At 43.9% G+C, this 285,504-nt stretch overlaps 21 protein-coding genes and 4 pseudogenes across 37 annotated transcripts; 11 read left to right on the plus strand and 14 right to left on the minus strand.

The window, feature by feature from the left end:
- The first annotated feature begins 8,398 nt into the window (after positions 1-8,398).
- Positions 8,399-10,125, plus strand: LOC133885688 (uncharacterized; annotated as a pseudogene).
- Positions 10,126-17,390: 7,265 nt separating this feature from the next.
- Positions 17,391-20,876, plus strand: LOC133924537 (uncharacterized). 3 transcript variants are annotated; one of them, XM_062370140.1, is made up of 6 exons: positions 17,391-17,699; positions 18,125-18,203; positions 18,772-18,950; positions 19,077-19,125; positions 19,215-19,264; positions 20,481-20,876. In XM_062370140.1, exons 1-5 carry the CDS (start codon positions 17,409-17,411, stop codon positions 19,229-19,231), a joined length of 615 nt encoding a protein of 204 aa, XP_062226124.1. In that variant the 5' UTR covers positions 17,391-17,408; the 3' UTR covers positions 19,232-19,264; positions 20,481-20,876. The 3 variants fall into 3 exon arrangements, with proteins under 3 accessions (XP_062226124.1, XP_062226107.1, XP_062226115.1); XM_062370123.1 differs by having other exon boundaries at positions 17,405-17,699; positions 19,071-19,125; XM_062370131.1 differs by having other exon boundaries at positions 17,406-17,699; positions 18,125-18,200; positions 19,071-19,125.
- Positions 20,691-21,593, minus strand: LOC133924555 (non-specific lipid-transfer protein Cor a 8.0101-like). The gene is made up of 2 exons (XM_062370150.1): positions 21,186-21,593; positions 20,691-21,090 (listed from the first exon to the last, which is right to left on the minus strand). Exons 1-2 carry the CDS (start codon positions 21,523-21,525, stop codon positions 21,074-21,076), a joined length of 357 nt encoding a protein of 118 aa, XP_062226134.1. The 5' UTR covers positions 21,526-21,593; the 3' UTR covers positions 20,691-21,073.
- A 1,046-nt stretch (positions 21,594-22,639) lies between these two features.
- LOC133924529 (rop guanine nucleotide exchange factor 7-like) lies at positions 22,640-26,013 on the minus strand. Its single transcript, XM_062370110.1, has 7 exons — positions 25,521-26,013; positions 25,326-25,442; positions 25,064-25,218; positions 24,159-24,233; positions 23,786-24,076; positions 23,325-23,684; positions 22,640-23,215 (listed from the first exon to the last, which is right to left on the minus strand). Exons 1-7 carry the CDS (start codon positions 25,687-25,689, stop codon positions 22,799-22,801), a joined length of 1,584 nt encoding a protein of 527 aa, XP_062226094.1. The 5' UTR covers positions 25,690-26,013; the 3' UTR covers positions 22,640-22,798.
- A 10,887-nt stretch (positions 26,014-36,900) lies between these two features.
- LOC133890441 (uncharacterized) lies at positions 36,901-37,107 on the plus strand. The gene has a single exon (XM_062330812.1). The coding sequence runs from the start codon at positions 36,901-36,903 to the stop codon at positions 37,105-37,107; it is 207 nt and encodes a 68-aa protein (XP_062186796.1).
- A 1,104-nt stretch (positions 37,108-38,211) lies between these two features.
- Positions 38,212-39,212, minus strand: LOC133890447 (universal stress protein PHOS32-like). The gene is made up of 4 exons (XM_062330825.1): positions 39,041-39,212; positions 38,813-38,922; positions 38,569-38,687; positions 38,212-38,287 (listed from the first exon to the last, which is right to left on the minus strand). The coding sequence occupies exons 1-4, from the start codon at positions 39,210-39,212 to the stop codon at positions 38,212-38,214; spliced, it is 477 nt and encodes a 158-aa protein (XP_062186809.1).
- Positions 39,213-55,358: 16,146 nt separating this feature from the next.
- On the plus strand, positions 55,359-57,482 carry LOC133924564 (uncharacterized). Its single transcript, XM_062370161.1, has 5 exons — positions 55,359-55,861; positions 55,949-56,287; positions 56,388-56,694; positions 56,785-56,892; positions 56,984-57,482. Exons 1-5 carry the CDS (start codon positions 55,661-55,663, stop codon positions 57,091-57,093), a joined length of 1,065 nt encoding a protein of 354 aa, XP_062226145.1. The 5' UTR covers positions 55,359-55,660; the 3' UTR covers positions 57,094-57,482.
- A 28,501-nt stretch (positions 57,483-85,983) lies between these two features.
- On the plus strand, positions 85,984-90,724 carry LOC133924573 (phosphatidylinositol:ceramide inositolphosphotransferase-like; annotated as a pseudogene).
- A 1,000-nt stretch (positions 90,725-91,724) lies between these two features.
- On the minus strand, positions 91,725-94,963 carry LOC133924581 (uncharacterized). 3 transcript variants are annotated; one of them, XM_062370181.1, is made up of 4 exons: positions 94,602-94,963; positions 93,990-94,483; positions 92,927-93,005; positions 91,725-92,201 (listed from the first exon to the last, which is right to left on the minus strand). In XM_062370181.1, exons 2-4 carry the CDS (start codon positions 94,466-94,468, stop codon positions 91,920-91,922), a joined length of 840 nt encoding a protein of 279 aa, XP_062226165.1. In that variant the 5' UTR covers positions 94,469-94,483; positions 94,602-94,963; the 3' UTR covers positions 91,725-91,919. The 3 variants fall into 3 exon arrangements, with proteins under 3 accessions (XP_062226165.1, XP_062226174.1, XP_062226183.1); XM_062370199.1 differs by having other exon boundaries at positions 92,105-92,242; XM_062370190.1 differs by lacking the exon at positions 92,927-93,005 and having other exon boundaries at positions 91,725-92,242; positions 94,602-94,962.
- Positions 94,964-110,931: 15,968 nt separating this feature from the next.
- LOC133924598 (transcription factor MYB25-like) lies at positions 110,932-112,523 on the minus strand. The gene is made up of 2 exons (XM_062370211.1): positions 112,040-112,523; positions 110,932-111,810 (listed from the first exon to the last, which is right to left on the minus strand). The coding sequence occupies exons 1-2, from the start codon at positions 112,476-112,478 to the stop codon at positions 111,065-111,067; spliced, it is 1,185 nt and encodes a 394-aa protein (XP_062226195.1). The 5' UTR covers positions 112,479-112,523; the 3' UTR covers positions 110,932-111,064.
- Positions 112,524-131,680: 19,157 nt separating this feature from the next.
- LOC133924607 (laccase-7-like) lies at positions 131,681-135,440 on the plus strand. Its single transcript, XM_062370223.1, has 6 exons — positions 131,681-131,924; positions 132,309-132,460; positions 133,120-133,364; positions 133,477-133,599; positions 133,887-134,795; positions 134,870-135,440. Exons 1-6 carry the CDS (start codon positions 131,844-131,846, stop codon positions 135,247-135,249), a joined length of 1,890 nt encoding a protein of 629 aa, XP_062226207.1. The 5' UTR covers positions 131,681-131,843; the 3' UTR covers positions 135,250-135,440.
- A 12,002-nt stretch (positions 135,441-147,442) lies between these two features.
- Positions 147,443-157,840, minus strand: LOC133924615 (chromatin modification-related protein eaf-1-like). Of its 10 annotated transcripts, none has more exons than XR_009910832.1 (12): positions 157,575-157,834; positions 155,025-155,271; positions 154,737-154,952; positions 152,316-154,647; positions 151,826-152,224; positions 151,526-151,657; positions 151,336-151,418; positions 151,089-151,252; positions 150,895-150,999; positions 150,684-150,809; positions 149,297-149,394; positions 147,443-147,749 (listed from the first exon to the last, which is right to left on the minus strand). XR_009910832.1 is itself a non-coding variant. In XM_062370244.1 (10 exons), exons 2-9 carry the CDS (start codon positions 155,229-155,231, stop codon positions 150,936-150,938), a joined length of 3,597 nt encoding a protein of 1,198 aa, XP_062226228.1. In that variant the 5' UTR covers positions 155,232-155,271; positions 157,715-157,840; the 3' UTR covers positions 147,443-150,809; positions 150,895-150,935. The 10 variants fall into 10 exon arrangements, 3 of the variants coding, with proteins under 3 accessions (XP_062226228.1, XP_062226251.1, XP_062226220.1); XR_009910831.1 differs by having other exon boundaries at positions 150,663-150,809; XR_009910833.1 differs by lacking the exon at positions 150,684-150,809.
- An 821-nt stretch (positions 157,841-158,661) lies between these two features.
- Positions 158,662-163,209, plus strand: LOC133890457 (heme-binding-like protein At3g10130, chloroplastic; annotated as a pseudogene).
- A 2,516-nt stretch (positions 163,210-165,725) lies between these two features.
- LOC133885698 (reticulon-like protein B12) lies at positions 165,726-167,727 on the minus strand (annotated as a pseudogene).
- An 819-nt stretch (positions 167,728-168,546) lies between these two features.
- On the minus strand, positions 168,547-175,298 carry LOC133924651 (putative ataxin-3 homolog). Its single transcript, XM_062370291.1, has 2 exons — positions 174,870-175,298; positions 168,547-169,498 (listed from the first exon to the last, which is right to left on the minus strand). The coding sequence occupies exons 1-2, from the start codon at positions 175,125-175,127 to the stop codon at positions 168,764-168,766; spliced, it is 993 nt and encodes a 330-aa protein (XP_062226275.1). The 5' UTR covers positions 175,128-175,298; the 3' UTR covers positions 168,547-168,763.
- A 1,386-nt stretch (positions 175,299-176,684) lies between these two features.
- Positions 176,685-177,774, plus strand: LOC133885708 (protein DEETIOLATED 2-like). Its single transcript, XM_062325446.1, has 2 exons — positions 176,685-176,883; positions 177,539-177,774. Exons 1-2 carry the CDS (start codon positions 176,685-176,687, stop codon positions 177,772-177,774), a joined length of 435 nt encoding a protein of 144 aa, XP_062181430.1.
- Positions 177,775-191,135: 13,361 nt separating this feature from the next.
- LOC133924678 (calmodulin-binding receptor-like cytoplasmic kinase 2) lies at positions 191,136-195,147 on the minus strand. 2 transcript variants are annotated; one of them, XM_062370338.1, is made up of 6 exons: positions 194,305-195,147; positions 193,450-193,673; positions 193,172-193,340; positions 192,674-192,763; positions 191,729-192,027; positions 191,136-191,642 (listed from the first exon to the last, which is right to left on the minus strand). In XM_062370338.1, exons 1-6 carry the CDS (start codon positions 194,576-194,578, stop codon positions 191,346-191,348), a joined length of 1,353 nt encoding a protein of 450 aa, XP_062226322.1. In that variant the 5' UTR covers positions 194,579-195,147; the 3' UTR covers positions 191,136-191,345. The 2 variants fall into 2 exon arrangements, with proteins under 2 accessions (XP_062226322.1, XP_062226313.1); XM_062370329.1 differs by having other exon boundaries at positions 193,450-193,676.
- A 141-nt stretch (positions 195,148-195,288) lies between these two features.
- Positions 195,289-198,752, minus strand: LOC133924659 (probable anion transporter 3, chloroplastic). 3 transcript variants are annotated; one of them, XM_062370302.1, is made up of 8 exons: positions 198,238-198,752; positions 197,669-197,895; positions 197,165-197,528; positions 197,017-197,061; positions 196,783-196,929; positions 196,336-196,473; positions 196,174-196,207; positions 195,289-196,089 (listed from the first exon to the last, which is right to left on the minus strand). In XM_062370302.1, exons 1-8 carry the CDS (start codon positions 198,652-198,654, stop codon positions 195,905-195,907), a joined length of 1,557 nt encoding a protein of 518 aa, XP_062226286.1. In that variant the 5' UTR covers positions 198,655-198,752; the 3' UTR covers positions 195,289-195,904. The 3 variants fall into 3 exon arrangements, with proteins under 3 accessions (XP_062226286.1, XP_062226302.1, XP_062226294.1); XM_062370318.1 differs by having other exon boundaries at positions 197,669-198,011; positions 198,238-198,377; XM_062370310.1 differs by lacking the exon at positions 195,289-196,089 and having other exon boundaries at positions 196,173-196,258; positions 198,238-198,728.
- Positions 198,753-198,888: 136 nt separating this feature from the next.
- On the minus strand, positions 198,889-200,739 carry LOC133924691 (uncharacterized). The gene is made up of 2 exons (XM_062370349.1): positions 199,504-200,739; positions 198,889-199,371 (listed from the first exon to the last, which is right to left on the minus strand). Exon 1 carries the CDS (start codon positions 200,713-200,715, stop codon positions 199,585-199,587), a length of 1,131 nt encoding a protein of 376 aa, XP_062226333.1. The 5' UTR covers positions 200,716-200,739; the 3' UTR covers positions 198,889-199,371; positions 199,504-199,584.
- Positions 200,740-202,457: 1,718 nt separating this feature from the next.
- LOC133924700 (sedoheptulose-1,7-bisphosphatase, chloroplastic-like) lies at positions 202,458-205,397 on the plus strand. The gene is made up of 8 exons (XM_062370360.1): positions 202,458-202,665; positions 202,767-202,898; positions 202,999-203,184; positions 203,266-203,347; positions 203,771-203,992; positions 204,079-204,179; positions 204,305-204,376; positions 204,894-205,397. Exons 1-8 carry the CDS (start codon positions 202,564-202,566, stop codon positions 205,173-205,175), a joined length of 1,179 nt encoding a protein of 392 aa, XP_062226344.1. The 5' UTR covers positions 202,458-202,563; the 3' UTR covers positions 205,176-205,397.
- Positions 205,398-212,685: 7,288 nt separating this feature from the next.
- LOC133890466 (protein OCTOPUS-like) lies at positions 212,686-214,914 on the minus strand. The gene has a single exon (XM_062330846.1). It carries the CDS (start codon positions 214,736-214,738, stop codon positions 212,804-212,806), a length of 1,935 nt encoding a protein of 644 aa, XP_062186830.1. The 5' UTR covers positions 214,739-214,914; the 3' UTR covers positions 212,686-212,803.
- A 14,602-nt stretch (positions 214,915-229,516) lies between these two features.
- Positions 229,517-235,624, minus strand: LOC133924708 (AT-rich interactive domain-containing protein 1-like). The gene is made up of 3 exons (XM_062370372.1): positions 235,068-235,624; positions 230,356-231,080; positions 229,517-230,103 (listed from the first exon to the last, which is right to left on the minus strand). The coding sequence occupies exons 1-3, from the start codon at positions 235,455-235,457 to the stop codon at positions 230,067-230,069; spliced, it is 1,152 nt and encodes a 383-aa protein (XP_062226356.1). The 5' UTR covers positions 235,458-235,624; the 3' UTR covers positions 229,517-230,066.
- A 7,659-nt stretch (positions 235,625-243,283) lies between these two features.
- Positions 243,284-246,152, plus strand: LOC133924718 (pentatricopeptide repeat-containing protein At3g09060). Its single transcript, XM_062370383.1, has 2 exons — positions 243,284-245,499; positions 245,587-246,152. Exon 1 carries the CDS (start codon positions 243,369-243,371, stop codon positions 245,478-245,480), a length of 2,112 nt encoding a protein of 703 aa, XP_062226367.1. The 5' UTR covers positions 243,284-243,368; the 3' UTR covers positions 245,481-245,499; positions 245,587-246,152.
- Positions 245,965-247,092, minus strand: LOC133924727 (uncharacterized). Its single transcript, XM_062370393.1, has 2 exons — positions 246,637-247,092; positions 245,965-246,553 (listed from the first exon to the last, which is right to left on the minus strand). The coding sequence occupies exons 1-2, from the start codon at positions 246,964-246,966 to the stop codon at positions 246,107-246,109; spliced, it is 777 nt and encodes a 258-aa protein (XP_062226377.1). The 5' UTR covers positions 246,967-247,092; the 3' UTR covers positions 245,965-246,106.
- Positions 247,093-273,640: 26,548 nt separating this feature from the next.
- LOC133924734 (coronatine-insensitive protein homolog 1a) lies at positions 273,641-277,110 on the plus strand. The gene is made up of 3 exons (XM_062370405.1): positions 273,641-274,361; positions 275,508-275,982; positions 276,072-277,110. The coding sequence occupies exons 1-3, from the start codon at positions 273,853-273,855 to the stop codon at positions 276,873-276,875; spliced, it is 1,788 nt and encodes a 595-aa protein (XP_062226389.1). The 5' UTR covers positions 273,641-273,852; the 3' UTR covers positions 276,876-277,110.
- The last annotated feature ends 8,394 nt before the right edge of the window (positions 277,111-285,504 follow it).

The raw sequence follows: 285,504 nt of genomic DNA on the forward strand, positions 1-285,504 counted from the left end.
ACGACAAAAACTATATGACAATACTGTAAACCGTCATTGATTTATGATATTTTTCTAGAAAGTGTCATAAGAATTAATTTGGAGCTATAACCCTGCATTTTAGTGATGAATAGTGGTACAACCATCACTAAGGCTAAACAAAAATCGTCACAGACTGATACACCAAAGTGTTGTGATGAAACAATTTTGTCATAAGAGTTCGGTTAGCACCTGTGACATGGTTCTATTGTCAGAAAATTCTAGCGTGAATAAAGCAAGCTTGGGCCACCAATCAACTAGGGTCCTACATGTAAGTAAGAGGTGAAAAGTAGGGAGGCATAATAGAAAAAAACCAATCCTGAGGTTTGAACCTAGGACCGATCAGATGAGGAGAGTTAGCACTACCACTGAGCTATGGAGGGAGTTTGAATCTTTGACATCTAAAATTTTATATATACTTAAATCTGTGGCCTACCTATCAGTTGTAAACCAGAGCAACAAGTCTGTTTTGGGACTTGGCAAGAAAACATATCGCACCCTCACCGCTGAGAGAGCAGCGCACACCCTAAAAAAGAGAGGCGATGGCAACGACGACATACTCCGGTTGCATAGACTAGAAGCGACGGTGCACACCTCGTGGTGCCCCGCGGTGGCGCAGCCAAGCGGCGCATCCCGACGGAGACAGCGGCGCACCACGGTGGCGCTGCCTTGCGGTGCAGGTCGGCACAATAGCCACGCCTTCGGGGCAACGCAGTAGCCCTAGAAGGGCTTGTCTTCCTCAGCAGTGATGTTTTCCCACGCAACCTGCCATCTAGCTGCAGCAGTTGGTCCAATCAGTCTTTTAATGAAGGTACGTATGCCCACCAGTCGATATTGGTTTCAGTAATATCCCTTGCTTCTCAGTGCCTAGATTTTGCTTGAATAATGGTGATATTATAGATTGTTGCATATGTCTATGCCATTTTAGATAGTACATTATTTAATTCGAGTATATTCTAGTAAACAACTGAATTGGGAATGTGTTTGTGGATTTTATGATTTCTTCTATCATGGAACCATTTTTTTTGTTCATTTATGTTGCACGGTATAAAGATTTATAAATCATGTACAATAATATTGATTTATTCTGAGCACTGTAATGAGCGGTTAATTTTTTCTTATTTGAATGTTTGATAGATGGACATAAGTTGGATAAATGGTAGACAATTTAGCAAGACATATATTGATCGGGTCAACGATTTCATGAAGTTTGTTAGGGAAAGATTTGGTTAGAATGAAGAAATATTTTACCCATGTTGTAAATGTCTGAATCGGATTCATCGACCTCAAGGACATGTGGAGGATCACTTATATATTTATGGAATGGCAAGCACATAAAATGGGTGGATTCATCATGGAGAACCATTTGATGCTGGGGTTCATGAAAATTTATACAATTAGAATGAACATATTAGTGGTGAAGAGGATGTTAGTTTCAATGAGGATGAAGACACTGATGATAGAATTCCTGATATGATAGAGGAGATGTACACAGCTAAAGGTCATGGTGGCAAGCAAATAATGTTTGCAAGTGTAACAGAAGAGTTAAAGCGTGAACTTTATCCTAGATGTGCTGGTTTTACTAGATTTTTCATGTGTTGTGAAGTTACTTCATGTCAAGTCATTCTATCAAATCAGCAATGTTACATTTACTACACTACTGAAGTTGTTGTTAGGGAACGGGTTAGCTACGCCAGCCTAAAAATAAAATTTTTCTACCGCATTCACCCAGGAAACAATGCAAGTAGGAGATTATAGATTGTTACCACTTGACGCGTAGTGCAGCGTAAGAAGAGTTGGAGTAGATCGATCCAAAGTCGTGCGCATCAAACTCCTCGAGCAGCTTCTCAACCAGATTCACGATTAGCCCCGCGCTGGTAGTCACACTCCTCGACTTGCTCTGAGCAGGTGATCATGCTTCTCGACCAGTTCCTCAAGCAGGTTTGTCACGTCCTCGACCAAATCCGAGCAGGTAGTTGTACTTCTCGACCAGTTCCTCGACCAGGCGAGCAGGTATGTCGACCAGCCGAGTAGGTCCTCGACCAGCTAGACAAAAGCGTCGAAATATTCATGCCGAAGAGATCAGCGCCACAATAGTAGTAGCGCTTCTACAGTATCAACACGTACTGTGCAGGATCACAATCCAATCAAACTCGTATACGAATCTAATTCGTATATTTTGTTCTAACCCATTAAGTATGTGACATGTTAGGTTCATGTACAAACGACTATGACTCGGAAACCCTTTCCAAACCAAAGTCAGTAGCGGTACCTAGCAGGACATATTGACTTCCGAGTATACACAAAGATCATATCGGCTAAACCTTGGTATACACATGTACTGATCCCTTCACCTCATGATACCAGTCAAGCTCAAGACGAGATACGTGCCACTCTTATGATAGATCGGCCATTCACTTGATCAAGCAGTGGATTCATCATGATTAACTGTTTAATCATATTGATATGGCTATGCACTTTCACAATTCAACTACCTCGAGGGGCCCAGAGATATCTCTCCCGTTATCAAGGAGGGGTAAATTTCATATTGATTGCTCATACCCTATGACATGTTTCATGATAAACCAAAAAACTACATTTATGACTCCCAGTTATGGAACAACGTTTGGTAGCCTCAAAGTATGCCACTACACATTCTAGGAATCAATGACGATCTCAGGTCTAAGGATCCTACAGGTACACCATTTGAGATAACAACCAATAGTATATCATAAATAACAATCCCAGCAGTATCTCAAGGTGGGTCTATCCAACAACATATTCTCTAATATAAATATCCACATTATTGACCCGATATCTCTATACCTATGATCCATAAAATATGATCATCAATCAATACATGTGCTAGTCTTATGTATCATCACAATGATATACGATCAGAGATAGACTAAGAATAATATCATGATATAAACAAAGAGTTTAATAAACAAGTCACATACTTGCCAATCAATATAAATGATAGTTATTTTTGGAATACCACATTATTCGGTAGTATATGAACATAGACATATGATACAATCATCTCTATGATTGCCTCTAGGGCATATCACCTTCAACCAGACCATCCAGTGTATAGAAGATGGAGGAGAGGAGTTGCAGCGTAAGATTGTGAATACCGAACAAAGAGCAAAACTCTGGTAGGTCATAGAAACATCTGGTGTACTTTCTAATGGGAATAAAATACATTAATCACATGATTGCATCAACCCTTTGATTACTTGCTAATGGGCATCAAAATATAATTTCTGCGTGACCTATATAATATATCTATGCATGGTGCAAAAGCTGATGCCTCTTCTCCTCTATCGTGGCAGCCTATTCTAGACTTGGGATGAACCAAGTGCTCGATGCCCATTGATGTGTTGTGGGGATGGCCTGGCCGATGGCTGGGGCATTTTCCACGACGTCCCACTGCCATACGTAGTATTGGGCTCCGCCTTGGCCATTGAGCCATTTGAGGAAGTGAATACAGCCTCTACAAAGGCTCGCAAAGTCCCTTTCTCCGGCTAGGATGTACCGTGTGTCATCCTAGCTCGGTAGCATGATCTTTTTATGGAGCTCCAGGGTTGCCATCCAGTTTTTGTGACCGGGGAGGTTCCATTGCCCATTGTTGCCTTGGAAGCAATATGGTTGTTCAACTCGCTCTCCATACTTGGCCACCGTGATGCTTGCTCAACTCGCTCTCCATACGTGATATGGTTGTTGCAGTATGTGTAGATGACGATGACTTTTTTTTTTGCATCATCTCCCGGCTTCGGGCATATGAAGAAACTCTTCGGGTTGTGGTAGCCTAAGAACCTATCCTATCAGCGGGTTTATGAAGCTAGCAGAATCACCATTGCAGTTGAACCCTGTCAGATAGCTTCCCTCGAAGGTCTTGACTCACATTTTGCGACTTGCGAAGGAGGGGACCCATATGTTGTTGCGCCATCCAGAGCAAGTCACCCTGAAGGACATGAAGTCCCTCGGCTCGTCGAAGCAATCAGTGATTGGACAAAGGGCCGGTCACGAGAGGTCTACCCACTCCATGACTACCATGTTGTGGTTTCACTGAGCTATCAGCGTTGTTGGCTAGGTGGTAAGTGGCAATGTTGGCTGAGTTTTCAGTTGTGTTGATGATGATAATGGTAAGTTCCTTATTTATATGCGGTAGACTGGGCTGGTTTTAGGGTGTGAACAATCGCGCATTGCTTGGGGTTCTATAGCGACTGTTGCAGTTTTCCATGGGAGGCCAAGCATCCCAACACACGCGTCGTACACCATTATGGCATCGTACAGTGGCGTTGATGCTCTTGAGTCATGTCAATAATATCCGAAATGACATTGAACAAGTACCATTTTTTTATGCTACAACCCTACATATTGCCCGAGGGCATAGGAACCTTGTATTTTTGGTGCCACCCCCACATCCTCCACTTTGCGCACTACTGCTCCATGCCGCCTCCTTCGCCCCTCCATGCCCTCCCCTCCACGCCATCGCCTCCTTATCTCCTATGCACTGTAGCTCCACGCTGCCTCCTCCGCCCCTTCGCGCCCTCCACTCCATGCCCCTCCACGCCGTCGCCTCCTTTGCCCATCCGCGCCCTCCACTCCATGCCTCCCTATCTCAATCCCACAATTCCACTCCACTCCGTGCCTTCATCCCCGTCCCTGTTGTTGTCGCCGTCGTCCCCGTCACCGTCATCCCCGAGGCTGTAGTCAACCGTGGAGGAGGACTCCTTGATCGCCTGTGTCGTCGTCGAGCCCCGCTTGCCCCCATCTCTATCGAGGTACGCCACTCGCTCCTCCCTTCCTTCCTTTGATACCAAATGTTCTAGGGCCACGTGCATTTTCATGCTGATTTTTGAATCGGAGGTGATGCGTAACTAGCAAGTGTTAGGTTTTATGGAGGTGACAAGTAATTAGCAAGTGTTAGGTTTTATGGAGGTGACAAGTAATTAGCAATTAGACATTCTTTGGGCCTGAAATAAAATACATGTGCCTCTGCTTGATTTCAGTCTGATTTCAGTGAGTTCAGAACTAATCATTTTTATTAATCACTTTTTATAAAGGCAATTTGGAGTGGACTAGCTTTTGTATGAATTTGTCTATGCTTGATTTTTTTTCCACATGCATATCGTTGTTGAATTGCTAAAATTGTCGTGATTCACACATTCTCATTCTATTATTTTCTATGTTGAGCAATGGTCAATATGATTCTAATGGCTCAATGAAGAGATTCTAATGGAACAATGAAGAAATAACTAAATGAACCCTAGTCAACCCCTAAAGAATGTAGAAAATATCCGTTTGTACTTTAAAGATGAGAAATAGGCTCTCCTAGTATTATACATTGTGGCATCGCCTGATCTTATACCATAGACATGTTCAATGCTAATGCTACATTTTCATGTGCTTCATTTCTTTGACACACGACGAATTACAGATATGTGAATTGATTGTGGTTGTCAACTTTAACATGGAACTTTATTGATGTTTCTTGTTGTTAAAATAACCTTTAAGTGATAAACCTTTTGAATGTGTAGTGCCTATTTCTTAACCACATCATCAATTGTGCATTGAATTGATATTTGTGTATAATACTTTTTGCTTCTGGTAGCTGGTTATGATGTCGCACGTTCTTACACATTTCCATGATTGTGTTCATGCTACTAAGTTCATCACAATTAATTTGTTTGTGGAATGATCAAACACACTATCTTTGATATCAGTCTCATAGTCTATGGGGTGATCTAATCTCAAAACAGATTTTTGTCACAGATGATAGGTTATGTTTCTATTTGTACCTGAGTTCAATGTTAATTTTTTTTAAGGATTTGACATGAGTTTTACATGTCAATATGTGTTTAATATGTATCCTAAGGAAAAAAAATTATTTTTACATTTCGATGGAGCTTCGTCGGTTTTGTTTTAGTTATATCACAATACATCTATTGGTTATCACTGATCTAGCACAGATGAAGCTAAAACAACTCATCTTTTTCTTTGATTGCCATGTAACAACTATGGGTTTGTTCAGTGACCATAGGCGCTTAGGGGATGGTGTTGTTCTTATGCCTGAGTCGACAGTTCGTCAGCTTGGTGTCAATTCTAGTAAGGTTGAGTATGTATGTTTCGCTGTTGTGAAAGCCACCACAATTGGCTGTTACTATCTAGTGAACCATGTTCTAAGGTAACTTCTCTATTGTTGTCCATGAAAAAATATATATATTTTTGAATTGCAAAACTGAGTTTACGGGTCATTGTGTATTGAACAAGGGCAAATGTTTTGGGCACAAGAATATTTTCTGGTTTAGGATGATAAATGAGATAGTCAGAATGGAACCAGACGCAGATAACATTGAGGTGTTTCTTGAAGACAACTCTTTTGCGACGGTACTGCTAAAACACAGGAAGGATGCTGATGAGGGATTGTCCTCGAAGGCGGTGAAGAAGCCTAAGAAGTAGGGTGGCAATTCTTTATTCAATTAGTGTAATCGGAGAACTGCTTTTGTCTTTGTATATAAATGATACGTGTTAACTTGTGAACTACGTTGTGATTGTATATAGCTTATGTATGCGTGTGAACTGCTTGTGTTTGTAAATAAACTTTGTGAATGTATTATCATTATGTTCTAATTGTATGCATGTATCGAGAGGGATTGAGATAACTATAGTACCAAAAATTGTTCACTTGGAGGGGGGGGGGGGTTATCGGACACGGTTTGAAACGGTTTTGCACATGTTTATATTAAGTCGGTTTATCATAAACACAATAGTGGAAATGGTTGAAAAACTATGGCGAATGAGGTGTTATGAACCATTTCGGATGACTCATTATGTAGTAGTGTCCGGAGGTGAGAAAGGGTGGCGAGACGGACACCCCGGTGGCCACAATCGGTGCAGGATGGCAAAAGGCGGCGTACGAGTGCTCGAATGAAATGTGGAATGGCCGGTCAAGATGAGTCAAATGATATGACATGTGGGGTGCGAAAAACACTAACACAGGAAGGTCCGCTGATAGCACCAGAGAAAACGCCGGACAAAGAGTCAGAGAGCTCAGGGAGTAGTGCTCAAATGAGACGATAAACACCGAACGATAGGATGTAAGCACCGGACAAATCTCTGGATGAAGGCACTGCAAACAGGGTTCTACGCAATGGACATTCTGCTGATTTTGAAAAACAAACGCCAGACAAATGCACATAATCTAAATATAGTGCACAAAATAATGACAACACCAGATTGTCCGCTAGGGATGAAAACCCTCTAACCATTATCACTTTCACATTTTCTCAACTGGACGAAAACAAAAAGGGGATAGATGGGTACGAGAAAAATGGAAATGGATTGGAAAAAATTGGATACGACACCGGGACAGGACGTGATTTTCTCATTCCGTTTTCTTCCCAATTTACAATTGCATAGATTCACATTCGGCGAATTGCCCCCCCCCCCCCACACGTTTTGCTTCATGCTTCGCCCGCCAAAAGTCACCCCGCCATAATTCCATTTTGCATACGTTTTACTTTAGAAAAATTCGTGCACCAAAAGCCACCCCGCCAGACCAGCAACCTAAAATGATATGCAAAATGTTTATTTTGTGCTTGCCTTCCTAAAATCTTCCCTGAATGTGCCACACCACAACAAGGGTGTTTTGGTAAACAACTAAGTACAACCGATAATCTTCCCCTCGCCTCCATCCCCAATTTTTCCCTTGCCATTCCCTGCCCTGACCCCTTCTCCCTCCCAACAACCACCAACGACCGATCCTTCTCCCTCCTAAGACCCCGATGGCACCAGGGCGGAAGGTGCCACCAATTCAACAGAAGTTGGCAGGTTGTAGGTTGATGAAAGACTGGGGTCATTGGTTTTTGTTCTTACTTTTTAATCTTGTTTGCTTGCTCGATTTGGCCGTTAACATATTGAAGAATGTTGAATTCATATGTTTGTAACTTATTTCTTTGATCTATCGAAGAGGCTACCAGCCAGGCAGCCCATTAGGCCATAATCATCTCCAATTAGCATATTCTATATTAAATAATGTATATCAATACATTTTGCTTTTATTAGTTACTGTGTAAATCATTATTAACTGCAATTGTACCTTTCTCTTCTGAATATTGAAACAGTGATGATTATGCATATGAAATTCTCCATACTACTGTAATGCAAATAGAGCTTGGATGCACATACACAGTAGTGCTATATTAACTTGAAGTTGTATTTAAAGCTTACTGCACACACACACAATACTGTTATATACTTGGATGCTTACATTGAGTTGACTTGCTTCTACATGCATTTCAAACAAATAATATTACATTTATTTGTTTTTCACGAATGTATAGAAGCTTCACTTACCGAATATGACAAAACGATGGCTCAAATTATGATGAGGAACAATCAAGGGTTGCAAAGACTTGGTGTCTTTGCATTATCATCAATAGTTAACAGTACATTTCGAAAGAACAAAGGTAGTGGTCCCGAAGATTCAGGTTCTTTGTATGATCCTCAAGAGAACAAGGATTCTGAACAAGAGGAAGTTGATAAGGTGTTAATTCTTCTTTGTATGTGCAAGTTTCTGGTATCATTGTTGCAGTGTTATTTTTTATTAGCTTTTATTATGCAATTTTTTTTAACTTGGATCTAATTCTTCTTGTATTCTGCCTGTTGAGTCATCACAAGTTTCTAAGGATCTACCTAAGAAGAACTACAAGCAGATTGGTAGTATGTCTGTTGGAGTAGCAAGAGCATCAAAAAGAGTGGCGGCACCTGAGCAACAAGAGCAACCTACTAGAGTCACTAGGAAGAATACAAAGGAATTGAATTCAATTGAGGAAGTTTTCCATGGTACAAGTCCAAATCCACAAGAAGTGTTCACCCTAAGCCTATCTACTACCACACACGATGCATTGGTATTTGCTAATTCAACCCAACATGAAGACCAGATCCAAATGAGCGATGAAGGCAAATGATTTTATCTCCTTTGTGCAAGGCAAATATTCTTTACACTATTGCAAATAGCAACTAAATGATTTACACTAACTCTATGAATGTAATTTTGTCAGGTGCACCAACTGTCAGTACACAACAAGGGCAAAGGGGAAGAAGAATGGTGAAAGATCTTGATAGGATAAGTAGAGGGTTATGCAATAAGATTGTAATCCATTTTTCTAAAGGGAAGAGATAGTTGGAGGCACCTATGCAATTTGCAAAGCTTACATTAGAGGGTCAGATCATACTTAGACAACATATATCAATCCTTCCACACTGGAAGGAGTACAAGAGGAACGAGTCTCATCTTACAAACTACATTGGAAAAGTTGCTGTAAGTATATCAACTCTTAGTCAAAAGTGAAGTCAATTTCTATTTTACTTATTCTGTCAATGTTTATTATATCCTTTGCATTCTCTTTTCCTGATGTTCATGCTCTTAACTAGGATCAATTTACCATAGACACCAATAGTAAGGCAGTGAGAAATGCATGTGCTGATATGCTAAAGGGTGGTCAATGACATATGAGGTACATGCTGAAAAAACAGTACTTTAATGGTATACCAGCAAATGAAGTGAGAACCATATTGCCTACGAAGTGTATGACTAACGCCCAATAGAGAGAACTGGTGGAGATGTGGTCAAGCTCAAAGCACAAGGTATGAGTCTTGTTCAACTGAGTTTTGGATTTGGATTCCTCATACGTTACAAATGTTTTTTGTTAGTCAGATAAAAAAATGTGCAACCAAAAAACCATTTTTTTAGAACACTTGAATTTAGCATGATCCGAAACATATGGATTAATGGTTAAGTAAGATGTTTGCTGCTAAAACTGCACACTTTCTGTTTAATGAAGTTTGGACATTCTTGGAATGTAACATGCATATATGGCATTGTTGCTTCTAAATGTTGTACTATATTTTCATGAAAGTGGAATCCTTGGAGTATTTTTTTTAGTATTTGGTATTTTTATTAGTCTATCTTACACAAATATATCATCTACAGGACAAGTGTATCAAAACCAACTGAATCATGAGAATGTTCGGTTTTAGCAGCAAACAGGCTCTCGATGCTACATTGCATAGGCCCATGTAGTGGTAAGAAACTAAATAAATGATGTTTGTGATCAGGGACTGCCCCCTCAGCCTCGCCGTCGACTCTACCTCCAGCCTCCACCGTGAGGCTTCAGACGGCACTGCCTCTATCAAGCCTCACCACATCCACCGCTGAGGGGGTCATGGACTGCCCCCATTGGCCCCACCATTGACTCCTCCTCGGCCTCCGCCATGGGGCTCTGGACGGCCCTGGCTTTGTCAAGCCTCGACGCATCTACCGCTGAGGGGGTTGCAGACTGCCTCCCTCGGTCTCGCCGTTGACTCCACCCCCAACCTCCGTTGCGGGGCTCCGTTGAGCCTCACCGTGTCTACCGTTAAGGCGGTCGCAAACTGCCTCCCTCACTCTCACCATCGACAACACCTTCGGCTTCCGCTGCGAGGCTCCAAGCGGCCCTGCCTGCGTCGAGCCTTGCCGCGTCTACCTCTAAGGGAGTCATAGACTTCCTCCCTCAGGCTCGTTGTCCTATGGCTCCAAATGGTCCTGCCTTCGTCGAGCCTCATTGCATCACCACCGAGGCGGTCGCAAACTGCCCCCTCGGCCTCGTCATCGACTCTGCCTCTGGCCTCTGCCATGAGGCTCTAGATGGTCATGCCTCTGTCGAGCCTCATCGCGTCCACTGCTGAGGAGGTCACAAATTGCCCCCTCGGTCTCACCGTTGACTCCTCCTCCTGTCTCCACTGCGAGGCTATGGATGGCCCTACCTCCGTCAAGACTCACCGTGTCTACCACTGAGGGGTTCGCGGACTGACCACCTCGACCTTGTTGTCGACTCCACCATGGGGATCTGGACGGCCCTGCCTCTGTCGAGGCTTGCTGCGTCCACCGCTAAGGGGGTCGCGGACTGCCCCTTGGCCTCACCATCGATTCAATCTCTGACCTCTACCGTGGGGCTCCGGACGACCCTACCTCCGTAAAGCCTCGCTGCATCTACCGTTGAGTTTGTCTCAAACTGCCCCACTCAGCCTCGCCGTTGACTCCACCTTCGGCCTCTGCCATGGGGCTCCAGGGCCCTGCCTTCGTCAAGCCTCACCGCATCTACCGCTGAAGGGTCTTGGACTGCCCTCTTTGTCTCGTCGTCGACTCCACCTCTGGCCTCTAGCGCAGGGCTCAGGACGACCCTGCCTCCGTCAAGCCTCGCCACATCTACCAGTGAGGGATAGTCGTGGCCTACTCCCCTCAACCTCGTTGTTGACTCTGCCTTCGACCTTTACCGTGAGGCTCCAGACGGCTCTGCCTCCATCAATCCTCACTGCGCCTACCACCAAGGGGGTCACAGAGTGTCCCCCTTGACTCCGCCTCTGGCCTCTACTGTGGGGCTCCGAACGGCCCTGCCTATGTCGAGCCTCATCGCGTCTACTGCTAAGAGAGTCGCAAACTACCTCCCTTAACCTCGCCATCGACAACACCTCTGGCCTCCGCCGCGGGGCTCCGAACGGTCCTGCCTCTATCGAGCCTCACCGCGTCTACCGCTAAGGGAGTCACAGACTTTCTCCCTCAGCCTTGTCGTCATCTTCGCCTTTGGCCCTTGTTGGATGGCTCCAAACGACCCTACCTCCATCAATCCTCACCACCTCTATTACTGAGGGGTAGAAGCGACATGCCCCCTTGACCTCACCGTCGACTCCGCCTTCGGCCTCCGTCGCGGGGCTCCAGATAGCCCTACCTCCGTCAAGCCTCACCGCATCCACCGCCGAGGGGGTCATGGACTACCCCCTCAGCCTCATCGTCGACTCTTCCTCCGACCTCAGCTACAGGGCTCTAGACGACCCTTCCTCCGTCAAGCCTCATCGCGTCTACCGTTAATGGGCTCATGGACTGCCCCCCTCAGCCTCGCCGTCAACTCCGCCTCTAGCCTCCGCTGCGGGGCTCCAGATGACCCTGCCTCCGTTGAGCCTCATCATGTCTACTACTAAGTGGGTCGCAAACTACCTCCCTTAGTCTCGCTGTCGACAACACCTCTGGCCTCCGCCGTGGGGCTACGACCAGCCCTACCTCCGTTAAGCCTCGCTGCATCTACCGCTAAGTGAGTCACAGACTTCCTTCCTCAACCTTGCCATATACTTCACCTCCGACCACCGTCGTGGGCTCCAGATGGCCATGCCTCCATCAATCCTTGTCACGATTACCCATTGAGGGGATGGTTGGCTATCTCCCTCAGTCTCACCGTCAACTATGCCTCCGGGGCTATTGCCGCGGGTTCCCAGGCTACGCGGTCTCTGTAACCTCGACACCATCACCGTCGTTGAGCCTCGTTCGCACCACCCGTGAATCGTGTGGCCCTTGCTCCTAACCCAAGACATCTACGCTGCAATGACCGGGAGCTGCCCAGGGTATTATGCTGTCAAAGGGGGCTGGAGCTAAATCTCTAAGCATCCGCTCGCCCCCTCAAAGCCTCAGAATCAACAAACAAGGGTGTGCTTTTAGGAAAAATACCCCAACCCTTAGATATTTAGGCGACGTACGGTGCACTACTATAACAATAATAATATTCTGTTACCATGTGGTATGTAAAAGGGTAAAATAACAGCAATAGTCTTACATATATATATAATTGTAACATAATATTTTAGAGGTAATCTGGTAAAATTCCCCTATCCTTTTTCTCTACAAAATGAGCCCCACAGGGCAGGCAAGTGGATGGAGATTTTTCGCTCTCAATATACGTGCTCTCTTCCCATCTCTTTCTTGATCCTCTCAAAAAAAGTCTCTTGCGCAATCTTTAAGCTTAAGCTCTCCTTATGAACAGGACTATCATCGTGTTCTATTTAGTGCAAGATCTCATGCTCCAGTAAGTATATATATAGACACACACTTGACGTTCCAGAGCTTGCACCGTCAAGTTACTGGTACGTTTCAAACTGTTGAAATCGTATCACTAGATTTATGTTTACATGACAGTATAATTGAGTTTAGTAATTCATATCAATATAGATAAATAAAAAGGTTGTGAACAAGTTACACCTAGAAGACCGTTAATAGTAAAATCTGTTAACAAAGAAGAACAAGAGAGCATCCAATCTTTAGGAACCACCTCTAGATACGGGGTAGAGGCATGATAGCACAATTCCACCTAGCAGGGTTCAAATTCTATTGCTTATAATTTATGCACGTGAGTATTTTTCAATAGTTTTATTTGTAGTTATGTGATAGGATGTATACTCGTGGGTGCGTGCAAGCGGTGTGCATGTATGGTTGTGTGTACATGCATGCGTTATCCATGTAATTGAGAAAATGACATATTTTCTGTTATAATTTTGTTCCTAGAATGAGCATTTAAGAACTACTTTAGGCTGATGATGAACTTTTCTCTCTTTTTTCAATACAAGTAAGATGTGCTCACACGCCACAAAGCACTCCACACACATGTATAGGTATGTCCTAGCACAATCCTACATCCGTAGTGCAATGAACACAGGCATGTGTGCATGTACTACTATTTATACATGTTATTGTATAATAAATGACAAATTTGAAGAATCGGAGTGAAAACGATAATAACTGAAATATAATTTGGTAGATAAATTAGTTTCACTACAGTATTGTCAAATGTTGACTTGTTGAGTATGACTTAGGAGACAAATTAGTTTTTTTTTACTTCAATTGATTTTTTTATATAAAATTAAGAGGAATATTTGTTTTTCCTAGTTCGACTTTTATTGTTATAGATTAAAAAATGCTTTTAACTAACAACTGGAGCTAAAATTAAAAAAGAAATATTAAAAAACCACCGTAATGCTAAATGGAGCCTTATTCAAATTAAGCATAATATCGCATCTATATACACACCGCAGTTGAACTTGCTGCCTACGTCAGAACGCAAATAACAATAGTTCCAATAGAATTCCCTTGACCTTTCTTTGACGATAGCAGGACTAAAATCGTATTGATACACATAGATATAGCTCATTCTATATTATATCTTATATTTTTTTTTAAGTTAGAGTCAGACACGGATAGTATCGGATATTTATCTATTTATCTTGTATCATATTTTATATTTTTTTAAGTTGGAGTCGGAGCGGAAAGTGCAGCAAGCTTTCAGTTAGTCGGATAAATAAAAACTTTCACATCTCCCTACATAATACATTAAATAGTATAGGGGTGTAATCAAAATTAGCATAAAGAAAGTGATGTTGAGATGTGAAAATAAGAATATTCGGTATTATCTGTCTATGGTTGTGTACCTATATATTATCATGTTTTTAAGTAAAATTATAATATTTTTTCTCATAACATCTAACATTCAAGTACTTCGGATGAATATCAGTCATCTTGTATCATATCTTTTTTTTCTTGATCCAGAATCGGACATGGATAGCGTTTCATTGTCAGATACGTATATCAGTCATCCATATTTGCATTGTAAGCCTTCGAACGGATGGACAGACGGAAAATATTCATCTCATTTTCATCTAGACGATATCATAAGAGGGCCCAGAATTTTATTCCTGGAATTTTTTAGGGCAGATATCAGAGTACTTCACAAGAAAAGTTGTGAATTGTTAATTGACTTAACTTTTTCGTAAACATGAAACAAAAGCAAAGAAGAGTGCATATTGCAAGCTATGATGTCAATGATTAAGATGTAGTTCGGAGATGATATATTCTGAAAAGTCCATGCCAATTTTATGCTCATGATTATAAAATTAGGGACATATATGGTAAGTATCACTACTTAAGTATTGTTTGGTTTCATAAATACCCTTCGCTTGAATATAGTATTGAGAAGGATGCAATATTTTGCATGATTTGTTATTTGTTTGGCAATAGAAGTGGTAAATATGTTAAGAGTGATTGGAGACATTGAAATAGAAGTGACGCACTTTTCAAATAGGAGGAGGTAAAAAAGTTCTCACAAGAAAGCTCAAGAGAAATATAGTTTATTTGCGCAAGTTAAATCAATTAATAATATTTTTTGAAGGTGTCAGAGGAGAATCTATATCTTTATAAGGCTAGGTTGACTTATTCATTTAGATGTTTGAGATTTCTTTTGTCAAGAATTGTCATATTATGGACATGATGAAAGTGAGTCTCCTTTTGGTTATTATATCCATTATTTTGCACATTAATTCTAATTGGTTCTCGCTTGCTGAATATTATTGGAGCTTCTTGTAAGCGTCATGACATGCTTCGAGATGTTAGAGCTCAAAAACTGAAGGCAACACTTGAATTGGGGGAAATAGAAAGTGGAAGTGGATTAAATCAATAGATAAGTTAGCTAGGCCCGGTGACACTCAGTGGGGTTCTCATTACAAGACTATTTTGCACATTGTTGATATTTATTTCACAATCCGAGAAGTACTCATAACTCTTGGAAAAGATCCCACACAAATTGGTGATTGGCCAAACATATATGACATGGTTGGTATTTTTGAGTCATTTGAGTTTGTTTTTAATGCACACTTAATTCTTGTTATTCTTGGATACACAAATGAGTTGTCTCAGTCTTTGCAAAAGAGAGATCAAGATATTATTAATGCAATGTCACTTCTAAGTATGGCAAATGAAAGAATGTAACCAGTGAGGTCTCATGGGTGGAAAGAATTCTTTAAGAAAATGTTACATCATTTTGCATTAAACATGACACCGATGTTCATACATTAGATGGTAGATATGTGCCTTATGAAAGATCCCACGGTTTTATCTGTAACAAACAATTGATGATCATTATAGAAGAGAGGTATACATTGGTGTCATTCATAAAATATGGAGTTGCTTCATTTATCTTGGAGAAAACATCACGCTCAATAAATATAACTAAATAATCATTCAATAACTTATCGGTTGATAATCGGTTTGATACGGTAAATATGGAGTTGCTTCTTTGTATATCCGCCTTGAATCCCATCAACTTATTTTCTTTTTATGATGCATATAAATTACTTAAAATTGCCAAGTTTTATCCAAAAGATTTTTCAAACATGGAATTGATAAGACTTGAATTTCAACTTGCTAACTTTATTTGTGATATGAGATTGGATGATAGATCAAAGGTCTAAACAGTCATGGGGAGCACTCTATTAGGCTTGTTGGAACAAAAAAAAAAGTCATTTATGATTTGATGTACTTGCTTCTTAAGTTGGTTTTGATCCTACCGTTAGCAATATCAAGCGTTGAAAGAGTTTTTTCAACGATGAGTCTAGTGAAGAACAAGTTGAGAAATAGTAGGGGTGATAAGTTATTAAATGACTATTTAGTTATATTTATTAAGCGTGATGTTTTCTCCAAGATAAGTGAAGATGGTCTAATTGATACCGTCATGGCCATGAGAAAATGGAGAGTACAAAGTAATGATCAAGACTAGTATTGTAATCTTCTATTTATGTAAGATTTTGTTTCCTATTTAGACTATTTATATTTTTATTGTAATATTTATGATGTTGAGACTTTTTTAATATATATATATTGTACTTTTAGTAAATTTTATACTTTTATATTGAATTCACAATGTTACAAAATTATATACTTATATATTATTAGATGGGCATATCGGCGATAAAATCCTAGCTCTGCCACTTGTCTCAACTTGACACCTTGCCGTCCCGCCACTCCACCGTCTCCAATATGCCAAGTTATCATCGTCCATTGCCTTGTCTGCATGCACTCGGTTGATGTGTCACTGTCTCCCTCCTTGTCCGCCTTTATCTCCGGTCAACCACCTTTACTCGCGGTCGACATGCCATCGTCGCCCCCTTCCCCCTATCCATCTCTACCATCGGTTAACCGTTTTCACTCCTGGGCAATGTGCCACCACCGCCTCCCCTTGTCTGACTCTACCACCAGCCACCTGGCCACTTCAGGGACATGCCACCATCTTATCCCCCTTTCGCCTCTATCATTAGCCAACGCGTGCCACCACTAACCTCCACCTCACACAAAACTCGTCGACTCTACGTCACCTTGCAGCATACACTAGCTTAGCAACATGATCTAGTGGTAGGGAAAATATTGAACTGCTTACAAGCGTCTCTTGACTACTGACACCATTTATTTCCTTTAATTTCTCACATCACATCTACTGTTCAAACGTTTCAGAATAAATTTTTGCATCTCTGCCAAATATGAATATAGGGCGGCAACATTAAATGTACTATCCAAGTACCACATTTAGTTTCTCGAAAATGGGATACTCTCATGCAGGCAACAGATATGGAAGCTTTAATAAAATAAAGATTTTCCTCTCGACAATGTAATGCGAAGCATATCTACAATTTTACGTACAGGCCCTTCGAGATCAACGAAACTCCCGGCCGAAGTCCCCAGCCCGGGCCTTTAAATGCGGGCACGCATGGAGGCCGAGGCAGAGCGCCACGAGGCAGCAGTCGAGTGTTCCTTAGAGTCCCCGTCTCTCCGCCGCCGTCTGCAACCGCTTGACGTGCCCTCAGGCCTCATCCTTCTCGGCTCTCCTTTCCGACCCCAAATGGAGCCCAAGAAGTCCTCTGCTCAGCACCAGCCCCACCACACGGAGCCGAAGAAGTACTCTCCCCGCGGCTCCGGGGCCGCGGCCGCCGCCACCACCGACGCCGAGTCCCCGTTGAGCAGCCTGTTCTATCCGCCGGCGCACGGGGTACGTTTCTTGATGCACCTCGCCTGTTCGATGTTATGCCTCTGTGTGGCGCTCGCGCTCGCGCTCGCGTCGACGTGGTTCTTTTTCTTTAACTTAGTTGTTTACGATGATGCAGATGGTTTTCTTCGCGTACAGGCGCGTTACTAGATAAATCATAATTTTCCTTTTTCCATTTTTGTTGAACACACGAAATTTTGGTGTGTTTTTAACGTGGATACGCCCCCTTTTGAGGAGGATATGCGATTATTGTAGAGTGGTGTTTTTAAAACACAATTTTAGAGGATTTGTTGAAGCGACGGTGATATTGGCATCTAATTTTCCTCAAAAAAAAATATTGATATGTAATTTCGAAGCGTTTATTTGCCATTGGTGAGTTATACATTAGTAAAATTGTGTATTGTTCTTTTTTTCCTTTCGTTTTCAAGGCTAATGGGAAAGATCAGGACTTGTACAGCATTCTCTACAAAGGGCAGAGCGGGAGTGCACAAGCTGGCATGACAGGTAGTTGTGGAATTACCCCGTCACGTCTTATCTTTATTATCCTATATGCTAGTCGGAGGACATTGTTATGTTAGGCTTGTTTTATTCTGATTTGGATTTTAGCTCCAAAAGCAAAAGGAAAAATAAACAGTCTCATTCTAAAAGCCGATTCTCAGAATTCACAATCCAAGTTGTACCATAAAATCCCACGATCTGATGGGAAGGAGTTTTCACATATTCTACAGATTGGATTGTATTCTTACAATCTGAAGCTAAAACAAACAAGTCCTTAATAAAACTGAATAGCCTTTGTATCAACGAACCTAAACACGGTAAGAATTTCATTCCCAGATGAATCTTGAAAATCATGTATGATTAACATTTGCATAGATGTTGGAGTTCAGTGTCAAGGTATAGTGTGCCTATATGTTGGTGTGTCAACCAACTAAGATATACTTTTGATCCCAAACTCTGGTGTCCATAGCTATGGACTGTTTATCATCTGGGCCGATCATCTTACTCAATCAGTTTGGAAGCACTGAGATATGATGCGACTGCAAATTAACTGAAGAAAGATTATTTTGTCTTCCAGATGGTAAACCCCAATGGACTCCTTCGAAAAGTCGTACCGCTTACACCAAGGATAGTGAACATTTACAGACATGTGATTCAGTTGATACGTCGTGTTTTGGATCATCCGTGCATTATGGTGGTAGAGATTATTTCTACGGCAGCTCTACAACCAAGCAAGCCACAGAATCCTCCAATGATGTAAGAAATTACTAAACCCAAAAATACAACATTTTGTTGTAATATGTAGTACTTCACAATTTTTAGGTTAGCATGAATTACTCTGTACCCAAGCAAGACTTTGAATTTATTGTTTTTTAGTACAAGGTGGACAAGAAGGATCCAGCCACAGATTCTCATGGTGACTGGTGGCAAGGTATAGCGTTATTGTTATATCGAGATAGATATCATGACTATCTGTCCAAGCTTCTTATTGTTTACTCTCATTTTTTCTGGGGCTCACAGGCTCATTTTACTACTAAGTGAATCTGGTGGTCTATCCCTTGGAGAACAAGGTAAATGGGAGGATCCTGTTACTGTTTCAGTTGTTAAGTTTCATGCTAGTCTCTGCCTGTGCATAATACATATGCTATCCAGCTTACATTTTTGCACCAGTTAATATCCTTTTCAAATCCCAGATGAACATCGGCAGCTGTTAGTTCATAGATAACCATGTTGTCTCACTTGGCCTATAATATATCATGTGTGCTCTTAGTTCTTTATATGGAAGATAACATATTCTCTCCCTTTCTCCAAAAGTTAGAATAGTTCTAGCATGACACAGATTTCTTGAAGATTTTGTATGCGAGGAAACTGAGTTACTATTGATATCTGAAGTGATTAGTGTTCAAACAACCTTTGCCCAAAAAAATAAAAAGGCGTCCAAACAATTCCACTCGTATGAGGAAATACTGTTTTCTTACTGCATCATAAATGCTTCTGAGTTCTACGCTTAGTCAATCTTCCATTTCTTGCTTTCCTGGTTATAACATGAATCTATCAAAAGAAAGCTTATATACCTGTTTGTGCGTCTTGTGTTGTTATCAAACTTTTGGTAGACAATTAATGTTTCCACTGAACCAGCGGCCAGATTGATTTACAATGATTTACTCGTGGAGACAGGCTAAGGTCAGTGGGTGGGAAAATGGTTAACTGTCCTGGAGTGAAAACCTTGGTTATATCGTTTTCAATATGGTTTAGGACAATAATTAGTTACATCATTGGTTACATGAGCTAGCATTGTGTCATATAAATTCACTTAAGGTGAGAAGGCAATCAAGGAAAGTATGCCTACCTATAGTGCAAATTGATGTGATGTTTCATTGGAGGGAGCCCCTTGAGAAATACATATTGTCTATAAAAACTTGAGTTTTGTTTAGGGAACGAGTATGGATAAAACTCTGCGATTGTTTGATAAGGTTCAATATCTTAAAAATCAATTTGGTAACTACTCTATTGTAAAAACGTAGAAATGCTGATTTTGTAAGCTGCCCTCTTATGAGAAGCATGCAACTTGTTAATTCTATTTATTGAAATTACTGTTACAAAGAGCCTGATTCATGATAAATTGAAAGTATAGGTCGGAGCCAAGTTATTCAATGTAACTAATTACATGCCTGATGTTATGTGCTTTTTGATGAATATTTATTTACCTGCACCCTTGTCACATTATCATGTTTACTATTGGTTCTATCAAATGTTCTCATTATTTTATCTGGTTCTGTATGGCAGGAACTAAAAGGGAAGGGAGTGAACCTGGTTTCCTAGATTGTTGGTAGTAGTAACAGTTACCTGCATCATAGTGGACCCGCTTTCGTCCAATGGTGGTGCCAGTATTTAGAAGCATCATCACACCTGGGCAGATGTAGTGTGTCTTTACCTTTACCTTTCATGGTTTCTGCTTTAGATGTGCAATGTAATGAACTTCTAGCACAGTAAGAGTTAGGTTGCATAAAAGGTTCCATGTCCATTCTGCCAGTAATAAGGGCGGCTTGGTATCTGACTCCTTAGAGTCACATGTTCCTTGTACAATTGGATCGTCGCTCCAAAGCAAAAATGCTGGAGAAGCGGAGATCACTTAACATTGTACTACACCTTTACTGCTGGAATTTGACAGAAATTCGGAAACTGTTCTTGTCGATTACATTTTACATTATTATTGAATTCAGAAAAGTACTTTATTCCAAAGCTCAGGGATTACAGCCACATTATTCAGAGGATCCACGAAAAGTTCCACATGACAAAGATCACAGCATATTACGGCAGGTCTTCATGTTGGATGGTCAGAGTTTGGAGCCCTTCCGGTGCCATCACTTCGCTTCTCCTCACGGCAGGGTATATGCTGCACAGTGAAAACGAGCAGAATAAAGCAACTGATGTTGATGCCATGTAGCGTGATCTTGTAAGGAAAACACTGAGGATAACAGGGGTGCTTACGGCCGCATTTGTAGCCGATGGGGCGGTTGCCGATGGCGCAGCGCTTGGGGATGGTCATGGCCACGGCGGGGTTGACGCCGGCCTTCCGCGCGGTGTCGGACAGCATGACGGCGCACAGGCACTTGGGGTTGCGCCCGATGGCGCGCACCTGCGCGCAGCAGCTGGGCGGCACCGCGGCGCGCGGGTTCTGCGTGGCCGCCGCGCACGGTGCGAGCTTGAGCGCCACCTTGTCCGCGGGCACGCGGCCGCACTCCCCCGCGCCGTGCGCCGTCTTCAGCCCCGCTAGGCCGGCGATCAGGAGCATCGCAACGACGAAGAAGCACCTGGCCTGAAGCTCCATTTCTTACTGCCTATGCACTTCACACTCTATTGCCCCAACTGCACTGCGCTCTGATGATCTTCTCGGCATCTCAGAGGTGGGTATATATATACAGCCCCGGAGCCTCGAGCGTGAACGGAAGCCATCATTGTTTGCTACTTTGCTTGAGATTTTGCGCAGCTCATGGTGTGAAACGGCCGAAGTGGACGCTGCACTAGCGTTGTCTTTGCGCTGCATGCACTGAGCTCTCCATTTCAGAGCATCACCTACTGCACTCCACTACGGTGAGGCAGGCTTAACGACCATGGAATTCTCTTTTGCAGTCTCTGAACATCTGCCACGTAAACGGCCTGTGATCGAAGATTCGGCTCGTTTGTCGGTTCACAATCATTACGGGCATGTTGGCGCCTGATTAAGATTGTAAACCAGGCCGGAGCTGTTGAAAACGCGAGAACCGAGCCACACTGCCGCTTCTAGGATCGTCAGAAACCTCAAATACAGAGCTGTAAGACCAACCGTTACAGAGGCTTTTTTCCTCTGTTCAATATATAATGTCGGTGGCCAACTTTGGTTGGTTAATTTCATCAGTTCATGGTCAGCAAGTATGATGGTTCTAATGATGATCCTGCATGTATTTCGTGTGTATCTTGCAGGTGAATTTAAAAAACCTTGTGAATTAACTTGGTTACAAGTGTGGTTTTGACTCTATTGACTACACCATTTGGTATTTTGGTATAACCGGTTATTCTTTACCTTAGGATCAAATTGGTTATTGGGCAGTATAAATTATGACAGAAAATTATGACAGATGTACCTAAATCGATTCCGGTTATAGGGTTTTTGCTTACTTGTGAGATCTGACTCAAATTGCACAAGTGTAACTCCCAGGCTCAAAATTAGCCTAAAGCCCAACCCAGCCTCCAGTTTGGATGAGCCTGCACACATGTAGCAACTCGCTTGGGCTTTGATCTTAGCTTCCCCGAAAGGGGTTGTAAGTTGTAAACAGAAGGTGCTAAGCTTCAGGGTCCAACATACAGTGCTAACTGTAAAAATGGGACTGAGTAGATTGTTGCATCAAATGTCCTCGGTTATATTATGTTAATTTCAGCAGTAGATGCAGCAACTTCAAATCAGATTGAAGCTACACTCCAAATCATGTGGTCAGAAAACAGTACACACACCTTATCATCAAGAAATCAGAAATGAAGAACTCGGGCACACATAGATGGCACACGCATACACAAAGACTAGTCATTTGGCAATCCCATGATAGTCTATCAGCCTAGCTTTACAGCTATGTCGTTGTCGAGACATCGATCATCGTACTACTGCTGATTATCATCCCCTTGACTTCTGTACCAACATGGTCCGTCAAGGCTTTCTTTGCGCCAGCGCCCCTGATATGTTGTGACTGCCTGCCTGGAGTCAGCGACGTCCTCTCTTTCTTTGACGGGCTCGACAGTTGCGCCGGCGAGAAGCTAGGCGTGGCATACGCAGTCACGAACGGTGTGCCTGAGGCAGGCACTGGGAAGGATGGAACCACGGCCTGGTTGCAAGCAATCTTGCAGTCTGCATCGCCTGGTGGTGAGAAATGTTCAGCATGTCTGTTCAGTTCATCGATGTTCAGCAGATCGTCGATGCGAGTGACGATGTTTGAAGCCAAACTCTCAAGAACCCTTGAATAACTCTCCAGGATTGATTTGCCCACATCCTGAAAATTGTTCATCGCGCAACAAGAACAACATTAGCTATTGACTTGACAAGGGCTAAAACAAATGAAGAGACCGAGAGAGAGAGAGAGAGAGAGAGAGATTAGAGACCTTGTTGTACTGAATCTTGCTCATGTCCAAGCTTGTCTGCGTCAGTCCAGGAAACCTTTGCTTCAAGCATATTAGCAGGCCCTCTGCTCGTTCAGCAAGCAGCTCCCTTTTCTCCGTGTCTATCATCATGTCCTTTACCATACCCCAAGATGATCTAGCACTGCCGCTACGGCCCAAGCCGTTTACTGGTTTGGCAGCAACCCTCCGGCGCCACACATAGACTGATGCCTCAACACGGTTTGCAATTTCCAAGGCCTGGTACTCCGTGGACAGGTCCAGGCAGTCAAGAAGACACTCAGGGGAGAATTGATCAGACGTTATGTAGCGGTGTATGATGTCGCCCAAGGTGGCCCTTCCATTCTGAAATCCAAGATTAGAGCAACATGTTTCAGTTGAGACCAAGAAATGTAGTGGACAGGGCACATGACGTGATTTTTTATCATGGAAGAAGCATGGTATACCTTAGGTAGGGAGTCGAGGTACGATTCAGGGACCTCCATCTCAGCTAAAGCATTGCTGTTGATGGCCATGGCAGCCTTCAATATTTGATTTGCACAATCACGTTTATGCTGCAGTTGCTTCCTTGTTTTGTCGCTAAGGCCCCCAGGAGGCACGCGAGGCACCGGGAGCCACCATTTCTCATCACGGCGGTGGAAAGCCGCCCTGAAGGAGGCGGAGCCATCGCAATCCGGTGCAGCAATACCTTGGTCGACATACCAGAACTCTGGGTCTTTGAAGCTGTCCAGGATTTCCTGCCAGAAGATGCTATTGTTAGAGACAACTGAATTTTCTAGATTAACACATGTACTGAATTCACAGCTCAGAAAAACTCACCAGGAGCATATGATCGAGCTTCCGAAGCGCTGGAAGATTGATGTATAAATCAGACCGTGGTCTAGTTGTCATGATCTGAAACACGACATCAAGAGTTTTGTGCAATCAGTTATTGAGTGGCAAAGGGATGCAGAATGCGTTTGTGTGTAATGCATAACAGTTCAGTGTGTAATACATAACAGCATAAGCACTACTGTCCCTTAGTGACAGTCGTTGATAGCTTTCAGTTGGAATTTACACGCTGCAGAAACAGATAATCCTTCTGTCTGAAATTTCCTTTGTCTATTCACAAAGTCAGGCATAGCTTGGCCTTTGTACTGCCGTGCGTACCTTGTCTTACTAGCACATCATTTTCTATTACCGGTACACCATGCACCTAACCTTTTCTCGCGTTTCTTTTCTTTTCGTCATGAAAACGAAATCTTAGTACTTAGCACCAAATCCAGGGTAGCTAAGCGCCTGTTAAAAATCATTTTCTGGTGGTCCATATGCAACTAAAGTCCCCATTATAAACTGTTCTAGTACACTGTCAGTTGGTCACGCTTCTATCGAAACCCAGCTGTTGCACTTGCTCTCGAACAGCTGCGACCGGTACATTTTCTTTTTTCTTTTTCGGCAAATATGAATTCCGGTTTCAGAACCACGATATCTTCAGTGTGGCGGTGTTCAATTGCCAACTATGAAATGATGTGCATTCACCGGACAAGTAAGACATTTGATCAGCCGTTTGAATTTCTAAAGTTTTAATTGAGCCTACACACTCTGTATCGGATCCGTGCGCTTAGTGGGGAAAAACGCGTGATAGCCGCTGGAATTTTCAGCTCTGCGCAGCGCAGCGCCCTACGGCTGGAATGTTAAGGGAGGAAATGGTGGATGTAAATGGACAATGCGCCATGTGGAGGTACCTCGAGTCTGGTTCCGTCGGGGAAGGATTGCCACGTGGGGACCAATTGGACGATGTGGTCGCTAACGCAGAGCAGCCAGTCCATCTCCCGCCGCCACATGGCCTTCTTCTCCGGCGGGAGCGGCTCCAGCCTCCACAGCTGACCGAAGATCGTGGCTGCAAACGCAGGGGGCAGGCACTAGCCAGTTAGTGGATCGATTAATGAATTCACTTGGAGGTCTAGAATTCATTATCTGGTAATGGATATGGCGACGAGTTCTCACCGCAGAGGTTGGTAATGGCGTTGGAGATGGCAAGCGCCGTGCAGACGCCCTTGCCGCTCCCAGACATGTCCTCGCCGAGGAGCAGCTTCGCGAACCTCTCCTTCATCATCTCCATCTCTGCTAGTCGAAACACAAGGCGCGCACGCATTAGACTACTTCGCCACCGAGATGCTGCAGGTAGAAGAAATCACTCACCTGAGGCTGCTCTGCGCTTGTGCTTGTGTTGCTGCTTGGCCACCTCGGTGTCGGAGGCGCAGAAGCCCGGCTTCCTAGTCGCCGCTGGCGGCCACTCATCGGTGGAGGCGGCGTCGGAGCTGGAGCTGCTCCCGTCGGCCGAGTCCGTGAACGCGGCCTCGCTCCCCATCCCGCGGCCGCCTGGTCTATCAGGCGTCGTCGAGCCAGCAAGTGTCAAGTACCAACACGTGCCCGTACGCGCGCGCGCGGGGGGTGTCGTGTACCGTGCAGACCCTCTGCTGCTCCGTTCCTCGGCCGGCCCCGAGCGCGCGCGGCCTCAGCAGCTAGCTTCGCGTGCGACGAGGCGAGGGCGTCGGTTGGCGCGCGGTGAGTGAGAGTGGTTTGTGCGGGTTCCTCTCGGCGTTTCGGTCTCGGGCGCGGAGCAGAGGAGAGAGAGGAGGAGAGGACGAGGGCGGGGGCTTAAAAAAGCTTGGCTAGTCTGTTGGCCGATGGGGAGGAGTGACCGTTGGCTGCCGTGGGGGGGGGGGGGGTGCTACTTTTCAGCACAGAGACGCAGATGGAATGGAACGGGCGGGCGGATCGGAAAAATCCAAACCCAGGCTTCTCCTACTGCACACAATGTATCTCAACCGTTTATCTTTTTTATCTATTAATACTCTTATTTATTTTATTAATTCTTTTGTATATTCTTTCAATATAAATCTCAACATGAATAAATTATTTTTTTATTCTATAAATGAACGGTTCTAAGATCATCTTCAACTATATTCTTTTTATTTTGTTATCTTCTCGATTTCCCTTCATATTTTTATTCTCTTTATTTTCTCTCATCTTTTTCTTCAAAGGGATTCGTGAAAAAAATGAGAGAGAATTACATTTTGAAGGAAATGACTTTAAAAATTCTTTCGTGACGAAAATCTTAAAGTAAAATTGTTAGAACGTTAAAGAAAATAAAAATTCTTTTGTAAAAAGATTTTAGTCTCTGATAGAAATTCCTTGACATGGTCTAACTAGACGAGCTAGTGAATTTTCGTGTTCTGAGGCAGCGGCAGCAGTAACGGTTGGTTCTCGAGCGGGAGCGAGGCGTGGGAGTAATGAAGCGGTTGGATCGGCGTGAGGTGAGAGGGGCCACGCTCCCGGCTCCTCTTGAAGCTGCTCCCCGGCTCTCTCCCTTCGCCGAGGAATTTCATCAGGCCTTTCATGGAAAATTGGAAACTCGTCCATCACAGGCTAGTACCAAGTGTTCTGAAATGCAAAGTGGCAGGATGGTTGTGACTCGGAGTGAATGGCAGTGGATGGTGGTGTGTGTGTCCTTGTTCATGCTAGAGGTGTGACTGTGAGAGCTCCAAATCTTTGGTGAGAACTCGAGAAGGACGGTGGTTTTGTTTTAACTCTGAACTTACTCATATGCAACCACTAGTCGTGGCATGGCCTCATGCTATTGGGTTACCTTTTCTTTCCTTCTTCCACCGCTACACATGAAAAGGTACTGCTTGAGTCGCTGTCATCACAGGTGGGCCAGAAACAACAATGGTAATGATGGATCGAGAAAAGAGTACTACTCTTCGTTACAACGAAACCGTCCTTAGCCATCTTAGATTTTTAGTGCTGGATATTGATCGCTCACTTCCACCGGAAGGGAAGGAACACTTGTAGGGCAGGGCCACTCTGGATCTTGCCGTAGTGCAGTCATGCCTCCATAAGAGAAACGGATCCTCTGGTTTGAAGAAGCAAATTCACATGTAAATAGTATTTTCGTGAGAGGTGAATAGTAGTAGTACTATATCATATTGCTGCACCTTGATCTTTCATTTCCAATGTAACGGTTCACGACGAAGCAAAATCATAAAGTATTGTTCACCGATGACTTAAGTCAGAAGCAATCCTCTGAACTGAACAAAGTCACAGGTGAACAGTATGTTCTGGGAGCGTGAACAGTATGTTCTGTGAGCATGAACAGTAAATACAGTTAGATATTGTAGCCCGAGTTACACAGCCCCCTTAACTCTGTTCCATCAGTCGGGAAAGAATCTTCCAATGCTGTGTAATACTCGTCTATTGGTTTTTCTATTTTCGATCCTTTAGTATGATAAATTTAGTATCATATTGATAGTTTAAAAAGATTAGGATCAATTTATAAGTTTTTATGGTTCAAACATACATCTTTATATAAACTCTTTTACATAAAGCTATGTACCAGATATGTTATATGTAATCTACTTATAAGTGAGTTAAACAGTAAACGAATTTTAAAAGTGAGATGTTATATGCTGTCGGTCAAAAGTACGTCAATTTGACCTTTACCCCCTTTGCCATTTAGCCCCACTCATCATCGTACCTTGTCAGTCACAGGCCGATAAACACCAAAACACTACTCTCAACGGGACACCACGTCGGAAGTTCTCAGAATAAAAGGGTCATAAAAATTCAGCGCAGTGAGATGTCAGTCTGTCACTCCATGTGAGCTCCAACGTTTAGGACCCCAATGTCAACTGTACTACCAGTAGCATTCTTTTCCCCTTACAGCCTACAGGCATGCGCAACAGAGAACGTTCCAGGGTCCCAGACTCAACGTGTGAAAACGGCTAGCGTAGTTTCTAACTGATTCGGATTTGAATGGGAGACGGATAGTTTTTTGGAACAAGTATTAGATATTTTCGGTTTAGAATTGGCATCCAATATTATTTCAAAATTGGTATAGCAGTTTTCGACGAAATCGATATCAGCATCGAATATTTAGACTACCTAAATTCGGATATTATCCGAAATCCAAGACTAAAACAACATTCTAATGCTAAAAAATTCGAAACATTATTAAAATAATCTTTTTTAAAATATATATATATATATTGTAGAAGATACTATAATCTAGCTAAAAAAAATTCAACTCCAAATATGATCTATACAATGAGAAAAAAAGATAAATTTTATTATACAGTCATACAATAAAATTTGTCTTTTTTTCTACATATCATTTATTTTATCTGAAAAAATTTTAGGTTAAATCATAATATCCTCTACATCACCAAAATTATTCAGAATTTTTAATAATAATTTTGATAGTGTTTTAAATTTTAATAGCAAGAGAACGAAATATTTTTATTTTTAAATATGTTGCCCGTTAGAAGGACAACATGTTTACTTTTTTAAATAGGATGCTTCTATCTCAATGGTTAGTCAGCATACGAGACGCAGATCAAAGACATAGACGTGGTTGTCTATCGGTTTCCATCCTACCCGACGATGACATTGGGGTATTATTCATACTGCGGCAAGCTTGTTTGAAGAAGACATTTCCTTACATTTGTGCATATGTTATATTTTATCTTTTATTAGTTTTGTGAGTTTATGATGAATTAAGTTTAAATATATGTACTAAGTTTAAATATTGTGTGTCTATATGAACTTGTATCAAATATAACGTGCGAACTTGTGAAGTTATGATGAACTAAGTTGTATTATTTTTATCTAAATGACTAAGTGTATGAACTATATTATCTCAACTATTGCGTAGTAATTTACTAGTATAAATATACTCTTTATTTTTTTATGATCTTATATGTAATTTAAGTAGTCTTTTATGTTTCGGTAAATATTCGCCGATCGTATTTATTTTTATCCAAATTTATTGTATTCGTTTCTAATATTATTCCTAATCATATTCGTATCCGAACTATTCATATTTAAATCCGTTTCAAACAAAAAATATATAATTTTAAATACAATAAAACCATATTCCGACCAATCCCGAACCGTTTTCACCCACTCCTATGCTCCTAGCAGGCCGATAGCCGTTACCGTGATGCGTGCGACTGCAGCAGCCTGCAAAAAAGAAAAGCTCCACCCGGGTCCGGGGCCGGAGCCGGAGGGCCGAACTCCAAAGGAAGCTACACTTGTCGCGGCATACTCGTCCCCAGCACCAGCTCCTCATCAGCTCGTCCGCAAGACCGCACGCCGTGGCTTAGGAAACCATGGGCATGGGGCTTCCTCGGTCAGGGTGGCTGCGCGCCGCACGCCTCTCTCGGCGTACGCGCACACGGGCAGATTTCTGAATTCTTGCAAAGGCGCGCGCGCTCTCGGGAACAAAGTTTTGGCTTGCTCGGCGTTCCATTTGAAATCCTGGCGTGTTAATTTTGAGAGCGCGAGTTCGTGCCAGGCTGCCAGCGTGTTGATAGTGAGCTCTCTTGTTAAGTTGGTACTGCCTGTTCCAAGTGAGATAAGCTAGCTTACTGGGAGTTAAACACTTAAACTGAACTAGTCCAGTTTCTGTGCTCTTATGAACTGAGGACCAGGTGAGGCTATAGAAAATGCTGTCTTCATTTGGAAGTCTTGGGGAAGTGCTGCTGATGTGCGCGTTTAGGTGTAGCATCATGTCCTTGTTGTCAGTGTTTGGCGAGGTGCCCAGGTCGGTAGTCGGCTGTGGAAGCATGTACCCGCCGTGTCCCCGTGGCCGGTGACCGACCCTATCTCCACTTGATGGAGCTCCAAATTACAAAATCAAGATCCCGGGACTGTTAATCTACCATTAATTATCACTAGTACTATTCATGAATGCAGAACAAAAAGTTTCAGATTTACGTCTGACGGAGAACGTGATGAGAGTACGGGAGTTCATGAGCAGCAGGAGGAGAAGCATGCTCTCGCTCAAATCGGATCTACAACACCACCTTTTATCGAGGTCACACGCCAGATGTGAAGCTCCGGAACGAGGCACACGTATGATCTGATTCTCTTCACCAAGACGCTCGTCATGCAAGGACGGCGATCCGGAGCCAACAACTCGTGAGCGAACAGCTTCGCTGAAAGCGAAATGACGGGAATATGATTTTTTTGTGTGATATTCGTAAATGTACTGTGTATGCTTGTATCTTATGAACTTCACTCTCATCGCTAATGGAAGCAGATGGAGATTAATTTAGAAGGGTGTTTTTCTTCACCTATTTAGCGTGTATTGATAAGATGACTAGAAGAATATACGCGCTCGCTCGCCTCGCTAGGCCGTGGTCGGGGTCGGGGTCGGGGCAAGAGCGGAGGGCGTGGGCGCACGACAGCTGCGTAAATGGTCCGTCGAAATCGACTCCAGTGATTTGCACAGGTCCAATCTTCTTTGTACGTTTTTTTTATTTTTGTTGCGTGATCAAACAGATAAATATATGGAAATTATGTTGGTCAAGACTCCGATCGTAGCGACATAACCGTCTCCGATCGTGGTGCGCCTTCACCGCGTGACTCTCCCTCTATATATATTTGTCAGCCGCCGCACAAAGGAGATACGTGAGACACCATACGTAATTAGGGTTTTACCAATTTCTCTTTGATGCACTATCGCACGTAGTCTACTCCATCCTGTTGTGCCGACGTGCATCGACAAATGATAGAGCAGGTCTCCGAAACCCGTCGCTCTTGGGATCTTACATCGAGAGAGGGTGAGTTTTTGGGAAACGCTTGTCACGACTACTCATGATCTGTTTCCTCTACATCATCGCGATCTATTTCGACTATTTCGTCTTTGTCATCGCCTACTGGATCGACATCACAGTAGCCTCTGCATCAACTACTTCATCTTCATCATCATCTATTGCATCAAGATCGACACCACAAGGATGTCCGTATATCACGTCGCCATCGGATACGTATGTAAATCCTACTCGAGTACCTAGTCTAGTACATCTGCTGGTCAAGTACCTAGTCGAATATCTTGTCGATGACATGCACTAGTTGAGGTGTGTTGAGACTTATCAAATCCTACTCAAGGCTAGTCGTATTTAGTCAGGGCTAATCGAAACACAGCTGTTATTGATTTTTGGTATTATTATATTAGGAATTAAATTAAATCTAAAAGTGCTATTACTTTCGATAATCTAAAAACCTTATGATAGGCACTTTGATTTAACGATGACTGATTTTGCCGATGCACTGAGGCCAGACAAGTTTACCGGTGTGCACTTTAAGAGATGGTAGGTCAAAGCCACTCTATGTCTTATGGCTATGAACTGCTACTGGGTTAAGTCTAGCAGGTCTGAAGGAACTCTTTCCTCTGATGAAGAAAATAAGTTCAAGGAAGCCACTTACTGATCGTCTCTGTTTAGAGTCTGATAATGGAGTAATATCATGACTACAAGATAGTCGATAATCAATCGATAGTCAAGCACATGCTACAAATTGCCTAAAGTGTACCTTACCCGACAAGTTTATGGCTAGGGGCATCATTGCCAAATTGCCTCACTCGTGGAGGAATTTTACCACTACTCTAAAACACAAGAGATAAGATATCTCTGTTGAGAGTTTGATCATGTCTTTTGATGTTGAGAAGAAAGCTTGAGCTAAGGATGTGCATAATAAAGGAGGCGATGGACAGTCTAGCACAAATGTGGTGCAATAGTCCTCTAATGGCAAGTACAAAGGGAAAAATAACAATGCCACACAAACCACCAACTTCAAGAAGAAAAAGATGAACAAAGATGATAAACCTTATTTCGTGTGCGGCGAGATTGGCCATTGGGCCAAAGATTGTCAAGACTGCAAAGGAAGAAAGGTTAATCAAGGAAAGAACATTAAGTTTGTCAACGTGACCATTGATAATACTAGAGATGGAACTAGTGGGTATAGTAATTTAACTATTGTTTTTTCAGTGAATTATTCTACTAGTTAGTGGATTGATACGGGGGCTAATATACATATGTATATTGACAGTTCAATGTTCTCTTCTTATCAAATCGCTAGAGATTCTTCCGTCTTAATGGGAAATTGATCTTATGCTCATGTTCATGGTGTTGGTACGGTAGATCTAAAGTTTACTTCAAGAAATATCATGCAGCTAAGGAACATGCAGCGTGTACCTTCATTAAACAAGAATCTAATTAGCAGTTTCCTTCTCTATAGAGATGAGTTTTAAGGTGTTACTCGAGTCCAATAAAGGGGTTATGTCGAAACATGGACTTTTTATTGGTAAAGACTATGAGTACGGAGGCTTGTTCCGCTTTTCTCTTTCTGATTTATGCAATAAATCTGTGGACCATATTTGTGACAACATTAATAGAGTTGCTAGTATTTTATACTCATGGTTATTTCGCATAAACTTTGATCGTATGACTTGGCTTTCCAGCTTGAATTTAATTCTGAATTTTTCTATTGTCAAAGGTTCTAAGTGTCAAAGTTGTGTGTGATCTAAGCAACCTCGTAAGCCTCACAAGGCAAGTAAGGAGAGAAATTTGGCAACATTAGAACTCATACATTCAGATCTTTACGAGATGAATGGTATGTTCATGAAAGGTAGAAAAAGATATTTCATGACTTTCATCGATGATGAATCTAGACTTTGTTATGTGTATTTGTTAAAATCGAAAGATGAGGCTCTAGACTACTTCAAGACCTATAAGGCATAAGTTGAAAATCAATTGAAAAGGAAAATTAAAGGACTTAGGTCGGATCATGGTGGAGAGTACTTCTCGAGTGATTTTGACTTATTCTGTAAGGAACATAGAATTATTCATGACAGAATATCTCCTTATTCGTCGTAATCAAACCGATAGCCGAAAGAAAGAATTGTACCCTGATTGACCTAGTTAATATTATATTAGACACTTCTGGTTTATCTAAGACATAGTGAGAGATGTCTTATTAACTTCGTGACTTGTTCTAAATAAAGTCCTACTAAGAATAAGGAGAAAACCTCATATGAAGAATGGAAAGTAAGAAAACCATCACTTTCTTATTTGCGCACTTGAGGATGTTTGGCGAAAATCAATGTACCAATAACTAAAAAGCATAAGTTGGGATCTAAGACAATGGATTGTGTCTTTCTGGGATATGCTCATCGAAACATTGCGTATAAGTTTTTAGTAGTTAAATATGAGGTATCTGACATGCTAGTCGATATAATTATGAGTCTAGAGATACCACCTTCTTTGAGAACATATTTCCTATGAAGGATATACATAACATTTCTAGTCAAACCTCTGAGATAATTCATGAACCTATCACACCACTCGAGTATTCTAAGCAACCACTCAAGCTAATTCCTGAGGAGGAGGATGACAGTGAGGCCCCGAGAATGAGTAAGAGACAAAGGACAATAAAATCCTTTGATGATTATTTCACTATGTACCTTATGGATAACACTCTAAGTCGATTTTAGAAGCTTATGCATCTACAGATACAGACTACTGGGAGGAGGTTGTTCGTAGCGAGATGGATTCCATTCTCGCCAATGGGACTTGAGAAGTCACAAATTGATCTTATGGTTGTAAACCTGTAGGTTGTAAGTGGGTGTTCAAGAATAAGCTTAGGCCTGATGGTACTATCAAAAAGTATAAGGCTTGGCTTATGGCCAAGAGTTATACCCAAAAAGAAGGCGAATATGTCTTTGATATTTATTTACCTGTCGCTCGATTGACCACGATAAGAATATTATTTTCCTTGGCTACGTCATATGGTCTTATCTTTCATTCAGATGGATGTTAAGATAGCTTTTTCTTAATGAAGAATTGAATGAGAAAATCTATATGGATCAGTCTGATGGGTTTGTAGTAGAAAGTTAGGAGGATAAGGTATGTAAGTTGTTGAAATCTTTGTATGGCCTCAAACAAGCCCCTAAGCAATGACATGAGAAGTCCAATAGAACATTAACATCTGCGGGATTTGTTATTAATGAAGCTAATAGATGTGTGTATTATCATCATGGTGGGGGTGAGAGAGTTATTTTGTACATGTATGTTAATGACATCTTAATTTTTTGGAATAAATTTTGATGTGATTAATGAGGTCAAATCATATATGTCTAGAAATTTTGATATGAAAGATCTGGGAGAGACTTATGTGATCTTAAATATTAAGTTGATTAGAGGTGAGAATGAAATTACATTTTCACAATTCTATTGTGTGGAAAAGATCTTGAGCCGTTTTGGCTATATGGACAACAAGATCGCTCCAACACCTTATGATCCTAGCTTAATACTTAAAAAGAATAAAATAATTGCTAGGGATCAACTGAGATACTCCCAAATAATCAGATTACTCATGTACCTAGCTAGTGTTATAAGGACTGACATCTCATTTGTTGTGAGCAAATTAAGCCAGTTTACTTCTAACCCGAGTGATGATCATTGGAATGCACTTGATTGAGTCGTGCACTATTTGCTAGGTACTATGAATTTTATATTTCACTATACTGGTACCCATCAGTATTGGAGGGTTACAGTGATTCAAATTGGATATTGGATATTGATGAGATAAAGATCACAAGTAGATATGTATTCACTCTTGGCGGTACTGTTGTTTTATGGAAGTCTTGCAAACAGATCATATTGATGAGGTCAACTATGGAAGCAGAACTCACAACATTAGATATAGTCACTATTGAGGTAAAATGGATGCATGAGCTCTTGATGGATTTGTCAGTGGTCGAAAAACCAATATCGGCTATCATTATAAACTGTGATAATCAAATAATTATTATCAAAGTGAACAGTTCTAAGGATAATAAAAAATCCTCATGATATGTAAAGAGAATATTGAAACATGTTAGAAAATTAAGAAATTCTGGAGTGATAGTGTTAGATTATATCCAAAGTCCAAATAGCTAAAAATCTGGTAGATCAATTTACAAAGAGACTATCACGAAATGTGATAGATAATGCATCGAAGGAGATGTGTATGAGACATATGTGAGTTATATAGTAGTGGTAACCCAACCTATGTGATCGGAGATTGCATAAATTAGGATCTGGGAAGAACAAGCTATTAGTTAACTAAAAGATAGTACCACACAACCCACTCGAGTAAGACTCTTAAAATCTGTATGATATGTTGGCTATTGCCTTAATGTGTTATGTTGACTTTAATTAGCGAAGATACTAACCTACAGGTCATTCTTGAAAGAACACATATATGAGTCGGATTGTTTGTCGTAGTATATGAGACTTAGGTGTTCTCTAATAAACTCATGAAGAGACCATGGAGTATGAATTATATGCTCTACCTATAGCCTACTAACAACCTAGTATCAGCTATGACTTCAAGTGAAACTTTTTGTACAAGACTTGTAATTCAAGGCTTAGTCCATTGTCCAGGTTGTGAATGAGGGTTGCTTGATGTTTTAGTGGATGTTCAACTTAACAGTCTCCACTGAAATACTGGTATATCAAATAGTATTGAAAAAAAAACAAATTTTTATGAGACTTTAAGATCTGGTGAGGAATTGTTAGAATATATGGGCTTAGCCCGTTATATTTGTATAATTCTAAATAAATCTTAAAGACCCAACCATGTGAGGGAGGTGTGTATTCTTTAGTCTCATTTTGCCAATGGAATTGGATGGAGACCAATTTAAAAGTGTTTTGCTCTTTCAAACACTTAGCATGTGTGCATGAGAGGACTATAAGAATACACACGCGCGCTTGCTTGCTCGCCTCGCTAGGGCCACGGCCAGAGCAAGGGCGGAGGGTGCGGGTGCATGGCACCTGCGTGAATGGTTCGCTGAAATCGGGTCCAGTTGTTTGCGCATGTCCGATCTTCTTTTTGCAGTATCTTTCTTTTTGCTGCGTGGGTAAACAGATAAATATATGGAAATCATGTTAGTCAAGACTGCGATCGTGGCAACGTAACCATCTCTGATCGCGGTGCATCTCAACTGCGTGACTCTCTCTCTATATATCTATCAACTGTTGCACAAAGGAGAGATGTGAGACACCACACGCAATTAGGATTTTACCAATTTCTCTCTGTTACGCCGTCTCATGTACTCTACTCCATTCCACTACGCTGGCATGCACCGACGAATGGAAAATCAGATCTCCGAAACCCGTTGTCTTTTGGATCTAGCATCGGAAGAGAGAGAATAAGGTTTTTGGAAGCGCTTGTTGCAACTGCTCATGATCTGCTTCCTCTATATCATCGCAATCTACTTCGACTATTTCGCCTTTGTCATTGCCTACTGGATCGACATGAATGTGGTCTCTGTATCGACTACTTCATCTTCATCATCATCTACTGTATCGAGCATCGACACCAAAGGGTATCTATATCTCACGTCACCATCGGATACGTATGTAAATCCTACTCGAGTGACTAGTTGAGTATATATGCTGGTCGAGTAGCTAGTCGAATATCTTGTCGAGGACATACACTAGTTGATACGTGTTGAGACTTACTAAATCCTACTCGATGCTAGTCGAATTTAGTTGGGGCTAATCGCAACATGGTTGTTATTGATTTTTTACATCTGTTCTTGTTTATTTTATATAAAAATTTAATTAAATTAAATTTAAAAGTGATATTACTATCAACATCATGTATGCCTGAACTTCCTTCCGGAGCTTCTCCCTCTGCTTGCTCTCCTGCCAGCTGAACAGAGCCGTGCCGGCATCGCAGGGTAGCAGAGATGACGGATTGGGCGCCGGCGATCATCGCGTCGGCGCTGTTCGCCTTTCTGTGCCCGGGCAGCGTCCTGCAGATGCCCGGCCGGCAGCGGCCGGTCGACTTCATGAACATGAAGACCAGCGTCGCGTCCATGCTCGTCCACGCCGTCATCTACGGCCTGCTGCTCATGCTCTTTCTTGTCATCCTGCAGTCTCATCTTTACATCTGATTGATATTTTGGTTTACAGATTCTTCGCTGGTTGTCTGCACACTAGTTTTGTTACTTTTTTGCGAAACCACTACTTTTGTAACTTGATCATCACAGGATGGATCCCTCTGAGCCTGTATGTACTCTGTAGCTCCCGGTGTGAAATAAATAACTAAGGCTATGTGACTTGACCAGTCCAGTCTGAATTCATCGGGTTCATGTGCTAGTTCCTTGATTCAAATAGTTAAGTTTGGTTCGTTTACATGCCCCTCAAAAAAGTAGTATTTTGTTTCAAGCACAGTGTCGTGTCAGTTTTCATGGGCGTGCAACATCCTTAAACAAACGTTCATGGTGTCTGAAAAACACTAACAGATGCCAACACAATCTGGCAGAATTTCGACAGCATCTTATTCTATTTTAACAGCGCCGACTTGGGTTTCCATGTGTGCGTAGTGTCTGTTTACTGAATTACCGAGTTAGCTACGGACTTCCATGAGCAGGGACGGATTCAACAGGGTAGCAGGGGGCTCGAGCCCCCCTACATGGCCGGCGCACTTGAGCAGTTGAGCGCTCTTCCTCCAACACCCCAAGGCTCCAAGACGGCCAGCCCCCGTTCAGCCTGAGCGGCACCAGCGAACAAATCCGGCGGACGACTATCAAGCCTGGAGGAGCAGCTCCTCCTATAATTTTAGTCTGCGTCCGCCTCTATCCATGAGCGTAGTTATATGGCCATGCTCTTAGTATTGTGAAGTGTGTCCTGCGTCTAGTACTCTTGAAGCACTATCAGCAAACTTGTCTGCAAACCAGCTACAGGAAAGACCATATAGATTGCATATCTATAGACCTTTCATCGAAGATTCTGATTCATGCTCTCTTTTTCTGATCTAACAGTTAGCATATGTAACTGAGAGAAAGAAGAAAGACACGTAGCATACACTGATCTTATAGAATTTTCTTTCGAAAGGAGAGGTAAATTAGACCACAAACAGAAGCATCCTGGGTTTATTCGAGTTCAATGGCGAAAATTGAAAGCATACAGACAGGGAGGGATTTCGGCTGACAACTGAAGTAAGAAAGCAGATGTTTTGCCCAGGTTGCCGATTCGTTTCGCTGGAAGACCAGGCACTACTTTGACTTGACGACCGTCACAGGGCATGATGCATTCGACAGAACGTAGTTCGTCACACTTCCCAGCAGAATCCTGCAGACAGACGGGCGGACAAAATGCACGGTCAGGGTAAAAATTGAGCAAAGCAAGAACGGGAAGTGATATGTATGCAAGCTCCATCATGCAAGAAATAGCATGTACGCAGTACTGATCGTGTTTTATACTATGAACAGTCGAGTGGCGCACGCAATGTATATATGATTGCACGTAGTTTGTCTGATGAATGACATTTCTGATGATTCTCGAAACGTCGAGCAGATATGGTAAACTGAAGGTTCTTCAGGAACGTTGCTAATGCTAATGCTGGTGCTTACCTTTGGATCTGGCCGAGGCCACGGCTGCCCATGACAAGCGACTCTAGATTGAGCTCCCCCACCGCGTCGCACACCTTCTCCCTCGGGTCGCCCCAATACATCTTCACCACCACGCACAGCTGATCGATCATGCATGCATGTAACACAAACAATATCACCTCCTCCACAACTCGAACAGCACCAGAACAGCACGCACAATAATTAACAAGGCATCAAACGATCGGCCACGGTCAGCACCGCCCACCTCCTTCTGTCGGGCGACACCGTTGAGCATGTCGAACACTTCGAGGTCCTCCGGCATGTCGTAGCGCTGCCTTACCGCCGGCTCCATGAGCTCCTCCAGCGGGATCAATGCTGCCAACGACCGACATCGATCAAGATCAGAAGCCAGAATGGATAGACAGACCGAACGCAAGGCGATGGAGTTGCAGCTTCAATTCTGTCGTTGCCGGCTAGCCGAGTGGTTCCTTACGTGATCCGGTGTGGGACCAGAGAACGTTCTTCGCCTCGTCGCGGCCGTGGTGCCGGATGTGGAGGAGCACGAGGGTGTCGCCCTTGCGGACCAGGTTGTCGGCCGCCCACCGCAGCGCCTTCTTGCTGCTCGCCGAGAAGTCCATCGCCACGCCGATCCTCCGCTCCGCCATGACGCCGCGTCCTACAGACTGACAGGGCCGATCGCGGACTCGGGTTGCCTGCGGTTCTCCACTTGGCTTTGTGAACTGTGATGATGGCGGGCGCGAGGCGAGGGATGCGCCGCGGCGCGCGGGCTGCTCGCCGTGCGTACGTCTCGCCGTGCGTCTTGGCAACTGGTACGAGAGTAGCGCGCGGGCGCGCGAGACGTGGCCTGCCATGCACGCAGCGCCAGGCAAGCGAAGGCGTGGGCTTGGATCGGGCCCAGCCCACGGACCCAGGGCTCGTTTGGTTGCAGCCCTGGATGGAAATTGCTTGGGTGAAGAGCTGCCGGGGATCTGCCCACCCTGTTTGGTTGGAGCCCTGGTTTCCTGCCTGGCACAAGCAGCTGGTCCAGGCCCAGGCGTCCGAAATCGGTCGGGCTCTGGCAGACAGCAGAGCACGTCTGTCTCTGAAGGCGTGCTAATGGTGGCTCAAGGCTCTAGTAATGCGCTAGTGTGCGTCTGTACCGTTGCCCACGCCGGCGGCCGCATCGTCATTGACTAGAGGCGCGCGCAGCCCAGCTGCTACCATCTTTGTCGTCCTCTCGCGTGCAGACTTTGAGGGCAAAGGATAATTCTAGTATATCAGTATCTTTTAAGAGCAAAGGCTAATTCTTGCAATATCTCAGATCAGAGAGTAGGTCTAGATTATTTCTCAATGAACTTTTTCTCAGTAGTCTCAAACCGACTAGCAACTTGAGCATGTATAATTTGAAGCTCAAAAAGCTCACTCATGATAAATAAGGAACTCTTACAATCCTCATCCTCAATCTTGAACTTAGATCTAAACAACTCAAGCTCGAAAGAAATAGACTTATACTTAGACCTAACATCATTCAACTCACGCATAATTTTTTTAAGTAATCTATCTTAGCTAATAAGAGCATCATTTAAGGTATCAACTTGGATGAAAAGCTGATCGTAGTAAGGTAGTATTTCGGAGGGATCAAGCTTAGGGTCATTGTCGATGTCGTCAGCTATGAAGCAAAAGTGGTGAAGTACTTAGCCTTTTTCTTATTTTTCACTTGTTGTTCTTCCTCCTCTGAGCTTGAAGAGATGTTGATATCGTTGAGAGCCGTTATTAATGCCCTAGAAGTCACCTTGGCTACCCTTTTAGTTATTTTGTCGTGTTTTTTCTTGAAGAAGAGCTTCCTTTTCTTCTTCTTGTGTTTGTCGAAGTCGTAATCGTAGTACTCCCTCTTCTTGAGATTAAGGCAATCCGCCTTGAAGTGAGTGGTATCACCATACTCAAAATAAGCACGAGAGCCTCCTCTCCTCTGATCTCTTTTGTTGTTGTAGAAGCAAGTGGACTTGTTCACAATAAGAGTAAAGTCCTCATCATCTAGTGCATCCATATGCTCCTCTGTGATAGAAACCAAGGAAGACAAAGTAAAACGACTCGATGAAGTGTTAGCACAAGAATAGGTAGCTCCAACTTGATTGCCACCATTAGATCCAAAAACGAACGTCATGTTCTAAGACAGAGGGTTTTTGAGATATATCCGAGCCGCCATAACTATCTCAGTGAACTTGAGCTTGCTAAAGAGTTCATCACAAGTTAATATGTCATAACCTGATGGCTCTTCAATGCTCAAAATCTTTACTTCTCGTATGCTACGATCGAGAGCATAGAGAAGTTTGATCGTCCTCTCATTATCAGAGTATGGCAAAATACCAATGGATCTAAGGTTACTCATAATTTCATCAAAATGAGCAAACATAGCATCTAGAGTTCACCGAGTCCTTGCATAAATATTTGATATTCTTGGTTGTATGTGGTTTGATGTCTGAGCTTAATCTGATTAGTTCCTTCATGAAAGACGCTCATAGTAATCTAGATCTCTCGGGCAGTATAAAGGTGTTGTATCCTGTCAAACTCATTCTGACTCAAACTTGTGAACAATATATTTCTGGTATTGTTATTGGCCTTATACTGCTCTATTTGAATGTGAGTCATGCGAACAGCATGGACTGCATAGTTGGAATCAACTATTTCTCATATTGCACTTCCTTAACTGAGAAAATAAGCCACCATGCGTATATTCTAGTACGAAAAATTCTGACCATCGAACAAAGGAATCTTTCCACTTATTTACATGTCACATATAGACCACAAAGCTGTTTAAAGTCAATAAATGATCAAACCGACTTTGATACCAATTGTAGGGCCAAGATAGACGACTAGATGGGGGTGAATAAACATCTTACAAATTTCTTACGAAATAAATGGCTTACTTCTTGTTCACCCAACGCTCTAAAAAACGAAAGCATAAACTTTAGAAAGAGAAAATGAGAAAGAAATTACCAAGGCAACATGACTCCACGGATAGAATATGATCCATAGGCTCTATTCATGACTATTCTATATGTCTTTATGCACAAAAGTTTAAAACTTGAATGTATAACAAAGCAAAAAGACAGTCACTAAAAAAAGTAACTCTCCAAGTTAATGGTTTAGAGGTAAGGGGATTCAAGACCCTCTTAAATACATGAGTATATGAACATTTATACATCTAGCAACAAGAGGAACAACTTCCTAAGGTTGAAAATCACAGCTTCAAGGTAGAAACGAAAATCAATAGGAAAATCACAACCGAAAAAGAAAACTTACAAACTTGCAAGGGAAACAATAGAGAGGCTAGAAGGAGGGGAATTCAAGCATATACAAAGATATAAAGTTCATTATAAAAAATGGTAGCCCTATTTTAGGTGGATTACAGGGATTTTTCTCTAAAAACCTCTCATCTATTACATAGTTTAAGCACTCGTCTTTCTCATCTAAAACTCTAGCACTAGGTTTTCAAATAGATGAAACAAGAGGCTCAAGTGGCTGGTTCAAACTTTCTTATAGCTCTACCCCTCTATTTATAGGCTTATGAATTTTGACCCCTAATTTTTCTAGTTTGTTACCAAAATAACCCTCTTTTGTAATACACTTATACCTATCACCGATAATATTTTGGCCTATTTCTTGCCCGTCCATCGGACGGCCATGACGTCTTCACAACTTAGTTTTGCCTCGACGCAAGCTTCGCGGTAGTATCACATACTACTCCAATTCTCTCACGGTTTTGAGGCCCAACCGTGAAACCCTCTGCACATTTATCAAAATGTGACTTATCTCTTGCTTACGCCTTAAGCAAACACTCTGATGTCGATATGTGTACTCCGTCTTGCAATCCTAACCGCCGATAAGTCTCTCCTGCTACAGATCTCTCGGGTTACCTTGTGACTTGCACTCGTATCACTTTCACTTGACTTTATCAATACGTTATCTTTATCCTCCGTTTCATGCTTTGATGATCTCCATGTGTATAGCTAGTATTATCACTAACTCCGTCCGACCTCCTTGATCATTCAACATCAAATATCCACTTAGACCTAATCATCTGTCATCGATCGTTAAGTTGCATCAGTTACCTATACACTATAAGACAAACAAACACATTTCTTCAACCTAAACTCTAACTATAGTTAATTTATAATCAAAATATTCTAACAAAACTTAAGAAAACTAAAACTCAAAAAATTAAATCAATAAATTTATTAAATACTCATCATATAAAAATCAAAACATATTTTAGCTTAGTTTCTAGTTAAGGTTTAGACACACTCATTCAGCTGGCCCAGTTCTTCAACAAGCAAAGCATCTAAGCACAGTGTAATAGGAGAGCTGTCCCATTCTTGTCTGTGACCAGCTCTGACGGTCGCTCACCACTACTCCATCTTCCAGCGGTTGCGGTGGCTGAAGTCTCCGGCCATCGTCAGGTCAGGGTCCCGGTACATTTGGATTTGGAGAGCTGTTCCAGCTGCTGAATGCTGAGAAGCGTTTGGTATGCAGTGCTAGCTTGTCCGACGAATCTGCGCCCAATCATTTGGGCTCGTCTTCGCCGGTTAGGTCGCCGGAAGAAAACGCCGCACCAAACGCGTCGGCTCCTCGCTTATACAGCGACTGAATTTTCCGGTAGCCCTGCCGACGAGGCCTCCCTCTAAATCAGTAATCGTCAATCATTAGTGGCAACTGTTTTGATTGTACAGTGGAACACGCAACGCATCGTGTCTTCTCGATCAGGTCCCATTGCGTCCAATAATTCTCTGTAGGTCAGGCGTGAAAATTGGTTATCACGTCGTGCTATCTTCAGGTTGATTTGGTGGGTTAGGGGCTGATTGCGGAGCAACTCGGCGTTCGTGGTTTCCGTGAACTGCTCGACCGGGCAAAAGTTTTCGTCACCCAATCCCCAATGGAATGTACAATGGACGTCGTACAGAGTCTCGGCAGATGCAACGGCAGGGAAGATGGTCTGTCTCCGCCTCACGCTGGGCCATAGACTTGTCGGTGCACGTTGGAGGTTTAGAATTCGGATTAAGGCCATCTCTAGCTGCATTGCCTTTTGCCGATCCGCTTCCCTGTACGACTATTGTAGCTGTCCGCTGGTTTCGTCGGATGATGAGCGCTCCAGCAGCCCTTCTATCCGGTACAGGGATAGAGGATAGAGGTGAGAGAGAGTACACCTCATATTTAGGTTATTTTTTTAATCTTTGTACGATTTATAAAGTATGATTGTGTATTCGAAATAAGATGGGAAATAATAGAAGGTAGAAAATAAAGTAACTGTTGAAGATGAAAATAAATAAAAAGTATAGTAATAATGATATGAGATATTGTAATAGTTTTATAAAAGATGAATTTTTAAGAAATGTGCCGGAGATAGCCTGACTTGCATTGCACTTCACATCAACTCGAGAAAAAACAGTGCCTTTGGATTTTCAGAACAGCTTCGTTGAATGTACGACGCGCTAAACACCGGAAGCAACTGGACTTATTTTGTCATTTTGTGCGCTTCAAGTCGTGCAATTTTCTCGAGACAAGCAATTTAGGACAATTAATGCCACGAAAGTGTGTTGACTAGGCTGCTAATTCCTCCAATCGCATCATATTATCAGATAAGTGGCCGGAGACGTTGCTCTTCATTCGAACGGCGCCAGATGCCGGGCCAGTCGCTCGAAGACCACGGCATCTGTGACCCTGCTCGACCTGGTCTGACGTATTGAGTGTCTAAGACAGGGCTAACTGCAGCCTACCATTGCCCTGGTTTTGTCTTGTTTAATCGGCTCCACCAGGGTTCACAGTGTCACTTCAGTTTTATTCAAAGATCACGAGCGCACGTAACTGAGACAAATTACCGGTTCAACCTGATCCAGTCTAATTCAAATTTTGTTTCCATATCAAATAACCAACTATACGGCAGTCTTTAAAAGAAACGAACATGTACAGCATTCAAGCTCTTCAAAGCCTTCATTTGGATGACTTCGGACTGGTGGAGCGAGCTCAAGCTGCGAGCAGCGCACACGCAAGAGCATGGAAGAGCCAATCAGGACGTATCCACGTTGTGAATATACGATACATATGACACCTATTCAATTTTTATTTTTCAATAAAATATTATATGTAATAGTTCATGTAACATCTCTAAGTATAACAATTGAGCAACTGGATCAGACACTTACTCATTTTTAGTCGGCCACTACATCCAACAGTGAACAGTAGTGGTTACCTGTAGATGCATGTTGCCCAAGATTCTTGGTGGGTAAAGCGGCTGACGATTCTTTCCCCTTCTCTTACGAGAAAAGGGTGGAACATCCGTTCTAGGTCGGTCAAGGCTTTTTTTGTAACGGTGATATGATCGGACAGATCTGCGGATCGCATGCACGGCCACGTTGGCCGACCAATGGAAGCCACCGAAAGGGCGCCGCACCGTGCGACGCGAGAAAGGATCATGGAACTAAGGGTGCAAGTGGGAATCGGCCGCTGCATCCACGATCCGCGGTGCCGTTGTACGCGAATAAATCGCGGTGCGGTTGGAAGGATGCGGCGTGCCACTATGGCGTCCCCTGGAGTTCACAGCTTTGTATGTTTGTGTTGCACGTAACAGATCTTTTAATCATATTTTGATTTTGAAGACTATTAGGGAGAGCTGCGTCCCGGGGGGGGGGGGGGTGAGGGGGGCTGGCCCCTATTCTACACGTACACCATTATTACACATAAATGTTGATTATATGAATAAGTAAAAAATCGAGTTTAACCCCCTAATAACCTGTAAAAATTGAGTTCTGATTATGCCCTATGAGAGCATTAACTTCTCAGTCCTAGTTTTATGATTCCAGAAATGATTCAAACTCAAAATTAAGGATAAGATGTTTGTAGTTTTGAATATGCGAGAAATCAAGTTGGAATGAGTTATGGTTTATATATGATGAGTGATTGATAAGGTGTTGACTTGATTTGATAAATTTTAGATTATATAAACATGTATATGTGTTACAACTATAATAATAATGAATCAAAATTGAGAGAAGAATGGAGTAGCTCTGTCTATGAGTGCAGGAAAATTGCACTCACCATATATTCCGGTGAGGGAAAAGATGTTCTGATCGGATAATCTGGTGATATGTTGAAATTGAACGTCGAAGCATTTCGGGTTGCATGAAGAACCGCTAAGGCTCATTGGATAGTCCGATATACAGTGAGAGTAATCACTAGACTAATTTTTACAGAGAAAATTTTTTTTTGGCACTAATTTGAATCGGTCACTGGATAGTCTGGTGATGAACAGAATGAACATCGGATGGTACACTAAATCATTTAACAAAGATGTTATAAATTGGAGACTTATGCAGCTAAAACTCATCAGAAGTTTTAGCATTTAAGTTTGTGAACACCTAAGGGTATTATTGGACTGTTTTATGCAGAGAGCAATTTTTAGTGCATAGAAGGAGTTTCATGCACCGGATGCTTAGTGCTCAGTGGGTAAACACATCGAAACATCCAGTGTTCTCTTTTTCTATAGAATATGTTCCGAGCTGAGGTTTAGTGATTTTGGTGTTGGATTAACGTGTAATGGAGTCTGGAAAAATATGTTTGCTTGCCTCATATTGTGCAAGTGATTAATGTGACTTGGCATATGACGGCAGGATAATTGGAGCTAAGCGAAGTGCTTGGTGCCAAACGATCAAGGAGAATGAAGTCGAGGGTGATCCTAGTTGTGTACATAGAGGTCACGCAAAGGTTAGAATGATGGATGAATATAGTGTGTTGACAAAATCAAGCACATAGGATGCCAGTGCAAGTGGCAATGTGACTCGAGGGATCGGGATCGGGAGCGGGAGAGACTTATTGATGGTTAAGATCGTAAGACGGAGTACACATGTCGATATTGGGATTCTAGCTTAAGGTCAAAGCAAACAGCTGTGAGTTACGTTTTATGAAGCGTGCGAGGCGGTTTCGTGGCTTGATCTCAAAATCATGGAAGGGTGAAGTGCATATAGCATCATCGTGAAGCTAGCATCAAGGTGAAGCTAAGCAATGAAAGTGTCATGGCCATTCAATAGATGAAGCAAAATATGAACTAAAATGCTTTGGTGATAGGTAGTAAGTTATTTCAAGCGAGTGGTATTTTGAGAACAAGAAAAATTAAAGATTAAGCTACCTTCCTAGACCTGTAAATAGAGGGGTAGAACTGAATGGAAGGATTGAGCCAGCTATTTAAGAGTGTAGAGATAGGTTTTGAATGAGAGGAGATGATAGCCTTAGTCTTTGTAATATGTTAGAAATTTTTTGAGAGAAAAATATTTGTAACAGTTTAAAATAGAGCTAACCTCTGTGAGAGAAAAATACTTGTAAACAGTTTAAAATTCTCTGTGAGAGAAAAATCTTTATAAACGGACTAAAATAGGTTCATGTATCATCTATGAGAGCTGTGGGTTTACTTAATCTCAACACAGTTTCTATCCATTTATTTTCGTTTATGGTTTAAGATGCATTAGATGTTTAAAATAGAAATAGATCATTAATTAAAAAAATTATTAATACGTATATTCACTTATTCTTATTATCATTTTCGGTCCTACCATATAAATCGATGCGTCTCACGGAAAGAGAGCGAAATCAATGTAGTTGTATAATGGCAGCGGCACAGTGGCAAATCAGACTTTGACGGGATGTTACAGTAATTTCTGATGCGTTTCACTGTATCACCACTCCAAATTTTCTCCCCTATCGGAGACGATCCTTGTCCTTGTATATAGTAAGTACAGTGTTACAGTTCGCCCTATCTTCTATAGCATGGCGCGGTTTGCTCTAGCCTACTAGCCTACAGTCGTTGCACAGCCGCCTACTCATTCGCGCTCATGTTATTGCTATCATGCCATGTAGCTCCAGGCAGAAAGCAACAAGAAAACATGCAGGGCGAAAAGAAATCAGGATCGTAGTAGGTCCCAGACGTCACAGGAAACTGTAATGCATGGTCCGATCACGAGTCGCACAGATTCTGTGGCATATGTCAACAAGCGCTGACATGGTGGATTGGTAGCAGGCGCCTGCTACGCAGGAGTACAAAATGAATTGGAAAAGGTTGCTATAGGATATAACTAAAATGTGACTTTTTATAAGATATTATTTTTTATATATGTTGATACATATTTTAGAAATGTGAATATTTAACAGAGGATATTATAGGTATTAAAATATTAATATCCGCTCTCAAACAGTATCAAGTATCATTTTTACCCTTAGACCCACATATCAAATTTATTTTCTACCTCCTACTCTCTTTTCTCCTCTTCTTTCCTTATCCCCTAACAAATGTTCTTCTCGCATAGTGCAGGGCTGACCGTCTCCGAGCTCAAGCCAAACGGTCGCAGGCATTAGCATTTATGGAGCATGCGGAGGCTCTTCGTTGTCTTAGCTCAGTCGGGGATGGCTCAGAGTGACTGGTTGACGGCAAAGCTCACGGCGGCCATAGATTGACGGGGAGCTAAGCCATAGCTCGACCAAAGGAGGACACAACGCGTCAAGCAGATGAAGGCGAACTTATCCAGGGGAAATTCGACCGACAAGCCCTACCAGAGCACGGTTGACGACAGTGAGGCAGCACGACGGAGCGAGGTCACATGGCGGAGAGCCGGCTGTCGTTGAGCTCGAGCCAAACAACCTTGGGCATTGGCACCCATGGAGTGCGTGGAGGCTCTTCGCGACATCGGCTCGATCGAGGATGGTTTAGAGCGGTTGGTCGATGGTGAGGCGGCTCACGGCGGCCATGGAGGTCAACGGATGGAGAAATGGCCAGTGCAACTCGGTGGGCTGTAGATCCAAGACGATGTAGGCTCAAGGGGATACACCAAGGGGCGAGGAGGATATAGGAGAGAGGGATTGGGTGATGGTTCACCATGGAGGATGAATTTGGCGACGACGCACATGGTCCTTCGGTCGAAGGTGGAGAAGAAAGGGCACGGGCGATAGCTTCCCGTGGGGAGAGGGAAAATGGATAACGGCCAAGGCTTTAGGGGCTCCTGACGATCTCCTCTGCAGTAGGTTCACGGCGGAAGAACCTTGAAAGGCGGTGGCAAGCTCGGTCGGTGGAGAGGATGTGGGCAAGGTGGTGTGAGGAATGACGTGACGCGGGCCTTTAGACGGACGCGCTCAACAGCAGCCGTAGGAACACGCACAACAAAGCTTAGCCGCTGGACGACGGCACCACCTTGGCTTGGCACGAGGCTCGGCCACCAGGTTGCAACCCGATCACAGGGCGGTGGGAGGCTGGCCAGGCTTTAGCCTCTAGGGTGGGCAGTAGAGCATCTTGAGAAGGGCGATGGCGGCTCATGCTGGGGCGATGATGGTTCTTAGGTAGGGGGCAGCTCTCAGACAGGGCGGAGGTGAAGAGATGACAATAGGGAAAGAGACGAGAGGGAGCATGCGGTGAGCCGAGGGCATCTAGCATCGTTTACAAAAATTTCTCTCATTTAAATCATAGATATACTTTAATGGCTAAAGTGTGTTCCGATGCGTCCAACAGTATATATTAAAAAAATCATACCTAATAACAAAAGCCACATTTTAATTGTGTCAATAACAAATTTTGCCAAATGAAAATGCTAGTCCCTCGGGCACAAAAAATTGCTTTCAAATCACCCGTGACACATTGCAATCTGCTTCCCCTCGAGGCACGATCTTTATCCCTATGCCGAGAAAGATCTGTGAGAAAAGTGGCCTATAGTTAAATTCTTTGCTTCCACGCGAAGATTTAGGATTTAAAGCGGGCCGACGCCTCGTTAGCACGTATCATGTCAAGCACTATAGCGATATATATACAAATATATATAAGCGTTCTTAATTACCGAAGCATCAAATCTTACACGTGAATATACAGTCGTGCAAGTATGCTTGCCTTTTCGTTTGTGGAAGAAGTGTTACGCTTGTTTACGAAGAATCTAGTTTCATTCTTGGAAGTTGGAACCTAAAGGTGCTTTAGTGGTGCTGGAAAGTATCCTGATCATGGTAGCAGAGTAGAACACCGTCGTTCCTCTGTTTTGCGTGAACCTGTCGGCATACGTACAGATTATTGCTCGGTGCGATTTGCTTAGCCATTGTCATCACGTTCCACGCTCGTTGACACTGACGCGACACCGGTCTCACTGTAGATGCCTGCTGATGCGGTCACCGCTCCACAATTCAAAGTGGACATCGATCCATGGCAGCCTCCTTCATAGTTGTTGCATGCTTTCGAATGCAAAGTTGACCCTGGTAAGCACGACAGACACTAGTTCTTGCATTTTGTACTGGACAACTCGCGAAGCAAAATCCAGTACTATGGCCCTGTTTCGCTAGTTAAAACATATATATTTTACTGAAAAGTGATTTGTATTGAAAGTTACTTCTGATTTTTAGCTTTTATCCGCTAGTTTTTATGAGAAAATTTTAGATTATTAGTATATTAAAAATTAAAAAAGTTACTCTCAATCAACTTATCAATTTTTAGTTTATTTTATTAAAATTTAACTTTTCAACTTTTTTTAAACATAATAATAATTTAGTCTGTTTGTTTTACCTTCCTGACGAAACAGACGTGCCTATATCCGGTGCGTGGTGGGGCCACGCCGCGACCGCGGCCGTCCCGGTTTCGTGACGCTGGCCGCCTTTGAGGTCTGATGTCTCGGAGTGGGGTCCTCACTCCTCCGGTTCGTCTCAATCTCATGCTGCCGGAGTGCCGGACGAGCTAGCCGCGGCGGAGAGGACAGCCGCACCGTGCCGGCACAGCAAAAGTCATGTCCCATCACTCGGTCAGTCAGTTTGGCGCATCAAAATCCGATTGCACCGCGGATCGGATGGAAAGGATGTGCGCGGCATGACAGCCGCCAGATGGCCTGGCGAAATGGCTCCTCTCGCCGAGTGGACCAGGAGTGGAGCGGGCCGGTGGCCACTGGAGCCAACTCCTCTCGCCCTTGTCCCCTGGTGAGGCTGTGGCAATCTCCTACGCAAGTTGGCGAGGACCAGCCAGCGCGTGACGATGCAGTATGATCAGATGACTCGGAGAGTAGTGTTGCAGAGTTCGGCGTACGTAGCAGACAGGAGCCGGCTTTTCTGGCAAACCTGACGCGTGCACTATACCGTACTGATCATGTTTTGTTATCGGACGGCAGTTGAATTGTGAAGAACAGGACAAGAACAGCAGACACGGCTTGAAGCTGAGAGCATGCAACGATCGCTATCCCGTATATACGCATCGGATAGCTAGCCGGCGGGGAGCGTCGCAAATTGGCAAACATGGGTGCGGATCACTGTCCAAGTTGGCGCCGGCATGCTTCAAATTTGAAGTCAGCGGGAATAGGTGCTGGTGTACGTACATTGCTCTGCTCCTTGAGTTCTTCCACTGGGCGTTGCCAAATGGCGTCAGATCCTCCTGCTTGCTGAGGCTGAGCCCTGTCTGACTGTCTCTGCTCTGAAACGTGGCCAAGTGAAAGTACCTTCGTCACCTCACGTAACGCCATTTCATTGTAACGCGTCATTAATCACATCTGGGCAATTTTCTAGCTGTGTACAAATCCCGTGGTTGCCCAGTTGGCGGGTGAAACTGATCTGCAGTTTCTCGGTGTGCAGCATGCATTGGTGTTGTTGAGCTGGAATATAAGCTTGTTCCTACAGAATGAAACAAACCAATTCGATCGAATATTTTTACTCGTGGGGCCCTTTCATTTGTAATGTTCCACTAGTTTTGGCGGGAAACTAAACTTTCGGTGGGACTGGAACACGATGACGGGAAATCAGTTCCCACTTACCAGTACGAAGATGCGTGCAAAAATGAGTCAATGACCCACAAGTGCGGCAGTCAAATGTTACACCAGCACTTTTTACCGCACACATCAGCCAAGTAGAGACATTGATAACGTACAGCATGAATATTGTACGCAAGTCGAACGGGGTGCAAGGCAGCGTCTTCTTTCCGCGCGCTAACTTTTCCGCCGAGCCGGCTATGCGGCCGGAGCAAAGCTTGTCGAGGAGCCCTGCCAGCGGGAACCTGCGTGCTGGCTTGGAGACAAATGCCGTGACCCACCAACACCGCCATCACTTCCGGTTCTTTTACAAACACGGCACGGTCTGCCGAACAACATGGGCCGATGTGCTGCGCTCGACGTGCTGGAAACAGGGGCCATGCTTGTAAAAAAAGTCGTGCCTTCCTCGAATGGCTTAAAAAAAAAAGCATCCAATGCGCACGGGACTTCGTCTGGACCGAAGGTTTTGTGTGTCCGTACGTCAATAAGCAAGGCTACCTCTCCAAAAACAGCGTAGGCCAGAAGAGAACGTCGGCCCGCGAGCTTCAGATCGTTGTTCTGTTGACCTGTTTACCTTCTGCTAATGTGCAGATTCTTTGCACCCGGAACATGGTTCCGGTTCTTCGAGCGAAAGTTTTGGAGCGCACGTCGGCCGCGCCTGCCCTGCCGGTCTTGCACGTCCGCCACGTTTGGCTTCCGCACCTGGCCACCTCTCCCGCTAGACCGGAGCACGATCACGGGGAAAGTACGTGGAGCGTCCGATGTTGTCGGCTCCTGGTAATCTGGCGTCCACGTTTCTTTCTCCCCGAAATGCAGCTGCCTCTCGCTATTTCTGTCCGCCCGGCCCGCGAGAATGCAGAGGAAGAAAAGCGCGCGCGTGCCGGCCGATGATTACTTGATTAGAGGAGGAAAATGCATGGGCGATAAGCCGGTAAGGGTGAAGAGAGCGTCGTAAAATGGACGAACGGCCACCGAGAACTGGCGCTCCTCGCCGGGCTGGTTGCCGCATCGACGCGACAAGAGCGCCGCTAGATAGAGCAAGCCAGCAAGGGACGGCCGCGGCTGGCGCCAGGCAGTTCGTGCTGCGGTGCCAACCGGGCAGCGAGGCCCGCCAAACCAGGGGCCCACCTTGCTTAATCTCCCTCTGCCACGTCTGCTGGCCACGCGAGATTCACAGGAATCCGAGAATTTGTTCATTTTTTCAACCACGTCTCCGGCAATTCTAGGACAGTGGATGTATATGCTCAACAAAAAGAAAGACGATGATTTGGCTCTTGATTACAGATGGACGGCTGCTATTCGTTTTTCAGTCTACTGATGCTGTCACAGGCCAAATATTCTACCGCACATTTCATGAAAAAAAAAATACTATTGGAAAGTTCTCAATTATAATTGACTGGTAACCGGTTTATCAATTGCGAATGAAAGCGGTTACCACTCATACCCTACGACAATGACCACTGAACCACAATTACTAAAGATTAGGATTCTAAGTGAAATGTGACTCTAGAGTCACAGATAAGTGGAAAAAATAAGTGTCAAATCCAGAACCGCCACCCAAATTGAGTGTCAAAATCTTAATTCTCGTGCTTAACCTTAATGTTCATATATGCTTTTGCATCATACTTCCATCTTATCTTGTGCTTCTAGCAGTTTTTGGACCCAAGTGTTCACACAACTTTGAGCGGTACTTCAGGCTGTATGTTTTCAACCACGTCACTGGAGGACATACACGTTGCACATTTCTAAATTATCGTTGGCCGGTAATACCCTCCACCATAGGTTATCTAAGGATCAGGATAGTCTCACTAAAAAAAATGAGTGCATAGATATACATCAACGGACGATTAGTGTCAAATCTTAGAACCATTGTATGAGTTGAGTCTCCTGTTCTTTATGGTCGCGTTAAATTGTAGTACCCATACCTCCTTTTTATGATGCTATCAAGCTTGTCTGGTGAAAAATGAGTGACTCCACGTCAGTGAAAAAATGAGTGTCAAATCTTGAACCACCACACAAATTGAGTGTCAAAATCTTAATTCTCATGCTCAACCTTAGCATCCATATCCGCCTTTACGACATCCTTCCGGCATATCTTGTTCTTCTAGCGGTTCTTTGGGCTGCACGTTTTCAACTATGTCATTTGGGGACATACACGTTGCATATTTTCAAATTATCGTTGACCGGTAATGGGTTTGTCAGTTGCCAGTAAAAGCGATCATGACTACCCATTGTATGGCGATGGCCTCTCAACGACAGATTGTTTGAGATCAAGATAGTCTTATTAAAAATATGACTGCAGAATCACACATCAACGGGACTAGAATTGTCAAATCTTAGAACCATCGTACCAGTTGAGTCTCCTATTCTTTATTATCATGTTAGTATCCATACCTCCTTTCCATGATGCTATCAAGCCTATCTCGTGCTTCTTACGGGTTACAAAAGATGAGGATTTTCACTAAAATGTGACTCTAGAGTCACAGGTAAGTGAAAAAATGAGTGTTAAATCCTGAAGTGCCACACAAATTGAGTGTCAAAATCTTAATTCTCGTGCTCAACCTTAGTATCCATACCTACTTTTACATCATGCTTCCGACTTATCTTGCGCTTCCAACAGTTTTTAGGTCCACGTGTTTCGCCCAATTTTTAGCGGTGCTTCAGGCTACACGTCTTCGACCACGTCGCATAGGGACATACACGTTTCCAAATTATTGTTGACCAGTAATGGATTTGTCAGTTGCCGATAAAAGCAATTACCACTACTCATTGTACGGTGATGGCCCCTCAATCACGGGTTATTTGAGATTAGGATAGTTTTACTAAAGCCATGCTTGTTTTTTAGGCTGGTCGTGGATTCTGGTCCTAAAAGCAAAAGCAAAAACAAATTGTCATAATATAAAAGCTGATTCTCAAAATCTACAAATCAATTTGTACTATAAAACTCTACAATCCACAATCTGGTAGGAATGAGATTCCTTGAATTCTACATATTTGATTAAATTCTCACAATCTAAAGCTAAAACAAACATGTCCTACAAATATCAAATCTTCAAACCGCCATATGAGTTGAGTCTTTTTTTTATTGTCACACTAAATTGTAGTTTTTGTACCTCATTTCCATCATGCTATCATGCTCGTCTTAGAAGCACGAATTACTAAAGATGAGGATTCTCACTGAAACATGACTCTAGAGTCACTCGTCACTGGAAAATAAGTGTCAAATCGTAAACCACCACACAAATTGAGTGTCAAAGTCTTAATTCTAGTGCTTAACATCAGTATCCATATCTACTTTTACATTAAGCTTCTGGCTTATCTTGCGCTTTTAGCAGTTTTCGGTCCTAGGTGTTCCACTAAACTTTTGAGCGGTGCTTCGGGCTGCACATTTCAACAACATCACTTAGGTACATAAATGTTGCACGTTTTCAATTTATCGTTGACTGATAGTGAGTTTATCAATTGCCCATGAAAACGGTTATCACTACCAGTCTACGGCGATACTCTCTCAACCATAAGTTATTTGAGATTAGAATAGTCTTACTAAAAATATACACATAATAAAGACAATTAGTGCCAAATCTTAGAACCACCTTACGGAGTTGAGTCCCATCTTTTTCTCGCAATAGGCCAAATCGACCAATTTAATCGTACACCTATTTTGCGAGGACTTTATGGAACAACGGAGTGGGTTGGCAAGCTGTTTTCCGCATCAAAACCGAACGGTTTCTTTGATTGGGTGATGATTGAGTGTTCATGTAAACACGAGCTTTCGTCGGTTAATATATGGTGCTGTCGACATTTGTTGAACTGTCATTAAAGGATGGAGTTGCTGGTGAGGTTATGAAAGAAAATGCCAAAATCACAAATGGAGCAACAGCTGTGAAATCAGCAGGACAGATTTTTCTTTTTCTTTTTTGCCGCAGGAACTACGGCCACGAGTTAGACGCGAGAAGCACGAAAATACGGCCGCGCCGCTAATTTTTATCTCGCGATAAGCCCCGTTTCTTTCTCGCCGGCACGCTTTATAAACCCACCGTCCTTCGACATTCTCGCGTCCCCTCCGCCCGTCCCTCCGTCGTCTTTGGTTGGGGAGAGAACAAAGTCTGATATACTTCGAGCTTTGCCGTCGGGGTTCCCCATCTTCTCATCTCACACGAAGCAGCGGGGAGAGGAGATTTAGGGGCGGGAGGATCCATCAGCCCATCACCGTGTCCGAGCTGGCCATTGTTGTCTCTTCCCCGAGCGGCAGTTTCTGGCCACCGGCGTGCGTTGCCGTCCCGACCAAGCGAGTAGCGGGGTGTTTCTTGTGCTGAATGGCAGCGGAGTGCCCCCACGCCGGCGCGGAGCTCTGGCTCCCGGATGAGTTCCTGGACGACGACTTCTTCTCCGAGGAGGAGAAGGCGGCGGTGGCGGCCAAGAGCGAGAGCGACGAGGAGGAAGGGCTCGGTGGGCTCTCGCGCCGCATGGCGGGACTCCTCGGTGGTGACGGCGACGGGGATGATGCCCCTCCCAAGGTTGGTTTTCTGTTGTGCTGCCGTCTTTGGACGGTTTGGTTTACGATTTTTGCGGAGCTCTGATTGTTTTCGTTTGTTGTGTGATAGGCGGAGTTGATGACTGGTTCACCGCAGTCCACGCTGTGCGGGCTGCCGGCTTCTGGGGAGGATAGCCCCAACGGCGTTGCGTCGCAGGTCAGCTCGCCGCCGCCGTCGCCACTGGAGCAGCCGCCGGCTGATCCCTGGGACCTGCTGTACGAGGCGGCCGGGCAGGTGTCCCGCCTCCGCTCGGACAGCATCCCCGTGCCCAAGAACGCGACTGCCCATCAAGGCCACGCCGTCGTGCCGCCGGCGAGGAGGCTCTCTCCGCCGGGCCCGGTTCCCCAGGCTGCCGGTGTCAACAACTATCCGCGGAATCACCTCCAGCAGCAGATTCAGGCAGCTCGTGTGAGTTCATCTACCATATATTGCGGCGATGTGCATGGCTTTCCATTTCTCTTTCTGGGGATTGGTTTCTGATGGTGTATATTTCGGTTTGGTTTTCCAGTTTCATGCCCTGAAGCAACATCAGATGCTCAAGCAACAGCGGGAGCGGCAGCTCGCCGCTGCGGCGGCGGCGGCGGTATGGGGTACGCACCAGGGCGGTGCTCAACAAACCGCCGGCTTTGGTGCTCCACTTGGCCTCAACTCGTCCGCGTTTCCTCCGCTTCAGAAGCAGCAACAGCAGGCGGTGTCCACGGCCGGCATGCGCACCGTGTTCCTCACCCCTCCCGGCGCCAAGCGTGAGTGCACTGGCACCGGTGTGTTCATCCCCCGCCAGGCCGGCGCCCCCGCCGAACGCAAGAAAAAGCCAGGTTAGCCGTCCGCGACCTACCGTTTTTTTTCTTCTCTTGAACTGCCAAACACTTTTTCGCTAAATTCTTTTGATTCTGCTTGGTTTGCAGTCTGCTCCACTGTTCTTCTCCCGGCTCGCGTCGTGCAGGCACTCAATCTCGACGTCGAGGACCTCGGGGCTCGTCCAATCTATCCTGGCGGTTTCGTTCTTGATCACGGTAATCTTCGTCAATATCTAACACATTTAATTGATGCGTCTTCAGATGACTGATGAACAGCTCCAATTTTTTTGTGCTTGTTGTGTCACAGACGCACTGGTCAGTCGGAGCAACGCGCTGCTGGCAAGCCAGAAGCGCGCGTCCCAGCTCCCTTGTTCCACTGCTAGTGAGGTCAATCTCCCCCAGGAATGGACGTATTGAATCGCCGAATTGCTCATCTCATCATCTGTTCAAATCCGAAGTTAATGGGCCATATTTAAGAAAAAAATACTATTGTTAGTTAGGTGTTAGGCTAGAAGTAGGAGGCAGCGGTGGTAGCATCAGCGTTAGGTGTTCTTGTGTCGTGATATATTGGTTATTTTGGATGGTGTGTGACGGATGGATGGATGCAGACGAACTAGAGCGAAAATACATGGCTTTCGCAGGTCGTTGGGGGTGGCATTTCAGAGGAACAATAAGTGGTTTCTTTTGTTGAATTGGGAGGTATGATAGCTGGTTGTGGTATGACGATAGTTATGCAAAATATCAGCAGCAGTTTGCAAAGATGTCACTATAGGCAAGAAATAAGAGGAGCTCCAAGTTTCCGTTCCCTTTTGGTGTGCCATGTCGCCCCATTGTTAGCTGCTTCGCTTTCAACTCTTTTTTTCCGTTCTGATTTGCTCTCCAACTCCAATATATTTTGATTTGGTTGGAGTGAGTTCAGTGATTGGATGATTCAGTAGGTCCAGGAGGAAGAGGAACAGAGGTGAAACAGGTGGGTGGTTGCAGTGTACTTGTTTAGCCCCCATCTCTCCCCGAACAAGTCTAATTTATGACGTCTAGTTGCTTAACTTGGCGTCCAACTCCTTTATTCTGTTGTTTCTATCGAAGCTAATGGGTCAGGTGCCACCAAAGAATCTGGCTGTGTTCGGGCCTGGGATCTTGCATCTCTGTGGCGGCCATGTCGTTTTCTCCCGGACAGCGATGCCTGTGAACTCTTGTAAATTTCCCTGAATTATTGCCTAGATCCGCCGAGGTTTATCTATCTCCAACAGGTCGTTCTGAATCTTCTCTGGTCCCTGTCCACGAGAAGCCAGCGATTCCGTGGCCCGCGAAGCGGAAGGTGTGTACGTTTGGCGCAGATTTCGTTTCGCACCGGATGGCTGGCTCCTGTCGTCCCTTTTGCGCGGAGCCCTGCCCGTGGTTGTTTGTGTCGCGCGCGCGCCACACCCGCTCAAGGTGTTTTGCCTCTAATCTCGTCTGGTTCCTGCCGAACTCCTTTCGTTTTAGGCTTTGCACGCCCCTTGTGTCCAAGGTTTTTAAGGATCGGAGTCCTAGATAGGATTGTTTTTTGCCTGGCTGGACGGATATTAGGATGAAATATTGTTAACCATAGTTTTAAAGATACAAATTAGTTAGATATGGTAGATTAAGCTAATAAAATTTAATTATATATAGATCTATGAGATTCTATAGGACTTAGGATTGTAGTTTCAGGATTTTATATAGAATCTTATTGATTATGTAGGATCATCTAAAACTCTTATTTAAAATTATAATATTTTAAATTTAAGATATACGATGAAATTAGTATTATTTTGATTTCTTAGATTCTATGGTTCGTATTGGGATCCTAATAAATCTTGTGTCTCGAAGGCATCAACTCCTCGTGTTCTGCTAACTCGAGATCAAATAAGGGTCTCGTGGCATGTCGAGAATCGAGACCGACCGTGATCTTTTTGAAAACGGGTGGTATTTTGAATCGTATGTTTTTGCAGAGCTGTGTGGCGTATGAATCAGATTCATCCCTCCTGCATGTTCCGGATGGCCCTTTTCTCGATTGCCTTTTTCTGCTTACACCTTTGTGGATGCTTATCGTACTTGCGGGGGATATAACAATCGTGAGGCAACGCATTTGCCCCAGTGTCTTTTGGTAGGGAAAAAAGGAGGATTTGCACCGCTTCCGTGCTAACTTTTGAAAACCACTAGTCCATGTGGATGAACAGGGAGAAAAGAGCTGTGCCCTGTGTTGTACTCCACGAGGTCTTGATCTGGCGAGCTTTTCGGGGTTCCCGAGCTGTACGAGGGGATGGAGAGTGCGTCCTCCATCCAGTGTTAGCTATATGTCGTCTTCACCGGTGGAACGCTGGTTGCGACCGACCAGGTGCAACCGGAACCCATGTGGCCGTCACGGTCCGAGAGCCCAGCCAGCGGCCGGATGGTGGCAGTGGCACGGCACCGGTCCATTGGTCTCGGCTCCCTGTCAAACCGGTTGCGTGGTTGCGCTCTGCGATAGCTCTTCCGTGCGACCGTGCCCCTGTCCTCCCTCGTAAATTCATCCTTTTGTGTACAGAGTGTAGTAGCACCATCTGCAAATTTGAATCTACAGAATACGAGGCAAGTGATGTCTTAGTAATGCCACTGATATTTTAAGTTAAAAAATGTCTACTCCACTCCGTAGAGTAGAGACACTAGGAGATCAGTAGAGTTGAATACAAAATTCTAAAGGTTCTGACGGGTGATGCGCAGCCAGGAAGTGGAAGCATCTGCAAGTGCCGCTGCCAGGGAATTTGAAATGCCCAAGCGGGCTTCATGCAAATAAATACATCTATGTTCCTTTTTATTGGTCCTTTTAGATCTCTACTGTCAAACTTTCAAATGTTCAAATGTTTGAATACTAATATGTCTAAATTTATTAAGATTAACTATATGAAAATTATAACATTAGATTTGACTTTACAAATGCTTCAGTAAAATTTATTAGTGTATATAGATATCAAATTATAAAAAGTTAAGTTAAAGTTGTGTTTCGAAGACAGTAAAAAGTAGTAGAGATAAATAAAAAAAAGAATAGAGGTTGTATATTGTCTCGGACAGATGTTAACTAAGGTTATGCACTGATGCATGATTTCTTACCTGTTTATGTCATACTCACATGGCTGGTGAGTAGGAGAACTAACTAGCACCATCCAACCCCGACCGACGACAATTCTCGAAGCAATTTTGAACTGTGCCAAGCATTTGGAGGATCTGTGCTTACTTTCTTAGACCAACTCAAGCAGAGAGTTATCCAGTGCTACAGTACCCCCCCCCCGCAAAGTACTGTAGCAATAGAAATCAGTCTTTCGGCGCTGCTGTAGTATCTAGACCCCTAAGAAAAATGTAAGAGTTTCGGTGATTAATGACAACCATATCAATGTGACTAACATTTCAGCCTTTAAATAGCATAAAAGATAAAGAAAAACTTAATTATCAATGATGCCTTTACACTCTTGCCTGTTAAAAGACTTATATGTTGATCAAAGGACCGGAACTTGAGGCTTGTTACTCTTGGTGGTTGGCAACACCTAGACGGTCTTGGTGATCGGAGGATTTCTCGGTGAGCTCTTGGAGGAATTGTGGGAGCCCCGGGAAAAGAAGATGTACTTGGTTTGATACCCGTCAATCCAGAGATGGAGAAGGGGTAATCAAGAGAGAGCACTTGAGCCTTGGTGACTTAAGGGGAGCTACATCCTTGGTGGATACTCCAACGAGGACTAGGGGGAAGTGCCAACTTCTCGAAACCTCGGGAAAAAATCGGTTTTGTCTTCTCCAACTAATTACTTTCTCGCATCTTATTTTGAGCTTTGTTACTATTGCAAGTTCTTATTTAAGATTATCTCTCTTGGTTATTTTTGCTTAGTTAGTTATATTGTCCTAGTTAAATCCCGTAGTCGCATTTCCTTTTAGTTTTATTTGCTTAAGCGGTAGAAGTTTTAATTAATATCCCAATTCACCCCCCTCTTGGGCTATTCGATCCTTTCAATTGGTATCAGAGCTTCGTTCTCTTGATAGGCTTAAAATCCTAGAGAAATGGCTTCAGGGAGCGGAAGTAGCGTGCCAAGGTTCGAGGGAAAGAACTTTGCCTATTGGAAAGTTCGCATGACGAGCTATCTTGAGGCTATTTCCCCCGAGTGTTGGCAAGCAACCTCTGTTGGGTTTCCGGTGAGAACTCAAGTGATGACTCAAGTGATAATGATGACAACAACTTCGCGGGTCTCGCAATCGTCAATGATGATCCACCTCTACCTCCGTCACCTATGTGCCTCATGGCAAAAGGTAACAACAAGGTGAGTAGTGAGGAAGATGATAGTAGTGATGATAATGATCTTTCTTCTAATGATCTATCTAAGCTAATGAATGACTATGCTACCATTATCAAAAGGCAAAAGGCTAAAATCAAGTCGCTTGAAAATTCTAATTCCGTGCTTAGTTCTAGTCATGATGAGTTGCTTGCTAAATACAATAATTTGCTTGTGAAACATGATGAAGTAGTTGAATCTAGCAAGTCTCTCAAGGCTAGTAACTACAAGCTAAAACTTGAGCATGATGGCTTGATGTACAAACACCAAGAACTTGAGTATGCCTATGATGCCATTGATCGTAGCTTGAATGAATTGGTTGATATTGATGTAGTTAAGGTCAATGCATGCACATATTTCCAAGGATCACCCGATTGACTTGATCATTAGGAGTCCATCTAGGGGAGTACAAACTCGCTCTCGTCAGTGTGCTTCATTTTGTGAACATTACTCGTTTGTCTCTTATTCAGAACCCACACATGTAGATGAGGCTCTCAAGGATCCGGATTGGGTGTTAGCAATGCAAGAAGAACTTGACAACTTCACCCGCAATGAGGTATGGATACTCGAAGAGAGGCCTCAAGACAAGAATGTGATTGGAACCAAGTGGGTCTTCCGTAACAAGCAAGATGAATATGGTGTGGTGGTACGCAACAAAGCAAGACTTGTCGCACAAGGTTTTGCACAAGTTGAAGGTTTGGATTTTGACGAAACATTTGCTCCCGTGGCAAGGCTTGAAGCCATCCGTATCCTTCTTGCATTTGCTTCACATCATAACATAAAACTCTATCAAATGGATGTGAAAAGTGCATTCTTAAATGGCCTTATTAATGAACTCGTATATGTTGAACAACCCCCCGGTTTCGAAGATCCTAGATATCCTAATCATGTTTATAGGTTGGTCAAGGCGCTTTATGGACTCAAGCAAGCCCCACGAGCTTGGTATGAACGCCTATGTGACTTTCTCATCAACCAAGGATTCAAGATCGGAAGGGTGAACACCACATTGTTCACAAAAATCATCGACAATGAGCTCTTCTTGTGTCAAATTTATGTTGATAATATAATATTTGGTTCAACTAACAAATAGTTTTGCAAGGAATTTGGTGACATGATGTCTAGGGAGTTCGAGATGTCGATGATTGGCGAGCTAAATTACTTTCTTGGATTTCAAATCAAGCAATTGAAGGAAGGGACATTCATCCATCAAGAGAAGTACACGAGGAATATCCTCAAGAAGTTTAAGATGGAAGAGTGCAAGCCAATCAAGACCCCTATGCCTACAAATGGACATCTCGACTTGGATGAAACGGGTAAATCGATTGACCAAAAACTCTATCGTTCTATGATTGGGTCACTCCTTTACCTTACCGCATCTAGGCCCGATATTATGTTTAGTATATGCATGTGCGCTTGTTTTCAAGCTAATCCTAAGGAATCACATCTTAGCACGGTAAAAAGAATCATTAGATACCTAAAGCATACACCTAGCATAAGCTTGTGGTACCTGAAAGGCGCTAGTTTCGTACTCTTGGGATACTCGGATTCGGACTTTGCCGGATGCCGTGTGGATCGCAAGAGTACTTTGGGTGGGTGCCACTTGCTAGGGCGATCCCTAGTCTCTTGGAGTTCTAAGAAGCAAAACTCAGTAGCCTTGTCCACAGCTGAAGCAGAATACATTGCCGCCGGAGCATGTTGTACTCAAATTCTCTATATGAAGCAAACCTTGTTAGACTTTGGTGTTCTTCTAGAGAAGGTTCCACTCCTTTGTGATAATGAGAGTGCCGTAAAAATTGCTAACAATCCCGTTCAACACTCTCGCATAAAGCACATTGATATCCGTCATCACTTTTTAAGAGACCATGTGGTTAACAATGATATCTCCCTTAGTAGTGTTCGATCGGAAGATCAATTGGCGGATATCTTCACTAAACCTCTAGATGAAGCCACTTTTAGTAGATTGTGAAATGAACTAAATATGATCGATGCTTCTAATGTTATGTTATGTGGTACCTTGTCATATAGATGCATTCATAATAGGATCTTGTCTAACCTTCTCAAGATAATGGTGAACATGGGTTTTGCTTGAGATGGTGGGTAACAAGTTCTTCTCAAGGCATGTTGTTGGGTTCATCATGAAGAAGCTTGAGAAGGGAAGTAATATGACAAGATAGATTAATTTAATGCTTCACATTCACATGTCATATAGTATGCACTCATATTTACTTTTATGAATGAACCTTGCATTGGCGGTAGAGAGATCACAAAGAAGAATATCACTCTTTGAGATGGTTGTTCACTCTTGGTGTGAGCATACAACTCTATAAGTGTGCTTAAATTGATATAAGTGCTTAATGCCAATTGAGTTCGTAGGAAATATGGCTCAAACATTTCCATTTGAGTTCCATCTCTTGCTCTTTGGATCTTATTTGCCTATTTCAAAAATTATATATTTAGTAAAGCCTTTTGGCGAATATTTGCAAAGGAGTGTTTGAGAGGGTAAAGATTTCACTCAAACCAGTCCAAATATGTGTTTTGTTGAGTGATTTGTTTAAAAAATTGTATTGTGGCTTGGGAAGTACCATCAAGATCCTACGAATAACATCTCCATCGGATAATTGAGTGAGTTCAAGAGAATTGATTTCTTCCACAAGCATGTTCATACGACAATACATATTATTGCATAATTCATTTGGAAGCATCTTGAATTGATTTAGAGCATTCATAAGCACATGATATCTTTCTTCACGAATTCTCCTAGATCCCTCATGAATTTCACAAAGAGCGACCCAAATGTCATGAGCGAATTCCTTACTTCTAACTCTCGATAAGAGATTTTAGTTCAGCGCAACATTCTATCACAAAATGATCCGACGTCTGCTCAGAATCATCACCGGATTATCCGGTCAGTTCAATGAGAACGAAATCAAAAAGGACATGCACCGGAAGGTCCGGTGTTCAGCACACGTCTCAGAGGAACATCCGGCGTGCAGAAGATACTGTTTTGGACAGATTAAAAGTGCTCTCTGGAAAATTTGTTCTGGCGTTTATCCGGTGTTCAATACATGACTCAGAGGACCATCCGCCGTACAGAAGATGTTTCTTCAGCAGTTTAAAAGCTCTCTAGAAAATTTGTTCCGGCGTATATCCGGTGTTCGGTAGCCGAGTCACCGGACTATCCGGTGCTCTCAATCTAGGGCGAATATGGCTCTGGATTTTTGATCCGGTGGCTTTCCCGTGTTAAAATCTTATGACAGCGGAACTTCCGGCGTTCATAAATTGTACGGGCCCCACCTGTCATATAAGCAATCCATCAGCCGCCCGTCGCCGCTCCTTCTTTCTTCATCCCGTCGCCGCGCCAAATCCGCCGAGTTTTCTCTATCGCCGACCGCCGTTGCTACTCGATGACTTCTTCGCGCCGGCGACCACCCTCCTCCACGCCAGCAGATCTCTTCTTCCTCTGCGCCGGCGACCTTTTCTCCCGAAGCGTCACCGCCGCCGCCGGTTTTCCTCCGCGCCGCCGAACTCCAACGACGCCGGCGATTTCCTCGTCGAGACCACCTCCTCACCGCCATCTTCTTCAAATCCTAAAGCGGGGAGAGCTTCAAAACAGTTCAAACCTCTCAATCACTCAAACCCTAGATCGAATTCAACAAATTTCATACAAATTCCTCAAATTTCGTCCAAATCTCCTCAAATTTTGAGCAAATAGTGTTGTAGTAGCTATCTTTCATCAATTTCACATACACATTCATCGATCCATGAAGAATTTTGTTAAATTCATGCAAATTCAAGCAAATTTAGTCGAATTCAATCAAATTTCATTCAAATTCCACCAAATCTTTAGCAAAATTTGCATCACTAGATTAATCTTCAACTCATCGATAGCTACTACATATACATACATCGATTTGCGCTTCAATTGATCAAATTCATGTATTTTCATGCAAATTCAAGCAAATTTGGTAAAATTCAAGCAAATTTCATTCAAAATTCAAAATCTTTAGTAACACTTGCCTCATTAGCTTTATTTCCAACTCATTCATCGATTCATGCGTCAATTGGTCAAAATTATGTACATTCAAACAAAATCTATTCATATTCATGCAAATCTGAGTCAAAATGTTGAAAATTATATCAATTAACTTTCAATTATCAAAACTTGAATATATGTTCATCATTTTTGAATTTCAATTAATCAATTCATCAAAATGATCCAATGTTCCCTTAGCTTCTTAATTTTCATCAAATTGATCTCAAATACTCTACAAATTGATCCATCATCTTATATCGCAATCCAATTCTAGCATAATCATCTTTTCCATCTTTTCCATGCTTAGGGTCTGTTTCAGATTCTCTCATTGCCAAAATCTCATATACTCCATGCGATCTCTCATCTCAGTGTTATCTTTTTATCCCTTCAGATGGGTCATGAGCGCACTGACAAAGGCAAGGGCAAGATGATTAAGAAGGCCAAAAGAACTCCATCTGAGAAGGAGTGGGAGAGAGCTACTGCGGCCGTAGATGCCTATAACAGGCAGCAACAGGGTCAGGGGATCCAGATCAGAGATTCTACCACCCCTGTTCGGCGGTCGACTCGCTCTCGCTCTACCAGAGGAGCGAGCTTGACACCTTCCGTTCAGTCAGACAGCCGGAAGAGGGCTCGACAGGAGCCAGAGCCTGAGGTGGAGGAGCAGCAGCAGCAGCAGTCTGCAGAGCCACAGCCACAGGCTGAGAGGCGGTTGCGTGACTTGACTTCTTACAAGTCACCAAAAGTTAAGAAGCTGAGATTCGTGCCCATTGATGAGTGGTTCCCTGAGGAGAGAGAAGAGAGAACAGATCCGAGATTCCACACCCTCTTGCAGGAGAGCTTCTATGTCTCATATCAGAAGCTGAAGGTTAGCTTGAGTATCCACAAGACACTTAACTGGAGATATATGAGGATAGCTGCAGGGGGAGCTGATGTGAGGCGTCACTTTGATTCTATCCCAGGCCTCACTGACCTGCTGATAGATGTGGATCACTACGTGGAGGATTAGGTGAGAGTATTCTATGCCACAGCCTGGATTGCAGATGATCGGTCATTTGTGCAGTTTATGTTCCAAGGAGATTTTCAAAGGCTATACCGGGCAGACATTCTAGAGGCCTTGAGACCGCAGGAGTCTGACAGGAGCCGACATGAGATCGTCTATCCAGGTGCCAGTGCTCCTCGCCGTGGTCTGACTGGAGGGATTTTCCCGACTGATGATCAGATCCGTCCGTTGTTCAGGCTGCCATTCCCTCTAGGATCTCGGAGACTGCCAGACATGCTGATCCCTGAGGTGCGCGTCATTCATAATGCACTGAGGCACAATCTACTACCGAGGATTGGGAACGCCGAGTCGATCACTAGCCTTCAGCAGTGGCTTATCCTCTCTATCTTCACTCACCAGCCATTCGATATTGTGGATTTCATTCTGTGTGAGATTGAGGATGTGATCGCTGATGGGATGACGATGGTCAGGCAGCAGCCATATGCACATATTATCTCTTTCTTGCTTGCTCAGACCACCAGACCACCGGAGTTCTTTGAGACATATGAGTTGTCTAGGTCCTTCAAGGTGTATGCTCCAGCTCCTCCTACAGATAGACGACGTGGTCAGCGAGCGATGGCTCACGCACAGGAGCAGATCCCTCCTGAGGACAGAGAGAGAGCAGCTGCTGAGGATGAGGCTCTTGCAGAGGCCGAGGCTGATTTACCACAGGCATTCTTGGATATAGCGTCTGACAGTGACTCCGACTCTTCGGATCATGAGTTTTTGCCACCTCTTCCTCGACGACATGATCACGAGGCAGGCGGGTCTGCTCAGGGTATGCAGCATTCAGCCTCAGTTCCTTCAGCACTTGAGTCGACCCCCCCAGTGCCACCTCCTGCTGCATCATCTTCGGAGTTCTCTCAGTTCCTGCAGCAGATGATGCAGCAGCAGATGTTGGTACAGCAGCAGCAGATGATCATTCAGCAGCAGGCAGCTCAGGAGGAGAGGCAGCTGAAGTATCAGGCTGATATCATTCGACAGCAGGAGCAGCAGACTTTGATTATTCAGTCTCTCCAGCAGCAGCAGCAGGCTCTGTCGGCCGACAGGGAGACTAACACTCGGCTCTTCTCATACTTACTTCAGCAGCCTGGACAGCAGCTTCCAGCATTAGATCCTAGCCCTCTCCCTGCCGGCACCACCAGTTTGCTCAGCACTCCGGAGTCCAGTTTTCCACTATCTGCTCTTTTGGCTTCCGGAGTTCTCCCAGAGCCTGTCGGCACATCTCAGAGGCCAGTGTTACCATCCCTGACTTCACCTTTGCCCACTGGTCCTCTACGCTTTGAGGATACTCCGCAGCCGACAGTCCTTGAGCAGCAGCAGCCCGTTGAGCATCCACCAGCTACTGAGCCTGCACCTGACGCACCAGATGCCACTCTTCAGTCAGTGCAGCATTAGATTGATGAGGCGACAGCAACTGCGGGGCATAGCCCGTCCAGTTCTGATGATGGCTCCCAGTTTGTCGTAGCCCCCTCTTCTACCACAGATCCTCAGTCTCCTACCGCTCCAGATTTTTAGTTGTGTCCTAGTTTCCTATTTTTGGTGCTTCGATGCCAAAGGGGGAGAGTCTAGTGATAGGGGGAGTGGGTAGAGAGAGAGAGAGTAGCTGCAGGTAGCTGTAGACTTTTGATTCAAGGGGAGAGAGCTTAGATCTTTGGGTAGTCTTTGTTTTGGTCTATTGGATCTTTTGATTTTTTAATGTAATGGCAGGCCATTTGGTTTTATATGGATGTGTTTTTGTCTGTCATTACATTATCTTTCTATGCGTTTAATTCCTATTTTTTCTGTATTACTTTTTCTTATTCAAATTAATATGCCGATGATTGCATAGTTTTTGTAAATTGCACTTAAATTTCACATCTTTTTAATATATGTGTTGTCATCAATCACCAAAAAGGGGGAGATTGTAGCATCTAGGCCCCTAAGAAAAAGGTAAGAGTTTCGGTGATTAATGACAACCATATCATTGTGACTAACATTTCAGCCTTTAAGCAGCATAGAGGATAAAGAAAAACTTAATTGTCAATGATGCCTTTACACTCTTGCCTGTTAAAAGACTTATATGTTGATCAAAGGACCGGAACTTGAAGGATAAGGATCTTCTAGATCTAAGTGTCACAAGGAGATGAAGAACACTTAGAGTAGTATAGGTTCTTTTTTCTACTTAGTCTTTTGACCGTACTATAAAGAGGGGTTAAGAGTTGTAGCTTGACTTAGGAGAGTCTAGACATAGTCAATGCACACTTGTGACTTTCCATTACTAGGTTAACCTCAAAAAAAATCTTTGGTTCCGAATCTCGAAGGTAGAACTCAAAATTGTTTTGAAATAGATAAAATCAGCGAAATTTCAGTTCACCGGATGATCCTCTGTATCAGAGTGAGTTCGCTGGAGTAAATTCCTAAGAGTTCTGACTTGACAAATTGTTGAAGACCACGCTAGCTAGTCCGACGTTCGATAGATGAAATCACTGGATAAATAGAAAGCAATGAAGTCCAGAACTAATTCTACACACCAGATAGTCCAACGTAGCAAAATATGATCACCGGATGAATTTATACAGAGAGGTTGTAAACTATCATCTGGCCCATTTCAATGCGCCGGATGATCCGCTGTAGGACAGGATTAATCACCATAGATTTAACGGCTAATGGAACAATTAACGGCTATTTTGTCAGAAGTATTAGCACCGGATATTCCGTTGTGAAGCGTGTTATTCACACCGGACCTTCCGACGTTACGAAAAAGTTTTGGGTTGTTAGGCAACGGCTAATTTTTGATCCTTAGCCTATAAATACCCACTCATTTGGACCTCTCTCGAGCTCTTGCAATACTGTAGCAGCTCATACACTTGGTGTGTCATTTAGAAGCAAGAGATAGAGCACTTGTGTCAATTCTAAGTTCTTAGTTGAGGATTAAGGACTTCCTTGAGTGCTTGAAAAGTAACAAGTGTGTATCTAGCTGTTGTCTAGGCTTGGTCTTTGTCAAGCGAAGCTTGAGGCTTGTTACTCTTGGTGGTTGGCAACACCTAGACGGTCTTGGTGATCGGAGGATTTCTCGGTGAGCTCTTGGAGGAATTGTGGGAGCCCCGGGAAAAGAAGATGTACTTGGTTTGATACCCGCCAATCCGGAGATGGAGAAGGGGTAATCAAGAGAGAGCACTTGAGACTTGGTGACTCAAGGGGGAGCTACATCCTTGGTGGATGCTCCAACGAGGACTAGGGGGAAGTGCCAACTTCTCGAAACCTCGGGAAAAAATCGGTTTTGTCTTCTCCAACTAATTACTTTCTCGTATCTTATTTTGAGCTTTGTTACTTTTGCAAGTTCTTATTTAAGATTATCTCTCTTGGTTATTTTTGCTTAGTTAGTTATATTGTCCTAGTTAAATCCCGTAGTCGTATTTCCTTTTAGTTTTATTTGCTTAAGCGGTAGAAGTTTTAATTAATATCCCAATTCACCCCTCCTCTTGGGCTATTCGATCCTTTCAGCTGCAGTGCTGCGAAGAGAGTATGTGGAAATACTGTAGCAGTATTGCAGCAATACTGTATCAGTACTATTTACAAAGGCTGACAGCGAGATCGGGGAGAGAAAAAGAGCTGTAGAAGGTAAAAAATAGAGTATCTGTTGGAGATGAAAAAATAAAAGATACTATAATAATGATAGGAGATACTATAATAATATTTTTGAAAATAGAAATTTAAAGTAACTGCCGGTGATAACCTTACTATCCTTACTATCAGTTCTTTATTTCCTTACATCATCTCTAGTACCAGGAGGACCGCAGTAGTAGTACTCCTATATTTAAGGATGTAGTGATTTTATTCATATATATAGGTGCTTGTTTAGTAAGTGAGATGTAACAAATTTATTTTAGTACATCGGATCTACTATCAGTGTCACGTTTGAAGTGGGACTGTTGTGTTTCGCTATTTTTTTTGAAAGTCTTCGTTCCGAATATTTTAAAAATATTTTCTGATTCTGAACCTTTATATCCTAATGCTCTCCATCTAAACAGCTCAAAAACAGGATATATCTGCTCCGTCTCATCCTATCCTATAAACCAAATACTATCTTAGGTGATGAGTGAGTGAGCGGGTGATTATTAGGCTCGGTCCAGGCACCTTGTGCGTGTGCTATATAAATACTAGAGAGATGTGAGGAGAGGGTAAGAAATAACAGAACTTAATGGTGACGGAATTGAAATTTGTTCATCCTGACTATCCTCTCCTTCTCCAACTCAGATCTCCTTCTTCTACCCAATACTCGCTAGATTTACCCTAACAACCTGATATCAGATTCACCTGATCCTATGTGCGCGCTGGAGCCCCATCAGCACTATACGCATTTCCAGAAGAAGATTGACGCCATGGACCCGCAGACCAAGATCATCGTCGACGAGATTGCAAAGCGATTTGAAGGATCTAGAAGCGGTTGGATGGCGTCATACAACACAATCAACGAGCGCTTCAAGAAGGTGGATGAGATTGCGTTTGTGCTCGACTCCTGGAAGCCTTAGATCAAAGCGGCTGTGGAGAATTTGTGGCTAGACATTGGCGTGCTTCGCAAGCAAGTCGACCGTGTCGTCCTCGATCCGGCTAATGCCTCATCCGATCTTCTCCTTCCTCCTGAGATGGTCACTGCATGTGAAGGTGCATCTAGCCACTAAGTGTAATTTTAATAATTAATGACAATACATATGGAATAACAATTATATTACGAATTGTTAGTAGCTTGTTTTATAGGAGATGCCTAAGTGATAAATCATGAATTCATTGAGGAATGCCATGAGATCAAAAGATATGTATCGAGGTCTTTGAGTTCTAAGTGATGCTCATGTGGTTAAGAAGAAGCTAGAGAGAAAGAGTCATTGGAGTTTGAGGATAGTCCTAAGAATATTGACAATAAGCGTGAAGACTAAAGTTGCTTGTGGAGATTTAGTAACTAAAGGTATAAAATTGTCAATTGAGTTTTATGGACTAACCCATATGCTATGTGTTTGAGAGTAAGCTAGGTTAGGTTCCATATGAAAGCAAATGTTGAATTAAAATATTCAATGTGCTAAGTTGGAATAACAAGATCAAGACAAGTTTAGCGGACAACTTATGTGCTTGATGCTTGTAGTTCATACCTCGATGGTGAACCGAATGAAGATGATATGAAAATAAAAGTCTTTCATGCTTGGTGCATGGAAATTAATCAAGTGAATTTCATCAAGCTTCCGAAAGATTAAGAGATGATCAGGATAGGAAACGAGGATGAATATCATCATCAAGGTTAAGTGAAAAGTCGATGACAAGCCTAGAAGAAACATCGGGATTAAGATGATGTATTCGTCAAGTCTAAAGGGATGGTTAGCTCAAGGCAAAGTTATAAAATATTGGGCATTTTCTTTTACCGATCAATGGTGATTTGATAAGAGAAGTGACCGGATTAATATGATAAATGCCGTACTATTAAGATGGGTCTAGTTGATTGCTAGAGTTTTTACCTGTGTTAATAAGCTCGACCTTGTATGTGCATACTCTCTTTGTTAGGATGATATAGTTTGCAAATAGGTTTTGTAAATAACTCAAGTCCATGTTCTTACTTATATGACATGTTACTAAGTTTGCAAAGGTGTTTTGCAAGGTGTTATAGTGAATTCTTTAACCCTTTGTCATATGGAATATTTAGGTTGCAAATTTATTTTGCAAAAGATTAAGGTTCATGCAATTTTCATTGTGGTGGATCTTTGGACTATGTTTTAGGTTTGATCCAATGTGTTTGAGATTAAGCAATCAGTTGGGATATGTTGCTCTCTGAATAAGCTTAAGTAGAGTCCAAGATTAACTAAATCGGACATCGGGTTAGAGAGTTATCGCCGTTTTCTCTGAGTGTTAGGTGTGTTGCTTCAGAAATGGCGGTTTGACCGCCAAGAACTTCGGTCTGACTGTCAGGGTGACGGTTTGACCGCCAAGATGGCAGGTCTGACCACTGGAGCTTCAAGAGAACTTTCATCTCTCTGGAACGCGTGTCGGTCTGATCGTCAGGTGTTGCTGGTCTGACTGCTAGGGAACAGAGAGTTTTGGTAGTTTGTTCGAGGCTAGCAGTCTGACCGTCAAGTTGGTCGGTCTGAGTGTCAGAGGCCTGAAAAAGCTATAACAGGTAGTTTTAGAGTCGTTGGTCTATGGCAGTCTAACCACCAGTTGTACTGTAGTCTGACTGTCAGATGCGCAGAAAGATCAGACTTTGGGCAATGACTATATTTTAGGTTGTGGTCTATATATACCTTATGTCCAGTGGCTTGGAGAATATCTCCTGCACATATTGAGCATCCTTGAGCTAAGTAAAGTTCTCCCTATATATTTGTGTATGTGTTGCACATAGAGAGGGTTGTGAGGCAAGAATCAAGTGCATTTGTATTAGTCATTAAGGTTTAGACACTTGGTGAAAGTCTAGTTCGTCTTATCTTGTTACTTTTGGTGTTTGCCAACACCTAGACGACGTAGTGGCGTTGTGATCCGGTGATCTTCTAGACGGCTAATGTCACCTCATTGTACACGCCCTTAGTGGATATGAGCTGAAGAGAGGCTTTAATCTCTATATCTTCGTCGGGTCCCTTTGATGATACAAACTGAGGCCTGTGCATAATGATTTAATCATGAAAATTGTATAATGGATGCACTAGTGCTTGGGTTCTGTGCTCATACATGTGAATACCATTATACAAATTGCGCCATACATGAAAAAGAAAAGTTAATAAAATATCTTCATTTGGTTACGCCATATGTTCAACTCAACAGAAAATGCTCGTCTCGGTTACGCTACACGTGTGGACTCTATTTTCGTGAGTACTACATAGTGTTTGTCGTAATACAAGTTGAGTCAAAAGAAAAATTAATCATATATTGCATACATGATAAAGCAAGTCACATATGTTTGCTTTAATACATTTTCATTTAATTTTTCTCTACGCGCATGGGTCTAAAAAGGGAAGAATACCATATCACGGATAGAAACTTGAGCATATATTAGTTAGCTAGTACTAAAAATAGACATTGAAAAATTAACTTCGCTTTGGTTATATTACATGCAGCCGATCAATACTCATGTGCGGTATGCATATTAGTAGCAATACAAGTGAGGTAAAATATTAATAAGTCATACACAAAACATGCACAAATCTCCAGGTAGGCTATACATGCATGGGTTATTAACGGGGAATATTGTGCTATGCTAGCATCTATATGCATGGGTACGTTAAACTATCTTCAAGTGATCAAGCATTCTCCATCGACATCAAGACTTTTCTTTTATACTTTTTAATAGCCATATGATATAATATTCCTCTTATATTTTCATGTAGAAATTCTTAATCGGAGGAACCTCTACAGAGATGTAATTAACTAAATTTTTATGTAAATGTACGAACTCAAGAAGTAATATACTCGTAATATCTGATTTCCTTTTATTTCTGTTCATGTTAAATTCAAATTCAAACCAAACTTACCACTTTTACGCCGAGGCGGGCTCCCGCCTGTTTCCGGTCATCAGTGAGTACTTACGAGGCTCGGAGCCTGTAGCGAGGGGACCGATACTGACAACAGATCAGCAAGGAACAGCTGGTAGAATTAGTGGTACAATCACCTATTGTTAATTTGAGAGGACCATTATCCAGCTCGACCAGTATGCTCGGTACCTTTGGCTCCAACATTCCATTAGGAGTCAAGGACACGATGACTTGAAACAGTCGCTGCCATGTGGGTCGAGGATATTGCTGGTGTGGGTAGTGTGCAGCGCTTTCACTTCACTGCATGTCGTCGTTTCGTTTCGTTTCGCTTCGCTTCGCCCCTGTTGTCGACAGCTTTGTTGCTTGCCGTCTTGCGTCCAGATCGTGCCATGCTGCGCCGACGCGACGAGAACATGGACACGGCCGGAGCGTCCGCAAGGGGCTGCCGCAGACGCGGTGTTCCACTCCATCCCAGTTCCATTCTATCTTCGATGCAGCGCACCGCAGCCAACAGAACTGAACAGAGCGGTGTGCGTAGATGCATCAGCAAGGTTCTGCCGGCGACGGCGACGGTTGTTTGGGTCCGTGGCTAAACCGGTTCCTTCAATTAGCAGGCCATACTTTACGGAACGGTTTAAAGGCTTTAACCGATCTTCAATTCCGTTCGTTATGCATGTGCCGTGACTCGCCGATGGATACACCTGTCGCGGCTCGGCTCCACGCAGTCACGCGCCCATGTGCCGTGCTGATCGATCGATCTTCGCCGGCTGTGTCCCGTCCTCGTTTAAACTTGGAGCAGGATCACGAATTATTAGCATCTATCTGTTATATTATTATTTAAGATGAAAAATATGTTCGCTTTCAAATCATAAAATTGCTATAATCGAAGAATCCATATCAAATATGATTAATAAATATCTAAATTCAGAATTAAAAATTATGAAAAATTAGCAGTTCGATTTCCATACTGTTTGAAAAGCAAAATATCTAAATAAAGTGTCAAAATAAAATAAAATAAATAATAGTTAAAATTAGGGTTAGAATAGGAAAAAATAAGTATCCATATCAAATATAGTCTTATAAAAAAAATCAAATTATTATAAAAGTCAAATACTTAAATAAAGAGTCTATGTAAAATATAATTAATCAATAGCTAAAGTTCATAGTAAAAATAAGATTTTTTAAAATTCTTAATAAGATAATAGATTAAGAAGCACAGTGTAGCTCATGCTCGTCACATAAAGCAGGTAGCAGGTAAGACATAACACACAGTCGAGAAAAACATATTCTGATTTTGGTTGGCCTGCTTCCACTGATGCATAATTTTGATGTTTTTGATTAACATATATACAAATCGAACCAATACGTGTATATGATTTATGTACAAATTTTGAGTATAAATAATTTTTTTTACTAACATAATTTTTATTCATCTAATTTTATGTGTTTTGTAACTAAATGTCACTCACCTCATAAAAAACTAATAGACTAATTTTTAATTAAAAATTATCATGATAAAATATTGTAGCGATGCTAGATACACTATTAACATGAGCTCTTGCTAGTTATTATTATTGGCTTTGTACTGTGCCAGCAACGCCTCATGTGTCCGCGTTTCATTCAGATGGCTCCCCGGAAGAAATGAATCCTTCGGTGCGTGCACCCATTACTCACGAGCTTGCTGCTCACGCCATGTCTGGATTCATGCATGGATTGCCAGTTGCTACAACTGGATTCATGCGTGGATTGCCAGTTGCTACAACCTGGTCCGGCAAAAAAAGGCACCCCTACGATGATGCCGTCATGGAGTAGTGTACTAGTTCTTGTATGATTACGATTATTGCGTGCTGTTGCGATGCGCTCCCGGTATGCGGATTGATATGCTTCGCACGAAAGTGTCGGCGCATCGAGTGTCAGGACCTCCTGTGGTCGCGTATCATGCTTCTGATTAATTTTTCGGCCAACATTTCATAATTTCTAGATGCCGGCTTGGTCTTTAGGCTGACGTAGTTCCGCCGCACAGTTCTAGCCTTAAAGGGTTTAGGTGAAAACAGGGCCTATCCGATTGTGAAATTTTGTATATGCAAATATTTCTTTTGTTATGTTATTTTTTTATTTATTTGGATTGTTCTATCTTAATATATTGTACGTTGTGAAACATGCATTGCCAGTTGACTAAAAATAAATGTTTGCTTAATTTCCGAAAGAAAATGATCAGCCTAAGGAGTAATGGGCTCATGGTAAATATATTCCCCAAAAACCTCCGTTTCGGGCCCATCGCTTGAGGACTCAACACTGTTTTTTTGGGTCCAAGATGGTGATCTGGCCCATATAAAATGGACAAAATTTCCCGGAAGATCAAACTGTAGACTGGACCAGACGTCGGGACCCAAACACGAGAGGGAAGCGGGAGCCCAACAGCTCGAGATTAGAATTAGGCCGTATTTGTAGTGTCCATCTTTCTCTGTGTGTGTGTGTTTTTTTCTTTTCTTTTTTTGAACCATGAGCAGGAACCCTGCTCTTTCAAACTCTCCGCTTTCCTTTACTGCCGCCCTACCGATCGCATCTGGTTCTCCGCACGGTACTTTTGGAGGTGAAATGTGCCACGACGCGAGCGAATGTGCTTACCTTTCGGTTTCTTCGTTATGGGCTCATCCCATATTCGCCTTGACCTGAATCTAGCAGAAAGTTGTGCTGCTAGCACAGAAACTTCGTTGCCAAGACCGGAACGAAACGTGCCGTTGGGATCGAGAGCGTAACAAGACAAGTGACGGCCATGCGTCGGTGACACTGCCGTTCTCGCCTTTCCACCTGAAACCACTTGTCGGGTTGGAATCAAGCGGGGAAGGTACGCCCATCTGAGCAACGCCGCGGCGTCCGGCCGTGCTCCCGATCGCTTCGCTGCGGCCGCAAGCTTCTATCCCCTCCCCCCGCCGGCCGCGCGCGGGCACGACAGGACGCGTACGAGACTGCCGTTCTTGCTTCCGTTGCTGATGCCGTCGCCATGCGTGGCTGCGTCGCCAAATTGGGGTCGGCAGAGATGCGTGCGTCGTACCCGAATTAAATACTCGAGGAGTAGCACAGGATTGTTACGTGCTTGTTTGGTGTGGCCGGCGTGTGGGCGTGCCCTTGTCATCCAACTGTCGTGTCGCATCATCACGTCTCTTGCGGCCTTGCCGCTTGGGACTACGGGCCCAACGGCGTCGGTGTAGCTGGATCGGCGAGTGTGCGAGTCTGACATCGTGAGGCCCAACCATACGCCTCTCTCCAGATGCTCTATCCCATCCGGTGATTCTACGCGTCCGAGTCACGCTTTTCTTTCCACCGAAATTACCCTTTTCAATGTTCTGTGTTTTGGCTTTCAACTAGGAATGGCAATGAACACGTATTACTCGTAGGTAAAAATCCTAATCAGAATGATTCTGTGTTGTATTATTTGCCTATGAATCTGGATGCAGATTTGATTTTAAATTTAACAGGGAAACGCACGTGGGCATAAAAAAATCTTACTCATGCTTGCTTTGTTCGTACCCCTATCATAAATACCTGCCATGTGAGACCAAGACACTAGGTATATAGGCAACAGCTGAATCTTTAGGGTTTCATCTCTGCCGCTCTATTCTTTGCTGAGCACCAGCCCCTTTCCATCTATCGGTGTATCAGGAACCAGGGGTCTCTAAGTCCTGAGATCGAGCCGGCCATCCGTCACGCGTCACCATCCCGCGAGGTCCGCCCTGCGAGATAAAAAGAAGCTAAGTCCCGGGAGAAGGTGCTCGGGACCGCCGCCTCTGGTTCCCGAGCACCCCGGTTCCCCGATGATCCGCGGAGTCCAAGTACCAGGCAAAAAGTACTCGGGAGAGAGTGCTCGAGGCTGCACGTGGCAGCCCCCGAGGACTCGGTTCCCCGAAGGTTCCCCCAGTACTCGGGAGAGAGTGCTCGGGGCAGCACGTGGCAGCCCCCGAGGACTCGGTTCCCCGAAGGTCTCACCAGAGTGCTCGGGAGAGAGTGCTCGGGGCTGCACGTGGCAGCCCCCGAGGACTCGGTTCCCCGAAGGTTCGCGCAAGATCGTTCGACGACCCAAAGGGTCCCCTCGCCGAGGTGTCAGCCAGTCAAAGACGCGAATGCCGCATTTAATAGGCACGAGCGGCCTGACATCCTGACATCCTGACATTCTCAGCTGCCCACGCCCCAGTGTCAGACCCTGCCATGCTCTGGCCGGGGGGGCGTGGGTCCATTTAATGCACGGGTCCCGTCCCGTTTCACCCGGGTGCCTCGAGATAACGTTTCCAGAATCGAAGCGCTCCGCCTGCCACCCTGCCCCGGCAGAAGAACAAGACAGGGTGGGCGCAACAGGCACCTCTGCGGCTGCCCGGTGGGCCCCCTGAATGGCGCCGGAGGACCTCCACAGTGGCGGGTGGTCGGATACACGCCGCAATCTTCCACCGCCCTTGTCACTTCGCCGAAGCGGAATGATGACGCCTTTCTCCGTGGCACATTGGCACGTGCGCCCCCTCTTTCCCATTCAGGATAAGTCGAGGTTGGCGCGCCTATAAAAGGAAAGGATGGAGAATACGTAAAAGACGGACTCGGACGCTCACAACAAAAAGCCCGACAACGCTCAGGCTGACGGCTCATCCTTGAAGAATTCCGCCTCAGATCCGAAAGCCCTCAAGAAGCACCCGAAGCCCAGATCAAAAGACGAAGAACCTCACGAACAAGCTCAAGCCAAGCTAGAATACGAGAGCCTCAAGCTCTCTGTAGACAGCTCTCCCCTGTAACCAGATACATCCTTGAAGAATTCCCTTCAAGGATAGATATAGCACTCACACAGGAGTAGGGTGTTACGCTTCCGTGCGGCCCGAACCTGTCTAAACCCCGGTGCACCCATCCTTCTCCCACCAGCCGCTGCATTTATTTCCGCTCCTATTTTATTTTCCAGACAAGCTCGTTCAGGATCATCCCCTCGGCCGAATCTCTAAAAAGGGGTCTCTCGGGATCCCTGCGATAGGAGTTCATCCTCCGACACCATCCCTCAGCCAAGCGTAGCGCGGCGGGCCCCTCCGCTATCCACCCTTCGCTGAGCATGATGCGATCGATCCTAACTCGTTGTCAAGCTATTTGTTCCATTTTTTGATAGCCTGTCCATAGTTAGAGTAGTACTTGTATGTAATCTGTAGGCTACAACTATTAATGTATATGATAATTTGATTATAGGTCAAGATATGGAAATATCTTTTAGTAATGCCTCGAAGACATTAAGGAAGAATCTTGCATAACTTGTGTTGACTCCGATTAATAAAGTTATTGTTTAATGATGTTTTATAAATGTTTGTTTGCATAGTTGTACTTGAGTTATCTATGTCTTGTTGTACAATGTTCATCTATGTTGGTACTGTGATGTACTTTTGTTTAATGGTTGAATAATCTTTATATTATATAAAATAGGAGTTAGGATTTTTTTCTACTCTTCTCTTATCTAATAAAAACACATAAAATTTGAATAATTTATCCATTTTTATCGTGTACCCTCGTCCTATAGTCTTTCCATTTTGTTACCGGCTACAAACATATGACCTATTTTACTAATAAAAATAAATAAATAAATTAGAAGAAAAATTAGCGGATAATCTCCTCATTCTTTTTTATTCTATCTGAAATCAAACTACAATATCGCATCTAACATATTTGTTCGACGACGCTCCCATAACATATCCACATCTTCATACCGGTTTGTGCTTAATGTTACTAGATCTAATATTTATATTTTAGTCGCAATATATAGACACTTAGCTAGGTATGTGTGAAGTGAACTACGTAGGATATATGTGAGATGCTTGTTGCTATTTATACGTGAGAGCCATCAATTTGAGATGCTTGTTTAAATTTGAGATGCATTTTCCGTTCATGTGGTGGAGATACTTGTTGCTGCTATGTTCACTGGCAGGCATATGGGCACTCCCGCGCAAGGTTTCACTTACCGAATGAGCTTCGGTTACCGAGCTTATCCGTAACAAAAAATTTTGATTATCGCGATAATTGCTCGAAATTCGGATAAAATTCATTTGCTAAAATTTTAATTTTAGGCAAAAATTTGTCAGAATCACCTTTCGGTAACCGGTCAAATCGGACCGGTTATTGAGCGGTTTGTGTTATAAACCGAGCAGTTTATGGGATAACCGAACAATAATTTACCGAGCGAATTTGATCGATAATCGAGTTATTTGAACGTGTTATCAATGGTTTTGTAGGAAAATAAAAAAACACAAAAAATCACCAATAAATCAGGAAAAAATAGTAATAAATGTGGTATGAGATTTGCTATATTTTATAACATCGAATTTTTTTTGACATGATCTTTGCTATATTTTGAAAGTTTCCAAGACAACAAATAGATACTAATAGCAATACGAGCATGAACATATAATTATTTCATCGAATATATATATATATATTACATATGTAGCGCCTCAAATTAATAAATATATGTCGAATTGTTCGTACTAAAGCTAACAACGCAATCACATGCCATCCATCAGTACCTACCAAAGTGATGATCGATGCTTAAAATATAGTTTGCATAGTATACAAGCCACGTGCAACCTACGAGATGAAAAAAAATTAGTATAATATCATGGTATGAAAATAAAGTAGTTGTAAAAAATAAATTTTCATCACATTTAGAACCACCAGCTTGGGGGCGATTAAATTCGGCTGCATTGTACTCCTCGGTGGATATGAGTATTATCCGTCATGTAGATAGCAACTCTGCCTTCAACTCTGCCTAAGTTTGCTAGGTCCATGCAGAAGTGGTTGACCATTGTCCTTACAATATGATATAAAACTCAGGATCTTACCACTCATAGACCCACTGAATAGGAGGCTCTGACTGAGCATCGGGGACAGGATAGTGGTACAGATACGATCCATAACTATTCTCCATGCTATAGTTGTTGGAATAACTCCTATTATCTTATGGTCCATCGTGGCCACCTTATATGATATGTCTTTACGAGGATGGGGCACCGTGGTCCTGGTCCTGTGTGGTATGCGAAAACTGACTCTCACTAGTGAATTGCACGGGAGCAATGACAGAGGATGGACATGGAGGAACATCGCTGCCCTGACCATCATCGTCACCGGTATTTGTCTTTGAGCTGCTGTCATTTGATTCTTGGTAAGTTGGACTCTTTGGGTCACTATCCGTGCTCTCATCGCTTTGCACTTGTGTTTTGCCCTTACCCTTAATCTTCTTGCTCTTCTTTGTATACGCCATTTGCTTCTTCCTCTTTCCCGTGTGTGTGTCACCTACCACTTTAGCAGCCCACTGCTATAAATCTTGTGGGTTCATTGTGTCTGTCACTAGGTGAGTTGGCAGGGGTATGTCACTCTCTGTGTCCTCCTCATCAAGCTCAGTGGCAGCATTTGATCTACCGGTCTCCATCCAGTCCCGGAACGGATTGTTCTCCTCGTCCAATGTGAGCTCCATAAGCCGCTGAAATGGATCATCATCAACAGTCGACCTGATGCATGCATCCAAATTGTTCTGTATTCTCAGGTTGTAGCTAACATATATCAACTTATAGAGCTTCTTGTAGCTTAAGCGGTTGTGAACTTTAGTATGGATAAATGCAAATGTACTCCAGTTCCTCTCACACCCACTAGATGAAGCGCATTGAGACAGTAGGCGCCTGGCAAGCATTGTTAATGTAGGTGTAGACGAACCAAACATAGACCACCATTACGCTGCAAGTAGGTAAAATGATATAAGGGTTGGAAAAGTAGATAAAATGATGCAACGGTTAGATATGTCAACACAATTCATACTAGGTTGAGTCCTGCCTTCACAAGCCATCCGTGAAGCGAGCGGACCTGCGAACGCCAGAGACTTTGTCCGATATGTTTCAACTTCAATAAGTGCTTCCGCGGCAGTACTAACATCGGTCATTCTCTCGAATGCCACATGGAGATCTTCGAATAAGTTTGGACCCGTGCCATATGCATAGTGCGTGCAAGGGTTCAGAGTGGCCGCTGCAAGTTGATGATCGAAGCATTAGTACCATAAGCATTAGAAACATAAGCATTAGTACAATAAACCTGCAAGTGGTAGGAGTGTATCACCGACATTCATATAGGTCCTATTCGCTAGATCATGCATTCTACGATCGATAATTGCCTTGTACTTTTTAAAAGAATCCCTATCATTGCGATATAATGAATCGTACCTCACTCAATATTAGCACCTTGTCTTGATCATCCAATCGGAGGAATGAGCCACACAAGGCTGCCACGCGATAGAGGGATATTCCCTTCTGAGAATCTGATAGGCCTTCTTATAGTTGTACCTGTTATCAATCACAATCTGCATAATATTTTGTGGCCCCAAATCATTGACCACTGTTCTTATCTCTTGCATAAAAGAATGAACCAAATCAAGATGCAACAATTGAAATACTATGTTACTAACTTAGCAAAATAATGTATCTTGTTCAAATACTTTGCATCTTGACGCGCATCTACGGACTTGTGAAAAAACAAACGACCATTGCAATATAAGAGGAAATTAATAATACTCATGTGCGTCAGTCTAGTCCACGAATCATATATGATGGTCACACCATACTCTGACCATTTTAGCTTCCACTTGTCAAATATTTTTTTCAATGTACTTTCGTTCTCGTTCAGATACTTACCATCTATATCCCAGCTCGTTGGAGATGGTACACCCTCGTCTGTTACGGAACAAATGGTCATAAGTCAAAAACAAAGAAATATGACAGCAATAAATTCATTACAAACTTAATCACTCACCCTATTTCTGTGTTTCTTTCACTGCAGCAACAAAGAATTCGTCCACCCTTGTACCAGGAATACCTGAAGTGTGGAAAAATTTGGACCATGCTAAACCAATAGCTTCCTTCGCTTTATTTCCCTTCGCACTCCATGACTCGGTGTCAATCCTCGGCTGCACAAGGGCTTTTGTTAAAGCAACATTGTAATATCTGACACTTGGTGGTGGCTCCCTTGTTGAAGATGCTCTCCTAAGCATCCTCTTTATCACAACGCCTCTTCTGTCACTACCATTACCGCCTCCATGCTTGTAGGACTAACCTGTCCTCCTCCTGAACTCTTCCTCGTCCCTCGACTAAGCCATGACATGCTGCACATGTTCCTCTTCCGTGTCCTCATTTAGCTTGTCAAATCTACCTAAACTCTTACCGACTCTTGCCTCCGAAACCTCTCCTTAGCCTTTTCCTTTCTCTTATCTCTTGCCCTATTCAACTCACGTCTGAAATAATCACGCACATCTGGAGGCACCATATCACAATGTATAACATTCGATCCGCGCCCAGCAAAATGTTCTTTCAACCTTGTGGCATCACCGCCTTTCTTTTCCTTATTGCAGTAATTGCACCTAAACCCCGGGGCCAAATTGTCCCCATGCTACCACACCACATCTCTATCCGTCATCGATTAGTTTCTGTTGTCTCTGTTGGAAGAAGAAAACTCAATGGTTAACCTACTAATAATTATGTCCATGCATGTTCTCTTGAATGAATATTAACAACATTTGCACATAAAATCACTAGTAAATGGTCGACTAACTTGAACGAATATTTACAACATTTGCCTATATAAGGTAACCGACGCAATAGGATCGATAACCGAACGAATCAACAACTAAATCTTCCTAATCGACTACACAACGAACTGTCGCCCTACGAATACCAATTACCGACCATATTACACAAAAAATTTCTACTAAATGGTCGATAACCGAGCCCATCAGACTCTGCATCGTCAAAATCGACCGCACAAGTTCCTACCATCCACCTCGCCACTATTATCGATTGAATAATATGAGAAATCGTAGAGAAAAGATCGGTTACCGAACATGCTTCATCGGTAATCAGTCAGCGCCAGGGAGTTCGCGATGGTAACCGCTACGATGTGGTCGGTTACTGAGCCTATCCGCTCGAGAATCACCGCTCGGTTGCCGGATTCACGCCATAGAACCGCAGATTTGGCCGGCCGGGTGATGAAGGTGTTGTTTCAGTTGTGGAGAGGAGCGTGGGGAAATTTCTCTGTGCACAGCACTGACCACAACACCGAGGAACCTTATCCATTCCATGTGGGCTGAAACGGGCCGATTTTACTTTGCATTTGGCCTGTTTCGGCCTTTACAGCTTCTCATCCCGTTTAACCGATTGCCTCACTTTGATTGCCTATTTGGTGATGCAAACGACATGTTTTTTGAAAATTCTTTGCACAGATACTCTTAGAATTAACTCTAGTTTTTTATGGAATTTTTGAGTTTTTTCAAAATCGATTTGAATTTTTTGAATTCAAATTCGGTTACCAGTCACATTACAAAACCAAGCCGTACCGAGAGTGTCGGTTATTGCGCATTCCGAGCGGTAACCGACGCATTTTCAAACCCTGCTCCCGTGGGCTACGGGTGTGAGTGCTATTTTTTTATCCATAGCGGGTGGTGATGGGTGAAGATATGGGTTAAAATTGGGTTAATTAGATTTATGTTATTATAAATATCTCGATTTTAAAATATGCTATTATAAATTTGGTACTTTGAAACATGTCATTATAAATCTCTTAAAATTATATCCATATCATTACTGTTATAAATTAGGCAAATCTCTTAATGGCATGGATGCAATTTTAGAAGAATTGTAATGGCATAAATTCAAATTTTAGGAGATTTGTAATGTTATGGATCTAATTTTTAGAAGATTTGTAATGATATGGACCCAATTTCAAGAGATTTATAATTATATGTTTTCAAATACCGAATTTGTAAAGGTATATTTCAAAACCACAATATTTATAATGGTATGAATCTAATTAACCCTTAAAATTTAGCTCGTCGGATGTCTTTGTGTAGTCTTAGAGTATTGTACTCGTTATCATCCCTATTTTAAACTATCTTGTTGATGAGCTCAATGTTTTTCAGGAAAAGTGGTCTTTGCATGATCTCGATGGCTTCATTACACGCGTATAGAACATGTGCTTTGTGCCAACCTAGCGCATGACACAGTTTTAATGTAGATGGAATTTGCAAAGCTTTATTCTCTTGTCGAAGGATGCTGACACTGCGCCACTATTATGGTATATTTCGTTCTCAACAACTAAAATTCTGGTAATGCATAGAAGAATCAACATTTCTCTAGAAACAAAGGAATTAATGTTCTGTCCAAAGAAATGGACCATTTTTTGTGTTGGAGCTCCTCTCTCAATTTATTTTAAATTACACAATATGATCCGCCCTTAGTCGAAGGGTGATCTATCATCACGTAAAGTAGCAAAATGTTATAATTAAGTAGAAGTTGTAAAGTGGACATGTACTATATCGGCACTAAAGAATTAGCAAAGACAAGTCACGGCATAGCAGGTTTTTGTTTGATAAAGAAATTAACATCACAAAACTTGTTCTGCCTATTAAGTACATAAAAGACAAAAATATGACTACGCTATTTTTATAGAAAAAAGCTTGCCTGAATCTCATTTCTAAGCTCCTCTTGTAAATGCTATCTACCGGCCCTCGTGTCACCTCCTGAGGTGACTTGGCCCCTTACTCTCCACCCCACCCCCACACCTCCCCGACCTCCACCTGCACACCTCGGCGTCATCCTCGGCCCGGCTGCCGTCACCATTGATGGCCGGCGGTGGCGGTGGTTGCCAGTGACGACGCCAAGCGGCGGCTGTCGCGGTCTTCACGTCCTCTCTCACTCTCTTCTTCGTCTGTGGCGCGGAGCGGTAGGTGATAGGACGCGGTAGCCAGATCCGCTCCTCCGTCGGCTTGGGGTAGCGGCTTGATGGCGTGGCGGCCAGCTCCACGGCACCGGTGGCGTGGCATGCCGGGCAATGCGGCGCGGCGCGTCGTTCGGATCTGCACCCCTGACATCACGGTGGGTGACCCGTCTACCGAATCCGCACCCCTAATGGCGCGATGGGCGGCCCGACAGCATGGTGTGTGTGGCATAGTCTGTGATGCATCGGTGCACAGCGTCAGTGGGTTTCAAAATCGAGGGGAGCTTGCTGCTTCCCCCACCATTAACACTGTTGCGGTGCACGAGCTCTTCGTGGCCGTTACCGTGGAGACGGTCGATGTAGCCGGTGTCCATTATACTTTTGATATTTGGAAAAATATGCCGTTATACTTTTGATATTTGAAAAAAATACTATTATAAATCTTTTAAAATTTAATCTATATCATTATGAATCTTCTGAAATTGAATTACGACGTTACAAATCTCTTAAAATTAGATCATACCAATACAAATCTTATAGAATTGGATCCATAGCATTACGAAATATAACCCAAGACTAAGATAATAATCCGAATACAATTTTATTAAATTTATAATGATATATTTCTAAATACCCTTTACCAAAACGCTCACACCCCCGCCCCCTTTTTCCCGAACCCAGCCCCCGATTCAAACCGTCGCCGCCGTCGCCGCGTGAGTCGTGACTCCCCAGCGGCGGCCTGCGACCACCCACTCCCACTCGTCGCGTCTCCGGAAACCGCATTTGCGCCCGTCCCGTCGCCTCCCCCTCGTTGAGGCCCGAGAGCTAGCTGCTTCGGGTGGGTCGTCGTCCACTCGGCAGCAGCGCGGCGGCGGCGGCGGTTACGAGGTGGCGAATTCCGGCGCGGGATGCCGCGATCTCGGCAGTGATGTGTGGATCGGAGCATGGGTGTGACCCCTCAGGGAAGTAGCGGCGACTGGCGGAGGACTAGGAGCGGGAGCTGCGGCCAGGACGATGTACGTCGCGCGGGAGGCTACCAAGGTCTCGATTCGCTGGACACCTCCCCGTATTCTAGGTTTCGCTTTTGAAGTTTTCTGATTGGTGTCTCCGCAGCTGTGGAGGAAGGTGAGCGCGGAGACGACTGCAGAGCTGCAGCTTCTGCTCGAGAAGTGGCAATTGCTCCTTGCCGGATTGGTGTTTCAGGTGAGCTACTTAATCGATCTCGTTTGATTTGGTCTCATGTGTGTATGATTAGTACGAGATTGTGGCGTGGCCTGTTAGTTACCGCTGCTGTTTTCCGTGTGTTCAGAATTTTGGTGTCACAGATGGTTGACCCCTTTTTTCCTTTTGTACTTTCAGTTAGCTCTGTATTGTGTAGTTGCCTCAACTGAGAACATTCCTACTGCGGATTATGCTAAGCTCGTGACTGATTAAACCTTTTCACGAACACTAGGTGCTTCTAGATTTATATGCATTTTGATTTGTTGTGTTGATCAGAGCAAGAGTATCGGAGAAACATGTATAGTGTAAAAATTGTTCTTCGATGTGTCTTCTGTGTATAGATCATTAGAGATATGCTGCATGTTGTGTGCAATAGCTGAGAATTCACACAGAAAGTTGTAGAAGCGCGGGCAAGATCTATGTTCAAATCTTTGTTGAGCTGAAACCAAGGTCAAGAGCAATATATCGTGACACATGTTGCGTTGCGGGGCTAAACTGTCGCCTTGTGCCTTCTCCAATAGTTTGCATGCATGGACATGCTGATGCCTTCCCTGGAAATATATTAGATAGATTGCCTTTTTTGCTTGTCCAGATTCTGCACAAGTCTTGATTTATACTTTAGCAAATTCTTTCAAAATTGTAGTGCTCTTTGTCTAGTTAGCAAGGCATTTCTTCTCTTCTATGAAGTCTCCGTGAAATTATAGTAGTTCTGCACACAATCATGTTAAGGAGGACAAGTTGTGTTGGAAGACTTTATCAATGGCCGTTCTGGGAGCTCTCTGGGTATCTCTTCAGAGCCCTTTGCTGTTTTTAGGGGCATCTTTTGCTGATTTTAAGATATCCCCTAGGGCCCTATGTAAGCTTTATAGGAAAGGAAACAGCATTGCTAGACCTCAATAAAGATACATCAGTAACACCACACATAACGTCCTTGGCTAACTTGACTTGAAATGTAGAAGATTCATGTATTCAGACTTAAAGAAACCTATCTCTTGACACTTAAATTGAATTGCACAACTATATTATTTAGAAACCCTATATTCCTTTTGGGATGATGCAGGCATTTTGCTAGCCTGATATATGTATGACATTTCATGGAAATCTGACAGAATTACTTGCAGGTGGTTCTAAAGTGTCCGAAACACTCTAATCCTTTAGCGCTAGCCTGATCTGTGTGTAGCTTGTCCTAGTGATGTTCCTCCCTCAACTGCTGTAATCTCTTTGATCCTTATCTTTTTTTTCTTGGGGATTTGCTGGTGCTTCCACAGTACAACTATTTTGCAGTTCGTTTCATTAGATTAAACAAGATTTTTGTAGCATTCAGAAGGCAATATGGATCTTTCTTTGTGCACAATTGAGACAGAAGGAAATTGCTTATTAGGAAAACACACAATTTAGTTTTTACAAGGCTTGATGGTTCCAAAGCAACAAGCCAGTTGTCTGCTAATATTAGTTCTTTATTTTCCTTTTAGTTTTATCCAGGTTCTCTTTTTGAGGCTGTAAAAATCTTAATGTCTTGGCTTTTCATTATTCTGCACTGCATTCTCAAAATTTACTTATTAACATATTTTATCAGTTCAATAATGGATGACTTTGGAGATTCATGCAATCATTTTACTTATAATTAGTACATTCATGGATTGGCTGCTCGAGGAGTACATTACTTGCATCGGCCCGGACCACTGCTCCAGGACTTGGGATTTATGGCCCTTCCGGTATGTCATGTCACTGCTTATGTTTCAGTTTGCGTCAGTGAAAGAATACTCAGCACTGATATGTTTGTTCCACTGGTGGCACTTTTCAATTTGTTAGGAGCTCGGCCAAGACAAAGGTTATCTTAGCGAGAGTGTATTCACTTTCATCTTCATTTCCTTTTTTTTGGTAAGTGATTTGTTTGCTGCACTATTTTTCTATTTGATTTGATTACTTGTACCAAGAGTGTCTGCATATTTTATCATGTCTTCTTAAGTCTGGGTTAACATGACCTGGGATCTTTATCAAGTAAAATTGTAACTGGAAGATCCACAGCCTAATATTGAGAATTACCAAACACATCATTCAGAAATACGGGAAGGGATGTTAAACTTCATAATTTTGCAACATGAAGACAATGAGGATTGGTGCCTGATTATTGGCAACCGCACTATGAACTACTTTTTGGTAAAGTGTGGCATTCATTTAGCGAGTAGTTTTTATGTTTGTGTTAGGTTATAGAGGTTTTACACGGATTTGCCATCGCTAATACTAGCAAACATATTTGTTTGATAGTATGTTACATTACTTTCATGTATGATAAAGATGCCACATTTGTACAATATACTTTACCAACCAGCTTCTATACTTTGCTCTCTGCTTCCTTTATATAATTTCCTAATTTTCTTGTGCTAATTTTTCTATAGTACTTGATCCGTGAAAAAATTGTTTGTGGTATTGCAGTGGAGTTTTCACCCTTTTATTTATCATAGCAAACGTCTCTACACTGTTCTACTCTGGCGCAGGGTGCTGGCTTTTTTAGTTGTAAGTGTGGTTTGTCTTAAGTTTGATGGTGTACATAAGTGTATCCATGTTCCAACAAGTGGTCATATTTCCCCCTCCAGGCTTCGCAGTTTTTACGGATCATTACGTTCTATTCCACTCAGCTTCCTGGTCCAAATTATCACTGTCGTGAGGTAACCTTTATTTCACATTTTAGCTAAAACTTGCGAATTATATACTGTCATGAAAGCATTCCATGAAGGTTTACTGATGCTTTTTACCTTTTTATTTCATAGGGCTCAAAACTGGCCACTCTTTCACCACCCAATAATGTGCTTGAAGTGCTCCTGATCAACTGTAAGTTTTGCATTTGTTGCTTAGACTCTTGTGGAGTTGTGGGTGGAAAATTGTCTTGATTCAAATTGTTCTTTGCAGTTCCCCGTGGAGTGCTTTTCGGTTGTGGTGATCTGATGTTTTCTTCTCACATGATCTTTACTCTTGTTTTTGTGCGCACATACCATAAGTATGGATCAAAAAGGTACTAAAATCAAGTGTGTGCGCTCATGTGTGTCCCTCCGTGTGTGCAATCGTGCTTGTGATTTGTGTAAATTTTCGTTCCAGTTCCCGCCAACTCAACCCTGATCACATGCTCTAGTCTCACTGGTGGATCTTGATTTTGCAGGTTGATTAAGCTCCTGGCTTGGTTGATGGCTATAATTCAGAGTCTTCTTATAATTGCCTCTCGCAAACACTACACTGTGGATGTTGTTGTTGCTTGGTAGGTCAGTGATATGACTATCTTGCAGTGGCATCTCCCTTCCTTTTGACAAACTCTCTTTCCGCAGGTACACTGTTAATTTGGTTGTGTTCTTTGTTGATACAAAGCTGCCAGGTACATTCTTCGGCCCTCCTGGAACCATGTAGAATTGTCTATATGATGCATTCTGTAACTAGCTTTTCTGGCTATTCTGCAGAAATGCCGGATCGTATGAATGGATTATCTTTGCTTCCTGTAAGTTCAAAAGATAAAGATGGCAGGATGAAGGAAGAGCTCCATAAACTTGAGGGCAGCAGGATGAGGGAGGAGTTCCATAAGTTAATAAATGGAAACACCGCGATGCTACTGATCGGGTATTATAGAGCATTTCTTATCCACTTCACATTTTCTAGATTTATGAAACATTTAATAGTTTTGGAAAACTTACCTTTTCCACTGTATATATATATTTTTTCTAAAGATGAAATATGTCAGACTGTGTTTGCAGTTCAATTACAACACATTTCTTTTTGTGGCGTTCTGAGTTATCAAATTTTATGCTCGAACTTGGACATGCATATATTGAGTTCTAGACATGTATCCCTTTTGCCATTTTCTTAATGTATCAGTTTCTGATTATTTCAGCGACAACGAGTGCAGATGACCGGAAAGCATGGAGAAGACATGAACCACACTGTCTCTGATGCGACTCCCACTGGTACAGGGGAATCTGCTGGGGAAAAATTGCCTGGTGCGTCTGTATTCTGAAGGCTTCTCAGGGTACCTGCGCCCACATTTGCTCTGCTCTCCGTGCTATGGTTCGCAGATGGGATGAGGCAGGTGTTGCAGTAGTGGTAGAAATTGTAAAAGAATCAGAATCTCGCGGCTTTTCTCAGCAGCTGCTACAGTTTTGCATCCTTCAGTTGAACTTTCAGATCGATGATATAAGGAGGGAGGGGGGGGGGGGATTGATCTCGATGTACACATCGATTAGCTTCAGCTTAGTTCTCTCTCGCACTCTAAAAAGGCTAGTCTACTCGATTGATTCATGCTGATTGGTCGTTGTATGTGAGATTGTGAGCAGTCTGTAGTGATCGTTCGAACGTGTGACGTCTTTTAGTGCTCAGCAACTTATCCGGGCATATCGAATCGCGTGACGATATACCATCGGGTTCACGAGACCTGAATGCCTCACGGGTCCAAAGAAGAAAGCGCTCCCCTGCGGACTCCGAGCGCAGCGTGCTGCGATGTGTGCGATGACGGGACGATAAACACATGCATCCGTTGCGTTCCGTGTACGGTCGAGTGCGTCCTCATCTCCGATGTGCTGCACTTGCACCCATGTCAGCGGTGCAGGCTCACGGCCCGAGTGCAATGCACAGCTTGTAAAGTGACGTGCGGCAGTGGCTCTGCATCACTGTCACAGCTACAAGTCTATGCGATGGTAAACGTTGAAATGGTCGTTCCATTTCTGCCGAATACTCTATCAAATGGTAATGGTCAAGGGGTCAGCAAACACATGGATCTGAATCTCTCTGAATACATGGTAGTTGTGCATGTGCTTGCTTCCTACTACTTCGCAGCTGCAAGTGCTGCAGCTCAGTTGAGGTGAGTGCTACCTTCCCTGAATCACGAAAGCTGCATGTTACTCGATGCGCGCCCACGTTCTGTTATTTAGTTCGATATCTTCGATGTTGCCGGAAAAATCAGGACCCTTCCCTCTCGGAAAAATCAAATCCTATCGTTAACACTTAACAAGATGTGCTCCTGTGAGAACGTATTGGATCTAAAAGCTTCAGGATCGATCAGAGGCCGGAAGCACGTCTTGTAGCTTTACCCCTCTTTGGGATGTAAAGAATTCTGTCCCAGACAAGTTGCAGCCTCTTGCAAAAATTCATATGGAAATTCTGCGAGATTACTTTCTCCTGGTTGCGCTGCTTGATACGTAAAGATAATATAAGCAAACGGAGAATATATGATAATCCAATTAAGGAAATGTGGTCAAAGCATGCTAACGAAGCATGAGATCTTGCATTTCCAGCTTTCGTCTCCAGCATCAACTACAAATGTGCACCATTTCACAATCTTACAAAATAGCCCTCCTTTCATTTTTTTTGCTGCATTTGTTGTCATACTCTCCACAAAATTCGCATCATCTTTCACCCAAGCAATTCTCTTCAAAACTCCAGTTCAGCTCAGCCAGTTTGCTTAATGGCTTTGGAGCTTTAATTGAGACCAATGCGCACCAGGACTCATCCAGGAACGTTGAAGTGGAAGAGCCAAGATATAACAAAAGCAAACACCATGCAAGCAAGAAGAAAGTTGAGAAACCGATGCCCTTGCCAAAACCTCCGAGGTTCAGTGGCTGTTGCTTGGGCAGCTGCAGTGTTGCTTGATTCATTCCACTGGTCAACGGAATCCACATCATCGAAACCTGCCACGTTGCACGCAGTTGAGCCACAGATTTCGCAGATCCTAAGACAATGAAAGAAAGGATGGAGCCACTTAAAACTAAGATGTGCTTACATTCATATAATATATTATCGGAATGCAAATTTCCTTGAATGACACCAATGCAACACATTTGATAATACCTCTTAGGTATCGACAATGATAAATAATTAAAATCTAAATCAACAGAATTTCAGCTGAATCAGACAACGGCCCAGTTCCCATCTGAACACCATTTGAGGAAGAGACAATTTTGAATTAGTGGAACAGAAGTTTTTGTTATGTGATTTTGTCAGGATACTGAAACATTTTTGCATTTCTTATCTTGACTCTATTTCTAGATGTTTACCTCAATTTCAAGTGATAAACGTAAGTGCTCAAGAGGGTGTCTATTGGTATCATGTATAAGAATAGGAAGCCACTTCGGTAATTTCCATCAATGTGGAAGCAACTAAAAGTTTGTGGAATATGACTTCATTACATACAACCAAGCAATTAAAAACTGTCAATTTGAACATCTTCTGATGTATTAAAAACTGTCAATTTGAACATCTTCTGATGTAATAAAATTGCATGACAAAAAAAGATTGTTTTGTAGGCAGAAGAATTAGCAGTAGACCTGGCTATAACATCTCGACAATAAAGCAACTGAACATATGTATTTTACATTGTAAGAAAGCTGCCCCTCCATTTCATCTAAATGCTTACATTTGAATTGAAGGGGCACTTGCTGCTTTTTTCCCCTTGAAATCTTGTAGTCGCAAAGTTATTTTCATGAATGTTGGATCTACACACACAGTGAATGATGAAAAAAGTAAGAGCGGGGAGAGAGTTGAGAAACAAGGCACTACCAATGTAGCTTACACTAGGTTCCCCTTTTACCAAGGTACCTTCAGCCCTTCACCTTCCCTTTATCCACTTCATTTTTTCCTATAATTAGTCAACTAGAAATCTAGACTTCCTATACATCGGCTCAAAGGCATCTGATGTCAAGGGAAACTGCACTATCTTGCAACACTCAACAATTATTTGAATCAAGCATCTTCTGAATAACATTTAACACCGAAAGCACAGCTGCTGAACAATTGTTCGGATTCAATATCCTGTACTGCTTATAACCTTCACATTACGTCAAATTCTCAGCCTACCAAAACGAATTGTTTGGAAAACCATTCAGCAGTAAGAAGTCCACCAAAAAAACACCTTTTCTCTCCCAACATGAAGCTACTGATCACTTAGCGCACCAATTTGCGGTGAACTATAATCAGTAACAACAATTCTTAGTAAATGCTTTCAGTGGAAGATGACACGATGGCACCTTCACCACACCACCACAACAATGATTTCACTTTCGAGGATCAAGAGAATTACAGAAGAATCTGTAAGAAAAGCTAGACCAAACGAGGGAATCTGACTTTATCGACTCCCCAATGTTCTATCATCATATTGCCATTCCCAAGCCTTTCCTATAACCTAGTAGTTAACTGATTCTACTTTACCCTTTCTCCCCCGATCTCCACGAAACCTTTACCATCCACCTAACTAAAGCAAAACAACAATTTCCTGCTACAGATTCCTTAACCATGTGTTCATACAAACAATTGCCATTTTTCATAAAGGCATCTATCCTAAACAAATAATGCCAGGTTTGCACTTGCAAGGAACTCGCAACACACGAAAATATTTTAATTCTCAGCAGTCTGTAAACTTAACAGATAACGGTAACCATGCAAAGCGAACTGTGTATGGAAATAGCAGCGGCCGGGCTTACTTGTTGCCTCTGATCTTGAACCAGGTCTCGGCGCACTGCTTGTGGGCACAGGAGAGGTCGTTCTTGCAGGAGCAGCCGAGCACGATGCCGGCGCCGGACTCGGCGTCGCTCTCGAGGCCGAGGTGGCAGATGCGGCAGTTCCTCTCGGTCTTGTCGGGGCTGGCCTTGGTGATCTCGGCCAGCCCGGCCTCCAGGTCGACGTCGTCCAGCGAGCACTCCGACACGCACGACTTCCTGCCGCGCTCGGCCCCGTCCCCGACGCCGGTCCCTGACGTGGAGATGCAGTCCTCCAAGGCGGAGCCTTGCCGCGAGTGCGAGTGCCAGGACCGGTCCTCGGCGTCCGAGAAGCACTGGCTCCCCTCCTCCTCGTTTGAGCTCTCCTCCGCGAGCCGCCGTCCGCCGCCGCCTACGCGGCCCCGCTCCACGCCAGGCTCGACGGCAGCGGCGGCGATCGCGGATTGCTCGCCGTCGTTCACCATCGCCACCAAAGAAACCTACGGAATCAATTCAACAAAAGGAAAAGAATCACTCCAATTCCTCCGGCACATAACCCCGACAAGAGCAAATTAGGAAGCAAGCAAACAAGAAACACCGAAAGCGCGCACTAATTACCACAGCTGAATGCGGCCGATCACGAGAAGGAGCGACCCAAGAAAAATCCAAAGCCGGTAGATTCTAAACTCTAAAACGATTTGAAATATACGGGCATTAGTTGGTTGCAAGGTCGGACTTTTAAGTGATCCGTCGATCCATAGTCGTCGAGCGCAACAGATGAAACAAAACAGAAGCGGTAATGAGAGAGGGAAGCGGAAGCAGTAAGCTGGTTGTACACTTCCAAATGCAGAGGGAGTTAGACGGAAGAGAGAAGGGTAAAGAGAGGACTTTGCCGTGGTTGTGGGGGAAGGGAAGAGTGGAGAACAGAAGAGATGGAGCCGGAATCGGAATGGCTGGTCGCGCCTCTCACGGTCTTCGGGTCGTTGTCTCGTGGTATAAGGGGCGAGACTATCATGTCACAATGTGAGCGGATCATTGAGATGTTTTACAGTGCTTGGGAGTCGGCACAATCGTTCAACAACCCTAGTTCGATGCTACAAATCACATGATTCCATACTGCTCGTCAACCACAACTACTGACTGACTGAAGTTTTTTCAGATTATGGAATAGAAAAACTGACTGACTGACTGACGTAGCAATTAGCACATCACATATTAGTCCATGCCAGTGATCATCGATCAACATGACAACATCATCAGGTGATGTACTCGTGTACATCTGTCGGTATGCAAGGCGTTGTACGATTCATGGCGTTATCCAACAACAGCTAGGACAAAACTACGGCACAGTACTCGGGCGCTTGAACGGCACGAAAGGCCTCACAATGATCTCACAAATCATTGAGCTGCTTAAAACGCATTACCCCTCGAGGAGGGCGTCCATCGCTTCAGCTTTCAGCGAAGCAGTTAATCTCTCCTTGGCATTCTGCGGTTGGCGCCACCACCTCAGCCAGCGAGAGCAAGCATCCAGATACTCACCGGCGGCATGATTGACACGAGATATTTCGGGCAAGCTCACTGACGCCTCGGAATCCTCCTTTTCGACGGTTCTCTTCCTTATCTGCTTTGCAGGATCCGAAGGATTGATAGCCTTCAGGGTCCTGCGCCCGTGGTCTCCCGTGCATCTTGCCGCCGGTGCTCGAGCTGTGAAGCTCCGACTATCTTTCACGTGATCCCAACAGCGCCATTCTGGACTGGATGCTGGAAAGACAACTCGAGAAGAGATTCTAACCCTCTCTAATGACGTGTTTGCCGGTACGGCTTGACGAACGCGCTGATGCTGGATCGACGTACTTGACGGAACCGTGCTCTCTCGTGTTACTGGTTTGCGGCCGCAAATGATTTGAAGCTATCCGCTGCCGTCAGCGCGGTGCGGCCTGCCGTAGCTGGCTCCGGCTCCGGGGCCGGTCGGCGTCGTTTGTTGGTTTTCGCTGCCGCGGAGTAGAAACGTCTCCGGCCTGCGCTCAGCTCAGCGTAGAAAAACGGTGTACGACTCGTCGCTATGCACATCGCCGCATAAGATCAGAGATGACGCCGGTAAGGTTTCTGAATTCGAGGGGACAAGGCAACGGCTTTGCACCCAAGGAAGGAAACGAATTGAACTGGCTACTGTTTCCTCAAAGGTCGTCGTGTCAGTGTCCCAACACCGGTGCTACAAAGTACATAGCAAGTGAACGAAATATGGTGAGCACTGAGCCAGAGAATGTATCGTCTCTCGTGATCCCGATCCTAGCTACTAGCTTGAGCGAGGGTGCCGATGGTTACCCCGAAACTAACACATGCAACACAGGCAGTCAGGCAGCACGAATCTAGGGAGATCAAACCATCGAGGCTGGCAAGACCGAAAGCTAATCCAATCACAGCAAAACACCATCATCTAATCTAAATCCTAACAACCCCCATAATTTTCCAATGCATCGAGCTGTTTCCAATCAGCGTCCATGGCTGGCCCCATGAAGGACAGAATCTTCACATCGGCACACATATATCCTACAGTTCAGAGAGTAGGGTTACAGCACCGGGTCCATCAGCTCGTGACAGCCGGCACGTCCCTCCAACTTTCATCATGCAAGGGGTTGTAAAAACCTACATGTATACAAGCAGCAGAAGTTCAATAGATTAAAGGAACATCATGCCTAATCTGAAGACCTGAAAGCAGACATGACAAAGGGTGGTGCCAATCCTCACACTGAGGCATTAGCAAAGAAGCAATCTTGCAGCATAAATTCACTAGGCTTTGCATGGTCCAGCACTGTTTGAAATAGCCTTTATGCATCTAAGGTTTTGCTCACCAAATGACTATGGAGCCCAGGACCAATGAAGCAAATTCTATAGGGCCAGGTCATTCAAAAGAACCGAAGATTAGTTCCTGACAATATCCGTAATTGATTGGGGTACTTTCGAGATCAGTGATTGAACATGAATCGAGATACGCGATTTAGACAGGTTCAGGCTCTCGGTTGGAGTAATATCTTATGTCATATATGGATGATGATGTGTATGTATTCCCTCGAGTACCAGTAATATGTCTAGACCTATTACAAAGAATATATTGGATCTACGCTCTAAGTATGATGTCGCCGAGTATCTCCTATGGTCTTGGTGCTTGCGTCGAGTTGCAAATGCCTCTCTCTCTCCCCCGGGGGTCTGAGTCTCCGCTTTATATAGGGCTAATATGCAGTCTCCTATCCAGTCGTAGTCGATAGGGAGTCTTTCATCTTATCTACCACGATAAAGCAGATGAATCCGACTTAGATACTAGTCGTTCTCGAGTTGGGCAACCAATCGAGACCTTCCTAGTATACGTCTTCTAGATTTCCGAGTATATCAGGTACTGCAGATTCGGTTTCATAGTATCCGGAGTTGTTATATATATGCATGGTATACCCTATCTATATACAGTGTACTCCTTATGCGTATATACCCTATAGTTAGATATTCAATAGTAGCCCCCCTAACTCTACTCATGAGGAAAAGTTTCTACAAGTGCCCACTTGAGGACTGCCAAGTCTAAGCCTGGTCGAGTAAGGTGGATCAGGCTTGCAGTTAAAAGAATCGAGCAGAAACAGATCATGTTCTAGGTATCAAGTGAAAACGCAATTGGGTTGATCACTCTGCTGTTAACCGCACTCAAGACTCGAAAAAGGACTAAAACTCAACTAATCGACACCCAACTCTGAGTAGAGTTAAAGAACCTTCAAAACTTGAACCGTTGAGTATAAGCGCATTTAATTCATTCAGATGGGTGTGCAGAGATTCGCACAACGTCATCATCCAGCCTTTCATGCCGATCCAGGTGCCATAGAGACAAGGGCGGTTACCAAGAATGCAATAAATGTTGGGCTATTTATCTGTACAAATCTAGATTGTAGGAATTCTTCCTCGCTCTTGCCCTTGACCTTCTCGCACAAGCTTCCATCTTTCTCTGCCCAAACACGTGCCACCGTCAAAAGACTTGGACTCGTGGATTCTGGCTCCCCTGCGAAGACCTTCGCTCCTTCTTCGCTGGAGAAGCAGCCCAACGCAAAGACCACCGATGCCTCCCCTAAGCAGATAGGCAAGATGAAGCACCTAACTAAAGTTTGGGTGATTTCATTGATGCAAGAATCAAGGCTAAATGAGCTTGAAGTTGAAGGGATAATGCATCATCACAATCTGGTCAACTGGAGGCCTACATCTGGTGAGGAATTCCCATCTTACCAATTCGACTACAAGATTGTGGTTTTTGAATCCTTCTTCCGATGTGGATTCAACGTTCCCCCTTCTAAGTTTCTTCTCAATGTACTTGACTGGTACCAAATCGAGCTCCACCACTTAAATCCAAACAACATCACTATGCTTAATGTCTTTGTTCATCTTTGCGAAGCCTTCCTCGGCATCGAGCCAAGTCTGAATCTATTCCAATATTTTTATTATCTAAAGAGGAACAAGGAGAACAAGTGTGTTGGAGGTTGTGGTTTTCAGCCGCGATCTGGAATGAAAAACTCCTATATCCCAGTCGCTTTAATCTCCTCCTGGCAAAAGGATTGGAAAAAAATACTGGTTTTATATCTCCAACCCCGACCCAGTCCACTCCCCCTTAGTCTATAAAGGCTTCTTTCCCCCAAAAATCCATCCTGGACAAAGAAGCACCGTGAATCCAACTACACCGCCTACTACATCACGACGATTGATGACTTAGACAAAGTGGCTTAACCGGGTGGCACGTAGCCAAAGACTTCATCAGTCGAAGGCTAAGCCCCTTGAAAGTGCGGGATCACTTTGCTTGGGAATATGCTGGAGATAGCGATAGCTCCAAGGACGTAGTCGGAGGTAAGATTTATATAGCAATTTGCTGCTTCTATTATCGTAGTTAAGCTCTTTCAAGTGACTTTTTATTTCTTTTTATAGCTCTGTCTCTTCCAAATATTACTGCTCGATTGAGCAAACTCTTCTCTGAAGAAGCACAAGAATACTCTATCCATCCCTACTCCCTCACGAATCCTCGACCAAAGGTGGAGATTTCTCAAGTTCGAGTGCAATGTTGATTACTACTTATTCAACCTGATTCGACTTTTTTATTTCAGATCCCAATCTTTCATCAAGAGCACATCCTTACGACTGAGGTCCTTGACCTGGATGACATTTCCTCTTCTGGAACTGGCAATAAGGGAAAAAACACTAGTTGAACAAGGGGCCGAAGGGTCTCTTTGATCTAAGAGATCATCTCTGTTATATGATCTAGTGCCCCTCAAGCACTCGCAAAAAAGAAACCAACTGGTACTAACACCGAGTTGTCAGGTGATTATTTAGTCACTACTCTGGCTATCGAGCACTTGCATACTAACACTTGGTTTGTATGGGTGGCCGTTCCACATGAGATAGCCAGAGCCACTCCTCGATCACCTCCTCAAGTAACCGACACGTCTAATGACTCAGTAAGAAAGGTAACCTTTATCGAGTTGCCCTTCTCACATTGGTCATTCTTCTAATCATTGACTCAGTGAATCTAGAATGATGATGAATAATTATAGGCTAGTTTCTTGCAGACAATAATAGCTTTGGCTTCATCTGTCCTCCAGATGGCTCCTCCAACACAACCGATACCAGCTGCTGGTATGATGAAGAAGAAAGTTACCATGGTTCCAATTTGTCCTCAATTTGTCAGTCTGTGACTGGAAATCCTTTCTCTTTTCAATAGAAAGAGAAGGTATTTAAGCAGTGTGTGTTTTGAGATACAATCAATCGAAGAGAATAAAACAGGGTTGAAAGGCAGAAGTCGAGTGTTTTCTCCCGCATCCCAGTTGCCACAAGGTTAGATCTGACTATTTGTCTTGGTTTACGGTCTTCCTTCCTGTTTCTTAGCTAGTCGATGGTAGGTTGCCAAGCCCAGAGAAGTCGAAGGAAACAAGCGATCCAACTAATCAGCCAGTTCTAGTTTCTTCTGACGTGCCACTTCCGCCTCCTCGAGTAGAGAAAGCTTCAGTAGATGTGCCTGAGGAAGGCTTAGAGCCTACTGCAACCACAACCCTTAGACCAACCATTGATCCCTAGGCAGTGATAGAGGCTCACATAGCAGCTATGCTACCAAGGCTCAATATACGGTGATCAACCATGCTGTTCACAAAAGAGCCCTCGAGGAGAAGGATAAGGAGCAAGCCGTTCACCATGAGACGATTAAAGGTTAGTTTTACCCGTAGATCACTAGTATGTTATTCGAGCATTAGGCAGCCAGTGATAATTGCCTTTGTTTACTTTCTCAGAACTCGAAGCTAACCTAAAAATCCAACTCTAAGTTGTTGTTGAGTCAATAAAGGTCCACAAGAAGGATGCTGATCAGTGAGAAGAACTCAGAGGTGCCTTGAAGGAAGCAGAAGCTGAGTGGAATGCAAAGGACGATGCTCTAAAAAAGTAGAAAGTGATTGGGACGCCATGGTTGCTGAGCAGGACATTGCAGTTTTAGCGCTTCAAAAACTGAGAGAACAAACCCTCAACCGCATGAACCAGTCGACCTACATAAGCGCTGAGACAATGCTTAGTCTCCTCAAGAGCTACAACCCCGACCTCGACACATCAACAGTGATGGAGGGGTTTAGGTGTTCAGCAGAGGAAGCAACAGACATTATTCAGAGTATCGAGTCTCAGATCTTTGCCTTTGTCGAGCCTTTAGCACTTAGCCTGCCTGACAATGAGAGCATGGGTAGCCCTTCTAACTGACTTGACTCGAAATATTTAAAACTTGTTCCGTAACTTGGGGATGTCTGTAAATATTACTGATATTTTGCTTGTCTATTATGCTACTGCCTACTATTTCCTTATCGATGAAATAAAGTTAGCACAAGTAGATGCAAATACTAATTAGTAAATGTTGTAACCATCCTCGCATTTAGTTGACCAAATATGTATTAACACCTGAAAACTAAACTAGATAGATGATTAGGTGTGTTGGCCTTCGAGTAACCACTCGAAGCAACCATAATAATGAGAAAAAAACTAGTATAAAACTAGAAATAGGAATAACATGATAATCTTTTGCAATTTTTCACTGGCTTTCGCTTTGACCAGCGCATGAACATGAACTCGACAGAGACACACATACAATTGACTAGAACTTCATAACCTTGTTAACCGTTAAGTGCGAGATGTCTGACAATCTTGTGCCGTTATGCCTTATTACGTATAGTTATCCATCATTAACCCAACGCATGCCTCTGTTGGTTCTATCCAACACAGTTGACGCAAAGTCAGATAAACTTTTACAAAAAGTACATCCTTACTGAATAAATATAGTATTACTATGTAACCTCTGGCTCTCTGGTCGAGGAGGAAAACATACTCGATCTGAGAGTAAGAAAGAACATACATATACCATAAAAAATATACAATATAGCCCTCGACTCTCTACTTGATGATTGGATCGAGTGGAGAGTAAAGTCATAGCATCGAAAGTATAAGATGTAGCCCTCGACTCTCTGTTTGATGTGATAACCAAAATAGAGAGTGGAGCTATAGCATCATAAGATACCCAACATGGCCCCTGACTCTTTGCTCAATAACTAAGTTCGAGTAGAAAATGGAGCATAAGCACTGTAATCAAATAATGTAACTCCCGGCTTTCTGGTTAACATGATAGTTAAATAGAGAGTGAAGTATAAGGATAAAAAATACATGATATAGCCCTGACTCTCTACTTGATGACTGGATCGACCAGAGAGTAGAGCATAAGCATCGACTCATTCTCCTCGACCACATGCTCGAGGGTATAAGCTCCCGAGCGTATGACAACAATTATGTTATGGTCATCGAGTGAAAATCGAACAGTCGAATATGTGAGCATTAAAAACCCACTCCCGCTAGTGCTCGTTTTCACCGCAACCTTTGATTTTAACATGTCATAATGACACCACACCCCTTTTGCAGAGATTAGACAAGTCATAGCACCTCAGTAGTGTCTTGAATCCCGCCCAACGCATCGCGTGACTAAGGTGGCCTCGTCATCATGCCCGGTGCTATCGGATCTTGACAGCACCGTTTCTGTAGTATGACCTGTTTCCACAGCTATAAATAGGTACATCCGGGGCTGTCTATTTTCACCCTGTCTCCTTCCCTTTCTCCCTGCCCATTGCCCAGTAGAAACTCATAGAGCTTGAAACCATAGCTTCCACTCCATCGTCATCTCCCGAGCCATGGTTCAAAAATGAGAGGAGTAGGACCTCTAGCCCTAAGGTCTCTCGTCATGGTTCCACCTGGTGTCATCATTGTTTCCTTCAACGAGGAGAAATAGATCAAAATGCCTAAGAGGAGAAGGAACAAAATGTCCATTGAAGGTCATCGACCCTTCACTTGCCACCTTTGGCGTTTCCTTGATGCCGACACCGCAGAACGAGTGGCACATGAGTCGGTGACATGAGCCGCGTAGGAGGGAAATGAAGATGGTGGTGACATTGATGAGATCATCGACCTGGATGCCAACGAGGTCTTCGGCGATGGAGCCCCCAAACCTCCAGGGGTGAAGAAAGGGCGGTCGTTTTCTTCGTTGACAATCGACAGATTGCCTTCGCACCTTGCAGAGGGCCAATTGGCATCATCAGCGCTAGTCAGTAGCTCCAACATTGTATTCATCTCGGCCACCTTCCCTAGCCCTTACACTGGTTGACGGCGGATCCTTGGGACAATTAGTTGCCTCTCTGTGGAGGTACAGAAGAGATTCCTAGACACGTTTAAGGGCAAGTAGGGGTCCACATACTTCTGAACTCTTGGAGGTGGTAGATCTTTGCTATTTGCAAGAGCTAGGCCAATCCTTTCTGTTAACAATATGCAATAGGACAGTCAGTCAGATTAGAATGTAATCGACTTACTTTTGGCTTACATTATCTATGAATGGAACTGTCAGAGTTGGTCGATTTGCCACGAGTTTTTGAGTATCTCACCATTTTGAGTAGATAGCCATACTGATCCAGGTCAAGTTACTTTGACTACTATATAGGGCCCTTCCCACTTAGGTGATAACTTAAGACGTTGAGCCTGTTTCTTCACCTTTCGTAAAACAAAGTCCCTAGCAACGAGTGTTCTGGGTTAGACTTTCTGACTGTGATATCTATGCAACGCTTATTGATACTTAGCCGCTTGAATGGATGCTCGATCACGATACTCCTCGAGTAAATTGATATCGTTCGCTCATTATTCCTCTTACCCTTCTTCTGAATAACTTTCCACCTGAGGCAATCCATACTTCAACTTGGTCGGGAGCACTGTTTCTGCTTCGTATAATATGAAGAAAGGAGTTTCACTGGTGGCCCTGTTAGTCCAAGTGTGAACGGTTTATAGTACCGAGGGAAGCTCTTTCACCCACTGTTTCAAGTAGGCCTTTCGCTTGTCGAAAACTCAAGTTTTGATACCGTGCAAATTTATACGATTGGCGCATTCAACCTGACCGTTACTTTGAGGGTGAGCTATTGAAGCGAAACAAGTTTTGATACCAAATTATTCACAGAACATGATAAAGGTCCCTCTTTTGAACTGACTACCGTTGTCTGTAATTATCCGATGCATAATTCTGAATCAAGTAATTATACTTCTCATGAACTTCTTAGCCACTTCTGTGGTTATCTTCCCCATGAGTTCATCCTCGATCTACTTAGTGAATGTGTCAATAGTCACGATAGGAACTTATAACCACCTTGGGCCCTTAGGAATGGTCCTAGGATATCCAAGCCCTAGACGGAGAAAGACCAAAAAAGAGGAATTGTTTGCAGAGCTTGGGCTGGTCGAGTGGTCTGCCTTCTGAAAAATTGGAAGCTTTTGCACTTTTTGACCAGCTCAGAAGCATTCTGGAGGGCAGTCGGCCAATAAAATTATTGGCGAAAAGCTTTTCCGACCAAGGTGCGGTAAGACGTATGATTACCACACATGCCTTCATAGATATCGAGCAATAGTTTATTGTCCTCTTCCTGAATGATGCGCTTCATCAAGATTATACTACTCCACTTTCAGTAGAGCTTGCTGTTTACCAAAGCATATAGCATGTACTTACGAGTAATTTTCTCTATAGACACATCATCGTCAAGGACCTCTCGACCTTCGAGATAGGCTTAGAATGGGGTGATCCAAGTCGGCTCGCATTTGAGTAGCACAACTACTGTGTCTGTAAGTTCTGCCTCACTGACCTGACCAGACTACTGGTCGAGTTGGGCATCATCCATTCGCCAAACTGTCAGGATAGATGGTTTGAGGAATTTCTCAACAAAGACTCCCATGGGCACTGGTGCTTGAGAAGAAGCGAGTCTAGCAAGTTGATCCGCACCAGAGTTATCACTCCTTCCAATGTGCGTTACTTCTAGCCCTTTAAACTTTTCCTCAAGCTTTTGCACCACATTTAGATAAGCCACCATGTTATCGTCTGAGCACTGGTTTATGACTAGCCGTGAGTCCCCTTCCAATGGAAGTCGCCTGATTCCAAGTGATGAAGCTATACATAGCCCGTTTACTAGTCCTTTGTATTCTGCAACATTGTTGAAAACTTTAAAATTTAATTGAGCAATGTACCTGAGTTTATCACCCATTGGAGATTTAAGTACAATACCAGCCCTCGAGCGATCCATTGAATAGTGTTGTAGCTTCTGGGAAGACATCAAAACTGCATATAGCAACTTTTGCACTTGCGGGTACCGTAGCTTAGCGTCGTGTAGGACTTTGCTCATGTAGTAAACAAGTTTATGGACCTTGGCATTTTTCTCAGGACATTCCCACTCGACCACCAGGACTGTGTTTACAACTTGTGGGGTTGCTACAATGTATAAAAATAGCTCCTCTTTTTTTGTTAGGAAGTGTTAGAATTAACAGAGATGATAAATACCTTTTTAAATCCTACAAGGCGTTCTCCACTTCTTCTGTCCACTCGAATCGGTCGTGATTCTTCAGCAGCTTGAAGAAAGGTATCCCTCGCTCGCACATCCTAGAGATGAATTGACTAAGAGCTGTTATGCATCTTGTCAATTTTTGAACTTATTTTAGTGTTCGAGGTGACGCATTTGGTCGAGCACCTCGATTTTATGTGGATTGGCCTCAATGCCTCGACTTGACACCAGGAAGCCGAGAAGCTTGCCAAACGGAACACCGAACGAGCACTTCTCGAGATTAAGCATCATTGGTACTTTCTAAGGTTGTCGAATGTCTCCTTGAGGTCGTTAATCAATGTATCCTCGGTTCTAGACTTCACTATAATATCATCGACATAAGTTTCAATATTACGCTTGATTTGGGGTTGTAAGCAATTTTAAATACACTGTTGGTAAATAGCACCAGCATTCTTTAAACCAAGAGGCATCTTTACATAACAAAATACACCGAAGGGAGTAGCAAAAGTAGTTTTCTCGTCATCCTTCACCCCCATGCTAATTTGGTGATACCTCGAATAGGCATCTAGAAAACATAGCAAGGCACAACCCACCATAGAGTCGATGATCTGGTCAAAGTGAGGAAGAGGAAAAGGATCCTTGGGACATGCTTTGTTGAGGTCGGTAAAGTCGACACACATTCTCCACCTGCCATTGGGTTTCTTCATGAGGACATGATTTGAGGGCCACATAGGACGACGAACCTCTCGAATGAAGCCCGCTTTTAGGAGTTTGCCAAACTCCTCCTAGATAGCTTGCTTCCTATCCTCTACAAACCTTTGTTGTTTCTGCACCATGGGTTTAGTGTCGGGTTTCACAGCTAGTCGATACTCAATCACCTCCCTAGGGACCCTGGGAATATCGGATGGTTGCCATGCAAACACATCTTGGTTCGTCCGAAGGAAAGTGATGAGCTCAAGTTCCTATTTGAGATTAAGGTCAACCCCTATCTTGACTGTCTTGGCTGATTTAGACAAGTCGAGTGGTATTGCCTTGACACAACCATCAATCTTCTTGTCCCTGGCACCGTCGTTGTAATCTCCTTTGGTGTCCTCGTTGGACTTGAAAGTGCCAGCAAGACTTACGAACTTGGAATCTTCAACCTCAACAACGGTTTGATGCTTCTTGTGCTTAGACTCCGCACTTTTTGAAGTAGTTGCTGACCAACAAAAGTGCTCAACCATATCTAAACTCTGCTTATCGCATTGATGGGGGTAGTTTGTTTAATCTTATCTTTGCCAAGACATTAGAAAAGATGGAAATTTCAAGGTTAGAGCTCAAGGTAGGAGCTGAGCCTTTTCATGGTATAACCCCAAATTCATCCAATATACCCCTTGGCCAGATAGAGCTGCTAGTCCCGTTCGGGAGAGCCTGACAACTTTCGTATAGAGAAGTTAACCTTTGATGTCGTGGACTTTGAGATGGCTTATAATGTGATTCTAGACCACCCAATGCTAGACAAGTTCATGGCCATGGTGCACTACGCGTATCGTACACTCAAGATCACAGGCACCAAATGGGTCATAACTGTCAAAGGGGATCAACGTGCAGCGGTCAAGCAACATTAAATATATCTTGATGTTAATGATAGTAGGCTGGACCACGATCGGGTATCGACCAGGGTGTGAAACCGTAGTTGGGTGGTCAACTTGGTTGAAGGTGATCGGGACCTCTAACTACTTGAGGTATCGAGTAGGCCTTGTTAGAGCCAGGTTGACCTCTCTCAAGACCGCTTTGTACTATCTCTTGGACTCGTACGCGGCATAACCTTCGAAGATGTGTGCAAAGTTTTGATTAGCCTTGCGAAATTCGGGTTTGTTGTCTTTAGCATCCGGCTTGGCTTGTTTGCTATGATACTCAGCAACAACGGCCTTGAGCTTATCATCGATCTTCTTTTTAATGATATGGCATTTGATGAATTCATGTTGGTTGGTCTAATGGACGGGACACCACTTTCCACCACCTCGGCTCAGACCTTTGTTATCCCCGATGTTGTGCGACTTGCTCATATCGATCGCAGCTGCAGTCGTCTGGACCTTTGCGCTTGTCACTAGGTATATTCTTCTTCACCCCGGTCTTTGAGGACTCCCAGATTGGTGTCCTTATGCCTCGCTTAAAGGTGATGATGACTGACTCATTGGAGATGTCTAGGATCATGTTACGCATATCGCTGAACCTCCAGATGAAGTCTCGAAGAGATTCATCTTTGCCTTGGTTTAGCTATTGAATATCGTTATCCGTTCCTGGGCGCTCGAATGTGCCTTGGAAGTTGATGATGAATTGAGCCTTCAACTCAGCCCATGATTGGATCGAGTTGGGAGGCAAGTTCAACAACCAGGACTGTGTTGATCCATCCAGCGCGGTCAGTAGATAGTTGGCCATCACCTTGTTGTCACTTCCCGCCGTTCGAATAACAGCGGTATAGATCTGCTGCCACTAATTGGGATTGAGCTTTTCATCGTATTTTTGGATCAGACCCGCTTTGAACTTCTCGGGCCACCGTATCGACCGGAGCTCAGGAGAGAAGGCTTTGCAACCCCCATCAAACTCTTCAGGAGGTGGAGGAGGAGGACTGTCACTCTTGTTCCTTCAAATAGGGGAGTCACGTCGATCGTCTCGTCCTAGAGATTTGCGCTCATTATAGCGTCGGTTGTCCTCAGCGTTTCTCATGAAGGTTGTCTATCACTCTTCATAGATCATGCCGATTGTGAGGAATGCTATTTCTCAGGTCTTCCTAGTTCACGTGCCTATGAATAGGACAATTACAACCTGGCTCATAGGACTGCACTTGACCCTTGACCGCCCGAGCTTCCCATTTGCGATTCCTTGACTCGGGGATGTCCACGTTCGTGGCTCCTCGAACCAGTGCCTTGCCGACTTAGATACCTAAAACTGCCAGGGTTGTTTACTAGAGCAGCCTGGATCTGAGTCGCATTGAGTAAAGTCTTCACTTGATTGAGCATTGGGGTTAAATGATTTGTCGGATCCAACTCAAGGAAGGATCTTAGAATCATATGAGCATCCTGGACGTTATCCTCTAGAGTACTGAAGACACCACTACCAAGGCTTGGCTATGGCTGAGTCGATGAAGCCTCATGACAGTTGTCCTGAGAGTATCCGTTCCTCGATCTCAAGACCGGTCCTGATGGAGGGGTACCCATCTGAAGTCATCGTTGAGGACCAAAGGGCACCTAACCTCCTGCGGTTCGTTGATGATCAGTAGTATTATGAGAAAACTGGTCACCAACCACAGACATTCCTGGCGGTATATCTCCAATGACGCCAGTACAGTGGGTGCCTACTCTCGCTGCTGGGTCTGCTGGAATCCTGACGCCATTGTTCTCCACGGTGTTTTGATCTACTGCCATTGGGTCGTTGGGTGGGGTTCCAACTCCTCGAACCATGAACACAAATCGATCCGTTCGACTGCTTTAGATGTCTACCGGTTGTCGTTGCCACTCTCCTGATCCTCATCCTCGTTGTCAGTGTCCATGCACTGGAGAACGTTATGCTCCATGGGATCCTAGTCGAGATGTACCACTTCATGGTATTAGTCCACCTTGATTGTCCCAGCGGAAAACTATAGGTCCGAAAAGGATCTCAGATCCGGCAAGAGGTGATAAGTAGATGGCTTCTGCCAACTCGAAGTGGTCGTGGAAACCATCGTCAGAGAAACCAACGCGGATGTGAACTCGAGACATGATCAATCCTGAGAAACAGTAGAAGACTCCTACCTAGCGCGTCTGTCAAAGATTAGTTCCTGACAATATGTCCGTAATTGACTAGGATACCTTCGAGATCAGGGATTGAACACGAATCGAGACACACGATTTAGATAGATTTGTCCTCCCAGTTGGAGTAACATCCTACATCCTGTATAGATGGTGATGTGTATGTATTCTCTCGAGTACAAGCAATGTGTCTAGACATATTACATGGAATAGATTGGATCTAAGCTAAACTAAGAATGATGTCGTCGAGTATCTCATATGGTCTTGGTGCTTACGTCGAGTTGCAGATACCTCTCTCCCCTTGAGGGTCTAGGTCCCCGCTTTAATAGAGTTGATATGCCACCTTTTATCCAACCGTAGTCGATAGTGAGTCCTTCGTTTTGTCTCACAATAAAACAGATGAATCCGACTTGGATACTAGTTGTTCTTGAGTTGAACAACCAATCGAGACATTCCTAATATACGTCTTCTAGATTTACAGGTATACCAAGTACTGCAGATTCGGTTCTATAATATTCAGAGTTGTTATATATACGCACGGTATATCCTGTCTCCTACATGCACCAACTGTTAAATTAAAAAAAGAACGACATGAATCAAAATCTCCTAAGTATCTTTCTGTGAAGGGTTCTATAGAATTTCCTTCTGAGACCAAACCTTGATGACTAAGGCAGGAAACATATAGAAGTGAACAAAATATACTTCACGTCACCTATCACATATTTAGTATGCGATCAACAACGACAGGATCGAACATATAAAAGTGAACAGAAAATACTTCAAGTACGACCCATTTGTACAACTTTGTTACATCCAGATGTTTTTGGCCCATTGATTCACAGGTGAGCCACCACTCAAGTAATTTGAACCTGTTGATCTCCTGATTGTAAGGGAGTTAGTACAAATGAGTTGTATGTATAGCGGAACTCAAAGTGAACCTGGTCCAGCAAATTGGTATTCCACGTAACTAGGTGTTGAGTAGAGGCAAATAAGAGCTCCAGCAACACCATAAAGACAGTTACACAGATAGCAACAGGGCAGGCCAAGAACAATACACTAAAGGGTATAACCCTAGAGCCAGCCAGAGAGATCAATAAGAGGATACTACATTGATGCAGATATTGCTCATGCAATAAGAGATAAATATTAAATGACAGTAAGTGCTGCAAATAGCAACTGTTTCCCATCCCTAAGAAGGAATGCAATTAGAGGTAAGCATCACAGCAGGACTACAAGGATGAAGGGAAATGGCCACCAGAGATAGAACAAACCTTAGTCATGAGAAAGCAAGGTTATACCAGCATTTATGAATGAGGCTGCTCATAGAGGGCCAAAGATGGTCCCAAATAGAAACTTGAAAGAGATAACTTCTGGTCTATCCTAATAATTGCAAAGCAGAATATAAAATCTAATGAAAGCAAGACCAACCAACTCCCAGCCTATCAATTATTTACTAACTACTAACCAATTATCACACACAGATAACCAGCACATCTTCATCTTCATAGTATCCGTAGCTACGATAAATAAGTAATATTCTGTCTGTCTTCACCAATTTCAAAGTGCCATTTGGAAGACAGGAATCTAGCTTTTCACAAGCCTACTCAACAGACAACAGCAGCAAAGGTGGCACTGAAAGAAATCTGATCTCTGGCAAGGATGACTTGTACAGGAACACCAAAAAGACATGAAACTACAGTTGCTGCTGCCATCTACATGTAAGATTTATACGCTTTCTAGGAGATGGAATGCTTACTAACTTTGAGCAAAGTGAGATAAAATGCCAGAGGAGTTAACATGTTACTCCAAAGCAATGCAAATACATGATAACAATACTAGATAAGAAATGATGCTATGCACGCATAGAACAGCCAATCTGCTTATTCTGCTTCAATTTAACTTAAAAAGGAACATCATGTTTCCAGAGAAAGACAAGTGCAACTTGAACAAACTGCAACATCGCTTGAAGCATATAGAACCTAAGTATGAAGTATTAGACTTTTAGTGATTGCACCCCCGCTAATAGGGAAATAAGACAGAACCTACATGTTCACCAAAGAGGCAAAGATATAGGCACTAGCCAGAAAAGACATAAGAAAAAAAAAGAGAAGAAACAGTTCCGCACCATGCACCCCTCCCATTCACCAATTGTGGAAGCAATGAGTAACATACTATGGTGGACTATGGTGCGGCACATTGCGACACAGTACATACCTATTTTATAAACTAACACAGTAACATACTATGGTGGAAGCAGCAGAAATAAATAGACACTAAAGCCAGTAAAAGCAAACACATTGCCATCTATTGATGGTGAAACTCAGGATTATAATCAATGACTTGACCTCATTATGTCTGAATATAGTGAACAACTGTAAAATATACCAACATGTTAGTCCACATAATTCCTACTTTGTCAGGCTGGTGGAAACGACCGCAATAAGCTACTAGTATCGCTGCTTTGCATACCACTTCTCATCCAGGCAATGCTGCTAATTTCTGATACTAATGAAGCAAAGCTACTATTTAAAACTGGTGGATGATCTTCAAATTCATTGAATTCAGGACCCAGCAATGAGTTATTATGAGGCAGCTCCTGAGCACTGCAGCAACAGTGTCCACATTTGTTTGGCACCTCAGCAGCAAAGCACGCAGGATCAACAAACTTGAATACCTCATTTTCAGGATTCAAAGCTTTAAGGGTTGAGTCGAACTTGAAGACAGAGCTTGGCGTTTCCTGTTGGGTTGATTCTGCATGTCCTAGATTGTATGGTCTGAAAGCACCAATCTTTGCAGCTGGTCGGGTCAGGTAAGGTGGATCAACAACTTCAGTACTATAATTCTGATCTCCAACGTACCATGCCCCAGTAGAACTTTGTGGTAGTGTTTGCATAGGTTCATCCCTCACATCCATAGCATTGAAGGAATTAAGATCCCCTAAAGGCCAAGGTTCTTCAGAAACTGCCCTGGACACCTCTGGGATACTTTGCTCCACAGCAGCACCATGTGTGCATCTGCCACCGTTGCGGTATCGACGCCTCAGGGTGGAATTCCAGTGGTTCTTGATTGCATTGTCGGTTCTCCCAACTAAAAGCTTTGCGATAGACGCCCACTTATTCCCATGGACAGCATGAGCAGCCATTATAATGCGGTCCTCCTCTTCTGCAACCAAATATCACATGTTTAACAAGCAACTACGAGTCTACGACATACATGCGCATAACATTCACACAAACAACTGAGTGCACAATGTATCATGTCCATGACGCTAACCAAAAACCAGCATAGCAACTTATTACAATTTGCAAACGCAGAATTTCAGGCCAAGGTTAGGCCTTGGCACATTTCCCATGGGCTAAAAATAGCACAAATATATGAAAAGAGGCGGTACCAGTGAAGGGCTTGCGCTTGACTTGGGGATCGAGCTGGTTGCACCAGCGAAGGCGGCAGGACTTGCCGGAGCGCCCCGGGATGCCGCGTGCGATCAGCGTCCAGTTCCGGGCTCCGAGCTTCTCCACCAGGCTGCTCAGAACAGCGTCCTCCTCCGGAGACCACGGCCCCCTCACCCGCTCATCCATCGTCTCGTTCGCCACCGCCGCCGCCGCGGCGTCCCCTACAGCGAACGCGCCGGAGGTAGCCGCCCCGTCGTCGTCCTCCCCCGAAGGAGGCGGAGCCGGGTAGTGCGATTGGGGCTGTGCCTGGGCCTCGTTTGGGGTTTGCGTCTCATCGGCCGTGGAGTGGGAGTTGGAATGGGCGGCGTCGGCGGCATCCGGTGGATCCGGTAGCGGCTGCGACTGCGGCGGCGAAACGGCGGTTTCGGCGGCCGACATGGTGCGGTGGGGCAATTGCCACGATACCAGCAGTGAAATTGCAATTTGCTTATTCGCATTAAAATAATGTATCAAAGCTTTCAAGTAATATTGGTATAATCTCTGTATTGATGATACTTTTTTTATCAGCATGTATAAGAGATGGATTCTAATTATAATTGGATTTAATGAGAATAACCAAGTGTTACTTTTAGCTTTTGCACGAGGCATTTGGGTGTAAATTTTTTCTCTAATTCAAAAATAAGAACCTCATGAACATATTTAAGAGGTTGTGTGGTCAGAATCAGCAGCAGAAATTTGTCTTTGGAAGAAAGTAGATAAGCTGATGAGGAAATAAACATAGGAGCATGTACGAAGGCCCGTGAGGGGATCGAAGGATAAACCAGTACCTTTTGAGTCCTACCAATGGATAATTAAGCTGGCATAATGCGGAGGACCGGGTCATCGACTAGGTCATTTAGCGAGTAGATTGAGAATGAGTCGAATGAGAAGATAGTTCTATTTTATGACACAAACAGAGCTAGATACGGTATTATGACTACAAATTTATTAGATGTTTACAACTGAGTGATGAAAAGTGTCAATGGGTTATCGCTAGTGGGGATTGTAGAGTTCATACTTTAAGGAACATGCATGTATTTTAGGAAGCGCTTTGCAATAGCTCACACGGCGCTAAATGATGCTCGTTTAATTTATAGGACGAAGATGACTAAGTACATGAAAGATAAGACAGAGAAGGAAAAATGCACTAAGTAAAGGACATGAGAACTGCACAACACATATATAAAGTTCTTTGAAGGGACAAAGGAAGGATGGGGGGGGGGCAAGCATGAGACTGTTATTTAAGAGTGCACCCTCTTCGATAACAGGTGTGTTTGTAGCTGCTACATGCCGGTGCTACTACACAAGCCATGCTCACATATGATTGTCGTGTGCGCTATGACGGGGATGAGAACTCGAAGGTACATCTCCAACTATTTCAAGAAGGAAGCTCTGTTTAACAACGGGAACCATGAGGTCTATGATTTCGGGATTTATGGTTCCATCACGAAGGAACCTGGGACCGATTGTGTGTTCATCCCAGATCCTGAGAAAATAAAGCAGAAAAAGGGACGACGCAGGACTACGAGGCACCGTAATGATATGGATGAAGAAGAAGCTAGTTGTCGCGTGAAATGGTGCAGTAAGTGCAACAGAATGTGACACACTTATAATAAATGCACTGTTGGTGTTCCAAGTGTCAACTCTGCGGAGGAGGTCCTTCCAGCTCAGCTGCAGATGGGAGATGTCCTCGTGCTCGTCGATCGTCCACTTCATCGACTCATTGAGTTTGATTATTGTTATAGTTTGTGCTGTGATGGTTATTCGTGTGCATAATATTGTACCTGGCTGTTGTAGTAGTGTGGCTGTCACTATGTTTCAAGTTGTAACGTGTTAAGTTATAATTTGTTAACATATTTGTGTACGCTTTGAACAATCTATTATCTCATATTACATATTGCATGCTTACTTGTTACTCTGTATTTGTTTTACTTATCAAACTGTAAATAACTTGTGAACATACAGGTATGACGCAACTGGAGCTGCTTGACCCTCTGTTGGATGTTAGTAATGGTGCAAATGGGTCGGATTTTTCCCGCCCACCCGATCACGCGATCAGTTTGAGATGCTAATTAGATCTTGGATATCGAATATCCAACAGAAATCTCGGATATCGGATTGGATCTCGGATAGTTGTATCGGATATCAGATTTGGATATAGGAACCAGATATCTGTCGGATATCGGATATCCAAGAATAAACTCGGATATATCTGAAGACTATCTGACAACTATTTGAGCCTATCTTTCGGAGCTTATAATTTTTTCATATGGAGTCGGATGGAGACAATCTTTATATGAAAATTGTAGCTCGCAATGAGATCTACAAGTTTATGGTTGATACTTTTTTCATTTGAAGTTATCAATATGTTCAAATAATCAATAAAAGTTTCAACTAGCATATTAAGCACTCGTAGCTTACCTGATTTGCTCTAACATAACTCCTTCCATAGGAGTATATTACTGATTTGCTTGTTGGACCTCTAATTTACTTGAGTTTTGAATACGTGGAATGGTTGAAAAATCATAACATATGCGATATATTTGGTTGTTATTTTTACTCAATATTCGAATAAATATTCGTGACCGCATTGTCTGCATCTGACTCATCACATAGTCGATCCGTATTGATTTGTATTCATGATCAAGACTATCCACAACCATATCTGTATCCAACACCATCATGTTCGGCTCCAATTCTGATGAAAAAAAGTGAGATAGGATATAGGATTAGCGATATCCATCCACGATTACACCCCTAGACTTTATGCACTGTTTGTACCGCATCGCCGTGTAGGCTTAGGAGCTCCTGGTACTACGATCCCGTGTGCTGGATGAGCTCATGAGGGTTGACGCGTGCTGGATTTTGATGTTGTACCATTTGAATGTAACGTTTGATACGGCTTGTTCTCGGTATTGCTTGCTAATTGTATTATGTTTGCATGTTGCGTGCTGCTGATCTAGTTCCGTTGTGTCAGCAGGTGGAGGTGGACGCGTTGGTGGGGGCCTCAGAGGCACCCACGCTATTTAGCTACCATTGGGCACTACTAGTGGCCCTTGTCAACAGGTGGTGTCCTAAGACACACACATTCCACCTCCCGTGCAGCGACATGACATCCACGCTCGAGGACGTCTCCCTACTGATGGGCCTGCCTTGCGCGGGTGTTATTTTTGGAACAAGGGTCGTGGGCATGGTGCGGCTTGATGAGTTGTTGTGACGCTTCTCTGTCGTTCAACAAAGGAAGGGCCTAGCCCTATTCTGGGCTTTTCTAGGGTTCGAGATGTACGGCCCAATGAAGACCTTTCTTGTTTAGTTTGTGGTACATTCATCTTGTAATGTTTTGTTATATCATTTACGTTATTAACCGATGAACATATTTGTAATTATTTGTTCTTTGACATACGAACATCATGCACTCATTGGCAAGCGATGAGGATGTCTCTTGCCACTTGAAGGCGTACCTTCTGTAGTTGTTTAGGTGGATCATATTCACTGAGACCCAGAACAACACAATCTCGAGGAGCATGATCCCTATGCTAGAGAGATTGCAGACATCGACCCGATGGATCATGTTAATGCCAGTGTAATGCTAGTTTCTTCATGCTACTATGTTATTATTAGTGTTATAATATCTTTCATGTGTTGTGTTTTTTATTCTATTCGGACCACAAAGTCGTACCACAAGCATTCCATAATAATCATAATAAACATGTCGACTTAATGTACAATGATATATATGATACACCTAGTGGTGTACCAAATTTTCGCCTAACATGCCTTAGGGAATGTAAAAGGACGAAGATCAATGGGATGATACACAAATTACAACGTCGTGCTGATAGTGGTTCTAGTCATACTAATTTAGGGTGAACTACGAGGAGGCTCCTGAGTCCTGATAATCTTTAGCACATATTGCGTTGATGGAGGAGGAGGAGGAGGAGCATCCCTATTATGGCACGGGCAGGTGCACCATGGATCAATGCATACAGAAGGGTCCTCTAGGTGTATTACTGGAGGACTTTGACATATTCTCCACCTCTCTCTGCAAGTCAAAGATTTGGTCTCATAGGTGGTGGACATAATCTTAGATATGTTACAAAACAGGAGGATCGACCCATCTCGTGTATTGGTAGTTATCAGGGTCGTCGCCGGATGCCTGCAGATATGTGAAGGCCACAATGTATAATATTTTCAAAAAATGATACAGATAGTCATGGTGATATAGTTCTCACCCTACCAAGAGGACATCTGAAGAATCGACACCCCCATGAATGTTCTCATCGTACATCTTAAAGACACAATCGTAGTCATGGGAGCACTTGGGCCAGGGCTCATTCAGGTGCTCGTAAATCCTTAGGTGATTTAGAGGACGAAAATCACTCATATCCTGCAAAGAGAAGTTGTAGAGAGGCTCCTCATACTCAGTTGGAACAAACGAACCCTCCCATCTCACCGCCGGCCACCCTGCCCCCTTTTACCTTGCCACCTCCAGCCCCTACCATCCATTGATCGATGTGGATTCAGTTTCTAGATACATGAGCCTTTTATAGATACATTGTAGTAACATACGTCCTTTTACCCCAGGGTAATATTACTGTCAAATTTGTGTTACACGAACACATCCAACTGTGATAATAAAACGTGTACTCAATTTTTCAGACCTAGCCTATTCATACCTAGCCTTTTTAGAATTTGACTTCTCATCAGTAGCCTTTTTTGAATTAGCATTCTCAGATGTAGGCTTTTCAGAAGTAGACTTTTCAAAAATAGCCTTTTTAGTTGATATGACCACAACTTACTACACAATCAACTGCTTTCGCAGGGTCGATTTTTGTAAACTTAGTCCGTGTGCCACAACTACAAGTATGATCCACCACAGGGAAGCACCAATGTTGACTCCCGCTGCCAGCTAATCACTTCTGGCCAAAGTACTCCAAATACAACTAAGAATTACCACCGAACATTTTGCTCTCCGTTGAAGACTTCGTCACCACTATGTGACTTCTTACAGTGGTTGGATACTGAGCAATCACAAGCAGATGTGTTTGTCCTTCACACTCAGCACAGTGTTTATCAAGTATATGCTTTTGTAGGTCTCATGGATGCTATACATGAAGAAGCGACTAAATTTGGGACAAAGATTGATTGAACTGGAGAAGTCTCAGGAAAAATGACCTCACCGGATGGTCCGGTGTTCAGTATAGTGCACACACTATAGCATTTTGTATCTGAAGTGGTTCTACAGTTCGACACACCGGATGGTCCGATGTTAAGGACAAGTATACACACCAGAGTGTTTTACATAGAAGAAAAGGATGAAGAACACACCGGATGGTCTGGTGTTAAGGTGATGTACACACCAGAGCATTTTTTAGTAGGTATAGCAGAGAAGTTATACACACCGGATGGTCCGGTGATGAAAAAGAGTAAATACTGGAGGCTTAACCAAAGTATTTTCTATGAGATTTTGCAAATTCTAGTCTGATGTGATTGTACACATCGAATGGTTCGGTAATTAGAAGTATATACGCCAGACAAATGTACAGTGAAGAAGTGGCTCGGTTGGCTCAAGTCTACACACTAGATAGTCCACTGATGGAGTATCCGGTGTTCACAATTTGTTTGAGTGAGGTTTCAACAGCTAGTTTTCTACTGTTGTACACAACAAATTGTCTGGTGTTTGTATTAGTGTTAACACCAGATCATCCCAATGTTCACTATCTTTTGTGACTGTTGGAGCAACGACTAGTGCATGGGCTTGAGGCTATAAATACCCACCACTTGACTATTTGAGTGTGCTGGAGTACAGGAAAGCTCATAGATACTTGAGAAGACATCTAAGCCACTAAAGTGTTTAAAGTAATTATCCAAGGTAATTAACCACATGATTAGGAAGTGATTAGTGCTAATAGACCTAAATAGAGTTGTTGCTAGGTGTTGCTATCTAGAGAGAGGATCAAGAAGTGATCCTAGCTTGCACCAAGTGGTACACCAACACCTTGGAGTCTTGGTGACTCACGTGCACCTTGGGTCTTGGTGGCTCAAGCCTTTTGACCCTCCGGCTTGGTGTGGACCTGCGACAATACTCTTGTACGGAGACGCGAAGACCCTTACCATGGTAGCTCGAGCTCTGAATTGAAGACTGCGGCAAATGACCAGAAGAGAGCCTTATGGTGAGACCTTGACTTGGTGGCTCAACCTACTTGAGGTCTAGGTGGCTCAAGGGCCATGACCGGGTGTCGTCTGAGAGCTATAGGCTAGGTGGTTACTCCAACATGGACTAGAGGTGACGTTTATGTCATCGATACCATAGGATACAAATTCCTTATGCCGAGTTTGCTCTCTACCTTATTTATGTTCCCATATTTACTTCTTCCAATCTATCATTGCATGTTTAACTTCAAAAGTAGTTTGTAGGGTTGACTACAGGTTATAAACCTTTTAAACGGTAGAGTAGACACACTAAATCAATCTAGCTCATATTTAGATATAAATTGATATAGATTTATCTTGTGAAGTTTTTGGAGCCAATTAGTATTAAGTGTTCTAATTCACCCCCTTCTTAGGACGTCACTGGTCTTTTCAATTGGTATCAGAGCTATAGCTCATATCTTACACAAGGATACACCGATTGAAGTGACATTTGAGCCGTGTTCTCATTTTAATTGGTTAGGCTTCACCGTCTAGTGAGTTGTGAAATTCAGGTTAGGAATGGATACTGGTAGTGCTTTACGTTTTGATGGCACTCACTTTCTCTATTGAAAAATTCTAATAACTTATGATTTGCAAGCTAAATGTTTAGATGTTTGGAGAGTCACCGAACAGGGGATGGAGCAACGTGCAAGAGAGTCAATTCACTGCTTTAGCGAAGAGTATCTTTTTATCATCTATAAGCATTGATGCATTTAATCAAGTTTATTCTCTCACCAATGCTCATGATATTTGGACTAGCCTCATTGAAATACATGAAGGCACAAAGGATAAGCGAAATGAGAAATATCATGTGCTAGTCTCTCAACTCAATGGCATTAAACAACTTCCCCATGAAAGTGCTAATGACATGTACTCACGTTTGAATATTCTTATCAATGAGATCAATATGTTAGGTTTGACGCCAATTAGAGACGATCAAGTGGTGAGAAGAATACTTCAAGCTCTTCTTTCAAAGTACACGTTGACAGTCTCTATCATCTACGACAATAACAACATTAACAAGATGACTCCAAGCCAAGTTCTTAGTAAGATCACCGCACATGAGATGACTATGAACATGAAGGTTGAAGGATCATCCTCATCCAATGCTAAGAACTTTATCATCACAAGCAAGAAAGCTCCTTGCCCACACATAAAATAGAATATGAGAAGGCAAGAGCAAGAGTCAATCTCAAGCAAAGATGATGGTGATGAAGATGAAGAGAGCGATGAAGAAGATGAGCAAAACCGCTCAAGTGATGAATTAATAGATCCTAAGATTGTCAAGCTCATCTCAAGATTGGAGAAGGACCTCAAGAGGATCAACACTAAGATTGATCATCCAATCTCTATGAAAAACTTAGTCAACACAATTGATCACATCAAGAAGGAGAAGAAAAAGAGAGAGAGAGACAAGGGGAAGAGGCAAAACATTCGTAAGAATAAGAAGATGGGTGAGTGAAGATGAAGATTCAAGCTCAAGTGATAAGAGCTTCGTCATCTACTCCTTCAAGAGAAGCTCTTACTCAAGGTCATCATCACACAAGTGTCTTACGACAAAATATATGAAAAGCGATGTAAGTGATGACGAATCTAATAATAATTCATCCTCTCAAGAAGAACTTTTTGAATTGATCAATGAGCAACAAAGGACCTTAAAAGAAATAAGCTAAAAAACTTAAGAAATTCAATGTCATTAATGATATTCATGCTTCTTTTGTTTCCAATTATAAACAATTATCGAACAAATTCAAATTACTAAACAAGGAGCATGAAGAGCATAAGGCAAAACTTGAGGGCATTGAATCTCAAACTAAGATATCTTTGGAGCAATTTACCTCCCTCTTTGATTTTAATCCTAAGGTAGATACTTTCACTTCTTGTGATGATTTGATTGATCTATCTAGCTCAACCTTTTGCAAAGAGACATATGTTGAGAATGTAGCATAAGAAAATTATGGTCTTAAGCATGAAGTGGAGAAACTCAAGAAGGACTTAGCAAGATTAAAGGGCGAGAATCATGTCCAACCTACTCAAGATAACCGTGACAACATGGTGAACAAACTTGCAGAAGGTCCACCGTGATATGTTTCAAGTGTCGTTAAGAATGCCATAAGTTCTTCCAATGCAAGTAAGTCAAGAAGTAGACCAAGGAGAATAAAAATACGATGAATCTCTCAAATAAGACCTCCAACATCTACACCAAGCCTAACTATAAGATCAAGACCAAGAGCAACCACTATAAGCTTAAGAAGAAGGACAATACAAAAGTGGTTGCACACATAGTTGAGAGAAAGGATTGGAGACGAAACCAACCTATTTAGGTGCCCAAGGAAGTCGTCACCAACTTGAAGGGACCCCAATGAGTTTGAGTTCCAAAGAATACTAAAAGTCCACGGGTCGGCTTGAAGGATTTAGAGATTTAACTCACAAGATGAAGTGAAGGTTCAAGCAAAGAAGTTGAGTATACAAGATTGAGTGCATTGATGAAGACCTTGATTATCATATACCTAAATTTCTCATCCAAAGGTTAAGAGGCAATGATAGCTAGATTTTTGTTCATGCATTTTGTTTTGCATCTATTACTTTTGCATTGTTTAGGATTGCATGTGCATATTTTATTTCTTTGTAATGCCCAGTATAAGTGTTTTTATATGGTAGGTTGATTATGTTTCTCTCTACCTCGTGAGTAACCTACATGATTTATTAGTTGTAGGTTCTTTTTAGGACACTTGTTTTCAAGTCTTTTATTTAAGTGTCATGAGTCCAATCTATAGGATAAAAGTTCCTATTATTATCAATGATAAGTGCATATCTTTCACAAGTATTTGACACTTGTATGCACATATTTAGGGGGAGTATATCCTATGGGTTGTGATTTTTAGACTAACATATATTGCAAGTAACATATTTTATAGTTTCATGGAGTAATCTATATGTCCCCGGAGGTATAAATGCCTGAAGGTTTCAATTGGTATCATTGTCAAATTATTTGTACATTTAAGCTACCGCAATGCATAATATGGTTTAAACTTTCTATCTTAATATATTGTTTAGTATGCAAGTATTGTCACATACCAACAAGTGGCTCATCACAAGTAGGTCTAATCATATGCACACACATAGAGAGAGTTTGGATCATATTATGTGAGTTTCATAAATTGTGATCTATATCCATTCCTATAAGTGGTATCATCTTATTGAATCACGATTTATGAAACTCTCTCCCATTTGCTCTAACATTTTTCCTTGAAGTCAACATGTATTTTTAGCCTTTTTAAGATTGTTGACGAAGGAGGAGAGTGTTAGCAACCAAACCAAGATGACATGCCTAGAGGAAGAACAAGCAAGAAAGCAAAATGCATAGGGATGCCAAGATTGACAAAAGGGAGACAAATAGAAGGAGCTCTTGCATGGGTCAGTCAAGGGAGATAATGGCGATAAAGGGAAGAATTGTCTCCATGATGGTCACAACAAAAGGGGGATAAAATGAAGGTAAGAACAATGTATGACAAAGATGAGATATTTCCTTACAATTGTTGTCATTATTTGTTCTTACCATGCATCCAAGCAAGTAGATAAGGTCTTTGTGACTTTTACATTTGGTTCTCAATTGAAATATTTTAGTATTTGCCTCTTGCTTTGATTGTGTTGTCATCAATCTCCAAAAAGTGAGAGATTGTAGCAAGCATGACCCTCTTAAGGCATATATGTGATTTTGGTGATTAATGACAACATAGTCAATGTGACTAAAATATTTGTCAAATATATAATTTAGTATATGTCATGGATGCTATACATGAAGGAGCGACCAAAATTGGGACAAAGATTGATTGAATTGGAGAATTATTAGGAAAAATAACCTCACCGGATGATCTAGTGTTCAGTATAGTGCACACACCAGAGCATTTTGTATCTGAAGTGGTTCTATAGTTCAACACACTAGATGGTCCAGTGTTAAGGAGAAATGTACACATTGGAGTGTTTTTACACAAAAGAAAAAGTTGAAGAACACACCGAATGATCCGGTGTTAAGGTGATGTACACACCTGAGCATTTTCCAAGAGAAATAATAGAGGAGTTGTACACATCGGATGGTCTGGCAATGAAATTGAGTAAACACCGGAGGCTTCATCGGAGTATTTTCTAGGAGACATTGCAAATTCTAGTCTGGTGTTATTGTACACACTGGATGGTCCAGTGATCAGAAGTATACACGCCAAACAAATGAATAGTAAAGAAGTGGCTCGGTTGTCTCAAATCTACACATCGGATAGTTCGATGATCGAGTTGAAAGTTACACCAGAATATCCGATGTTCATAATGTATTTGAGCGGGGTTCCAACGGCTAGTTTTCTACTGCTATACACATCGGATGGTTTGGTGTTTGTATTGGTGTTAACACCGGATCATCCGATGTTCATTGTCTTTTGTGACCATTGGAGCAACGGCTAATACGCGGGTTTTGAAATGCATCTAGCCCTTAAGTGTGGTCTTGGTAATTAATGACAATACCTATAGACTAACAATATTATTGAGAATTGTTAGTAAGTAGTTCCATAGGTGATGCATGGAGGAGAGATATGCATCAAGATGAATGAGCTCTAAGTGATGCTTGGGTAAGTAATGACAATACATATGGACTAACAATTATGCTGAGAATTGTTATTAGGATTATTCCATATGAGATGTATAAGAAATAATGCATGGATTCATTGAAGAATGCCATGAGATCAAAAGAGCTCTTAGTGATGCTCATGAGATGAATGAGAAACTCAAGAAAATTGACAATAAGTATGAAGGCTAAGTTACTTGTAGAAATCAAGTAACTAAAAGTATGAGATTATCGATTATATTTTATGAACTAACCTATGTGCTTTGTGCTTGAGGATGAGTTAGGGTTAGGTTCCATAAGAAGGCATAAGTTAAATTAAGATATTCAATATGCCAAGTTGGAAGAAGCAAGATCAAGACAAACTCAGTGGACAACTTATGTGCTTGACGCTTGCGGTTCATGCCTAAGTGGTGAATCGGATATAGATGATCAAAAGAGAGAAGTCTTTCATGCTTGGTGTATGGGAAGAAATCAAGTAAACTTTATCAAGCTTTCGGAAGATCAAGTGAAGATCAAAATAGAAGCAAGGATGATCATTGTCATTAAGAGAAGGGGAGTTGATAACAAGCCTTGAAGAGATATGAGAAGCATCGGGGTTTGGATGATGTGTTCGTCAAGTCCAACGGGATTACTCAAAACAAAGGTATAACTAGAATAGGTTTTCTAGTTTTGCCAGTCTTAAGGAATTTGGTGAAAAACTGAGTTATAGGATTGATAGCCGTACTATCAAGAGGGACTGTCAAAAGTCTTGCTCGATTGTTGTATTGAGTGCTCAAACCATGTGCTAAGTGAGGATGAGTTTGTGTTGAGAGTTCACTTTAGGAGTTAGGTATCTATGAGGTGTTTTAAATCTAACCCTTTGTGTTGTTAGTCTTAGTGGAGAAAAGTGGTTGTGTCCAAGCCTTAGAGGTGTTTAGCATGTTCCATTTGGTTCCTAGTTTAATCTTGGGGGATTAAGCTTTGGAAAATAGGTGAAAGTATCAAAATCGGTCTTTGAAGTGTTCCTAGATTTAATAAAATGTGTTTGAGATCATGAATTTAGTAGAGATGTGTAACCCTCTGAATAATCTTTCCATAGAGTCCAAAATCGCTGAAATTGGACTTTGTGATCAAAAGTTATTACCATTTTCAGAGTGTCAACTGTATTGAAATCAAAAGTTCCAATGTGTAAGGTCAGAAGTTCCGATGTTAGACGGAAATTACGATGTTAGAAATTTGGTGTTCTCGGGTTTGGAGTTAGCTTTTAGTTGGAAGTTCCGATCTGGGGGATCAAAGTTCCGATGTGTGCTGGAAATTGGCTTAACGGGTAGTTTTCGCCTGTTGGGATTCATGGGTTCGGAAGTTTCGATCTAGGGGGTCGGAAGTTCCGATCTGTGTAGTCTGAGACTAATGGCTAGTTTTTCAAAGTGAGGGTATTTATACCCCTTAGCCTCATTTTGTGGGGCTGGTTGCTTGGCTTGCTTTGTGCTACATGTGCGAGGTGTTTGAACTTAGTGTTCCACCTTTGAGTGCTCCCCTTCCCTATCTATCAAGATTTGGTGAGAATCAAGCCATTGTGGCTTAGTGAATAGAGGGAGAGAGGTGTAAAGGGTGTGGTGCTTTGGTAGCCCAAAGTTGTCGCATTAGTTGTGTGTGTTGATCGTGCACGAGATCAGGAGTTTGTTACTCTTGGTGACCACTGTCTCCTAGATGACTCTATGGTGGATTGCCGGTGATCTCCTCAAGTGAAGATTATGAGGAGACCCAAAAATGGTTGTGGAACTCACTATCTCCGGAGTGAAGGAAGAGTTGGCCATAATGGAGGCGAGGAGTGCATGTCTACAACCATGTGAGGAAAAGGGTTGAAAAAGATCTCGCTCAAGTGTGATTGAACTTCCTCAACGGAAACGTAGGATATTAGTAGATATCCGAACTTCGATAACAAATTATTTTTCTCCGTGTTTACTTACTCTTGTGCATTAATTTGATATACATGCATGCATTCTTATTTGTATATGCATAGAGTTAATTTCATGATTATGAAATCTATTGTTTTGAACTGATCGGAACTTCTGATTTTGGGAATCGGAACATCTGATAAACAGTAAAATCGAAACTTCTGATTTAAAATTATCTTGCTAGATTTGGATAATCTTTGTCACACTCCAGAATTGTAACATTCACATTTATTTAGGGTGATTGTGCACTAGTTGAACATAGCATATTTAAGTTTTTCACTTGTAAAAAACCCGTTAGTTTATTTTCACTGCAAGTTTAGGCCAAACAATAAAATGGGTGAAGTTTTGTTAAAACGTATATTCACCCTCCTCTAGGCGACGTCATTGTCCTTTTAGATTTGAGGCTATAAATACCCCTCCCCCCACTCGGTCATTTGAGTGTGCTGGAGTTCAGGGAAGCTCATAGACACTTGAGAAGACATCAAAGGCACCAAAGTGCTTAAAGTGATCATCCAAGACAATTAAGCACATGATTAGGAAGTGATTAGTGCTAATAGGCCTAGAGAGAGTTATTGTTAGGTGTTGCTGTCTAGAGAGAGGATTAAGGAGTGATCCTAACATGTACCAAGTGGTACGCTGATACCTTAGAGTCTTATTAACTCATCGGCACCTTGGGCCTTGGTGGCTCAAGCTTGTTGACCCTCCGACTTGGTGTGGAGCGGCGACAAGACTCTTGTACAAGGACACGGAGACCCTTGCCTTGGTAGTTCAAGCTCTAAAGTAAAGACGCTGACAAGTGATCGGAAGAGAGGCTTGTGGTGAATTCTTGCTTTAGTGGCTTGGTGGCTCAACCTACTTGAGGTTTAGGTGGCTCAAGGGCTGTGACCAGGTGCCATTCGGGAGCTATAGCCTAGGCGGTTGCTCCAACGTGGACTAGAGGTGCCGTTTATACCATCGATACCACATGATAAAAATCCCTTATGTCGAGTTTGTTCTCTCTATGTTATTTACGTTTCCACATTTACTTCTTGCAATATATCCTTGCATGTTTACCTTTATAGAGTTGTTTGCTAGGATTGGCTATAGGATGCAAACTTTTTGAACGGTAAAGTAGACACACTAGATAAATCTAGAGCACATTTAGATAGAAATTGATATAGGTTTATCTTGTGAAGTTTTTGGTGCTAACTAGTATTAAGTGTCCTAATTCACCCTCATCATAGGACATCACCGATCCTTTCACCGACAGACATCCAACACTAGAAATACCTCCAAAGCAATGCCTCTAAGGAGGACACGATGTCGAAAACACCGTCGTCGCTTGATCCAGCAAGGCAGATATGTGTTTTCACCCGGAGAACCCTCTAGAAGGGTGGGCCAAGCATGGGCACCATGGCAACGCCTCTAACGAAGGGAACGACACCCATGGAAGCCAGCGTTGCCTGAAGGCTTTCACCCAAAACCCTCGCACCTTCCCACCACACGTGTTTTATGCACACCAGACATCGGCTTGTGGAGACCGTCACTAGTCAGCGACTAGCACCAACACCACAAGCCCCACCCCCTCCTTGGGCCTCCTCGCCGTGTATATCCATAATCGCCTCTCACTCCACCTCTGTTGCGACCTCCACTACTTGGACGTCGCCTCCTCTTCCGCACAGGAGCTCCCGACCGTCACCGGTACTAGATCTGACTAGATCTGGCTGACCTCATGCGGATCCACCCATCACAAAGATCCGGTGAAGCGCGGCCTCCTCCCCATGCCATTTCCACATGCTAGAGATGCCTGCCGAAGCCAACTAGCTGCAGGTGATGACAAACTTGCCGAAGCCCTCATTCACGCAGATCTGCAGCTACAAGATGTTGCTGGTGGTGGTCTCCCGCACCGCGTAATCGACAATTAGGGAGACCCACTCCCCCTACTACTGCTGCCCCGCCACCACAGGCAACAGGCTTAGTAGATCCGCAGGAGAAGGAGAAGGCACGGCCTCGGCGAAGGACGACACCAGTGAGGGATAAGGTGCGGTGACCAAGAAGGCTAGTGAGGCCAACGTCACTAGAGGGAGGCGAACCGCGGGGGAAAGCCCCGCCACCGCTGTCCTTGCACCCGCGTGGGCTTCTGGCGACGCGATCGGGCGACAGCGAGGTGGGAGGGGTGGTTGGAGGGGGGCGATGCTAGGGTTTTGGTGTCACCCAAGCTACCCCTCCAGAGCGATGTGAGCGTCTTGTTAGGCTTGCATGTGAGAAAATTCTTCTTGATGTAATCCTTGATTGCTTTTGGACCAGTATGAGACTAGTTTCAGCTCGAAAGAACAATGTATTTTAGTCGTTCGTAAATAATTGTAAATTATATAGTCCACAATAATTTCTCACAATTCTAATTTGGCCATCTAAACCCCTTATTGTTGATACCTCTATGAATGTGTAGGTACTTAAATGACCATAGTGAAGGCATTCAAGCAAATGTCTTGAAAACACATGTTCAAGTAATACTGGGATTAAACTGAGAAATCCATAGTGCACTGTAATGAACATGACCCTCTTAAGGCATGTATGTGATTTTGGTGAGTAATGCCAACATAGTCAATGAGGCTAACATATTTGTTAAGTATATGCTTTAGTAGGTCTTATGGATGCAACACATGAAGAAGTCACCGAAGCCAGGACAAAGATTGGTTGAATTGGAGAAGTCCCAGGAAAAATAGTCACATTGGATGGTCCGACGATAGAGATGTTGTACACGCCGGAGCTTTTCAGCTCCTGGCACTTGTACATGTTAGATGGTCTGACGCTTGAAGTTGGCAATGCTGGAGTATTTCTGTCAGAGGGAAGAAAACCAAAGAACATGCCGGAAGGTCCGGTGATATGAAGTTGAATACGCTGGAGTATTTCTTACAGAGAAGGATGCAAGTGTGAAGTGTGAAGATCAACACGTCGGATGGTCCGACGCTCTGAAAGTCAACACGCTAGAGTATTCTATGCAGAGAAGAGTGAAGATCAACACACCAAATGGTCCGGTGCCCTAAAAATCAACATGCCGAAGTATTTTGTACATAGAAGAAGTGGCTCGGTCTAGCTCAAGTGTACACGATGGATGGTCTGGCGATGGAGCTGGCGAACACGCTGGAACATCCGGTGTTCACACAAGGTTTGAGTGGGGATTTAATGGCTAGTTTTTGAAGGATGTACACGTCGGATGGTCAGGTGAGTATAATGTTTTTTACACCGGATTATCCGACGTATACAGTAAAGTTGAGCCGTTGGGACAATGGCTAGTCCGTAGAGTTGAGGCTATAAATACTTCTTTACTCGGTCATTTAAAGGTGTTGGAGTCTAGAGGAAGCTCATATACAATAGTGAAGACATCCAAGTCACCAAAGTGCTAAAAGTGATCAGCAAAGGCATTTAAACACATGATTAGGAAGTGCTTAGTGCTAATAGGCTTAGGAGTGTTATTGCTAGGTGTGACTGCATAGAGAGGGGATCAAGGAGTGATCTTACATTGTACCAAGTGGTACGCCGACACCTTGGTCAATTGGTGGCTCAAGCTTGTTGACCCTCCGATTTGGTGTGAAGCGGTGACAAGAAGCTTGTATAGGGATGCAAAGACCCTGGCATTGGTGGCTCAAGCTCTAAGTGAAGACTACGACAAGTGACCGGAAGAGAGGCTTGGTGTGAGGCTTGTCTTTGTAGCTTGATGGCTCATGAGCCATGACCGGAAGAGTCTTAGCGACCGGAAACATATTCTTGGTGGAGCTCTAGCGTGGACTAGATGTGACGTTTATGTCATCGATATCACAGGATAAAAATTATTTGTGTCGGGTTTTCTTTCTCTACCCTATTTATGTTTTAGTTTTTTTTTTCTCGAACACGCAGAAGAGTTGTATGTCATTATATTAAGAAAAGAGGGTTCGAATACAAAGCCGTGCTGACGGTCGACCGGCTTAGTTTTAGGTTACATTCGCGCCGGGAGGTTTACGACCACGCGACGGGAAGAAGGAGACAATCAACCCACCAAGAGGCGCAATCCTATTGCTCCACCCTAACCCCAAAACCTAGCCTCATCAAAGATGTCCCGTACCAGGGCACTAATGCTAGGCCTATTACCCTCGAAGACACACTGGTTACAAAGTTTCCAAATCATCTATGCCACAAGGATCACAAGGGAGTTGAGCCCCTTGTGGCACTCCTTGGAGGCTCTGCGCGAAGCCCGCCGCCACCAGCTGTGAAAGTCGTTGTCGAGTCCTCCTAGAGCCAGGTCCTGTAGACCAACACGACACAGGGCTGTGAACCAGGTCTCCCTCGCGAACACATATTCCATCAGTAAGTGCTGCATGTTCTCATCCACCTGATCGCAGAGAGGGCAGCTCTGGGGGTGCTGGAGCCCACGACGTGGTAGCCGGTCTGCCGTCCAACACCTATTAAGGGTGGCCAGCCAGATGAAGTACTTCGCACGCAGAGATGCCTAAGTCTTCCAATCCTCCTGTAAGGCTCGAAGGAAACGGCGCCCGTGAAGAACCAGCGGTATGCCGAACGTGAGGAGAAGGTGGCTGACAAACAAGGAGTCCACTGGAGCTGATCCGGGCGTTCGACCTGCAGAACGACCCCCGGCAAGACTTCCCACAACTGCAGGTATTCCTGTAGCGCCGGCGCGGCCAAGGCACCACCGATATCACGCACCCAGGCATGATCCTGCAAGGCCTCGAAGATAGTACGTCTACAGAGCCAAATCCTTCAAGGATCTTCCGAAGAGCCAGCGATCGGACCAAAACAAGGTCGATCTACCATCTTCGACTATGGTCACCGTTGACAACTCAAAGAGCGCTCGGGCATTGGTGTGGACAGCAATATCAAATTGCGCCCATGGCCTATCCGGATGCGTTTTTTGCAGCCAGAGCCACCGGATCCAAAGGGACCAACCTAGCAGCTCCAAATTATGAAGGCCCAGGCCACCAAGCTCCAATGGCTGACAAACTCGGCTCCATGCCACCATGCAGTGACCACCTTGTACTTCTTTCCGACCTTTCCAGAGAAAAGCCCTCCGACGCTTATCGATGGCCTTGAGAACCCACTTGGGCACAGCAAGCGCCAGGAGCGTGTAGATCGGCACCGCCGTAAGCACCGCACGGACGAGAATGGATCTCCCTACCGTGTTCAAGAGCCCAGCCTTCCATCCCGGCAACAATCATCCAATTTGTCGAGCAGTGGTTGCAAATCCGCCTTACGAAGCTTGCGTATTGACAGCGGCAAGCCCAAGTATTTGCATGGGAAGGAAGTGACCGAGCACGGCAACTCCGAGCGAATAAGATCCAGGTCACTGTCAAGACATTGGATTGGAACCAAGGAGCTCTTGATCACATTGGTTTGCAGCCCGGACACGTCCCCAAAGCACTAAAGGATGGCCTTTGTGACGGATATGTCTTTGGGCTTCGGTTGAATGAAGAGGGTGACACGTTTTAGTATTTACATACTTGCAATTTACATTCATAGATAGGTTGCAATCTTTTTGAGCGGTATAGTAGACACACTAGATAAATCTAAAACATATTTAGATAGAAATTGATAGATTTATCTTGTGAAGTATTCGAGGCCATTTAGACTTTTAAGTGTCCTTATTCATTCCCTATCATAACATCATACATCCCTTCAGTCTACAAATGGGACAATGTTCTGAAAGGGACAGTGACATGTATTGTGATAAACTCAAGCCTGCCCATACCAGATGGCCAGCGCGTACAGGTTTCAGATGAGCAAAATACATCTGATTCTCTTGTTCAGGCACTCCTGTAATCTGACCCTGTGTGTAGCCGTCAGTTAGGTGCACAAGAGGTCGCCGTCGTGCATCGGTCTATTCAGAATTCAATCGTTTCTTTAGCTGGCTGGCACTCTCTGGATGCTCCCGGAAGTATATGCAAGGGAAAGAAAACGAGTTCTCTATACTCTATATGTTCTCCTGTATTGTTGCCCATATGTATATACATCAAAGCGTTATCCAACTACCGTCCCGTGACGTATAATTGGTTAATTTCTTCAGAAGTGCAGGAGATTCTTTGCTTCAGAAGGCTAAAAATTAGCAACCTCTTTTGATCTGACTTTTGTTCACCAACTCCACAGTCCATATATACCTCCCGGTCGAGTACAAGAGAGTGTACTAAACAAATTTTTTTTTTCGAGAAGGTACTAATCAATATTTGACAGCATACCAATGCTAGTGTACACTATATTCGACTCTGTGAGACCAAATTTGGGGGAATATCTGATTTTTTTGGAGTAAATTGTTGTCTAATAGCTAAGCTCCAGGATTACACCTTCAAATCACAAGCTAGGGTTACCTGGTTCAGGTGCAAGCTTTATGTACACCTCAGCTTGAGATCTGCTCTTCTTGACCCGGAAGGTGATTAGAGAAACTGAGAGACATGCGATTAGCTATTCCTGCAATGACGATTTCTCAGTTGTTGTTTTTCCATGTTTTTCTGATTGCAAACCTAGCTCGTACGCTAACCATGACAGTTCGTCACAAAACTATATCCGTAGCGTGCAGAGGTAAACTTCCTGATTGCCTCTGATGAAAACGGCATTGCGGACATGTCGGCAGTTCTAGCCAGGAAAGAGAAATCGACACTGTTCCATTGGATGTGCCAAGAATTTGAAACTGATATCAAAGCTAGACATGGACAAGTTAATCGTCAGATATTGGACGAGCTGGCATTAATTTCTATATCATTTGGTCAGGCCGCATAAAATAACTTGGAGCACTAACACCTAGGTTGTAAGCTGTGCGTGAGTGTGTGATCGCTAGAAGAAGCTTTATGTCGCGATCACGAAAACTGGATTATATACGGCAGTCCTACTCCTATCCAAGTGATTCCTCGAGAAGTTGCCGAAAGCCTTCTTGGTATATATACTTATCGTGTCTCTTCAAAGATTTTGCTATACAAGTTGCGCAGGATGACCAAGATAGCTTCGCCTCCTCTTCCTCCCTTCTATGCTGGGTGCTGAATTCTGCTCCACCTTCCATCCATGGTGCAGCTTGTGTTGGCTTTTGCGCTTCTTCTTGCCAGATCGGTGGCAGATGCGGCGACTGCAAACTACAAGTTCACAGTACTTCTCTCTCTCTCTCTTCCTCTCCGTGCTTTCATTCAGTAGAACTTAGAAGCCGAAGCCTTTAACGAGAAGGAGAAGACTAGCTTATTTCAGCGTGTTGTGTTTCCACAAGAACACGAGGTGTTAAGTGCGTGAAAGTACACTAGCAATCATGAATTCAGGATCAGATTGTGTCTTATGTGTGACAAAAATGGAGAACTCATACACCAAAAACACTGAACTTGCTGGTTGTTAGGAGAGATCAGTTACTTACATTTGGTGGCGCATCCTTATCTCTGCAATCCATGGCCAGCGGCCCCGAGATTGCGAAATGACCTGTTTATCTGTAATACTGATATACATCTACAATTTTTCTGAGTGTATCTGTAATGTTGATATTAGGTGGGGAGTATGAAAATCAGTCAGCTATGCAGCAGCACTGACATTATTGCGGTGAACGGCCAACTGCCAGGCCCGGCGATAGAAGTGAACGAAGGAGACGCGGTTGTCGTCAATGTCATCAACGCTTCACCTTACAACTTAACCATCCACTGGTAACTCATACTGCTACTTAAACATGAAACTTCTTCTTCTTCTTCTTCGAAAGACGGGAGGGCAGGGCTCTATCTGCTTTTCATTTGAAAAAAGAGGGTTCAGTCGCCAAAAAAATTAAAACAAAACAAAAAACCAGGGGATTGCAGTTGTTGCAACTTCTCTGTTTTTCTTGGAAGCATAAAGTGGTTTGTGACATAAGTCATGTAAGGTGGCGTAAGGGGCATTGCATCCCAGTGGTTTATTGGATTCTTGGATGCGTTGGCCTTGATAGGTTTATCTGATTTTTCTGAAAGCCGAAAGTGAAAAACCTCGGAAAAGGACATCCTACCTGTCGAAACACAGCCTCTAACGGTAGGGAAGCTCATCTTTATTCGCCAAGTGTAAATATGATAAGGCATATCTTCACAACTTTACAACCGAATATAGCCAAAAAGCTCACATAGTGAGACATGGAGTGGCATACAAAAGACTGTCAAGAATAGCATATCATCATAATCCCCATAAAAAGTAATAAAGTTTGAGCTAAAAGCATGGCTTTCCGACTGTGTTTTGCACTTGAAAAATACAAGATTGCTTCAGTGCACTTGACACTAGCAGCAGCACTCGAGCCTACCAGAGTTGGCTTAACAGTGTGTGCTGTCGCTGGAAAAATTGACAGGCATGGCGTCCTCCAGCTAATGACCCCGTGGGCGGACGGCCCGGACATGGTGACGCAGTGCCCCATCCAGCCCAACAGCTCGTACACGTACCGCTTCAACGTCCCCGGGCAGGAGGGCACGCTGTGGTGGCACGCCCACTCCTCCTCCCTGAGCGCGACGGTGCACGGCGCCTTCATCGTCAGGCCTAGGCGCGGCAACACCTACCCCTTCCCAGCGCCGGACAAAGAAGTCCCCATCGTACTTGGTAACCGGCGCTGTGTTGCACTGCATTTGGCCATTTGGCAGCCGCGCCGCATACAGCACAGAAAGAAGAATCTGACGTTTTTTTTGTTGTCTCTGGACGAGGCTGCCAACAGGCGAGTGGTGGAACCGGAATGTAGTCGATGTCGAGAGCGACGCCATCTTGGCCGGTCAGCTTCCTACCGAGTCCGACGCGTTCACCGTTAACGGCAAAACTGGCCAGCTCTACCAGTGCGCAAGTACGTATGCATTGCATCATCAGTTGGTAAATTGTAAATTGCAGTAACAGAGAGTCAGTCCCTGTTTGTTTTCCTGTGGGTCACAATATGAATTCTGTAAAGATGTTCTTTGGTATTAGATTGTGAAATTTTATTGTATAATTTGACTCGTGGATAGTGAAAATCAATTTTTAGATTATGATCGTTTATTTTTGCTTTTGTTTTTAAAGCTAAAATTTATAATCACTCATCAGAATAAAAAATAAACAAGACCTTAGTAACTAACTGATTGATGTTTGATTTTGTAGATGAGACGTTTACGGTGGACGTGGAGCCCAACACGAGGGTGCTGCTCCGGGTCATCAACGCCGGCCTCAACGCGCACCTCTTCTTCAAGCTGGCCGGGCACAACTTCACCGTCGTCGCCGTAGACGCGGGCTACACCTCCAACCTCAACACGGACACGCTCGTGATCGCGCCGGGCCAGACCGTCGACGCGCTCGTGTCCACCAACGCCGCGCCCGGGAGCTACTACATGGCGGTGCAGGAGCACAACACCCTGACCCCGTCGACGATGGCCGCCTCTGACACCACCACCGCCACGGCGATCCTACGATACAACGGCACGTCGGTCAACCCGCCCGCCATGCCCACCATGCCGGCCAGCTCGGACTCCGCGACGGCCAACGCCTTCTACTTCGGGCTGAGGGGCCTTGCCACGCCCGGCGCGCCAGCCGTGCCGTCGAAGGTGGACGTGAGCATGACCATCGAGCTGGCGCTCGGCCAGCTGCCGTGCGACCCGTCACAAACAAAATGCAATGGGAGCGCCGCCGCTGCGGCGATGAACGGCGTGTCGTTCCGCCTCCCGGCGCCGCAGACGTCCCTCCTGGGGGCATACGTCAACGGCATGTCGGGAGTCTACACGGCCGACTTCCCGGACGGCCCGCCGCCGAGCGGCACGCCGATGGCGGTGGGGACCAAGGTGAAGAAGCTCAAATACAACTCGGTTGTAGAGATCGTGCTGCAGAACCCGGCCGCCGTCCCGACGGAGAACCACCCGATCCACCTCCACGGCTTCAACTTCTTTGTGCTGGCGCAGGGGATCGGCAACTTCACCCCAGGCGTCAGCTACAACCTTGTCGACCCGGTGGCGCGCAACACCATCGCCGTGCCTGGCGGTGGCTGGGCCGTCATCCGCTTCGTCGCCAACAATCCAGGTACTCACTTCTTCTCGTCCTTTTGGGCCAACTGGATGGGCTGAAACTGTTGTGTTGATTTGGACTCGACGCAGGCATGTGGTTCTTCCATTGCCACCTGGACCAGCATGTGCCCATGGGCCTCGGCATGGTGTTTGAAGTGGAGAGCGGGACGACACCCGGCTCGACCCTGCCTCCGCTGCCTGCTGATTGGGTGGGAGTATGTGACGCGCAGCACTACGCGGCCGCGGTGGAAGCGCCAGCACCAGCAGAAGCGCCGCGGGCGGTGGAAGCGCCAGCACCAGCAGAAGCGCCGCGGGCGGTGGATCACAAACCGTCGCCCACCCTTCCTCAGGGCAGGGAGCACACTTCACTTCCCTCTAATTCCGCTGCTGGACCGGAAGCTGTTGGGCATTTCACTTGTTTCTTCTGTTTAATTCTTCTTTTATTTGTTCTTCATGAACAGAAGGTCTAGTCCATTATACTTAATATATACCCGCTCAAAAGATTACAGTTTTGTTCCTCCGTGTAAGTAAAGGGAGCATTGTTTTCTGTTTTTAAGTTTTTATCGATGTGTATATGAATTTGATTTGATGTAAGTGTTCTCATTTCCTTCATTCTCCTCCCTGGGGAAGATGTGCATAACAAAGTTTAGAGTTCAGATCATTTGACTGTGTATTCACGATTACGCACTGATATAGACAAATAGTACTACACTATGAAGTGCATGATGTTGCAATCTTTGAAAAATTCTACGTTCCAACAACTGAATTTGCCGCGTTGAGATAATATTTCGCTTAACTGGAGCCCGAAGGGCAACTTCCGAAGAGGTCATCACCGAAGGACCTAGTCATCTCACGACATTCTTGCCCATTTGCTAGCTTTATTCTTCTTTGATTCAAGAGGCAACCATATCTTGCCATCGTCAATGCTGCATCGCTTAAAGAAGTTTTTTTTTTCTCGAAGGAACTTTTTTTTCTAGAAGGAACTTCAAAAAGGACAGGGAGTTATTGCAATTCAGAATAGAGTTGATCTATTTTATAAGTAAAATTGAACCGAAAACCTTACAACCACACGGTTTATTAGAAGAAAAACTTGCGAAAAACCCTGACAACGACAGAAAAAGACCGGGACGACCATCTAGGGTGACTCACCACCACTCACTAACAACCTACAAATGACAGAGCCCGACATGAGTCGTTGTTGCTAGGCATATCAGAAGCGACAAAGCAGCTCTGATCTTCCACGGTAGACCTCAGCCTCTACCTCCTTATCGTCGCACCCAGACACACAGCTACCACCAACACCCGCGAGAACGAGCTTGCCGCATGTCATTGTTACCAAGTTTTGTCGCACCCCACGATGGAGCAGCTCCAACTTCACTCAACATGCACCCTCCATAGGTGCCAGCCATCTATTATGAAGCATGAGGCGGTTCCGACGGGGTAGAGGCCTCGTCGAACATCCTAGCCATGAGACTAACCAGCCCCCAACAACAGTGTGGGACCTCCAAGGCGACACCTTCAAGGAGGAGCGACGCCAAGGCATCATCGTCGCCCGTCCAGGAATTGGACAGAGCTTTCACCCTGAGAGTCTCGTAGGGTGAGTGGGGGAGGCCCCGCAATAATGCCCTCGTAGGGGAGAACAGCGTCCGAGAGCGTCGTCGTTGTTGGCACTAGCGAAATGGCAGGCTAGGATTTCGCCTAGAGCCTTCCCACCCTCTCTGCTACGAAGATCCACGACCTGCCTGAAAGTGCCTAGAGGGGGGTGAATAGGCTTTTCTGAAAAATAAAACTAAACAGCGGATTAAAAGCTGCTAGATACTCCGGTGAAGGTCGGATACTCCGGTCAGTCCGGAGTATCCGGTCTAGTCCGGAGTCTCCGGTCTATACAGGATATCAAGAATAACTATGAATTAGAGTGAGCAGCTAGAATCTAAAGGTGACACTAGTTCTACTAGATATCATAAAGCTTAAACAACAATAAATACTAGTAAGATGATCACTAAGACAATTTATATGTAAATTTTCAAATCCACACGATTAAGTAAATTGCACAAATAAAAATGCAAGGGATTATCCCGGAGTTCGGCCACCTCACAAAGAAGTGCCTACGTCTCCGTTGAGGAGCTCACAAAGAGCCGAGTCTTTTCCAACCCTATCCTCTTCTAGCGACCACAAAGATCAAACTAGAAATTTCTTACTCAATTTGAAGTCGATTACAAACTTTCCGTGGCACTCCACAAAGGTTGGGTGCTCTACAGGCGACGCCTTGCCGTCTAGAAGCACAAAGCTTCAAGAGAAAAGATCACATCGAATGCTCGATGAAGAACTCAATGCTCAAGTGCCTTAATCTCACTCCAAACCCAAACTCACTAAATTTTTGCAAAACTTAGCACTAGAGGTGGTTGGAGAGATTTTTAATGCTCTTGGAATGCTCAAGGAGTCTAGAGTTCAGCAGCAACAGCAAGCCTTTAATGCCATGGGGTGTGGAAGTATATATAGCCCTCTCTCAAAAACTAGTCGTTACTGTTCTGACAGACCTAACCCGGAGTATCCGGTGAACACCGGAGTATCCGGTCTCAATTCCAAAAACGGCATCAGAACGGTCACAAAACGTGTCAGAACTAGCTGTTATAATTCTGTTAAGTTACCAGAGTCTCCGGTGAACACCGGAGTCTCCGATCCTGACAGGGCTACCACTCAGACTAAGTATGGAGACTTGCTGGACCCTCCGGCTTCTCCAGGTACCGGAGTATACGGTGAACACCGGAGACTCCGGTCTTTTTCAACAAAAATAAATGCATAACCGATCGACCTCTGACGGAGTCTCCCTCGGAGACTCCGGCCTTAAAACTCACCAACTACCGGAGTATCCGGTGAACACCGAAGACTTCGGTCTTTTTCAACAAAAATAAATGCCTAACCGATAGACCTTTGGCGGAGTCTCCAAGGGAGACTCCGGCCTTAAAACTCACCAACTACCGGAGTATCCGGTGAACACCGGAGACTCCGGTCTTTTTCAATAAAAAATAAAATGGAACCGAGCACCCTCTGTCGGAGTCTGACTCGGAGACTCCGGACTAAATACTAAGGATCGAAGTATTCGGTGAACACCGGAGACTCCGGACTCAGTAAACTTCTGTTAAACAACCCGGTGTCCGTAGGTGAGTGTGTCTCTCAACTTATTGGTTCTAAAGGATATCTTGAGCATTGAGATACTAAACAAGCAATCAAATGCAACCCTCTTAATAGAGCGGCTATCCTAGACTCAATTTTAAAAATAGAGAAATTTAAATCCTATTGAGTACTCCTAGTTGCTTCTCCTTTCTTTTCGAAGGGCGTCAAACGTCATATGTCTTCTCAATTTAGACTTAGACTTGTTCATGACTTAGATAAACATATTAGATGCTTAATCGTTTTGTCATCAATGAGCCAAAACCCATTTAGGGGGCCTAGATGCACTTTCACTGCCACTACTGGCTTGTCGCCCACCGTGGCCTCCACCATGAGCAAGTGGCCGTCACCATCGTTGACGCCTCACGTTGTCGAGGACGTGGTCCCACGCTGTTGGTGAGCTGACCCCTCGAACGCATGCGGCTGCCATCCACAAACCAAACCACGTCTGCCTGCTGCCCTTGCACCGTAGCAGCCTCATGTTCACACCGTCGAGATGCCCCCGTGCTCAGGCGCTGCCCATCCCGAGCGCTCGAAGCGCACGACCACCACTGCACGTTGTTGTGCACGCTCCCCAGACGTCATACATCACCATCACCCTTCATCATTGCCACCGTGGGCACACGCCATGGCCCCGACATCATCGTGTGCCTTGTGGCAACATGCTGCCACGCTCGCCACCCCGTCGTCGCCCACCATGCCCTTCGGGACTGAGCTCGTCCCCGGCTGGATCCACCGCGGGGGCTCCAGATCCGGTCGTGGAGGCCCCGAATCCAGCCGCTGTCCTCATGGCCATAGCCACCGCAAAATCTTTGCCGCTGCCGCTATCATCACCTCGCGTCCGATGCCATGACGCCCGTGCGCCACTCGCGATCTAGATTTGGGAAGGGGTTAGCCCTGCCACCGCCGTCCTTGGATTATCATGCTTTCGGTGGCCTGCTTAGGTAGCGGAGAGGCGGAAGGGGAGAAGGGAGGGGGGCAGGTGGCGGTGTGCCTTGGGAGCCCCCGTGCCACCCCTAGGAGCGATGTGGAGGCCTAGTTGCAGTCGAGCATCACTTAAAGAAGTATTCATCGCCACGGTTTCTTAGTCTGCCTTGGTCTTTTGTGTATAAATGGCATAGCATCGTGGTCATACTTTGGATCAATTCAGGGATAATCTGGGATTCTATCTTAGGACGTCAAAAAACATACAAGAAAGTGTCGTTCTATACTAAATTGATCTAATCGGTTCTTAGCAACCTTATGAAACTTTGAATTGTATATATACTTCAGCAAGGAATCCTAGCTAACTAAATAAATCCATCGATATTAGCATTTGTCCTGCACTGAAAAACACACATGTTTACTTTGGAATTGGACTGGCAATCATATTTGAGTTTGCTGACGTTGGTAAGGAAGAGGTAGCGAGGAGATCGCATGGTTCATGGGATTTTTGGAAGATGCTCAACCTTTTGGCACCGGCGATGTCGTCATCGTCGGTGGCCGAGATTCCATCAAGGAAATCTACCGCTTCTCTTTCCACTGGAGTAGAGGAGGATGACGGGTGGACTCCGGTGGCTCTTCTTCGCGCGGCCAAATCCAACACCGATCCTTCGCATGATCTTCACGCTACTGGATCAGGGTCTCAGTTCTGACCCATCGCGGACGAGGGTGATTCGGAGGATGAAGAGGAACCATCATCAATCACAGCGTCAAGCTTGCTTCAGTCGGCGGAGGAGGAAGGATTTACGGTGCAAGAGGTCTTGCAGGCAGAAGCGGTGTTGGAGAGGCCAGCTGACATGGCAAAAGTGGTCGCGGAGGAGTCTCCAGAGAGCATCAAACCTAAGGTTTATTTGGCACGCAGACTTGTCTCGGCAATGGTCAAGAATTGGTCCCGACGTGATCTGAGGCCACAAGCTAGACTTTCAATGCCGGTTACGCTAGGCGATGTGGTCGTCAAGGATCACCGCATGACCTTAGCCTTTCATCCAGTTTCTACCTTGAGGGATATAGTGCGTTGTCAAGATGACAACAGGACTACCATGGCGAAACCTGAGGTAGACAAAGCTGTTTAAATTTCGAATTCATCAGGTCATCCAGATCCTCAAAAATCGGTGATTAATAGATCTAGTCCCACGCCATCTGTCTTGGTTCACGGTGGATCCAGGCCAATTTTCTTTACATGTTCCATTGCTCTAGGTCATTTGTACGCTCGCAAGGGGGTCTTGCCTAGGGCTTTCAAGGAAAGTACAGTGGCTAATCGTATTGCTCTCCTAGGTCAACTCGGGGCGTGTGCTGAGTCTCAACCCAAGTACGCGGAGATCATCCGATACGGCATGATGTTTGGAGGCAACCATGGAAGGGCGAGTGGCGTTGGTGGTGACAGAGGCGGTTTTGGACGCGACTGTGGTGATCAGGGTGCTTTCAATCAGCACGGCTATGGCTATAACAGGAAAACTTCAACCAAGAAGGTTTTGAGGACAATGGTTTTGGCTACGGCGGCAATTTCGGTGGTGGAGGCGACGGATGGGGACGCTTTGGTGGACCGAGTTTCAATCCTGGATATGGCAGTTACGGGCCGGGCTATGGTGGTGGTCACCGAGGCGTGTTCTGGAGTCGTAGCTGATGGGGTTTTGCACCTCACCGTGGCGCTGGAGGTCGTCATCCTCAGGGTCATGGCCAGGGCCATGGCGGTGCCGTTCAATATCCACAGACAGGTATTCATCTTCAGCAGCATGCAGGCACGCAGACCGTGATGGCTGCTCCTACGCCAATAGGACCTCAAGCTACACACCAGGTGGTGCCACCAATTTCGGTGTCGGTCGTCGTGGCTACTGTCGTGTTCCTGGTGACTGGTGTGGCACATCTGTCGTAGTTAGGGTCCACGTCTATGGTGGGTGCCCCATGCGGACAACAACCATCACCAGAGGCTGTGAAAGGCTCTGTTATCGGGCCAGAGCAGACGCAAGTGGCATCGAACGAGTAGGCCAAGCTACTAGCAGCTGCTTATGTGCCAATGTCTGCAGCAACGCAGGCAAATGTGGGTGGAGACAGTGTGCAAATGACTCAGCTTGTGACAACAGTGCCTCATCAAGGTCAATCTTCAGCGGCAGCCGATGGGTAGAATTTGTTGGGGGAGGGGGGGATCCGATGAATTTGTGCTTAGCTACCAATGTTTTGGACAATGCACCTGGTGCAGCTCTGGAAGTGGGCATGTCTTCGATGACTGGAAAATCAAAGAAAAGTTATTGCTTCGTGATGCACTAAGGGTCATTTTTAAACACAGTGTACGGCAGATCTTCTCTGCGATATTTGTGAAGGTGATGATCATGTTGCTCAAAGGTGCCCAGTTCTTAAAGAACCCCGCATGATTGCTCAATCTGTGGGGTATGTAGCCAAGGGTCTTGGTTTTTATTACATTCCACATGCTCCCATCCCGAATGTAAAAAATGATCACAAGACTGCTTTGGTGGTGCTTGGTGGGAAGATTACTTCAGAGCAGCTCGTTGCCCACCTTCAGTTGTTAGTGCCTGGAAGATGGAGTTGGGAAGTTCAAGAACGAGATGAAAACTCGTATGCGGTTCCTTTCCCTTCGAAGACTGAGCTTCAGATGGCTATAGCGTATGAAGGGGCAGAGTTGAAGGATTTAGGAGTCAAATTGATATTTGAGGAATTTACTGCAATTCAGGAGGGTACTATTCTTCCCTAGGTTTGGTTGCGTGTTAAAGGCTTATCAAAGGAGTTGCGCACTTTCCAAACTCTTTAGACCATAGGTACTATGTTTGGAGCAACTCAAAAGGTAGATATGGTTACCACGAACAAAAATAGCTTTTGGAGATTATTTGTTGTAGTTTTAAACCCTACACTCATTCCTAATCAAATGGATGTAGTGATCGGTAATCTTTTTTTTTTTGAGCTATCTTTTGAAGTGGAACGGGACAAAGAGCTCAAGGATTCTTCTTTCATGGACACTGATCAGGAGGGTAATGATAGGGAGGATGGGGCGAATGTTGATCTCTCTAAGAATGACAAGCAAGATAGAGGATTGAAAAGAGCAAAAAATGTGCCAGGAGGTGAGCCACAAATGAAGTCTCGTGAGAATGTTTCCGCAATGGATGGCCACATGATGGAGCGCCTTTCTTTGTGTAACTCTTCATTGTGCATTTTGTGTAACTCTTCATTGTACATTTGATTGTTCAATGCAAAGTGTATGAAATCCTAGATAGGGTTATGGAGAAGATATTGGGTGAATGTGCTGATAAAGTCCTTGTGTAGGGAGAGGAGTAAGTGATGTTAGAAGAGGTGATGTCAACTGAGGTTCATGGCATTCTGGAGGAGCAGGCGGCAGGGTTTTGCATGAAATCTAACTCGGTTTTGCAAGACTTTTGCCTTGATGCTCAACCGGTGCAACCATTTGAGTAGGACAGGGAGGTGGGTGTGCTGCCTGCAGCCTCCACAGAATTTGGGCAATCTTTGGATGTTAAAGAGCTATTCCCTGGTGACTTTTCTCTCCTGGCAGGCCCATCTGGTTCACGGGGGGGGGGGGGGGGGGGGGTTCCACGCGTCTGCAAGGGGGTGCTGCTCCGGCTGATGGTCCAACTGTGGAAGCCTCGGCTCAACCAGTGGTTGTTGGCAGTCAGGCTCTTGAAGGTGATGCATCATGCTCTGCTAAGATGGTAGATCACTCGATGAAGCGTGCTAAAGGGTCTGGCCTGCTTGCTAGGTGACAGGCCTCAACTGGCGGGTCATGCACGGTCAGCTCTAGAAGGTCCAATACTTCCATAGTGCCTGTGAGCCTAATGTCTACACTGCTCAAACGCAGCAAGCGGAGGGCAGAGACCTTGGATGACAATACGATGCAACATGCTGTCCGCTTGGTGGCTAAAAGGAACTTGGAACTTGATGAGGGAATCCAACTCTATCCTTTCTTTCTCTGATAAGGGGTTTCTTGGGGCACAATATCGATGAATCAGTTGCGCTTATTAAGAGGGTTGAGGAGTCTAGGTTATTTTCTACGCCACAAAAACTTGATAAGCTAAGTAAAAATGTAGAAGAAGAAGTCTTAGATGACGAAGATTGTGACTTCGATAACCTTCTTCTTGGTCATCTTTGTGGTGGTTTAACAGAAGAGGTTATGGATGAGCATGTGGATATGTTAAGTAGTGATTCTGCTAACATCCCTGGAAAGAAGACGAGTAAGTCTTTGAAGGAGAAAAAGTCGGTAGCAGAAAGAATGCTACCAAAAAACTTGTTATGTATAAATGAAAGGAATATTCTGGAATATTAGAGATCTTAGAGATATGGTTAAATATATATTCCTACGAGATACTTCTAGAGAGGATCATCTGGATTTCATTGCAATTCTTGAAACTAACCGAAAGCATTTTTCAGACGATTGTCTTGATGCTTTTTATGGGGGAAGAGAAAATTTTTGGCATTGGACATAACCAAGGGGTAGATCAGGAGGTATTCTTTTAGAGTAAATCTAGCTTTTTTATATTTGCGCTATATCTTTTGGTGACTTTTACATCAAGTTTACACTTCGAAACAAAGTTGGTGGTTTTCATTAGGTCCTGGTAGCTGTATATGGTTGTCGGAGGGTTAACTCATATCGCAGGGATCCTGAGGGACCCCTTTTTAGAGATTCGGCCGGGGGGATGATTCTGGATCCGCCTTGGATGATGAGACAGGTGGGAACCGATCGGGCCGGTGAACACTAAGAAAGACTATAGGGATTTAGACAGGTTCGGGCCGCGCGGAGGCGTAATACCCTACTCCTGTGTGTATGCTATTGTATTATGAGGGCTCTTGGAACGCTCTTTCTGGATCTCCAACGCCCCGGAGCTGGGGGTGGTATTACAATGGTATTTCTTGTCTATCTATTTGGAGCCCGGGTCTTCAAGTGCCGGACTCTCTGAGCTTGACGAACTTCCCCTCTGAGAGCTTGCGGAGCGTCCCGTCTTCCAGTCTGTCTATCGAGTCTCTGGGGCTCAGCCTGACCTCCCGAGAGAGTCTATCTAGTCCGCCCCTCCCTTTTTCTGATGGAGTGCTCCCCCTCTTATACAACTGGGGGAGGCTTGCGTGCCCAGCCGGGGGCACAAGTTCCCGTAATCATAAATAGAGAGCAGCTATCCTGACGCTACAGTTTGATATCACAGGGGTTGACTACACGCTCCCTGAGCTGTCCCGTCGGCCTTCACGTCCCAGCTTTAGCAGACGCAGGGGAGGGGGCCCACCGGGCAGCCTCTGAGCTGCCCCGCACGCCGCTGGGTCAGAGGGAGTCTGACACAGCAGGGGGGCAGGCGATAAGTCTTGCTGCATTGAATGCTCCCACACCTCCCTGCCAGGCGGTGGCAGAGACTGACGATAAGCGTGGGGGAGTGGTCGGAAGTGACAGGCCCTGCTCCTGTTGAGGCAGCATCGGGCCTCCCACCGATTGACATCTCACCGCTGAGCCCTTGTGGGGTCCAGCGGCAAGGGGCTTCTAACGTCGTCGGGGGACTATGGGTGCTCGGGAGCTATGCCCGAGCACCCTCTTCCCGGTACTGTTCATCTTGGGTCGTCGGGGGACTCGGGTGCCCGGGGGCCACTACTCCTGGCCCCGAGCACCCTCTCCCGGTACTGTTGACTTCGTGTCCTCGGGGAGCTCGGGTCCTCAGGGAACCGAATGCTCGGGGGTCACTGCTCTTGGCCCCGAGCACTCTGCCGGTATTGTTCATGTCGGGTCGTCGAGGGACTCCGAGCACTCGGGGGCCGCTGACCCGGGCCCCGAGCACTCCTTCCCGGAATTTGGCTTCTCTTGTCATCAGGGAACCTGGGTGCTCGGGGGCCACTGTTAACAGCCCCGAGCACCGTCTCCCGGAGCTTGTCTTCCTTAGGCCCTCGGGGACCTCCTGGGGAGGTGACCCCTAAGGCATGAACCCCCGATCCCATTTCGCCGACAATGGTGCAGCTCAATCAGAATACAAGGAGACCTTCTTGACTAAGCTGGTACACTCTTGTAGTTTTGATAAGTTATCGATGCTTTTGGGTGGAGATTTCAACATAATAAGAAACCCTTCTAAAAAGAGTAACGACAATTTTGATCGTAGATATTCTTTATTGTTCAATGTCATAATTAATGGTCTGGACTTGAGGGAATTTGATCTATCTAGTCATAAATTTACTTAGTCAAATGACATAGATATGCCTAGTTTTGAGAAGCTGGATTGTGTTTTAACTAGTACAAAATGGGAGCAAAAGTATCCTTTGACAATAGTGCAAGCTCTAACTAGGAAAATATCTGATCGCACACCTCTTCTTTTGAACATAGGAGAACCGACTATTAGCACTAATCAGCCAATGTTCAAGTTTGAATTAAGCTGGCTAGCTATAGATGGTTTTAGTGATTTGGTAGCAGAGGTGTGGAGGCAGGAAAATAAAGGAAGCAATCCTTTAGAGCGTTGGCAAGCTAAGATTAGAAAGCTGAGACAGTACTTGAGAGGTTGGGCTAAAAACCACTTAGGTGCTTATAGAAAGGAGAAGGGAGAGCTTCTCAACAAAATTGATGAATTAGACAAGAAAGCAGAATTTACACCGTTGCATCCACCAAGAGATGGAACTTAAAAACCAGCTCAAAGAAAGATTATCAAAGTTGTTGAGGGAAGAGGAGATTAAGTCGCTACAACGATCTAAAGCAAATAAGTTGCTTCTGGGGATGATAATACTAAATTCTTCCATTTGGTAGCCAATGGATGGCATAGGAAAACTAGATTTTACAAGCTGGAACAAGAAGAGGGGGTAATAGAGGGTACTCAGAATTTGAAGAAATACATTACTTAGTATTACAAAGGTTTGTTTGGTCCATCCGAGGAGAATCAGTTCTTTATGGATGAAACATGCTGAGATGATATTCCTCAAGTTTCAGACTTCAAAAATAGATTGCTATCTACACCGTTCATCAAAAAAGAAGTAAAAGAAGCAATTTTCCAAATGGAGCCGAATAAAGCACCTGACTCTGATGGATTCCCAGCTGAGTTTTATCAAGCTTTTTGGGAACTCACCAAGGGAGAATTGATGGCAATGTTTGTTGGGCTTCATTCCAGCTTCATTCAGTCGAGAGTTGGCAAGGGATACCAATGTTGTCGACCACCTACTTTTGAGCACATCTTTTACCATATTCCTCCCTCGCAAACATTCGCCATTCATTCCTTCACAGCTAAGTCAATAGCTGTGTCACTGACTGAATGTAGTTCTTTTTTTTTTTAAGAACGAGGCCGCTAAGGTCAAGGGACCAAATCCAGAACATTGAATATTCTAAAATGTGTGATGTTCTAACAGATGTTCAGGACTGAAAAACTACCACTGAAAGCCACCCGAAGACTACAATATGTGTTTCTAGCGTTTGGGTCTTCTAAAGTTGCATAAACTTTTTCAAGAAAATGAATGAACTAGAGGAAATAAAAAGTGAATATATATTATTACAACTCTAAAATAGAATTGAATGGGATCTTTCAAAATGGATTGGAAGCTGCAAGTTCCAAATTACGAAATAAAGATGGTGATTTTATTTGGGCATAATATTTTGGAAAAAGGATGAATGTATTGATGTGGAAATAGAAACAAAGTGAATGCTGGTGAAACTAGAAGAATCACTGCACCAAGGCATTTGTCAGAGAAATGAAATTAGCAACGATCTAAGCCCCTAATCCACTCAAAAGTGATACTATGATGAAATTAACAGGGGACGACATGAATCGAGAAAGGTTGGGTGGGGCTATTGTATTTTGATCAGAGAAGAGAAAGTAGTTAGTACTATTGGGACATCGGTCTGAAATACCTTATATGTATACTATTATTTTTGGGTCTAACATTTTGTGACAAAACAGATTTTGTCTTTAAGGTGTATTAAGTACCGTCTAATATTTTTTGTGACGGTGACATATAGTAACGTTACAAAACAATAAACATTCAATAACAATATTACTAGTTTGTCATAAACACCTATGACAAACCTACCCCACTATAGAATCATGACGAAATTTCTTGAATCGTCACCAAATAGCTCCTATTTTGTAATATTTTTAAGTTTTGTTATGACCATTTTATTATAGATGCTCGAATTTCTTGACCATGGTTATATATGTGGTTCATGCATTGTCGCTTGGACGCGCACCTGCCGTTGGGGTTGGCCATGGTTTTCGAGGTGGTGAACGGTACCTCCACAGCCCGCTGACCATCCCAAATGCGTAGCTACTGGCTACTGCCTGCCTACCAGTATGGCAGTATATAAACAAGGATCGAGTGAAAACCGATGTCAGATACTTCCATACGGTTACAGTTTCAGAAAGTTCAACGGACAATTACAGAAAATAGTGTGCAAAGTTACCCCACGTGCGCATTGCTTTTGTTTTGGAATTCACGAACACCATCTTTGATCAAAATGTCTTTCCAGCGCACAAACATAGCGCACCACAAAACCCGAGTCATACACTGTTTCCGTACACTACAATGGATGCATTGATGCAACAAGACTGCCAAATTACAAAACATTTATAGCCATTTTCAACAATAAATTACATGAATTTATTTACATCGGTTTGGTACATTAATTAGTAGGCATACACCACTGGAAGTAACACGGGTATTTTACATTGAAGATCTCAGCAACTGGCCGCAGATATGATAGGAACCATTTCAACCAAATATTAATCCAGCCTTCGTGTCAAATATCCGATGCAGGCATCAAATGGGCCAAAGCATTTTCGTTCCAATAATCACCGGATGTAAGGTACCAATATACGTCTAGCGAGCAAATCCACCACGAATCCCCCAATAGTAGCTACAAGAATCCCAAAGGGAGAACACAAAACAAGATAGATGCAAAAGAAACATATAACTTGAGTATCGTACCAACATGCCAAGTACGCACTAAAACTAGAGCAAGCTCCCCAGTAGTTAATTGCTACCATATAGGATCATAGCTGCGCGACATTATAAATGTCCTACAGGTTACTATTGCAGCAGTAATCCCATTGATAATGCTATCAAACCAAGACAACTTAACCACAAAGTTATGCTGCTGTACCAAAAAATATATTTCGTGTGCAAGTGACGGCACTCACTAATCACCTCCACATGTGACCAATGCCACCATCAAAGGTTATTCTACTGTCGAAATATAAGGTCGGAGAGGACAGTGAACCCAGGGTTCCAGAAACCCATGGTAATCGGATGGTATTTGGCCAAGACAGCAGGGTGATGTGGTAACCGGTGCCCACCCTCCCACCCTACCAAAATTCGTAGTCTTCAATTCAATTGTTATCCAAGGATCAAATCTGTGGAAGCTTCAAAGTAGAAGTTGATAAAAAACCAGTTTTATGTCCAAATCTACATGGAAACCGCGCTTTTCACACACTAGCCACTTTACTAAACCATTGACAAACCAACATTTACAAAACAGTTGGCAAACCAACAGGGATTTGGCAGGCCAATTGCTGCCCCATTATGGAAAGTTAATATTATGTTTTTGCTTACTAAATCTGTAGCTAATTCATTTGAATGCTACCAGACTACCTATATGACCAAAATAAGCATAAATCCAGAGGGGTAAGGTAGGATTATCAAAAGTCTGATGATAATCCAACTAACACAAGATAGCTACAAATCAAGTGTAGTAGACAAAACAATGTTCAATAGTTGGCATATCTACAGGAATCACCATGCTAAATAACCATATAGATTATGCCTAAAATTCTCCTAGAAAATGAACTCTTAATCTAAGGTGTCGAGGTTCTAGAGAAGTAAATACGTCAATAGATTAAAAAAAAGCTCTAGTGTCATCTTGATCACCATGATTTTCAGGTGATGATACTAAAGAGTACAAAGAAATTTGGAAGTCAAACCTAGTAAAATTGAACACATGTGGCTATTGAGCATATTTTATTAAATAGGTTGGATCAAATTCATGAGCAGGTAAAGAGAATTTTCGACTCAAGTCCAATACCAAGCAACTTATGTTTGGGAGAAATATCTTGTATGCAATACCCAAGCAACTTTTGTTTGGGAGAAAAATTTTCTGTGTCGTATTATCAGATAAACTAAAGACTGGAAAGTAATCAAACATTTCATTAAGACATAGTAGAACAACCAGTGATCTCGCTGTGTTAAAATAAGCAAGTCCTAGTGGCAGTCCTTATAACATGGAATGAGTATACATAATGAAATCACTTAGTCTAGCCAGGTAATATAACAGTTCTTGATGGGCAACCATTAAGTACAAGAAATTGACAAACAAAAGATTGAAATGAGCACTTTGGCCCAATCTATTTGGGTAGCACGTTTTGTTAAAAAGCTAGTAATAAAAGCTCAAATCGTATCTGTCCTTACCATCATTAGGAAAGCATGTCATCCTTACCATCATTAGGAAAGCATGCAAGAATGACAGTAGAGCCCTCAGCAGGAAATTTTCCTAAACTTTTCAGTTTCTGCTTAGCAAACAAACAACAAAAAGAAACCAAATGATTGTATGATCACCATGTACAAACACATCTAGAAAAAGGCTACTGCCAGCAAAACAAATCATATGCTAGTGATAGCATTAAACAAAACTGAAGAAGCGATATATCCAATTTAATGAATTATAAATTAAAATATTTCATCCACAACATTTAGTGTCCATCGGTTTCTAATGCTGTCCTATACTCCTATTCTCAACCTCAAACCTATGACAAAACCAAAGAATCATACATCACCATTTGAAATAACAAAGTACCTAACTAGAAGTGAACAATACAAGTCATGTACTGGTATCAACAGCGCTGCATACATGATGCACACACACCAGCATCCATCACAAAACAGAGTAGTCATCTTTCTTTTTTCTTCTCCTTTTTCTTTTCTTTTAAGCATATGTGTGCACTCTTGCCATGCAGTGTCCTTTGGGTCTGAATCCTCCAATTAGACTCAACCAATTTTTGCCTCTTAATACGTGCACTCATGCTAATATTCCAGGCTACAAGTCCCATCTCAAATCAATTCACATTTTCTTGTGTTTTCTCCCACCCTACAAGGCCTCTCTCTTTAACACTTACAAATGCCCTCATGAGCTCAAATAAATTACCATTTCAGTGAGATGGACATGTGAAAAGCTCTAGTCCATATTTCAATCAGAAATGCAGCAGATTCTGTCTTTTTTTTTTCCTTTTAGACAGGAATGTAGCTGATCCCCCAAATAAGAATCCAATAAAAGATAATAAGGCGTCAGATACTTAAAATGTTTATCATGAGGGCTTAGTGATGTGGCAAACCACCATATACAGGATGCATTTGCTAGACATTCCTTTTGGGATCTAATTTGCTCAAAACTGGTAAAGCTGCCAGGCACTGGAAGTGCCAGGAACAATTTCCCATCAGCCCCTTACAAAATAATTCCATTGTACTATTTTCCATTTTGTGTCTATCTGAAAATACAATATCACTACATTTTTCTCCCTGCAGTTTCAGTGTCGTCTAGGTTCCCATCAGCCACAGAACCGTTCTATGTGCCTAGTGGATAAAATTGGGATTGTTATAAATTTTCCTTTGCAGTGGCATATAAAAAGTTTCCCCATTCATATATTATTAAACATAGAAGATTAAAGGGGTTCAGGCTCAGCAAGTTAAGCATTCTCAGAATAACTTCTGCATCTAAATATCCAAAATAGTAACGATGGAAACCATAAAAGCATAGGAAGTAAAAAAAAAAAATACAAACATTTGAAGTCTGCAGACCAACATGGTAACAAAAGTTTGGAACCATTACAGGTTCCATTTCAGATGTGCTGAACTGCCTTAACCCAGACAAATGAGCATATCACAATTTTCAATTGTCTTGCAAACCTCCATAAGCATTAGTAGCAACCTGGCAAAAGATATGGAAGTAACCAATTGAACCTAGGGACAAACCGGCTGTACTTGATAAAAAGTATGAAAACACCAAAAATCACCTTCAAAATCTCATCAAGTGCTGAACTAGATAACACAAGTTCTAACGGAAGTGGCCCTTCCCAGCTACCTTTTTGTTGTGAAATGACTTGGGGCCTCCAAAATTCCTGAGTAAGAGGTGAATGTTCAGAGTTTAAGAACAGGGAGATGCTTAACCTGGGATATTCAAAATCAAATCAGCTAAAAAACCACTCACAGCTTTTGCCTCTTTGCAACATCTTGCTTCATTTTCAGAACAATGTCCATTGCATACTGCTGATGTTCCCTTGCCTGTACATGTAGATTCAGATTCTCTGCACTCCCACAGTTAAACATGCATATTCGGCACCAACCAACATCTCCATTTCTCAAAAGACCACCCTAGACACAACACCAAACAACTGTTTAGCAGTTCAACAATAAGAAATAAGAAATTAATTCATGTATTAGCATTTATAACCCACCAAACCGAAGTGGCTTGTTTCTTTTGGAAATCCATGTCGAGAATAGTCAGCAACAAGATTATGATCATCTGGATGCATGTGACCTGCATAGTGGTAGCTAGAAGGTTCAGATAAATGCAGTTGGTCATGTCAACAGGGTTCTCAACCACCCAACCAAAAATACGTAAATTTTTTGAAGGAAAATAATCACCAGGGTGGAAACGAGTATGAGGGAACTCTGGACCATCAAAAGCACGCTGTACATTCCCAGGAAGGTTACCAGAACCAAGCTGGTCTGTACGGAGACCACCAAGAGCACCACTCATCCCTTGAACAAATGGACCTAAAAACACTCGATTCCATTGGAGGACCATCATCAACATATTATGGTGCAAGGAGTCATAAGCTTTCATTCATGGAGCTCATGAACACCTGCTGCCACTGAATTCCTCTAGAATTTTTTAGCTATCAAATCAAACGTAAATTATTCACACCATTTTAAAATCCTTACCTGGGTTTCTGATATTAGGCATTCCATCCGCCCTATAATCACCAAATTCTGCACCAGATGCATTGGGCTTCATTGAAAAATCTTCATGGAAGCCTACGGGAAATGAACCTTGCTGGTTTGGAAATGGAGGCCTTCCAGGTAACGAATCAGGGAAAACGTCAGGTCTACCTAAGGCTCTCTCAAAAGGTCTCGGGCCTCTTTGCAGGCCCTGACCATCCAGATGGGCTAACCCTGGAAATTGCTTCAGACCATCTTCAATATCTTTATGGTTGAGATCATGTCTACCAGGATATGCCGCAAGTGACCTGAGATGTTCCCCTGAAGCATTGACACGCTCTTCATGGAAAGCCCTTCCAATTCCAAGAGGTCCACCACCAACATCATTGCTCTTCGACATTCCTGAGTGAATGGAAGTTTTGTCAACATGTCTGTGATGAAAAAAAGAAAAGAAAAAATAAAGTGTTTGCTTCTGGTTCCAGAGTACATTTACCAAGAGGAGGTGGCCGACCCATCTGTTCAGGGACAAAAGGGGGCATCATTGCATCATGTCGTCCAGGTAATGGGCCAGCAATGGGTGGTCGAATCATACCATCACCAGGTCTGATGCCCACAGGCTGTGGCATTGGCATCTGAATTTGGTTATCTCCAAATGCCCTTGGTGTCGTTTCAGAATGAAATGAACTATATGGTTGCTGCCTCGGTGGCTGAGTATTTTCAGAGAAACTATGCTTAGGTGGCCTCATTTGATTTGGCTGCTTTTGCATATTAGACGGCATGGGACCAGAATGTATCATATGCTGAGGAAGCATCCTATCTTGTCCAGATGGATGTTGTGGCACCATCCCTGGGGGCACATAGGACCCCAGTGCCCCTGCATTTTGCCATGATACCTGCTGTAATGATCCTCCTTTCTCAAGACCATTTTGTGCATTTGAAGCCTTATGCTCTTTGCCTCCCTGTACACCTGGACCATTTGAATTACCTGTCCAGACAGCAATTTCATCCTTTGCAATTGAACCATCTGTACTGTCCAATGCAACGCTAGTTTGTACCACATCTTTTCTAACACTACCAAAATCATTCTGTTCTATGTTCATGTTTTCATTACCCAATGATTGTGACATTGTAGGCCTCATGACAGCAGATTCAGCACCACCATTTTTATTTTCACTTACTGTGGTATCATCAGCAGCATTTTTTACAATTTCTGACTTGCCTGATTTTGGAGCATGGTTTTCCAAAGTTAAAGAACTCTGCCCAGTAGGTTGTCCAGCACCATGCAATTGAGATGTTAATCCCACATTATCAGATGTCCTAGGCATTGGTGGCTGTTGATTCATAACACTTGCCAGTAAATCGTTAGCTGGACCACCAGCTTGATGTTGAAATTGCTGTGGTGGTGCAACATGACTCATAGGTTTACCAGCTGAAGTTTGAACATGATGCCCAGCATAGCCATGGCCAGGAATATGCTGTTGTGTATATGGCGGACCATGAGGATGTGAAGGTTGGGAATGCACCTGTTGTTGTGATGAGGGCATTCCTTGCTGGTATGATTGACCTGCTTGTGAGGAAGCAAATGAGTGGGGAGGCAATCCTTGTTGCGGTGTCTGGAAAGGGATGATGGAATGCATTGGTAGTCGATGAGCATGATATCCAATATGTTGTTGATATTGCGGTGTATACTGAACTGCTTGAGGAGGTAGCATAGCTGGTTGTTGACCTGGCATTGTTGGATGCATCGGTGCAGGATGCTGAGGAGCAAGTCCTTGTTGGTGAGATACATGTTCAGGGTGTTGCAATGGAGCACCTTGTGGCATATGCTGTTGCGGATATGAAGTATTTTGAGGCTGCGCATGAGGCGTTGGCTGAGCATAGGCCTGAGGCTGTGGGTAAGACTGCTGCTGGACTTGAGACTTTAGCTGCATCTGAGGTTGAAGATTTTGCTGTGGAGGTAAAGTTTGTAGTTGCACATGTTGTTGTTGTGGATGTTGAGCTTGTACATGTGGCTGCAATTGAAGAGGTGTGGACTGAATAGAAGGAATAGCAAGTTGCTGATTACCAACTTGAGTAGGGGCTGGTGGATGTGCTGTAGGTTGTGCTTGGGAGCCAGGCAGCTGGAGAGGTAAGCGACTTTGCAGTTGCAGCTGTGGAACTTGAGGGGCTGACTGAATTGGTGGAGGCTGCAGTTGACCTGCAGGTGCTTGAAGATGGGGAAGGTGGGGCTGACTTTGGTGTTGGGGTTGCACTGGATGCTGCGGAGGCTGTGGATGAACTGCTGGTGGTTGAAATTGGGGCTGATTTCGGGGTTGGGATGCAATCACGTATTGGGCCTGAGAGGGCTGCACTTGAGGCTGAACATATGAAGCAGGTTGTGCAGATCCTTGAGCCGTGTTCTGGGATGCTACTTGCATTTGAGGTTGCGTGTACTGCTGGTACACCTGCTGGTACTCATCATACTGTTGATACTGCTGCATGTAAGGGTTGTATCCAGGGTACTGCTGCTGGTAGTACTGTGAGTATTGGAGCTGCTGCTGTTGGTACCACTGCTCAGCTGTTGGAGTTTGGGGAGCAGCAGATGATGCAGCAACCGAAGGAGGCACTGCTGCTGTGCTTGCTGTGATTGCACCAGCTGGCCCTCCTGTTGCTGCTGAAGAAGCTGTTACAGCTGTGGTTGTAGTTGCAGATGGCAATGTTGTATCTGCAGCTGCTGCAGATCCTGCTGAGGCAACAAGTGATGGATCTTGGGCGACTGATTGAGTCGTTAACACTGATGGTTGTGCCTGACTACCATCGGTTTGCTGTGTTTGAGGTTGCAAGCCCTGCAAATAACAAACAGGTAAAAGAAATAATCAATAACGATACAGTTTCAGACATACATAAGAAGTTACTGAAGACATGATGAACATACAGGGCAGAGTTGAGCATGTTCTTGCACTTGACGATGTACAATCTGTGTCCCACAACGGTTACATACAACGGGGGAGTTCCCATATGCACAAGTAGTGCCATGTGTGATACAGGCAGATAGTGTTCCTTGCCACTGGCAACCACTCTTATGATACAGGCAATGGACCACGACTTTGCCAATTGTCTCAGCAAGGGATTTATTTGATTCCATCAGAGGCTGCATATTGCAAACTAGGTTGTAAGGGGAGCACCACTACTTCATATACATTAGATCACTGAATATGCATACCTTGGAGTCAATTTCTGTAACCAAATAGCCATCATAAGGACAAGCTTTTGTTGTTGCCACTATATAAGCCAAGCAGGGTTTGCAGTAGAGATGTGTGCACTGAGATTGCAGAGCTTCATTGGGATATATGAGTGTCCGACAAACAGGGCAGAAATATTCACCAGGAAGGGATTGAATGCTCAAAATACATTCATTATCAAAACCCATCGCCGAAACTAGCTAACTTTTGCCCAATCAAGTATTAATCCTGCACAAATAATTGCAGAAGCTTACGCATTGAAGATGTGAGAAGTGTTGGAAGCAAGAAATCCAACAAAGGTAAAACAAAGACAGAAAAAAAGAGCATGGCTTCCCCTAAAAAAGAAAAAAGCATGTCAACCATGAAGGAAGTGATGAAAGAAAGCAAATATTCATTTTTATAGAATTCATGATGAGACAACAAGTTATCAACACATGGCAATCACTCTACATGCACAGCATAAACAGTTAAACACATACTAATCAAAAGTTTGAAGTAATAGTGATGATGCCCGACAGTACAAAACATTATAAATTATTCAAACAGCTTATATGATGTGGTTCCGAATAGAAAGGCAGCACAGACATTGAAAACTAATGAACTTGGGGAAATATTGTGGTCCTAAGTTCTAACCAAATAGAGAAGTACTGCTTCCAGCTATAACAAGTCAGAGCAAAGAATTTAAAGAATGTCTTGTCGGTTGAAACACCCTCCGTGGGACTGCTTAATTAGCAACCACAAAGAATGTGCCAAAAAAGTGTGGCAAGAGGGTCCTTTTGTCAGATTCAAAAAATTTAGTTGCAACATGTGGCAAGTGTTTTATCACCATGGTGAAACAGTCTGCTTATGAACCAAGTCACCAAACAGTCACTTTAATGTGCTAACGTGATAGAAGATTTGAAATATAGAGCATGTGCCTCCACCATTCAGAGTCGAAACAAATTAGAGAGATAAACACTTGATATGTACAACAGAAAAATGTATGGCATTTAATAAATGCATCAAAAGTAACTGAACGACATAACTAAACTGATACAAAACCACTATTCTAAAAGGTCACTGTGTAGCCTGCCTAGGAGCTAAGTGTGACCCTCCCGTCATGCACCCAATTGTCCCGTAGCCTGTTTAGCAGCGATTAGGCACCATGCACCACCCCAACCCAACCCAGCCTAGCACTTTTAGAATGTACAACACAATATACTGCGCGAAACAAAGAATCAATAGTAGTCAAATATATTATTAAAGCTGACATGCCCAAATTGCCAATAAGAAATACGGCTGGGTATTAAGCTAATAAAACTAGACAAATGTGTCACTGGGCTGAACAGAAATGATATACCACAGAAATCAGCGTAACAATAGTAAGAGAATTCATTAATAGAACCGAAGATTGCCTTGTTTAGCATTTCCAATGGGAGACGATATGGCAGGTAATCAAGGTAGTGAAGCTAGCCAACTACGTTACTAAACTAAGTAGAAACGGCATGCAAATCAAGTCGAAAGTAGCGATAGAGACTGCAGAATTAAAGCTGAAACTGCCCAGGTAATTATTATGAATAAAAACTATGGAGGGTAATCTAGATAGGGAAGCTACTCAAAACCATTACTAAGCTGCACTGAAACTAAATACCAGAGGAACAAAAGAACTAATACTAATGGACAACACTATTGAAGCTGAAATGGACATGCTAACGATTGTCAACAGAAAAAAATTCATACAATAAATACTTACGCAAAAGTAATAGCATGCAACAAGAACAATGTCATGACAGTATAGCCACATAACAAAGAATTACCCAAAACAATGATACATGCGACACAAGATAACAAACAAGACAATCGAGTGAGAGTAGGTGTCAACACTGATCTGGACGTCAAAAATGTTTTAACAAATATGGGCATGAATCATGCCTATAGAAACCTATAAAATCATCATCAATAAAATAGCCATGAACGAAATCCAATAAACCACTGCAGATTATGATTTAGCATCATCAACAAGTGGAATGGAATCTATATTGCCATAATGATGAAATCTATATTGCCATAATGATGAAACACAACATCACTAAAAGGCTTAGCCATCCCAAAAGCGCCACATATAGTGACACAAACTAGTGCAGTATCATGACAAATATAACCAACAAGCCAATTATATAGTGACCAGTCGTTCCGAACCAGTGCACAATCTATCATTGCACGTAACAAAAAGGCCGCTCATAAAGCAATTAAAGACCGTACAAAAGAACCAACTTGAACCTTATTTTTTAGGGCAGGAACCAACAAGAACTATTCAGCGGCATCCTCCATAAGAAATCTAAGCAGGCACCGTCTCCCTACCTCAAACGACTTACTCTACGAACAACAAAGCACAAACTCCGCGAAATCGCAACAGGCAACCTATCCACGCGAGCGAAGGCTACGGTATACCGCACGAACCAACCTGACACGAAACCCTAAATTCCCGATCACACCACCGCCATCGCGACCAAGCAGATATATTATAGGAATGTGAAGCAAGGGATGCATACCTCTACGATTCGCAACTCGCCCGCTCCAAAACCTTACCCGGTGAACGGTGGAGGAGCTAAACCCCAACCCTGGGCCGGAGGCCACCCCGGCGGTCCGGATCTCCGGTTGGACGAGGAAGAGGAGTGGGGGTGGAACGAACCTCGGAGCCGACCCCGCGGACTGGATCGCAGGCGGCGCGAGGTGGAAGCCGACGGGTTTCGTCCTTCTCGCTGTAGCCTCTCTCTTCTGTGTTGCGAACACCACCGAGGAGGACCGAGAAGCGAAGCAGGATCTTCACTGCTTTACGGGGAGAGGGCCCTAAATACTTGCGGACGGGCCATGTCCGCGTGGCCATGTCGCACTCTGGGCCTTACCAAACTTATTGGGCCAACTACAACTATAGTCAGGCCGAAACGGCCCTTTTCTCAAGTTTACAACTTACCAATACGGCCCGTTTAGAAAACCACATGCAATACCATGGGTTAGCCGAAGGTCAAAGCCGTGTTCGAAGTTGGAACTTTTTTATTTTTATATTTCTAAAATAAAAACATTGTAAATATATACTTTGGAATTGTAAATCTAGACTCCTATCGCTTGTTAGATATATCACCTTACAACAAACAATAGATTTAAAAATAAAAAAAATATTGCGTTCCAATGCTCTCAAAATTCAAAACGCTATCGAAATAATTATAAAAAAAAATTACAAAAATTATATAGTGCAGAGAATGCTATTATCTAGTTCTTTAAAAAATATAATTCAATTAATTATTTGTGTAATGAGAAAAAATACCAATACGACAACAAAGTCTAGATTTACAATTTTTCAAAACACATGCAATTTTTTTATTAAAAATAAATAAATAAATCTTCAATTTACCGAGCTTATCCTCCAAGCTGAAACCCGTAGAGCAGCTCTCGCGCCACGACTCAGACACGCGTCCACACATCCGAGAACTCTCTCCGTTTCTTAAACCCCAAAGCTTAGCGCGGTGCCAGACAAACTGCCACTCACATGTCCAGAATTTAAGATAACCCGACCGCTCAGAGATCATTCTTTGAACCTGTACGTAGCTCGCTGCGTGCCGCTTCCCCGCGACGCCAACCATGGGAATGATGCTGGGCAAGATCACGGTGGAGACGCCCAAGCACGAGCAGAACCGGCCCTGAGGGGATCGAGCGGAGCGACCGCCCTGGGCCTTAAAATTGAGAGGCCACTTCTTATATATCTGTGTATAGTATGCATGTCTAACAGTACGATAACAGATATGATTAGACCTAAAGTAGTAGATAGAACTAGTAGTCCACACGGTAGGACGTAAGTAGCATGGTTCCTCTGGTTAATAAAAAATCAAGTAACCTGTCTGCCTAGCCTATTTGGTTGTTTGCCTATTTCGTGTTTTCTTCCGTTCATATAGTCCAGTTTCCTGTGTTTTGTGGGACCACGACTCCAAGGTGTCTCGCATGCCCGTTGTCGGTGTATCAGGAACCGAGGGTCTCTGAGTCCCGAGGCCAGGCTAGCCGTCCGCCACGCGTCACCATCCTGCGAGGTCCCTCCTGCGGGATAAGGAAATTCTAGGTTCCGGGAGAAGGTGCTCGGGGCCACAGCCTCTGGTCCCCGAGCACCCCAGTTCCCCGATGACCCGCAGAGTCCAAGTACCGGGAAGAAAGTGCTCGAGTGGGGTGCCCGCTCGCCCCCGAGTACCCTAGTCCCCCGATGGGCCAAAGAACTAAGTGCTCGGGAGAGAGTGCTCGGGGCTGCGCATGGCAGCCTCCGAGCGCTCGGTTCCCCGAAGGTTCTACAGAAGTGCTCGGGAGAGAGTGCTCGGGGCTGCACGTGGCAGCCCCCGAGCACTCGGTTCCCCGAAGGTTCTACAGAGGTGCTTGGGAGAGAGTGCTCGGGGCTGCCCGCGACAGCCCCCGAGCACTCAGTTCCCCGAAGGTTCGCACGAGGACACCCGAAGCCCCGACGACCCAGAGGGGCCCGCCGACGAGGTGTCGACTAGTCAGAGATCCAAGGCCGCATTTAATGGACATGCGCGGCCTGACATCCTGACATCCCCAACTGCTCCCGCCGAAGTGTCAGTCCCTGCCATGCTTTGGTAGGGGGGCGTGGGTCCATTAATTGCACGGGTCCCGTCCCGTATCGCCCGGTGTGTCTCGGGATAACGTTGCCGGGATCAAGGCATTCCGCCCGCCACCCTGCCATGGCAGAAGGACAAGACAGGGTGGGCGCGCCGGATGCCGCTAGGGCTGCCCGGTGGGCCCTCTCAACGGCGCCCACCGCTGGGGCGTCCACAGCGGCGGGTGATCGGGCGACGCGCCGCCTTTTTCCACCGCCCCTGTCACTTCACCGGAGGGAATGATGACGCCTTTCTCAGTCGTGGCGTCTCGGAACTTGTGCCTCCTCTTTCCCGTTCGGGGTATGTCGGGGCCGGCGAGTGCATAAAAGGAAGGGAAGGCAGAGAAAAGAAGGGCGGCCCCCGAATCAGAAATCACACGAGAAAACATCCGAAGACAGATCGAGACGATCAAAGACATCATCCGAAGAACACTGCAAGCAAGCTTGGGTGGAGTTAGAACAAGGGAGCCTCAAGCTCTCAGTTAGACCATATATTCTTGTAACCAGACATTTTCCCTGAGGGATCCCCCTTCGGGGAAAGTTATTGCATCCATACAGGAGTAGGGTATTATGCCCCCGTGCGGCTCGAACCTGTCTAAACCCCGGTGCATTTGCTTCCCTTTGCACTAGGTCGATCCTCCCCCACCACCAGCCGTTGTATTTATTTCCACTCCCATTTATTGTTCCGACGAACTCATTCAGGATCATCCCCCCGGCCGAATCTCTAAAAAGGGGTCTCTCGGGATCCCTGCGACAGGAGTTAGTCCTCCGACACCCGTAACTTCGATCGAGGACATGCGTCAGTCATTGTCATATGAGTTTTCGTTGCTGGTTTTTCTCCTCTATAGTTTCTACTCCACCTCAAATGGATCCGGCCCTTGCTGAGTTCGCACGTTTGAAATATGAAAAGGTCTCCGCTCACTCCGGCAATCAATAGGTCCAACGTTGTACTATGGTGTTGGCACCTGCGAGATCCTGTCGGAGGGTGAACTCCTCAAGTAGGGATCCGGAGGGACCCCCTTTGAGATTCGGCTAGGGGGATGATTCTGAATCTGTTTTGCAGGTGAAATAAATGGACGTAAATGCGATGCAGGTAGAATGGAATGATCGGATGCAGAAGTAGTAAATGCACAGGAGGTTTTTAGACAGGTTCGGGCCGCACTGAACGTAACACCCTACTTCTGTGTGTATGCTATAAATGCTCTAAGAATGTATCTCAGAGGTTCTGCTGGGTTACAAGAATATTTGTCTAGCCTAGAGCTTCGGGCTCCTTGTTCTTCGGTGATCTGAGCTTATGTGCTTATCTTCCTTGCTGCTGTCCTGTAGCTTCACTCGGGCATTCAGCCGTACTTCAACTAACTTCGCCCCCCTTCTCCGGGGAGCCCGCCCCTCCTTAAATACCCGCCGAGGCGGTAGCGTGCCCAGAAAGGGAGGGCGCAAGTTCTGAGGCGCCATAAATGGAAAGCAACCATCATGGGTTGCTGTGCGAAGTGACGGGGAGGGTTGAAAAAGCGCTCCCGTCCGATCTTGTAGGTCATCATGCCGTTTTTCAACGGGCGTCGCGGGGAGGGCCCACCGGGCAGCCACCGAGCAGCCCGGCGTACCCGCTCGGTCAGAGCGAGTCTGACACAGCAGAGCGGCAGGTGGGGCGCCTTGGGCTTCACGATGTTATCCCGAGACACGCCGGATGTCCCGCGATGGGACCCGTGCATTAAATGTCCCCACGCCTCCCTGCCAGGCCGTGGCAGGGACTGACAGCAAGCGTGGAGGAGCAGTTGAAGGTGACAGGCCACGCGCCCTCTTAAATGCAGTATCGGACCTTTCACTGGTTGACACCTCACCACTGGACCTCTGTGGAGGCCACCGACGAAGGACTTCTTAGACCCTCGGGGAACCGAGTGCTCGGGGGCCACTGTTCACAGCCCCGAGCACTCTCTCCCAGATATGCCCTTCCTTGGTCCTCAGGGAACCGAGTGCTCGGGGACCACTGTTCACGGCCCTGAGCACTCTCTCCCGGAATTGGCTGTTCGGGTCCTCGGGGAACCGAGTGCTTGGGGGCCACTGCTGGCGGCTCGGAGCACTCTTTCCCAGAACTGACTTCCCTTGGGTCCTCAGGGTACTCGAGTGCTCGGGGGCCACTGTTCACAGCCCCGAGCATTCCCTTCCCGGTACTTGACTTTTCTGGTCGTCGGGGGACTTGAGCGCTCGGGGGCCACTACTCGCAGCCCCGAGCACTCTCTTCCAGGCACTTGGTCTTCTCGGGTTATCGGGGAACTCGGGTACCCGGGGACCACTGTTCATGACCCCGAGCACCCTCTCCCAGGACTTATTCTTCTGGTACCTTGCGGAGGTGATCCTGCGGGAGGGCGCCACGTGGCAAACTGCTGATCTGACCTCGGGACTCAGGGACCCCTGGTTCCTGTGTCACCGACAGATCCAAAGCTACTATTGCTGCAAGCTACCTACTGCATTACCGATGAGTAACTATAGCTGTACATAGCAACTTGTACATAGGCATGTGAGCATCTCTACCTAGCTAGCATGTATTAACGCAAGCATACGTACGTGTACTTCGATCCCTCACAATTATGTTCCCGTGAGCATTTACGATAATTTTGTTCCAGCTTACTGTAACAGACGCATTTCAGATTGTTCAAATTTATCGTAAATGCTCGTGAACTTTACATAGAATATTATCTTTGTAATTAATATATAAATATTTTAATATTTATGTTCAATGGGCCTTATTTTTAGTTTTGCCCTGAATCACTGAAATCTTAGAACCAACCCTGAGCACGAGGTCCTCCACACCGACGCTGGCTACGAGATCCGCAAGTACCCACCCTGCGTCGCGGCCGAGGTCACCTACGACCCCAAGGAGATGAGAGGCGACCCTGACAACGGGTTCACCATCCTCGCCAACTACATCGGCGCCCTCGGCAAGCCTCAGAACACCAAGCCCGAGAAGATCGCCATGACGGCTCCGGTCATCACCACCGGCGACGAGGGCGAGTTGTCCGAGAACATCGCCATGACGGCGCCGGACATCACCACCACCGGCGTCGCCGCCGAGCCGGAGCCTGTCGCGATGACCGCGCCGGTGATCACGGATTACCAGCAGCAGGCACCGGGCAAGGTGATAATGCAGTTCCTATTGCCGTCCAAGTACACCAAGGCGGAGGAGGCGCCGCGGCCAGCGGACTAGCGGGTGGCGATACGCGAGGTGGCGAAGAGGAAGTTCAGGGTGGTGTGGTTCAGCGGGGTGCCCGGGGATAAGACGGTGAAGGAGAAGGCGGAGGGGCTGAAGGCCGCACTGGAGAAGGACGGATACACTGTCAAGGGCCCGTTCGTGCTGGCGCGGTACAACCCGCCGTACACGCTGCCGCCGCTGCGCACTAATGAGGTCATGATCCCCGTCGAGTAATCCGACCACCACCTCTCGGCCGCGGCTGTTCAGTGTACGTTCTTTGCCGTTCAGGACTCAGGGAGTCAGTGTTATAAATATACTTGTATTTCCCTTCGAAGCTGTTGTGTTACTGGTCTGGTCTTGTCTAATGGTTGTAACATATGTTTGCTGCAACGAGTAATGGAGAAATTTAGTACTCGTACTTTCGATCGATGCTTCCATATCGACATGATCGGGAAACGAGATCAATGAAGTACTAGACCACCCTACGTTGCTCTGTATTTCAAATGGAGATTTTTCAGTACAAACACCTGAACAATAAAAAATCATTCGTTCAGTCGGCGAAGTCATAAACCTAACCTTAAATCGTTTGAGCTAGGGCCATAAAAAAAGTTCAAAGGCTACTTTAGTTTGACTCGTTCTAGGTGTGATATCAAAACAAGTCAAACTCGAGTCTTGGCCAAGCCTCACGAGCTCGATAAGGCTCTGAGTTAACGAGTATTACAATTTTTTTAGTTTACTACCCTACATAGATCTTAACCTTCTTACGTATCTCCAAGGCTCAAAGGCCAAGAAGATGTTGCAAAAACCGGAACTGAGGGATCATTTTTAAGCTTACCTAAATGACTACATTAATCTCACTACTTAAAAAGTCTTCAACAAATTGTTTCCTCTGTCCCTCGTCCTTGGTCTGTCTTTGTCGATCGACCACCCGCACGCAGCATCGCCAACTCACCCACACGAACGCATCGTACGTCTAATCCTCCGCATGATCCTTCGTCCGCATGCCCGCATTGCATCCGCTCCCAAACCCTAACACCAGACCTCCGTGCAACCAGACCCCGCTGCCACCTCCAACTAGGTTCTTCCTCCCGAAGCTGTTCTCCTCCAAACTCCAGTCCGAGGTGGCCTGGTTACTACCCAGCCTGCATGTGCATAGACACGCTCGGCGCAGCATTGATAGCGACGGCAAGGCGAGCTGCATAGAACAGCAAGGTGAGACGAACCGGCAACTGTCCGAGGACATTGGGAGGTTCCAACGTTTTCTAGCGTGGTTTTGGATTCCGACGGCGGATTTGGATTGGCGGCACTGATGCATAGTGGCTCTGGAAGGAGCGGTGGAGACCGATCAATGTGGTGAGGGGAACCGTGGGCCCGGTTCTCCACCACCGTGCCCCCACCCCGGTTCTCCATCACCGCACCCAACTACCCCAACGACCTCAGCCTAGTTCACCATCAATGCGCTGCAGCCGTCCAGCACGCCTGGTGCCTTTCACCCAGTCCGCCATCAATGTGACACCGCCACCCAGCTACCCAGACGCCCTCAGCCTGGTCTGCAATCAACGTGCCGCTAACGCTGCCCAGCTGCCAAGCCGACCCGTTCTGCCACCAACGCAACGCACCGCCATCCGCCACCCCTTCTTCTTAGAGAGGTCTTGCCACACAATTGCCGTTGATTTTCCTCTCGCTGCTAAAATATGCATGTCACACTCGCCTCATACTTTTTTATTTTGTTTCCTTGGAGAGGAAACATTCATATCGGATGACTACACTTGAGAATTTGTGAATACAAAATGTTGTTTCACCGCACGGCAAGCCTTGACATACCTATTGGGTAGCTATAGCTGATTATTAGGATAGCAAATAGAATGATTCAATGTGCTCTTCAGTACTACAGGAAGGATAAGATCAGGCAAGAGATCATAATGAGGATTATTAGAGCAGTTCTTGGTGGTGTTTGTGAGGGATAAATGGCCTAAGGTACATATAACTATGTTGAAAATACTTTGGTTCCATTTGTTTGTCTACTCGGTTCTTATTTCCATCATTATTCTTTTGTACTGATGTAGGACAAAAACTGGTGCATATCCATAAACCTTCTGAACATATCAAAAGGTTAGAGAGTTCAATTGAGACATGCACCCTTGAATTTGATACTAGCATGCTGGTGGGATGAGCTCAATGCATTATTCCTGAACATGGGTGAGTTGAGTTCGGCCTTTCAAGGTGTAGTTCGGCCTTTGAATTTTCTTGATTGTGAGAGTCGGATAATGTTGCACGGTTGCAGTGCAGAAGTCGTGTTCAGGCTGAGTGGGTAGAAATGTCGGGTTCCAGTGTAGCTTCTCTGATTTGTTATACTTCAAACAAGGGATACAAAATTCTTGGATGAGAGCTTGGTAGGTTCCACTGTGTTCTGGCGCATGAAGTTCGGTGGAGAGTTCTAGGGATTCAAGTTCCAGTGGAGGAGTCTCCTTTTCTCGACTGGTGGGTTGATCTCCGTAAGCACATGGTGACAAATTCTGCAGAGGATTGGACTCTCTCATTCTTCTTACATGTTGGCACATTTGGTTCTCGCGCAACGACATCATTTTCAACGGTAGTCGCACCTCCTCTGACTCCTTATTGGCCCTCATCTGGGGGACACTCATCGTTGGTGCACAGAATTTGTCGATCATCTTAATTAGGCTGCGGTCTTAGGGCTCGATCCTGTAGGGTCCATTTATATCTAGCCTATATGTTGATTACTTCTTTGTATCAGCGCATTAACTTGTTCTGTGTACCACTGTATCTAGACATCTAGGAGGTGTTGTTTCAGACTCGATATCTTATTCTCCTACTTAATATAAAGATACACAGCTCTCCTGCGTATTCGAGAAAAGAGATAGATGCGAGTCAAAAACTGTTTAGCTTCGAAAGACAAACTAACTCGCAAGGCAAATTCTGACGAATTTACATTGACATTAACACAGCTTCTTCTTTTCCGATATCCTGTTCGTCATCTTAGATTTGTACTCTTTGCATGCTCTCCCACATGCCTGAACATATATCGAAGCTTTCTTGAAGAATCTAGCAATATGTTCTTTCGATTTCTCCAGCAATGCAGGGATCGTGAGAGCAATAACAAAACCTGGCAGAACAAAGGTTCAACATTACAATTTTGCAGTGTGATTCCCGGTAATTTCATAATGTGTATTTTACCTCATTTTCACATTACAATCTAGTGTGAAGTTCTTGAACCAATAAGCAGTATCTGAAGAAATGTAAAACAGTAAATGAACTTACTTGTATATACCAAAGTGATAAAAATCAGTCAGACGGCCAACTATGGAGGTCAGCAGCAACACAAAAGCCACCTTGTAGAAGAGGCTAGAGTCCTTCCCAAGTGCAATATTTTGAAAATCCTGGAGCACCTTATTCATGAAGTAAACTGCTGTTTCTGCTGCTTCACTCATCGAATCTTCAGAGATTTTCACCGATGGAACAGGTGCGGGTGCCCTGCATCGATTTCTTTTGCATCCTTAGAGTTGGCATATACAGTGACTGAGAATTGCTAAAGATCAATACAGCAGCTTTGCAGTATTTTTTGTGTGTTCCTAAAATTTTCTGTGCTTTTGCAATAAGGATCATTGTATAGCATGTTAAATTTCACTCTCAATGAAAACATAACTTTTTTTGGACAAACCAATGGAGGGCATAAACTCCCACCTGAACGAGTAGTTTCATTGTCGGAATCAGGGTGGTGTTCACATTTTTGCGCAAGCATGCCACACTAGATAGCTAGGAAGGGAGTGGATGAGAGCAGATTAACTACAATGATGCAACTAAATTTCACTCACTTAAAACATAACTAAACAGTTCTACTTTAATCGGATCGGTTACTTCGATGATGCAACTAAATTAGCATATTAACTACGTGAAATTTGATCATTTGTATATCAAGCTATGTTGCCACATTATTCCGAGTTATAATCGGATAAGCACGAGCGATCAAACAGTTGGCATGAGAAAAGCAACATAAAGACATAAATCCCCTCAGAGCTTGTTTAAAGTTTGTCCACAATTCTCATTAGAGGAACATAATACTAGCATACATGTAGAATTTTGCAGAGCTGGCAAATGCAAGTATGCAACGAACGACATTCAGTTATCTATAACCCTCACTTGTCTACTAGCAGTCTAATACATTCACATGTGCTAATGTCACGGCCTACTTGAATCCAGGAATATAAACATTCGTCAGCATCCACCGTGGTACAGCTGAGCAAGTAAACAAGAGCAACCACATCAAAATGCTGAAAGCAGTCCAGCTAAGGGCCAAGGCCAATTCATATCATTAGCACTAGCATACCAACACCATACGACCCCTTAGAACTTTAACAATGTCTACCATGCTAGATAGCATCCACACAAGACATCGAATCAACCACAGCGGTGCATCAATGGGTAAGAGTCTAAACGAGGAGAATCACCTGTTGAGCAGCAGCGCAGCCTTGGCCTAGACGAAGAGGACGGTGAGCGGGATCATAAGCACCTGGGACACGAAGGAGAGCAGCGTGTAGCCTGGCACGCAGTAGAAGAGCGCCCAGCACGCCACCACCGCGGCCAGCAACCCGCCGGTCACTTCCTTCCTCCTCCACAGCACCACATCCGCCACTGCACCCAGAGAAATTCCCATACCCAACAGTCAATTCTGAAATGCGAAAAGCAACCAACACGATCACGACGGTGCAGTCGACTGCACAGTACCGAAGGTACCGAGCTCACCGGTGCCGCCACCAAGGGGCTCGTGAGCCGATGGAAAAGGGGACGGAGACAGACAAGAACAGCGGTGGAGTGGATGAATGGCGCTACCGACTGATCTTGTTTAGTCCAACTTCTCAAGCTGGATTTTGGAAATTGCAAGAGAGCAAGGGAAAATGTAGAGGAGGAGCAAGCGTGGGGTGGGGTGGAATACCACACCAACGAGACCAATGGTTTTACCTCGTCAGCAACGCCTTCCTATCTAACGTTTTAGATCATCATCAATCATATTTTCTTCATTTTATTTTTTTCTATTTTTTTTATCTACAACAGTTTTTTTCTGAGAGTAATCGTAAAAGGAAATGAGAGAATCTCATCCTAAAAAGAATGATCTTAGAAATACCTTCGTGACGAGAACGATAAAGAGAAACCGTTGAAACGCTAAAGAGAAAAAAAAATACTATTATAAAAAAATTCTGACTTAAAAAGAAAACCGTTGAAAATAACCTTATCAACTGACGACGATAACGACGAAACAGGCGGCTCACTGATGTGCGGCAAGCCACCGACCACTGCCTTTCGGCTTAAGCTAGGCTGCGGATAGTCAGTGGCAGATGCCACTCGCCTTCCACAAAGCAACATCTATTGCTCGAGGAGCAAAAGCTTGGGAACAATGCACGCTCACAATTTTTATCGACTGGTACAAGAGGATCTGCTGCATAACTTTAGCACAAGCTTTCAACACCAACTGCAAGGCTTGACCTTGACATGGGTAGGATAACCCCGGCAGAGACACAGTATTGAGTTTGTAATTTCTTACTGCAGTAAAGCGCAGAAATGACCGAGGGCATGCGAGCACCACAGATTCAGGATCAGAGTAGTTGTAGCTGTAAAAGGAGTTCCAGAATAAGTTCACATGACAAAGAGCGAGAGAAAAAAGAAGTGTTCAAAACCGCCATTATATAGTCTCTATGAAGTTTGCACATAACGGTTACACAAGTTAAAAGTTTTCAAAGCCATGCAGTTCAGACTATGCAATTTGTATACAGCAGAAAAGCATTGCTCCTCCAGTAAAATGGAGGGCAGCTCAAACGCCTCCCTCTTTCTTGTTTTCTGTTTGTATAGTCTAATGGAGTTACAGCCTGGTTGGGAATGCCATCCTAATCTTCTTTCGCTGGTTCTTTTCTCTTTAAAGAAGAAACCCCCGTTGTGTTACTTCCTGAAGCAGACTCCAGGGTGTTCTCACTGGGAGGCTCACTTGGTTCCAATTTATCAGCTTCTTCCTGGTCACTATCTTTGCCCATTGTGCCCGACGCTGCTTCGACTACAAGAGAATCCTGTGACTTGCCATCTTCTTGAGCTGCATCATAGCTGGCAAATGGACCGCCGGTGTCCATCAAGCTAGCGGCTATCGCAGCATTCAGATCCGCCTCCTCCTGCTGTGCTGCAATTATGTCCATTTCACTCATGTCTTCTGATTTATCACCAAGTTGAGAGGTATTTGCCTGCTCAGTAGGTGTTTCCACCTGGTTACATGAGGCTGTTATCCTCCGGGCGTCATCAGGAGTAAGCCACTGACCAAAACCATTCGAGCCTTCAGTTGCCATAGGGCACTCCTTGGGAAAATTGCCTCTAACAGCAAAGATACTCCAGCCTGACCCCTTCAGGGTGTCAATGAAAGCTGAGAGGTAAAACTTTGACAGGTGCTCAGGAGCAGGGTAGAGACTATTAAAGTTGTACCACTCTTCATTCACCTTCCTGATGCAGAACCAGTGGTCCTGCAGGTGGCAAATGAAAGCAATTTCCAGCTCAGGGTCAAACAGGGATGAGCCTGCAGCTGGGGAGTCAAGTGGAATAACTTGGAGGTCCCAAACCTCCAGTGCCTTCTGCAAAACCTATTAGAAGAAAAGCAAAAGGTTCAGAGTATGAATGTGACTGTGCACTGCCAAAAATGAGCAGAGCTAAAATAAAAACTGACCTAAACTTGAATTACTGATCCAAGCATCAAACCACTGGTACCATATCTGGCTAAATTCTAGTCAATGAAGCACATGAACTCTACATATGGAAGAACAACAGCAATAGACTTGTAACAGCGTGCCAGATTCACTACAAAGATGTAGATGCTCCTCTAAGAAGGACAAGATTGTTCAGATCAAATGCAGTATAAAGGCTGTAGATAAAACCAAAGTGAAGAATCACAAATTCAGGTCTAGTGTGAACTCAACTATGTTGGTTAGGAAAGTTGAATGAAACGCACCTCCTTCTTAAAACATGTACTTCGAATTTCTAAAATGTACACCCCATTCCCCAAGTGTGGCAGCACCCATTACCCAATGTGGCAACTTTGGGTTACAGAATGAATGCTTATGAGTTCCATTCATCTTTTCCCCCATCCATATGTATAAAGTGATAGATGAGAAGGGTCTGATCAGGATATTTCATCTATACAGCATTTAATAGCCAACAAACTACAAAGTGTCATGCAAAGATGAATATAGTGCCCAACGAAAAAGGGGAAATAGCTAATTGCTGTATATGTTGGTGATCCTTCTCCTGTACATCCTGAAGGAGAAAAGCTTAACAAATTGGAATGCCTCCGTATTGCCAAGTACCATATCAGAACAGCATTAAAGCATATTCATAGCAAATTAGTGTTGTCTTAACAACTTGAAAGATACGTGGAGAGAGGCTAAATAAAAGCCTGTGAAATCTAAATATCAGCATCATGCAAAACAATGGTATGCTCACCACTATTTGTGCTTAAATTTCAGGATTCATCGTATTCTGAATGAGTGATATGAGTTTTATTTAGGGCAGCATTCTCTTCCTTCCATGGTTTTCAGTAATGCTTATTGCAGTCACAGCATGGTTCTTCACTAGAGTAGGACCCTGGTGAAGGGCACTGGGAATCAAAAAGCTATTCTGGTTGGCTCAAAAGTTCCTCCAGTTAAATGACAGCAACAAATCCGTATCACACTAGCATAATGAATACTAAGCAAGCCGAAGCCTTAACCAACAAACTCGACCACTGCCAGATTTACTGCTTTTACCAGTTAATTGGCTCAGTAAGTACAACATATTTTTGTTCTTCTGTGTCATTACAAAATTTGTCGTTATATATTTAGCTGAATTAAAAATATGTGTATATTGGCATATTGCTAGATTTGGATTTACAGTAGCTTCCAGAAAAAATTACATATGAGATTTCATTTGTCCCCGTTGCAAAAAAAATAATGACTGTACAATGATCTGGATTTTAATGACATTGTGAAACTTTTCAGAATTCAGATGCCCATCAAGTTTTCTTTCCAGAATTGTTTATAGACCAGATTAGCATTTAAAACCTTAATGTCGCTATCAAGCTTGCTCATATATTTTCCTGTTGTACTAATTCAAATTTCATTGAGAAAATCATCAAAGACTAAGAATTAAAGAATAACCATGGTAACATCTTATAAACTGAATTTGTTCTTAACGTCAGCGATTCAGTACACTACAGAACTCAGACCACGAAAAACAGACAAATTCTTGATGATGTACATCAATACATAAATCCGGAAAATGTAACATAACGACAGCAGTGTAACTTATCATTGCATGCATGCACATGCATTGGTGCAGGCCAAGTACGTAACACAAAAGGTACAAACCAGGGGCGAACCTACATTATGGTGAGTGGGAGCATATGCCCCCACACAATTTTCGATATTACAGTATAATCCTTTTGTATTTCATACTGAAAAATGAGTTTTCGAAATCCCTAAAGGTGGTGACCCCGCTCAATTTCATGGCTAGGTCCGCCCTTGGTACAAACGGTGTCGAAGCCTTTTGTTATTGTTTTTGAAAGGAAAACAGCAGGGGAATCCACCACTGTGGTAAATATATATTATATAGAAAACTATACAAAAGAGGGGATCAGGAGAAGAAGAGAGGGGGAAACTATACAAGAGAGCTACAGAGGAGAGCCAGAGGGACACCAGCGATTTCAAAGGCTCATGGACCCTATTTAACTGTAAAAGAGATTTAGAGTTGAAGCAATCCTTCCATCCAGGGAGGAAAGGCCTAACATTTCTGAAATAAGATTGTTTCTCTGCTTCCAAATGCTCCAGATAGCGATAATGAAGATCTCCATAAAGAAAGGCTTTTGTGAAGCTTTTGCAGCCTTCTGCATCATCATGAAGAATTGAAGATTGAGATCCCAATACATCTGGATAGAGGACCAGCAGTTGGCTGCAAAGGGGCAAGCGAAGAAGAGATGGAAGACAATTTCTTCAATGTTACTAGTGCGCAACACACAATTTTAGTTATTTCCTTCGATCTTAAGTCGCTTCACTTTTAGAATGTTCCTTGTATTCAGCTTGTCCATTAGCAGTAACCATGAAAACACCTTGAGTTTCCTGCTACATGTAGCCCTCCAGATCCATCTGAATGGAGGTGGAGGTTGAATGTTTCTGAAAAAGTAGTTGTAGAATTCTTTGTTGTGTATGTACCATTGCCTCAGATATAGCACCATTCATCATTTTGGTTTGATCGATTCTGGGAGGGGTTTAGCTTTGTATGCAACACTGTGAGCTCCTGGAAGGCCTATTCCGAAAGAGGAATATGAAAGTGTCTGTGAATTGACGTGTCATCTCTAAAAGCAGCCATTGAGACATGCTCATTTTTGACAAAAGAAAACAACTTGGGTAGCTGATCCTTAAGCAAGATGCCGTCCTAGAGATCCAACCAAAGCAGAATTAATCGACCTTTGCCAAGGTTGCAGCGTGAAATGCCCCGAAAGTGGTCAGCGAATTTAAGAATATCTCTCCACCAAAAGAAGCCCCTATCATTGGCAACATGAGACACAAAGTGATTAGCGTAGTATGTGTTCCAAATTAGTTGAACCCAAGGGTGGTTATGGTTTTTGTAGAAATTATAAAGATGCTTCAAAGGTAGAGCTTCATTCTGCAACTGGAGATTGACCACTCCCAATCCTCCATTTCTTTTAGGTCTACACACCTTTTCCCATGCCACTAAGGGTTTCTTAGAGATGTTTATATCCGAACCACGCCATAGACATTGTCTTCTAGCTCTATCTATACTTTGAATAACTCCAGAAGGTAATTTGAGGGTGCACCTGGAGTAGGTTGGAAGAGCTGACAGAACCCAATTCACCATTTCTACTATACCCGCCGTTGTAAGAAAGCTAGAAACAGCCGATAAACTTCTTTCCACATTGTTCATAATAGGGGAATAATCCTCAATTTTTGGACGGGTGGTCCCAAGAGGCAAGCCAAGGTAGGTAAAGGAGAGTTTGCCGATGGAGCAGCCAAAAACACCAACCAATTGAGAAGCTTTTTCATGATCAATATTGATAGGAACTAAACATGATTTATCAAAGTTGGCATTGAGTCTAGTGGAAGCAACGAAGGAATTCAGAATTGCCTTCCAGCAGAAAAACTCCTTTTGAGAGTCATTTAAGAACAACAGAGTATCATCTACATATTGAATAATTGAAAAAACTTGATCCACTGCCATCTGAATAGGCATAGAGAGCTTTATTGACAACAGACTGCAGGAGGTCTGCTGCAAGCACAAAGAGTAAGGGTGAGAGGGGATCCCCTTGCCTTACCCCCCTTCTACATCTGAAAGGTTTCCCTGGTGCCCCATTGAGAAGCACGACAGAGGATCCGATGTTCAGGATATTCTCCATCCAATTGATCCAGCGTGTGCTAAAGCCAAGTTGCGAAAGCATAAGGAGGATAACGCTGTGCTCTAGAGTGTCAAAGGCTTTTTCGAAATCAAGCTTCATATGCCCAAGCTAAACAGTCTTGGATGGTTCTTGATTTGATAAAACCATATTGATTCTTGTGGATTAGAGGGATGATCACTCTCTGAAATTAATTAGCCAGAAGCTTGGTGATCAACTTGAGACTAATGTTGAGCAGAGAAATAGGCCTATAGTCTTTCACTGCCACCAGACGGTTGTTTTTTGGGATAAGAGTGATGAAAGAGTTGTTTATGGCCTAAAGGTCAATGGAGCCATGATAGAAGTCCTCATAAAGCAAATAAAAGTCATCCTTGATAATAGGCCAACACTTCTTGAAGAAAAGGCCATTGAAGCCATCTGGTCCTGGTGATTCATCAGAAGGCATTTACTTGATGACAAAATCAATTTCCAGCTTGGAAAAGGGATTAGAGAGGTTATCAAGGTGACCAAAGGACTGGACAAGATAATTTAGATTAAACCACATTCTTGGACTGCTTGAGGAACACATTCTTGTACTTGAGAGCATTATATAAAACTGCAGCCTCTTTCTCACGGTTACTGACAAGCCTACCCTCCTGGGATTCAAGAAAGGTAATTGTGTTCTTCCTGAATCTTTCTATAGCTGCAACGTGGAAAAATTTGGTGCTTCATCACCAAACTTCACCCATTTTATGGAGCATCTTTTCCTCCAATATTCATTTGTTATTGTTGATCCAAGGTCCACTGATAATTCTTTTTGTTCCTGGTTGATGATTCAAATGCACAGGGGAGAAAACAGAAGCAGATGGTGTGATCTGTAACTTCACAAGAAACTGATCTGTAACTTCGCAAGAAACTACATCTAAACTTTTCTAGCAATGCAAAACAAGTACAATCCTATACAAAATCGTCTGCTATCATGCAAGGCTATGGCCATAAAAAAGGGAAAACAATCATGCAAAACTGCCTGCTATCTTTGCTTGTCGAAGACAAGAAGTACTGATGGTACCTCCACATCCCCTTTTGCATCTGATAAACATGACTATAAACCCAAGAGGTTACCTAAGTATATATCTTTAGGCTTGGATTAGGATGATATGACTTCATCTATGTCCAAGGAGCAAGCCTCTAATGGTAGCATGTGCAGGCCTCATGTGGCACTGGCACTGGCAATCACATGATTTCAACAATAAACACTCCTTCACCGTGACTAGGATGATGCATGTCTAGTCAATTTGCATTTCGTTCTAAACTAAATTCTGCTACTCTCTCAGACTCCAAGCAACTCTCTTTGTTACTAACAAATCCATCTTATGAAGCATGCATCTGCACTTTTTACCGTAAAACCTTCGACTAGCAATCATCGGGCTCCCAGAAGCAATGCTCAAAAAAAAAAATCCCCTAAATCCTAAGGTGCGATCTTACAGACAATCAAGTTGTAGATTGTAAGGCCATCTACGCATCAGTCGAACTAACCGAGCCAATGAAACATAAACGGATGAAATCTCCAAGAAGTGTGGAAGGCCTGGACCAACCTGGATGCTGAAATCGCCGCCGAGGGAGACATTGTGGGATCCCTCGCCCTCGGCGAGGAAGTCCCCCGCGGCGGCGGTGGCCGCACCGCCCTCGAACATGACCTGGCGCTCCCGCTGGTCGAGATCGGCAGCGAGCGCGGCGAGGTCGAACTCGGAGAAGAAGGGCCCCTGTAGGGCGGTGTTGACGCAGTGCACGGCGCACAGCTTCCCCTCCTGCACCTCGTGGTATAGCAGGCCCCCGTTGCTCGCCGCCTCCATCCCTCCCTCCAGAACCTTCCAGAAGCCTCTTCCTGTGCGTCTATTCGTCGCTTCACCGCCTCTACGCCTCGCAGATTCGAGTCGGGATCGAGGAGAGAAACCAAACCAACCGACGGGGGAAAGGCGACGCGACGAGATGAGTGCCTTCGTGGGTTGGGTCGGGTCGGGCTCAGTGGTGACGCAGATTCCCCTGCGGAGAAACATAAATAGCTATGCCACCTGGAGTTTCTGGTAAAGGTATAGATATTTTAGGCTTTTCGAACAAGATTTGCTGCTGCGCTAAATTGTTTGAGCGGCATATCGTTTCGGTTTTAGATTGTTTCTTTCAATTTTTATAATTTAAAACTAAAATAAATAGATAGTTTTTATTATAGCTTTTTATAATCTGTTTATTGAATTGTGAGAATCTAAAAAGCTAGTTTTTCTTAACTTTTTATAAATTATAAAATTCTATTTTATGGAACAATTCATAAAAAAATTAAAATCTATAATCTAAAAGTTTTTTATCATCCATAATCTATAAAGTATCTTTTAAATTATCAGTTGAAACAAACATATCCTTATGATATGTTTGGTTCATAGTAACATCTTAGATAGGATGATCCTATTCAATATTATTAGACTATATTTGTTTGCTGATTCTGCTTTTGGCTTCTCTAGTGTCACAAGTCAGAAATACAAATAAACTAGTTTACTAAAAAGTGTTTTATGAAGAAACTAGAAGTATTTTAAGAAAAATAAACTAGAAACTAGCTAAAAGTAGATTTTTTTTAAGAAACTATACGTTAAAAAATTAAAAATTTATTATAAAAATCAACTGCTAAAATTTAAAAGTAACTTTTTAAAAAATTCAAAAGCAAAAACACCCAACAAACATACACTTAGGATGGTTTAGTATTTAGTTGGTGGATTCAGAAAGAACGAGGACATTCAATAATAAAGTATATTCCGCAAGGTGTGGACGCGGGAAGGAAATTTTACGAGACTCTTCATCGAAATATCTCTATGAGACTCTGATCTATATCATTCTTCTTTGATCCAACGGCTGGTACATGCAACAAAAGAGACATGTGACATATATAAGAGAGAGTCTGTAAAACTAAGTCTAGTATAGTTTCCTTCTGTGGACGCGTGGATCCATAAAAAATAACCAGACGAGGCCGTCCCTGCTGCTCTTCGCGTTCCATGACTTAGCAGCCCTCGCGTTCCTCTCACCTCGCATTCTCTCTCAGCGAAGCAGTCCCGCCACCGCCACCGGCCGCCTCCCTCCTCCGAAGGACTCCTTCCGCCACCGTCCCCTTCGCCATCTGAATAATCCTCACCGTCGCTGGAACTCTCCCTCCTCCCAGCTCCCTCCCCCGCCGCCGACCCCTCCACCTGAGCCACCCCCTCCCTCCCTGCTGCAAGCCCCTCCACCCGAGTGGACCCCTCCCTACCCCGCTGCCGGCCCCCTCCACCAGAGCCAGTCCCTTCGATGAGATCAACGCCGTCGGCAGCCAGCGCGGCACAGGGGAAGACCCGACGCTGGTGTCCAAGAAACAGATCTTCACGTGCATCATGGGCGGGCTCGGCGAGCACGCCACTGAGGAGGGTGATCTTCGGGGAGCCCGAGGTGACCCAGGTGCCTCGCCGGGCTCACCGCTGCCTCGACAGGCTCACCGCCGCCTTGTCGGGCTCGCCCTCTTCGCGTGGGGGATGTGGGTGAACATCGTGGCGGACAAGGAGCTCCTTAGGCTCAAGGAGGGGGGTGCGGGTACACGGGGCCTATTTGGTTCTTGGCCATAACAGTCCAAACCAAATTTTGTTTATAGATAAAATTGTGATAATAATAAAATTTGGTGAAAAAATATTGTTTGATTTGTGATAAGACAAAGTTACGCCAATAGCAAAATTAAGTCTAAAAGAGTGTGTTTGGATGGTAGACATGTCGTATTTTGGGTTAAATTGTAAGTATGATTGTGTGAGCCTCACACATCAGTAAATTTTTTTAGTGTCAAATATAGCCAATATAGATCTTGAATTCTAGATTTAATTGTTAGGAACATAATGATTTAAATGAATTACAAATCTAATCTACGGTTTGAGATTTATAACTATTTGAAGCTTGCTATATCTGAAAAGTGAGCATTCAAATCAACTAATCATGTGTTGCCATCTCAACAAGCAATATGGACAGTGGCCAAGCCAAATCAGGGCTGTTGTTTTGGTCGCTCCGCTCGGTCAAAACTTAGCCTCCTTTGATAGTACCAAACCTTTTAAAGCTAGATTAAATATTGTCCTCTAACGAAATGAATACCTAAGTATATAAGAAGATCAAATATTATCCTCATACCAAATGAATGCCTAAGTATATAAGTATGTTAAATTTTAGCTTGACACGTTGTGAATTTGTGATCTGAAACCAAACACACCCAAGATCCCGAGGGGCGGGTGGTTCGAGCTGGTCACCTGCCCCAACTACTTCGGCGATGTCGAGGAGTGGCTCAGCTTCGTCGTGGTGGCGTGGACGCCCACGGCCTGGGCGTTCTTCCCCCACACCTCCGCCAATCTCGATCCGCGAGCTAGGGATCACGACCGCTGGTACCTGCAGAAGTTCGGCAGTGAGTACCTGGTGTCGCTCAAGGTGTTCGTCCCGTACATCTACTAGGTGGTGTACTCCATTGATGCTTTTGCAAATTGTACTCCACTAAAACTTTTGCGATTTCATTGCAATGCCTGTCAAGATCTTGTGGTATCACGAGCATGCGATCCATTGGGTTCAAAATGCATCGCACGTCTTGTATTTATAGCAAAGCAAATAGCCTAACCATACCAGTGTTTTAAGATTTCCATTTGAATTTTGCTAAGTATGAACCAGTGTACAAAAACAAGAATGTTTTCTGATTCACAAGCGAATTTACAACCACGCGATGTTAAATTATTAATTACTAGAGGTGTTGTCTATAGCCCACTCAGGTGTTTTGGGCCATCAGAACACCTGATTTTTCCACGGTTAGATCTTAGATCCAACATCCAACCATCTTCTTCTTCCTCACTTTCTTCCTCCACTCTCACCCCCTCCTCCACAGAACCTAGCCAACAATCATGGCATTCTCACCCCTTCTCCACCCTCGCCCTCCCGTCCTAACTCCACCCATCTGCCATCCTCCGCACCCGCTGCCTTGCCTCCCCTCCCACCAACTGTTTTCATCGTTGGAATAGCCTTCCCTCTAATCTCGGGGATGAGAAGGAGCCTCGTCGAAGCATGAACCCTCAATCCCTAATTTTGCTGGAGAAATCACCTCCCTAAACACTAAACCTAAACACATCGGAGATGTAGAAGGGATCTCACTGGAGATAAAGAAGAGGATGAGATGGGAGAAGAGGAAAAATCATATGACAAGAGGGGAAGAAATATCTAATTACAAAATAGCAATTGTAGCTATTGGTGCTTGCTTGAAATAATTGCTTTAGCTATTGGTGCATAGTAAAAATTCGGATTCAAACAAGTACTCTGGATGGTCCATGCACAATTCATATCTGACATGTAGCCAATCAAATAGATACACCTAAAACTTGAGATAAACGATACAAACCATATGCTAACGACAGAGTAAATTTTCCACCATGCTCTGCATCACTAGTGTCATGTACCTAAACCCAAAGCTCAGCGTTGCACCGCTAAGCCGCACACAGGTGACCCATTCAATGGTGGAAGGGCTCCGAACGGATTTGAAGAGGATTCCCCATTCACTGCCATGAACAGTGCAGTTGGTGAAAGTAACTAGTCAATTGATTTTTTTGCCACAACTAACATTGAGCTTAGACAATTTACCATCCTTAACATGTAACACTTCAAATTACCACTCGTATCATTATCGCTTTGATTATTTGACGCGTGAAAGAAACGCGTTACCCCTCTCTTTTCCCTCCCCGACTATACATTCTCTCTCCTCCTCCAACCGCTACCCCCATCGCCGATGGCCTTCTCCCCTCCCTCTAGCCTCATGGCTTCTTCTCTAGCCTCGCACGCAAGACGAGCGAGACCTCATCAAGCGTAGCCCACGTGCTGTCAAGCACGTCATCGACAGGCACCCTGGTGGGTAGCGCCAGTACTGTCAACTACCATGATAGATTGAGCGGAGCACACGTCGACGCCTCGGCGACCAGGACGGGGGCCTTACCGTGCACCAGCATCGCAAAGTTATTTTGGGTCGCATCTGTCACAATGGTTGGGCGCTCGCAGTGCATCTTAAGGATGAGCACTCCATTGTGAGGCACTTCCTAGATGGTGTCCCGACTGTCGAGTGGTAGCTCCATCGGCTCATCATCATTGAATAAGCTGAACCAAGACTGAGACGACGGTGGGAAAGTGAAGCTGATAGGTCACGGACGGTTGTGGTGGTGAGGAAGAGAGGCATATAATGATCATGATCTTCATCAATGCGTCCAAACTTGTATATTTGGCTTTTTTGCTTTGATCTTCACTCCATCTTGTGAGCCAAGTCTCCAAATTCCTGAGTCCACTCGTGGACTTCAAGTCTTCTTTAGAGCCTAAATCGATTCGGGCTCTTTCATGTTGATGATAACTTCTTTGGCACCAAAAAATGGATTGGTTCCACCTCTGATCTCTTTTCTCAACCATATATGTAACCACCTTGCCATTGTCCTTCTTGAGCTTATAGTGGTTGCTCTTAATCTTGATCATATAGTTGAGCTTAGTATAGAGATTAGAGGTATTATTGGAGAGGTTCATTGTCTTCTTCTTCTCCTTGATCTCCTTCTTGCCTTTCTTGTATTGAAAAGACTTGTGGGCTTCTTGATAGCATTTGAAGTATGTCATGATGGACCCTTCCGTAAGCTTATATTTGCACGATTATCTTGAGAAGGTTGGACATGTTCTTTGCCCTTTAATCTTGCAAAGTCCTTCATGAGCCTTTTAACTTCTTGCTTTAGCTCATCATCTTCTTGTGCAATAAGTTTGTTATATGTTTCTATAACAACATTATCAATACATATCTCATTGCAAAGAGATGAGATAGATGAATCAATTAAATCATCATAAGAGGTGAAAACATCTAACTTAGGATTGAAATTAAATAGAGATGTAGATTGTTTCAAAGGAATCTTAGATTGATATTTAATGCCCTTAAATTTTGCCTTAAGCTCTTCATGCTCCTTGCTTAGTAATTCAAAATTTCTCAATAATTATTTATAATTAGAAACAAAGGTAGAATGCATTTTATTAAGGACATTGAATTTCTTGAGTTCTTTAGCTTATTTCTTTAAGACCCTTTATTGTTCGTTTATCAATTCAAGAAGTTCTTCTTGAAAGGTTGAATCCTCATCGGACTCATCATCACTTACATCATTTTTATATCTTTGATCATAAGGCACTTATGTGATAACTTACATGATGTTAACCTTAAGGAAGAGCTTCTCTTAAAGGAGTGGATGTTGAAGCTCTCATCACTTGAGCTTGAATTTTTATCTTCACTTATCCATTTTTCTATGCTTGTAAATACTTTGCATCTTCCCCTTGTCTCCCTCTTATTCTTGATCTTCTTCTCCTTCTTGATATGATAAATTGTATTGACCAAGTCTTTCATGAAAATTCGAGTGATCAATCTTGCCATTAATCCTCTTGATGTTCTTCTCCACTTGTGAGATGAGTTGCAACATTGGGATCAATCTCTTTATCACTTGAGGTGTCTTGCTCATCTTTTTCATCGCTCTCTTCATCTTCATCACTATCATCTTCGCTTAAGGTCGACTCTTGCTTTTGTCTCCTTATCTTTGCCTTCATGTATAAGCATGGTGCTTTCTTGCTTGTGACAGAAAGGTTCTTAGCGTCGAATGAAGAAGAGGCTTCCACCCCTATGTCTATGGTCATCTTATGGATGATGATCTTGCCGAGTACTTGGTTTGGAGTCATCTTGGCGATGTCGTTGTTGTCGTAGATGATGGAAACTATTAACTTATACTTTGAAAGAAGAGCTTGAAGTATTATTCTCATCACTTGATCATCTTCAATTGGCATCAAACCTAGCTCATTGATCTCATTGACAAGAATATTCAAACGTGAGTACATATGATTAGCACTTTCATAGGTAAGTTGTTTGATACTATTAAGCTTAGAGACTAGCATATAATATTTTTCATTGTGAACATCCTTTGTGCCTTCATGTATTTCAACGGGACTAGTCTAAATATCATGTGCATTAGTGAGAGAATACACACAATTGAATGCATCAACATTAAAGATGATAAAAGGATACTCTTTGTCAATGCATCATATTATCTCTCCTTGTTTATGAGACATGGCCTCATTCCCTCCTTAGTGACTCTCTAAATATTTAAACCTTTGGTTTGCAAATAACAAGTTATTAAAAAAATTTATTAGGGAAAATTAGTGTCATCGAAATGTGAAACGCTATGGGTATCCATCCCAACCCCATACGTCACAACTATAGGCGGTTAAACCTATCAATAGCGCGAGGCTTTGATACCAATTGAACGGATCGGTGACATCCTAAGAGAGAGGAGTAAATTAGAACACTTAAAACTAATTGACTTCAAAAACTTCACAAGATAAATCTATATCTATTTTTTCTAAATATGTTCTAGGTTCATTTAGTGTATCTACTCTACTGTTCAAAGGTTTGCATCCTGTAGTCAATCCTAGCAAACTACTCTATAAAGCTAAATATGCAATGATAGATTGCAAAAAGTAAATACAGAAATGTAAAGATAGTAGAGAGAGTAAACTCGGTACAAGAAATTTTTAACTCGTGGTATCGATGGTATAAACGATATTCCTAGTCCACGTTAGAGCAAACACCTAAGCTATAGCTCCCGGACGGCACCCGATCATGACCCTTGAGCCACCAAGGTCTCAAGTGGGTAGAGCCACCAAACCAAGACCTGAGCGCGCGCATGGCTGCACTAGCGCGCGCACGTGTGGGCTGGCCTGAGCGAGCGAGCGTGTTACTGGGCCAAAATGGCATTGTGGCCCGCGTGCACGAGGAGAGGGAAAAGAGCGTGCTGGGGCGGCAGATGGGCTACGCTGACAAGCTGCGTTGAGAGAGAAAATAAGGGAGGCGGCTCGAGAGAAAAGAAATGAATAGGGATTTGGTTGGGGTAAATTCAATTGGAGTATTTGAATTTGGATTTGACTTTGGTTGGCATTAATTCAAATAAGGATATTTGAATTATGATTTGGATTTGGGTTTTGATATTTGGGAGAGGATTTGAATTTAAAAGACTTGAATTCAATTTGGATGTGAGCTAAAAATAACTAAGAAAATATTTGAATTTGAAAGACATTCAAATTCAAATCTCCACTCAAGATCCATAAAAGCAGATGAACCAAAATGCATACAATCAATTTAATGCAGGGATTAATTTAGAATTAAATTCAGTGCACCTTTGGAATACATAGCCAAAATAATACATTTGAATATACACATATAAGTATATATGTATATTCAAATGTATATTTCCTTGATTTTATGTTGGTTTAATTAATTAAAAAATAAATTAAAGTGAAATCTGTTATATTCTATATGCTAAAACTCAGGATTTTACAAGGACGAGAAGACAAGGGTCAAGGAGGAGGAAGATGAGAACGACTACAACATGGACGCAGCGGGGCGGTACTTGCCAACGAGTCGTTGCCATGGCGCTACCCCCATGTTGTCGGGTGCCACGGTGGGTAGCATGGGAGGCAGGAGGCATGCACGAGAGGAGAAGGAGCCAAAGAAGGCATCATGTTGGCTCACAAGGTCGGATGGATTAGTACGGTGATATTGGTCCAACATATTGATGGCATTGTTTGAACTAGCAACACCAAAAAAAACCATGTCAAATCTATATGTTAGCAGACGAACTGCTTTAAGCATCATAGTGGGTACTCTATAATCACCATGTGTAACTTGCCCCTTCTATGCAACTGGGCATTTTTTCCTGTCCCAATGCATGCAGTCAAGACTACCCAACATGCCAGGGAATCCACTTGCCTCTCCTACTTGAAGTAAATATGGAATATGTTCTTCAGTAGGCCTGTGCAGATATTGTTGACCAAATATATGTCTCACACCTTGAATAAAATGGATCACGCACTCTGTTGTTGTGCTTTCTGCGACTTCAAAAGATTCACTCATAAGATCAGCTAGTGAAGCGTGAATGTACTTAAAGTCGCCTAGAGTGGGGGTGAATAGGCATTTCTGAAAATTAAAACTCAGCAGCGGATTATTCAGAGGCTGGATACTCTGGTGAAGGTCGGATACTCCGGTCTATCCCGAGTATCCGGTCTAGTCCGGAATATCCAGGTTATACAGGATTTTGAAAACAAATGAATCTAAGCAAGTTTACTAGAATCTAAAAGATACCATAAATTCTACTATGAGTAGAATGCTTAAACAACAATAGCTTGCAGTAAGATACTCACAAATACTAGAATTTGGGGAAAATCCCAAAACTACAACAATGTAAAGCTTGCACAAAATAAGGAGACAAAAATTTATCCCGGAGTTCGGTCACCTCACAAAAAAGTGCCTACGTCTCCATTGAGGAGCTCACAAAGAGTCAGATCTTTTTCAACCCTATCCTCTCCTAGCGACCACAAAGATCAAGCTAGGTTTTCTTCCTCAAATCGATGACGATTACAAACTTCCCGTGGCACTCCACAATTCTTAGGTACTCTACGAGCGACGCCTTGCCATCTAGGAGCACGAGGCTCCAAGAGAAAAGATCACAAATGAATGTTTGATGACGAACTCAATGCTCAACAACTTAATTACTCTTTCAAACACAATCTCTCAATTTTGACACAAAACTAAACACTAGAGATGTTTGGAGGGCTCTTGAATGCTCTTAGGAAGCTTTATCAAAGTGTAGCTCAGCAGCAACATCAAGCATTGAGTGCTAGGAGGTGTGGGGGTATATATAGCTGACCCTAAAAAACTAGCCGTCACTGTTCTGACTCACCTAACCCGGAGTATCCGGTGAACACCAGAGTCTTCGGCCTAAAATCCAAAACGGGCTCAGAACAGTGTCAGAACTAGCCGTTACGGTTCTGTTGAACTGCCCGGAGTATCCGGTGAACACCGGAGTCTTCGGGTGGGACTTAGTCACCTCAAAGAAACAGTCCGAAGACTTGCCGGACTCTCCGGCCTCTCCAGGTACCGGAGTATCCGGTGAACACCGGAGACTCCAGTCATTTAAATTAAATGCTAACCGAGACTCTCTGGCGGAGTCTCACTCGGAGACTCCAGCCAAAAACTTCATCTACCCGGAGTATCCAGTGAACACCGGAGACTCCAGTCTTTTTAAAATAAAAGTTTAACCGAGGCTCTCTGTCGGAGACTTTCTCGGAGACTCCGGCCAAAATTCACCAAGTACCGGAGTATCCGGTGAACACCGGAGACTCCGGACAATTAAAAATAATTCAGAACCGAGACTCTCTGGCGGAGTCTCACTCGGAGACTCCGGCTTAAAACACTGAGTACCGGAGTATCCGGTGAACACCGGAGACTCCGGACTCAGGACATTTTACCTATTTTTTCCAGTGTCCGTGGGTGAATGTGTCTCTCAACTATTGGTTCTAATTGGTTACTTTGAGTATTGAGACACCATCAAAGCTGACAATTGCATCCCTCTTGATAGTACGGCTTTTCTAGACTCAATTTCAAAGATAAAACAAATTAAATCCTATTGAGTACTACAAACCACTTCTCTTTTCTTTTCGAGGGACGTCAACGTCGTGTATCTTCACTAATAAGACTAAAACTTGTTCATAGCTTCAATAAACACATTAGTCCCTTAATCGTTTTGTCATCAATAAACCAAAACCCATTTAGGGGGCCTAGATGCACTTTCAAACCGAATGCCAACATTTGGATGTCAGCCGTGCATTTCTGCAACGATTATAGGCCCACGTTACCAAATGCATCTTGTGTTAGACGAAAATATGGAGACCAAAAATAGATGCTTTCTCATGCAAAATCTCCTACAAAACTGCTTATCGGTGTAAAAAGGATTGTCTGAAAAATATTTAGCAAACAATCTGTTATGATCATCTTCATGATCTCTATTGATGTACCTCCATGTGTAGCCCCCACGCCGATTAAGGGTACCATCTAGCTCTAGTACTTGCAACTGTACTTCAAGCTGAGCTTCAATTTGAGTTTCAAATATGGTCATTGATTTCTTCCCACATCAGGTCTTTAAGGCTGTCACTAGTGATAGAATCGCCATACATTTTTTGATCTTGTGACTACAACAAGCTGGATGACTAAATTGATCTTGTGACTCGCCATACATTTTTTGGGAAGTGGGTTGGCCTGTTGGTACGAGGTTGAAAGAAGTGTAAAGTATGAATGAGTGTGTGGTGCCTTGTTGAATTGCTTCTTCTATTTGTAGATGATATATTCCAACGGCTAGTTTATAATAGCTATTTCTTACTTCTATATTTTTCCCAACGCTATCTCTTTCTTTTTTCTTTTTTCCAACCGCTAAAACTTCCTTTTGTCAGTTTTTTTTATACGGTGGAATTTTGCGAATTTTTATTTACTGCATATGTGTCTAGGTCAAGTTGTCATGAAGATGGACATAGGGTGTGTTTGGTTGGAGGACGAGGTTGTATAGGATAAGATCATCTATATTTTTTTGGATAAGATGATTCATTTTCTGTTTGGTTAGAATGGATAAGATGAGCCATTTTTCTATTTGGTTGGTGGGATTAGAGTGGATAGGATGAACTAGTTTTCTATTTGATTAGTGGAATTAAAGCGGATAGGATGATCCATTTATATTTATATGCATTTCATAAGCATTTATATGAATTTATGCATGTTTGAATTTATTTGAATTCAAATTGAATTAAAAAGAGAACATCACATGAAATAACCAAAATGCATATAAATAGAGCATTACAAATGAACTCACTTTTTGACCAAATAACCTAGGGTTGGAAATATTTTTTATAAATTAGAAAATCACATAAGAATAATATTTGCGAATTTTTCCAAATTTTTAGGAATTTATTTGAGACATTAAAAATGGCTAGAAGTTACAAAAGTAGGCTTCTTTGGAGAATTTTAATTAAATATTGAATCGTGCTTTTTGAATCAACCCAATTAAAATGGGTTGCTAGTGACCTAATAGTTTTCGCATGAAAACATTTAGAATTTTGGATCACCTTTGTACTTTCAAATAAAATCGAGAGTTAAATGAAAAATCACGATGCACACGTACAATCGATGCACGGACGAGCACGGGATGAGGACGAACCTGGATGGCTCGGTCCGGTCAATTTTGACTGGATTGGCTCATCCAAGATCTAAGAGCATATTCTCCTATGCCCGGCCACCCCATCTACTCCATCTGGGCAACCAAACACCACGTTTGGTGCATGGCCATCTCCTAGATGGCTCCGTCCAACCATCTAAACACACACTAAGAGCAACTAGATCCATGCATATAGGCCATTTCTATAATAGCATGTATTTAGCATATTGTAGTTTCATTGAGTGCCACTTCCCTTATTAAATATTCCATACACAATAAAGTTACAATAATATTGCACAATACTAATGGAGATACAGTACAAGCATCAACCTTAATACAAAAGCTAACTTAAGTCTTACAAACAGACTAAGCACAATTCTAAATATGACAAGTAGACTAAGCACTAGGGGGGTACAATTCTAAACATAACAAGTAGACTAAGAACTAGGGGTACAAACATCACTTGTTGCTCATATGTTCCTCCGCAAGTTCTTTAGCTAATAGGTCTAGGACACCTTCATGCCTTCTTAGTTTTTCTTCACTGTAATTTGAAGCATCTGCTAATTTTAAGTAGGTATGTCACTTTTCCATCATTGTCTATTTCTGTCTTCCACTGATTTTGTCGTTGCTTCTGCTAATTTTACCAATGTTGTTGCTTTAATTGAAATAGCTTCATGGAACATAACCATATTTTGACTTGGTCGGTTTCCCAAAAGAGATGGTGTAACACTTTTCCCTTTTCCTTTTAGCCTCCTTTTTTTCTTTCTTTTGCCCCTCATGGCGCTTCTCTTTGCTCAAGGTTTTCTCCTCAGCGTGATAGTTGTATGCTCCTAATTCAAAAATATTACTTCTCTTATTCTTGCTTTCCTCTTGGAGGATTCTACACAATTTAGATAGATCCTTGAGTTCTCTCCACATATACTCTAAGGTTAAAGGTTTCTCCTTGTTTGTACCACGGACATGCTTTGTCCATGGCTATGTCGTTTAGATTACCCATTGCAGTAGGCACTTCTAACTCGAGCATAAACCCCACTGAACTTTGCAATATCCCTCTTAACACCACCCCAATGTGTCTTTAATTGCTTGATTATCCTTTTGTGCCCATTTGTAGGTATATTGTGGTTAAACTCTGTAGCTATAGCCTTCTAGTAGTATTCTAACTTCTTGTCGTTGCCATATATGGGATCAACAGAGTTGTTTAGCCAAAAGCTAAGTAGTCGTATGTTTTCTTATTCAATCTTCAGTCCAATTGATATACGCCCCTCTCATCGATTCTTGTCCACTGCTATCGCTTGACTCTTCGATTTTAACTGGTTGCTTCTCTTGTTGTTCTGCAAAGCACGAAGAGACTGACTCAGATCCATGGAAAGAAGTGTTCATTGCAGCGCCATCCCAATGGCCATGTTGCAGCACAGATGGTGCCCTATTAGTTGCAGCTCTTAACAACTGATGTTGTGAGTGCCCAAATTTTTCATGAAGTTGGACACCTTGAAAGTTGGCTAGAGTAGATTGCACCCAATTCGCTTGCTGTTGACCATCTTGAAAGTTTAGAGGAGAATAGTCATATGGTTGGTAGTTGCCTGAAGGACCAAAAGGGTGAAAATTGTGAAGAAAGTTAGGTGGTATGAAGGGAAACTGAGATCGAGGGATACTTGCGGAGAATTATATAGTTGGGGGGGGGGGGGAGTTTTAGCTACTACTCTCATAGTACTAGCTTGGGGAGTCTTGATTTAGCAAGTTTGCGAAATTTTTATTAGAGGGATCCATTTCATGTAGTAATGTTCTAACAAGTTTGTGATGAGGAGCATCTTATTTGATTTCAGCCGTGGTTCGGTTTGTAGGGAGCTGGTGGTGCAAGACAAGCTAACAGCTAGCTGGAGGCAATGTCTGATTGGAATATTTTATTGGTTGTGAATGGTGACATAGCAAAAATATAATATTTTATTGTCTTATAGCCTGGCCACATGGTATGTGTGACTTTTGCAACATGAAGCTCATGGACTGGTTGCACTTATAGCTAGGTAACAAGAGTGTATTATTGCTTTTTGACTACTTTCTGAGCATATTGTGGTGGCTCTAGCAAGTTTAAGGACCTAAATTTATACTCGAGTCCAGAATGACATCAACTATATAAGGTTTGTTTGATAGAGTTTTTAAATTAGTTTTTTGAGTGAAATCGGTGAGAATTCTGTTAAATGGTAGTTTACAGTTTTTAATTTTCAGAGTGATTTCGTAAAAATAATTCTTTAAAATAAAAAACTAGTTTCTCTTTATTCACTTTCCTCCTATAATCACTTCCATATAGTTTATCACAAAGAATCATTTTCAGCTATCGAATCAATTCTTCTAAGAACCAATTCTCACAGAGAATTTAGATTAGAGAGAGCTTTATCAAACATGCCCTAAGTGTAGAGATATTGATATATTTTACTTTTCGAAATATACTGGTGTGTTGAGTCCCAACTTTCAGTTGGTAGTATTTTGTTAGCTTTAGTAGGAACAAGGAGATCCTATTTGGTCCAATGCGTAACAGTTTCTTCTATTTGCTAATGTAATAGTCAGGTTTTTGGTCACTGAATGAATAAAACAAAATTTGGCAAAAGGAAAATACAATTTAGTGAAAACAGAAGCTTTCTAAAATTTTGATTTCAACCAAATAGAAGACAAGCGCCGATCTAAAAAAGTCCTCGCTAGGCTACAAACCAAATTGCTCCCTGGCGATGTGACCGATGTATTGCAAGTTTGCTACTAAATCGCGTATACACTGTGCTAAATTTGTGCATGTTTGAAGGTCTCTTAAAATATCCCAGGGTCTTTTTGAAGGTGAGGTGACTGTTAGACGGCGACCCTTTGCGGTCCATGAGGCCACTCGTGTCGTATTCCGTCTCCGATCCCGTATCGAGCCAGGGAACTGTGGCGACTCGCAATGCGTGCATCATGCGTGGTGTCACGTCTTAGCCTGCTATGGTTCCTTGTAGGAGTCCCGTCCCCAGATGAGTTGATCCCGCATTGCTGAGCACACGTGTGTGGATCCGTAAACTGGATCAGCTCGTCTGGATGAGTCGATCTCGATTTCTGAAATATTCTCTAAATATGCTGCACCACTCATAAGATACGATGGAATCGGGATTGCTAGTATCGCGTCAACAGTATTGTTCGCGTATAAACAGTATCACATATGGTCTTTTATTGCTTTAAAATTTTTAATTTTTTTTACATATTTCATAATTTATATGAAACTAATTTTAATTGAATTCACAAAAAATTATATAAAATTAAAACTAAAATTCTCTCAACAAAACTATTTTTATAAATCCTAACAATCGGTAGTGTTTAAATAAATTCTTATAAGTTTGAAAATTTCACTAAAATTATTTTTTTAGAATGATTTCTAAAATTATTTTTAACATAGGTTATATAGTGAAAATGTAAATTTTTTTATAATACTTTATTTATATATATTTTTATCATACTATATGACTCATTCAACATTAACTCATTCAAACAACTGAAACAAAATCTTATATCAAATCATTTCATTTTATATAACCAACTAAACCTATTCATACACTATTTCATAGACCTAACCAAAAAAACCTACTTATATCACGTCGTTTAAAACCATTTCGTTCAGTCCTATCATATCTAATATGATCTCGTCACATTCAACTTCTTTCGATCAACCGAACAACGCTACCTTGGTTTTGGCGCAGGGTCCTTGCTGGTCGAATGCTGATGCATGCACGACAAAGTACTTCGATCATGTGTGGTGTTCAGTTCGTTCGTTCACTCAGCTATTGCCTCTAGCACTCGGACGCCCGGGTGCACTTGGGAGGTTCTTCTACATTTTTTTACATGTAAGAGAAAGAAAAAAGAGAGAGAAAGAACCCTTTTAATCTACAACTCTAGATCCATCACTAACTAGAGGTGAGAGGTCCGAGTAGAGGATGAAAACTAATGCGAGAAATGCATTAATGAACGCGTAGAAACGCAATGAAACTAGTAACACATTCAAGATTGTTTCCATACCGTTGAAAGATCACACCCGGAAAGCAAATCAGTCACTATAGCATCGATGAATTTCAACTATCTCAACCCCCTGCTCTTATGCTCAAGTGCTCTTTCATCAGTGTCACAACATTGGGTAGATATCCGATTAATTTTTTTTTCTTTAGATAAATCGTAGGCTAGGTAACGTATTGAATCAAAGTTAGATAAGATTCTAGTAATCCCAGACTTACCTGGACTAACTTTGGATTTACCACTGTCTTCCATTGTCCCCAGCGCTATTGAGCTCATTCAAGCTGATTCCCAATGTACCAAGCAGCCACCGCTCTAGTGATCATGGTTGTCGCTGCGTGCAGTCCTTGTGGATTCGACTTCAGCAAGGAACGTTGAAGTCCTCCCTACAAAGTATGTATCGGCAAAGAGTGATAGGTCGGTCCGTTGGATAAGATCATACGCAGGAGCAGAACCAATCCTGCGCTAAGCCCTAGTTTGATTCATTTAAATTTAGACTAAATTTAAAAACATTACTATTTCTACAATAAATATGAAGATGATTTGGGTCATGGTCCAGATTGAAACCCAGCCTACATAGGGCTGGTCCGCCCCTATTCGTATGTATGATATGTTGGAGCCAGAGCACAATTTTGATATTTTCCTTCAGCTTTATTTTCACAAAAAATATACAAAGAAAAACATGTACTATTGGTCAACTGAGTGGAGTGGACGCAAATATACGAATCAAAGGCAAACTTCACGGGTACTAAAAATGAGCCAAAATGCTGCAATGGTTTAGTCCGAATTTGAAATGCTACAAAACCAGTTTTCCTTTTAAGGCTCTCTCTGTGATCGAGTTTTTCAACCAAGTCAACGGCAGTCCGCACCAATTTCCATCGTGTTCTCGTCAACTTCGTGTCTGAAAGCATCTCAGCTTCTCAACCTCTCCTACGTCGTACTCGTCACCGACGGCGGTGCGTACGTCGAGCCATCGTGCCGCCTCGCTCCTGCTCCTGCGCCCGCGGCTGCGGCCGCCGCGCGCTGCTGCTCGTGCTGGAAGTCGCGTCTCACGGACCAGAGCACCTCGGCGCACCGCCGCATGGCCGGCCGCGCCGCGCGATCTGGAGCCGTGCACTCCGCCGCCAGCGCCATCACCTTCTCCACCGCTGCCACGGCCGCGCTGCTCCTCCGCATCCGGGGGTCCATCGCCACCACCGCGTCGCCCTCCCTGCACTTCCGCAGCGCCTGCACAAACACGGTAATTTCGTCGAGCACCTTACGTGCAATACCTCTCAGTGTCGAAAGCGGTAGTTATGGTGTGCATGCCTTACCCATTGAGTGGTCAGGCGTTGGCGGCGGCCGCGGCCGCGCTCGATAGGGCGTCGGCCGCTGATGAGCTCGACGAGGAGGACGCCGAAGGAGTAGACATCGCTGCGGTCGGTGAGCTGGTTCGTGCTCAGGTAATCAGGGTCCACGTATCCGGCCGTCCCCTTCACTAGCGTTGAGACGTGGGTCGCTTCAGGGTTGTCTGGGGCTAGGCGTGCGAAGCCAAAATCGGCAAGCTTTGCTCGTAGGTGCTCTGTTAGGAGAATGTTGGACGACTTGATGTCACGGTGGATGATTGGATGATCTGCATGCCCATTGTAGGGAAGTATATGTCAGACATTAGGATGCTGAAAGCTTGGTAACCATTGTAGATGTAGATACATTATGTAGTGTTGGCAAAATTCTGATAAAAAATTGCTGAAGTGGTGATTTGTGGTGTTCCTTGTAGAATACAGGGAACTGGTGTATAAACATTCAAAGGCCAAGGGCCTTGAGACCATCCCCAACCATATTCCTTTCCACTTTCTCATTCCTTTTATTTTCTCTCATCTCCAATAGCTTCTTTTTTAGAGGAATCGTGAAGGGAAAGTAGAGAGAATCCTGTCCTGAAAGAAATGACTCTGAGAATCCCGTCGTGAATAGAACTGTGAAGGGAATCCGTTGGGGCTAGCCTGACTATGCATGCGCTTGTGGGCTTATGCCAAATATGAATATAGACATATGCATGCTATGTGCACAATGTGTTTACTAGGGACAGCTGTAAATTAATTCGCAACATTGTATATTTTACTCTAAGAAGGTCCAACAGAGAACAGACATTTCAAAATAAGAAGAAACATGCATGCAAATAAAGAGATGGAATATGAAACTGTACATTTTGGGGGGTACCAAATATATTAGTTGAAATGGAGGGTGTTTCAATTTTTTCCTGTAGAAATGGAGTGTGCTACCTGTGTATCCATGTAAGTAGGCAATGGCATGAACTATGTCAATAGCAATGTTGAGACGCTGTGAAAATTCCAATGGTTCTCTTCGAGATCCTGCATAGTGGCAAAATGTGTCTTTAAATTTCATTTAGTCTAATGGAAAATTAAGAAAGGCAGACATCTTTACATCCTACACCGTAATTTCAATCCATAGAGAAACTGATTAACTTAAGGAACATTAATGAAACATGGTTATAACCAAAAGTTAATGCTAGTACTTAAACTGACTTGTACACTAACAATAACTTAACATATTACATATGTACAAATTTACATCTTATTTAGGGGAATAGCATTTAGGACTTAGGAGATTACAAGGGTCTTTTATATTTATATACATTGTTTTAATACATTTAATTTCATCTGGTTCTACTATTATGTAGCTGGCAAAAGTAGTGCTTCTATATAATTTTAACAATATTATTACAGATTTAAGCATGTTGTTGCACATGTTTGACTTACCGTCCAAGTGCTGTCGAAGTGTTCCGTTATTGACATACTCAACCATAATTAGGCGTTCATCCTCGTACTCCACGTACCCAATAAACTTCACCAAGTTCAAATGTTCGACGTTTGACAGTGTGTGGATTTCACTTCTAAACTCTGAAGATAGATGCCCGCCGTACATGTTCTGCCAATGAAAGATGTTGCGTGAAATTTTTCATTGATTTGATTGCTGCAAGGAATTTCTTAGTAAAGATGTATGCTCTTTCTTGTGTTGAAGGAATTCACCTACAAACCTTAGTTGCCCGCTTTACAGCTATGATGGATCCATCCCTGAGTGTCGCCTTATACACAGTGCCGAAATTCCCTAACCCAATTTTGTTTTGTTCACTGAAGTTTGAAGTAGCCTTGCAAATTTCCTGAAACGAGAATTGCTCTTGCCATGACTTCTTTTGGCTGTTGTCGCTTCCCAGTCTGGATGTATTAGTGCTTGAGCTACTTGCTGATGAAATTCTTGAGACTACTGGAAACCATTGGAAACCTTCAGTATCTTATTTGCAATTAATGACACTAAGTTTTCTCGAATTACTGAACGATTAAGAACTTATGTTCACATAGTATTAATGATTGAGCAGCTACATATGCTGGTTATTTGTTTCTGAAAGCTTTATGTGTTGAATGGTAGAATCGTGATTGAATGATGCGTGTCAATAGAAATGTCAGTTGAACAGCTATGCTAACTTGAAGGAGTTTGATCATCATAAGCTTTTAGGAAAACGGGACAGAGAAAGTGGCAGTGAAATCCTATATTATTGACCGGGAGTCCCTATAAGCTCTGATATGCTGGTCTGTTGAAAGACTAACCATCAGGTCACAGAGTGATATTTAACCCCAGAAGTTATAATCTCGATCAGGATGAACTCCTTATTGCTGTTTTATGCTACAATTTTACGCTGTCATGATTTATAACTGTTTCGTGAACAAAAATCTTTTAGATCTGCTACTTCTTAATTGGCCAGGTAAATATACATGTCTTGATTCTAATGCAAAAAATCATTTTATGGCCAATAACTAAGATAATTGCTGAGGCATATCTTGTAACATCTCAGCATCTGCAAGATGGGTGAATGAAGAAAGTAAGGTGAGCTTACTGGAACTAACAGACACATCATGGCCATCAGTTGGTGGATTCTCGTGGCCTTCCTTGACTTTAAATCGACGAGGAGCAGAACAGTTTGCGCATGACCCTACAATGGCACCAGCTACTTCCCAGAATGATCTTGAGCTCCTGACCTTGTTGACCACACGAGAACGAGGTGTGTAGGTGGAGGTCACAGAGAACCCAGGATCTGACTGAAATTCATGGTTGAAGCTAGAGAAACCTCCATGGCCGGTGGTGAATGCCCGGTTATGCCCTGCCTGCATAGTTGATGAGATTCGAAGATGGCTTGCACAATTGCTCTCACATAATCAGGTGCCATGTTCGTCTGGTTCTTAGCTTTTGTAGACTCGGAGGCAATTGACTGATTCAAGTTTGACCCGGTGGATACATCTTTATTATCATAAAAAGGTTGTTGATTTGGTTTCAAGCCAAGCCAGTGAGGTTAGTCCCTAGGAGTATATGACTAGATGTATGTATGACAGCTACCGTTCACATAATTTAATTGGTGGAGGATGTCAGAGTATTATGTTCCACATTTCCTTTTTTTGTGTGATTATGTTCCACATTTCCATTGCCAGAGAGAAGCCTCTACTCTGAAGCTTGAACGCTAGCTCCGAAGCGTTCAAAAGATTATGTTCTTTGATGTCACAGATACTGCTGAGGCCCTTCGAAAGCTTAGCTGCATGATCTCTTGCGCTACTACAGATGAGAAATTTCCTGACACCTTTCTGCATTTTGATCATGAACTACTTATCTACAATCACCTCCAAGAATATTTCTTTTTAACAAAATGAAGCACTTGATTCCAGTCTTGATTACATATCACCTCCCTGTCGTGAGTATCGATCCTCGGTCTCAAAGCAGTGTCATTACACATGTTACCGGTACTTTTGAACCCTTCAGATCTCGTTTGGCGTCGCTGGGGGAACCGGGAGTGGCATTTACTGTACTGCAGTTTGTAGTGGCATCGATGTGTGCTGATAATCTCAATACTGAACAGCTTTACATTGGAATTTTACATATTTTTCATCAATGTACATATCCTTCTATGTTCCCTGTTGACGAGTACTGTTTCCCTGCCTGCATTTTATACTTACAAGAAGGAGAATTGCCCCAAAAAACACCACACAAGTCAAAATGATTTTAAAAGCCCACAACTTATTTCGTGGTGTCTACACCTAAGAAGTTCTGTGTTTTCAAACTCCTGTTCTCTTAACCCATGCTGGATTCCCAGCTTCCAACTAGCCTGCAAATCAATTTCAATTCTCTACTACTTTCGGTGCCACGCATGGTTGGGCTCCTCCTACCCTGCTATTTATTCTCTATTACATCTTCAGGTTTCATTGACTCGTAACATTCACATTTCAGACTTGCCCTCCAAAAAAAGCTAACATGACCGTCAAAGCCGGTTCCATTCTGTTTGTCCATCACTGGTATTCTACTTTCAAGAAAAACTCACTGCATACAAAAGCTGTTCATCTTCAGCTGCATAGAACTTTCTGATGGTTTCTCAGAGAGCACGGTAAAACACTGTCCTGAATCATCATTTTGTATTTTGAGGATAGAAACTGCAGAGTTCCTCCAAGGTGCTAGCCAGTGCCATCAAAATCAACACGCTCTCCAGTAGCAAAGATATCCCAGAAAATAGCACTACTGAAGTATAGAAGCGATGTCAATATCAAAAATCCACGGAAAGAACCCATCCGATCAACAAAAAACCCTGCTCCAACAGTTCCTAAAATGGCAGCAAATGTTCCAGCTGTATTTGACATTCCTGTCACAGCACAGACATAGGTTAACAGTGAATGCAACAGAATAAAAATCTATAACTAAAGCAAGTAAGGAGCATATTTAGTACCATGTAGCACACCGGCATACTGTGGAGCAATCTCCTGATAAAATTTTAGGAATGATATGTATCAGATGGGAAAAGAAGAGCTAAACTGCGGAGAATAAGAGTGGCCATGTTCCATCAGTGAACATGTAGGTTAAGAGTGACCATGTATCAAGGTTTAAATACCTGTAAATTTACTAAGAAACCTGAGTGGCCGAAGGATTTCAATCCAACAGCAATTGTAAGCCAAGCTGAAGCAGTGATTGGACTCTTTGCTGCATTCAGACCAAGAAGAGCAATACCAGGACCCAGAAAGCCAATTGACTGCAGGAAGAAAAGTCAAATAGTCAAGGTTCGGTTTTAATCCCGGCAGTTAATCTCTACACTTGACATGACAAAAGCAAAAAAGAATACATATTAACGATTTTATTTTTTTTTGGCAATGCTCATGTAAGGCTTAACATATTTGGTTGATGTATCTCGTAAAACCAATTACCAGTAGGTAGGCTGCAGCATATCAGAAAGTGTGTCACATTTGGTAAGAATGTGGAGGTGCGCTCAAGATCGTATAAATAAAATAAACGAAAACTTCCCTGATTCTTCTTCCCTACTGTTTTTATTCAAGCAACATACCTGCATTATCTTCCGTGTTAAAGTAATGCTTGTACCATTTCTAATAAGCATGTCCGAGACAACACCAGCCACATAGCCTAAAACTGCCATCATCACCCAGGGGACTGCACTGAACCATGCAGCTTCTCTCAGATTAACATGATATATCTGATCACCATAAAAGCAATATCAGGTTGGATACTGGGAATAGTAATGTGTATATTCAACAAACATTGAAGTAGAATGAAGACTTACTGTCTTGAAATAGACTGGCATCCATGAAAGGATGACGAAATAACCCTGAAAAACATCATGATACTCAATATTTTATCCCTAAAAGGTGCTCTTTGTGTGGCACAATCTTACCAAGAATTGGTGAAAATTAGATGTTTACAGGAGTTACCCAACTATGCATGGCATTTGCACAAATCAAAGCCCATGTTGGCCATTTGGAAAGTAATTTGCTGAAAGGGGGAACTTTTATTTGTTTTTCATTTCCAATTTGAGGTTTCACCAATTTCTGACCCTTGGTTATATACTCTAGTTCATATGCTGATATCTGTGCATGTTCACCAGGTGTGCCAGATATAGCCGGTATCCATACCAACACCCACAGAAATCCGAATAATCCAAATATCACAAAGGGTCCAAAAATTCCAGTTCGTGACATGATAATTGGGGAAAGAAGTAACCCAATGGTATTGCCAAGCTGAAAGCCAGCCATTGCAATAGCCACAGCACTAGATCGCTCCGTGCGAGGAAACCACCTGTAAGAAAAGGCCCAATGCAAACAGTTTCATAAATATGGACAAGAATGATGGCCCCAAACAAATAACAATATGCTGTGGGCAAAAGCTTGGAGATGAATACAACTAATCAAAAGGAACAGAATTACAAAGGAAGATACCTCAACACCATGTTGTTCATGCTTGGGAGTGCCACTCCTTCTGCAATACCCAGCAGAACTCTAGTAAAGAGGAACAACCAGATAGAGCGACCAGCTGCCCAAGGAGACAGGAATGTGGCCAAGGACCATAAGGCTACACCATAAGCCATGACTCGCTTTCCACCGTAGTAGTCGACAAGCGCTCCACCAATTATCGGCGACATCAGATATCCCCAAAGGAAGGATGACTGTTTGCAGTGCCAAAAACACAATGGCATTACCATATTGTCCAAAGAAGATGCATAGACTTATGCCCTTACTTCCTCATGTGTGATTGTCCATAAATTACTTGCACTACAGCAGCCTGAGTGAGGAATAAGCAGGAAATATAAAGTGCTACGCTATGTTAGTAGAAAAAATGAAATAAATATGTCATTGCACATCATTGATCATTCTAGCATCACATCATTAAACCTTGATTACTACAGTTGAGCACTCCAAAAACCCAGACACAGTTCAATGAGAATGACTAGTCAGTAGTCACTAGCGCAGCCAAACAAAAGTGAATAGAATTAGGGGAAACTGGGTACCTGCACGATGCCTCCAAATGAAGTGGTCCATCCGTACGCCTGGGAGAGCGGCACGATGGCGACGGACATGACGACGCGGTCGGCGTTGCAGAGCGCAAGGGCCAGCCCCAGCATCGCCGCCACCTTCACCCTCTCAGACGTCACGAACTCCGCCGCCGCAGCAGCCTGAGCCTCGCCTCCGCCAGCTGCCGAAGCCCCGGGAGGCGCCGGGGCGGGAGCGGGCCTGGTCGGAGCCCGGAACAGCTGAAGAGGAGCAGGTGGCAGGAGGCAGCCGCGGTGAGGTCGCCATGGAAGCGGAGGCGGGGCTCGGGCGTGCGCCGCAGACGGGCACCCGCTGCGGCGGCGGGGGAGGATGGGAGGTGCAGGAGGGGGTAGAAGCGTGCGGGTCAAGGGGAGCAGTTGGCCGGGAGGCGTCATCGTTTGTCTTCTCCGTCGCGGAGTCACGGGGGGAGGGGAAGCCAAGCGGAGTGGAGGGGACCCGTATCCTCTGCCTTTTGGCAGAAAAGGCAGAAGCAAATAGTGAACTCAGCAGTTTTGTCGTTTTATTGCAGTGAGATGGCGTTTTTCACTGAAGCAGCTACTATTTATAAAATTATTATAATAGATACTGTTCATGGAATACATATAGCAAAAGATCTAGAGCGTTCATACTTGATCCAACGACTAGCAAGGGTAAAGGCGGAGGCACTGTTTCTGCCGAAAGGCAGGGAATACGGATCCGAGTGGAGGTGATGATTCTGCTGGAGTGGGTTAGTGGAGTGATGTGTCGGGTGTACGGGCCTTCTTTGTTTCGATGTGGGCTTGGCCCGGCCCAACATGGCTCGGCCTGCGAACGGAAGAAGTAGTAGGCTCGATTAGTCCATTTCTCTAGGCCGAAACCACTCAACCCGTTTCTCTATTTGTTCTCACTCGAGAAAAAGGAGAAGGAATGACTCGCCATTTGTTCAACAGTATCAGCCTCCGATTCCTCGAAAAAATAGGAGGAGTTTGGTGAGTAAATATGGGCAGTATACTTCAAGAAATGGTCCATGAGGATCATCACTTCAGTACTTCCTGTTTCACCACAGTGCCGAGTAACTGACTAGCGGATCATGTTCGCCGTTTTCAGAAAAGCACCGGATGCTGAAGCTTGCACTGTTAGACAGCCGCAAATTAGCATTGCATTGCAGTCACACCACACATATCAAGGCTCCTCCAACTAATATGAAAAGCATCTACAAGACTAAGGCGACAGCACAATCCTGCAGTCGAATAGACAAGCAGTACCTCCTGTAAAGCGCGAACGTAGCATCATCGTTCATTTCCCCCTCCAAATGGCCATCGAGCTGCCATTTGCAACCAGGCTTCTCACGATGCAGCTCTGGTCGGTGCTTTCCCAGCAAGGGCAGCAGCGTGAGCATCAGTGAGGCCGGGTGGGAGGCTCGCCTCGTTAGGACGCACAAAGGTATTCAGAAACGTCTCGTCGCTCATGCAGACCGCGTTGTAGAAGCCCCGGTCGCCCCCCGGCAGCCCCTTCTCCTTGAGAAGCTTCAGCACGTTGAGCCGGGGTACCAGCCTCCCCTCGATGCTGAACTTGAGCATCGCTGGTGCCCGCGCGATGGCCTCCACCTCTACGCCAGCCTCCTTGGTGAGGAAATCCACCGCACGCCGCAGCCGGTCCTCGGAACTACTCAATATGGACGGCATCTTGGCCACCGCCATCGCCACCTGACAGCTGGACCAGCCGAGCGACTTCAGCAGCTCCATCTTGGCGGTGGCGCTCTCCAGCCGGACAGAGTATGCCACGACGAGGGCGTAACGGAACATTGGTGTGCCCCGGGGCACGCCGAGATCCTCGGCGCGCGCTATGACGGCCTTGAGACGCTCCTGGGATCCGGCAAGCAGCCGCGGGACCAGGACGAACACCTGGGCAATATCACGAACAGCTAAGCCGCATTGACGCAGTAACACGATGTTTGGCTTGACCGCGCTCTCGAGGCTCCGGCTGAGGAGCTGGGTGTTCCTCCTGATGGCGGCGTGCACCTTATCGAAGGAGCCCAAGAAGGACATGTAGAACGCGAGGCGGGAGGCGTGCGCGGGGCTGACAAAGACGCCGGGGGCGAGAGGGGCGAGGCGGGCGATCTGGGGAGTGGAGAGACCGATGTCGCGGAGCTGGGAGACGCGGGGGGCGAGCGTTTGTTCCACGTTGCAGCAGAGGAACCGAGGGCTCCGGGCGATGGTGGAGGCGACATCGGCTTTGGAGAGGCTGAGATCGGCGAGGAAGGCGCGGACGGCGTCGAGCTGGTCGGAGCTCTTGAGGTTGGAGAGGGATTTCGAGGCTTTGAGGGCTTGCGATGGTGTGAGGCCACAGTTGGCGACGAGGTAGCTCTCGGCGACGAAGGGGGCCGGTGATGTGGCGGTGGTACAGAGGAAGAGACGGCGGCGGAGGGAGAAGGCGGCGCGGAGGGAGGAAAGGAGACGGTTTTGGAGGCGTTGCATTGTTGTGGGCTTGTGGCTGCTGGTATGCGGTATGCCGGTATCCGGGTCGTTTCAGGTACAAGCGGCGATGCGTGCTTGCCACGGATGGATGGAGATCGAGCGTTGCTGGGCTTGCTGCCCTCGACCCAGGCCCCCGCGCTCTAGGCCAGCCCACGTATGATTGGCGATCCAAGCTGCGGCCAGACGGACGCGCCCTGTCATGGGTGGCGAGGCGCGCCGCCGTTGGGCTAGCTGCTGGGCCTCCACGCCATCATGCACCGGACGGGCTAACTCTACAAGGAAAATCTAGGTTTAGTTTATGCAATCAGCAACGCTCCCATGTTACCTTAAAAAGTTTTACGTAGATATGTATACTGTTCCGTCTTAGAGGGAAGCAACCGTGAAAGCGAGGATCGACGAAGTGGAAGTGAGAATGTCGGCTTGAGTAACGAAAACAATGGTGAGAAAATATTTGGAAGAAAAAGACTTATTTTTCTATAGTACAATCTTATTCTTTAGCAAAATAAAGTTCATTTTCTAGCGGCAACGAGCATCCAAAACCAAAATGTCTCATAAGTAGTTATTAATAAAATCGAAGTTGAAGTTGGAGTTACCAAAGTTTGTGGAGTCGGTTTCGATTGACGTATGTTTCGGCTATGCTATCGGAGGCTTAGGGAAGTTGAAGGAGAGAGCACTCATCTTGGGGCTCTCAGTTTGGAAGGCTACGGCCAGAGGATACGCACTCCAGCAACCGTTTTAAAAAAAGAAACAGTACAACATAGATACACGAATATACTTACATTATCACATATACGTACTCACACATCACTAAAGGTCGAATATACAGAGCTTGTATATTGAAGAAGTCACCACATGTGTCTGGTTATCGATAATTACATCATTTACCACTAAAAGAATTTTTTACCTTAATAAGATATATAAATAAGCAAACTTGAGATTTAATTCTTAATGGTAGAGGTACAACGACCTCCACTAATCATCTAAACCAAAACTTAAGAGATGGATGAAAGCGATCCAGAGAGGAGGAAGTCGTTGTCACAAGTTACTAAATAATGTTGCTAACGGTGGATCCGGATCCTCTACCTTAATTATGATTAATGCAGAGAATAACTGTATAAACAGTGCAATGAGTCGACTGCCACAGTAATCTGCACTAATTAATCAGTATACTTCAGTGAGTACTGCAGCAACAGTTATGCGACATACTGTATCACCATATTTTACTGTTCATAGGCTACTGTAGCGGTAGATCTGAGCTCTCCATTTTTTATCAGACGGTGCAAGTTCACCTTAATGCAGAGGACCGTAGCCTCTCTACATTGGCTTCTCCCATGCAAAGAATCTCAGTCCGCTAACGGTAGCAAATGTGCCTGCTATAGCGGTAGCAAGTATAAACACTACTATATGAGGAGCGGTCAAAGATAATGAATTGGAACTTGGCGGCCCTTCTTAAGCCGCTATAGCATTTATAAGAATTTTTGAATTTTTTTTATGGCGTAAAAGGAATTATCTCTAGCTGAAAACAAAACAATGCGTTTGCCACGCCTTGACCGGCCGACGAACCGATCCATCGTCGGTCCTCCCAGCAGGGCCACACGAGCCACGAATGGTCGTCGTGCACCGCAGCGCAGCGTCCCCCGCTCTATCTTCTCCAGCGCCACGTGGCGCCACGGCGACGGCCGGGTTATCCGGTCCAGACGTTCATCCTCCGTGTGATCCATTCCTCACTGACCCGTGCTAGTTGCAGCACCAGCTCACCACACAACGTAAACACACAGAACAATTTAACAACACTTCATCAAGGTTCCAAGCTTCTCGTCAGCATCCGGGGCGCCACACCTGCAGGCAATGGAGACCGTCGCGGCGGCAAGCTATGCCGGCAGGGCCGGCGCCACGCGCTCTCCGGCCTGCTGCGCTGCCATGTCCTTCTCGCAGTCGTACAGGCCAAAGGTACGGGAGCTTCGCCTTACTGAAGTGTGTGGCACTACTGGTAAGTAGCGGCTCGTCAGGCTACGTGCAAAAGCTTCTGCTGATGGCTGGTGTCGCGGCAGGCTTCCAGGCCGCCGACCACGTTCTACGGCGAGTCGGTGCCGGTGAACACAGCGCGGCCGCTCTCGGCGAGGCAGTCCAAGGCGTCGAGCCGCGCGGCGCTCAACACCCGGTGCGAGATCGGGGACAGCCTGGTGCGTGCGTGTACACCGTCAGTATACGGCGCGGCGCGTCGGTGCATCATCATGCCATGCGACGAAGCTGACTTCGCTGCGTGCCCTTGTGTGGTGGCAGGAGGAGTTCTTGACCAAGGCGACGCCGGACAAGAACCTCATCAGGCTGCTGATCTGCATGGGGGAGGCGATGAGGACGATCGCGTTCAAAGTCCGGACGGCGTCCTGCGGCGGCACGGCGTGCGTCAACTCCTTCGGCGACGAGCAGCTCGCCGTCGACATGATCGCCAACAAGCTCCTCTTTGATGTGTGAAACGAATGCTCTCGCCCTGTGTGTGATGTCTCAAAACTGTCTGTCACTTCGCTTATTTCTGTTCTGTGTACGCAGTCGTTGGAATACTCCCACGTCTGCAAGTATGCGTGCTCCGAGGAGGTCCCTGAACTGCAAGACATGGGTGGCCCAGTTGAAGGTATTGTCATAGCTTCTCCGCTCTGTACATAAACCAAAGCTCATGCATTTAAAATATGGAAAGAATACAAAGAATTGAACAATGACTACCATTTAAATATGTCCATAGCCAATTTTCTACTAAATAAAACCTTTCCATGCCAAATAAATAGAGAGTTGCGGACTTGCAGTGCAGCCGGTCAGTTATACTGCAGTATTACTGAGCAAACATATGTTCCCCTTGCGACCCTTCGGCATCGTCAGAGCACAGTAGCAATGGAACTGCAGCATCAATATGTCTCACCAACTCACCATGCTGTCTTCGAGATTAGCAGAAAAAAAAACTGAGAAATAACGATTATACATGTCATTTTGACCAGTGCTCACAAGATGCAGAAATAACTGAGAAGTTACACAGGTTTAATTAGTCATCACTTTGTCGCAGGTGGTTTCAGTGTCGCATTCGATCCCCTTGACGGTTCCAGCATTGTCGACACCAACTTCACCGTCGGAACCATCTTTGGTGTCTGGCCCGGTGACAAGCTGACGGGAGTCACCGGTGCTGATCAGGTCGCTGCTGCGATGGGCATCTACGGCCCTCGCACGACTTACATTATCGCCCTCAAGGACTGCCCTGGGACACACGAGTTCCTTCTTCTTGACGAAGGTGCGCTTGAATTTGCAACCACTGGGGACTTGCAGAGTAGCAGTATGTAATGTTAAGTGTACTCAAGATCTTGAAAAATGTTGCAGGTAAATGGCAGCATGTCAAGGACACCACATCCATTGGGGAAGGGAAAATGTTCTCTCCTGGTAATTTGAGGGCAACATTCGATAACCCTGATTACGACAAGGTACTTATCAGTTATTATTGCTGTCTTTACATGTTTTTTAGCAGCTGTTACTTCTCTACCCTTTTGATCGTCTAGAAGAACAGGGTTCGTCAGAATCTAACTACTGCAAAAATGTATCTTCGCAGCTCATCAACTACTACGTCAAGGAGAAGTACACATTGCGTTACACTGGAGGAATGGTTCCTGATGTCAACCAGGTACATATCAGCAAATCTTTAGCTACTAAAATCGTGAACAATTGCTCACATCCATACAAACCACAAAAGTTTCTGATGCCTTAAACCGAGCGAAAATGGTACCCGATGATGGAGTTAAAAATCCTGAAGTGGTTTCCTTTGCTTGAGACACTGAAAGTCCGAAATGCCATGACAGTAGTTCAGTACTAACTGTCAGGAGTGCATGAACAGTCCATGATTAACTTGTCATATCAATTCTACATCCTTGGCACCAAACAGACGATTCTTCAGAGAAGGAAAGCAAACTTTTGAGAACAAGAATTTGGTTTGGTGTTGCCAGTAAGTGTCTGTAACTGTAGCGTTGCTGCAAGCCCATGCTAGTGAGAAACTATTGAGTTGTACCAGCGTATGCTTTACGCATGGCCACGCCAACACAGCATTAACCCACAGTGAACTTACTTCACTTTAGGTCCTTTCCTACACTTTCAGTATGCAGAACTTACGTGACCATGCATGCATGATGCCTGTGATGACGCAGATCATAGTTAAAGAGAAGGGCATCTTCACCAACGTGACGTCCCCCTCGGCGAAGGCCAAGCTGCGGCTTCTGTTCGAGGTGGCGCCGCTGGGCTTCTTGATAGAGAAGGCCGGCGGGCACAGCAGCGACGGCAAGCAGTCGGTTCTGGACAAGGTGATCAACGAACTCGACGAACGGACCCAGGTTGCCTACGGGTCTAAGAACGAGATCATCCGGTTCGAGGAGACGCTCTACGGCTCCTCTAGGCTCACCGCCGGCGCCACCGTTGGCGCTGCCGCCTAAGTTTTTGCTGGGACGCAAGCCGTGTCACCTTTGAAACTGCTGGCATCACCTAGAACCCATTTTGTGATGCGTATTCAGACTACAGTGGACAGACGGGCTTGAAGAATTCTCTCGCGCGAAGTAATTTTTGTATGTGCATGCATGGCAACACTTGTGTCATCAGATGTCTGTATGCCTCTCAGCAGGCAATCTCCATTTCTGCAGCCTTATTTCTTTTCGATACTTTGGGGCATGCAATAGAGTCCATGTCCGGATGTCCCAATGTTTCTGCCATACAGCCCATACTGCAAGGGTCCATGGAGTAGAGTGTCCAAGAGAAACAGTAGTGCCAGTACGTCAATCGAGCAGGCAGTTGGTTTGCGGCCATGGCTATTGAGAGTTGAGAGACCTAGACCAACAACCCAGTGCTGCGAACCTGACGACACCACGAAGCACGAATCCTGACTCTTGGTCCTCTCGTTCTACAACCCTATAGTTCTTTTGAGAAGATGTTTTCAGAGCTCTGGATGCATGATCTGATGCTTGTTCAGCTTGGTACACGGATCTACAGTGCGGTTCATAGTATAGTCCCGCTCTGGTCGGCACACGTACAAGGAGTAATGCACAAAAGTACGCAGATACACTGCAGACCATTCCATCGTGTGAGCCGATGCTCCAGGTTAGCGTCCAAGAGTACAGTGTACAACATTTCGCCTGTTGAGTGTTGATTGCACAGTTGAACGATCGAGTACACAAACGCAAGCCCCAAGCTCCAGACACGACAGCAAACTGCAGCCCACGGCAGGGTCGTGTCTGGATAGCCTGTACGATCGAATATGGTGCGTGCCGCTCTGTCTCAGCTGATCAACATGTCTCCGTCAAAAACACGCGACACATTCCAGTCCAGCAGCGGGCGATGGAGATGACCGGCCGCCGTCAGTGTCGTGCTGCCATGCAAAAAGAGGGAGAGGCTGTGTGTGGTAGGCGCAGAGGAGACCACGGTACCACGCTAAATGGCGATGCGTCTGCGCCTCGTGTTCTGTCGGCTCGCAAAATGTTCGCCCTCCTTGCGGCACCGAGAGACACCGGGTACGGCGGAGCGCAGGGGAAGCAGTGGCGACGATGTGATCCCGGCGAAGCGACGCCTGCCGTGCCGTCACGCTTTATTTGACGCACGCGCACGATTAGGCCTCGTGCTTGTCGCTGCCATCATGCGATTCCACTGCGATTCGGTGACCGGTGCGCAGCAGAGCGGACGTTTTTACCGGCCATCTAGCCATCACTTTGATAAGTTGGGTTTGCTGACAGGTTTACTGATGGCGCATTGCTTCTGTAGCCCATTTGTCTCCAGCTTCCGGCAGGATCCACCATCTTGATGGCTTGATCCTTGTCATGGCTGATTGCTTAATCAACTTAATTATGGCTAACAGTGGTGGGCTGATGCATGCTCGCGGAATCTCCTGGCATGATCGATGGTTACCATTTTTAATAGAACACTGGAAAATAGCATATTGTTAGCGCGTCGTATAGCCCGTCACCAAGCATAGCCATATGAAACCACTAAGTAGAATATTAATCACAAACCCTGTCAAACAGCTCTTATATTATTTTGATTGCTGCTTTTAGCAAGGCTCAGGCATGTTGAGGAGAACATGGAGGTAGAACCTTCAATCCAGCAACATGCGCATACCAAACTGCATAGCACAACAATATACCGATCCATAAAAAGTGAAAAGGAATAATGGCCAAGATATGTTATATATTGTCAGACTTTTAAAGTAGACTAAAACTTACATTTCTTGCTCAGTTCAAAACATTTTTAATAATTTTTTTAGAACCGTTCAACACATAATTACAGTATGGAGAAAAACAACTCATGTAATGAATAATTTGGTTCTACAATTTATTATGTGCTCTACATATATTTTACTATACATATTCTATGCTCAATACAATATGGTTTTTCTTCTAAAAAATATGAACAGCAATAGAATAACCAAATACATACATGTTTCCATCACAAACCTACGAGTGCAGAGCACCCACTCTAGCAGCAGCACCATTTAGCCCTCTGAAGACCAGCTGACATGTAGTTCGACTTGACAACTGAATTAATGATGTGATCAATTGCATGAATATGCAAATGGATTCAAATAAGGGATCATGGTTTTCGGCATATAGAATATGCATTGTACTCATATTCTAAAAGATCCAGATATACTAAAAGAAGACAATAATTTGGGCATTATTGCACAAAGGTATGTAAAAAACAAATAAATACAACAAAGTGCTAGCAGATGGAGAATAGTATCAGAATCATGAACACTTTTGTTGCAGGTAAAATGTAAATAAGAGAAAATTGTTGTGCAAGAAATTGTAATCATCAAACCTTTATAACGATGCAATATTAGATGATATACCATATTTGAGATTATAGGCAAAATATTTTGCTGTAAATATTTAGTTGATACTTATGGGTCGGCTCTTGACGTTTATAGTTTCTGAATGTAAAAAGGAATCTATAATTGGTAAGATGCTTGAATTGGTTAACATCTACTATCTCTTGATGTATCCTACAAAGCGAAATAGTAAATATCAACCAATTCCAGCATCCTAGCCTTGATCTTCAGGTTAATGAACGATAAAAGTTGATCCATAATCGTCAAGATCTTAGCAGAACATAGCAAGCTTTAAGTTTTCAGGTGTGCAGGACGATTTACATAGTTCACCATTCATTTACCTGTTGTGAAATTCTAATTGTTACGCTACTCATGCTGAAAAGATCAGTACAAAAACAATAACATGGCATATACTATTTCTGTTGTATCTTTTGCACAATCATTAGTATTGTTTATACTACTAATGGTTGTGGCAACCAAGTACCAAGAATAATTGGATTTTAATACTCTTGCAAAATAAAAACAAGCTTTTACCTGTGGTAAAGAAACTTGCATAGGGATAAGAAGTTAAACACATAGTGCTTTCAAAAAAAAAAATCTTAACTTCAATGACTCTAGTTCGATCATGAAGACATCATCATCTATATCCCTTGCACCCTTAATGACAAACTTATGACCTCTTACACAAACAAACAGTCTTGGTACTTAAGTAAACCTGTATGATTTAGGAAGAACAACTCCATAAATTTAACAACTTAAATACTTAAAAATGCATGAAGAAATATTTGAAATAAATCCAAACATACCTGGAAAATAGGACCAATCTCAGTAGAAGATGCAATGCTCCACCCATCGATGAAAAAAAAAAACAAATCTCCTTGAAATAATATCCAGTGATGGCACTTCAAAGTATCCAAGCAGTGTCTTAACCCATGATGGGGATTCTTCAACTTGCTTTTAAGATTAATTTTGGATTTCTTATGATGTGAGTAGCTCTTCATTTTTATATTATCATAGGCATCTTCAATAGCCTCTTCACTTTCTTCATACGTATTCTGGAAGAAAATCCCTTGCACTTTTGATCTCTTCTTCAGATGCATCATGATCAACACCGAGAAGCTTGTAGGGATCCCATGATTGGTGTCTTGGAAACACTGGGACATGCTTTGCAGATACACATAAATCGGTCAACTTTAGACATAATCGGTAATGTTAGTATTAAAACAACCGCCAGCACAACAACACAAAATTGAAGAAGAATCTCCAAGAATCTATAAAAACCAAAATAAATATAAATAAATAACTGACATAACAGCTATGGTGAAGAAATTTCTATAGAACATTCAACTGTTTGCCGCCCAAACAAATGATAAAGGGCATGTATTCAAGGTGTATTCATCAGTTAAGGTAATCTTTGCTAATTCAATATCTCCATCAGAGGGAGATAGCAAACAAGAGGCTTCAATTGCAAAAATTTCAATTCACAGGTCAAAGTGCCAGAACAAACCAATATAATTCAACATGTTTTGCTCCAGCTAAGTGAACGAAACTTTTGATTTCTTTCTAGTTGGTTCAACAACAGGAAAGAGGACCTTGTGCAGCTGAAATAGAATCAACTAACTCTACATTACTGAACTATGGCCCTAGAAATAACTATATATGACCTAAAGTGTGCCAATAAAATATATTGGAAGTTCTACAGAGCCCTAATAACTAAAAAATACTTAATAACAGGAAAGAGGAGCTTGTGTAGCTAAAACAAAATCAACTAACTCTCAATAACCGAACTTAAATGACTTAAAGAGTGCCAAAAAAATATATTTGAAGTTCTGTAGAGCCTCGATAACCAAAAACTCAGTCCCATAATATGAAAACTAAGTTTTGTACCTAGAATCCACCTGGGTTGATCTTATTGGAACAATGAGTTTAGGGAAAATAGTTGTTCATCCAGTACCATTTCCCAAATTCACTAAAAAAGGACTGGGTTGGGTGGGATATGGGTTATTTATGTCAATCCAACCAGGAAAATTTTGTTTGATTTCATGAGGCACATGTGCTATGTATTACGCTTTTACAAAACTACTTGTAATAGTTAATCATATCAAACACGTGCCATGTCTTGAATATTATCATCCATAATACATATCACTCTAGGATTACCTGTCGTTATCTATATTAATGTCAGACAATGCCATAATATCTAGCATGCTTAGGGTTGAATACGTCTCCTTGGAGATGTCGCTTTTAAACACCTCTCCTCGAAGACAAGATTTACTGTTATCAATGGCAACTCATATACCATGAATCATTGATGGTTGTGAATTCTGTGATGGTTGTGAAATTCTTGATGTCATGTGGGATATGGAAGGTGATGTGTAAAAATTGGTAAAAACTGTTTTGGCATGGGCAGGTAGAATAATCCTCCGGGGAGGATGCTCTTGGGGGCTTGAGTTACATGATGGTATTCATTGCCCATGAAGATGCCTAGTCTAGCCGCTTAAGGATCGAGTCTTGCGCCATCATGCTTTGCAACCCCGTGCAACTAAGTGTCCTATATGGGCAGGACTTGATTTTTCTTTCACTGGACTGAGTTGGGCATCATACTAGGAGGCTGAGAGCAACGAGCAGCCAATGATCCATCTGTCCCGTTGTTTGGAGGTTTCAGGGATCGGCTTAGGTTTAAAAAGGGATGCTGGCCTTCGGAACATGCAGCTCTGGGACTTGGCGTGTCTCGTGAAAAAGCCCGGCAGGAAAGGTGTTTGGAGAGTCTCGGTATGATTCGCTCCTTCGCTAGCTACGGATGAAGACTGAGCATATCGCGTGGGTAAAGCTGTACAACCTCTGCAGAGTGTAAATCTATTCGAATAGCCATATCCACAGTCATAGACGTGAAAAGGTATGGTCACGCTTGAGTAGACTTCGGGTGCGTGAGTCTTGATGAGTGAGGGTGTGGACTAGATGTCCGTGTGATGAGGTTCCTGGCTCACTCAGTCAGAAGCTGTGTGGTACTAGAGGTACACCAGATGTGATAAAAGGAACTGCGAGGTGAGGTATAGCCTCTCACAGGACCGAGAAACCCCAGATACAGCTCGTTGCGGATTTTTGAACTACTTAAAATGTTTTGAAGTCGACCATAGTTGATACAATTGGCAATCTGCATAAACTGCTTTACGCTTAAATCTAAACCGTAAAGCTTATCCTTGAATAATCCCTTTATGCATTTATCAACATCTTAAAGTAGTATAGGGCTTGTTGAGTACCTTTCGTACTCACTTTTGCTATCATTTAGATGAAGATCCCAATGCCGACTTCGCAGCAGGTGAAGCCGGGGACGAAGAATAGTCTCTGAAATCGCGTTCGCATCCTCGCTGCTTGTGGCTTGGGCTTTTGCTTCTGTGGTGTGTTTTGATGGTCGCTAGGCCAGACTTGTAATATTTGGTGTGGTTTGTATGCCTTTTGTACCTATAACCTTACTATCTACATACAAAGTTTGACTGTGATATCACATCTATTATACTGTGCGCATCAGCTACGTAATCCAAGGACTGATACAGGTGGCATAGGAGATCCCGGTAACAGGGGTCTCACAGGAGTGGTATCAGAGCCATGCTTGGCTGTAGGACGTGATATTAGGATAGACGAGTTAGTGTCTGTTTATTTTCAAAACAAACGGAAGAAAAACTCTTCTGTACTTACCTCCTGTCTTGTTACCTTTGCAAACTTGATATGCTGGTTCTAAGTTGTTCCCTTTTCTCGGCAGATGGAAAATGAGGATTGAAACACAGTACGATATCTATGAGTGAAAGGCTTTCTCAAGTTGTTGTGGGAAGGTTGTTGCTGTCTGGGGTACACCTGACGCCTAGAGTACATCGGGCGTGAGTACGACAACAATGAATCCCAGAAGTGCCAGGTTTTTTGCAGATCTTCGACTGTCCAAGGCACCCTAGCTGGCGACCGTGGCACGTTAGCACCACCGGAGTACGGTACCCTGATACGTACCAGTTGGTGGCCTACGAGGCACTTTAGCACCTGTGCGTGAGGTGTGTCAGAGAGGTCTACCAGTTGGTGGCCTACATACACTCCCATGAGGCACTTTCCAGCTGTCGCTAGCCAACGAGCTGCTTGGTGTGCATGTCTAAACGCCATGGAGGATGCAGGACAGGAGGAAGAGGAGGACGACGCCACCGTGTCCATCACAGCACAATACCTTCATGCTTTGGAGCACATGCACAATGAGACCTATCAGCTGTTCCAGGATGCTCGCTATAGTGCAGAGGAGTTCGAGACACGTGAGAGAGCTCTCCGTGTGATGCTAGATCAGACCAGAGTCCAGGCAGCAGCTGCAGAGGACACCGCGGGAAGGAACCGCGAAGAATGGCAGAGGGCGGTGAGAGCTCATCTCAGGGATATCAACCGACAGCATGCCATGAGTGAACCCCATGGGCAGGTGAGGTTGGAGGGGTGCTCTTTTGCCGTAGGCCAACAGGAATGTGAGCCGCCTTTAACGATTTCCGAGGCAGGGGCAAGCACGACCACCTTTAAGGACCAATCACGTGTAGTGGACGGGTTTGAGCCTAGCGCGCCACCAGTGCTGGCACCACATGAGGCACGACCGCACAGCCTGCTCTGCTTGCCCGCCCGCTCCTACGACGTGTCCATGTCAAGCTCGGGTCTCGATTTTTTATTTTTTATTTCGAAAATAAAAGATTGTAAAAATAGATATCCATTTTAAAAATTGTAAAATTAGGTTTTGGCTGTTGCAAGGGCAATAGGGGATGTGTTTTTGAGAGCTAGATATTGGTATCCTCTACATCACTAATTATTTTTAGAAAATTACGATTTTTTAATAGTATTTTGAATTTTAAAAGTAATAGAATGTTTTTTTTTTTTTAACTTGTTGCTCGGTTTAGATGCACAATGACCATGGGCGATAATAACCTATTTTTATAAGATGCATATTTTTATAATTTTCGAAATATAAAAATAAAAAACGCTCCTCGGGTCCCCTTCGCGTTTGAGGTTTGACACAATCACACATAGCGATGCTGGTCGGTCGGTCTAACGCGGATGTGAATTGTGTTGCGCCGTGCGTCTGGGTTGAGCTGGGACACCAAATTTAGAATGTGTTTCCCTCCAAATTTAGCAGTACATCCATGAAAAAAAAAACTAGTAACATCTTACAATACAAGATTTATGGCTATGACCAGAGTAACACAGGAACTTGACTGCCGGCGTCGTGCATGGCATAGCTTAGTACAGCCGGAGCACGCTGCGCGCGAACGACTGCGTGGCCAGCGGCCGCCCGGGCCCGGCCTTGCTCGGCAGGCCGCCTCCGCGCCGCGCGCTGCCGCTCCGCATCGGCGTCAGGTAGAACCGCAGCATTCCGTTGTCCGCGGCGCGCCCGGGCGAGTAGCGCGCGCTGCGGTTCCGCTCCAGCTGCACGTGCTCTTGATCCCTCCGCTTCACGTTGCCGTTGGCGTCCACGTAGCTGCGCCTGGAGCTGCCGAGGCCGCCGCTGTTGCTGCTGAACGAGCTGCGCGCGCTCTGGTTGTTGTTGCACCGCTGCATCTTGGGGTTGGCCCCGCGGACGCGCAGGTCCGGCCACGGCTCCGAGAACGAACGGTCGGCGATGTCGGACGGGCCGCCGCTCCTGCGCCCGGCGGCTCGCCGGTGGATGAGCCCCCAGAGGCTCCACGCCTTGCGCCACCCGCGCGGCTTCTTGGCGGGGCCGGACAGGGCCGCCTCCAAGCTGGCCGAGATGTCCTCGATGAGGGAGTTGGAGCTGAAGCCGCGGTCGAGCAAGTCCTCCGCGTGGTGGAAATGGTAGAATTCTGAGCCGCCGATGGGGGACTCCTTCCCATTGGCCACGGCGGGCGCTAGTCTTTGGTCGGTGATTTCGAAGGATGGCCTGCGCACGGAGCTTGAGCGCTCCAGGCTCCGGCGCCTCCTGCTGGAGGAGTCGAAGTAGTAGTCTCTAGTCTGCAAGGAGCCACCTGGCGGCTCGTCGGGGTCACCGTCGTCTTCCACGGGGATTTGGCCGTCGGAGCGCTCGATGATGTCGGCCGGGTTGTCCTCCAGGACGGACAGGATGGGAGGGAGGCGGGAGAGCGGCGGAGGCGCGCGGCCGAGGCCAATGCCACCCCCGGCACCAAACAGGTATCCGTCCCAGGATGCTCGGGGCTCGTCCCACGAGAAGCCAGCGTCGTCAACGGACATGCGCGCGGCGTCCAGGGAGAAACGTGGGTCGGTGTCACACGAGCGCCGGCCACCGGCGAGCTCCGAGCCGGCCTCACCTCGGAGGCGACGCCGCCGAAGGAATGATGGCTTGGAGGGCTTCTCCAGAGGAGGCATTGCCGCTGCCGCGGCCTTGCTCACGGCAGCCTCCTTCTTGAGCTTCTGCTTGCGCCGCCACTTCTGCCACTTCTTGCTGAACACGGAGGCGGCGACCCAGAAGCTCCCGGCGATCTCTTTCAGGTCTTTGGGTGAAGCCTTCTTGGACTGCGACGATACGAGATCAATGTGATCCTTTATGGCCTTACCTTCTGGAGCCGCATTGAGTTCGGCTTCCATCTCCCCGGAGGTGTCCATCGCAATGACGGGCTCCACCACCGGGATTATCTCGTCGGACTCCATGACGACGGGGATGTACTCCTCCAAGAAATCGTCTGGGAAGCATGGTGGCTGCGTCTGGGGCAGGACATCGGCGGCAAGCGCAGCCTCGGCCGTTGAGGATGAGGCCGGGAACGCGCCAAATGCCGTGCCGTCGCGGACGCGGTCACGGTCGTCCTGGTGGAACAGCGCCCACAGCTTGCTGCGCCCCCGCACGTCACACGAACGTCGCTGAGGCTCATCCGCCCTGGCGGTTCCCGCCGCCACCGCAGCGGCGAGCGCGTCCCCGCCGCGGCCGCACGAGAATGACTTGCACCGCCGGAGATCCGGCGGCTCTGCCGCGCCGGACGCGGACGAGCCGCCTGCGCCGAACGGCCTGGCGAAGAGGGACCGGATGGCCGAGGTGGACTTGCGTCCGGGTGCGGCGGACGCGGCGGCGGACGCCTCGAGCCCCACGAGGCGCTCGCGCAGGCACGCGGCGCAGAAGCCAGTGAACGACTCGCCCGGGTGCAGGTCGCAGATCGTCGACGTCGAGCGCCGCGCGGGCGGCGCCGGCGGGTCCAGCTGTAGCGTCATCGCCCCCCGGGCCGTCACCCCCACCCCCCACACTCCCCGACGTCGCTGTGCTGCTAGTACCGTTGCACCATTGCACTCGTGCTGCTGCGGGAGTAGCTGCCGGTGTGCGAGGCCTCGTTTTAGAGGCGTATCGGACAGGCTAAAAGGGTGAAAGAAAGAGGAGAGAGGAAAGTGAAAGTTAAAGGCGAATCACGGGCCCCGGCGAGGTCTCTCTCTCTCCCTCTCGTCGCTGGGTATTCCTCTCTCTCTAGTTCCTTTTGCTTTGTAGCTCAGCCGTTCTTGGGGTTCGTGGCTTGGTGTTACTTTTGCTCTCTCGCTCACATACACTCGCACATTCTGTATCATGTAGATGTAGATGTTGTCCGTCCTATCTGGATTTGCCTGATCTAAAGGCGATTATATCGGCATAATCTGCACACTTGTGGTAAAAAACGTCACTTTGCATGCAGAAACGGCCAACGATTCGTCAGTCCGGGCCGCCATGCGCCACAAAAAAAAAACTGCTCTTCTAGTGGAGAAAACCAGTGACGAACAAGCATGTCGTTATACTTTTCTTACATTGCAGCTATGCTTTCGCTCGTTGCAACTACATGTGCCACTTATATCAACATGGTGCGATTTGACGCCGGTACGTGAGACTTAAAAATCTGCTGATGTAAAGATTACCGTGTGCTACAAGGAATAAGCTGTTCTACTCAACTCCCTGCTGAGCAAGACCACTTGAAGGATACAAGATTCACTGTGAAATTCTGGTGCCTCGTCGACTAGATCATTTTTACCGTATCCAGTCAAAGCATGCAGTTCAAAAGCATTAGCATCTCTAAGAAGCTTTTGTTGACAAGTTGATGTGAACTACGCCTTTCTCTTTCAATCCTCTCAATTTTTTTTCAGTTCCTTCGCTTTACCCCTCCTGTTCCCACATGCTTAGGGCCAAAAGTGCAGGACCTAACCAGTAAACTTCCCCCATGCTCATGCAACAGCCAAAGGAGAAGAATAAAACACAACACTGTCCCTCTACTGCAGATTTGTCCTATTAGCCTGGCAAAAAGAAATACCCAGAATTACCGAAGTGCTAAACAATGGCATCTGATCATCTACAGAACCTAGGAGGTTTATCAGTTTTGATTATGGCACTACAGGCACATGATATGAGACCGGGGTTGTCGCCTTGTCGAGTTTAGGGATGATAATAAATCATGGCACCTCCTCATCTTTTGTTCACTTTTTCTTCCTCTTGCATTGATCAGAATAGTCGCCACGCATGTGTGATGTGACTGCCTGAATCCAAGTGTACCTGATGCTTTGTTTTCTCTAATACTTTGGAGCCCTTGTCTGATAGTGAGATTAGAAAAATATAATGGGCACTGTTGCTAAGCTTTTCGAAAAGAATTGAGTGGACTCCGAGGTGCGTTTATAGCGGCGTGTGAAACAGTCACCTAGGTTAACGCTGATTGAGGAGTTAGATAATGGCCGCTGCTAGGTCTCTGCTCAGAAGTTCAGATACTGCATATGCAAACAAAAGCGGACACGGTTGCAGGCAAGCTCACGAGCCATGACATTTCACATTATGTCGTCTTCATTTTTGTACTTGATCACATCATTCTCGGCGAGATAATGGCTTAATCTCAAAAGGCCAACAACAGCTTCCCTACCCCTTTTGAGCGTCGTGCCTAGACCGATTTCACTTCAGAATGTGATAATAGGGTGCTTTTTTAATTGCTTACCGTGCTGTTCATGCACAGGTCAGACAACACAGACATGCAGAAAAAAATAGAGCAGGGGAAATTGTGTCACCTCGGTTGTACTCTATCAAGCTGTGATTGCCTACAAAACTAGACCTAAACATCTGCATTCAAACGGAAGCCAAAAAAAAGAGGGAGGAAGAACAGTGCAGCCGTTTCCTTTGATCAGGGTTGCAATGTTGCATTGGGATTTTCTCACCACCCCTCATTCGCTTTTCATTGCCACATTTTCCACTGTGCCTTTCCCCTTCGCCATTTCCCGCAAAAGGGGCCGCAAGAACTCGGCATCAGAGCGCTGCTGCAAACAACTGCAAGGCCTGCACTGAGGTGCCAAGAAAACCCAACTAATCTAGGGAGCGTACAGGGAAGGACGAGAAGGAACGACGAGCACGAGAAAGTGCATGCAGGGGGCGCTCATGATTGCTGTAACGTGCCAAAGGATTCGCTCGGCTTTCCCGATCCCCCGAGCTCGACGCCGGTGCCGCGGGCGCCGGGCGGGCATGGACGGACGGATCCGATCGATCGATGGACATGGACCGATCTCCCTCGGCACCACACGAACTGCGAGCCTGCGATGCAAAGCGGCAAAGAAAAGATCCGCGTTCTTGGTCCTGACGAAAACGAGGCGCTTTGCCAAAACTAGAGCTCGGTCGATTTGTAGGCGATCCGCATCTCATCTCGCCTGTAAAGCTCACCGCATCGCTGTTCTTTTTTCGCTTGTGCTCGAACGCTTACTACCATGCGGCGCCGATCCCTAGTAAGTGACTCTTTGGCGTGAGAGCGAGGTGGTATCAGGTACGTATTCACGTTGCGTTCTGCAACGGCTTGGCGAAAATCCAAAATTAGACAACATACGTGACCGTATTTACTGAAATAGACAACATATCAGCGTATTTATAATTTTAGCATCTATATTCGGCACACCGTGTGCCGAATATGGCACTGTAACACCATGTTCGGCACACGGTGTGTCAAAAATGGCATTGTAGCACCGTATTCGACACACAGTGTTCTCAAAATAGACTACAGTGATATTTTCGGCACATCATACGCCAAAAACGAACAGTACCATGCATAAACAGTAACAACAGTGTGTTTGAATTTTGTTTTTACTCTTTTTCAAAACGGTGGTCTTCTATTACTCAAAAAATGTAAAACTTTTTTACATATTCCATAATCCATGTGCAAACTATTTTAATTGGATTCACCGAAAAATCCTTTGTATATTTAAAACTAAAATTCTCCAAAAAAGACTACTTTTATAACTTGTAATAATTGTTAGTGTCTCAAATAAATTCCAAAAAATCTAGGAAAATTCAATAATATTCTTATTATGTGATGGAATAATTTCTAAAATTATTTTCAGCCCTAGTTTATGTGATGAAAAAGTGAGTTCCTTTGTAATGCTTCATTTACATGAAATGATAAAAATGCATATAAATGAAGCATTACAAAGGAACTTATTTTTTCATCATATAAACTAGGGCTAAAAATAATTTTAAAAATTATTCCATCACATAAGAAGAATATTAGTGAATTTTTCTAGATTTTTGGGAATTTATTTGAGACACTAAAAATGATTACAAGTTATAAAAGTAGTCTTTTTTGAGAATTTTAGTTTTAAATGTACAAAGGAATTTTTGGTGAATCTAATTAAAATGGGTTGCACATGTATTATAGAACACGTAAAAAATATTTTAATATTTTTGGAGTAACAGAAGATCACCGTTTTGAAGGGGAAAAACGAAATTCAAACGCACTGATGTTACTGTTCATGTGCGGTACTGTTCACTGTTGCTATTGTTATGCGCGACACTGTTTATTCTTGGAGTATGGTGTGTCGAAAATGGTCCATTTTTTATACACCGTGTGTCGAATATGGTGCTACAATGTTATTTTCGGCACACCGTGTGTCGAATATGACATATTCGGCACACGATATGTCGAATACGGACGCTAAAATTATAAATACGTTGACATGTTATTTATTTTAATAAATATGATCGTGTATATTGTCTAATTTTGGATTTTTCCCGGACCGGTGTAGTAGTGTGGTTTGCCGTGCTCGGTGGCGTGTACAAGGACAAGGCGAGCAGGAGCGGCTGGGGAGGGGGGGGGGGGGCGGAATAGGGGCATGGCCACGCGTAGGCCTCAGTGATTTGGTAGTACGTGTGCGTAGTGTAATCCTGGGCCTGGCGCTGCTGCTGCCGAACTGATAAAGGAAGGAAATTGCTGGAGGCTGCTGCTGTTGCCGCAGCCTGGAGTGGAGCCTGCAGTAGAGCGGGTGTGCCACTGCCAGTCCTCCCTAGACCTCTCTACAAACTTTTTGTTTGCAATGAACGATTTTAACACTTCTTGGGTGCAGCAACGCAGGTTGTTACTGCCCAAAAGAAGAACAAATTTAACACGTGAAGTCCTGCTTTCACGGATGAGGGTTCAGCGGACATATGTAATGGTCGTTGTTGACGGAAAAGTGTTCATTGCAAACGCATTTTTTTAGATGCTGGTACTCTGCTGTAAGCCTGTAACCCCATTTGGAAGTTGGAGCACGGCTGTTTCTCACATCCCAGCGGGGAACTGAATGCTCTCGTGTTGTCTCTGTTGAAATTTTGGCACATCTTGAATCCTCGCCAACATCCAACCGTGCAGGAGTAAAATTGGATCATGATCGAACAGCTGGATGCCTGCATCGAACATGCCGTTTGTTCCTCTCGCGACGTGAAGGAAAGACATGGCAAGAGGAATCCGAGGCCACCGAGAGATCGAACATCCAGAACCAAGCATTTAACTCCAGATAAATGGGCTGGCATGAAAATTACTACACCTACTCGGATTGAAAAGAACGGTTGAGGTTTCAGATAGAGAGCAGTAGCAGCAGCAGCAATGCCTCGAAGCTCGCGAAGAGTGGCAGAGGGAAGGGCCCAGGAGACGAGAAAAACAATTTTTTTTTGGCCTGAAAGGGTGATTCGTAGTATTTGCATGAGAATCACCAGCAACCGCTGCCCAAAGCTCTGGAGAAAGCAACCGGCCCGGCAGCTTTAATCGCGACTCTTTTCTTTTCCAGCCACGGGCACGAACCAAGCCTCCGCGCATAGCAGACTAGCAGTAGACGTTAGCGTAGGCTTCGTAGCGCGGTGTAGCGGGCGTACAAGATGCTGTCGTCGTGTTCAACAAACACCGGCCACGGCCGCCGCGGAAACGAATGCTCGCCCACACGACGGCGGCGCACCAACGGAACCAGTGGCGGAGCCATCCCCGGGGCAAGCCTGGGGAGCTGTCCCGGGTCTCCGGCAGGATGTACCCAAGGTACCTTGTTGCGCACCGTCTGCACAGAATCAATTGCCTGGTCAGAGGACTAGTTTAGACATGTTTATGCATGCGTTCTTCTTCAAGAGATACTTCGTACGTGCTGCTAATGCTAGAGGAAGCTAGCTCCCGATCCCCGGTTTGTAATGGCCTGTTTTTCCCCTTGCTTTCTTCTTTGACGCATCAGCCAATCTAGCCCACGTTCTGAAGAACTGTTAAACTGAAGCACAAGCCTCATCAAATATAAATGTCCTTCTTAGACTCTTAGTCAATTTTGATTTTGTTATATATTATACTTCAAAACTATACTCATAAATAGATACGCTTTGGACATGGTTTATAAATACTAGCGCATCAAACCGTGCGACTGCACAGGCTAAAAATTTAGCTTACAGCTGAATTGTAGATATTTGTGTTAATAATGTTTGTATACTAAGATACATCAGCTATTTATATTTAAATATTGAAATGTAAAATATAAATGTAATTTTTGTTCAAATATTGGAGTCATGTTTATTATTTGTGAATAGATCTAATTTATAATTTTCATTTTATGTGTTATGCAAATTGATTTTTATTTGTTTCTGGATTTTTTGAAATTATTATTATTTTTAATGTCATCACCGTATCTCATTTTTTTTTTGAAATACATTATAAATTCTTTGATATTATTTTTATGTGATAATCCATAATATGTTTGTGTTCTGTTGTTTTAATTTTGTAATGTTTGATTACACGTATATTTAATTGGTATATTTTAATTGATTTGAAAAAGTGTGTTGATTGCTAATGTAACTAAGTTAGAGTTTGCTAGCGTAATCTTGTTGGATAAAGGGTATCTACAACAACAAAAAAGGGAGGGAAAAGTAAGGCAAGAAGTAGTCTTGAGGTTGGACTCTATAATTTATTTTTTTAATCTTCTATGTTATTTCGTCTGGTTATTGATCCATGGTTATAGTTAGTCAATTAATCGATTCAAAGGTTGGATGTTTTATTTTTTTGAAATTTCTAGGATTTTCCTAGGATTAACATGGAGGTACCGAAAGAGCCTCCAATTAGTAAATATAAGATATATCAACCTCTGTATTTATACTCTGAGTTATCGTAATACAAATTTGTCTCTTATATTTTTTACCTCCACATTAGATGATTTTTCCATGTTAAATATGTGTCTCTTAGATCCAAAACTCTTGATTTTATCGAACTTCATAAGAAAATGAAATTAGTGTTGACTAAGTTTATAACCATGACTTCGTCCAAGTAAAGTTATAATCCGCAAGAGTGAACATGAGAATTTGAAGTCTCCTACCATCACAGGTCGTGCCAAACAGTGAATTTTATGGTGCATCCCTATTTTACAAATTAAAACTTCGCTCCAGTTCCCTCAAATTCCTAGCTACGCTGTTGAATAGAGTGAAGCATATTCGTGGAGCTCGCATCACGAGGCACCTAATCTCGCGTGATGACGGGGTTTACGATGATCAAAGATCGCTTTTCGAACCGAATCATCATGCGCGAGCAAAACCTTCCCGAATTCTACGCCTAATCATTGCCACCCCGCTTGGATCGCGAGGGCGTTGTCCCGACGAAGCGCCCACTCCTTCAAAGAAAGCACTGGAAAGAGGCTCGCGCGGAGGTGATTAGGCAAAGTAAGTTCACGGAGGCGGTGGTCTTTTCATCAAGCTTCAACAAGTTCGCCAGATAGAAGCCTGCAAATGCAGGTTTATGCCTCGTGGAATATTGCTTCGGGGAGGCAAGAGGCATAGAACAACAAGAGTGAGTGCTCACTGAGGCTGCCTTGGGCAGAGAGTGCGATGACCAAGAGAGGCTCGTCGATGGGGCCAGTCGCCGACCACAATAGAAGAGCGAGCCTACGCGTTGCCATCCGGAGTGAAGGGGAACCTTGGACAACGGACAACCCTAGCACCCGTGAACCTCCATTCGAGGGGGACTGGATCTTGCCACTGCCCCCATGGAGAGGGCATGGCGAGCTCAAAAGGGGAGACCTGCAGGCTGGCGTTGGTTGGAGACACCTCAGAAGTGCATCCAATGGTGGCGTTTGAATCTCTGGCGGCCGGATCTGACGTGATGCTACGCGGCTCCCCATCGCAAGGAGCGGCTGCGCCAATTGGGAGGTCAATCAAGGCTCAACAAAACAACTACTCCCTATGCCCAATCCAGGTCAAAATCTTAAGAAGTTCAGGGAAGGCTCGACGATATCTCTGGCGAAACCACGATGGATGGTTGAGGAGGAACGAAATCATCTTGCAAAGGTAATCCAAAATCACCTATTCAAACTTCCACCAATCTCCGAAGAGATCTGTGTTTTGGACAACTCGACTTGAGATAGCACGACAACGAATATCCCAAGCGCTCTAGATCTGGAGGCTTGGCCGATGATATCGCCGATGGGAAGGTCATCTTCGTTAGCTCCATCGCTGTCGAGAAAATGGAGATTTTTCCCAACCCAATACAAGATGTTGGGGGCCAAATGAACAGGGGCCCGACTTAGCCCAACACAAAATCTGTGTTTGGGTACTCCCACACAAATATCTTCTCGCACTCATCCCGACCGACGCTACTCTCGTAGATTTGGGTCTACAAAGCGAGCAGAAACCTAGGGTTAGGGTTCCCCACAACGAGAGAGGAGATTCGGTCAAGCTCGTTGATCTCCCTCCACCTCTTTTGGCCTCCTTCGCGCAAGCTCTGAAGACATGTTCCATGGCTCGCCATCATGATCTTAATCCAGGAAGGCTGTTAGGGAAGAGACAATCAGAGGAGTTCCAAAGGGAGGAGGAAGATCTCCATGGAGGAGACCTTCACAGAGAGTGTGATCTATGTCAGAAGCTGCAACGAGGCTTTGGTGCAAAAAGAGAGCAAGGAAGTTCACACGTCCACGCGAGAGATGAACCCCACCTCCGTGGTCATGGTGGCCGAGGAGGTGGATTTTGTGAACCAAGACCCCAATCTGGCCCATGTAGGTCGAGGCTACTGCTGGGGATCACAGATCGAAAGGGGGGATTATGGGTCTACGGGGTAAACAAGAGGGACGACAAGAAGGAAGACATGCAGAATGGCAGTAGAGTGGCCAACACCAGTGGGCGACTCAACGCCAAGGATTCAAAGGTAAACAACCTAAAGCATCCAACCCTGTAGAGAAAATTAGGTGTTTTCGCTACCAGCAAGAGGGCTATCATCAAGCAGATTGCACAAATGAACCAGTGTGTTACAAATGTAAACAAACTGGCCACATGGCGGTGGACTGTGCAACCGGTTTTGGCAAAAGTCGAAAGATCCAAATGTATGGATTCACTACACAAAATCTCGGTTTCTATTATATGCACATCACTGTGGTGAAAGCACAAATGTTCCAAACCTCTAGCTTGCTGTCTGTCCTCACGGGTGAGGCAACATTCGAGAAGATTAAGGCTAAACTCAAACATCTTATCGACCCCAAATGGGACTGGAATGTAAGGAAATTGGATGAAAATGAATTCATGGTGGTGTTCCCAAACAAGGAGTCTCTAACAACTTTCACAAGATTCAATTTTGTTGAGCTAGCCTTAGATAACTTGAAGGTCAAAATCAGGAAATATATGAAGGACCCAGATATTACTGATGTGTTGAAGTCCATATTGATCAAAATTTATGGAATTCCTTCATTTGCTAAAGATGTTGAAGCAGTAAAGGAAATAACCTCCTTGGTGGCTGAACCTTTGGTAGTGGATGAACTCAACTTACTCAAGAATGATCCAATCAGAGTCAAGGTGCTATGCAGAGACCCCATAAGATTAGAAATTTCATTGAGATCTTTTTTAATGGAGAAGGGCATTTGATTAGATACATCATGAAATGTTTTAATGATAAGATTTCAACTAGGGACACCCTTAGCAAACCAGGTGATGATGATGAAGACAAGGGGTCAGATGATGATGACCTATCAGAATTTGATGAAGATGCTAGTCATGGTGACTTGCCAAGCAAGGACATGGGAGGCAAAGACAAAAAATAGACTACAAGGACCCGTAAGACTATGGAAAAAGGAAAGAAGGTGACTAGGGTTGTGACCCCTTGTTTGGGCTGCAAGGATATCACTCTCATTGCCTCTTTTGATCCAACAGTTGGGGAGCTTAAAATCTTCAGTGATATAGAGGTGGAGGATGAACACAAAGGGTACCTTACTCAAGAAGAAGCATTACTTGCTAAAAAAGAACAAGCTTTGGTGACCTTGCCTGCCATGGAGGCCAATTCTGGTTTCCTATTTACTCCCTTCTAGCACGATTCAAAGAAAGACTACCCCATGGGGGGGGCAGATACATACTGTAGTAAGAAAGGTAGTGGAACAGAACAAGATGGAAGAGGAAAACTTCACCCAACCTCCACAGGAAATACCTGCTCCTGCTGGCATGTTGATTGCTCACAACCAGGAAGGGCCTTACCTGATCTACGCTAGTTCTTGGTCAAAGCTATCCCCCCACACAACAGTACTATGGATCCTAGATGTATTGTCCAAAAGGGGCACACTCCTCTATCACCTATTGCGGATGAGCAGCCTGAAGGTCAGTGGATAGATGAACCTTTGAAGGAGGAAGAGGAAAACTTTGACAATTTTTCTCTATCTAAGGAAGGTCAACATGTTGATTGTCTAAGGAAGGGGAAAACTCCTAAGGATGGGTTGATATCCCCAAAAGAGATAAGACCAGAACTCCTAAGAAGAAGGGCACAACAGTGGCCACTAGGGCAAGCTCCAGAATTCCCAGAGATGGCATACCCATTCAAGCTAAAGCCATGACAGAGCTCAACAAAAGAACTCAACTGCAGGTACTTTATTTTCACCTAATCAGTTTACTATTCTAAACAATTTTTCTAAGGAATATATTGCAAATGTTATTCATGAGTTAGATTTAGTAGCGGATAACATTGATACCCAAATTGACACTTTTAAAGTTGAGGAAATTGCTAGGCCGAAGACTGCAGAGGCAAATTATAAAGTCTTCCTGCAAAAACAAGCTGAAAAGGAAGCCTCTAGGGTGGAGGTCCTTCAACAGGATATGACCATGGAGGTCATAGACAATTCTGTTAGAGATATTGATAACCCTATCTCAGAAGTAATGGAGCCCACAAGGAGTGACCCTATGCACAAAAAGGGAAGAGCCAGACCAAAGAAAAAGGTCAAATGAGGATACTAATATAGAATGTCAAGGGGTTAGGCAAGCCTGTAAGGAGAAAACATATAAAATATTATATTTCACAAGAGAAATTGGATATCATAGGTATCCAGGAGACTGTGAAGAAGGACTTCATAGTCAAAGACCTTAAAGATATTACTGGAAGTGAGAACTTTGTTTGAAGTGTTCTCCCAGCCTATGGTCATTGTGGAGGAATCTTAGTTTGAGTCAAAGAAGACTTGATGGTACCAACCTCAGATAGGAATTCATTACAGTTTATGGCCCTACCAATCGCAACAGTTCAGAAGAATTTATTTGTGAATTGGAGGAGATTTATGACAATGTATCACTACTTCTCCTTTTGTGAGGGGACTTAGGACAAAAACACTAACAATATAGATCAGAATTTGATGACCTCTTTAATGAATTTATCTGAAATTTTCACTTAAAGGAAGTGAAAAGATCTAGAGCTAAGTATACCTAGACCAATAAGCAACTAGCTCTAATAATGGTGAACTTAGACAGATTTCTTATGTCTAGGGACTGGGACCAGCACTTTCTCCTGTGTTATGCATGGAGGCTAACTAGGGTTGGTTCAGATCACAATACTATTTGTTTGGATTCAGGGGAATCTGGATCCAGAGGTGCAAGTAATTCGCCTTCGAGAGATAGTGGCTCTTAATTGACGACTTCAAGGATCTTGGTCATCAAAGGTGGCTGGAAAAGAAATCAAGAAGACATGTTGATGGTTATTCTATGGATAATTGGCATGATAGCCTATGTGAAATCAGGCAATTCATGAGAGGTTGGTATAGACAGCATACTGGTGAGCAGATAAAAAACAAGTAGGATATGCTGGCTAAGCTGACCCTGCTGGATGGCAAGACAGATGTTGATGGGTTGACTATGAAGGAATGGGGGAGTAGATACAACTTAGAGGTAAGCCTTGAGAAGATTCTCTCCATGGAGGAGATTCTTTGGAAACAGAAGGGGGGGGGGGGGGAGACCTTGATCAAAGAAGGGGACAACAATACAAGATTTTTCCATATGCTAGCCAATGGGAGGAGGAGGAAGAATCTGATCTTGTCTTTGAAAACTGATCAAAGTCATCAGCTCTCAAGTTGAAATTAGATTCTAGAGAGGGGCTCAGGTTACATGACTCGTTCTAAGAAAACCATAATAGACTGGCAACTGAAACTAGAGAGAGTTTGACTCAACACTTCTCTACTCAAGAGATTTAGGAGGCCTTCAAAGACATGAAAGAAGATGCTGCTCCTGGACCCAATGGTTTCACTGCTACTTTCTTTAAGATCTTCTTAGCATGGTTAAGGAGGATATTTTTGACATGTTCATAGACCTCCATGCAGGGAGGTTGGATCTGAAAAGAATTAATTATGGTGTTATAACTCTGGTATCTAAGGTCAAGGAGGCTAATACTATCAAACAACAGACCTATCTGCCTACTCAATATAGAATACAAGAGTTTCACCAAGGTCCTAAATAACAGACTGACCCTAGTAACCAAGGAGGTTATTGGCCCTAGTCAAACTGCCTTTATCAAGGGTAGGAATATCTTAGAAGGGGTGGTGATCCTACATGAAGTCGTTCATGAATTAAAAAGAACAAAACAACAAGGGGTGTTGATAAAAATTGACTTCAAAAAGGCCTATGTCAATGTTAATTAGAATTTTCTGGATGAAGTCATGAAAGGGAAAGGGTTTCCTACTAGATGGATAGATTGGGTCATGCAAGTTGTCAAAGGAGGCAGGTTTTGCATTAACATTAATGGACAAAGGGGGCCATACTTTATAACCTACAAGGGTTTAAGACAAGGCGATCCCATATCCCCTTGCTGTTCAACATTGCTGTAGATGTTCTTGATAGGCTGATGAACAAGGCTTCATCTAAGGGCTTGATTAAAGGGGTGGTTGACTACCTGATTCCAGGGGGTATCACCCAGATTCAGTATGCTGATGACGCAATCCTGATGAGTGATGGTTCTGATAAATATATCCTCAATCTCAAGATCATCTTATACTGCTTTGAATGGCTTCTGAACTTAAAATTAATTTCCACAACAGTGAGATCTTTGTTTTTGGAATGAAACAGGATGAACAGAAAATGGTGGTAAATATGCTCAATTCTAAACTAGGACAGCTACCATTGAATATATGGGTATCCCTATATCTGACCACCATTTAGGAAATACTGCCTCAACTGAGTTTTTAACAAAAATGACCAAAAGGTTAGACCTATGGAAGAGCAAAAATTTGACCTATGAGGATAGATTGACCTTGACAAACTCATGCGTAACTAGTTTACCTCTATACATCATGAGATTCTACCTCCTACCCAAAGGGGCACATAGGAAAATGGATACTATAAGATCCGGATTTATTTTGGAGGTGATGAGGATGTAAACATATATCATATGGCCAAATGGGTAGCCATATCCAGACCTAAAGACTATGGGGCCTTGGCATCCTAAACACCATGATCATGAGTGAATGCCTTCTGGTCAAATGGGTTTGGAAGGTGGTATTTGGCTCAGAAGACATCTGGTGCAAGCTGCTAAAGGCCAAATATATGCTAGATGGTAATTTTTTCATATCCAAGCAGAGGAACACTTCACAGTTTTGAAAATGCCTACATAATGTCAAAAATCTCTTTCAATGGGGGGTTGTGTATAAGGTTAACAATGGCAATAAGGTTTTTTTCTGGAAGGATGTGTGGCTAGGAGAGACCCCTTTAAAAACTCAATTTCCTGGCTTGTTTGGCATGTGTGCTAACGCTGATGTTGTAGTAGCTGATTGTTGGGGTAATAATGAGTACGAGATCCAATTTAAAATGAGTCTAACGGCAAATGATCTGCTTCAATGGGAGGAACTGTTACACAAGCTGCAAAATATCTATTTGAATGAAAATGAGGATGAAATTGTTTGGCCTCTGGATAAATCAAGAAGATTTACCACCAAATCTTTGTATAAGTTCTTGACTTTTGAAGGGGTGTCCTGCAAGGGGTCTAAGACAAAGCTTCCAGTGGCCACCTCCCTCAAGAAGAGTGGTTGGAAAGGAGGCATGAATTGCTGCCTATGTGATGAACCTGAAACGGTCAACCACATCTTCTTTGGATGTGTGTTGACACAATTTACTTGGAGTACTTTGAGAGACATATATAGCTGGAATGGGTTCCCCACTTCGGTAGCTGACTTATGGGCGAACTGGCTTCCAAAGTTTTTCAAAATTTCTCAAAAGCTAGGACTTTTCCTTTTTGTAGGGATTGCTTGGGCTTTATGACGGTCACAAAACACCATGGCGATCGAGAAGAAGTTCCCCCAACAAGCCTACAGAAGTGCTAACCCTCACTATATCCTTCGTGCAGAAATAAAGTATTCTTCTCCAAAAAGGTGACAAGGCCAAGGTGGGAGAACCTTAGATCATGTTCGAGAATGGCTACGGAGATTCACTCCAGCTAAGAGGGCTGCTAGTGATGTCTACGAATTATAACCTGGTGGCTTGTTCTCCATGTGTAATGGGTCGCACTTGTCTTTGCTTCGGTTCCTAGTGTGCATATCCTTTGTTTCGCTAATGATCCTAGTTGTTTATAGATCCTTTGTTTCATTGATTAGGGGCCCTGTGGTCTGCTGATGCCCCCAGCTGCCTTCTGTCATGTTTATTTTCTTGTACTGTTATTTGTAATATGTTATTTGGTTTTCAATATAAGCTGAGGTAATCTCTGTTTAGAGATGGCAATGGGGTCCCAAAACCCGAAATCCGACGGGTAACTACTCCATTAGGGGCCAGGTATAGATCATTTTTCATACCTGCGTGTCTATTAATGGGGAAAATCGTTACCCATCGGGTAGAGCGGGTACGGGTCTGTTCTCCTACTACCCGTACCTGTTCTACTACTACTCGTACCCGTGTACCCAATCGGGCTAGTTGGGTCTAGGTGGGGTTCCGCCGCCCCTCCCAGTGGCTTCCGCCACCGTTGACTCCTCCTCCGTCACCCCTCCCTGTTGCCACCGCCACCTCACCCTCTGTCGCCCCTCCCGATCGTTGAGTGTGAGTTTTCGGGTGTGGGTAACCCGTCGGGTACTCGTTACCCGCACAGGTATGGGTATGGGTATGGGTAAATATCGTACCCGTGTGCGGGTATGGGTATCGTAGCGGGTGTAATTTTTTTATACGGTTACGGGTACATGATGGTACAACCCAACGGATCTAGATCCATTGCCATCCTTATTTCTGTTAAAAAAAAAGACATAGAACAAGCAAGTGAAGAACGTTCTGCACTGGATGCTCAATTTCGAGAGCTGCGTGTGCAAAAGAGCAGGCCAATATCAGCTCTCTAGAGAGCATAACTTAAGATGAAACATTTGAATTTCCCATTACCTTCTGAAATTCTGGGTCCTGGACTGGAAAATAATGACGCACCAATCATCATCCTTCTCTTTGCTTGAATGTTGAAAGCCCACACCGAAGGATATTTATTTCTTAAGCGCCAACTGAATTATGTAGGAAAAATTGTACACGGACAACACAATATAACAGCATGTGCATGAATCTTGCTCACAGCAAGAAAATGAGGTGCATAAATCATTCCGCAGGAGGCAGCGTCCGTGTCGTAAGGAGAATACCTCTCTGCACCGAGATATGATTTACAGGGCAAATGGTTGCTGAAAGCATCAGATGAGATAGTGGCTTTTGGTTAAAAGCCTTACATGATTTACGGGTCAAATGGTTGCTGAAAGCATCAGATGAGATACTGGCTTGGTTAAAAGCCTTACATCGACCCTCAAGAAAAAAGGGTAACAAAACAGTTCCTTCACTTCTAGCTTCCCCCTCCTTTTTTTCTTTGATTTTTTCTTGTACAACGGGAACAATTTAGCTCACATGAGCTAGTTGCAACTGATTGCTTGCCTTGAGAGAGGCATAGAAAATGATTTGACACTCGATTAAGTTTCTGCTCACAGAGGATGGCTCAACTTGTTTATGCTCAGATTACGATCACTTGGAGCAATGCTACACCACTAGATGCAATGGGTATCTCAACATAAACGAAAACAATGGGCACATGCAGAAAAGCATGTCAGGCAGCTGTCAACAAAATCATGAATCCTTCTTTATATCCTGGACATCTTGGGTCCTGAAATAAAACGTACCAAGTCAGCAAAACTCAACATCATTCTTAACAGAGCACCAATACTTTTGCAGGAAGTAGGTAAATGCTACTCTTACAGAAGAGTAAATGGTAGTTCAACCAGCAGCGCGTCCAAATAAAATGGGACTTTCAACATATGCAGTTGATAATAACGAGAAACGTGAACCAAGATATTACATTATTGTACCCTCCTACACAATCATATGGGGCCATGAGAAGAAAGGTAGAAACCGGTACCTCTGAAGAGAGCTGGAGCCTTCAGGTTGATCTTCATCCTCCTCTTCCACTTCGTCTTCATCACTATCAATTTCCAGAAGACTCAATCTGCACTGGCTCAGCACTCTTCTCATCAGGAACACATTCAAGTAGTACTTTACCAAATCTATCCTGGGCTTTGAGGAAAAATGTTTTGACGCAACTGCCCAAAATGTCTTATGGTCCATAACAGGAACCAATCGCTCAAGTGCATTAAACTTTAGTTGCTCGTCACGACTCCACAACTCAGAAATCTCCTCACCCATCAAATCAAACTGCCATTCTGTGAACGCTTGACCAAGTTCAGACCGTAGCCGATCTCTCGCTGCATTAATGTGGTGCTGTCTGCAGAAGAAGGATCCCGGATAGGGGCAACTACATGATTCTGGCCTTCCCTGGCCAGCAACTGCAATATTGGTTTTGTAAACTTCACCTTCGTGAGGCCAAATTCTAGTTCCTAGCATCTTTGATGTATCTGGGTCACTCCTGTAGCATGAAAGTTCTTCCCTTGAAGGCTGCCCAGTCCAGACAGGTACCTCCGCCTGAAAGTGCTCACCTACTCCAATCTTTTTCCGCTGTGTAAGGAGCAATGATGCCATGAGCTTCATTCTCTTGGCTAGCCTCTCCGATTTCCTTGTTGGCATATTCATGCACCCTTTCATTTTTTGTTTGCCCCAGTGGTTATTGTGAGCTTTGTGCTTCCTTTTCTGCAAAATGAAAATTGCAGCAAGGTCTAAAATAGTAAGAAAAAGGCGACTGCATCAGACATCTGGGTGCAAAATGGAAGCGACTATAACAAGAGATTTGAACACGATCTAGTAAGGAAACTGACAATAAGGGAAGTGATCAAACTTTGATTGCTTCTCAGGAAAGGGAAATTCTAAAACACAGACTGAAGAAAATTTGAGTACATAGAAACACAAATTTGCCAAGTATACAGAAGCAGCTAGCTCCCTGCTGTATTGTTTAAACAAGAAACCCTTAACTTGGTTTTCGCAATGCCATCATCCTTTCCAAAGAAGCAATAAATAGCATAATTATAACTCAGGAGTATCCATTTTTACTCCAGGTATGAACAAATTCCAGTGAATTGTTTAGAAATACATAATGCATCGGGTAATGCTAATGTAATGTACTACCTCCATTCGGATTTAGATGTCGTTTTACGGTTTGGACAATAGAACAAGGCAGTGATTAATATCATGATTTGATGTGCCTACCCCTCGGTATATCTATCGATTCATTAACTCCACTGGCCAAGACCCTCATTAATCACAGCCAAAGCCCCAACTCACAACAACCAAATTAAAGCCGGTGGGTTTGCCTAGGTGGCGGGGCGAGGCACACGCAAGAGCAGCCATCCGGTGCAGCAAGGCAAGCCTGAGCGCGGTTGTCGTGCGGCGGAGGTCGGAGACCAGCAAAACAAAAATGCATGGAATCGTCGTCCGCAATCAGCACGGGCGCATGGCCAATGGCAAGAAAACATGGCGTCGTCATCTTCTCGCTTGACAGATTTGCTTTGTTTCATCTTCCTAGTTCATCTTGGCCTTTTCTCTCTCTCTTTAAATCAGGCCACATATATTATAATCTTGCATTCCCTAGAACTCGTAATACTCCACTACTACTCCCTCCGTTTCGCAATGTTTGTCCACGTCCACCATTACGTACAAATCAAGGAATACTGAAATTGAGTGAAAAAATACATAGAAATGATCATGCTACCCCTAATTAATGCAAGGATGAGAGCAAGTAACTCACCAGCGTTAGAGTAAATACTTGCATGCACTCAAGAGCATAGCAGAAAAATGGAACATAAAGCATCTTTGGTTACCGCAATGGACAAACAATTTGAGATAGATACTCCTGATGTCATGGACAAACATTGTGAAACAGAGAGAATAATCAATTTGGGGCCTACCATGTCTCTAAGCTTTAATGATGGCAAGTGAACCATCTTCAGCAGCAATTAACACACTTGTTTCCTCAACAGTCAAAAGCTTGTGCTAATACACATGTAGTGTACTAATCTCTCACCAAAACCTTGGGACTCCTCAAAATTTAATAGGGGCTATTTGGGAAGAGAATGCCTAGAAAACCGAGAACGACATCTATTTGAGAACAAAACTCAAATCCTAAAACGACATCTAAAAGAGAACGGAGGTAGTACATGCCTAGGACTTTAGCATTACTGGTTTGATGCAAAACCAAATATTGCAAAGTTGCACAATTATTCAGCAATTTATGAAACTTTCATTGACCTTATCTTCATAATATCATTTTTTTTCATGTGAACAGAACAAAAGATTCTCAAAATAACCAAATATGTGCTCAGCAAGTCAGAATAGGCACTATGTATTAGGTTCCCATTGATATCACAGTGGTTTTCCAAAAGCACTTCAAATTCTATATTTTTGGGATATCATAACTTTTTGGAAGTATGTTTTTGGAGTTGTAATGGCAAAATCTTAATAGAATTGGAGAAAAAATCATAACTAGAATCCACAGTATATCCACAGTATGCGGCAAGGTAGCCACAAAAAACTGACCCTTGTGTCGTACACTGTTATGTTCAGACTATACATTATATTGCTCCTATGCACAGTAAGACATGTTTCTTAAGATGTTCCATTAAAATCTATTAACACTAAAGAGTAGCTACGTAAGCATCCCCATCTTGCTAGGGTCAACAACAATATAATCAGTAAATATTGTCACTAACATCACCACCTGGGCAACATAAAACCGGCAAAGCTATTCCACGACAAGTACTTTTTACTACCGCTAGTCCCTGGTTAAACAAGCAACGCAAAGGTTACCAAAACATTCTTAGTCCTGAAAATTTTACAAACTAATATGTGGTCCCTTTCAAATATTTCTCTCCACCTATTTCCTGAGGTGAAGCAAGTATCTTGGTGTGGGGTCAATTGGCCAGGCAAACATGTTGCATGTAGCCCTATTATGTACTGGAAAGTGCACAAAAATAAGCACCCTGGACATATACATTCAATCATTCACCAACATGTAATGATTTTTGGATTCCATCAGTACCACTCTTTTTCTCTGTTGTAACCTGAAAGATGGGCATCAGCCTCAAGCACAGGACATTAGAACTACAATTGTTGCTTGTCCCCAACCTGACATATTGTTAACACTTGTCCAAGTTCTTCTCTACCTCACAACGACCCCTCTGCAGTCCCCATCTCCCTTTTAGTTTCAGGCTTTCAGCCTTCAGGTCAAAGCTGGAAATACTACTAAAATGCTTCTCCCGACATTACCCTTTCACATGATTTTCACCAGTTTTATACGGACAGGCATGTGCATAAGACATGAATCTGGTATGACGATCCAGATATGAGTCACTATGCTTGGTAACTCTTAGTATTGAGGAAAATATACTGTTCTTATTTCGATAAATAATAAAGCAATCTTCGTTTACATAAATAGCTTCACATCAGTATTGAAACCATGGTTCAGGATGCATGCCATCTGCAAAGCCTGTAGCTGGATATGCAAGTCTATGTAAAGCCTATAGTTGGGCAAGAATTTCACCATGTTTCTCCAGTGCCTTAAATCATGCCCCCCCCCCCCCCCAAGTTGCAGCCTTCTTGTTTACTTCCCCAATTTCTCTAATTTTTAGTACAAAGGGCATGCCAGAAATTGGAAATATGGCAGGTAAAAATCTTTTGGTTGATGCCATTACTTATATAGCCTCACATGTCATTGGCATGTTCACTAAGAATCTCTGCCAAGTTCATTCAACAATTTTTTTCATGTTAGCATAATCATCAATGGATATAGATTTCCTGACCAACAATTTGCAAATTCAACTAAGAAACATTAAGGGCCTACTTGGTTGGTTACCACACTTTGCCAAACTTCGCTTGACTTTTTGTAGCAGTTGTTTGGTTCATTGCTACAGTTCTGGCATGCTACAGTTTTTTTTTTTTTTTAACTTCTAGACCCCACTATCACGAACTCATTTCTTAGCCAAACCATGTCTAAGGTGTAGCGAAAAAATTGTTGGTCAAACCTTTGATTTGGCAAGAAGGTGTGAACCAAACGTACCCTAAATGCCAAGTCTTAGAGCAAAGGAACACCGAGTCTTGCAAGTCATGGAGCCGAAAGTTTCTCAGTTATTAGACTTGTCAGCTAAAAATCTGATGGGCCTATCCGACATCTTGCCAAAACATTATCTGATGGAACCACCACGGATGCAGGCACTAGTTTTCCGACTAGTGTGTTACTCCATGACACTGTGACACCATAAATGGCGGTTCCTATAAACTTTCCTGACTTATAGCCTTATAGGACCCTGGCTGAGATACTAACATGGTCCTAATCAGGGTTCACCTTCCCAGTCTGGAACCTTCTATTGTCCGGTAGGCACACTGGTTGTCAAAAGGACATGCTTCTTATGCAGTGGCAGTGATCCTCCGGACAGGCGACAGCTGTCATTACCATCCTACGAGCTGCAATCTCCATTCCCAGAAAGCCGGACCAAATGGTACGGCATGGAACAATCCACAGTAACAAAATCATAGATGCAGCCCTTGTCCCATCCATGCCAAGCAGTCGCACAACCAGAGCAGAGCAATCAACAGGCCGCCGAAAACCACATATATTTACTAGTACTTACTTAGAAGCAACAAATTATAATTCAACAAAACAAGAGGGTGTTGTAAGGACCAACTCACCCTGGCGAAGCTGGGGAGCTCCTCTGCGTCCGCCACGTCCTCCATCCTGAGGTAGCGCGCGCGCCGCAAAGCCCGCACCTGCCGCTTCCTTGCCCTGTCCTCCGCCGGCGCGGGCCGCGCCGACACGGGATCCGTGGCTAGCTCCCGCATCCACCGCACCATCTCCCCCAGATCCCCACCCGCCGCGCCGCGCAGCAGGCTCCCCCCGGCGAGCGCCTCGAACAGCTGCCGCGGCTCGCCGCCGCCATGCGCCTGCGCAAGCGGCGGGGCGAAAGCCGGCGATGAGGGGGAGGAGGCACCGGCGGCCGCGAGCCGTGGCTCGCCACCGCAGTGGCCGCCTAGGGCACCGAAGGGGTCGTCGTGGAGCTGGTGCTGGTACATCCCGACCATCGGAGCGAGGTCGCCGCCGCCAGACGCAGACGCGGCCGCGCGGCCGGCTGTGGAGGCCGGCGTGTTGGGGTCGCCGGCCGCGCGCTGCTCGCTGCCGCCGCCTGCACCTCCGACGACGGATGACGGCGGCTTGTTAGCTGTAACTCATAAATTTCGAAACGGAATGTTCTGGGTTAGCGAGTTGGGCGATGTGATTCGTGGGGGTGCCCAGGGGGGGCCACTGGCAGTGAGAGGGATCTTTCCTAATTGTATTGCTAGGATAAAAATTGATTGGATGGATCTATCCTGAGATTTTCTCCTCCTCGCGTCTTTGAGCATAGCTTTCGTTAGATTTTGGGGAGCAATCAAGCAACGAAAAAGAGTGTACAATACGGCGGGGATCGGTCAAATATCTAACTATAATTTATAAATGTATAAAAAGTATATTATATATAAAAATAAAGTACGTTATGTGTATGTTTAATAATTTTGAATATTATAAAATCGAATCTGCGGCGTCGACACTCTCGTAGATATAGTAGGCACGTACTATAAATGTGATTGTTTATTCAACTCGAGAACAACTGACATTCTCACCGGATTTATCTGATCTTTCTTGGTGGAAAAAAATAAATGATTTCTTATCGACTACGATGACGTAAGATGCGGTACAAAACCTCTATATAAGACGGAGACTCAGACCCTCGAAAGGAGACTCTTTTTTCTTCCCAGAGAAGCACAACTCATTTGCAATTTGACGTAAGCACTAGAACCATATGAGATACTCAACGACTTCGTCATTAGTCTAGTTTAGATTCTATCTACTCCTTGTAATAGATCTAGACACATTTTTTTACTTGAGTGAATACAGATATATCATCGACCACATAGGACGTAGGGTATTAGTCTAATCGGGGGTCCAAACCTGTATACATCGCGTGTACCTTGTCTCATGTTCGATTCCTGAATCACAAAGACAATCCATTATTCTTACGGACATATTGTCAGGGAAAAACCCTCGACAGTTGGCGCGTCAGGTAGGTATCTTCTGCTTTTCAAGATCGACTATGTCTCGAGTTCACATTTGCACTGGATTCTTCGACATCGGCTTCTACGACCGCTTCGAGTCACCAGTGATCACTTTTGAATTGCCCCGGGCTGGATCAAAGATCACGTCATAACTATGGTTTTCCGCTGGGACAAACAGGTTGGACTAATCCACATCGGTATCCTTGAGTCCAGCCCATTGTACACGTACCACGAGGTAGGACACCTTGAATGAGATCTCAAGGAGCCCAATGTTTTATAGTCCATGGACACCGACAATGACGCGAGTGGCGATGACATCTCCGTCGACAGCCAGAGCAATCAAATAGATCGACTCATGTTTATAGCTAGAAGAACCAGGGTCCCACCTGCCAATCCGATAGTGGTAGATCCAAACATCGTGGTGAATAACGGCACGAAAATCCTTGAGGATCCAGCGGCAGCGGCCGCCAACACCAGCAATGCTGGAGATATACCGTCAAGGACATATGCAGCCGGAGCTCTATATGCTCCTAATACTATCGATCATCGATGAACCGTAGGAGGACTGGCGCCTCCTGGTCTTCAACGACGGCTTCTAGTGAGCATGCCACCACCAGCACTGGTCCCGAGATCGAGGGATAAACTCCCTCAGGGTGGGTATCATGAGACTTCATCGGTTCGACTGCAGCTGAGCCTTGGCAATGGCGTTTTTAGTACTCCAGATGCTAATGCCCAGAGAACCCATCTGATTCTGAGATCTCTTCCGAAGTTGAATCCGACGAATCCATTGTAACACCCAGTTTTAAAGGAATAAAACTAGGCACAATACATATATGCCAGGATCAAGCTTCATACATGCGTTTACATCATCAGTGTATCATCACAGTGCTAATATTACAATAACGTAATTAACTTAATACAAAAGATCCCGAGGGTCTAAAAAAATACAACGGAACTAAAGATATTCAACGCCAGCGGGGCTTCCATCTTCCACATGCATCAACAGGGGGCACTCTAGCCTAGAATAGCAACTCCGAGTCAAAGTCATCTTTATCAAAGGTTGCAGCTTCATTGATGGTTTCTGAATAGCGGTATAATGAAAGAAAAGGGATAACAGGTATGAGTACAAAAATTTACTCCGCAAGTGATGGGAAAACATACTATGGGGCTTAAGTTAAGGAAAGGTTCGACACGGTTAACTGCACTGAGCAAACTTTAACCTAATGACTCCAACATCATGCATCCTATTTTCTAAATGTGAAGACACCACTGTAACAAAAAGATTGACTCATCGGATTCCATTCGACTACCAAGAATCACCAGGTAATTCCATTACACAACTACTCAACAAACCATACCAACCTTGATCCTACCTAATCCTGAAGAAGTCCAAGTCCGCTCTTGTCCGTGAGTATGGCTAATCGACCAGATTGATACTCTGTAGAGTTTGCACAGCTTTCCTCACGAGTCGTGATTCCCATGTTGCTTCACACTTCCGATGTGTGGAGTCAAGGTCTCACTACAAGGCCTTTTCAAAGCTCCCGCCAACTTGGAGGCACCCACTGAGATTTCACCGCTAACAGACGATTACATCACTGCATAAGCCCCCTCTTGTGCCACTCAACCATCCAACGGTGCCCACAGAGTTAGAGGGGTGGCTAATTAGTTGGCTAGGTCATACCCATATAGGCCTCGCGATTGTGCGGATTCACTTGGTTATATGTTCAAGAACCGGTCCTTAGGACCCCACACAGGAACAAACTAAAGGATGTTGTATAGCATCACCTCAAACCAACCATCCTGTTAGGATCCCTATACTATGTTTCTACAAAAAATTACCACTCCCGATTTATGTTGTATAGGCATTAGTCAAGATTAACATTTTCCCCAACTATGACTGCACTAGCATATACTACAATTTTAAGCCATGGTTAAACAACGGTGACAAGGAATGATCATACAAAGCTAGTAAACCTGAACATAAGATTCTAACTTAGACAAGCATGTATCAAGGAATAAAATAGCTACACATGATTCCTAGAACAGGAGCAAAATATTCAAGGACACTTGCCTTCAGCGGAGAGTTGCTCAAAGTCCTCGAAAGCTTGATCTTGAAGATTCCCGAACTGCTCACCTCCTAAACGACATACCGGAGAAAGCACACAATAAAAACTACTAATAACAGTACAATCAACAGTACTAAAATTAGGTAAAAAAAAACCCTATAAAAAGATTCTACACGATGCTACGAGAAATTGAGCATGAAAATCGTCCAAATCGGAGCTACAAACAAAAGGTTATAAGCTTTTAAAGTTTTAGGGGTTTTTTTTGTAAATTTTACTTAATTTTAGAGATTAAACCAATTATTTTTATACTGAAAATCTGTTTTACTATGCATTGCTCCATAAAACAAATTTGAATTATTTTTATTAAAGAAAAATCGTATGGACCGGGTCCACGTGTGTGTGAACCGAGGGAGGGGGGTCGTTACACAAGTCCACTGAGGACCGGAGGCGCCGATGACCTATGCACAGTGGCGGGTGGCCAGAACGGTGCTCTTGTAGCCGAGGAGCTCCGACGAGTGGCAGAAAAGAGAGAGGGGAGGGCGGCGAGCTCACCCCGAGAGAGAACGACAATAGAGCGAGGGCGTGGAAGCCGGGCGAAGGGAACGGTGGTGGTGGTGGACGGTGCGACATCAGGGACGGGTTCCGGCGGCCGAAAGACGACGACGTGCCCCAGGTTCGACTTCGGAGGGTCCTGCAGAGCCGTAGAACGGGTCAAATCGACCGAAGATGGCACAACCGTGAAGAACGGCGGCGACGACGCAATCTCACCGGAGACGAAGAAGGAGCGGGCAGCGACGACATACCGAGAGGGAAAAGATGGCGTGAGAAGGTGGAAAACGTGTGGAACTTCACCGTGGAGGTGGACAACAGCTTATATGGGCGTGAGGGCGAGTGTAGCGACTGGGGCGCACGGAGAAATGGCCGTCGGCGGCAATGTCCATTAAGACGTCAATTTCATCAATAACTCGAGCAATATAGGGGGAAATGAAGGGGGAAACGGGTAGGGCAACTTGATGGGGGGAGTTATGGCCTCGGATTTTGTCATTTTGGGTAGGAGAGAGGGTGCGGGGGAGGTATGAAAACTCAGCGATAGTGGAGGGGATCGGAGCCGGTGGGGGAAGGAAGAAGGCGAGCCGGCTCGGTTGTGACTTGAGCAGGTCCCATGCGACGGAGAGAGGGGTGAGAGGGGGAGTCCGGCTCGGCCCAGGCGGGGGCGCGGGGAAAGACCGGGCTAAGGCCCAAACGGGGGAGAGGAGAGGGAGCCGGCCCGAGAGGGGGAAGGGGAAGGGAGAGATCTGTGTTTGGGCTGGGCTTTTGAAGTAGATTTGGCCTGGAAGTGTTTAAGATTTTAGGAAATATTTTTCTTTTGATTTTTGAACCATTTTCGCAAAGCGTTTTCAAACGAGCGCCTTCTAGCGAATTTTTTTACAAAATCTTTTTCACGCATAAAAGTCTATTGCAACTATGACAACATGAATGCAGCAAACACAAATATAACCTATGGAATTAAATTTAGAAATTAATTTCCATCTAGATTGAAGAAAACCTACAACTCCTATTTAATTCTAGCAAATTTTAAACTTTTACAAAAATTAAAAATTTAGTGTGTTACATCCTTTAACCACTATGGTTAATCAAGTTATGACCCTACTCGTTGTGGCTCAGATCCCGAGAAAATAATCCTGGTGCCTCTAGGCCTCCCAATTCGAGGAGCCATGACGTGGACACCCTTGAGTAGAAGGGTCGCAAGTAGGCAGCTTGGGAGGTCGACCCTGAGTACTGACCTGCAGGTCGAACTGCAACTGCCCCGTCCATGAACGTATGAATCAGGGAGACCTAAGGAATCTCATCCCTCACAATAGACGTGACTTGCGGGAGGTTATCAACAACAACCTTGAGGAGCGCCATGAGGATGATCTACGCTACAATGATCGTAAATCTCTGGGATGAAACGATCGACATGACTCCCCTGATCGAAGGGACAGGCGTGACATTCCTCCTCCTCCACTTCCTAAGGAATTCAACAGAGGTTGCAAAGCCTGCTTCCTAGAGCTCTGCTCGATGTGGTGGCCTGATAAGTTCAATACGGGCTCGATCCAGAAGTATGACGGGAAGATGAACCCCAACGAGTGATTACAGATCTATACCACAGTTATCCGAGCAATGGGAGGAATAACAAGGTAATGGCCAATTACCTGCTAACTACACTTGATGGACCGACAAGGTCTTGATTGTTGAACCTATCTCCCAACTCGATCCGATCATGGGCCGAGTTGAAGGCTCAGTTCATAGCCAACTTCTAGGATACGTTCGAGCGCCTAGGAACGAAGAACGATCTTCGTCAACTGAACCAAGGAAATGACAAGTCCCTCTGAGACTTCATCCAACGATTCAGTGACTGGCGAAACACGATACTGGATATTTTCGACGAATCGGTTATCATCGCCTTCAAGAGAGGTGTCAAGAACACAGATTTGGTCGGGAAGCTTGCTATCAGGAAGATCCAGAAGATCAAGGAGCTCTTTGAGTTGGCCGATACATCTGCAAAGAAAGCCGGAGCTCAAGCACATTCTAAAAACCCTCAGTCTGGCAAGGACGATCCTGAGTCCTCGAAGAACGAGGGGAAGAAGGGCAAGCCTGGCGACAAGCGCAAGGGTCCGAATACGACCGTAACCGCGGTCGATAGGAGTAAGTCACGCATTTATGGGCGGCTGCAGTATCTCAACCAACGCGGGGCCCGACCAGTTCAAAATTCGAAAAGCCGCGCAGGAGAATCAGAAATTCCCTTAGGTCTGACGGCCATCATTGTCTCTCTCTCTTTCTCTCACGTTCCCATTTTTCTCTCTCCCACAATCTCTCTCTACTTTTAACCTCCCTTCAGGATGCGGTTTTCTAGGCCCACCACAAGGGAAGACTGTGTCGATGACCACTCCTAGAGTAAACTCTTGTTCACCTGAGCCTCAAGTGGTGCGACCAGGTCCGACCATGACCATGTGGCGAATTGCACAACCGACCACATCCACGGGGGAGCTTAGGGGCTATTGTCGGTATATAGAATAAGGGGGTCCCCTGGGAGTGGAGTCCACACAAGGGAGTGTCGGCTAATGGTAGATTTTTTTTTAAAAGATGTGGCTCTATCGTGTGACAAGGCAAGGCTCTCGTGACTAGCCCCCAGGTCACGAAGGTAAGCTCTGCGACCAGCCACATTAGTCGTAGGGTAAATGTTTCATCTTAACCTATCAAGTCGTATTAAATGCTATATACTCAAGCGATTTCCTTCCTCGACAACAAGTGCAGATAGGCATAAAGGGAGGGTGGCGATCTCACATTGGGCTTTGATGACATCAGAGAGGCGGTCCAGCGATGAGAGAAGGCGACAACATCTTTGGTTTGTCCAGGTGTTGTATTCGATGGCCGGAGGGAGAAACTGAAGGCGATGGCGTGTTCCTATGGTGCGAGCGGAGCTCCTGGGGGTCTCGTCAAAAGCAATTATGGCTCGAGGTGACGAACTGACGAGTTCCGACAAGTTCATCAATGACGGTCGATAGCGCGAGGCTAGGGATTTGATGAATCGGCGAAATAGGGCACGAGAGGCGGCGACTTGTGGGGGAAGAGCCGTGAAGCGTGACCGAGGCTCCCCTTTATAGAAGGGAAGGCTTGAGGAAGGGGCTAGGGTTTGGCGGCATTGGACTCGAGTCCATGTCGGGCTCGGTGGTCGTGAAAACCGGCTCGGGGACGAGAGGTAGGGGACGGGCCCCATGTGTCAGCCGTGTGCGAAGAGGAGGCCGGCTGGAGGGTGATGGACTGGCGCGCTCCCTAGGCTGCGCTTCGGCCCAGGCAGGGAAGCAGGAGAGGCCGGGTTGACTGGCTTCGGTCAGCATCTAGGGAATGTGGAAATTTTAGAAAAGAAACAAAGCAAATATAATTCAAAAAATAGCAAATAATTCCCATAAATTCCAGGAAGATTCTAGCATGCATTTTAGAACACAGGAAAGCAAATAAAATATTTTGAGACTATGAAAACATATTGATATTTTAAAAATAAAACTTAACTCATATAAATTCAAATAAATTCCAAATGAGCTCAAATAAAATCCAATAAAGTCCAAATATATCCAAATAAAACCCAAAAGTTAATAAAACCTAAATGCCTATTATTCAGCATAAATTCATTCAAACAATCAATAACCTTATTTAAATTTTGAATTTGAATTTAAAAATTAAGCCTTCCTCCTACTCTAATTATTTGATCTATAATCTAATCTTAAATTTTTTAAAAATTTAAGAAATCTAAAAATCAGAGTGTAATACGCTTTCTTCTGCCGCAATGCGCATATCTTGGCATCGAACCCATCACGTGGCCTGACGCCGCTACGCATTGTCGAATCGTACAATTCATCTTCAGCTGCAACTTCATGTGTTATCGGACTAAGAAGAGGATAGAGGTCGGGTGCGGAGGTGATCATCCCAGCCACGGAGCAACTGACTGGCGGAGTATAGATCCAGCGTCCAGTAACGGCTTTTAACTATGCTAGGATTCGATTGCACGGCATCGGATTGCAGTCCATCCGAAGCAAACACAAAACAACGGGACATGTTTATGCCGTAATGCGTTTCCTGGTCAAAATGGAGGAACCAAACGCCTCCTAAACTCGGTTGATCTCCGCTGCATTATCAGCAAAAAGAACCTGGCCCTCCAATAATCTCTGGACGGCCAGGATCCGAACGGTAGCCAACCAAAACCGCCCAGCCCAGGCTCCAGTTCCCTCTCTCCACGCAAGTAAAAACCGCCGCGCCCGCGCAAACCGCCGCACGCGGCGAGGGCCCCGACGGCGCGATGCCGCCGCCGCAGCGCGACCCCGAGCCTCCGCCCATCCACCGCCTGGTGGATCTGATCAAGTCCGACCCCGACCCCGCCACCGCGCTCGCCCACCTCGAGATCCTCGTCTCCACCCGCCCGGCCTTCCCCACGCCCCAGCCGCTCATCTTCCACCTCCTCCGCCGCCTCGCCACATCCTCCCCGTCCAACCTCCCGCGGCTCCTCGGCATTCTCCCGCGCATGCGCCACCGTCCGCGCTTCTCCGAGTCCGCGGCGCTCGTCGTCCTCTCCGCCTTCTCCCGCGCCCTCATGCCCGGCGCCGCGCTCGCCGCGTTCCGCGCCCTCCCCTCCCTCCTCGGTTGCAACCCCGGTGTCCGCTCCCACAATGCCCTCCTCGACGCGTTCGTCCGCGCCCGCCGGTTCTCCGATGCGGACGCGTTTTTCGCCTCCCTCTCTCACGGCGCTTTCGGCCGCCGCCTCGCCCCCAACCTCCAGACATACAACATCATACTCCGCTCTCTTTGTGCCCGCGGGGACGTCGATCGCGCAGTTTCGCTCTTCGGCTCCTTGCGTCGCCGTGGAGTGGCTCCCGACCGAGTAACCTACTCCACCCTCATGTCAGGGCTCGCGAAACACGACCTGTTGGACAACGCGCTCGACCTGCTCGACGAAATGCCCAACTACGGAGTGCAGCCTGACGCAGTTTGTTTCAACGCATTGCTCAATGGGTGTTTCAAGATTGGCGAGTTTCAGAAAGCTATGAGGGTCTGGGAGCAGCTGGTGAGGGATCCGGGTGCAAGTCCCAACCTTGCCACATACAAAGTGATGCTTGATGGCTTATGTAAGCTTGGGAGGTTTAAGGAGGCGGGGGAGGTATGGGGTAGGATGGTGGCGAATAATCATCAACCAGATACGATTACCCATGGGATCTTGATTCACGGTTTGTGCCAATCTGGGGATGTGGATAGTGCAGCACGGGTATACTCGGAGATGGTCAAGGCCGGGCTTGTTGTTGATGTTGCCGTGCATAATTCTCTCATCAAGGGGTTGTGTCAAGCGAGGAGAGTAGGGGAGGCTTGGAAATTCTGGGACTTGGCAGGTTTTTCTGGGATCTGTAATATAACAACTTATAATATAATGATTAAGGGGCTGTTTGACAGTGGTATGGTTGATGAAGCTACAGAGTTGTTGATGCAATTGGAGAATGATGATTCATGCTCCTCTGACAAGGTGACTTTTGGCACATTGATCCATGGCCTGTGCGAGAATGGCTTTGCTAACAAGGCATTTAAAATCTTGGAGGAAGCACGAATCAGTGAGAAAGAATTGGATGTGTTCTCATATTCATCTATGATAAATAGATTTTGCAAGGATGGGAGAATAGATGGCGCATTCAAGGTATACAAGAATATGGTTAAGGATGGTTGCAAACCGAATTCTCATATTTACAATGCACTAATACATGGTTTTTTTCAAGCATGTCAGATTGGTGACGCTGTTAAAATTTACAGTGAAATGACAGACAGTGGCTGTTGCCCAACCATCATCACATACAACACTCTAATAGATGGGTTGTGTAAGGCTGAAAAGTATCAAGAAGCTTCAAGGTTTACAAGGGAAATGGTAGAGAAAGGTTTTAGGCCAGATGTCAGAACTTATGGCTCATTGATTCATGGCCTTTGTCAAGACAAGAAGATTGATGCTGCCCTTGCTATTTGGGATCAAATTCTTGATAAGGGTCTTCAGGCAGATGTCGTGATGCACAACATCTTAATTCATGGTCTTTGTTCTGCTGGGAAAGTAGATGAAGCTATGCATCTTTATTCGGATATGAAAGAAAAGAAGAATTGTTCCCCCAATCTAGTGACCTATAACACAATAATGGATGGATTTTATAAGATTGGTTCTATTGATAAAGCAGCATCTCTCTGGACTGCCATTTTGGATAATGGGTTGAAACCAGATATCATTACATATAATATAAGAATAAAGGGTCTATGCTCTTGTAATAGAACACCAGAGGGGGTCCTTTTATTGGATGAGGTGCTTGCAACTGGTATTATACCAACTGCCATTACATGGAACATATTAGTAAGAGCTGTAATCAAATATGGGCCTATTCAGATATGACACCTTGGAATTTCTCGTGGTATCGATTTCCCTTCCTTTCTTCTGGATGATTTCTCTGTTGCAGTTTTACCTGATTTGGTGTGATGTATGTTGTTTCCTTTCTCAGTTCCTCTTAGACGATCTTGAAAGTTTTCTTAAGGCCGCCGTGGTAGAGCCTGGTCCTCCTGAGGTTGTAGCTATGAGCAACCCTTGGCCGGGGCTTGAAGGTCCTGCGCGCTGGCGGCAGGGAGGAACAGGGGAGATAGAGCAAATAGGGAGAGGTAGTCGGCCTATGCTTACAAGTTTCAAATATATGAATATGCATTTGCTGCTTGCACTACAGGTCTGTCTTAGAGGCATGTTTTTTCTTTCTTTCTTTCGAAAGTTCACTTTTTTAACGCATCAAGAATGTAACTCTGTTACCATGTTTTGGCTGTTGAAACATTGCTGAAACATATACCATTGATGCAAGATCGAAGGCAGCTTGAGTCTATCAGACCTCAGGTTTGAGAAAATCTGTGGTTTATTGGCCAAGCTACATGTTAAACAAATTCTTGGATTATAAAAGCTATATCCATTTATACTAATTTTATACAGTTTAAATTGCTTGTGGAAAATTACACCCTACTGCTATGTCTGCAACTCTTTCATTCTTCTCTTTTTCCTGTCTTATCAGCTTTTGGTGGTGAGATATTCTGCTCGTAGATGACCTGAGCAACCAGGCCAATGAAAATCAGACCCAGAGCAGCAACCTTCCTCCACTCCACCTCAGGTGTTGCAAAGACGGCATTCGCAATTGTAAGCCCAAGTATTGCCATCAGCCCAAGGTAAATGTTCATCCGAGTTTTGGACCCTGCACTCTCTTTTGCTATCTCTTTGACTTTCTGTGCTTCCACCTTTGCCTTCACCTTGATTTCCTTCTTGTTCTTTGGCTTGACCTTTCCAAGGCTTTTGAAGAACATTCCTTCGTTTTTCTCCTTTTCAATCCAATCTTCAAAGTCTTCTAACACCTTCTCGTTCATTTCGATCTCTTGCCTTTGGACTTCAGCCGTCTCCTCGAAGGCTTGCATCTTGCTGTCGAGCCTCTCCATTATCTGCCTCATCAGACATGGCAATTCTTCGTCAGACAGTGAATAAGCAGTAGGCTGTTCAACTTTTCATTGCAAGAGATGCTCACCTGGTCACCAACTGCATCAAGCTCTTTCATAGCGTTCTGCCCAATCAGGTCGAACTCGGTGTCTGCATCCTTGGCAAACTTGGTCAGGTAAGCAGAGCGCTCGTCCAAGAAACTTGTGATGCGCACCTTCTGCGCTTGAAGCATGGCGATCTGTGCAAGAACCTCTTGCTGACGTTTGTCGCCACCAAGCGGCGAGGAACTGCCGGATTCGGCATCGTCGGAGCTGCCGGCACAGATGAAAGATCTCTTCCTGCCTAGCAGAGCACGCCGGTACGGGGAGGATCTGCGCAGCGAGGGAAGGGATATCTGAATGGTGTGAAGAGCAAGCATCTCCTCTTATTGCTGTAATCTTCGTTGTTGCTGCTGTTGGTTTGGCAAGAATCGTGCAATGTTTTGCTTCTGCCCACCTCTCGTTGCAGGAGCCTGGAAACCATATCCCTTCTGCTCCATGACAAGACCAAATTGCCCTTGCGTGCTGGGTATTCTCAGGTCCATGTCTTGCCACTTTCTGCGGGAACCGGGCCCCCCTGTTGTCCAGTTAGAACTGCCCAGTGGATGCTTGCAGCCTCCAAATATCTAAGCTCATGCACGGTTAACAAAATCGTTTGAGATCAGGAATCGTTACCCGGCGATTTCCAAATTCAGGAATATCGTGAAAACCATTTAATATTTGATGAGAGTTCGCTCAAATTTACTCGGTCAAATTTATAAATCGGAGACAAAAATCGACTGAATTGACGATTTGGTAACCACTCGATTTGAATCAAAACTGTTTGAATTTTATCGAAAACCGCTCGTATTTCACCTATTTCGTTTGTGATAAAAAATCGCTTGAACACGATAAAAGTTGCTCGGTTTTATCGAAAACTACTCAAGTTAAAAAAAAACTAAAAAAATAGCTTAATCTTGTAAAATAGACAACTAATTCATCTGAGCTTTAAATCAAGTGAAACAAATTTTGTTAGTTTTCTTGTAACATTATCTACATGATAAAAATATTTACTTATAAAAAAGTTGTATATTTTCTGTGAGAAAATATATTTGCTAATCCTATTTAAATGCATAATTAATTATATGTTAATCCAAAAATCATAAAATCTAGTCTTCTTACATGATCTTATATCCTTTAAAAATAAATGAATTCATAAAATAGTTATTGTAACATACATGATTATATAAATGTGTTGCAACTAGATTATTTCATAACTAACTCATCACATCTTTAAAATTGGTGAAACCATTTTTATTAGTTTACTTATACTATACTTTATATAGGAAAAATAATAGTAGATATCAAAAAATTAATTACAATGTTGTTTCTTAATGTGTTCAATTTATGCTTGTGAACTTAGTAAAAATCATGAAAAAATTAAGAAAACTCTAAATGAAGTGAAACTAATTTTAAAAATTCTCTTAAGATATGTCCTGCATAAAAAAATATGTTTGCATGTTAAATTTTTCCTTAACGTGGTGGGTCAAATCATCATATTCATATAGTCTATTTCAGTATTTTTTAAAGCTTTCTCTTTATTAAATACGATGCAAATGATATTATTTTTGAATTTTTTTCACAGAAGTTCTTAGAATTATCTCTAGTATTTTTAGATTTTTTATAATCTTATTTTTAAAATTTTAAATTTTAAATTTAAAAGACAATCGATTTTTAAATACGATGCATATCGAATTGGCCGATATTCACTAATACTGAACGATCTTTTAAACTCTTGGCTCCACGCGCCGCCATGCAGTCATGAATCCGGCCCAAATAGATGCAGTTGGGCATCCTGGGCTCGATCAACTTCTGAAAGAGAGCCGGGCCGCAATGCACATACCAAGTCGACCTACCACCATGATTGCAGAATCAACTCGTCCCAGCATTCTGAGGCGAAATGTGACGGAAGGCAAGACATGGTTTCTTGTCACCACTCACCAATGCCATTCTTGATGGTAATGATTCGTGCTTCTTACCATACAAGCCCGGCTTTTTCCACACAAATTAAAACCTGAAGAATTTAATGATCGTTCGATGGACTGAACTCTCGCTGGTTGTCGCTTTTCAATTTTTCATCCATGTTCTGTGAAGTGGAAATGGAATTTGTTGTTTACTGCTCTTTTTTGTCTGCCACAAGTTTGCTTATTCAGCATCAATGATCTATATTCTAGTCACACGATTGCGTGACTTAAAGATCCTTGACCTAAGGTACTGAAAAACAAGTGTAACCTATAAAACCCAGAATCGCAAATGATGATTTCGCTCAGGACAGCCCACATGATCCAAATCTTTTTCTTCAGCAAATTGTCAAAATTACACATTGCATCCATTCTAGATGAATCCTCATGGCCCCATCACATGTACCGGGTCCTTGAAACACCAGAAATGGCCTGCAGGAACAGGACCATGAGGACCGGCGCCCTCTGCCCATCCCTCCCCTTCCCCTCCGCTGTCGGGAGGAGTAAAACGCAGCAAGCAGACGAACATGCAGATGCCGGGAACAGCTAGCAGCAACTTGGCCCTGGACGGGAGGCTCGAGCTTATCGGTTCCAGGGGAATCAATGCCTTTGGTAATACGATAGCGCCGTTAAACACTGCAGTTTGGGCCGCCCGACGCGTCGCTGTCTGCGCACCGGAGCATGGGCTGCGTCTGCGTGCAGTGCTCGCTCTCCCGGCCGTGGAGTGCCCGCTCTCCCGGCCGGCAACGCAGCTTCTTCTGCAGGTAAACGTCGGTTGTTTGCTGTTTTTACTTTTAGTTTTTTTTAAACATGCGCTTTTAGTTTTTTTAAAAGTTGTTTTTATTTTAGCTATTAGCTTTTATGATAATTTTTTAATTTCTCGTCTCAGAAAAATTACTCTTAGCTAGCTTCTCAGCTTCTAATTTTTTTTCTCAGAAATATATTTTTGACTTATCAAGAATCCACTTTTTAACAACACCGTTTGTTTAAGTTTCTGACTTCTGACACCAGAGAAGCTAAAAGCAGAAACAACAAATAAACAAGGCCTTAATCGCAGTTAGGTTTCTGAATTCTGAAGCCTCGCCATGCATCTCTAATGACTCCACTCTTCCACAGTAATGGTGATGTGCTCGGCGCGCATGGCACAAGATATTTCAAGGTAATGTAACAAATAGCATTTGTAGCGGCTGCTATTGCGGTAGCGGGTCTCTTGCCGCTATCGCGTCGAGGTAGCGAGCTAAATGTAGCAGTTTGTAACTTAACGGTCTCAATAGCACTTAGTGGTCCGTTACGTTGTGTTGCAAAATCTAACATGCCAACTCAACTCTCTACCCTAGTCTCCACTCCAGCCGCCACTCACCAAACGCCAAGTCCCAAACCACGCTCGGCTGCCGCCTCACACCAGTCAGCACCGCTACCACCCTTGCCTTAGGCCCAGTCGCTGCCTAGGCCTACAAACGCCGCCTTGCCTCGGCTGTCGCCACCCCAGCCTGACTACCTGTGAGGAACCTTCTAAACAATATTCTAATTAATCATTAAATCGATATTTACTTAATCACAATTTTAATAATTAATCAGAATACCGCTCTAATAGTCCCGGCACGTGTTTTGTACCCAAGATCGAAACACATATCTTTCTAACAAATCACATCACAATAAAACTTAACAAAGAACGAGTAATTAAATTATATTTAAGTTCTTAAGTATCCATAATTTCTTACAATTTACAGCAAAAGAGAGCTAGAAGAAGATTGAAACTAAACAACTCCTAGACCAAAGAAAACTATGCAGCGGAAGCTAAAATTATGAACAACAAAAGGAGGATGAAGCCATATATCCTTAGACCCCATCACAAAAGCACGACCTTCGAGCAGTTGCCTACTCATAGGTAGCCAAAGACCAACTCTTCCTGGCCGGTAGTACCTGAAAGAGCAGCGTGAGTATGAAATCTATATTGGGTAATTATAGATAACTCGACTCTAAGGATTATGAATTGGGAAGTTAGCAAAAATACGACCATATGGTTAAGTAAAATTATATATGAAAGCAAAATTTGACAAAAATATGTATAAGCATCTAGACTTAACCAACTCAACTATGTAAGTCATAACCATCAATTGAACATATATGCAAAAGGAACCATAGTAATAATATCGGTAAAGAATCATCTTAACCCATCAACCACCTCAAACCAAATTCAAAACTCTATGACTGTTGCAAATAGACAAAAACATGCTTATGACCGAGAGCGCGGCATTTTGAAATATTTTAACACCCCACAGGGGGTACAATTTTACACACAAGACTCTAGGACCATACGGCTTGAGTGACCACACAGGTCCACCTAAGGGGTACTCGTGCCAACCTTTCTTAATAAGCCCCAATCATTTGAATCAAACATCGCTCGGTGCAGGGCTCACTTAGGTTCACTCCTAGAGCAACCTCAAGTATCTCTTACTAGCCCGTCCACTCACACCGTCGATGTGCAATCTCAAATGATTACAGCTACAGAGATATTCAGTTTATCTTACCATTAGATAGATATGTGGTAAGTACGGTAAGTGTTAGAGCCAACTGCAATAATGATTGGTGCTTAAGTGACGCAAGCGGTCTACGGTGTCCGGGTTCCTCTCCCGACCTACCTTGGGAACTCCACATAGGGACAGGAGAAACACTCATAACACCGCTCACATCTTGCCTCATCCTCACTACTCAACTAAACAACACCATCAACCCAACATTGTTATCAATGTTGTAGAACGATATTTTGGCATCAAATATATACAGCAGTATAAATAAAAGGAGAAAAAAAAGAAAGAAAAAGGGGCAGCCGGGCCTATTTCTTTCGGTCGAACCGGTCCTGGCTCCCTCTCCACTCATGCCAGGCCGGCCCGGCCCACCACCTCCTCCTTATCCTGTCCGCTCCTCTCTCCCTAGGGCGCCCCGGCCGCCCCTGTTCCTCTTCCTCGCTCTTATCCGCGCGCCGCCTCTCTCTCCCTCGCATACGCCGCCGCCTCTCTCGTGCCGCGCTCGCCTGCACTCCCGAGCCGTGCCACCGCCTTTGCGCGCCCCCGGCCCAGCCGGCTCGCTCTTCCCCCACTCTCTCCCCTCTCTCTACCCCCGGGCCCTCGCACCCGAGCGCGCACATGCCTCAGCTGCGCCGCCCGAGCCGGGCTGCCGCCGTGCCTGAGCCACGCCGCTCCAAGCCAGCTCGCCCCTCTCCGTTATCTCCTCCCTATGCTTATCTTTTCCCCCATGCCTATCCTTTCCCTTCCCCAACGGATTGATCCGAATTCCCCGCGGTTGGAAATCCTCTACCGCTGCTATAAAGGTCGGGGGGGGGTGCCCCGCGGAGGAAGGAGGCGGGATCGGTGAAATAGAGAGGAGGGAGAAATAGGGAGAGAGAGAGAGGAGAAGCTAGAGAGAAGAGAGAGAGAGAGAGAGAGAGAGAGAGAGAGAGAGAGAGAGAGAGAGAGAGAGAAATCCACTGCTTGCTGACGTCTTTCGCCGTCGCCGGAGTGCTATGGCCATCACCGCCTTCACCGGTGGGTCTCCGCAGTGATCTATCCCCCCTCTCCATATAGGCTATAGGTGGCTGGCTGGTGCATCGTCGTCGCGTCCGTGTGTGTGCTGTGCTGTTCCTGTTGATGGCTGGTGGTTTGTTTTAGTGATTTGGGTGGCTAGTTGATGTTTTGGGTGGTGATGGAGGCCGGCTTTGTTCTGGTGATGGTGTTGTTTCGACTGGTGCTCTTAGGGTAGTAGCCGGCTGCTTTGTGATTTGGTCGATTGTCTTGATTGATGGTAGCCGACTGGAGTCATGAATGATGCTTTGTGGTGGCCGACAGGGAGCTAGAGGGCCACAGGTAAGCCGGTCGGGAGTCTGGGAGCCGCCGGGCATTTTGTGTTGGGAGCTGGGATATGGAGATGGCCTTATGTCATGGCGTTTGTTATGAAGCCCGACCCCGTAGTACTTTTCTTTGTGTTCTTGGCTGATGACATATTGAGGCTCTTCGCTGTTCTATTCTCGGAATTGAGGCCAGCCATCAGCTGGCACCGCGCTCGTCGTAGTGCCGCTGACTAGCTGACCGATGATGTTGTTGTGTCTTTGTTGTTGGTGCTGCGCATACATGTCTGCCAGCTTGTTGTTGTCCTCCTGATGCTGAGTAGGGACGGACTGCCTGTTCTTAAGCACTATCCTCCTTGGGATTACTCTCTGTGTGGCTTGGAGCAACCTGGTTGTCTGCCTTGCCCCCCCCCCCCCTTTCCTCTGTGGTGGTGTGGTTTCTGTTGCCAAGCACCCTGTGAGGTTCACTGGATGATGTGGGCTAATGAATTTTGCTCTGTTGTCAGATGGCTTAGCATTGATGGTCTGTTTCAGTTTATGCATGTTGTGTGAGCGCTCTTGTCGCCGGTTATGAGTAATGTGGGCTCTGCTGTTAGATGCCCCTCTCTTCTAGCTATGTTATCAGCAGGTTGTTTCCTGAGAAATAAGTTTGCCAAGTTGCCTATGCCAACCGTGGCTTGCTGTTGAGGTCACCCTATTGGCAGCTTCCTATCTTTGTTGTTGGTAATGCACTGATGTGCTGGTCGCCTATGTGATTGATGCTTTGGTGGCCTTTTACCTACTGCTGTTGTGGCCTCTCATGCTGTGATGCTACTGCTATTGGCTTTGATCTCTGATCATGCCGTGTGTTACCTGATGCCTTTATGTCTCCCTGGTGGTTAAAGGGTTTGGTCTGGTCCTGATGCTGGTGGCCGTGGCCTTGCTGCTATGGCCATGTTGACTTTGTGATAATCTGAGGCCTGTAACCTGCTGCTTTGGTTTTGTTGATGGGAAAAGTTAGGCTTCTTGTCATTGTGGCTCTCCTGGCTGTTCGACTTGGCCCTGATACTTGTCTTCCTGCTGTTATTGTCCTTGCTATTATGGACTCTGTGCTGTGCTCATTTCACTTGAGCCCCCCCCCCCCCTTTTTTTGCTGTTGATGGTCTGATAATACTGTTACATGGCCAATGATGATTAGTGAGTTGATTTTGTTGGTGTGTCGTGGCCAATGACATAGTGAGGCCCGACAGGCCCTTTGTGGTTTCGTTGCCGTTGAGATTCGAATGTGGGGTAGTGACAGAGGTCGTAGATGGGAGCTTAGTTGTCTCGCAGTTCACCGGGCTCCCTTCGGGTTGTAGCTGGCAGACTGTGAGGCAGCTAAACTCTCTCTCCCTCTGTCCTCGTATAGTACCTGAGGCTATGGCCGATGATGAGGGTCTGTAATGTCTGAGGCCTGTGTGGCCGATGATGACCCAGGATGTATAAACAGTCCACAAAGCTCACACTAGACTGTTTGTCCCGTCTGTTACTTTTATTTATTGTTTAACGCTCACTTTGCTTTGTCTGTGATGCGTGTGACTACAGCCTTGTAGACTTAGAGACGACTTGACGATGACCAGTGCAGTGCAGCTTAATCGGAGGTTGTCCGGGAAGTCGAACGTAATTAACCGGGGGACTTGCAAGGCCACGGGAACCAGGACAAGCAATTGCGAGATGTAAAAGTTAGTCAGATAGCGTGTGTGTGTACGTGTATGTGGAGCAGAGTGTTGTACTTGATGAAACTTGAACTCTATGAATTCAATATTGAATGAACAAAGTTTAGTGTTTCAGTTACATTGCTCTGTTGTTTCTCTTGTATGCTGGATGTATACTGGCACACCTGCATATTGATATATCAAAGTCATATAATATGCTATTCGAATGCGAGACGTTTTGAATCAGTGAAACAAATGTGATAGTAATTAAAACTTATAGCTCATGAACGGGGTTGAACTACCGCTCGGCTTCTATCGAAGAATTTATGCATGGCTAAACATTTTAGTTAACTTTTAAACTAGACCATCATCAAGTTAAACCCCGGTTATAAGGATAGGATCATCAATATCTCAAGATAGGGGATATAATGCATCAATATAGGTTCTACCCATACACAACCCGACATCAACTCAACAACATGCATAACGTATATAAAGCATATATGATTCAAATTAATAGGAGAAATATGCTTAGATATTTACCTTGCTGCTGTCTGATGCTACCCACACAGAATTCATAGAACTCATGTAGCTCGGTGTCACCTTCAACCACACCCGCGTCACGCTCTGAACCCTCATTCACTAAAGAAGAACGCGTGGAGTGATGAGTATGAATGAAGTGCAACAATATATGCTACTATATGCATAACAACAAGCTTGCAAGACATGTGAAATATTAGTAAACTTTGCGATTTAAAACGACTTCAGAAAGTTAACAGGAGGCTGGAGACTCTGGGTGAACCTTCGGGTGTGGGTCATCGGGTATTTTTTGGTTATGATCACCTGGAACCTCCAGGTTGAACTCAAACCCTTTGGATTCCAGAGTCTCTGAGTGAACCTCCGGGTGGGGGTCCTCGGGTATTTTTGGTTAGGATCACCAGGAACCTCCGGGTGAACCTCTGGGTTCCGACAGAATACATGTTTTGCGACGTCTTTTCGACCGATTCAACTTGCATGTTAAATTTATCCTACATAAACATACATATACATTGTATAAAGGGTTCTAGACTCAACTTGCACCCTAAATTCTAACTATTTTTTAGCACAATTCATCCGGGTTTTTACTGGGCTACCCGGACTATTCGGGTTATCCAGAGAGGTTGCTTCAAGAGGGAAAACTCGACCGATTTGATTTGTGAGCCTCTCCAAACCAAAGGGAAACATGTTTAAGGTAGTTTGTGGAGTCTAGAACTCACTCACCAACCTAGCAACACGATTCCTAACACAAAACTCATCCGAATCCTCTCTTTTTGCTCCAAAGCTCAAGAACTTGAGAACATCACGAACTTAGCTCCAAACTTGAAATACACATCCTTGCCATGGGAGCCTATAAGACTCACCCACGATGCTTTGCCAAGGTTGGTGACCATTGGTGGAAGGTGGAAAAGCTCGGGAAGAGGAAGAACGCTGGTACTCCTCGTGCTTCAACCAAGAACACCAAAAGACATCAAAATCGGCTCGAATCCTTCGGGAAAACGAAAATTAATTGGATGGATGAGGAGCTTAGGAGCTAAGGATCGCATTAGTAACACATGCATTCTTTGATTCCTTCTTTTCAGGTGAGATTTTGGGGAGAAGTAGAGAGTGCATGAGAGAGGGACGGGCTCCTTTTGCTTGGCCGGTTGGAGAGGAGAGGGAGCTCGGGTGGGAGTGAGTGAGAGAGAGAGGGCAGGTGGGTTGCTGCCTAAAAGAGTGCGGGGTGGTTGGCCCACCATGTGGGCATACGTATTAGAGAATAAATCCGATTCAATTGTGAATTCATTTCTTTCTCTCTCGAATTTCCTTCTCTCATCCAATTGGCTGAAAGCCAAGTGATCTAATGCTCCAAAAGAAAATTACTCAAAATTAAACATATGCTTATGAAGCATGATTAGGCTTAATTACGTAATTACAGCTTTGGGATGTGAAAAACCTCCTCTTAAAAGAATCTCGTCCGAGATTCGGTATGAGTCGGGGAAGAGTATGGTGACTCGAGGGATCTCCTAATTTGTGCAGTAGCGAAAAGATTCGGGGGAACACCAATATGCCACGCTATGAGGAATAATACTAAAGTAACACTCAAAGGTTGGAGAAGAACTCATGATAATCGGCACAAAGACGGTCTTCTTGGTCCCACGTCACTTCATCTTCACAGTGGTTACTCCATTGAATATTGAGAAACTTAATTGATTGATGGCACATCTTCTGTTCGGTTTCATTAAGAACGTGAATTGGATGCTTGTGATAAGATTGATCCGATTGCAATTCTTGAACTGCCACTTCAATGACTTCGGTTGGGACTTGAAGACATTTCTTCAATTGTGAGACATGAAAACCGTTGTGCACAACGGAGAGGGATGAAGGTAGCTCCACCTGATAAGCCACCTCACCACGTTGGCCAATAATCCGAAATGGACTAACATAACGGGGCGCTAATTTCCGCTTCATCTAGAAGTGTTGCATTCCTCTGAGAGAAAAACCTTAAGATACACAAACTCTCCAATTTTGAACTCTAGCTCACGCCGACGACGATTGGCATAGCTCTTTTGACGAACTAAGCTGTGAGTAGATGCTGGCGAATGGTTAAGACATGCTCTTCTGTCTCTTTGACCAAATCCAGGACTAGGAAAGCTCTTTCACCGGACTCAGATCAATTCAACGGCGTTAGGCACCTTTGACCATAGAGATCTTCGAACGATGACATCTTAATGCTCGACTAATAACTGTTATTGTAGGATAATTCTGTGAACGGCAAGCAAATCTCCTACTTCTTCTCATATGTGAGAACACAAGCCCGCAACATGTCTTTGAAGATTTGGTTCACCCTCTCGGTTTGAGCGTCGGTTTAGGGAGGGTATGCGGTGCTATGGAAGAACTCAGTTTCCATAGCTTCATGCAGGCTATTCCAGACATAAGAGGTGAATTGAGTGCCTTGATCAGAGACAATCTTCTTCAGAATTACATGAAGGCAAACAATTTGAGTGAGGTACAACTCTGCATACTGCTTGACTGCGTATGTGGTCTTGATGGGCAAGAAATGAGCTGACTTGATCGACCGGTTCACAATGACCCAAATCGAGTCATACCCGTGAGATGTCTTAGGCAATCCAGTAATGAAGTTCATACCGATCTTCTCTCACTTCCAAGAGGGAATATGTAATAGTTGGAATGTACTAGTCGGCTTTAGGTGTTCAGCCTTCACTCTCCGGTAAACATCGCATTCAACAACATATCGAGTGATTTCACGTTTCATGCGAGTCCACCAAAATCTGAACTTGAGGTATTGGTACGTCTTAGTACTCTCAGGATGGATAAACAACAAAGAATCATGAGCTTCCACCAGAATCTTCCTTCTTAACTCCTGGACCTTAGGGACCACTAGCCTTTTCTTGAACCACAAGATGCCTTCATCGTCTAGGGCAAAGCAATTGTCTTTCCCCTCCTTGATCTTGTCACGGATGTTTTCCATGCCTTTGTCTATTTTCTGAGCATCCTTAATTTGGTCGAAGAGGGTGAATTTGATCTCCATGTTGGCAAGAAATCCCTTTGCAACCATCTCGAGTCCAAGCCTCATGAAATCATCACAAAGCGTGGTGACTCTAGGCTGGAGCGAGAGATAATTGCATCGAGCCTTTTGAGTCGGTGCATCAGTGACAACATTCGTCTTGCTAGGATGATAATGAACTTCCAGTTCATAATCTTTGATTAGCTCGAGTCATCTTCTTTGTCTCATGTTCAGATCATCCTGAGTGAAAATGTATTTGAGGCTCTTGTGATCCGTATAAACACGGCAAAGATTTCCCAGCAGATAATGGCGCCAAATCTTCAAGGCGTGTACCATTGCCGCAAGTTTTAAATCATGAGTTGGATAGTTCTCTTCATGCCACTTCAATTGGTATGAGGCATACGCGACAACCCTACCTTCTTGCATGAGGCCGCATCCGAGGCCTATGCGGGAAGCATTGCAATAGATGTCGAAACCCTTGTGCACCTCAGGTTGATCCAGAACTGGAGAAGTCGTGCGCAGGATCTTCAAGGTCTGGAAGGCTAACTCACATTCACTAAACCATTCGAATGCATCCCCCTGCTTTAATAGCTCTGTCATAGGCTTAGAAATCTTGGAGAAATTCTCTATGAACCGGCGGTAATAACCTGCAAGTCCGAGAAAATTTCGTATGTCGGTGATATTTTTGGGTTGCTCCCAATTGAGCATATCCTGCACCGTACTCGGGTCAATAGTGACTCCGTTCTCTGACAAGATATGACCTAAGAAGGCGACTTCTTTGAGCTAGAACTCACATTTAATGAACTTGGCATAGAGTTGGTGATCTCAAAGTCGGCCAAGAACAACTCGTAGATGATCTGCGTGCTCTTCTTCGGTCTTGGAGTATATGAGGATATCATCAATAAACACCACGACAAACTTATCGAGTTCCTCCATGAAGACCGTGCTCATCAAGTACATGAAGAATGCCAGTGCATTTGTCAAACCAAAGACATGATGGTAAACTCATAAAGCCCGTAACAGGTGGAGAATGCTATCTTTGGAATATCTTCCAGTCGGATTTTTATCTGGTGATAGCCCAGCAACAAGTCAACCTTAGAGAAAATTCGGACACTGGTCAGTTGATCGAACAAAATATCAATCTGAGGGAGTAGATACTTGTTCTTGATTGTGATAGCATTGAGCAGACGATAATCAACACATATCTGCAAAGTGTCGTCCTTCTTCTTCACAAAGAGTGTCGGGCATCCCCAAGATGAGGAGCTCGGGCAAATGAAACCCTTTACAAGCAACTACCGAATTTGCTTCTTCAACTTTGTCAATTCATTTGGCGGCATCAGATAAGACCTTTTTGAAATCGGGGCTGTACCGGACAAAAGATCAATGGAGAATTCCACCAGTCGGTCGGGTGTCATTCCTGGCAGTTCTTCTGGGAAGACATCCGAAAACTCGCATACCACAAGAATATCTAAAGGATCCGTGGTGGCCACAACCTTCAGGACATAAAGACAAGGATCAACATCCTTAAGTTTCAGATGGGAGTGTCAGATAGTCCTTTGAGCATAATCAACGACAACCTTATTCTTAGTGAGCCAATTCATTCCCAGAATGATATCTATTTCCTTGGAGTCGATCATTAGCAGATTTACAAAAAAGGACATCTCATTGATGATGATTGATACATTGGACACATATTTATCGATAAGTATGTTGGCTTCGGGTGCTTCTATAACACAAGGTGCACGAGCAGTGCTAATCTTCAGCTCATGACGTCGAGTGTGAATCCTCGTTATAATGAATGGGAAGCTCCCATTCATAAACAACATACCCATCAACACATTGGCACCCTCGTGAGCTTCTTCGACGGTGGTGTAGTTGACACGACCGCGCTTAGGGACTTACGCAGTCTTCGAGGCTTGATGAGAGGATTGCGTGGGGATTGGTGGTATTAGAGCATTCATTGTGGCTCCGGGCTTCGGGAAAGGGCATTCCCGCGTAAAATGCCCGACACGCTTACAATTGTAACATGGGCCACCGGGGCCACTTGTCACACTCCCTTGAGATCTCGTGGGTCGTGAAGGTTGTCCTTGCAGAGCGGAGGAAGTTGGACGTTGCACTATCCACATTGGCCGCGGAGCAGTCAAATCCGTCATCTGGGATTAAGAAGGTGGACTCTCCGCACGCGGGTGTTGAGAGCTCCCACCCACAAAAGGTGATTGAGTTCTCTTGCGCTTCTTCTCTTCTTGGTGGTTCTTCAACTTGAACTCCACCATGAGGGAGGTGCTCGCTAACTTGTTAAAGTCGGTAAACTCGTGCACCGAGAGGCGGTGCTTGCATCTTAGAAGTGAGACCGTTTACGAAGAAATATTGCTTCTTCTCATCGGTGTTGACCTCTTCCGGAGCATACTGTGCCAAGTGATTGAACGCTTGCACGTACTACATTACCAACATGACCCTCTGCTGGAGGTCCAAGAACTCTCGCCTCTTGATCTCCATTAGCCCCTTGGGAATATGGAAGTCACAAAAGGCTCGGTAGAATTCCGCCCAAGAGACACGATGACCAACGACGTGCATGGCCAAGTAGTTGGTCCACCATGCGCCGGCAGCGCCTCGAAGTTGATGGACAGTGAAAGGATAGCTTCTCATGGTCCTCGCACCAAGAGGAGCGAGCTTCTACTTGATGGTGTGAAGCCAATGGTCGGCGTCAAGAGGATCCTCAGCCCACATGAAGGTGGGCGACTGAGTTCGATGAAAATCTGAGAAATCATCTTGGCGCTCGGCCCCACCTCCTCTATGAGGGGCTGTGTTACACACAAGGGCCTCAAGGAGAGCAGTCTGAGTTTGGCAGTTCTGCTCTATCTGCATTAGAACATCCGTCATGCTCGGCGATAGAGGCGGCATAGGGTTGTTCTTATTAGAACCATCAGGAACATCGCTACCATGAATCCTCATCCTGACGATAAGATAAAAAGAGGTAAAAGTCAAACTCCGACATACATCAAGAGATCGGAACACATACCTTTCCAACATATCACATCACAATAAAGTTTAACAAAAAATGAGTAATTAAATTATATTACAAGTTCTTAAGCACCCATAATTTCTTAAATTTACAGCAAATGAAAGCTAGAAGGAGACCGACACTAAACAACTTCTAGACCAAAGAGAACTATACGCGAAAACTAAAACTATGAACAACAAAAGGAGGATAGAACCATATGCCCTTACGCCCCATCACAAAAGCATGACCTCCGAGCAGTTGCCTACTCGTGCCCGCCACCACCCTCAGCAGGTGTGAAGTAGCCAAAGACCAGCTCCTCCAGACCGGTAGCACCTTAAAGAGCAGCGTGAGTACGTAGTTACTCGTAAGATTTAATCAATATTGGGTACTTATACATAACCTGGCTCTAAAGATTATGAATTGGGATGTTAGCAAGAATACTGCCACATGGTTAAGTAAAATTATATGTGAAAGCAAAATTTAATAAAAATATGTGTGAGCATCTAGCCTTAACCAACACAACTATCTAACCCATAACCATCAACTGAACATATATACAAAAGGAACTATAGTAATAATATCTATAAAGAACTATATCAATCCATCAACCACCTCAAACCAAACTCGGAACTCTACGATTGCTGCAAGTGGACAAAAACATGCTCATGACCGAGAGCGCGACATTTCAAAAAAATTTACACCCTGAATGGGGTACAACTTTACCCACAAGAATCGAGGATCATACGGCTTGAGTGACCACATAGGTCCACCCAAGGGGTACTCATGCCAACCTTTCCCAATAAGTCCCAACCATTTGAATTAGGCATCGCTCGGTGCGGATCTCACTTAGGTTCACTTCCAGAGCAACCTCAAGTGTCTCTTACAAGCCCGTCCGCTCGCACCGTCGATGTGCAAGCTCAAATGATTATAGTTACAGAGGTATTCAGTTTATCCTACCATTAGATCTATATGTTGTAAGTACGGTAAGTGCTAGAGCCAACTGCAACAATGATCGGTGCTTAAGCGACGCAAGTGGTCTACAGTGTCTGGATTCCTCTGCCGACTTACCCTGGGGAACTCCACATCGGGATATGAGAAACATTCCTAACACCGCCCACATCTCACCTCATTCTCACTACTCAACCAAACAACACCATCAACCCAATATTGTTATCAATGTGACAGTAATTAAAGCCTATAGCTCATGAACGGGGTTGAACCACCGCTCGTCTTCTACCGAAGAATCTATGCATGGCTAAGCATTTCGCTTAACTTTTAAACTAGACCATCATCAAGTTAAACCCCGGTTACAAGGATAGAGATTATCAATATCTCAAGACAGTGAATGTAATGTATCAATATAGGTTCTACCCATACCCAAACCGACGTCAACTCAACAACATGCATAACATAGATAAAGCATATCTTATCATATTAGACACATATGATATAAATTAATGGGAAAATATGCTTAAATACTTGCCTTGCTGCTCAGGCGACTGTCTGATGCAACTCACATATAATTAACAGAACTCGTGTGGCTCGATGTCACCTTCAACCACACCTGCGTCACGCTCCGGATCCTCGTTCACTAAAGAAGAACGCGTGCAACAATGTATGCTGCTATATGCAACAAAGTATGAATAAAGTGCAACAAAGTATGCTACTATATGCATGACAACAGGCTTACAATGGAAGACATATGAAATAATAGCAAACTTTGCGATTTAAACGACTTTGGAAAGTTAACAGGAGGCCAGAGATTCTGGGTTGAACTCAGAACCTTCAAGTTCTGAAATCTCCGGGTGAACCTTCGAGTGGGGGTCCTCGATTATTTTTGGTTAGGATCACCCGGAACCTCCGGGTTAAACTCGGACCCTTCGGGTTTCAGAGTCTCCGGGTGACCCTTCGGGTGGGGGTCCTCAGGTATTTTTAGTTAGGATCACCCGAAACCTCCAGGTTGAACTTGGACTCTCCGGGTAAACCTCCAAGTTTCGGTAGAATACATGTTTTGCGACGTCTTTTCGACCAATTCTACTTGCATGTTAAATCTATCCTACATAAACATACATATACACTATCCGGGTTCTACTTGGACTATCCGGGTTGTCCAGACATGTTGCTTCAAGAGGAAAAACTCGGCCAATTTGATTTGCGAGCCTCTCCAAACCAAAGGGAAACATATTTAAGATAGTTCATGCAGTCTAAAACCCACTCACCAACCTAGAAACACAATTCCTAGCACAAAACTCATCTGAATCCTCTATTTTTGCTCCAAAGCTCAAGAACTTGAGAACATCATAAACTTAGCTCTAAACTCGAAATCGAGCCACCAAAATACGCATCCTTGCCATAGGAGCCTAGGAGACTCACCCAAGATGCTTTGTCAAGGTTGGTGACCGTCGATGGAAGGTGAAAAAGCTCGGGAAGAGGAAGAACGCCGATACTCCTCGTGCTTCAACCAAGAACACCAAAAGATATCAAAACCAGCTCGAATATTTCGGGAAAATGAAAATAAATTAGAGGGATGAGGAGCTTAGGAGTTAAGGATCGCATTAGTAATACATACATACCTCGATTCCTTCTCTTGAGGTGAGATTTTGGAAAGGAGAGAGTGCTTGAATAGGGATAGGCTTCTTTGGCTTGGCCGGTTAGAGAGGAGAGGGAGCTCGGGTGGGAGTGAGTGAGAGAGAGGGTAGGTGGGCTGCTGTCCAAGAGAGTGAGGAGTGGTTGGCCCACTCGACGGGCCCACGTATTAGAGAATAAGTTTGTTCAACTGCGAATTCATTTCTTTCTCTATCGAATTTCTTCTCTCGTCCAATTGACTTAAAACCAAACGCTCTAATGCTCTAAAATAAAATTACTGAAAATTAAATCTAATACTTATAAAGCATGATTAAATTTAATTGTATAATTACAGCTTTAGGACGTGACACTACCGTGGCGTTACTTATGCCCTACCATGCTGCATGTGTGTCGACGACTTGATTGTGCCTCAGCTACTCCCCATCTATCTCAAAATTGTAAGTATTTTTATAATTTCACTATTATAACTTAAGATCCACAATATCACCCGCTATCTACTATCCACTACTCTAACACTAATCTACTACCACCTGCTATGTGCTATCTATTACCTGTTTCGAGTTAAACATTGGAAATGTAGTACAGCTATACAATATGTATCGCAATAGTACGGCACATATAATATTGTAGGTAAGGTCCAGTTGATACTTCCTATACTGTAGTGCACGACGGCAGGTAATGCAGCTGAGCTGTACTCAATGTATACTTGCTGCATTACGAAATGGTCGGTTGGATTAATTCCTTGCGAAATGGTCGGTCGGTTGGATTAATTCCTTGCGAAATGGTCGGTTGGTTCGATTAGTTTAGACTTTAGACCCTGAAATCACGTACTCCCATGTTCACCCGTAATGGTTCTAGAATGTCAACATTAGCAAGCTATTATTAATACGTACGGAGAAAACCCGCAAGAACAGCTCGCGTATATGACTGTAATTCTAGGCTTCCCAGAACAGAAAATTTAAGGTAAACACGCAAATCAGTGCGTTGTACTTGCTGCTTTTTCGATGCGAAAGACTTGGACGAGACTCGTGTAAGGTAACTGTCCTCTGACATAGTCAGAGATGCGTGGCTCCTTACGTCTAGGGGCCACACATTAGTGATGACGCTAGAGGACGACGGTTCACATTAGAATAACCATTTTGTAAAAGACTTTGCATGTTATAACTAGTCAGACCAGCATCGGATGAAAAATAAAAATAAAAATAGATAATATATGGTATTCTATTTATTAAAATAGATAATATATCGATGTATTTAGCACTTAAATTTAAAAACCCAATTTCGACACGTTAGGTATCGAAAAAGCGTGGGTTCGGCAATAGGTGCTGAATATACCACTGTGCACTATATTTCACATCTCAGATACCAAAAATGGCCTGTATTACAGTGAATAATATCGTATTCGACACATCAGGTGATGAATACAGCTGCCACCCAATGTTGTGTCGTCGCGAAGAAAGAAGATAGCAAGTTGTGTGTTACTTGTGCGTTTAAGTTTTTTATTTAACTTATGATTTTATTTAAAAGTATAAAAATAGTTTAAAAATTCTAAATATTTTCATGAGCAAAACTAGAGCTCACTAGTAACCCGTTTTAATTAGTTTCATCAAAAAGCCTGAACCAATATTTAATTAAAACTCTCCAAATAAGCCTACTTTATAAATTCTAGCAATAATGCATCAAATAAATTCCTAAAAATCTATAAAAAAATTACTAATATTGTTCTAATGTGATGTACTAATTTATAAAAATATTTCCATCCCTAGGTTATTTAGTGAAAAAGAGTTCCTTTGTAATACTCCATTTATATACATTTTATTATTTCATGTGATATTCTCTTTTTAATTCAATTTGAATAAAAAAATTAAGATGCACAAAACATTGGTTCTCATACTAATATTAATCCTTTGTAATGTTTCATTTATATGCATTTTTATCATTTCATATGATATTCTCTTTTTAATTTAATTTGAATAAAAAAAATTCAAACATGCACAAAACCTTGGTTCTCAGATTAATTCAAACATGCTCCATCTAATCTATTGCCGCACCAAGCTAAAAATGACAGGAAACCTCTCATATTAATATTAAGCATCTTTTTTTCTATTCTGTGTGCTTAATTTCTTCCTTTTTCTCTTACTGCTTTGAGAAATGATATCACCATATGTATGCTCCTTATCTGCTTGTTTAAATTTTGAATATATCATTTGTCATATTTAATTGATAAATATTAAAATTTGTTGTATTACTACATGCTTTGAAAAGATGAATGTAATTATATATTCGTAATTCCTGAGTTCTATGCTTCTTAAGTGTCTATCTTTATCATCTTAATAGCAGTAGTCAACCTATCATGTATCATATGAGAAGAATATTATTGAATTTTTTATTTTTTGGGTTCTATGTATCAATATGAATGTATAATTTTTATTCAAATTGAATTAAAAAGAGAATATCACATGAAATGATTAAAACATATAAAAATGAAGCATTACAAAGGAACTCATTTTTTTCACCAAATAACCTAGGGCTGAAAACATTTTTATAAATTTATACATCACATGAGAAGAATATTAGTGATTTTTTCTATCTTTATAGAAATTTATTTAAGGTATTAAAAATTGCTAGAATTTATAAAAGTAGTATTATTTGGAGAGTTTTAATTAAATATTGCTTCAGGCTTTTTGGATCAAACTAATTAAAACGGGTTGCTAGTGAGCTCTAGTTTGCTCATAAAAATATTTAGAATTTTTAGACTATTTTTTACTTCTAAATAAAACCATGAGTTAAATAAAAACTTAAACACACACTTACACAAACAATTTGCTAGCTTCTTTGTTGGTGATGGCACGACAGTGGTTGGCAGCTGTATTCATCACTTGAGGTAACGAATACAGCATCGTTTATCGTATTCAATATCTTAGGTGCTGAATACAAATTGTTTTTTATCTGAGGTGCTGAATATAGTGTATTGCGTTATATTCGGCATCTGAGATGTCGAATATTGTCGGACCCATATTTTTTCGATGTCTCATGTGCCGAAATTAGGTTTTAAGAATTTAAGTTGCCAAATATATTTGCTAAATTTGTAAATATATCATCATACTATCTATTTTGACAAATATAATATCATATGTTATGTATTTTTAGATTTTTTTCCGCATCGGATGAAGTCATATTATGGGCAGTATGTGTCCTTTGTATTTCTTTTTTCTTTGCTTGCACAACGGAATGAAAAGGATATGACATGATGGGAAAGAGGAAAAGGAGCCTGGAAAACAATGCCACACCATAAAGTCAGACCTTCACGAAGCATTGATTTCACCAAAAATTGCAGGAAGTAGTAAATATTCCTCTAAAGCATAATATTCCACTCAATTTTGCACGGGAAACGACTCACTCTGCATAAACTAGGGACCTTTTCCCACGAGACAATATGAGGCCTAATTGAGCACAATCGGGCTGAAAGCAGAGGCATCTCCAGATTCGTCATCAACCTTTTTCAGATTTTACTGTAGTAAAATACCTTCCGTTGGCTAACAAATTGAAATCAGTAAATCTGTGTTCCCCTGTACATCAGTTAAGCAACGAAGCTTTCACCAGAGCTCGGAATTAAAAAAAAAAGGGCCCCAGATGCTCGTAAACCCTGTAGCAACTCTTTTCAATTGAAAATAAACTGTAGCAATTGTAGTGTAGCAGTGTATTTAGGTTATATTTGTTTTCTGCTTCTGCTGTTGCTAAAAGTCAGAAGTCAAAAGTTAGAACAAACAGGGTTCTGGATAAATGGTTTCAGAAAAGACATAAGTCTGTATCTGAGAAAATGAATTAAAGCTGAGAAGCTCGTAAAGAGACTTTTTTTTAGAAGTTATATGCTGAGAAGTCAAAATTTTATTACAGATACCAACAACTTATTTATAAAAGTAACTTTTCAGACAAATAAAAACATAACTTTTAAAAATAAATCCAAAAATAAAAGCTCAAATAAACAAACTTAGTCCGTTGGATCAGAAGATATGGATCAGATTGCATGCAGTCCTTAAGTTGCAGCTTGCAGGTGCAAAAGCAACTGCACTTGATCCTTGTCCCTGCCAGCGTGAAAGCTGAGGCGAAGGCGGCTGTTCTCAGGAGAAGCATCACCTTACATTCACGTGGGCCGACCGGCGGCGATGGCACGCTTCGTAAGCAGAGGGGACCACCCGGCCGGCGAGGTGGTTGGTGCACCTGAGAAGTGACGCCGCATAGTGGATTGGATTCCTGCCCCCATTGAGGTCTGATCCAACAAACCAAACACAAGATATTTGTTCTGCTCTATGATGCCTGCACTTGTAAAATCTTATCAGGGACTAAAATTTCACCAGAATTTTGATAAATGTTGCGAATTTCAAGAATCCTATAGAGAAACGAAATATCTAATTTTAAAAAATTATACTGGCATGTGAGACTCGTATAGAAAAGGACAAAAAATAATCAAAATTTCAATAAAATTTTCCGAATTTCGGTATTTTTGTCGGTGAACAAAAAAATTGTAAAACAAAATATAAATCATATTCCTATATAGTTTCGCAATTTCGTTTGGAAAAGTTTTCAGTGATTTTTAGAAATAACTGTTTCGTTGAATCGAAGCCACTTATGCTGTTGAAGTATCACAACCAACAGTTGGAGTAAAGGAAAAAAAAGAGCCACTTGACACGTATAAAGAGTAGAAAAATGTATAGAGTAGAAAAAAAGCTACACTTTGGCTAGGAATTATTTTTGGCATAGTTTGATAGATGAATAATGAATAATACTGGAGGCACTATTCTTTTTTAACCCAGGACACACACAACACATATCACGCTTGCGCCCACTTCACACACTAGGGAGGAGATCAGGAGGCTCGAGGCTCCAATGCGTGAAAAACACAGTCTCACTGAATGCACACACGTTTGTGTACCATTAAACCAAGTCTGAGACCAATCCTAACGACTATTGGGAAAACCTTGGTTAGACGCGCATGTATGGATCATAAGGATTGAACCCATGCCCGACTGTTCCCACAATTGGAGACACTACTTACATTTGGTCCCAACCAAATTTTGATTGGGTAAGTTAAGGACCTGTCAGAAGACAGTTAGCAACAAAGCAATCAAATAGTTAGAGGTGGGCAAATGGATCAAGTTAAATAGGCCGGCTTAAGGCCATATACTATAGGTATGACCTAGTCACAGGCTGGTTTGATGCTAATTGTGTCTGGGTCGGTATGACACGATATTTTAGGTCGTGTATTTTTTCTAATTTGTTTCATATTTTCCATTTTTTGTATTTTTTTTTCTATTTTTGTAGTTTATTCATGCTTAATGGCCTTTACGTGATTAATGGGTTGCCTTGGCTTCATCGGGCCAATCGTGCTATGGGCCGACGTGGTATGACATGGTCACCCCGTGGGTCCTGCTTGGGCCAAGATCTTGGCACGTGGGTCGGCACGATAGTACGACCGTGTCTACATGGGTCGTGCTTGGGCTGGCTTGATTTGTTCCGCCTATTTAGTTAGCACTACACATAGTATTGTACTGTTATATTATCTTTCACAACTTGATGTTCTATAATACATGTTGCTATAAAAAGATCAACATAATCTAATTATTTTATACCTTGTAGACTGGTCTTCTCCAAATTTTGCCTTGTCATTTTTAGCAGTGGTGGTCCACTGAAAAAAAACACCTCTAAATTAAACGTATATGGTCACGCAACTACAACAAGTAAGTGATATGTCCGATCATAAATACTTGACGTTTCAGATAAGATCTACTCAAACTTTTTGAATTTTAACCATCAATGATTTTAAATTATTTAGTTTAAAAACATGTAAATTATATGTGTTGATCTGTCTTCAAACTTACTTTCATAATCTCATACATTTGTTAGATTTTATAAATATATTCTTATAGAAATTAGTAATAAAAGATTACGGTATAGACTGTAATATGCAAAACATCAAATATTTATTCTACACAAGGAATACAGCGATAGGATCCATTAAGGGCAGTGGTCTAGCGCAATCTTGCAGAAGAAGAGAAGGGTTTATCCACTAATTGTACATCGCAGACCAGATCCACCGGCTGCTAGCCTGCTATACATGATGAGCTCATATCCATACCATTGTACTTTCTCCATTTTTTAATACTTAATATTTTTGACCAAGCACACAAAACTAGGCAATCATTTGTATGCAAATTATCCTTGTTATCAGCACATTTGCAAGACACGTGGCAGAATATGGTACTCTGGTTTCCATACTGTCCACAATTCTGGTGGACTAACCAAATTTCAAAAAAATCAGACTAACATCTGATTTGGCGCTTGTTTTCTAGTTTCCCCTCTTCTTTTCTCCAGGAATTAAGGTAGTATTTGGTTGGAGAGCAAGTGAGATGGGATGACTCCAACCATATATTCAAGGATGGGATGATTCCAGATACCTGTTTGGTGGGAGGGATGGAAGATCCCATTTTAGGATCTCGGGCTCACCATCATCCTCACATCCCAAGTGGGATGGCTGCATTCTAGAAATTTTCTAGGATCCCCTTGTCCAGCATATGAAGGAATATTCCTCTATAGGAGCCATCCCATCCAACCTCACTCTCCAGCCAAATAACTGAAAAAGTAGGATGGGATCCCATCCCACCTAACTCTCCAACCAAACACTACCTAAGAGACTTCCTAAACTTCTCTTCTCAGCTATGACGTTGTTAGACTTGAACCAGTATCCTAAAGAACACCACGAGGGGCAAGAAAGGAGTGAGAACTTCTTAGTCGATTCTCCCAGTCAAGATTATGCTAATCGATGGGTTTTGCAGGAGTTCGACTTGAATCTTGTTCCGCAGCAAGAAGTTATGAGAGACATTGATCTGAATCTTGTTCCAGTCCAAGACAGAGACAGACCATTCCGACCAAGGTTCGGCACCTTCCAGTGGTAAGCTCTGCTTTCCACGCTTTGTCTCCGCTTACACATTTGGATCTTACACCTCGCATGTAGGCTGCAGCGGCCGGCCGGCCTCGCGTCCATAGTTAGACCTTGCTCCTACGCTCCAGGGCTGCAACGGCCTGCCGGCTCCACATTCACTCTTAGACCTTGTCCTTGCGCGCCTGGGCTGCAGGAGCCGCCTGCCTCACAACACGCACAGCAGAGAGTAGGCGATTGGGTGTTGTAGATTGCTGATTGCTTGATATCTCTTTTTGAGTGTCGAATGCTATTATCCATATAAATTAGTGAACCGCACCAATTTAGCACCTACAAATCTCTAGCATTTTTTATTCCAACTATGATATGCAAAATCGTGGCTATTGGTGTTTCTGTCTGGCCGTTCAAGTACTAAATTGATGGTTGGAATTGTAAATTGTATGATATGGAGGGCACCATGTTTTGCAAAAGTTAATTGTCAGCTATTGTTGTAACTGTAGTTTCATTTTAATTTCTTCCTCGGCACAATTAGTTTCCTTTTAATTGCAGCCCCCTATTGCATATATTCGTATTGCACTCTATCTTTTTCTTATTGGTTTTCCTTTTGATGGTTTCTTCAGGTCATGCTATTCAGTACTCTTGCAAGAAGGAACTCACTAATGATAAACGGAAAGAAGTGTTTAAAGCTCTTTTTTTTAGATGTACAAGGGAAGGTAACACATGAGCTTGTGGCAGAGGTTGCAGCATCATTCTTTGTTAGTCCTTGAACAGTTTGGCGCATTTGGCAATGTGGACATTAATGTCTCAAAAAGGGTGAAAACATCAATGTAACTACAAAGAGGTCAAATTGTGGTCATAAGGAAATCCCGATTGATCCAAGCTTGCTGCGTCAAATCCCTTTGTCCAAGAGGACCACATTGGTTGATCTGTTGAGACATTTGAATGTCAACAAATTCAAACTTTGGAAACTTAAGAAGCTAGGGAAGATAAAGCGACACTCAAACAACATAAAGCCGTTGTTGAAGGAGCAAGAAAGAAAGACTAAAGTGGTGTATTTCCATGCTTGATCCAACTAGCATTCATAGGGATCCAATGTTCAAGGATTTCTCTGACATTGTCTATATAGATGAAAAATGATTTTATCTAACAAGGAAGGTTGAAAGATATTATGTTGTTCTGGGTGAAGAGGAGCCTGTTTGAACATGCACAAGCAAGAATTTCATACCAAAGATAATGTTCTTGTGTGCTATTGCTCGTCCAATATTCGATAATGATGGAAATTGCATTTTTGATGGCAAAATTGGGTGTGCCATTGCTTGTCCAAGACTCTAGTAACTTATGTACCACCAAAAAGGACTAGTAGAAAATCGGGTTGCGGGGACCTTAGAGATGAAGCCCATTATATCTATCACGAAAGAGGTAATGCGATCTTTTTTGATTGAGAAGGTTCTTCCTACAATTTGAGAAAAATGGCCATGTGAAGATATCAAGAAACCAATATTCATCCAACAAGATAATGCCCGGTCTCACGTCGACCTGTATGACCCTTTATTATGCGAAGCTACACATCAACTTGGATTAAATATTTAGCTGATTTGTCGACCGCCAAACTCTCCAGACTTCAATATACTTGACTTGGGTTTCTTTGCTTCTATTCAGTCCATTCAATATAAAGCGACATCTAGAGCAGTGCCAGATCTTGTTGTCACTGTTCAGAAAGCATTCCAAGAGTATTCACCAATATTATCAAATCGAATGTTCTTATCATTGCAGCTTGCTATGATAGAGGCGATGAAAGCAGGGGAGGTAACAATTATAAGATGCCTCATGTTAACAAAGCTTCGAAAGAAAGAGAAAGCAAACTTCCAGCCCAAATAAAGTGTGATATCAATTTGGTTCAGGAAGTATGTAGGCAGATCGATGAATGAATTGGTGGGTTGCTTTTGTTCATCTATATTACAGAGTAAGACTTAAATAATATCTTTTGGCCTATCTGATGTTAAGATATGGGTATTTTGCTTGACGGTGTCTTCTATTGGAATAGTTGCGAGCAGGAGTCTTTTGATTAATGTAAAAATGTATAGATAAGTCTTTTAGTCCATATAGATGTAGAGGGAAAAGTCACTTGGTCTATGCAAATTTTTTCTATCCCATCTGATGGTTAGATATCGGTATTTTGCTTGACGGTGGCTGTTGTTGGAATATCTGTAAGCATGTGTCTTTTGATCCACGTAAATATGTATAGATAAGTCTTTAGGTTCATATAAATTCAGAGAGAAGTAACTTGGTCTATGTAAGTGTGCACTGTTCTCTGTATCTTGGTTAATGTAATGTTAATCAAAGCTTCGGATGTGCTCAGCATGGGCATAAGTTTCTCTGAAAAACTAGCTTTCTCATTGCATGTCTAAAGCTTGCATGTACACATAAGTGGCAATCACAAACAGGATGACACTCGTGATGGATTCACACAGCCGTCGCAGCTCAGCCTGGTACTGGTGGCCTTAGACCATCTCTAACGGTTTTCCTTCAGGATTCAGAATCCCTTCACGATAGGATTTTTTTCCTTTTAACGCTCCAACGGTTTCCCTTCACAGTTTCCGTCACGAAGGGATTCCCAAGGTCATTCCCTCCAGGAACAGATTCTTTCTCCTTTCCCTTCGTGATTCCTCTCGAAGGGAAGCTGTTGGAGATAAGAGGAAATAAAGGGAATGAGAATGGGAAAGAAAATCGGTAAGGGAACGAAATGAAGAGAATATGGTTGGAGATGGTTTTACTGACTTTTGATGTGGCATGCTACCGTGCGCATCTTGCCTTGCAGCAGCACAGCTGCTTGCGGTGAGGGCGGCATGCGTCTTGACCTCGGCGAGGTAGGTTCTTAGCACGGTGGCTGGCGGACAAGATACTCGATTCGTTTCATTTTTTTTCTTTACCGAGGAACAAGATGGTGCGGAGGAGAATATGAGTAAGATGCCAGGCACTAAAAAAATTATGGCTAGAGACGAGCAACAGGACATAGAATTTTTTACATACTTAGCTCGCAGAGTTGTTAGATAGGGTTATCAAGGGCAAAATGAGAAAACTAGCATTAGGCAGCATAGAATGACAAATATTTGCAAACTTTAACTTGAGTAAAAAATGATAGTTATTGAAAAACAGAGGAATTTTTAAGAAACTACAAGTATGCTCTACTCGGCGATTTCACAGGATTTTTTAAGAAAGTATATATATATACATTAACGAGATTTTAAATTTTTTCTTAGTTCCAAATCGATAATAAAAAATCACAGACAGGACAATAACCCTTTTTGAGCTGGTTGTAGTGCAGCACTGCAGCTCACTCAGCACTGTGCTGCGCCCGGCGGGCGCGGCCATTTATCACCGTCCACCAGGTGCTTACGTGGCGCGGCACAACCGGCTGATCCGCGCAGGACGGAGTAAACGCTGCTCTGTCCAATCGCCATCCCCCGCTGGCCGCCGCCGCTGCTCTCTCTCTCTCTCTCTCTCTCTCTCTCTCTCTCCTCCTCCTCCAATAATTCTCCTCCCGTCCTCTCACAAGCTCACACACCCGCAAAAATCAGAGTAAAAGGGTAAGAAAATTCTCCATGCCCCCACCTCTCGCCGGGCTCGGCCTAGATCCCCGGCGAGCCAGCCCTGCGCGGTAGCTGATCCGCCTCCGTTCCGATGGGCGGCGAGGTGCCGGAGCCCCGGCGGCTGAGCCGCGCGCTCAGCTTCGGCTGCGACGGCGTCCCAGAGGAGGCGCTGCACCTTGTGTTCGGCTACATCGACGACCCACGCGACCGTGAGGCGGCCTCGCTTGTGTGCCGCCGCTGGCACCGTATCGACGCGCTCACACGCAAGCACGTAACCGTCGGCTTCTGCTACGCCGCCGAGCCGGCCCGACTACGCGCCAGGTTCCCGCGGCTCGAGTCGCTCGCGCTCAAAGGGAGGCCCCGTGCCGCTATGTACGGGCTCATCCCCGACGACTGGGGCGCCTACACCGCACCCTGGGTCGCTGAGCTCGCCGCGCCGCTTGAGTGCCTCAAGGCGGTCCACCTGCGCCGCATGACCGTCACGGACGACGACATCGCGGTGCTCGTCCGCGCGCGCGGACATATGCTGCAGGTGCTCAAGCTTGACAAATGCTCCGGTTTCTCCACGGATGCCCTCCGCCTCGTCGCCCGCTCCTGCAGGTACTAACAGTTCTTCCCTTCCTTCAGTTCCTTGCACTAGTGCTCTGCTGTACTATGTCCTTTTCGCCTTCTTGCCCATTACTGTGTGCTGGAAAAGTAAGGTGTATGGTTGCGCAATTGAGTGCCTGATCTTTTCCCCCCGCTTAGAGAGATCATGATTATCTGGTGGAGATGTTCCTAAACGGAGAAATTGATACGTGTGAGCTGTGTGGCAGTTTCTCTAAGTAGATAAATGTGCTAATAAGGGCAAAATGGAACCAAGACTCAGTTCGCCCATTTCTGGATTCTCTGGCTCTCTTCTCCGAGAAATTGGCTTCCACACACGCTAGAATTTTCTACATCAAATTGATATGAGCATTAGATATGCAAAAGATTGTTCCAGAGTAGTTGTGATTTGATCGTTTATTTGCCCAGTGTTTTTTTCCCGTCTCAACAAGTACTTGGTCTGGATGTGAAGAGCCCCTAGTACTTAGTAATTATTTCAAAGCAACTTATAGATGATAAAGCAGTTTGTCATAAGCAAGCAATAGTTTGATGTATTGCCAGAATGGCAGGTGATCTTTCTTTCCCAAGAGTACTTGCGCTGATTGGACTTGAACAGGACTACTCTGTCCCTAATGAAACATATTTTTGACCAAGATCCAGTTGCAACTTGCAATTTGTTGGTTTCTGTTATCAATCAATTCCACATTCATATAGTGGCATGTCATGTATTTCAGGCAGCATCTTTTCTCTTTTTTTCTTTCTTTTTGCAAGATTTCTCTCCGATGGTTTAATGCTTGGTTTTCTTAGTTTGAATTCTGCAGCGATGATTTTAAATAAGTTGGCTAAGGAAATTGAATAGTTGATGTGCATGATTTTTCTGTGTTCGATGCATATATCTAGTTTCAAAGAGTTGAACTTGTGAAATGTGCACATAGAAACACGTATTGAAGGTACTTTTCTTTTCGATACTGGAGGCGACAAACTTTTATGACTTTTCTGGTTGCAAGTCAATTATCCCCTCATCGTAGCACACTCGTCTATTTCTAAGGCCCTTTAGCAAGTTCTTTTTGGATGTTATATTCCTGCTTCACAGTGAATTCATCATTCTAGCTGCTCATGAGATCACTGCTGTAACATATTATTCTAAATTGTCTCAAACAGATCTCTGAGAACATTATTCCTGGAAGAATGCATAATTGGTGATAACGGCAGTGAATGGCTCCATGTACTTGCTGTCAACAATTCTGTTCTGGTGACACTGAACTTCTACATGACTGACCTCAAAGTGGAGCCAGCTGATCTGGAGCTCCTTGCAAAGAACTGCAAATCATTGATTTCATTGAAGATGAGTGAGTGTGATCTTTCAGGTCTGATTGTTTTTTTCCAAACCTCCAAAGCATTACAAGAATTTGCTGGAGGAGCATTTTGTGAAGTTGGAGAGTACACCGAGTTTGAAAAGGTTAAATTCCCACCCAGACTATGCTTATTGGGGCTTACCTTCATGGGTACAAATGAGATGCCTATTATCTTTCCTTTTTCTGCAAAACTCAAGAAACTGGACTTGCAGTACACTTTTCTCACCACTGAAGATCATTGCCAGCTTATTGCTAAATGCCCCAACCTACTGGTTCTTGAGGTAATGTTTTCTATCTACATCATTGTACTTTTTGTGTCTTAAATCAGTGGCTATCTCATTTCAATTGACAATGTTGATGTTCTCAACAGGTAAGAAATGTGATAGGAGATAGAGGACTAGAAGTTGTTGCTGATACATGCAAGAAGCTACGAAGACTCCGAATTGAGCGGGGGGATGATGATCCAGGTCAAGAAGAGCAGGGTGGAGTCTCTCAGTTAGGCTTGACCGCCGTAGCTGTTGGTTGCCGTGAACTGGAGTACATAGCTGCCTATGTATCTGATATCACCAACGGAGCGCTGGAATCAATTGGGACTTTCTGCAAAAATCTTTATGACTTCCGGCTTGTTCTACTTGACAGAGAAAATGAAATAACAGATCTGCCGCTTGACAATGGTGTCCGCGCTCTATTGAGGAATTGCACCAAACTTCGGAGGTTTGCTCTCTACCTGAGACCGGGAGGGCTCTCGGATGTAGGCCTTGGCTACATTGGACAATACAGTGGAAACATCCAATACATGCTACTTGGCAACGTTGGTGAATCTGACCATGGACTGATCCACTTTGCAATGGGGTGCACAAACCTTCGGAAGCTCGAACTGAGAAGCTGCTGCTTCAGTGAGCGAGCTCTAGCCGAAGCTGTGCTCCAGATGCCCTCACTGAGGTACATATGGGTGCAGGGGTACAGAGCCTCTCAAACAGGCCGGGACCTCCTGCTCATGGCCAGGCCCTTCTGGAACATCGAATTCGTGCCTCCAAGTCCCGAGAGCGCGTATCAGATGACGGCGGATGGGCAACCTTGTCTGGATAGCCAACCTCAGGTTCTTGCATATTACTCCCTTGCTGGAAGGAGGCTGGACTGCCCTCAGTGGCTGGTTACATTGCATCCTGCGTGACTGTAAATACGTCAAGCTGTGACCGTGTGTTCCTTGTCGCCCCTTATCCCTGGGCAATAAGCATGTCCTAATACGGTTATTGTACCAATCTAGATTGTTAGATGCCTTTGTACCGTAATAAACTAGCACTGTAGCGGAGGTGTGGTGCAATAAGTTGCTGTTGCCGCTTGTATTGTAGTAGTGCTGCTATCTAATCCTACGAGGATGTATAATATGTTGCTCTGTTACAGTGGTCTATGCTTTCTTCTTCCCTGGAATTGTACTATCGATTGTAAATATATCTGAAGTCTTGTCTTGCCTGTGGTACATACGCTGAATTTGTTGCGGTAGTTGCTTGCAAATTGTACTCCTCAAAGGTGCATGCATAGCTTCACAGGATAAGCTGAAAGCGACGGCATTTTGTCATCCTCAAAAATTGAGAAGGGGGGACGAATTGGATGTGCGTAATAGAATAGCTGGAGCTCTTCCAAGTCCGACGCCAGGAAGACGATGGCCATCAGTCCATCACACCTGGGACTGGAAATGACTGTTGGTCCCCTGTGTTGGATTGATCTCGGCATCTAATGAGTGGAAACGAAAAGACCGAGAAAAATAGAATTAGCCTCCTCTCCACGCCTTATTGAAGACGCAACCAACGATTGGTTGTGGTCTTGATCCGTGCAGCGCCGTATATATAAGGGGGAGGAGCCAACACCTGTGAGGGATTGATCTCATGCGGCCCTATCTCTTCCCAACACATCTAAACCATCTACGATCATCAGGGTGTTGAAAATGGATTAAAGGTTACCACCGCTACTGCGCTGCATCAACCGAACGGCATCGACAATCTTCACTGCAACATCTACATCAACACCTCTACATCGCCTATATTGATTATCTCCGTCACACCGGCACTGCACCAACTCTCTACATCATGAACGACTCCATCTCGATCTTGCTATTCACTTTCAACTCAAGATGCCATCACCAAATACAGGTTTAGTGTGTCTGTTATTAGGGCTAATCATTATGTGAGTTAAGACCCATTTTTGTATTAATAATGATATCATAGCCTAATTAGTCCTAACCAGATCCAATTAGGCTTAATTAGTTTTGGATGACTTTAATTTGTCAACAATTAGACTTAATCATGTTAATTAGTGGAAAATTGGCTCTAATTGTTCTCATTTAAGTGCTTTTGTTTTAGATTAGAAGAAATTGGGCCTAATTAGCTTCGGCTTAGATCTTTTAATGTTCAATTATGTGTCCTCAAGATCAAATTAGGATCAGATTAATGTGACTTAATGTTTTATACCTCTAATTAGAGTCAATTAATCATGTTTATGCATGTCTATGTATGCTTGTGTGTTTTTTGTGTTGGTTTGGGCGCAAATCAACATGTTTAGTGCCGAATTGAACTCAGGTAGCATTGGGAAGGAGGGGAATTGGGGAAATTTGAGAAACCCTAATGCAAATTCTAAAGAAAGTACTCAATTCCCCGATTCAAAACCCAAATCCTGAACCCTAGAACTAATGAAGGTGAGCTGACTTACGGTTTTGAGGTATTTTTGGTCAACGTTGAGGCCTCCAGAGTTGCTTCGTCCCTGCCTCTGACTGATCCCCCTCTTTGGCATTGGTCACATGCAGACCCTCTGGCTCGGACCTCCTCGTGTCATGCCATCTCCTTACGCGCATCATAGATCCGCCAGAGCTTGCCTCTTTTCCGTCGCACACGCATGGCGCCTTCATGAAACCACCGAAGACCGGCTCGACAAAGCCGCGTGCCACCGCACACATGCTCCGGCGAACCGACCCATGTGTGCTCAGTTGTGGCTCTACTCTACTCTCCTCTCCCCTTCCCCCCTCCCCCCTCTCTCTCTCTCTCTCTCTCTCTCTCTCTCTCTCTCTCTCTCTCTCTTCTTCGCCAGCGGCTTGCCACCATAGGATTTTCCTCGACAGCCTCCCTCTCTTGCTTCTCTCTCACACGGCGCCCTCAGGACGGAAGGGGAGGAATGGGGCTAGAGTTAGGGCAACTGGCGTCCCAGCACGGTTTTGATCCGGCAAAAACAGCGGATGACCATCGGATCTGAATGGAAGGGCAGGATTCTCGCAGGCGTGCGCAAGGGAGGTTGGGCCGAGTGGTGCCTTTCCAGGTCATGGTCACTGGTGAGCGCAAATGGAGCCGGACCGCGCGACTGAAATGGGCCAAAATGGCGGGTTTTGTGTTTTGTTGGGTTTTTTCATTTTGATGGATCTTCCGGTGTTTTCTAACGTTTTTCTAATCTATGCACTCGAATTATTGATCTTTAAGGCACAAATAAATTATGTTTAATGCACAAAATTATGATTAATTCTCTAGATGAATTGGAACCAACAGGAAGATTTTTTTTGAGAATTTTACAATCAATTTATAGGTTCATAATTACTTTCTGACTAAAGTTGACTGTAATAATGCGTTGTTTTATGTGTTCATTCATACAAGTTCTTTTCCGTTTTCTGCCCAACGGTGATGCAGATTAGAGTTTTAATTTTAATTTTTGCATGATTTTAATCGGACCAACGTAAGGTTATTTTTGTGCAAATTTATTCATAATAAATTTCTAATTTGGCCCAACTTTTCTCTCTAGCTCTTAACGCTTTCTCTGTTGCCGTCACAATTGACGGCATAGAGCAACTTATGGGGAATAACTTTGTCGCTTGGAAAGCTAAGGTGACTCTTATCATTGGAGTTTTGGACATTGACTATGCACTCAGGGTTGACACTCTCACTGCTCCTACCATTGGCATGGAGAATGATGAACTAAAGAAAACTTATAATGCAATTTCTGAGAAGTGAGAGCGGTGCGACCGCATGTCTCTTATGATAATGAGGAACTCGATATCAGAAGCTATAAGGGGAGTAATCCCAACCTCAGAAAAGGATAAGACGTACTTGGCATCCGTGAAGGAGCAATTCAAAACCACCTCCAAAATTTATATCAGTACATTAATTCAGAAGCTCCTCAATACTATATATAATTATGGATCCGGCGATATAAGAGAACACGTCATGATTGTGACAGACATGACTGCCAAACTCAAGAGCATGGAAATGGAAATCTCTAATGCTTTTCTTATCCATTTCATTATGACATCTCTTCCTCATGGGTTTTCTCCCTTTAAGATTAGCTACGATACTCAGAATGAGAAATGGATCATGAGCGTCTTGATCATGATGTGTGTCTAAGAGGAAGAGATGTTGAGGCCTAAAAAGAAAGATTTTGTTAATCAAGTTAGCAGCCCAAAAACAAAAGAAAATTCTAAGGAGATTTCAGCTCTAAGGAGAATTGCATTTCATCACTAAGCACGACAAGGCAGCACAGAAGGCGTCCAAGGCACCTGCTCCTTCTGCTCATGCCTCTCAAGAATCTAAGGACGATGGATGCCACTTCTTCCATAAGAAGGACCACTACCAAAAAGATTATGTTGGTTTCCTAAAGTGGCTCGCAAAGAAGTGTAATGATTTAATAACATTTGTTGATGAATCTCTTTATACTATTTTTTTTCCTTAATTCCTGGTGGATTGACTCAGGTGTCACTGTGCATGTTACCAACTCTTTACAGGGATTTCTTACCATGAGAACATTAGAAAAGGGGGAGCGAAATTTTATAGTGGCCAATGGGAAGGAAGCTGAAGTTGAAGCTATTAGATTCCTTCTATTAGGTCTTGATAGTGGATTCATATCGAACTAATCTTCGACACTTCACTCTTAGATTGAATAATTTAGTTTATGTTCTTACCATAAGGAGGAATCTTATTTCAGTTTCAATGTTAGATGATGATGGTTTTCATTGTAAGTTTAGAGACAATAAGTGCATTATAAGTTTGATTCAGATATTATTGATCTTGTCATCCGACAAGACAAACTTTATATGTTTTCTCTTAATGAATTCTATGTGTCTATAAATGTCTGTGATGTGAGCCATAAGAGAAAGAGAAGTACAACTAATAAGACTTCTTTGAACTGTAGCATTATCGCTTAGGCTACATTTCGAGGGGGAGAATGGGACGTCTCATTAAGGAAGAGATTATCCAACCCTTAGCGACTCTGACCACTACATAGATTGCATTAAAGTAAAATATGTTAAGCAAATAAAGAAGGGATCACTCGGAACACAAGCTTATTAGAATTAATTTATACTGACATATGCGGTCCTTTTCCCGTGACATCAGTTGATGGTTTTGATTCTTTCATTACCTTCACTGGTGATTTCTTCTGTTACGACTATATCTACCTCATTAAAGATCGATTTGAGTCTCTCAATAAATTCAAGATATTTAGGTTGAGATAGAAAATTAGCATAACCTAAAGATTAAAGTAGTGAGATTGAAACGAGGGAGAGTATTATGGGAGACATGCTCATTATGGGCAAATCCTCGATCACTTTGACAGTTTCCTTCAGGAAAATGGCATAGTAGCCTAATATTCTATACCTAATGAACCTCAGCAGAATGGGGTAGCTGAGCAACGCAATTGCACACTTATGGATATGTTGCAAAGTATGCTCAGCTATTCTAGCTTATCCGTTGGATTGTGGATGGAGGCACTTAAGACAGACGTGCACATTCTCAATCATGTTCCCCGTAAATCAGTTCCAAAAACACCTTATGAATTATGAACTAAGAGAAATCCCTCTTTGAAGTATTTACGTGTGTGGGGGCTGTGCAGTTGAAGCTAAAGTTTTAATCCACGTATTGGGAAATTAGATTCTAAGATAGTTAGTTGTAACTTTATCGGGTAACCCGAGAGATCGAATAGGTATCATTTTTACTGTCCAGATAAAATCACTAAGTTTGTTGAAACATGACACGCTGTATTTTTTTAGAACAGGGGTCTGGAGCCCAAGAAAGTTAATCTCAAGGAAAAGCAGGTTTATGTTCCTACATTGCTGATCCAAGAGCCTTATATCTCTGTGCCCCAGGTGGTTGCACCTTTAGTAGAAACTAATGTCAGTGCATCCCTTGATGAGATCTCTTAAAATCCTAATGATACACCTAACGATGAGCCTCAGCAGTCCCCTGCAGTACCTAGTCCTGGTCCTGCAATGCCTAGTAAATTGATCAGGAGATCACAACGGTAATACGAGACTTGCCATCTCGAATGATTACATTGTCTATATGAATGAAGATGTTAATGATATAGGGAAGACAGAAAATCCTAACTCGTATAAAGAGGTCATGATGAGTGAGCATTTACCTGAGTGACTTAATACCATGAAGGACGAATTAAAGTCTATAAGCAATAATGATATGTGAGACCTAGTAGAAATCTCTGACGATCCAAAATAGTAGACTTTAAATGGGTCTACAAAATCAAACATGACTCAAAGGATAACATCGAAAGATTCAAAGCGAGGCTCGTAGCTAAGGGCTACTCGCAAAGAGAAGGGATCAACTATAATAAAATTTTCTCTCTTATATTAAGTAAAGATTCTTTCAGAATAATTATGACGCTTGTAGCGTATTATGATTTAGAGCTACATCAGATCGGCATAAAGACGATATTCCTTAATGGTGACTTGGAAGAAAATGTTTACATGGCTCAGCCGGAAGATTTTGTCATAGAAGGCAAGGAACATTTAGGATGTCGCCTTAAAAAATTAATTTATGATCTAAAACAAGCGTTTAGCCAGTAGTATCTCAAGTTTAATAAAATCATTAAAAATTTAGGCTTTAAAGAAAATAAGGTTGATAACTGCATTTATGTAAATTTTAAAGGGGAAAATTCACCATTTTAAATCTTTATGTGGATGATATCTTATTGACTAGCATTGATAAGGATATATTATTTAAAATCAAGAGATTTCTTTTCTCTAATTTTGATATGAAGGATGTAGGTGAAGCTTCTTACGTTTTTGGCATTGAGATTCATTAAAATTGGTGTAAATGAGTATTAGGTTTGTCTTAAAAGACATACATTGACAGAGTACTGAAAAAATACAATATATATAAGTGCTTTGCCACACCTACTCCTATTGTTAAAGGCTTTAAGTTGCGACATATCAATATTCGAGGAACTAATATGAAACTAATCAGATGAAGTCAGTTCCTTATGCTTCAGCTGTCGGAAGCATTATGTATGCTCAAGTATGTACATGCCCTGATTTAGCTTTTGTTACCAGGATGCTTAACAGATATCAGTCAAATGCAAGACTAGATCACTGAAAAGTCATTAAAAAAGTCCTTCGTTATCTGTATTGAACTAAGAATTACATGGTCATATTTAGAAAATTTGATAACCTTGAAGTTATTAGTTATTCAGATGCAGACTTTAGGGGTGTGTGGATAAAAAAAATCCACATCAGGCTATATCTTCACCCTCACTCGGGGAGCTATCTCGTGGAAAAGCTCCAAACATACATTTATGGCATCGTCAATGATGCAGGTTGAGTTTGTAGATGTTATGAAGCTACCGGACAGGCTGTATGGCTAAAGAAATTTTTCCTGGGATTAGGAGTGATCGACAGTATTTCAAAGCCACTTACATTATACTGCAATAATCAACATGTAATTTTCTATACAAGTAACAACAAGTCGAGTGGTGCTGCCAAACACATCGACATTGAGAATCATATTGTGAAAGATAAAATTCAGGATCAAACAATTAGTGTCAAGCATATAAGTACTAAATCAATGTTTGCGGATCTGCTAAGTAAAGGTTTACCATCTCATATTTTTTTGATCATGTTACCAGCACGAGGTTTTTAAAAAGCCAATGATTCTGGATAAGAGAGCTATAAAACAAACCAACTCCTATTAAGAATAATGAATATCTATTTTGAGATGGAATAGTATGCTATAGGTATTTGGGTTTCAGTGGTAATTTTTATTGACCGATGTAACGTTTTACCTTGGTATGCTATTTTCATTTAGAATAGGCTTATGATGTTTAGCCATACGATCAAGAGAGAATGTTAGATTGATCTAAGGCACCTAACGAGTGAAAACAGAAAGACCGAAAAAACAGAAGAGTCCGCCCCCTCTATGTGACTTGGTCAGAGGCGCAACCAATGATTAGTTGTAGCTCCGACCCTTGTAGCACCACATATATAAGGGGGAGGAGCCGGCGCCCATGAGGGATCGATCTCACATGGCTCTATCTCTCCTCCAACACATCTAAACCACCCATGATCATCAGGGCACTGAAAACAATCGAAGACCGTCACCGCTACTGCACTGAATCAACCGAACTGCATCAACGGTCTCCACTGTAACATCTACGTCAACACCTCTATATCGTCTATACCGATCATCTCCATCACGCCGGCGCTACATCACATTCTACATCACGAACGACTTTATCTCGATCGTGGTATTCACTATCAACTCAAGATGGCATCACCAAACGCATTACGCAGATTAACTTTTACGTTTTCCTAATTACGTGTGTGTTGTTTGAGCTAATTATTATGTGAGTTAAGGCTCGTTTTTGTATTAACACCCTGCGTGGATGGAGTACGTGGTCTTGGTGGGTTGGAGACGACGAACCGAGCCGTCGTCGAGTGCCACGGAATCTGCGCTTGCCACCGCGCCCGGACAGCGTCGCGTACCCCAGGCCCCAGCACAGCAGCACCGTGGATGAGCGGGAACAGCACGACAGCCACCGTTTGTTTGGTGACCAGTAGGTTAATGGCCAGCGAACAAAAAGAGTAGATTTGATCTGCGCCGCTGAATCGACAACTCGCTGGCGGCTTTCCTCGTCAGGAAAAGGATGTTTCTGTCGACTTGCTCGGGGATTCAGGGGAACGAAGAAGCGGCTGATCTGAGCATGCCAAGAGCAGATACGGGATTTACGGGAAATCTAATTATATGTCTTAAAGTTGATCCATTTTTAATAATATATTTTATATAGATTAATTTATATAAAATTTTATATTAGATATGAGAGGTATCCTGAATTTAGAATCTCTCCTGTCTTTGTTAGGCCTGCTTTTGTAACAGCCCAACTGATGGCAGATCTTTAATCTATACCTGGGATGCTAGAATATCAGTCTATCAATCCGAATCATGAGATCAATTAAGCAATCAATGTACATCCTTATAGATAAGAGGGAGGCATCTGTTTCTATTTGATCACCGCGTGCAGAAAAAAGTCATCAGTGACGACAAACATCAAGGACAAAGTGAGAGACGTGATCAGCCAATCCAAATAATATGGTTACAGCTGCGGGATAATTAGCTTTCGAAAAGCAATCCCTGGACAATTATTAGGTACCACTCATTTATAAAGTTGGGGTCTTGGGGATGTATCCATTCTTAGATTTTTTTTTTTCTTAAGGGTACATCACGCTGAGCAATTAGAGTGGAACTACGAATAAGTTGTAGATGGATTGATGGAACTATAGTAGAGTTACAAATTTAAAGGGGCTATCGAATAGCTATAGTTTTTTTCCTAACAAATTTATTACAAAACTACATACTCAAATCTTCTTTGTTCCGAGCTCCATTTGATAACTAAACTCTTTTGCAGAAGGAACGTGAAAGTTATGTATGTTCAATAAACTATCACTCCATTATTACTACTAGGTCACAAATTTAGTACGTGAGACTTGCCTTTGAGTGTTGAGTTGTAGAGATGGTACATCTCAATCTAAATGTAAAGATGGTCTG

This window comes from Phragmites australis, chromosome 1, assembly GCF_958298935.1.
Source record: "Phragmites australis chromosome 1, lpPhrAust1.1, whole genome shotgun sequence".
NCBI lineage: Eukaryota > Viridiplantae > Streptophyta > Magnoliopsida > Poales > Poaceae > Phragmites > Phragmites australis.

Coding starts and splice junctions, on each gene's coding strand:
- LOC133924700 (XM_062370360.1), top strand. CDS start 202,564: ATGGAGACCGTCGCGGCGGCAAGCTATGCCGGCAGGGCCGGCGCCACG. Junction 203,185..203,265: donor CCAACAAGCTCCTCTTTGAT/GTGTGAAACGAA, acceptor CTGTGTACGCAG/TCGTTGGAATACTCCCACGT. Junction 204,377..204,893: donor TGGTTCCTGATGTCAACCAG/GTACATATCAGC, acceptor GTGATGACGCAG/ATCATAGTTAAAGAGAAGGG.
- LOC133890447 (XM_062330825.1), bottom strand. CDS start 39,212: ATGGCGGAGCGGAGGATCGGCGTGGCGATGGACTTCTCGGCGAGCAGC. Junction 38,688..38,812: donor GTGTCGCCCGACAGAAGGAG/GTGGGCGGTGCT, acceptor ATGATCGATCAG/CTGTGCGTGGTGGTGAAGAT. Junction 38,288..38,568: donor GGCCTCGGCCAGATCCAAAG/GTAAGCACCAGC, acceptor GTCTGTCTGCAG/GATTCTGCTGGGAAGTGTGA.
- LOC133924678 (XM_062370329.1), bottom strand. CDS start 194,578: ATGCAGGCAGGGCATAACCGGGCATTCACCACCGGCCATGGAGGTTTC. Junction 192,764..193,171: donor ACTTCGACAGCACTTGGACG/GTAAGTCAAACA, acceptor GCCACTATGCAG/GATCTCGAAGAGAACCATTG. Junction 192,028..192,673: donor CTACTTACATGGATACACAG/GTAGCACACTCC, acceptor ATGGGCATGCAG/ATCATCCAATCATCCACCGT.
- LOC133890466 (XM_062330846.1), bottom strand. CDS start 214,738: ATGACGCTACAGCTGGACCCGCCGGCGCCGCCCGCGCGGCGCTCGACG.
- LOC133924555 (XM_062370150.1), bottom strand. CDS start 21,525: ATGGAGCTTCAGGCCAGGTGCTTCTTCGTCGTTGCGATGCTCCTGATC.
- LOC133924708 (XM_062370372.1), bottom strand. CDS start 235,457: ATGGTCGGGATGTACCAGCACCAGCTCCACGACGACCCCTTCGGTGCC. Junction 231,081..235,067: donor AGCTCCCCAGCTTCGCCAGG/GTGAGTTGGTCC, acceptor TTCATTTTGCAG/AAAAGGAAGCACAAAGCTCA. Junction 230,104..230,355: donor GGCTCCAGCTCTCTTCAGAG/GTACCGGTTTCT, acceptor GTTTTATTTCAG/GACCCAAGATGTCCAGGATA.
- LOC133924615 (XM_062370244.1), bottom strand. CDS start 155,231: ATGGGTTTTGATAATGAATGTATTTTGAGCATTCAATCCCTTCCTGGT. Junction 152,225..152,315: donor GGGTCGGCCACCTCCTCTTG/GTAAATGTACTC, acceptor CCATTCACTCAG/GAATGTCGAAGAGCAATGAT. Junction 151,658..151,825: donor GCCTAATATCAGAAACCCAG/GTAAGGATTTTA, acceptor GAGTGTTTTTAG/GTCCATTTGTTCAAGGGATG.
- LOC133924727 (XM_062370393.1), bottom strand. CDS start 246,966: ATGCTTGCTCTTCACACCATTCAGATATCCCTTCCCTCGCTGCGCAGA. Junction 246,554..246,636: donor TTGATGCAGTTGGTGACCAG/GTGAGCATCTCT, acceptor CTGATGAGGCAG/ATAATGGAGAGGCTCGACAG.
- LOC133890441 (XM_062330812.1), top strand. CDS start 36,901: ATGACGGATTGGGCGCCGGCGATCATCGCGTCGGCGCTGTTCGCCTTT.
- LOC133924734 (XM_062370405.1), top strand. CDS start 273,853: ATGGGCGGCGAGGTGCCGGAGCCCCGGCGGCTGAGCCGCGCGCTCAGC. Junction 274,362..275,507: donor CTCGTCGCCCGCTCCTGCAG/GTACTAACAGTT, acceptor TGTCTCAAACAG/ATCTCTGAGAACATTATTCC. Junction 275,983..276,071: donor CCAACCTACTGGTTCTTGAG/GTAATGTTTTCT, acceptor TGTTCTCAACAG/GTAAGAAATGTGATAGGAGA.
- LOC133924581 (XM_062370181.1), bottom strand. CDS start 94,468: ATGGTGAACGACGGCGAGCAATCCGCGATCGCCGCCGCTGCCGTCGAG. Junction 93,006..93,989: donor TTCAAGATCAGAGGCAACAA/GTAAGCCCGGCC, acceptor CTGTGTGTGTAG/ATCCAACATTCATGAAAATA. Junction 92,202..92,926: donor AGTGCCCCTTCAATTCAAAT/GTAAGCATTTAG, acceptor GCAACGTGGCAG/GTTTCGATGATGTGGATTCC.
- LOC133924537 (XM_062370123.1), top strand. CDS start 17,409: ATGCGGGCACGCATGGAGGCCGAGGCAGAGCGCCACGAGGCAGCAGTC. Junction 17,700..18,124: donor TCTATCCGCCGGCGCACGGG/GTACGTTTCTTG, acceptor TTCGTTTTCAAG/GCTAATGGGAAAGATCAGGA. Junction 18,951..19,070: donor CCACAGAATCCTCCAATGAT/GTAAGAAATTAC, acceptor ATTGTTTTTTAG/TACAAGGTGGACAAGAAGGA.
- LOC133924529 (XM_062370110.1), bottom strand. CDS start 25,689: ATGGGGAGCGAGGCCGCGTTCACGGACTCGGCCGACGGGAGCAGCTCC. Junction 25,219..25,325: donor CGCCATTACCAACCTCTGCG/GTGAGAACTCGT, acceptor CTGCGTTTGCAG/CCACGATCTTCGGTCAGCTG. Junction 23,685..23,785: donor ACCTCGACTCCCTACCTAAG/GTATACCATGCT, acceptor CTTGGATTTCAG/AATGGAAGGGCCACCTTGGG.
- LOC133924691 (XM_062370349.1), bottom strand. CDS start 200,715: ATGCAACGCCTCCAAAACCGTCTCCTTTCCTCCCTCCGCGCCGCCTTC.
- LOC133924659 (XM_062370302.1), bottom strand. CDS start 198,654: ATGACGCCTCCCGGCCAACTGCTCCCCTTGACCCGCACGCTTCTACCC. Junction 196,474..196,782: donor TAACACGGAAGATAATGCAG/GTATGTTGCTTG, acceptor TTCTTCCTGCAG/TCAATTGGCTTTCTGGGTCC. Junction 196,208..196,335: donor GTTTCTTAGTAAATTTACAG/GTATTTAAACCT, acceptor AAATTTTATCAG/GAGATTGCTCCACAGTATGC.
- LOC133924598 (XM_062370211.1), bottom strand. CDS start 112,478: ATGTCGGCCGCCGAAACCGCCGTTTCGCCGCCGCAGTCGCAGCCGCTA. Junction 111,811..112,039: donor CAAGCGCAAGCCCTTCACTG/GTACCGCCTCTT, acceptor ATTTGGTTGCAG/AAGAGGAGGACCGCATTATA.
- LOC133924607 (XM_062370223.1), top strand. CDS start 131,844: ATGGTGCAGCTTGTGTTGGCTTTTGCGCTTCTTCTTGCCAGATCGGTG. Junction 132,461..133,119: donor TACAACTTAACCATCCACTG/GTAACTCATACT, acceptor AAAAATTGACAG/GCATGGCGTCCTCCAGCTAA. Junction 133,365..133,476: donor AGAAGTCCCCATCGTACTTG/GTAACCGGCGCT, acceptor GGCTGCCAACAG/GCGAGTGGTGGAACCGGAAT.
- LOC133924651 (XM_062370291.1), bottom strand. CDS start 175,127: ATGGAGGCGGCGAGCAACGGGGGCCTGCTATACCACGAGGTGCAGGAG. Junction 169,499..174,869: donor GCGGCGATTTCAGCATCCAG/GTTGGTCCAGGC, acceptor TTCTTCTAATAG/GTTTTGCAGAAGGCACTGGA.
- LOC133924718 (XM_062370383.1), top strand. CDS start 243,369: ATGCCGCCGCCGCAGCGCGACCCCGAGCCTCCGCCCATCCACCGCCTG.
- LOC133885708 (XM_062325446.1), top strand. CDS start 176,685: ATGGGCGGGCTCGGCGAGCACGCCACTGAGGAGGGTGATCTTCGGGGA. Junction 176,884..177,538: donor CAAGGAGGGGGGTGCGGGTA/CACGGGGCCTAT, acceptor AACCAAACACAC/CCAAGATCCCGAGGGGCGGG.
- LOC133924564 (XM_062370161.1), top strand. CDS start 55,661: ATGGCAGCGGAGTGCCCCCACGCCGGCGCGGAGCTCTGGCTCCCGGAT. Junction 56,288..56,387: donor AGCAGATTCAGGCAGCTCGT/GTGAGTTCATCT, acceptor TTGGTTTTCCAG/TTTCATGCCCTGAAGCAACA. Junction 56,893..56,983: donor CGGTTTCGTTCTTGATCACG/GTAATCTTCGTC, acceptor GTTGTGTCACAG/ACGCACTGGTCAGTCGGAGC.